At 52.5% G+C, this 241,359-nt stretch overlaps 71 protein-coding genes across 71 annotated transcripts; 32 read left to right on the top strand and 39 right to left on the bottom strand.

Moving 5' to 3' along the window:
• Positions 1-4,901: 4,901 nt before the first annotated feature.
• M406DRAFT_109038 (family 48 glycosyltransferase) lies at positions 4,902-11,187 on the top strand (the record flags this gene model as incomplete). The annotated part of the gene is made up of 4 exons (XM_040915330.1): positions 4,902-5,071; positions 5,138-6,125; positions 6,165-10,438; positions 10,519-11,187. 4 exons carry the CDS (start codon positions 4,902-4,904, stop codon positions 10,853-10,855), a joined length of 5,769 nt encoding a protein of 1,922 aa, XP_040774759.1. The 3' UTR covers positions 10,856-11,187.
• A 524-nt stretch (positions 11,188-11,711) lies between these two features.
• On the top strand, positions 11,712-13,823 carry M406DRAFT_352495 (PLP-dependent transferase; the record flags this gene model as incomplete). Its single annotated transcript, XM_040922694.1, has 4 exons — positions 11,712-12,043; positions 12,140-12,653; positions 12,724-13,233; positions 13,299-13,823. 4 exons carry the CDS (start codon positions 11,712-11,714, stop codon positions 13,509-13,511), a joined length of 1,569 nt encoding a protein of 522 aa, XP_040774760.1. The 3' UTR covers positions 13,512-13,823.
• Positions 13,824-14,787: 964 nt separating this feature from the next.
• M406DRAFT_51405 (family 17 glycoside hydrolase) lies at positions 14,788-15,753 on the top strand (the record flags this gene model as incomplete). Its single annotated transcript, XM_040924438.1, has 1 exon — positions 14,788-15,753. One exon carries the CDS (start codon positions 14,788-14,790, stop codon positions 15,751-15,753), a length of 966 nt encoding a protein of 321 aa, XP_040774761.1.
• Positions 15,754-18,842: 3,089 nt separating this feature from the next.
• Positions 18,843-23,144, bottom strand: FRQ-1 (frequency like sequence). The gene is made up of 3 exons (XM_040926296.1): positions 22,895-23,144; positions 22,050-22,533; positions 18,843-21,975 (listed from the first exon to the last, which is right to left on the bottom strand). Exons 2-3 carry the CDS (start codon positions 22,336-22,338, stop codon positions 19,304-19,306), a joined length of 2,961 nt encoding a protein of 986 aa, XP_040774762.1. The 5' UTR covers positions 22,339-22,533; positions 22,895-23,144; the 3' UTR covers positions 18,843-19,303.
• Positions 23,145-27,760: 4,616 nt separating this feature from the next.
• On the bottom strand, positions 27,761-29,066 carry M406DRAFT_352497 (uncharacterized protein; the record flags this gene model as incomplete). The annotated part of the gene is made up of 1 exon (XM_040922695.1): positions 27,761-29,066. The coding sequence occupies exon 1, from the start codon at positions 28,643-28,645 to the stop codon at positions 27,761-27,763; it is 885 nt and encodes a 294-aa protein (XP_040774763.1). The 5' UTR covers positions 28,646-29,066.
• Positions 29,067-31,685: 2,619 nt separating this feature from the next.
• Positions 31,686-32,605, top strand: M406DRAFT_357234 (Prefoldin alpha-like protein). The gene is made up of 4 exons (XM_040923618.1): positions 31,686-31,797; positions 31,901-31,999; positions 32,080-32,205; positions 32,285-32,605. The coding sequence occupies exons 1-4, from the start codon at positions 31,699-31,701 to the stop codon at positions 32,399-32,401; spliced, it is 441 nt and encodes a 146-aa protein (XP_040774764.1). The 5' UTR covers positions 31,686-31,698; the 3' UTR covers positions 32,402-32,605.
• A 1,238-nt stretch (positions 32,606-33,843) lies between these two features.
• On the top strand, positions 33,844-35,198 carry M406DRAFT_262329 (uncharacterized protein; the record flags this gene model as incomplete). The annotated part of the gene is made up of 4 exons (XM_040917503.1): positions 33,844-34,011; positions 34,086-34,135; positions 34,246-34,369; positions 34,509-35,198. The coding sequence occupies 4 exons, from the start codon at positions 33,844-33,846 to the stop codon at positions 35,196-35,198; spliced, it is 1,032 nt and encodes a 343-aa protein (XP_040774765.1).
• A 602-nt stretch (positions 35,199-35,800) lies between these two features.
• Positions 35,801-36,763, bottom strand: M406DRAFT_341225 (uncharacterized protein; the record flags this gene model as incomplete). Its single annotated transcript, XM_040921636.1, has 2 exons — positions 35,801-36,421; positions 36,587-36,763. The coding sequence occupies 2 exons, from the start codon at positions 36,761-36,763 to the stop codon at positions 35,801-35,803; spliced, it is 798 nt and encodes a 265-aa protein (XP_040774766.1).
• A 900-nt stretch (positions 36,764-37,663) lies between these two features.
• On the bottom strand, positions 37,664-39,153 carry M406DRAFT_357236 (uncharacterized protein). The gene is made up of 3 exons (XM_040923619.1): positions 38,665-39,153; positions 38,479-38,546; positions 37,664-38,396 (listed from the first exon to the last, which is right to left on the bottom strand). The coding sequence occupies exons 1-3, from the start codon at positions 38,855-38,857 to the stop codon at positions 38,232-38,234; spliced, it is 426 nt and encodes a 141-aa protein (XP_040774767.1). The 5' UTR covers positions 38,858-39,153; the 3' UTR covers positions 37,664-38,231.
• A 1,258-nt stretch (positions 39,154-40,411) lies between these two features.
• Positions 40,412-42,062, top strand: M406DRAFT_279921 (26S proteasome subunit P45). The gene is made up of 2 exons (XM_040918398.1): positions 40,412-40,825; positions 40,900-42,062. Exons 1-2 carry the CDS (start codon positions 40,530-40,532, stop codon positions 41,867-41,869), a joined length of 1,266 nt encoding a protein of 421 aa, XP_040774768.1. The 5' UTR covers positions 40,412-40,529; the 3' UTR covers positions 41,870-42,062.
• Positions 42,063-45,058: 2,996 nt separating this feature from the next.
• Positions 45,059-46,587, bottom strand: M406DRAFT_75044 (uncharacterized protein; the record flags this gene model as incomplete). The annotated part of the gene is made up of 3 exons (XM_040925788.1): positions 45,059-45,615; positions 45,685-45,857; positions 46,160-46,587. 3 exons carry the CDS (start codon positions 46,585-46,587, stop codon positions 45,059-45,061), a joined length of 1,158 nt encoding a protein of 385 aa, XP_040774769.1.
• Positions 46,588-47,517: 930 nt separating this feature from the next.
• Positions 47,518-48,951, bottom strand: M406DRAFT_238536 (uncharacterized protein; the record flags this gene model as incomplete). The annotated part of the gene is made up of 1 exon (XM_040916076.1): positions 47,518-48,951. A coding segment is annotated over one exon (1,434 nt), but the record flags the coding sequence as incomplete, so codon positions are not given.
• Positions 48,952-49,781: 830 nt separating this feature from the next.
• Positions 49,782-50,811, bottom strand: M406DRAFT_293511 (Thioesterase/thiol ester dehydrase-isomerase). Its single transcript, XM_040919087.1, has 2 exons — positions 49,901-50,811; positions 49,782-49,844 (listed from the first exon to the last, which is right to left on the bottom strand). Exon 1 carries the CDS (start codon positions 50,442-50,444, stop codon positions 49,947-49,949), a length of 498 nt encoding a protein of 165 aa, XP_040774771.1. The 5' UTR covers positions 50,445-50,811; the 3' UTR covers positions 49,782-49,844; positions 49,901-49,946.
• Positions 50,812-51,428: 617 nt separating this feature from the next.
• Positions 51,429-52,301, top strand: M406DRAFT_222686 (uncharacterized protein; the record flags this gene model as incomplete). The annotated part of the gene is made up of 2 exons (XM_040915627.1): positions 51,429-51,742; positions 51,776-52,301. Coding segments are annotated over 2 exons (840 nt in total), but the record flags the coding sequence as incomplete, so codon positions are not given.
• Positions 52,302-53,437: 1,136 nt separating this feature from the next.
• On the bottom strand, positions 53,438-54,265 carry M406DRAFT_233210 (ras-domain-containing protein; the record flags this gene model as incomplete). Its single annotated transcript, XM_040915934.1, has 1 exon — positions 53,438-54,265. A coding segment is annotated over one exon (828 nt), but the record flags the coding sequence as incomplete, so codon positions are not given.
• A 2,707-nt stretch (positions 54,266-56,972) lies between these two features.
• Positions 56,973-59,634, top strand: M406DRAFT_75048 (uncharacterized protein; the record flags this gene model as incomplete). Its single annotated transcript, XM_040925789.1, has 4 exons — positions 56,973-57,030; positions 57,140-57,161; positions 57,386-57,479; positions 58,249-59,634. 4 exons carry the CDS (start codon positions 56,973-56,975, stop codon positions 59,632-59,634), a joined length of 1,560 nt encoding a protein of 519 aa, XP_040774774.1.
• A 763-nt stretch (positions 59,635-60,397) lies between these two features.
• On the top strand, positions 60,398-62,231 carry M406DRAFT_347281 (PLP-dependent transferase; the record flags this gene model as incomplete). The annotated part of the gene is made up of 3 exons (XM_040922274.1): positions 60,398-60,463; positions 60,540-60,615; positions 60,661-62,231. The coding sequence occupies 3 exons, from the start codon at positions 60,398-60,400 to the stop codon at positions 62,058-62,060; spliced, it is 1,542 nt and encodes a 513-aa protein (XP_040774775.1). The 3' UTR covers positions 62,061-62,231.
• Positions 62,232-62,423: 192 nt separating this feature from the next.
• M406DRAFT_51176 (uncharacterized protein) lies at positions 62,424-65,255 on the bottom strand (the record flags this gene model as incomplete). The annotated part of the gene is made up of 2 exons (XM_040924432.1): positions 62,424-65,171; positions 65,232-65,255. The coding sequence occupies 2 exons, from the start codon at positions 65,253-65,255 to the stop codon at positions 62,424-62,426; spliced, it is 2,772 nt and encodes a 923-aa protein (XP_040774776.1).
• Positions 65,256-65,893: 638 nt separating this feature from the next.
• Positions 65,894-67,204, top strand: M406DRAFT_279938 (uncharacterized protein). Its single transcript, XM_040918399.1, has 2 exons — positions 65,894-66,530; positions 66,567-67,204. The coding sequence occupies exons 1-2, from the start codon at positions 66,182-66,184 to the stop codon at positions 67,001-67,003; spliced, it is 786 nt and encodes a 261-aa protein (XP_040774777.1). The 5' UTR covers positions 65,894-66,181; the 3' UTR covers positions 67,004-67,204.
• A 1,243-nt stretch (positions 67,205-68,447) lies between these two features.
• On the bottom strand, positions 68,448-70,545 carry M406DRAFT_341234 (manganese lipoxygenase; the record flags this gene model as incomplete). Its single annotated transcript, XM_040921637.1, has 5 exons — positions 68,448-68,927; positions 68,981-69,393; positions 69,458-70,046; positions 70,158-70,290; positions 70,358-70,545. 5 exons carry the CDS (start codon positions 70,543-70,545, stop codon positions 68,448-68,450), a joined length of 1,803 nt encoding a protein of 600 aa, XP_040774778.1.
• Positions 70,546-73,245: 2,700 nt separating this feature from the next.
• Positions 73,246-75,307, bottom strand: M406DRAFT_357239 (acid protease). Its single transcript, XM_040923620.1, has 6 exons — positions 74,947-75,307; positions 74,741-74,795; positions 74,219-74,671; positions 73,948-74,152; positions 73,703-73,862; positions 73,246-73,626 (listed from the first exon to the last, which is right to left on the bottom strand). Exons 1-6 carry the CDS (start codon positions 75,258-75,260, stop codon positions 73,467-73,469), a joined length of 1,347 nt encoding a protein of 448 aa, XP_040774779.1. The 5' UTR covers positions 75,261-75,307; the 3' UTR covers positions 73,246-73,466.
• A 6,117-nt stretch (positions 75,308-81,424) lies between these two features.
• M406DRAFT_262923 (uncharacterized protein) lies at positions 81,425-81,955 on the top strand (the record flags this gene model as incomplete). The annotated part of the gene is made up of 3 exons (XM_040917546.1): positions 81,425-81,636; positions 81,712-81,799; positions 81,875-81,955. Coding segments are annotated over 3 exons (381 nt in total), but the record flags the coding sequence as incomplete, so codon positions are not given.
• Positions 81,956-82,533: 578 nt separating this feature from the next.
• On the top strand, positions 82,534-83,610 carry M406DRAFT_357240 (uncharacterized protein). Its single transcript, XM_040923621.1, has one exon. It carries the CDS (start codon positions 82,645-82,647, stop codon positions 83,329-83,331), a length of 687 nt encoding a protein of 228 aa, XP_040774781.1. The 5' UTR covers positions 82,534-82,644; the 3' UTR covers positions 83,332-83,610.
• Positions 83,611-84,205: 595 nt separating this feature from the next.
• Positions 84,206-85,143, top strand: M406DRAFT_357241 (uncharacterized protein). The gene is made up of 3 exons (XM_040923622.1): positions 84,206-84,612; positions 84,748-84,959; positions 85,035-85,143. Exons 1-3 carry the CDS (start codon positions 84,325-84,327, stop codon positions 85,129-85,131), a joined length of 597 nt encoding a protein of 198 aa, XP_040774782.1. The 5' UTR covers positions 84,206-84,324; the 3' UTR covers positions 85,132-85,143.
• Positions 85,144-85,253: 110 nt separating this feature from the next.
• M406DRAFT_95387 (family 95 glycoside hydrolase) lies at positions 85,254-88,051 on the bottom strand (the record flags this gene model as incomplete). Its single annotated transcript, XM_040926297.1, has 5 exons — positions 85,254-86,334; positions 86,465-87,541; positions 87,606-87,690; positions 87,755-87,837; positions 87,895-88,051. 5 exons carry the CDS (start codon positions 88,049-88,051, stop codon positions 85,328-85,330), a joined length of 2,409 nt encoding a protein of 802 aa, XP_040774783.1. The 3' UTR covers positions 85,254-85,327.
• A 461-nt stretch (positions 88,052-88,512) lies between these two features.
• On the bottom strand, positions 88,513-89,941 carry M406DRAFT_347288 (uncharacterized protein; the record flags this gene model as incomplete). Its single annotated transcript, XM_040922275.1, has 1 exon — positions 88,513-89,941. The coding sequence occupies one exon, from the start codon at positions 89,939-89,941 to the stop codon at positions 88,601-88,603; it is 1,341 nt and encodes a 446-aa protein (XP_040774784.1). The 3' UTR covers positions 88,513-88,600.
• Positions 89,942-90,880: 939 nt separating this feature from the next.
• On the top strand, positions 90,881-93,182 carry M406DRAFT_357246 (uncharacterized protein). The gene is made up of 2 exons (XM_040923623.1): positions 90,881-91,925; positions 92,842-93,182. Exons 1-2 carry the CDS (start codon positions 91,133-91,135, stop codon positions 92,862-92,864), a joined length of 816 nt encoding a protein of 271 aa, XP_040774785.1. The 5' UTR covers positions 90,881-91,132; the 3' UTR covers positions 92,865-93,182.
• A 221-nt stretch (positions 93,183-93,403) lies between these two features.
• M406DRAFT_75060 (uncharacterized protein) lies at positions 93,404-96,029 on the top strand (the record flags this gene model as incomplete). The annotated part of the gene is made up of 2 exons (XM_040925790.1): positions 93,404-94,989; positions 95,021-96,029. 2 exons carry the CDS (start codon positions 93,404-93,406, stop codon positions 96,027-96,029), a joined length of 2,595 nt encoding a protein of 864 aa, XP_040774786.1.
• Positions 96,030-98,526: 2,497 nt separating this feature from the next.
• On the top strand, positions 98,527-99,207 carry M406DRAFT_29120 (uncharacterized protein; the record flags this gene model as incomplete). The annotated part of the gene is made up of 1 exon (XM_040918948.1): positions 98,527-99,207. A coding segment is annotated over one exon (681 nt), but the record flags the coding sequence as incomplete, so codon positions are not given.
• A 1,390-nt stretch (positions 99,208-100,597) lies between these two features.
• On the top strand, positions 100,598-101,376 carry M406DRAFT_332277 (uncharacterized protein; the record flags this gene model as incomplete). Its single annotated transcript, XM_040920725.1, has 2 exons — positions 100,598-100,838; positions 101,153-101,376. 2 exons carry the CDS (start codon positions 100,598-100,600, stop codon positions 101,374-101,376), a joined length of 465 nt encoding a protein of 154 aa, XP_040774788.1.
• A 2,172-nt stretch (positions 101,377-103,548) lies between these two features.
• M406DRAFT_230348 (uncharacterized protein) lies at positions 103,549-104,616 on the top strand (the record flags this gene model as incomplete). Its single annotated transcript, XM_040915832.1, has 3 exons — positions 103,549-103,725; positions 103,882-104,345; positions 104,445-104,616. Coding segments are annotated over 3 exons (813 nt in total), but the record flags the coding sequence as incomplete, so codon positions are not given.
• A 1,585-nt stretch (positions 104,617-106,201) lies between these two features.
• On the bottom strand, positions 106,202-107,116 carry M406DRAFT_65158 (family 12 carbohydrate esterase; the record flags this gene model as incomplete). The annotated part of the gene is made up of 3 exons (XM_040924919.1): positions 106,202-106,497; positions 106,606-107,047; positions 107,093-107,116. The coding sequence occupies 3 exons, from the start codon at positions 107,114-107,116 to the stop codon at positions 106,202-106,204; spliced, it is 762 nt and encodes a 253-aa protein (XP_040774790.1).
• Positions 107,117-113,867: 6,751 nt separating this feature from the next.
• M406DRAFT_109056 (uncharacterized protein) lies at positions 113,868-116,468 on the bottom strand. The gene is made up of 2 exons (XM_040915331.1): positions 115,577-116,468; positions 113,868-115,381 (listed from the first exon to the last, which is right to left on the bottom strand). Exons 1-2 carry the CDS (start codon positions 116,140-116,142, stop codon positions 114,010-114,012), a joined length of 1,938 nt encoding a protein of 645 aa, XP_040774791.1. The 5' UTR covers positions 116,143-116,468; the 3' UTR covers positions 113,868-114,009.
• A 3,273-nt stretch (positions 116,469-119,741) lies between these two features.
• On the top strand, positions 119,742-120,365 carry M406DRAFT_260927 (uncharacterized protein; the record flags this gene model as incomplete). Its single annotated transcript, XM_040917402.1, has 1 exon — positions 119,742-120,365. The coding sequence occupies one exon, from the start codon at positions 119,742-119,744 to the stop codon at positions 120,363-120,365; it is 624 nt and encodes a 207-aa protein (XP_040774792.1).
• Positions 120,366-120,538: 173 nt separating this feature from the next.
• On the bottom strand, positions 120,539-121,690 carry M406DRAFT_357248 (uncharacterized protein). Its single transcript, XM_040923624.1, has one exon. The coding sequence runs from the start codon at positions 120,862-120,864 to the stop codon at positions 120,553-120,555; it is 312 nt and encodes a 103-aa protein (XP_040774793.1). The 5' UTR covers positions 120,865-121,690; the 3' UTR covers positions 120,539-120,552.
• A 599-nt stretch (positions 121,691-122,289) lies between these two features.
• Positions 122,290-122,708, bottom strand: M406DRAFT_30180 (uncharacterized protein; the record flags this gene model as incomplete). Its single annotated transcript, XM_040919312.1, has 2 exons — positions 122,290-122,489; positions 122,579-122,708. Coding segments are annotated over 2 exons (330 nt in total), but the record flags the coding sequence as incomplete, so codon positions are not given.
• A 2,248-nt stretch (positions 122,709-124,956) lies between these two features.
• On the bottom strand, positions 124,957-128,266 carry M406DRAFT_347292 (uncharacterized protein). The gene is made up of 2 exons (XM_040922276.1): positions 127,767-128,266; positions 124,957-127,649 (listed from the first exon to the last, which is right to left on the bottom strand). Exons 1-2 carry the CDS (start codon positions 128,204-128,206, stop codon positions 126,044-126,046), a joined length of 2,046 nt encoding a protein of 681 aa, XP_040774795.1. The 5' UTR covers positions 128,207-128,266; the 3' UTR covers positions 124,957-126,043.
• Positions 128,267-133,082: 4,816 nt separating this feature from the next.
• M406DRAFT_323338 (uncharacterized protein) lies at positions 133,083-133,741 on the top strand. The gene is made up of 2 exons (XM_040919760.1): positions 133,083-133,235; positions 133,292-133,741. The coding sequence occupies exon 2, from the start codon at positions 133,344-133,346 to the stop codon at positions 133,497-133,499; it is 156 nt and encodes a 51-aa protein (XP_040774796.1). The 5' UTR covers positions 133,083-133,235; positions 133,292-133,343; the 3' UTR covers positions 133,500-133,741.
• Positions 133,742-133,971: 230 nt separating this feature from the next.
• Positions 133,972-134,681, bottom strand: M406DRAFT_75069 (uncharacterized protein; the record flags this gene model as incomplete). Its single annotated transcript, XM_040925791.1, has 2 exons — positions 133,972-134,512; positions 134,551-134,681. The coding sequence occupies 2 exons, from the start codon at positions 134,679-134,681 to the stop codon at positions 133,972-133,974; spliced, it is 672 nt and encodes a 223-aa protein (XP_040774797.1).
• Positions 134,682-139,625: 4,944 nt separating this feature from the next.
• M406DRAFT_341246 (uncharacterized protein) lies at positions 139,626-140,494 on the bottom strand (the record flags this gene model as incomplete). The annotated part of the gene is made up of 2 exons (XM_040921638.1): positions 139,626-139,888; positions 140,017-140,494. 2 exons carry the CDS (start codon positions 140,492-140,494, stop codon positions 139,626-139,628), a joined length of 741 nt encoding a protein of 246 aa, XP_040774798.1.
• A 1,864-nt stretch (positions 140,495-142,358) lies between these two features.
• On the top strand, positions 142,359-143,253 carry M406DRAFT_262318 (terpenoid synthase; the record flags this gene model as incomplete). Its single annotated transcript, XM_040917502.1, has 3 exons — positions 142,359-142,429; positions 142,492-142,774; positions 142,837-143,253. The coding sequence occupies 3 exons, from the start codon at positions 142,359-142,361 to the stop codon at positions 143,251-143,253; spliced, it is 771 nt and encodes a 256-aa protein (XP_040774799.1).
• Positions 143,254-143,715: 462 nt separating this feature from the next.
• M406DRAFT_263066 (uncharacterized protein) lies at positions 143,716-145,050 on the top strand (the record flags this gene model as incomplete). The annotated part of the gene is made up of 3 exons (XM_040917560.1): positions 143,716-143,998; positions 144,149-144,652; positions 144,707-145,050. The coding sequence occupies 3 exons, from the start codon at positions 143,716-143,718 to the stop codon at positions 145,048-145,050; spliced, it is 1,131 nt and encodes a 376-aa protein (XP_040774800.1).
• A 1,167-nt stretch (positions 145,051-146,217) lies between these two features.
• Positions 146,218-147,514, top strand: M406DRAFT_75073 (uncharacterized protein; the record flags this gene model as incomplete). Its single annotated transcript, XM_040925792.1, has 3 exons — positions 146,218-146,390; positions 146,455-146,587; positions 146,660-147,514. The coding sequence occupies 3 exons, from the start codon at positions 146,218-146,220 to the stop codon at positions 147,512-147,514; spliced, it is 1,161 nt and encodes a 386-aa protein (XP_040774801.1).
• A 1,343-nt stretch (positions 147,515-148,857) lies between these two features.
• Positions 148,858-149,844, bottom strand: M406DRAFT_332288 (uncharacterized protein; the record flags this gene model as incomplete). Its single annotated transcript, XM_040920726.1, has 4 exons — positions 148,858-149,372; positions 149,451-149,532; positions 149,595-149,724; positions 149,786-149,844. The coding sequence occupies 4 exons, from the start codon at positions 149,842-149,844 to the stop codon at positions 148,858-148,860; spliced, it is 786 nt and encodes a 261-aa protein (XP_040774802.1).
• Positions 149,845-151,875: 2,031 nt separating this feature from the next.
• On the bottom strand, positions 151,876-154,967 carry M406DRAFT_51413 (uncharacterized protein; the record flags this gene model as incomplete). The annotated part of the gene is made up of 6 exons (XM_040924439.1): positions 151,876-152,550; positions 152,650-153,246; positions 153,316-153,489; positions 153,566-154,099; positions 154,167-154,379; positions 154,734-154,967. 6 exons carry the CDS (start codon positions 154,965-154,967, stop codon positions 151,876-151,878), a joined length of 2,427 nt encoding a protein of 808 aa, XP_040774803.1.
• A 2,091-nt stretch (positions 154,968-157,058) lies between these two features.
• On the bottom strand, positions 157,059-158,911 carry cbh1 (family 7 glycoside hydrolase; the record flags this gene model as incomplete). Its single annotated transcript, XM_040925793.1, has 7 exons — positions 157,059-157,116; positions 157,176-157,303; positions 157,401-157,961; positions 158,062-158,208; positions 158,283-158,545; positions 158,653-158,697; positions 158,755-158,911. 7 exons carry the CDS (start codon positions 158,909-158,911, stop codon positions 157,059-157,061), a joined length of 1,359 nt encoding a protein of 452 aa, XP_040774804.1.
• A 3,109-nt stretch (positions 158,912-162,020) lies between these two features.
• On the top strand, positions 162,021-162,788 carry M406DRAFT_261784 (uncharacterized protein; the record flags this gene model as incomplete). The annotated part of the gene is made up of 1 exon (XM_040917466.1): positions 162,021-162,788. One exon carries the CDS (start codon positions 162,021-162,023, stop codon positions 162,786-162,788), a length of 768 nt encoding a protein of 255 aa, XP_040774805.1.
• Positions 162,789-163,120: 332 nt separating this feature from the next.
• On the bottom strand, positions 163,121-164,082 carry M406DRAFT_75078 (uncharacterized protein; the record flags this gene model as incomplete). Its single annotated transcript, XM_040925794.1, has 2 exons — positions 163,121-163,165; positions 163,213-164,082. The coding sequence occupies 2 exons, from the start codon at positions 164,080-164,082 to the stop codon at positions 163,121-163,123; spliced, it is 915 nt and encodes a 304-aa protein (XP_040774806.1).
• A 626-nt stretch (positions 164,083-164,708) lies between these two features.
• On the bottom strand, positions 164,709-166,538 carry M406DRAFT_75079 (uncharacterized protein; the record flags this gene model as incomplete). Its single annotated transcript, XM_040925795.1, has 4 exons — positions 164,709-165,326; positions 165,360-165,433; positions 165,930-165,986; positions 166,124-166,538. 4 exons carry the CDS (start codon positions 166,536-166,538, stop codon positions 164,709-164,711), a joined length of 1,164 nt encoding a protein of 387 aa, XP_040774807.1.
• A 3,004-nt stretch (positions 166,539-169,542) lies between these two features.
• Positions 169,543-170,929, top strand: M406DRAFT_65165 (family 5 glycoside hydrolase; the record flags this gene model as incomplete). Its single annotated transcript, XM_040924920.1, has 4 exons — positions 169,543-169,691; positions 169,755-170,057; positions 170,120-170,524; positions 170,602-170,929. 4 exons carry the CDS (start codon positions 169,543-169,545, stop codon positions 170,927-170,929), a joined length of 1,185 nt encoding a protein of 394 aa, XP_040774808.1.
• Positions 170,930-171,539: 610 nt separating this feature from the next.
• M406DRAFT_352518 (uncharacterized protein) lies at positions 171,540-173,787 on the bottom strand (the record flags this gene model as incomplete). The annotated part of the gene is made up of 6 exons (XM_040922696.1): positions 171,540-171,781; positions 171,840-172,116; positions 172,225-173,182; positions 173,291-173,399; positions 173,488-173,594; positions 173,692-173,787. The coding sequence occupies 6 exons, from the start codon at positions 173,785-173,787 to the stop codon at positions 171,682-171,684; spliced, it is 1,647 nt and encodes a 548-aa protein (XP_040774809.1). The 3' UTR covers positions 171,540-171,681.
• Positions 173,788-174,284: 497 nt separating this feature from the next.
• On the bottom strand, positions 174,285-176,082 carry M406DRAFT_261720 (carotenoid oxygenase; the record flags this gene model as incomplete). The annotated part of the gene is made up of 2 exons (XM_040917463.1): positions 174,285-175,057; positions 175,161-176,082. The coding sequence occupies 2 exons, from the start codon at positions 176,080-176,082 to the stop codon at positions 174,285-174,287; spliced, it is 1,695 nt and encodes a 564-aa protein (XP_040774810.1).
• A 1,111-nt stretch (positions 176,083-177,193) lies between these two features.
• M406DRAFT_261023 (uncharacterized protein) lies at positions 177,194-178,196 on the top strand (the record flags this gene model as incomplete). The annotated part of the gene is made up of 3 exons (XM_040917412.1): positions 177,194-177,263; positions 177,330-177,397; positions 177,465-178,196. 3 exons carry the CDS (start codon positions 177,194-177,196, stop codon positions 178,194-178,196), a joined length of 870 nt encoding a protein of 289 aa, XP_040774811.1.
• Positions 178,197-178,495: 299 nt separating this feature from the next.
• M406DRAFT_75084 (uncharacterized protein) lies at positions 178,496-178,876 on the bottom strand (the record flags this gene model as incomplete). Its single annotated transcript, XM_040925796.1, has 2 exons — positions 178,496-178,550; positions 178,611-178,876. 2 exons carry the CDS (start codon positions 178,874-178,876, stop codon positions 178,496-178,498), a joined length of 321 nt encoding a protein of 106 aa, XP_040774812.1.
• A 912-nt stretch (positions 178,877-179,788) lies between these two features.
• Positions 179,789-181,714, bottom strand: M406DRAFT_75085 (uncharacterized protein; the record flags this gene model as incomplete). The annotated part of the gene is made up of 2 exons (XM_040925797.1): positions 179,789-180,566; positions 180,618-181,714. The coding sequence occupies 2 exons, from the start codon at positions 181,712-181,714 to the stop codon at positions 179,789-179,791; spliced, it is 1,875 nt and encodes a 624-aa protein (XP_040774813.1).
• Positions 181,715-183,570: 1,856 nt separating this feature from the next.
• Positions 183,571-184,733, bottom strand: M406DRAFT_341255 (family 61 glycoside hydrolase; the record flags this gene model as incomplete). Its single annotated transcript, XM_040921639.1, has 4 exons — positions 183,571-183,961; positions 184,032-184,320; positions 184,539-184,556; positions 184,667-184,733. 4 exons carry the CDS (start codon positions 184,731-184,733, stop codon positions 183,571-183,573), a joined length of 765 nt encoding a protein of 254 aa, XP_040774814.1.
• A 2,633-nt stretch (positions 184,734-187,366) lies between these two features.
• Positions 187,367-188,178, bottom strand: M406DRAFT_357251 (uncharacterized protein). The gene is made up of 2 exons (XM_040923625.1): positions 187,760-188,178; positions 187,367-187,672 (listed from the first exon to the last, which is right to left on the bottom strand). The coding sequence occupies exons 1-2, from the start codon at positions 187,965-187,967 to the stop codon at positions 187,473-187,475; spliced, it is 408 nt and encodes a 135-aa protein (XP_040774815.1). The 5' UTR covers positions 187,968-188,178; the 3' UTR covers positions 187,367-187,472.
• A 2,678-nt stretch (positions 188,179-190,856) lies between these two features.
• On the top strand, positions 190,857-191,451 carry M406DRAFT_75088 (uncharacterized protein; the record flags this gene model as incomplete). The annotated part of the gene is made up of 3 exons (XM_040925798.1): positions 190,857-190,906; positions 190,977-191,205; positions 191,359-191,451. The coding sequence occupies 3 exons, from the start codon at positions 190,857-190,859 to the stop codon at positions 191,449-191,451; spliced, it is 372 nt and encodes a 123-aa protein (XP_040774816.1).
• An 878-nt stretch (positions 191,452-192,329) lies between these two features.
• On the top strand, positions 192,330-193,800 carry M406DRAFT_332303 (uncharacterized protein; the record flags this gene model as incomplete). The annotated part of the gene is made up of 2 exons (XM_040920727.1): positions 192,330-192,665; positions 192,877-193,800. 2 exons carry the CDS (start codon positions 192,330-192,332, stop codon positions 193,798-193,800), a joined length of 1,260 nt encoding a protein of 419 aa, XP_040774817.1.
• A 319-nt stretch (positions 193,801-194,119) lies between these two features.
• Positions 194,120-196,561, bottom strand: M406DRAFT_279968 (uncharacterized protein). Its single transcript, XM_040918400.1, has 4 exons — positions 196,403-196,561; positions 196,075-196,315; positions 194,891-195,968; positions 194,120-194,745 (listed from the first exon to the last, which is right to left on the bottom strand). The coding sequence occupies exons 1-4, from the start codon at positions 196,481-196,483 to the stop codon at positions 194,241-194,243; spliced, it is 1,905 nt and encodes a 634-aa protein (XP_040774818.1). The 5' UTR covers positions 196,484-196,561; the 3' UTR covers positions 194,120-194,240.
• Positions 196,562-197,765: 1,204 nt separating this feature from the next.
• M406DRAFT_51476 (family 28 glycoside hydrolase) lies at positions 197,766-198,899 on the bottom strand (the record flags this gene model as incomplete). The annotated part of the gene is made up of 1 exon (XM_040924442.1): positions 197,766-198,899. The coding sequence occupies one exon, from the start codon at positions 198,897-198,899 to the stop codon at positions 197,766-197,768; it is 1,134 nt and encodes a 377-aa protein (XP_040774819.1).
• Positions 198,900-199,964: 1,065 nt separating this feature from the next.
• M406DRAFT_95399 (uncharacterized protein) lies at positions 199,965-202,157 on the top strand (the record flags this gene model as incomplete). The annotated part of the gene is made up of 2 exons (XM_040926298.1): positions 199,965-200,094; positions 200,134-202,157. The coding sequence occupies 2 exons, from the start codon at positions 199,965-199,967 to the stop codon at positions 202,155-202,157; spliced, it is 2,154 nt and encodes a 717-aa protein (XP_040774820.1).
• A 1,154-nt stretch (positions 202,158-203,311) lies between these two features.
• On the top strand, positions 203,312-207,866 carry M406DRAFT_357254 (uncharacterized protein). The gene is made up of 4 exons (XM_040923626.1): positions 203,312-203,838; positions 204,144-204,436; positions 206,940-207,179; positions 207,300-207,866. The coding sequence occupies exons 1-4, from the start codon at positions 203,438-203,440 to the stop codon at positions 207,413-207,415; spliced, it is 1,050 nt and encodes a 349-aa protein (XP_040774821.1). The 5' UTR covers positions 203,312-203,437; the 3' UTR covers positions 207,416-207,866.
• Positions 207,867-208,022: 156 nt separating this feature from the next.
• On the top strand, positions 208,023-208,744 carry M406DRAFT_104462 (uncharacterized protein). The gene has a single exon (XM_040915100.1). It carries the CDS (start codon positions 208,475-208,477, stop codon positions 208,634-208,636), a length of 162 nt encoding a protein of 53 aa, XP_040774822.1. The 5' UTR covers positions 208,023-208,474; the 3' UTR covers positions 208,637-208,744.
• A 171-nt stretch (positions 208,745-208,915) lies between these two features.
• On the bottom strand, positions 208,916-210,298 carry M406DRAFT_332309 (uncharacterized protein; the record flags this gene model as incomplete). Its single annotated transcript, XM_040920728.1, has 1 exon — positions 208,916-210,298. The coding sequence occupies one exon, from the start codon at positions 210,296-210,298 to the stop codon at positions 208,916-208,918; it is 1,383 nt and encodes a 460-aa protein (XP_040774823.1).
• An 8,280-nt stretch (positions 210,299-218,578) lies between these two features.
• M406DRAFT_109066 (uncharacterized protein) lies at positions 218,579-224,153 on the bottom strand (the record flags this gene model as incomplete). The annotated part of the gene is made up of 3 exons (XM_040915332.1): positions 218,579-219,988; positions 220,040-223,854; positions 223,919-224,153. The coding sequence occupies 3 exons, from the start codon at positions 224,151-224,153 to the stop codon at positions 218,579-218,581; spliced, it is 5,460 nt and encodes a 1,819-aa protein (XP_040774824.1).
• A 1,232-nt stretch (positions 224,154-225,385) lies between these two features.
• M406DRAFT_357256 (uncharacterized protein) lies at positions 225,386-226,421 on the top strand. The gene is made up of 4 exons (XM_040923627.1): positions 225,386-225,681; positions 225,779-225,898; positions 225,986-226,183; positions 226,237-226,421. Exons 1-4 carry the CDS (start codon positions 225,498-225,500, stop codon positions 226,329-226,331), a joined length of 597 nt encoding a protein of 198 aa, XP_040774825.1. The 5' UTR covers positions 225,386-225,497; the 3' UTR covers positions 226,332-226,421.
• Positions 226,422-227,329: 908 nt separating this feature from the next.
• On the bottom strand, positions 227,330-230,505 carry M406DRAFT_357257 (D-xylulose 5-phosphate/D-fructose 6-phosphate phosphoketolase). The gene is made up of 3 exons (XM_040923628.1): positions 230,146-230,505; positions 228,701-230,017; positions 227,330-228,581 (listed from the first exon to the last, which is right to left on the bottom strand). The coding sequence occupies exons 1-3, from the start codon at positions 230,380-230,382 to the stop codon at positions 227,658-227,660; spliced, it is 2,478 nt and encodes an 825-aa protein (XP_040774826.1). The 5' UTR covers positions 230,383-230,505; the 3' UTR covers positions 227,330-227,657.
• Positions 230,506-234,371: 3,866 nt separating this feature from the next.
• M406DRAFT_341262 (RTA1 like protein) lies at positions 234,372-235,327 on the bottom strand (the record flags this gene model as incomplete). The annotated part of the gene is made up of 3 exons (XM_040921640.1): positions 234,372-234,404; positions 234,462-235,078; positions 235,171-235,327. 3 exons carry the CDS (start codon positions 235,325-235,327, stop codon positions 234,372-234,374), a joined length of 807 nt encoding a protein of 268 aa, XP_040774827.1.
• Positions 235,328-236,046: 719 nt separating this feature from the next.
• M406DRAFT_332314 (uncharacterized protein) lies at positions 236,047-236,895 on the bottom strand (the record flags this gene model as incomplete). The annotated part of the gene is made up of 1 exon (XM_040920729.1): positions 236,047-236,895. The coding sequence occupies one exon, from the start codon at positions 236,893-236,895 to the stop codon at positions 236,047-236,049; it is 849 nt and encodes a 282-aa protein (XP_040774828.1).
• Positions 236,896-239,155: 2,260 nt separating this feature from the next.
• Positions 239,156-239,893, bottom strand: M406DRAFT_357262 (uncharacterized protein). The gene is made up of 2 exons (XM_040923629.1): positions 239,768-239,893; positions 239,156-239,689 (listed from the first exon to the last, which is right to left on the bottom strand). The coding sequence occupies exons 1-2, from the start codon at positions 239,810-239,812 to the stop codon at positions 239,273-239,275; spliced, it is 462 nt and encodes a 153-aa protein (XP_040774829.1). The 5' UTR covers positions 239,813-239,893; the 3' UTR covers positions 239,156-239,272.
• Between the last annotated feature and the right edge of the window lie 1,466 nt (positions 239,894-241,359).

A 241,359-nucleotide genomic window follows, 5' to 3' on the forward strand; every position in this document is an offset into this window, starting at 1 on the left:
ACAACATGGCCTCTGTTTGGGGCTGATTGCTATGTGAGATCCGAAACGGATCATCGTCGAGACGAAGACATTCTTCCTTCTTTCACTTCTGTTCTTTGATTCTTCCCTCTGAGGCTTCTTGTTATGCGCCAGTGGTATCAGGTTAGGTCATCACGCCATACCCAAACAGCATTGTAGAGACACGCGGCGGCTTACATACCAATCTTGCGCGCCTCGAAGTCTTTTAAATTTTTTTTTTTTTTTTTTTTTCTTTCTCCTTCGTTGCCCTAAATTTCTTTTTCCTTCCTTCTGGACGGGAGGGAGCTGTGGTGCATTACTAACTGACTGCTACTCAATAGTACTTGTGGACTAGCAGCACTTCAACAAAAGTTGGGACCTTCCATCCCTGAAAGGCCTCGAGATTAGTTTTTGCCTCCTCCTACCGGTTGATAGCTTTTGTCCTTTTCCCTGGATCCGCTTCTCCTTGTATATCCAATCAATTGATGCGACACGGGAGGCCGTTGCAGAGAATTAGAAGAGAGGTGTTTACGGCGACTTTAGAGCCGTCTGTGCCTTGGCGTCAGCCCAGCTCAACCCAAAAAAGGGGAGGGACGGGAGCGCCGGGAATTAGCATGTAGAACACAGTGCTAATGATATACCATAGTAGAGTGCCCACCCCCCTGGCAAAAGAAGCTGAGCAGACCACGCCAACGACGGTGGCAGGGGAGAGGGGCGCCGCGCGGCAGGTTGGTCAAGGGTATGGCTAGGCTGGAATGGATGGCAAATGCGGAATGCTGATATGCAGGCCAAAAGGCAAGCAGGATTTATTTATTGTGGAGCCATTTGTAGCACGAGCCAACGGCAGAGCCGGTCAAAAATAGCATGCGGATCGGGGCCTGGGGGGTGTGGAAGGTTTTGCGATGGCTACTGCCATGCATGTAGCTGCTTAACGCAAGCCTCCGCTGCAATTTCCAAGTATGCTCGTAAACCTTTGCAGAAACTTGATAAGCTGATACCATAAAGTACAATATGTGGCAGACCATTACTGTCCTATCCCCTTTCCTTTCCACCCCCCCTCCCCACCGGAAGATCCCATCAAGATTCACGCCGTTTCGTATCGAACGTAGCAACGCTTCTGCACGAGGTCGGTCGTTCTGAATACGATGTTGATCTGTCCATGTGTGTGTGTATGTGTGCGCACGTGCGCATGCGTGTTTTATCGAGCATTGGAAGATCTCTGTTGCAGACAATCGTCAGCTTGGTCTGCAGTTTGCTGGTCGCACCGCTGTCCCCCTCGTGGGACCATGTATTCCTTGTACACACTAGAACGTGTTGATTTGCTTCTTCAGTCCTTGCTAGACCTTTTGGTGTCCAACTTCCAATGACGTCGTGCCCAGGAGGGAGATTAAGACGATGGAGGCCTGTACTGCGCTGCAGCACTGTTCCACTCTGCGCCCTACTGCACAGGAGCGCCGCCGCCCACAGTGCCGAGAGGCAGAGTTGTCTGGCCAAAGAAGGCTTTTTGTGTCGCCACAGTTTTTACGACTTCTTGTTGCCTGCTTTGTGCGTAGCTCGCTCGGCCATCGGGAAGTGGTGGGGAGGCCTTAGTATTCGTAGCGACCACGAAAAAGCTCGTCAGGGGGGAACGAGGTGGAGAAATGCATCAGCTCGTGGCTTGATCGATCATCAATCACCCACGGAGCCACTTATTCACCAGTCCAGGACTGCATCGGGATCTTGCAAAGCGGATAACTGACCTCCCGCCGCCTGTCAACCTGTCGATCGGCCGGCCGATGCTACGGATTGCCATGTCTCTTTCCCATGGCAGCTCGAGGCTTGATTGAACCAAATGTGGTCATTCGCCGAAATGGCGTGTATGCATGTGTGCATGTGTGTGTGTGTGTTTGTGTGTTTGTGTGTTTGTGTGTGTGGTGTCAGTGGCGGCGGACGGGTGATCCTGTATTTTTTATTTATTTTTATTCCTTTGGTTGAGGCCAACGATGGCGTTGAGTGTTTTTGTACCATGTAGATAGTTGCGAGCGAGGATTGTCGCAATATGCTACTGCCATAAACCGCCGAACCGAGCGTCTTAGCTCAACACCAGCGCCGCCGCCAACAATTCTACCATTTCCACACAACGAGAGAGCAAAACAGCACGGAATGGAAAGAACTGTCCTGAGTCGATCGAGCGAGGGAACAAAGAAGAAAAAGAAAAAGATGAGATTTTCGCTGGTACGGTACGGGTGCTTCGTAACCTGTCTCCACGCCTGGCCCAATATGGCGGGACGGATCATCAAGCCTTTTCGGCTTCGTCGATCTACCAAAATGTCGCCTTACTCGCTACCGCGTGTCTGCCGCGGAATTACGCAACAAGGATACCTCCGAACGCCTGAGGATCATGACCAGAAGCTTTGCCTGCTTCACCATAGTGCGCGGTAACGGTCTCTCTCTCTCTCTCTCTCTCTCTCTCTCTCTTTTCCAATCTCGATCGCAGCCTCTGCTGACTGATTTGGGTGTCTGGCTGCCAGGCAACTTCATCTCTCCAAAAATTGTAAAATCTTTTGTCGTGTGCCCCTTTGTCAAGTTGATGAGGTGCAGGATGGCCGAAGCTGTCACAGCACACAAAGAGAACGCATTGTGGCTCATTTGATGTGAATGCACCTTGGGTGTAACAGCATCGCAACTGTACTACATAATATGTGCTATATACAGTCGAAACGTGCTGGTACCGTGCCCTGATGCTGGCATATAGATACCACAGTAGGCAGGGCCTGGCAGGGCCGGTCGCAGGCCAGGCTAGAAGAGGGGGGGGGGGGCACCGCCACCTTGGAACACACCTATCTCTGCCCGCGGCGTTCGTTGTCTTGTTCCTTGCTCATCTCGGACATACAGGGAGTTGATTGATCGCCTCTGTCCGCAGCATCCTCAGGGATACTCCCAGCAAGGTCCTGATTCGACTGCCACCATTTCCCTCATACCCCGATGAATGGAAGATTGTTGAAATTTTGAAGAAGAAGAATATCCTTGTGACAGCGGCAGGATGGGTTTCGACTTGGAATTAAATCCCAACCGTGTCAACACGTCGAATCTTGACTACTCCAAAGCACTGTCAGGACACCAACTGAGAAGCCCAATATCACACAGGACACGGACAGAAAGTTTAATTGCCACCTTTCTAGATTGCAGATGTGCAACGCCGTAACTGAACACCACTCGGGAAGGGTAAGGGGGCAGGCAGGAGACATCGATTGGCCGTTGCGCAGACGTACTGTAACGCATACTATGTACACACAGTGTACTAATCGCGCGTGTTGACCCGGCCAACCCCTGGCACCTGCAGCCTCCTTTTCCCCTGGCCCCTTTCTTTCCTTCGAGTGTCCTTGTTGCCCCCCTCCCACACCCCTCCGCCCAAGGCCCCCCAATCCCCAATCAACTGTTCCCATTTCTGATTGAATCTCACACACCCACCATAGGGCCTCCTTGCCTCCCAGCGACCCATGCAAGCACTGGCAGACTTGGTGCGCTGCCACACTAACGCCTACCTTGCCGGGTCTCAGTGGTACGGATGGGACCTGTTGGGCTGCTGCATGAGCGACAAATCTAAACCGGCCATCCAACTTTCTTGATTTCCTGCTTTTTAGACCTTCTCGAGACTAACCTCCCCTTTTTTCTCCCACCCCCTTCTATCTATTCCTACTCTTCACCCACACGTTCGCTCCCTCTCCTCTTCCTTTCTAGACCTCGACACCATTGCCGTGTTCTCAGGTACCTTGTTTTCCTCCATTTCCCTGTCGGAAGTGCTAGAAGGCGCACCGACTTGCCGTTCGCTGCCATCAATTATCGCGAGGGGGGATCTTGGTGTCGACAGCAGGTCTTGGGTCCGGCCCATTTCATTCCCACCAGGTCAGCAACTACCATTTCTCATCGGGAGCCCCAGGCTCTCCTGCCGTCCTGGCCCGCGAAGACTAATCAACAGACCACGAACAGGACAGACCCGACTTCTCGATTGAAAGGACGCGCCGTATCGAGAGACGACTTAGTCTGCGGGAGAAGGGACAGAAGAAAGGATACGAGCCTGGAGAGACCAGAAAAACCAAACAATTCCTCCCCAATAACATCGTCTGATCAACTCCTCCTTTCATCATTGAGAGGGATCAGGACGACGAAAAGCAGAAGCAGACACTCGAGGAAAGTGGCTGTCGCCATCCGGCAGTTCTTTTCTTAGGTTGTTCCTGTCTACACTCGTCGTTTCAATTTGGGGGTTGACGGGCACCACTGCCTCACTTCTTTTTTATTATTTCTCCTACACTACACGCCTTGCCGCGCAGGTCCAATCCTGCTCTCGCTTGGTGCCTTCGGTTTCATAATTTGGGATTGCACCCGCTCACTCCTTTTCCTCCCCTACCGACTTATCCACTGCAGTTGGGTTTCGACCGCCTTGCATAGCGAAAACAACACCTTTTTGTCGGCGCGTCTTTGTTTGACGGAACTTTTACCCATTTTCGTTCTTTCTTAATCCCACGCCATTCAACAACCGAGTCTTTTTCTCACTTGGATCAATTGGCTGATTGATTGAATTTTCTCGCTGCTACTGGATCTGATTTTCGAAACACCACATGAGTCTTCTGATTGGTAAGTCTTCTCAGTTCTAGTTTCCTCGCCCCAGCAACTCCAACCCCAACCTGGACCTTCTGCATCGTCTGGCCCATCAAACCTGCCTTTTGCCGCTGTCCCTCCCACGCGCGCTTTTCTTGTCCCATCCCAGCTCGCTGCACCGAGCTAGCCTTCCAAACAACAAGCAAAGTTTGCACCACCAGCAACCCCCCACCACGCACCCGTCCAAAGCTGTCAATGCTACTCCTTCATAGACTCAGATGATCGATCAACTGACTGAATGTTCTGGAGTAGCCTTTTAATGCACCATGTCGGGGTATCCGAACCATCAAGAGTATGATGATGGCTACGGCCATCATCAGCAGGGCAACACTGAGTCCTACTACGACAACGACCAGGGCCAGTACTACGACCAGAACGGCTACGATGCTCATGGAGGAGCTCACGCAGAGGGTCATGACGGCTATTATGACGAGTCGTAAGTTTCCTCGGTTCCGCCTTGATCTCCACCTGTACACGTGCTAATTTGATGTCTCGTTGCCAGGGGCTACTACAATGCTGACGCCAGCAACCCTTACCACCAGGATGGCGGCTACTACGAAGGCCATGAACAGCAACAAGACGGTTACTATCAAGATGGTTACTACGAGCAGGGCTACGACCAGGGTGGCTATGGCGCTGGCGGCCAGCGTCGTGGAGGCTCCGAGGATGATTCGGAGACCTTCAGCGACTTCACTATGAGGTCCGACATGGCCCGTGCTGCCGATATGGACTACTACGGTCGGGGCGATGAGCGGTACAGCGGTTACCAAGACGGTCAGGGTGGCCGTGGCTACCGCCCGCCCTCCTCACAGATCTCATACGGCGGCAACCGCTCGTCAGGCGCTTCCACTCCCAACTACGCCATGGACTACGGCAACGTTCTTCCGGCCGGCCAGCGCTCTCGGGAGCCCTACCCTGCCTGGACATCCGACGCCCAGATTCCTCTTTCCAAGGAGGAGATTGAGGACATCTTCATTGACCTGGCCAACAAGTTTGGTTTCCAGAGGGACAGTATGCGCAACATGTACGACCACCTTATGACGTTGCTTGACTCCCGAGCTTCCCGCATGACCCCAAACCAGGCTCTGCTCTCGCTGCACGCCGACTACATCGGCGGAGACAACGCAAACTACCGGAAATGGTACTTCGCTGCCCATCTCGATCTCGACGATGCTGTTGGGTTTGCCAATATGAAGGGTTCCAAGTCTAAGAAGAAGGCCAGCAAGAAGAAGAAGGGCGCTGAGGAGGAGCAGACTCTTGAGGATCTCGAGGGGGACAACTCTCTCGAGGCTGCCGAATTCCGCTGGAAGACACGGATGAACCGCATGTCACAACACGACCGCGTGCGACAGCTGGGTCTCTACCTGCTGTGCTGGGGTGAAGCCAACCAGGTCCGTTTCATGCCCGAGTGCCTCTGCTTCGTTTTCAAGTGCGCCGACGACTACCTGAACTCGCCGGCCTGCCAGAACTCGGTGGAGCCTGTACCTGAGTACACCTTCCTGAACAACTGCATCACCCCCCTGTACCAGTACTGCAGAGACCAGGGTTACGAAATTCTGAACGGTGTCTACGTCCGCCGCGAGCGCGACCATCACAAGATCATCGGCTACGATGATTGCAACCAGCTCTTCTGGTATCCCGAGGGTATCGAGCGCATCGTCCTGGAGGATAAGTCCAGGCTGGTCGACGTGCCACCGGCCGAGCGGTATCTGAAGCTCAAGGATGTTGCCTGGAAGAAGTGTTTCTTCAAGACGTACAAGGAGACGCGTTCTTGGTTCCATCTGCTCGTCAACTTCAATCGCATCTGGGTCATTCATCTGACAGTCTGGTGGATGTTCACCACGCACAATACACCGGAGCTGCTGGTTCCCAACTACGAACAGCAGGTCAATCAGGAGCCCCCCGCTTCCGCCCAGTGGGCCATTGCTGGTTTCGGTGGTGGTATCGCGTCTATGATCCAGATCTTGGCCACCCTCGCTGAATGGGCTTACGTTCCCAGGAGGTGGGCTGGAGCTCAGCATCTCACCAAGCGTCTCCTGTTCTTGATCGTGGTCTTCATTATCAACGTCGGCCCCGGTGTCTACGTCTTCCTGCCACAGGATACCGTAGCGGATTACAATGCCCACCAGAATTCCACGATCTCGCTGGTTCTTGGCATCGTGCAGTTCTTCGTCGCCATCGCTACCTTCATCTTCTTCGCCATTATGCCTCTCGGTGGGCTGTTTGGCAGCTACCTGGTGAGCAAAAAATCTCGGCGTTATGTAGCCAGTCAGACTTTCACTGCAAGCTGGCCCCACCTCAAGGGCAACGACATGGCCATGTCTTATGGTCTCTGGGCTGTTATTTTCGGTGGCAAGTTTGGCGAGTCTTATGGCTTCCTGACTCTCTCCTTCCGTGACCCGGTACGCTACCTGTACATCATGGACACTTCCAGTTGTCTGGGCGACAAGTATATTGGCACCGTTCTCTGCAAACACCAGCCGGCGATCACTCTCGCACTGATGGCCATGACGGACTTGGTGTTCTTCTTCTTGGACACTTACCTGTGGTATGTCCTGCTGAACGCTGTCGTCTCCATTGCTCGGTCTTTCTATCTCGGTTCTTCCATTTGGACGCCGTGGAGAAATATCTACTCTCGTCTTCCCAAGCGCATCTACTCCAAGGTGTTGGCAACTACGGACATGGAGATCAAGTACAAGCCCAAGGTTCTCATCTCCCAGATCTGGAATGCTATCGTCATCTCCATGTATCGGGAGCACCTCCTGGCCATCGACCACGTGCAGAAGCTCCTCTATCACCAAGTGCCAAGTGAGCAGGAGGGAAAGAGGACGCTACGCGCTCCCACTTTCTTCGTGTCCCAGGAAGATCACTCATTCAAGACGGAGTTCTTCCCCAGCCAGAGCGAGGCGGAGCGCCGAATCTCTTTCTTCGCGCAGTCTCTGTCGACACCCATCCCGGAGCCGCTGCCTGTCGACAACATGCCGACCTTCACTGTCCTGATCCCTCACTACAGCGAGAAGATCCTGCTGTCTCTCCGAGAGATCATTCGCGAGGACGAGCCGTACTCCCGTGTCACGCTTCTGGAGTACCTCAAGCAGCTTCACCCTCACGAGTGGGATTGCTTCGTCAAGGACACCAAGATCTTGTCCGATGAGACTGCGCAGTACAATGGTGATGAGGAGAAGGCCGAGAAGGACACGGCCAAGAGCAAGATCGATGATCTCCCCTTCTACTGCATTGGCTTCAAGTCATCTGCCCCCGAATACACACTGCGAACTCGTATCTGGGCTTCTCTGCGTTTCCAGACTCTGTACCGCACTATCTCCGGTTTCATGAACTACAGCCGTGCGATCAAGCTGTTGTACCGTGTCGAGAACCCCGAGGTGGTGCAGATGTTTGGTGGCAACTCTGACAAGCTGGAACGGGAGCTGGAGCGCATGGCCCGTCGCAAGTTCAAGATCTGCGTATCCATGCAGCGTTACGCCAAGTTCAAGAAGGAGGAGATGGAGAATGCTGAGTTCCTCCTGCGTGCCTACCCCGACCTGCAGATTGCCTATCTCGATGAAGAGCCGCCCGCCAACGAGGGCGAAGAGCCCCGTCTGTACTCGGCACTCATTGATGGCCACTCCGAACTGATGGAGAACGGCATGCGTAAGCCCAAGTTCCGCATCCAGCTGTCCGGCAACCCCATCTTGGGTGACGGCAAGTCCGACAACCAGAATCACTCCATCATTTTCTACCGCGGCGAATACATCCAGCTCATCGATGCCAATCAGGACAACTACCTGGAGGAGTGTCTCAAGATCCGCAGTGTCCTTGCCGAGTTCGAGGAGATGAAGACCGACAACGTCTCGCCCTACACTCCTGGTGTTAAGAGCAACACGCCTGCCCCTGTCGCCATTCTCGGTGCCCGTGAATACATTTTCTCAGAGAACATTGGTATTCTTGGTGACGTGGCCGCTGGAAAGGAGCAGACGTTCGGTACCCTCTTCGCTCGTACGCTGGCCCAAATCGGCGGCAAGCTTCATTACGGTCACCCTGATTTCCTCAATGGTATCTTCATGACCACCCGAGGTGGTGTCTCCAAGGCGCAAAAGGGTCTGCATCTCAACGAGGATATTTATGCTGGTATGAACGCAGTCCTGCGAGGAGGCCGCATCAAGCACTGTGAATACTTCCAGTGTGGTAAAGGTCGTGACTTGGGCTTTGGATCCATTCTCAACTTCACCACCAAGATCGGCACCGGTATGGGTGAGCAGATGCTCTCAAGAGAGTACTACTACCTCGGCACACAACTCCCGCTCGATCGTTTCCTCTCGTTCTACTACGCCCACGCCGGTTTCCACGTGCAGAACATGTTCATCATGCTTTCAGTTCACCTGTTCATGATCTGCCTGATCAACCTGGGTTCGCTCAAGCACGAAACAATCCCCTGTGAATACAACAGCAACGTCCCCATTACGGACCCGTTGTTCCCAACCGGGTGTGCCAACACGGTTGCCCTCACAAACTGGGTCTGGCGTTGTGTCATCTCCATCATCTTCGTCATCTTCCTCGCCTTCGTGCCCCTGGTCGTTCAGGAACTCACGGAGCGTGGCGTCTTGCGTGCATCCACCCGTCTGGCCAAGCAGATTTGCTCCCTGTCGCCTATCTTTGAAGTTTTCGTCTGTCAGATCTACGCGAACTCGGTCTCCAACAACTTGTCATTTGGAGGTGCCAGATATATCGGTACGGGTCGTGGCTTTGCCACTGCTCGCATTCCCTTCGGCATCCTGTTCTCTCGATTTGCTGGCCCTTCGATCTACTTTGGAGCCCGCATGCTCTTGATGCTGCTCTTCGCCACCTTGACGATCTGGCAGGCTGCGCTGGTCTACTTCTGGATGTCGCTCTTGGCCTTGTGTATTGCGCCGTTCCTGTACAACCCACATCAGTTCGCCTGGAACGATTTCTTCATCGACTACCGCGAGTTCCTACGTTGGCTCTCTCGTGGCAACTCCGTCTCGCACGCCTCGTCCTGGATCTCCTACTGCCGCTTGTCTCGGACCCGACTTACTGGTTACAAGCGCAAGCTCGTAGGCGAGCCATCTGGCAAGCTGTCGGCCGATGTACCTCGTGCGCACATTACTAATGTGTTCTTCGCCGAGGTTCTCGGTCCGCTGCTGCTGGCCGTCGTCACTCTGATTCCGTACCTGTTCATCAACGCACAAACTGGCGTCCACAACACTGGAGGCGTGCTGAAGGACAACGATACTTCGGCTACGGCAACTGCATCACTGCTCCGTGTCGCCATTGTGGCTTTTGGACCCATCGGCATCAATGCCGGTGTGTGCGGTATGATGTTCTTTATGGCATGTCTCGCGGGTCCGCTCCTGAGCATGTGCTGCAAGAAGTTTGGCAGCGTTCTGGCGGCCATCGCGCACGCGCTCGCCGTCATCATGCTATTAGTCTTCTTCGAGGTCATGTACTTCCTCGAGGGGTTCAACTTCACCAAGACCATCAGCGGCATGATCGCGGTGGTTGCCATCCAGAGATTCCTTATGAAGCTGATCATCACCTTCGCCCTTACGAGAGAGATGAAGACTGATCAGGCTAACATTGCCTTCTGGACGGGCAAGTGGTACTCTATGGGCTGGCACACTGTTTCCCAGCCGGCCCGTGAATTCCTCTGCAAGATCACCGAGCTGTGCTTCTTTGCTGGTGACTTCATCTTGGGGCACACCCTGCTGTTCATAATGTGTCCAGTCATCCTCATCCCCAAGGTGGACATGCTACACTCCATTATGCTCTTCTGGCTGCGGCCGAGGTATGTCTCCGCTCTAGACGTCCCCTTTCTCACCTGTCCCACGAAATGTCGAAAGATACTAATATTACCTGTGCGTTCAGTCGGCAAATTCGGCCACCCATCTACTCCCTTAAGCAGTCGAAGCTGAGGAGAAAGAGAGTGTTCCGCTACGCGGTGCTCTACTTCGCGCTGCTGGTTCTCTTCTTGGCACTGCTCATCGCCCCCTCGATTGTTGGCAAGTACGTGCCAAGCTCGATTGAGAGCATGCTTGAGAGCACCGGCTTGGTGCAACCCACAGGGCAGGACAACAACGATACTATCGGTCATACGCAGACCGGTACGGGTGCTGCTGACTACTCTGGGGCCTTGTTGACGGTGACAGCATCGGCGTCTGCCACAGCTTCGTCATCGTCCAATGCCAAGCTGAAGCTCTTCTAAGATGATGTGGAATGTATCATAAAACATAAAAGTGCAGAAGAGAGGGGAGTGGGCAAATGGCAAGGGGGGGCCGGGGGAGGCTTCGCACATGGCAAGGTGTTGGCTGCTTTTCTACTTTTGCCCAAAGGTTTGGGCGGTGCAAATTGTATTGATTTTATTTGGCAAACTACACGGAAGGAGGGCCTCACAAGGCATGGTAAATGGTTCTTTAGAGACACGAGCCTGGGATTCGGCACACATTCTAGCTTCTTCCGTGTGGTTGTTCCATTTCTGACCAGACCACCCACGGATAGAGTTAAATAGGCATAATTAATTTCTTCGGTTTCCATATGAGTATGTGTGTGTAGCCTATCATTGAACTTTGCAAAGCAATGAAGAAATTTTGCTTGAGACGGCCGCTTGAGAGTTGACACGCCATGTTGCTACTCCTCCACATTACGTAGTCGTGGTGTACTGAAGTAAATGGTGCCACTGTTTGGTGGAAGTTAAGCCTGCGCTGTACTGCAAGTACTTAAGTACTGAGTACTTATGACTTGTTAGGCGGTCTGGAGGGATGCAGGGACGAAAGATCCCTGCTGCCTAATACAACGCATCCAATGCAAGTGCCCCTGACTTTACTAACCTTAGCGAGCGGATTGCTCGGTACGTTTTATTTTTCGAAAGGCTCCTTGGTCCCGATCCGTCACTGTGCTTTTCGACCTCCCACCTACAATCGGAACTCCTGTTGACTGGCCCATTCTCCAGTTTCGCGCAGGGCGTCTGTTTGTCAAGTCACAATCGACCGTCTTTGCAGCAGCTGAGGCGCGATCAATTACCAGACGCGCACTCTGCCCCTTCCACTCCTCCTTCTCATGCCATGGATCTCTACGAGATCCAAGGTCGAATGACCATCCTCCTTCACGAGGCCTCGCATACCTTCCAGAAGGTCCCAGGGTCCGCGGTCCTGATTCGATATGTCCAGGCCAGCTACCAGAATGACCCAATTCGTTCCGTCTTCGAGCTCTTCCTTCTCATCTTCTTCATCCGCTACCTCTTGTCGCCCTCTTACCCCATCAACGAGTCCAACTACGTCAAGCTGAGCGAGGATGAGATCGAGGAACTCGTCGACGAGTGGCAGCCTGAGCCCCTGGTGGCTCAGCAGACGCCCCTCGAGGAGATGGAGATGGAGAAGTTGCCAGTCATAATCGGGTAGGTCTACGTGGGGGCCCAGGTGGTTGTTAACGCACGCGCTGGTTGAAGATGTCCCTCTCCGCTCGTTGGCTGACAACATACCCATCAATACAGACCGACCGGTCCCAAGTCGAAACTGGCCAACGGCCGCACAGTCACAAACCTTGCCTCATACAACTTTTACAATTTCAACTCCAACGAACAGATCAAGGAGAAGGCTATCACCACACTGCGCACCTATGGCGTCGGGCCATGTGGCCCGCCCAACTTCTACGGCACTCAGGATGTCCACCTGAAGACCGAGGCAGACATAGCAGCGTACGTGGGCACCGAGTCCGCCATCTTGTACGCCCAGGGCTTCTCGGTCATGTCGAGTGTCATACCCACCTTCTGCAAGAGAGGCGACGTCATCGTGACGGACAGGATGGCCAATTACTCTGTCCGCAAGGGCCTCGAGCTTGCCCGGTGTACTGTCAAGTGGTTCGACCGCGGAGACATGGATGGCCTTGAGGAGGCCATGAAGCAGGTTGCACAGGAGCAGGCTAAGCAAAAGAAACTGACTAGAAGGTTCATCGTGGCCGAGGGTCTGTCGGAGGTCACCGGTGACTCTATTGACCTCCCAAAAATGGTAGGCGCTTCAGCATTCGCCCCTCCTCCCCCCCTCCCCTTAACTCCCCACAGGTGTGAAGATTGATCAGCTAATATTGACCGGCCAGATCGAGCTCAAGGAGAAGTACAAGTTCCGCATTATCCTCGACGAGTCCTGGTCCCTGGGCGTTCTCGGCCGAACAGGCCGCGGCGTCACCGAGGCGCAGAATGTCGACCCATCCCAGGTAGACATGATCATTGGCTCCCTCGCTGCGTCTCTTTGTGCTGGCGGTGGTTTCTGCGCAGGATCCAAGGATGTTGTGGGTCATCAGCGCATCACCTCGTCGGCGTACTGTTACTCTGCGGCCCTACCAGCGATGTCGGCCGTGACGGCCAGCGAAACAATCAATATTTTGCAGAACAACCCTGAGGTGCTCAGCACACTTCGCGAGAACATCCGCGCAATGAGGGCACAGCTGGATCCCCGGAGCGACTGGGTCACGTGCACGAGCGCACCAGAGAATCCCATTCTGCTCTTGGCGATCAAGCCCAACGTGGTGCAATCCAGGCGAATGTCTTTCGAGGATCAGGACCGGGTCCTACAGGAGTTCGTCGATGAGGTATGTCCAATGTCCATTTTGACTGCGTCAGCTCGTTCTGAGCATTCGCTAAACTACCATCACAGGCTCTGGCAAATGGCGTGATGATCACACGGCTAAAGACGACGCTGATCAACAAGAGCATCGGCGGCGGCGACGCACAGCCAAAACTCAAGGTCTGCGTTACGTCGGGCCTGTCCAAAAAGGAGATTGAGAAGGCAGGCATCATCATCCGGCACGCTATCACGAAGGTCATGACGAGGAAGACGAGCAGCAAGCTGTCCCTGCCTACTGCATGACCTTGCTCTTCCCTGGAAATACGCGTGGCTTGTTTGTGTATACACCAATAGACGCATCACCTTCTCGCTCAATCACGAGGAGCTGGCAAGAGAAAAGTTTCACCGAAATGAATAGATGGCGGGGTGCGGATGGACGATGGGATGGACACGAACACAGCCCCCCCTATCGAGGATGCCAAAGCTAGACGCGCACCATCACAATTTGGGATGTGCTTACGACATTGATATCGGACGTCACGGGGTGGTCCGGGCAATTTTACAAACTATAAGATATTTTACCCTAATGATTAATATGAGTTACTTACCATTCCCAGCCAGTCAAAAGATCACCTTTCGTCCTACATTGCTACACGCGTGTGAGGCATGACCATCCACATATTATGTCTGCGAGAAGGGGGCCTGTTGCTACTCACGAGGCATGGCGCCTCAAATTTGGTCCGCAGTCAACATAATGAAGTTATATGTGCCAGAGTGCATCCCCAGCAGGCCTATCGTGTCACGAACCGCAAGCAATGTCGCCTTGACTAGTAACCTTGGGGCCTAGACGCACCAGCAAAGGAATGAGCTGGTCGGTGCTTACATTTCCCTGGAGTGGCACTCACGATCTTCTCTCTCTCCAGGCCACCTTGAGGGGAAGGTACGATGACAGCGACGGCAGTCATGACGAAAGATAAGAGGGAAACTTTGACTAAAAGGGAGAAAGAAGGTTGGGGGGGGGGGGGGGGGTAAACAGAGAGCGAGAGCTTGGCAGGAACAAGCCCACAGAAGGTTTTGAGAGTCGAATCAAAATGACAGGACTGTCTCGTCTGAGGATGCATGGCCCTCCTTCCCCTCTCCCTCTCTCTTCCAATCGTCGTGTAACACCACCACTCTGGCATCAACTCGAGGCCAACATCTTGAATAGCGAACTTCGGACTGGCGTCTCGAGTCAGCGGACTTATCTCGAACCTCCCCTCCACTCGTCACTTCTCTTCACCCACCTAGTTTCGACATGCGAGCGGCCAAAGCCCTTCTCAGCCTCTCTCTCGCTACGAGAGCTGCACTGGCGCAGTACCACCACCATCGCAGCTGGCGTCCTGTCCACCATGCCCAAGGCAACGGTGGCAGCAACAACCTGTTTGCCCGGTCCATCAGTACGGGGGGCCAGACAGTGACGATCACGGACAATTCACGCACGGAAACGACAATCATCCCTGAGATCATCGTCTTCACAGACGGCAGTGGCAGCCCTGTCAGCACGGCAACGGCTGCACTTGCCCTTGTGCCTCCAACGGACATGCCTCTGGCGGAGGATTTACTGCAGGCTGATGGCCTCTCTCCTTCAACAGCCAGCACGGTCGCTGCCCAGTCAACTGCAGCCGAGATTGCGGAAAGGGGCTTGGTTGGTACCTCTGCTTCAGATGATTCTGTGTTTCGCCAACCTCTGAACCGCGCCACGGGAAGTGGCCTCTTTGGTGTGGCCTACGCACCCTACAACGCTGACGGCAGTTGCAAATCTGCAAATCAGATCATGTCAGACTTTGGTGTGCTGGGCAAGACCTACGGCATGGTTCGTGTCTACGGAGTGGACTGCAACCAGATTCCAAGCGTGTACGCAGCCGCCAAGGCCAACAACCTGCGTGTCATGTACGGCATCTTCAGCCTCGACAACCTTGGCGACCAGATCGCTACGCTTACCAGTGGCATCAACAGCGACTGGTCCAATGTAGACACTGTGAGTGTCGGCAACGAGCTTGTGAACAATGGACAGGCCTCTCCGCAGCAGATCCTCGACGCGCTATCGAGCGCTCGACAGATGCTCAAGGCCGCCGGCTGGGGCGGTCCTGTTGTGACCGTGGATACCTTTGTCGCTGCGCTGGCACACCCAGAGTTGTGCTCGGCAAGTGACTACTGTGCGGTCAACATCCATCCGTTCTTCGACCCCAACACACCTGCAAGCTCTGCGGGCACATTTGTCCTGAACATGGTGCAGGCCCTGCGGACCAAGCTCGGCAACCCGTCTGCACGAGTGCGGGTGACGGAGTCCGGCTGGCCGTGGCAGGGATCCGCCAACTCTCAAGCCATCCCCGGCGTCGACAACCAGGCAGCTGCTGTCGACAGCATCCAGAAGGCATTCTCCAGTAACCCAGAGGACATGGTGCTGTTCTCTGCGTTCAATGACCGGTGGAAGACGGCGGCGGAACCGACCTTCTTTGCGGAGCAGTACTGGGGGATGGGAACAGCTGACGCTCCTTCTGCATGAGGTCATCTTTGGCGATGGTCGAGAGTATATCGCTGTCTGTCTGTCTGTCTGTCTGTCTGTCCTGACTTAAGTATGCAAGGTGGAAGGCAACAGGGGGTCTTTCGTCTTTTGATATCCCGTATTCCATATGGGGAAGAAAGCTGGCTCTGGCCCTGGAGGTGCTGAGCGTTTGAAGTCATTCATATACCCATATTTTTGGAGCCATCGGGCTCTTATCTGGCAGGATCACGAGGACGGTTGTGTGAGATCGGATGGCTGCGCTGCCACTTGCCTTACATAAGGTACCTTTGCGTGGTTGTGTTGGAAGCATTATTGCTGTCACCTACTGAGTTGCCCACCAAAATGAAGAGAGAGAAAAAGAATCCAAATTCGGCTTGAAATACATCTCCTGTTTACGTATTGCAAGAAGTATTGTGCCTTCTTGCCTGCCAGCTCGATCCGTCACCACTTCGTCATGAGGAACATCTGGACTTGACTGTACGGGGGGCCGCTCTTTTGTAGGCTGTGGTGGATCCGATTAATGTGTTGATTAATAGTTGGCTTCGCTTACAGTGACAAGCCCAATCGAGCCATGAAGCATAGGCTTGTAAGATCTCACACTTTGATTATCGTATCACAAGGGCTGTTCATCTAAAGCCAGCCTCCTCTTTTCTTTCCCTTTGGTCTAGATATTATACCATCCAGGACGGGGAATCACACCAAGAAGGCACGAGCTGTGAAACTAAGCACTGGGTGTTTGTGTGCAAGTTCAAGTTGGATAGACTACATAACACAATGTATTGTGATTAATCGCGTGACATGGCGGGACATCCGATTGATTCACCTCAAAGTACTCATCTCAGTCTGCTCCAGTGGGGAAATCATGCAAAAAGAATCCATGACACACAATCAGGCACACAATCAGCGCAACATCATGCGTCAGATCCTTCCCTAGTAGCAAAGAGCCAAGCACTGACCAAAGCACACGAAAGAAGAGAACTCATGATCGAGAAGCCTGTTTGCAAAGAGAATCGAGAGATGGCTGGCAAGTAGATGCTCATATAATCTCAGATCGTGTACTTATTCAATTACAGATCGATAAAGCCCTGTTAAGACCAAGTCCCCCAAAATAGTGGGGGGTTATTCTTTCTTTCTCTTGACCTGAAAAGCGTACGTGCGCGTGTGCCTCAAGATCTGTTGTTGTTGCCTTGGCTTTGCACACCATTCTGCCGAGTTGCTGACTGGGCTGAGGTTGTCGTCTGGGAGCAGTCCCACAGCTGATATTTGAGGTTGTCCCCTGCATCCTGACTGAAGAGCTGCAGTCTGACCTCTTGGAGCCTGTGAGCCTCGGTGGAGGTGCTCGGAGGCTGAGCAGGAAGACTGTCTAGCTGTTAGAATCCTACATGTCGTAAAAGAAAGTGAAAAAAAAAAACCACCAAAAAACCAAGGTTGGATCAAGAAAACACAATTTAAATAAATAGAGGACAGGACTATACTCGTTGGACCGATCCGGAGTCAATCCCGATGATGTGGGCTGATCACCTGCCATGTTGGACCGTGTTGAAGCTGAGCAAGATGAGCTCACTTGAAAAGATGTAAGCCGACGACGAGACAATGCGTTTCAGGACTGGGCTGTGCGTGTCCTTGAATTGAGTACTCTAAGAGTTTCTTATTTTCCCCTCCAGAGATCCAAGTGGAGAGGGATTGAGAACTTATATGAGCATCAAAAGAAGCAAGCTCCTGTGGCGCTTGCAAAGCGTGTGGTTCTTGAGCGTCATCCCTCCGTCCCTCCCTCCTTCCTGGACATATGGTTCGCTTGGTCCTTGGCGGATCCTAGCAGAGAACATGTCCTCAACGTCATTATTTGCTCTCAACTATCGGAAGATGTGGAAACGAGATGGTCATGATTGCTCGCCTGTGTTGCGAGTAACATGCCTAGTCTGATCTCGGGTCACATTCCCATGGTAACACACAGCCTTGGCACCTGTCCCTGGCAAAAGAAACTGGTGTATCAGAGAAAAAACATGAGGCCTGTCAAACCTCGTCGTCAGCAATCTTGTCTGACAATGTTAGCTCAAAAGGGAGCCCAACAAGCAGACTTCCAAACCCAAGTCGCAGGCACATGGAAAAAAATTCAAGTCTGATGGTGGGAGTGACTCTGGAAAGCCCTCGATTGGCCAAGAGAATCTCGTTCTTTGGTTCGCTCTAATAGTTTCGACTATATCTAGTAACACCACAGAAGCTGTATCTAACCATTGACGAAGCAGCAGCCACGCTGTTGTCGTCTGGAAATGACAGCCAAACAGCAGCTTTTCAATATATTCACAAAGCCAGCTGACTATTTCCCTCTTTGCACAGCCGTTCGAATAAGCCCAGAAGTCAATATATCGCTCGGGTAGCGCGATAACGAGTGATGGATGCAATTGGCTCGTCCCATGCCTGTATCTTCTGCCGGACGACAAAAACACTTTGGAAAAGCGTCAATTATTGGCCAATGAGTAATAGTGTGAGTAACACTTGCCATGCCTCCTCGCCTAATTCCCCAGCCACCGATTTCACTCCCCCCGCCCCCTCCCCCCGGCTACAGGAGACTTTCATCAAGGAACTCTTGTGCGGCGAGTGTGATTTGCCTTGGGGGAAGCGAAGAGGCAATGAAGCTCACACCAAGATTGCTAAATAGGCGAACACGGGGCGGCGAACGTAGCCACTTGAATTTTGGTAGGTGGAGGGAAGTAATGCTGATGATGAGTGCAGCCACAGAATGAGAGAGCTTTCCACTTTGTTCCCTTTTTTCTTATCGGGTTTTACCTCTTGCTTTCGCTACCCAAGCATATGACCCTTGAGACTTCTCTGTACAGCTCAGGAGACGAGTTGATCTTGAATGGTTCGTTACGTATGAAGGATAGATCAGGTACGTTTTCTTGGGTGTGAAGAAGTGATGCAGCGACGTTGGTTTTCGACGCAGCTGATTATATAAGCGAAACCATATTTGTTGGGCTTCATGTTTGGGTGTGGTTGTGATGCAACATCTTAGAACCTATAGAGAGCACGCGATTTGAACCGGCCAATTTGCCAACCAGAAGAAGTACATCAAAAGTTGAGCAGCAGGTGAAGTGATCAAGTTGGTTTTCTTTTTGAGACGATTACCCGAAATCATGTTGCTCGCTGGCTCATGCCATTATGCCAAAAAGCATATAATAAAGGTACCAAAGGGATGCTTTGTAGAAAGTATTGCCCAAAATACGCCCGCTCACCAAATAACAAACATTCTTTTTCTTGGGGATCCGAGGACACACAACACACGAAGAAGATGGTATCATAGAATCCGTAACCAGAAAAAAACACACCACATAAAACCCTCAATCCATCCCTTCCATCCATATAAATATAACCCTTGCGTTAACCCGCATCGCTGTGTGTCCTAAAGCCAGGAAGAAAGAGAATAAATTACACCCCAAACAATGCAGTAAATTATATCATGCGTCCCGAAAAACATCCCAGAGTCCTGTAGTGTGAATCATGCGACAGTGTCTGGGTTTTGCACACACATGGAGTGCTCCAACGAGGCCGTTCAGCCCGACTCCTCGCGACCAGAGGAGTAACCGCTCGCTTCGCCAGCCGTGGCACCAGAGCTGTCGGGCTGTGTGTCGATACCCTTGGTGAAGCTCTGGCCAGGGCGCGGGACCCCTGACAACCTCTGGACAGGGTCAAATGACACTCTGGGGTTCGACTTCATAGCGCCGGTGCCGAAGCGGTCCTCCTCACTCGAGGTCTGGTCGCTAATCACGGCGTAATCGGCCTCTGACTGGTGAGGATTAGCCCGCTGTGAGATGGCATCTCCCGAGTCATCCATGATCACGTCTGAGTTATCGTCATCCTCCACGTAGTCATCTTCGAACCCCGAGTCGTCCGACTCCGTGGTCTCGGTGAAAGGGGGGTAGAAGATGGCAGGAGGAGGCAGTGGGAGTGGTTTCAACTCCTTGTATCTCTCTTGCAGCACCTGCACCTGAACGCGTGGGGTGCGCTCAGAGACGTGCCCTGGTGTGCGCGGCGAGCCGGTCGACAGCCCAGCAATCTGGTTCGCAATCGAGTCTGTCGTCTCATTTGACTGGAGACGAACGGCGCCTGGCCGACCTTGATACCCGGCGAGGATGGGATGTCGCGTGACGACCAGCACGGCAAAGTGGTCCTCCGGAGTGACACCGCCCAGACCACAAGGCTCTAAGCAGGCCTGGAGAGGATTGAGTTGGGTCTTCTCGGGATGCTCGCACCAACAGAAACCATATTCCTCAGGATTCGAGGCGCCTCCCTCGTCGGTCACAAGCTCAGACGACGCGTCGTCCAGACCCGACGATTCCGATCCATCGACGAGAGGGCGGTAGGGAAGCGAGGAGCCAGAGTCTGTACGAGCTAATGTCGGCATTCCATCCTCTGTCTGTGTCTGCAGACTCTCCTGCTCGTGGCCCGAGGACGTCATGTAGGTGGTGGGCGACATATCGCTCGGGTCACCCGAGAGGTCCAGGCAGAAGGGCGCACCGGTGTAGTAGATGATGGCACCATCGCGCCGCCGCTTCTTCCGTGGCGATGAGCCGGAACCGCTGACGAAGCCTGTGGAGCGGGAGTTCATGTTGCTGTTCTCGACGGGCGCGAATGAGGCATGCGAGGCGGTGTCATCCAGAGAGGTCTCGACTGACGACGACTGGTTGTGCACAAACATGGGCTTGTAGTGGAAGCTCTCGGACGACGCAGATACACGGTCACCAAGCTTCTTCGTCTGGCTCTTGCTCGAGTGCGCCGACATGTCGGCGCTTGTCTTCTGCCTCTTGCGCTGTCCGTCCTCGTTTGAACCCTCTGTGGCCTCCGTATCGGGACTTCTCAGAGAGCTGCCCCCACCGCTGTCGCTGCTGAACTTGGTGCCTTCTGTCCCACCACGCCAGCGGATCTTGCGACCATCTCTGGAGAGCTGGAACTTGGCAGACCTCTCGGCAACGGCTGAGCGGATGTAGTCTGGCGTTACATTGAGGATATGTAGCTGCGCCAGATTGCACAGCAGGTTGAGGTGAATCCAGCCATCCGCATCCATCGAGACGTCTTGCTGCCTGAACTTGGTCTCGTCCAGGTACTGTGGCGCCGTGACGCCAAGATGGCGAATGTACTGCATATTTTCCGAGGGATTCTGGATCCTGTCTGGATCGAGATCGAGAGGCCTCGTCGCTCTTTGTTCACTAAGATCCCCATTTTGCGGTGAGCTGTCCTGAACGCTGTGCTCGTTGCTACCGCTGCCGCTACCCGTCCGATTCTCACCCGTTTCGTTCTCGCCATTGGAGTTGGATGCTGACAACATGTCGCGGGAGGTGTTGTTCTTCTTGCGCGGATCGTGCAGCTGTATGCGCGCCTCTCGGGATAACTCGTCTTGGGTCGTGTTCGAAGCCTGTCCCAGCAGTAAGGGCGGCGCGGAGAACACCCCCTCGAGGCTCACCTGAGGCTCTAGGGCCGACTTGGCCGCCGAAGGAGACTGTTGATTTCGGCGAGCTTTCTTGTTCTTGCCGCCAGCCTTGCCTGTAAACAACTGTTCCAGCCTGCGTACCACCAACTTCTTCTTCTCCTTATCCGTCAAGGAGACATGACGGGGAAGCAGGCCCTCTGGTATCTCTCGAAGGTATGTCTCCACCTTCTGCTCGGCGGACGACCTTCCGCGGCCCAGAGACGGCCGGCCAATGGAGCTCGTCGAGGCGTACTGGCCAGTGGAGCTGGGACCGGTGGACATGGAGGCATATGCAGAATCGACCGGTCGTGAGTGGGACGAGGACGACGAGGCGTGCTTCGAGTCGGAGCTTGAGCCCTGGAGCCTGCTCACGTGCTTCGAGGACTTCTTGCGCTGCTGCGACGAAGTCGGGGACCCTTCAAGGCTGGAGGCAAAGTCGCGCAACGTCGCCTCCAGCTCCATCTTCTTTTTCTTGGGCAGGCCATGGTACTTGATCTCGAACAGCTTATCCTTGCGCAGGGCGTCTGGGCCAAACTGCCTGTACCTCTTCAGCTCTTCCTTGAGACGTTTGTTCTCGATGGTCAGGTCGTCAATGACGCTTCGAAAATCATCCGCGCTGCTGCTGTGTGCTGGCATGGGCGGCCTGTTCACCATAGACTGCTGGTAGCCCGAGGTAGGATAGCGGTATGCAGCACCCCGGGTGGGATTGACATCCTCGTTGGACGAATCGGACTGCTTCTGGAAGAAAGGTGGATCGACTGGAGGAGGTTAACAGCTGCTGCGCCCCCTAGAAGACAAAGCCACACGGTGCTGAATGGGGGTTTGCACATACCATCCATAGTAGCGTGATCGAAGGCAACAGGAGGATTGCGGTTAGAACGGTCGAACCAGTGCTTGGGATCGCTTTGTCGGGTCTCGTGGCTCTCGCCAGAGGAGTTTCTCCGCCTGAGGACGCCAGAACCAGCGTTGCTCGAAGGCTCGGGTCTCATAGAGGCATCCCGAGCAAGACGGTGGTGTCGTAAGGTTACAGATTTCTCGGGTGTGGTTCTTCGTGGCATAGGGTGGCCACGGTCGCTGAGGAGCGCTCGCTGCTTTCCTTCATCGGCCATAGTGATTGGCATGTGGTCCGTGGCTCTTCAAAGTTCGATGGATCATCATGTGGAGCGCATGTCCACGAGGTTGGACGATCCAGAAGGGTTCTTCGCAGAGTAGGAGGCTCTCTTGTGGAGATCACACAAGCGTTTATTTTGGCTGAGAGAGTGTGAGAGAGCTAGCCTGGTGGCTTCGAGAGGTTCCGTTGGGTTGTTTTGGAAGGACTGGCACTGCGTGTAAGTTCTCAATCCCAGAGTGACGAAGATGTGGAACCCGTTCCAAAGACAAGAGGGGAAGGAAGAGAGCTCTCTTCAACCCGAATTGCACATCCCAGAGGCTATAGAGAGCCCGACCAGCAGAAGTGCGAGGGGTTATATATGGCGGTTGAAGTGGTGCAGTCCACTTGGACTGGTAGATGATTTGACGGATGATATGGAGAGCTCTTTGAAGACTGGGAGCATAAGAACTCTCACACGTGGGCTAGAGTCGTTTGAACGACAAAACCCTAGTCATGAGTGAAGGTTGCAAACAGTGAATCTAGGGCAAAGAGGCAGGGAAAGAAAGAAAAAAGAAACATGCCCGTACCTTTGGTATTGTTTAAAGTTCCGTGATGAGGCTGCAGGCACACAAGGTATAGATTGTGTTGAGAGTTGGTGGGGTGTTTTAAGGCTGTCGATGTGCCTGGCTGTTTTGGTTTGCACTGGAACCAAAAGACCAAGATGATATGGGTGAAAGTTGTGTGTGTGCGTGTGTGCGTGTGTGTGTGTGTGTGTGCGTGCGTGTGTGCGTGTGGGTTGTGGGGATTGGAAGTAGAGGGCATAAAATTGAGGATATCACTGTTGGGTATAGGACGAGGGCGAGACGGAAGAAGCAGTCATGTTTGGCGCAAGTTGAGGACAGGAAGGACAGATAATATGAAAGGGGGGGGGGCTGTGACGCAAATCCCAAAATCGAAAATCACGATGCAATCGAGGGTATCGAGATTGTCGACAGCGGGGGGGTGAACAGCCGCCGTTCCAAGGGTCGCCGTGTGGGGGCTGAACGACACTTATGGAATGTAGTGATGCATGGGTTCAATCAGTTAGATCTTGACTGTCTGGAAATCAAAGGTGCAAGGTACGAGACTGAGCCCGTGGTGGCCAAATTTTGCCATCAAGTTTTGCCTTGGCGGGTGTGAAGTCAAGGTCTTGGGCGATGCTCATAATTGCTTCGATCTCTAAGAGTCGGGCAGGGAGAGGAGCAATCGAGAATCCAGTCGGTAAGCCCCAGTATTTTCCTCTTTTAGTGAGGTACATGGCCCATGTACCGTATAGGGGTCCACGTTCTGGACAGGTCCGCCTTGATTTGTACCCCTGGCAGGTCCCCAGGGCGTCGCTATAAATCCAACCTTCTCCTCCCAGCTTCGCACCCTCTCCAGTCGACCCACCATCGCCGCCGATGCATCATGCCATTTGGTCTGTCAATCTCACAGTCACTTCTCTGGACGTTATTCTCTCCCGATCTTTTCTCATTTTTGATCTCATCCTCATGTAGCGCTGAAGCGACATAGTTGAAGATGTCCTCCCGAGCCTTGGCCGAACTCCTCGCTACCCGTGTGGAGCGGGGCGTGTCGTTATCATCACAAGTAAAATCTCGACGTCACCTCCTTGTCCTGTCCACCTCCTTGCTGTCTGATTGGTCAACAGCTTCGTATCTAGCCAATCACAACGGCTCTGACGACACCCTGATGGTTCCACCTTCCACTGTTTTCGTCCTTTCTTCCCACTTCCATGGCCTACGAAAGGGAAAAACGGTCAGGGGCCTTTCCGCCTAGATCTCACTTTTTGCGCTGTCATCGATGATTTTTCCCACCAGCCCGCCCACGCAACTCACTCTTGCCTTGTGACAGGCTCTGACAGGATGCTGCGCAAGGGGGAAAAAGGAAGGAGAGAAGACGGGAAGGGAAAAAAAAGGGACCAGGGGAAAATCAAGCGAAAAGGCTACTTGAGACAAGTTGTTACACTTCAGGTTAGGAGGCTACTTCCAGCTTCCGCGCCCCGAAAGCTGAACATTACACCCACCAAGCAAGTGCTACTGCTAATGGATGATGGACTTGCTGTGCAGATGGCTCTTCCTGGAGTTCTACATGATGGAGGACTCACAGAGAACATATAGAGCTGAAGACTGTCATCCCACCCGGCGACCTCCAGACAGACACACAGACCTACCACGAGATTTTGGGTACGAGGCCCCAAGGGAGGAAGGAAGAGTGTGTAATCGTGTTCTGTCCCTGAAATCACCTGCATTTGGGGGTTACAGCCCACCCCCAGTGTGGATGACGAGGAGTCCCCCGCCCACTCACAGCCCGATTCCCGGTTTCCACGACCCTCAGGTGGTCTGATTTCTGGACCTTGCGACTGGGGCACGGCTGTCAAAAGACCTGTCATGAGAGGGGTGTGGTGGTCGCTGGTGACCGTGGCCTCCATCATGTTCTGTGTGTGTTACACGACGAACATGTCGCACAATATACACATCCACCGACTTTGTTCCTGCCAGCCGTCTAGCCCGGAATCAGGTTTTTTCCCCCGTCTACTTCTGGCGGTACAAGCTTCCATATTTCGCACCGAGTCAGACGAGAGCACCACAACATTACGGTTGGCCGGTGCGTCGGCCAGGTATCCGAATACCACAGGACCCCTATGAACGAGGTGATAAGCGGCTCCTAGGACAATCACTTCCTATGAGGGTTGGCAACGGTGAGACCTTTGGCGAACTCAGCGTTGTGTTTGGATCTACAGTGTCACATGCCTAAGCCCTTTACGTTGGTGGGAAGATTCATCGTTTGCTGACATTCCGAGAGGGCAGCAAACACTTTCGAAGAAGAGCGCGGCTGACGTGACACCAGTAATTTCATGCAAGCCCCGGGAAAAAGGAAGGAAGCCAAACAAGTGTAGCGAAGAGAGGGGGGAAGATGGTAGGTAAGAAGGGCGAACCATGCATCATTTGGGGGAGGGATCGAGATCGCGAACAGCGAACACCTCATTTTGGCGAGCCAGGGCTATGCTGTAGGGCCCTAGACCCGTGCCTTGACACCCGTTCGGCGAGGAGCGTCCCGCTGACAGCTGCACCATCTTTGTGAGTTCTCTTGGCTATATGGATATCGCGTGCTTCATGACACATGTCTCCCTCCTAGAAACCAGTCTTGGGTCCGCACTCTTGAAGAAAAACATGGCTTGTATGGTTGAGTTGATAGCAGCTCGAGAAATCAAGCATAAACCTCACTCAATATCATACATAGTATGTAAAGAAAGAAGGATAAGAAAAGTTGCTTAGAAACCTGCAAGACACAATTTCTTTTATTCACCCCAAGGGGTGTGGATCCAATCACGGCAGCTCCAAACCCAATTGCACTACGGCTGACAGGCCGTCACAGCACCAACACGCTAGGAGAAAACCCGCCCAAAGACCCTGAAGATTGTGAATCCATCGATCGAGATCCTCCAATGTAAACGGCTCCAATGGGATCAGCAAAAGACGTCATCCCAAGCAGAAGGAAGGGTCCTCTCGACTTTGTCGTGATGGTCGTGTCGATCCGACTTCTGAAACTCGGTTCCCATGATGAATGCTGCGAAGAGGTTCGAATATGATGAAGGGCGGTGCTGTGGCCTGATGTGGACTTGAACCTGTTTGTCTTTTCAGTACAAGTACGAGGAGGGGGGGGGGGGCATCTACCCGTGCTAGCCGTGGTCACCAGAACGAGAGGCAGGGACGAGACAGGCATAGTAAACCATTCCAGTCCGGGGAGGGGCCTGGGCTGGTCTAGACCTGGGGCTCAAACCTGCTCCCAGGAGCCTATAGTTGAACAAGCATAATGAAAACATTGGCTCACGGGCTTTTCCATAGTAGTAACAAGGCAATATTAGTGTGCATTAGGCCCCCCTTCTACAAGGAACTTTTTTTTGCATAGTACAGATATTTCCTATAGTACAGAAGAGAGCCGCAGGCCCGAAACGCAAAAACCACCACCACCCGACCAAAGGACGCACATGCACTGATGCAGCCTACTGGGAGCTGACGTCGAGATCAGATGTCGCCCGATTGGGGAGGAGGAGGGGAAAAAAACATGAGATGCAACAGTCGACAGTCCCGTGCGCCCTTCCCGGCTGTTGGTATTTTCGACAACATGCCCGGCCATATTCCCCTCCCGTCGTCGTGATGGTGTTTCTTGGGGTTGGTAAACCCTGTGGGTACCATTGAGCCCCAATCAATGCTGCAGTTTGTATATGAATATGTGAGTGCGGGTTTTGTGTAAAGTACATCGTTCATTCTATGTACTATAACTATGTTTATTGGTAACAAGGTGTTTGTTCCATCTCTCCATTCTAGTATGGTAGTAACCTTCTGTTAAGACAGGGTGAAAACGACGCATGGAAGAGCGGTCGGTCAGGTGGGAAAATAAGCAAGAGCATTGACTTCCCAGCCCTCTTTTCTTTTCTCTCTGTCTGTCTTCTGTCTCTTGCTTGGCAAATCTACTACGTCGACGAACACGCAAAGGCAATACCACGCGCAGCTAGCGCACAGGGAGAAGACCACATGCAGATCCTGATCGCTCGTGTGTGTGTCTGGTTATCATTTGGGGGTCGTCAGATATTCTTTACCCATCACCTCACATCGAGATCAACTCGTATCTGATGGGAAATAAGAAGGAAGGAGGGGTGTGTGTGGTCCGCCCGACGATCTGGTGTTTGGCCCTGCATCGCTCCCCGTGCCGTGCCGTCCCCTGTTACAGGCGCAGCGCATCGAGATGCAGGACGGGCTTTGGGTGAGGGGTGAGAAAGAAGAATTTAGGAGAGGGGTGTGAGCCCCTGGCCTTGTTCTGTCTTGTTGGAAACGGTCTGGGCATCTGAACATCCAATGAGTACCGAGTCCAGCTGGTTAATTCCTTGAACGTGGAATATTCCCAGTCGTTGTGGTTGCTGCCACTGGGATGAGTGAGACATGCTCGGTGGTGGCTCACAGCCTCGCAACCCCTTCTGCCAACCCCCTCCCAAACCCGGGGGGTTTTTATTTTATTTTATTTTTTTTTTAAAAAAAAGAAAGACTCACCAGGAAGAAAAAGAGGTAGAAGAAAAAAAAAAACAAAGAGAAAAACATTCAGAGGACTACAGGCAAAGTAAAGGAAAGTCATCAAGGGACAAGATGAAAGGTGGCTATTACTCGACAAAAATTGTATAAATGAATGTATTCGGTTGAAAGGTTTGAAAGCTCAACCTAACAGCACAGCTAAACAACTTCCCCTCGTCGTGCTCCTCCAGTTCCAGCACTCACCCATCTCAAAAACATGACGAGTGCCTGCACTCAACCTCTCTCTCTATAAAGTTCTGTTCTTCTCCATTGGCGCCCCTTACCTCTTCCCGGTCTCCTGAAGGGCTGTCCCCAGCTTCTCGAGTCTGTTCCCCCTAGTCCAGATCCTTACGCCTCCTGGACGTCATTAAGTAGGAGGGAAGAAGAGTTCCACTTCTCGCTGTTGAACGAGTTAACGAACGGGTTGTCGTTGATGATGAAACGCTTGCTGCTTGTGCTGGTGCTCGCGCTGGCATCGTCCCCCCCGTCGAGGCTACTGACGAGGTTCCCAAAGATACTGAGGAGAGTTCCTGGCAGCCCACCCTTGGGCGCACGCTTGCTGGTGGTGCTGGTGCTGGTGCTCGCGCTGGCATCGTCCCCCCCGTCGAGGCTACTGATGAGATTCCCAAAGATATCGATGAGAGTTCCCGGCAGCCCGCCCTTGGGCGCACGCTTGCTGCTGGTGCTCGTGCTGTCATCACTCCCTCCATCGAGGTGATTGACGAGTTGTCCAACAATGTCAAGGATAGTCCCTGGCAGCCCGCCCTTGGGCGACCTCGCGCACGCGACATGCGGCGGGCACTCGTCAACACGGTGAGCCGGGTTGACATGGCCCCACGGCAGATCCAACAGATCCGGGTCCGTAAACGTCGTCGGCACCACCCCCACAGCCGTCGTCGGCGTGGTGTCGCGGCGCGGGTGGGCATGGTACGCATTGAGGCGGCGCTCCCCCCTGCCGACGACCGAGTTGCTGGCTCCCTCGTCGGTGGTCAGGTCCAAGTCCGGGATCGTGTGTTCAGGATAGAGCCCGGGCGGCGGGTAGGTGAACTTGGGCTGCGACGAGGGCAGCTGGGTGGGGATGGCGTTGATGGGTTCGGGCCACTTGACCATATCGGGGGCCAGGCCCACGGACGAGGAAGGGAGTGCGCCTTGTGTTGCCAAGGGGGAGGCGTGGACGCCTTGTTGGGCCACGAGGGCGGCGAGGAAGGTGCCGAAGACGTTTGTTGTCTGCATCTTGTCGTCGGTGGGGAGACGAAGTTTTGAATGACAAAGAAAGGGAGAAGAACGAGGGTTTACAGGTAAGTAATATATTCCTACCGAAGAAGTCACTGTTGGTTCGGTAACAGAGTGAGCGTTTGCGTGTGTGGAATCCACTAGTCGGATGAGAAAGGAATTTTGCTGCTACCGGAGCGTAAGCTGAAGATATAAGAAGAGCGAGAGACAAATTGCTGCCAGAGCAATGGAAAGTCGGAGCGAGTGTTCGAGTTCGATGATGAGGATGAGGATGTCTGTGGAAAAAATGGGTGGATTAGGACGGCGAGAGCCACGGTCCTTATACGCGCTCTCCCCTCGCTTCGCAAAGCATCTTCGCATGCTCAACCTTGAACTTAGACTCATGAATTAGAGGACGGCCGCAGGGAAAGCAGCCCATGACAGATGAGCCTCATCAGATCCGGCCATGCGAAGTCATAGTGAGAGTAAACCAACCTTCCAAGGATGTGGTCCAGAGCGTTCACCATATTCAGCCTGCGTGGTGTAACACGGCCTCGCCCGAAACAGGGTGACCGGTCCGAGATCGGGCTGCTTCTGCTGAGAAGAGGGTTTCTGAAATTCACAGCAGACTTCTCCAGCTTTCTCTATCTCTCACCTTGAAGGGCGGTCTTCCACCAGCTGCTCCTGCTGCAACCCTAATTGGACTGGGCCACTGCTATGAAGGCCCAAGGTTGCCTGCACTAGGGACGTCGGGGTGCAAAAGCGTGAGCAGACTCGGATAAAATCGCATTGCGAGGATATAAGCCTCATTCCTTTTCTTCTTGGCGTCAGATTTTCGTATTATTTCCGGCCCCCGGGGGTCATGTAATATAGGCCAAATTCACAATTGTCATTTTGTTTCACACAGCAGTTTTTTCTCTTGGCGACGCTTACAGGAAATATACCTTAGCCATTCATTACATTTAGCAACCGGAAAAGACTGTTGTATTAGAGCGGCCTGCTCAGCTATGAAATCTAAAGGATGTGAGAATTGTGATCAGCTGAGGCAAGCAATCTCATAAGGGTCTTTAAGACGGACCTGCCCATCGTCTTCTCTTTCTTTCAATACAGGTTCAAAACTGGTCGGATGAGGCATGTCAGCATGGATGCGAATATCAAATAGCGACCAACGTATGCAATTTACCAAACCCCGTTCTGAAAAGAAGCTGACTGGCACGGGGTTGATCCTCAGCAGGGACATGAAAGACGCGTTTGATTCTTTGAAAGAAGAGATTCTGGGGAATGAGCATGGTCTCAAGAAGTGTTTTGATTCTTGTGGTCTACTCTTTTGCAAAGACGTCACGTCCTGGGCATGACCATGACCATCTACACCCTCGATTTCTCATGCAAGATTTTATGTGATCATGTGTATATTCCCCTGAAGACTAAATCTGATGCCATGAGAGAGAGCAAGAGAGTGACAGAGAGTTCTCCCTTCATAATTGGGAGATTACATGTCTCCGTGGCGGAGATGAAGGCAACAAGAAAGCGCAGAGAATTTGTCAAGGATTCTATATGAAAGTTAAGAAGATCTAAATGGGATCCTCCAACTACAGATGCTGTCTTTAGTTGATTTGAGTCCATGTGTAGCATTAATCAGTTCACTCAATGTGCGAACCGGCCACACTTTGATCATTCAAGGTTATTTAAGTATGTTGCGATGGGCCTGAATCGCTATTTGAAGTGGTCGGGAGCTTGAGACGTGTCTGATACACCTCGAAACCACTCTTGAAGAAGATTCCCCCCCCCCCCCCCCCAAGGAAGCGGTGTTTCCTGAGCGTGTGGGTGGCAAAAGGTTGCTCAAGAAACGGATGCCATTTAAAGTGCAGATTGATGAACAACGTGGCTGGAACAGGAATCTTGACTGCCACTACTACTAATGAGGGTGTCAATTCATGTCTGGAGATAAAGGCAGCGGCTCTACAATCTTTGAGATGCGCAAGTGGAAAAAGCGGGCGAGGTAGGAACTTCTCCTCCATGAAGCCTTTACACTGGCTGCTGGCCACTTCATCAGCGTTATAGGCACATATTATTTGACCTGAGTGTAGTCTAAATGATTTGCAAACCCTCGCTAGCCATGTGCTACGGCGCCCGAGATTAAGGATACATTAGCCTGGCCTAGTCAATTCTATGGAGGAACAGAACAGTTCATTCGTTTCTTAGGGCGCCAAAGTTGATTTCTTCAACTGAAGATGATATGCTTTATCACCTAACTGGGTGGCTGATTGGTGTTCTTGATTCGATCTCGTCCTATGGACTGTTGTGTTCTCTCGTTCTGGCGCGGCACACCTCATGAGACGCTGTGCAATAGAGGGAAGAAAAGATATATAAAAATAGTTGAAAACTGCGAGAGCAAACTTGTTTGACTGCTCAGCATAACTTCTAACCCGATTGTTTCAAGATGTACAGGCAGGTGTCTGCGAGATGCAGATGTGGTGGCGCCTTTCCCCAGCAACTGAAAGAGGCTGTAGGTCTTCCGGGTTAGGGTCTCAGCAGAGAGGCCACCTCCCCGATAAATGCATCTACCTAAACAGGGTCAGCCCAGTTGTGGAGAGAGCTGTTTGCCCCACCATCAATTGCCCACTGTGCAGTCGGTCGGCACTGAAGCTCTCCCATTGTGTCGCAATTGAATTTCCAGTCTTTTGACAACCACGACCGCTTGGCAGAGCTTCCCACATCTCCAAGATGGCAAGCAAAGACAAAGCCGTGGCAATAGGGTAAGTAGTAAGGACCAAATACTGAATGGGAATGCAGAAGACGATGTTGGTTTACTGACCCGAGTCGCGCTGCTTCTACAGCAAAGATGCCCCCACCAATCCCCGCGGCATACCCTATGCGCCGTTTGTCGACAAAGTTGAGGACTATGTGTCTTCTCGAGCGGAGGTCGAGCCTACGATGGGAAAGTTCCAGGAGATGATTGCGTGAGTCGTCACATTTACAAGATCTGGGGGTGTGCGAGGCACTGGGAGCTGTACAAACTCCAGAATAGGGCTTGCCTAGCTGACAAGCAGCATGTGTACAGGAAATACCAATTCATGGAATCATCCCTACAGCGCAAGGCGATTGGCCTCAACGACAAGATCCCAGATATCCAAAAGACATTGGACACAGTCAGATTTCTGAAGACGAGAATGGTACGCCCCCCCCCCCCCCTCGGGAGGCAAGTGATGAAGAGACATTGGGTATTTGCCCGAGAGGAGGGGGATAAGGAACACAAAGATGCTGATGAAGCCATAGGCTGAGTCCGACCCAATCGAGACGACCTTCGAGCTGAACGACACATTGTTCGCCAAGGCCGAAGTGCCACCAACGGACGAGGTGTACATATGGCTTGGTGTACGTATATCCCCCGTCACACCCTCTTTCGAACCTCCTTTGAGAAACAACCGTCGTGCGTTTGCTGAACAGGCTTGTAGGCGAATACAATGCTGGCATATCCCATGGACGAGGCCGAGACACTGCTGGATGGGCGGCTGAGCGATGCGAAGAAGAGCCTTGAGAATTGCGAAGAGGACCTGGAGTTCCTCAGGGAGCAGATTACGGTATGTCTCAGCACCTCTTCTTTCTCTTCCTCCTCCCTCCCTTTTTTCCTCCGAGGAGGTGATGCTGACTGGTGGGCAGACTATGGAGGTCGCAGTAGCCAGAGTGTACAACTGGGATGTGGTACAAAAGCGCAAAGAGAAGGGTGAAGAGGATGCTGGCACAAAAGACAATGAGAATGGCAAGTCAGGCGGGTGAGACAATTCTTGAGATTGAACCCCTTACAGAGAGAAATTTGTTCCGATATGACGGACAGTTTCTCCATTCACGACGCCCTCAAGATGTCAGCGAAATGAGAGGCACAAACCCCTTGAAGTGTATCTCACAATGATCTTCGGTACTGTGTGAAGGACACCTTCATGGGAGAGCCATACATAGCGTTAGACGAGAGTTCCCAAGGGAATGAATGCAAACCATGAGGACTTCAAGCCATCCAGTGTGGTATTGTGGCTACCATACTCCTCGACCTGGCACACCGTGTCTGGTCTGATCACTGCTTGGGTATGTTGTTGACTATACGAAATTGACGTCATCCTACCTGATGACAATTGTGCTGTCAGGTTCGCACTTGGATTCTTGGGCACGTGGGGGAGAGCGCGACAACTAATTATACAACATGGGGGTGACTCAAGGGATGCTCAGTTTGTTGGAATTAGATCTGATTGTTGTTGACTAAAGTGATGACCAGTCGTGTGTTCTATAAACATAACCTTGAAGCATCCTAATAAGCTGACAACTTTTCTTCCCATGCACAAGGTAAGGCGGAGCCCCCCCCCAACTTCTATGCCTTAAAATAATGAGAAGCATTTCACATGTGCCGGATTCTAGGACCCTGAATGGAGAAGGCTTGGAGGGGTAGGGTAGTAAGTAAGGCCTGGGTCTGTAGCAAATATATGGATCTGCTCACCGCATGTTTATGTTTTGGAATAAGGATATTCGCAGCTTGCATAGGGCCATTCTTTTAGCTTTTGAATAGCAGACCTGTTGGCCTTTGAGAAAAAGAAAGAAAAGAAAAAGGAAAACAGGTCGCTGCATTTAGTTGAGCCTTGGAAAATTTGATGAATTTGAACCAAGTCCATGGCAGCATGTTCAAGGTGTCTACTCTATCTGCCAGCGTCTGGCTTGGACAGACTTGGCTGGTTGTGAGCAGACCCAGAGAGGCTTGGATGATTGGGTGGCAACATTGGCAATGTTTTAGTGTGTGGACACCGCCTGTAATATTGGTATGACGGAGGCTGGACACGGCTAGATCCCCCTCCCCACCAAACAAGCCAGCCTGCCAGCATCACAGACAAGGGCTCTGAATTAAATAGGAGACCCGCATCGTGGAAGCTCTGTGTTTCCCTCATCTCCACTGCATCCACCCCTTGGTGATCTTTCTGGACAACTGTGTCTCTTAGACCCCTTTTGATCTTTCCCACTGCCGCTATAGATCTATTTTCAGCTCTGCAGTCAGAAGAAGGAAAAGAAGAAGAAAAATAGAGCAAGGAGCAAATCTTTTCTCATTCCTCTTCAATCCTAACATTTTCTACCACCCACACACGCTCTCTTCTTTTCTTCTCACTGTCAACACTCGAACCTACCCCCTCTCGTTGCCTAGGAAATACGCCAATATGGCTGCGCCTACGAACACTGGAGATATGCAGCTCGACCCCAAGTACGACGACTATGACTTCCCAGTCGTCGCCCCCGTCAAGCAGGACGGCCACCCCGGCCACTTGACGCCTGAGCAGGCCGAGAAGGTCAAGCAGCTGCGCGCCTCGCTGGAGCAGAAGGGCTACACCGATCGCCTCGACACTCTCACGCTGGTACGTCGCTGTTCCTCGGAGATCACGAGGCTTCAGCAAGACTCTTGGGGCTAACCTGGGCCATGTCAACACAGCTGCGATTCCTGCGCGCGCGCAAGTTCGATCTTGTTGCCACCGAGACCATGTGAGACCACCTCCTTTTTCCCCTCCTTGGACGAGAGACAGACACACTGGAGATACCGATGAAAAGCTGTGAGACGGCTGAGAGATGGAGATGTTGACGTTTTCGTGCAGGTTCGTCAACGCTGAGAAGTGGCGGAAAGACACCAAGCTGGACGAGCTCCTGCCTACGTGGGAATACCCCGAGAAGGAGGCCATATTCAAGTACTACCCTCAGTACTACCACAAGACCGACAATGTATGTTTCTTCTCAGCTGCCAGGGAAAATATTGTTGGCCAGCCTGCGGGCACCTCGCGGCCATGGTGCCAAGCGGTCCTGCGCCTCTGGCACCCAGCAGAACCAGTAGCTAACACACTATACTCCTCCCCCCTCACAGGACGGCCGACCAGTCTACATCGAACAGCTGGGCAACGTCGACCTCACCGCCATGAACAAGATCACCACCTCGGAGCGCATGCTGACCAACCTGGCGGTCGAGTACGAGCGCGTGGCGGACCCGCGGCTGCCCGCGTGCTCGCGCAAGGCCGGCCACCTCCTCGAGACGTGCTGCACAATCATGGACCTCAAGGGCGTGGGCCTGGGCAAGGCGCCCTCCGTGTACGGCTACCTCAAGGCGGCGTCCAACATGAGCCAGAACTACTACCCTGAGCGCCTGGGCAAGCTGTTTGTCATCAACTCCCCCTGGGGCTTCTCTACCGTCTGGTCCGTCGTCAAGGGCTGGATCGACCCCGTCACTGTCCAGAAGATCCACATCCTCGGAAGCGGGTACCAGAAGGAGCTGCTGCAGCATGTGCCCAAGGAGAGCCTCCCCAAGGCATTTGGCGGCAGCTGCGAGTGTGAGGGCGGCTGCATGTTCAGCGACCAGGGCCCGTGGACCGACCCTGCGTTTGCCAAGCCCCCCAAGTGGGAGAAGAAGGCGGGTGATGCGACGATCGAGACGAAGCAAGACGATCCCGCGCCAGCGCCTGAGGTCGCCCCCGCGAAGGTGGAGGGGGAGGCTGCGCAAGCCCCCGTGGTGGCGGCCGAGGAGGAGGGCGCCAAGACCGATGCGCCCGCTGCTGCATAAACGACAGATGTGTGTTTTGTTGAACACCGAGCAGTCTGTGGGATGGGGATGAATAGAGGAGAACGGGGGAGTCGGAGGGGAACAACTCGTGTGTGATATGCGGGCTATAGCGCGGGTAGGCAATACGGAGACCATGGCCGGCATAGAGCATCGCAAGGTAGTGATATAATCTGTGGCACTACAAGCTGCCCTGCCTTTATAATCCTTGAATACAATGAACCGGGGATACGATCAAGGTCATAGAGAATTGGGTTCTCTCTTCATGCTGCACATCGTTTTCGAGCCAAAATGTGTCTTCATTTGGTCAACAATTCTTTATAGAGGCCTGTGTTCCTCTTAAGCAGTGAGGACCCTCTATTTACACACACCGTCGTTGACGCAGATGTCTTGTATTGTGGACATGAGACAGCCTAACCAATTATATGTTTTCTGGGTGAAACTCAGACACCATCATGGGTGCCACCTTGGTATCATATTGTAAGGAATCCCCCCCCCCCCCCTCTTGAAATTGACCTACGCCAGAAACGCCCTATAGATGCACGCAAAGGTCTCGTCATCCTCCCTCCCTCTTCCCCGTCGCCAGCCCTGCTGTCCTGATATCACTACCTCTCCGTGACCACATACTCCCCTGCAACCCTCGCCCTCTCCATCTTGGCCACGACAGCCGGCATCTCCCTCTTCAGCCGCCCAAGCGTGTCAACAACCCCTACATACCCACGCCGGACATTCTCCCGCCGTTCCACCCGGCCCAGCCCTTCCAGCATGGCTTTATTGTTCGCAGAAGCAGCAGCAGCAGCAGCGACAGCGGGCTTGTCCGTGTCCTCGTCCTCCCCTGCCGCCGGCCCAGCCGCAGCCAAGACAGCCGCCTGCTCCCTGGCCTCCCCGAGCGCCGCCTCGTCGGCCTTGACGCCCTCCCAGAACCCGTCCGCGTATGCCCTCGCTGCGGCGGCGGGCACCCTGCGCTTCAGCGCGGCGATCTCCCGCATCAGGTCTTCTTCTTCGCGCGCGAGGTCCTCGAGGCGGGCGCGCTTGCGGGCGTCGAAGGGCTCGTACTGGACCTCGGGGCCTGTGTCGTTGTGGCCGGGCCTGTTCCCTGCTGCGGCGGCGGCGGAGGAGGAGGAATTGGGGTCGGAGAGGTACACGGCGGGAAAGGTGCGCGCGTCCAGCTCGAAGCCGTTGATGGAGAGGTTAGGGGCGGCGAGGGTGAAGGTCTGGTGGATGTACTGTTTTGTTTTGAGGCGGTGTCAGTCACTGTCGCAGCGCACACACACGAGCAAATGTCGCCAGGCAGAACCCCCAATAGATGGGGGTGGTGATGGGTAAAGGGATTGTTGGGCTGTATGTGTTTGGGTGTATGTATGTGGTGTATGGGTTTTGTCTGTACGAACATCGTTGACCATGCCTTCGATCCTCACACGCAGCTCGTCCTCCTGTGCATCATCTCCTTCGACAGGCGGGAACGCGGCGCCAATGTGCTCAGCCGCGGCGCGCCGCACGTTGTTGATCAGGTAGGTCAGGTCCTCTGGGGACTGCAGCTCGATTTTGCGGTGTGCACTGCCGTCCATTGTGCCGTTGTTGTTGTTTTTACTGCTGCTGCTGTTTTGGAGCGCAGAAGACGAGCCTGAAGTTTCGTGTTGTTGTTGTTGCTCTTCCAGGATCTTTTTGTATGACGAGCGCCTTCGAGCTGGCTTGTTCATTTCAACTCCAACAAATATATAAGAAAACTTGGGACGAATCGGAAAAGAAAAGAACGGAGCAAAGTAACGTATATATGTGATGTCTTAAACAAGAACGTCTAATGTCTTAGGAGACACAAAATAGTATGAGCTATGTAACCTCAAGGGAGGGAGAGGGGGAAAAACGCAATCATTGACGGTACCCTCTTCCTTTTCCCGTCTGTAATGGCATGCAAAATAACCACCATGCTTGTCATAGTACTGACAACAATGGCGGACCGCGAGGCGCGTCGAGAAAGATGGTCCGTGCACCTCTCCCTCCTTGCCTCCCGCACCCCACTGAAGGAGGGCCTGTGTCAAACCCCCCTTATCAGCAACCGCGGGGCATCCTTATCATTCAGGCAAGCCGCGACCCCCCCGGGACCCGAAAGTGGTTGCATGTCATGCTGCACCAAGAGTCCCCACTGCACGGATACCGCATGTGCTAAAGTGCGGACCAGCCCAGCCTCCCGTATCCAACAGTCAAGACGATATGGCAGGTCTCGTTTGAGCTCGGCCTTGTCTGTGAGTCAGGGATTGAAGCCCTGGTAAACCTTATATTCGGTGGAAAGATGGTTGGGAGCTTTGACGAATGGCCTCATCCTGAGCTTGCAGAGGTGACGAAGCAGTACACGCGGGCCGGCTCCACTGGTCTCGTCGCGGTGGGAGCATTATGAGATGGCAACCTGAGGGTCCCAATGACAGCTTTACGCACGTGTGGGATCAAAGGAGGTTCGAACTGATCAGTTTGTCCATAAAGAAGCACAAAATGAGTGGAAAATGTGATACTCTAGGCCGTTCCAAAAACATATACACTACACTCCCTGGGGCCGATGATCATACCGCCAGTTTCCCACACTCACCCTCCTCCCATTTGGTGTCCTGCTGCCCCTGCATGTGTCCATGCCCCAAAAAAGAACAAAAACGCCTTATCCAATAGTTTCTGATGGCAGCTAAGCAGACAACGAGAGAAGTGAAGACCGATACCTGCCGGAGACCCCAAGTGTGAGGGAACAGGAACGATGATACCAGAGACTCCCTGGCTTCCGTTCGGTGGAGAGGAAAGGGCGGAAAAGGAAAGAAAGAAAGAAGACCTGTTCCCTTGCTATGAAGAATGATGTATGTACGCCGTGCCCAGCCTCCCAAACCCGTCGAATAGCGAGTCGTGATGTTGCCCCCAAGAGTGCGATGTGAACATAATGAAGCCGACCGTTGCGCCTAGGTAAAGATATGTGTGTCGCGAGAGATTTCTGTCCTAGGCTATTCCAGCGGTAGGAAACGTAGGGTGAAAGGCCCCGTCCATAGTCCCGACTATGATCTAGTTTCCGTCGGGAAACCACTTTCGACGCTCGTCGTCGCTGACTATGATCTCAACAACAGGTTCTCGTCGGTTTTCGAGCGGGACGTAGTCGACATCGATATAGGAAGGCAGGAAGATCTCGGGGTTCCAGGCAAAGCCCTGGCTCGAGGAGAGATAGGAGATCTGAGGTGTTGGTGAGAATTGAATTAGTTTCGACGTCCCAACAACCCTTTCACTGCGCTTCTTGGATCAATAGAGAACTTACCAGACGAGGCGGACCATCCGGATCGCCAATATTGATCGTAGTGGCCTCTGATTTGGAAATTGCGGGGCCTATCACGGTACATGTGTCAGTCCATCGCGGGACGGCAGGGAACGGTAACGGTGTGGGGAGCCCTATGCTGGAGGGAGACAGGACAGAACAGAACACAACAGAAAAGGTAGAAAATACTTAGGAGGCTTGGTCGACGCTCATGCACAGCCTTCTTCTTCTGGGCAGCCTTGGACGGTGTGGCAGAGGAAGGCGGCTGGGGGGACATCGAGTAGGTCGAGGACGAGGAGCTCAAGGGGCTCTGCTCCTTAGCACAGTGCTGACGGGTCTCATAGACCTTGGCAGGGATCTGGATCGATGACGGCGTGGACATGATGGGCAACAGTGTTGTGATCTTGTGGAGAGGACAGAGAATTCAATAGAGGCTGCAGAGTTGTTGCGAAGAGAAGTACTGGCAGATCAACGTGGGGAGGAACCTGGGCCACCATCAAGAGGGAAGATGACGACAGTGGACAGAAGATACGGGACGGTTTGGGGACGTGCCGGAAGTAGAAAGCAGGAACGACCGAAAGACGGAAGGAGGCTACAACGAAGAATGATCAGTGTTGAGAAGCGAAACACCGTATTATTCTGATACAACGACCTGTTCAGTCTAGAGGAATGACAGAGAGAGACGGGAGGAGAGAGAGAGAGAGAGGTGTACAGGTACAGAGTGGATTGAAGGAGTAAAAGAGAAGGCTACTCACTTGGACGGACTAACCAGCACCAAAGGTGGTGACTGAAAGGTAAGTGTGACTGGAGTTGATCCATGTATGTATGCCTGTTAGCGAGTCACCTGGCCGATCGTTTACTATATGGTGTCTAGAGGTAGCGCCTAATGCAAGATAGGTGAGGAACTACTTATTGAAGAATTTAGGTGGAGCTAAGCATGTGGTACACCTAATCCGAGTCACAGGCCCCTACCCAACAAGGACCAGACAGCTCTACTTGGGGGTCCGGGGTTCTTGTGACGAGGGCTATATACAGCAGTCCGCTTTGGGGGTGGGAGACGGGGGGTTGATTGGGTTTGGCATGAAGCCTCACAAAAAGACCATTCAATAGCAAAGTAGACCCAGACATGACAGTGGTCAGAGGAACATTGAACTATGCATTGTGTCTCTGGTCTTGGAGCAGGCTGAGGTGATCTGAGACCTCTGAGAGCCCCGTTTCGCCCTGCTTAGCCCCGGCTAGCAACACCAGGCAATGGACATCCAACACGAACGTGCACTTACAGGACAAGTCTGCACCTGCATCTGCACTGTGGTCCTGCAATGTTACCCAATTCTCGTCTCAAAAAGCAGGCTGGCTGCTCGCCTCAGTGTCATAGTCCTTGTAGTATGTACCAAACTTTTGCAGTTCTGTTGGGTAACTGAGTTGCAGACATCAAAGCAAAGACATGGTCGGGCAGGGGTAACGACCCCCAGATGGCTCCACTCATGAACCTCAAAGAGACATCACAAGGCCCTCCTCAGCGGGAGAAAAGGCACTGTTCCAGAAGATGGTCAATTCATCACCGTAGGCTCTGGAACTGCCTTCTGAAACGAGGGCGGATACGGAATCATTTCTATGCTTCAATCAACCTGAGTAAGTTGTTATGTGGAGCCGTGAGTTGCAGCGTCTCTCTGGGGAGTGTTAGGAGCGGGGCCGGAAACCAACGGACCAGCATAGTATTGGGTCCGTCCGCTGGCAGGCTGGGCACTAGCCACAGCCACCGTTTATCCTTGTCCGCACAGACCAGATAGCCACACAGTCAGATACTGTGGCTGAGAAGCTGCGTTGCGTTGACGTTCGCGTGCCTAGAGCTGCCGCTTGCTGCTGAACAACATCGCCGACCTGGCCTGCATTCTTCCAACAACCCTTCAACAACCACCACCAACCCAGTCTCACCATACAAACCATTCCTCCCCCTTGGCGAGCTCACTTCTTGCCGACCAGGCATCGACCTCGACCATAATTTTTCTTGCCCCACTCTCCTTTTAACATTTACTGTCAGCAAACCCGTCAAGATGGGTGACGTCCTGGTAGAAGCCCCGGTCAACCACCTATCGCCTGTCAAGAAGGCCGCATCATCAACGATCCCTAGTATTGAGAATTTCGAAGGTGTCGGCACAGATACAGGCGATGAGTACGCATCATTGAAGAAGCTTCAACGGCAGCTGGAGTACATCCAGCTGCAGGAGGAATACATCAAGGATGAGCAGCGGAGTCTGAAAAGGGAGCTCGTCCGGGCCCAGGAGGAGATCAAGAGGATTCAGAGCGTGCCTCTGGTCATCGGCCAATTCATGGAGGCTATCGATCAGAAGTAAGTGTCTGCTCTGGCCACAGGGAGACTGCAAGTCAACCCCGCGAAAATACTGACCAGATTGTTGCCAATAGCACCGGTATCGTGCAGTCTTCTACCGGCTCCAACTACGTCGTCCGCATTTTGTCCACTCTCGATCGCGAGCTGCTCAAGCCATCGTCCTCCGTCGCCCTGCACCGACACTCGAATGCGCTTGTCGATATCCTCCCCCCTGAGGCCGACTCGTCCATTGCCATGCTCGGCGCCGACGAGAAGCCCGATGTGACGTATGCGGACGTTGGTGGTCTGGATATGCAGAAGCAGGAGATTCGTGAGGCCGTCGAGCTCCCCCTCACACACTTTGATCTCTACAAACAGATCGGCATCGACCCTCCGCGTGGTGTGCTCCTCTATGGTCCACCAGGTACTGGCAAGACCATGCTGGTCAAAGCGGTGGCAAACAGCACAACGGCAAACTTCATCCGTGTTGTGGGATCGGAATTCGTACAAAAGTACCTGGGTGAGGGACCACGCATGGTGCGAGATGTATTCCGTATGGCAAGAGAGAACTCGCCCGCCATCATCTTTATTGACGAGATTGACGCCATCGCCACGAAGCGTTTCGATGCCCAAACTGGTGCCGACCGTGAGGTGCAGCGTATCTTGCTCGAGCTGCTCAACCAGATGGATGGCTTCGACCAGACCGCCAACGTGAAGGTCATCATGGCGACGAACCGTGCTGACACCCTTGACCCTGCACTGCTGCGACCTGGACGTCTGGACCGAAAGATCGAGTTTCCCTCCTTGCGAGACCGCCGTGAGCGTCGCCTGATCTTCACCACCATCGCGGCCAAGATGAGCCTTGCACCTGAGGTGGATCTGGACTCGTTGATTGTGCGGAATGACCCCCTCAGTGGTGCTATCATTGCCGCAATCATGCAGGAGGCTGGCCTGCGTGCTGTGAGGAAGAACCGGTACAACATCATTCAGAGTGACCTCGAGGACGCATATTCGAGCCAGGTCAAGGGCACGAGTGACGAGAACAAGTTTGACTTCTACAAATAAGCTGTTGGTTTTTTTGGTGGTGGGGAGATTACGCGCCGCATTTGATCAAGCACAAGCTGTGCTTCTATGCATGACCAATCAAATAGATGGGAATATTTGGCGTGCAGGATGGGCCAGGACTTGTCATTTTTCAATGGGCTATGGTAGACTGTCACATCCCGCAGTGTATAATACGACAACAGCGTTCATGATGAACTTTATTCGCACCATGATACATCCAATCCAGATGGAGCTTTTGGACGGCTCTGCCCACAATCAATGACTCCCTGAAAACCTTCAACACCGGAGCCCTGACTCATTCATGCTGCGTCTACGAGAACAGCTATATGTGCCCGGCAGTTGTCTTTAATTATTCTAGACGAGTGAGCTGATAAATCTCAGTCGAACACTCCTATCTTGCAGACCGCACGTGCATGCCAATGTCAAGCCAGCCTTTCGCTGTACCTTGGCCCTTTTGATACTCACTTGGCCAAACAGAACATTAGAGAAACCCTTGATCCAGTGGTTATATCACCATCAGTCCATTGCGTCCACCTGTTGGTACGGATACTGTAACTTGATGATCAACTTGAATAGGAGCCAGTTGCGTAGGTAGAATTCGAATGGATGCCCTAGCTGACACCGGATCCGAGGAGTATCAAGGCATATATCGGGCTCGTCTTAGATGGATCAGAGGCTGCATAGAGGTATTCGAGAGGTTATGAAGCATTGTCCTCCAAAGACAAAGAGGCAGAGAATGAGAAATTGTTGGTAACGTGAGTGTAGCCTACGATTCATCAGAGGGTACGAGGCCAGGTCGTGCAGTACATGTAAACATACTATGTAAAAGCTTTAGAGACGGGATGTAGGATTCGTTCTCGACCACGTTCCCAGTTTCTATATGGCAATTCGCAATACGTTTCCTTCAAATTTTACCTCAGGCCTACTTTTTCTTCTGTCTCTCTTCTTATGCCCCGACCAAACAAACACCCGCTTTCTCTCTTAAGTTAAAAGGTACTTGTACCTGTGCCATAGACAAGTTACTATCATCTCCACCCAAAATAAAATAAAATAAAAACAAGGAAAAGGGAAGAAGGAAGAAGGAAAAAGGAGATGTACCAGTACACTTACACAAAATTGACATGAGGATCACAGAGCCAGATAGATGCTCGACTCCAAAAATTTGAGACATAAACTTTCGTATACGAGGACATCACATAGCAGTCTCGTTCCAAAAAAGACCCAAATCGTATTATCAGACAATAGTGCTGGTTATGGTATCCAAAATCACAGTCGCCTATTGCTAATGCCCGGTTGAAACGCCAGTGTACCCCGAGCAATATGCCGAATCGTATAACACCGCACCGCCCAAGACTTCCCCCGTCTCAACACACCCAAAAACTTGATCATCTAGTTGCAGATGGAGCTGCAGCAGTCCGTCATGCATTCCTCACCGCAGCCGAAGCCGCAGCCCATGCACGCGCCCTGCAAGCAGCTCTCACCAATGCCGCCACCTCGAAGACCGGAGTCCATGCTCATTTGCTGAGGCTTCAGTGTCAGTAGGGTACGAGATATTATTCTCCCAAGGAGAAGGGGAAATAACACACCTCTTGTGGTCGGTAGGCGGTCTCGGTCTGGGTCAAGTTGGTGTTGTTGGCCGGGCTAGGGGCCATCTGCACCTGGTTGATGGGCTGGGACTCGACGGAAGGCATTTTGAGAGTATATATGTGTATATGTATATGTATATGTTTGAGATGAGTGGAAGTCTAGGTGACCAATCAAGGGACCAATTCCAGAGGGTGTTGTCTCAAAAAAAGAAAAAGAAGAATGAAAAGGAAAAGAGAACGGCTCTTCAAGGTGGGTTGGAAGCTGAGGTTGATGTGCACTGAAGAGGACTTTCTGAGCGTGGTAGACGACTGAGGATATTTAAGAACAACATTTCTATCTATACTTTGGAGGAGAGAAGATAAAATAAGCTTTCGGTCAAGCTTCCTGACATTCCCGCATCATATTGTTGCCAAAAAAGGTCATCTAGGCGATACGCCTGGTCCTGCAGGGTCCCTTATTCAGCTTACAGGTCACTCCACAGAGAGGCCTGTAAGGTTATTTTTATGATGCCTCAGGCTCGTGAAGGTACACGTAGACCTGCCGACAAGCGCACAACGACACCGTGTAGCTGAATCTCACCGCCCCCTTCCGTTGTTACCCAATGTGCAGAGATGCTGAGCTCAGTCTGGATTGGCTCGGGAAGTCGGGAGGCCCGCCTCACAAGGTTGGAGGATTCATGGATGGCTGCGGTCCTGCCACCACAGCGGACGGGAAGGAAGAAGAAGAAAAATGTAACACCTCAATTTTGCAGGGGCAAGCTGCTGACATCGTTTCAGAGTACTACCAATTTTGTGGTTGTTGGGGCCTAAAGGGGAGAGGTTGGCAGCCATCTTTGGATTTGGCTGTGCTGATGGCGGCCGAAGGATCGGCGACCAACAAGCGGCACTCCGTTCCCACAGGATCAGACTGTAGGTCGAGATTAAGCCATGGAACCACCAGACGGATATAACGGCAAGAGATAGTGATGATGGTGCTGTGGACCACAGTACAAGACTTTTTCAGCTGTTCGTAGATGCGCTGCAAGAGGAGTGGACAGCAAGTCTGTTGGTTAGATACATCGTGATGGATAGCCTCGAGATCATAGGTCCTGCTACTGTACGTACGTGTCCAATAGATAGCTAGCGCCCAGTGAACATTCTTTTCGAGAACTGCAAGAACGTGTCCGTTGGGTGGTTGTATAATTGCCCACCCAAATAGTCTCAAAAGTGGATTTTTTTTGTCGTTGTTGGAGGGAGGTCCCTGGTTTATATGGGCTCCGGAAAGCATGTTAGTTGCTGTCCAGCCATGTCTGGGATAGCCTCAGTTCCTCGGCGGTTATGTAGAGAGAAGAATTGCACATCGTAGACCAATCACTTGGTTTCATTTTCTCTAATTCCGCCATCAGTGGACGTTCTTTTCCCCCATTTTTAGGAAAATTTACATATCATCTTACATAAGATCTTCTTAGAGCTCGACCAATATGTATATCCATCTACTTTCCTTTGTCCTGAAAGAGAATGAAGCAGACGAGAAAAGTCGGAACTAACCCCTTTGGGCGCGTAAAGTATTTTATATGTACAATGGTAGCCGAGTGTGGACTATTCTGTTGATACCCACTAATGTTCACATGTCCTGCATTTGGACGCTGGTTCCCACAAACACTACCAAGACAGCAGCATAAGCAGCTGTGACCGACATGACATCCTTGGTACTAACCAGACCAGGGAAACAGGAGATGATGAGCCCAAAGAAAATGACGCCGACACATGTAGTGATGAGGGACGTCTTCAATGTTGGGATAAGCACCATGATCAACATGGGAATAACAAGGAATGCTCCACCAATGACCGCCCAGAATACGCGGATATAATACGGACCAAGCTCAAGTGACCATATGAACCTAAGCAAGGGGTACCTCTCCAGGCGGGCATCGTAAAAGTGACGATCAAGAGGGAGGGGCAGTGAAGTGCCAGCCTCGTCCTGAAGCGGCCGCATGTCTTGGTCGAACTGTGCGAGGGCCGGGCCACTAAGCTTGTGGGCGTGCGATGTCCGCCATCTCAAGCGGGTGTCACGGAGCAGTTCCCGTTCCTTTGACCATCTGGTCGAAGGTTCGAATTTCGTCCGCCCCCTGTGCTCCTTGTAGGTTGCATTGATGCTGTCCATCACCTTCAGTGCGGCAACTACACACGTCTGTTACCATTGAAGATGCTTGCAAGACTGGGCAATGAGGAAAGGGGGGGTTGACGTACCATACTCTTGGATCTCAGATTGATATCGTCTTATCAAGGACGCAGAAGATACCGTCTTGTCGTAGCGAAAGCTGAGCGCTGTTTCCGCCAACTTGTTGCGGTAGTGCTCCAGGCAATACTCCTGAAACGTCTTGTAGGATATCTTGATCTCGGTGTCACTGATCTGGACAACCCTGTTGGTGTATGTTTCTCGCAAGTCATCCAGCAACTCTTGGCGACAACTCTCCTCTGTTCTTTGCGGGCCATCTCTTATGGCATTATTGGCATCACCGCTGACTCGAGCTCGGTCCTGATATAACCTGATGTAATATTGTCAGCCTGGTCGTCTTGAAGTATGTAAACACAGGACATGAGATCCTTATCCTTCTTTTCGTTCTATATTAGGAGGGAGGAAAATATAGGAAGAAAAGAAAGAAAGAGGAAGAAAAAAATGATCCAGCCCTACCTGAGAAGATGTTCATCGTGACCAACTAACCCCCGGGCTCGATCCAGCTCGCTTGTTCTATTTGACCACCCCTCCATGAAAGCATTGCGAGCTGTGCGAGGGAGAGACAGATACTTGGGCCGCGGTCTCCTCGTCCTGGCTGCTTGTTCAACGTCGATAGCCTGGGCCGATCCATCACTGGACAAAGCCTGGAGTTCCACTGCTTCCACCGCATCTGGCGCATTGCCCACACCGGCCTGGCGACTCGCATTCTGTTGATGCTGCTGGCGCAGACGTTGCTGCTCGCTCCGGCTCGTTGAGACTGTGACGTTGCTCCGCCCTGGCCGCGCATGATGAGTAGGACTTGGTGGTTGAGCCTCGGGGTCCGGGAGCGGTGTGGATCGAACGCTCACATTGTCCTTCAGAGTCCCATCATGACTCAGGCGTGCAGCGGCGTTGGTGACCTGGAGTCCGTCCATTTGGCCCAAGATTCAGTCCATTTTACTTTTCTCTTTCTTTTCCTCCCCTCCGTAGAAATGAAGAGCGCTTTTGGTGGTCTTTAAGACGTCGGTGTGTACGCGCTGGGGGGTTTAAGTCTATATATGCGTCTAAGCGGGCTGCTGGGGTCTCCTTGCATGTGCTGTGTGTGGCACTGCATGGGGCTGAGCGATGTGACCCAATCGAGTTGCTTGGCTGCCTCGCATCTTTGGCTAACTAACAACCAACGGCCACAGCAAAATGACCTTGAGACGGATGGCGTTCTCTGATTTGTGCCGTTCAGGCTGCAGTTGGCAGTGTTCTTACACATTCGAGACCGGGGAAAAACTGCATTATTGGTTTTTGGACGTATGGTGTGAAGCGTTGCCATCTCCTCACAGGGCAGATCGACACGGGCTGAGAAAGGAAAAATTGATTGCAGTGAGAGAAGATGAGAAATGATATCCCAATAGAGGTGTCTTGGCGGAATTGCTCCCAGACTCTCGGGTCCATCTGCATAGATAGTGCATACAGTACTGCAGCGGTTAAAGTGGATATCAAAATTATCATGTGCAATTCTGTATTGACTTGTTTTCAAAAATAAGAAAAGGGCCCGGGGGGGGGGGGGACCTCCAGAGTTTAGGTCAACCAGCCACAATCCAAGGCTCATAGACATGGCGTTTTCATGAACTCTAGCAATCAGAATGTAGCATGCAGGAATACTTGTTGTTGCGAGCGATGAGAGTGAGAATCGGGCTTGGGCAACTCATGCATAGGACCTCAAGAATACTATACAATTTCGCATCCTCAAGTATCTGCACGAGCAAACGGACCTTGGAAATTGTTGCCTTGCACTTGTGCTGTCTGTCGCCCTCACATCGAAACGTTCCTAACACCCTTTATGGGCCCCGATCACCAGCGGTGGCGGCTTTCTCGCCCGGACTCCTCCCATTGCGATATTTCCACAGCCGACTCAGCTCTTTCACTCTAACTCGATCAACCGGCATGCCCGTGTCCTGTCTCACCATAACTGGCGACCCGCCGCCATTCTGGACCTCGACGCCCCCGTTCGGTTCCCCCTCGTCCTCCCAGCTCCCAATGACCCCTTCCCTACTACCGCCCTGGGCGTCGTCCTTACCAACAACCCCACCCCCACCAGCGTTGTGGTCCTGGGGCACGCGTACCACACTTTCCATAAACGCATTGGTCTCGGCGCACCCAACAAACTGGCCCGTGACCGAGTCCTTCTGCAGGGGGAACATGCCGTCCAGGTAGTGCTGGACGAGCTGGTGGCCGCCGCGGTTGTCGGGGCTCGCACGCTCAAAGAGGCGCCCGAGGAAGCGCGGAATCACATGTGTCGCGGGCGGGATGGTGGCGAAGTGCAGGACGCCCCAGAGGGCGACAAAGTCGGTGGTGTAGGCATAGTGCTCTATGTGGCGGATCGCACGGGCCGGTGGTGAGGAGCTGGTCGTGTGGTCTGATGGTGATGTTGTTGATGAGAATGAGAATGATGTGGACGGCGTTTCCTCCGCCTTCGCCTCGCTGCGCACCGTGCGGTAAGGATTGTTGAAATGGTTTGCCGCATTGCCAAAGGTGTACACCTCGAGCTTGCACAGCAGATTTTGGGGCAGCTCCTGCAGCAGCCAGTCCAGCACCATGCCGCCCTCGATGCCGCCCTGGGAGTGCAGGATGAAGACCACCTTGTGGTACTGCGGGTTGTACAGCTTCTCCTTGAGGATCCTGTAGCACAGGCGGATGTCGTTTGTCGCGTAGCCAAAGTTGCGCTGGACCAGACACTCAATCACATCGAAGAGGATGCCTGACGTGCGGTTGTGGATGCCCACCACGGGTCGGCCAAAGGTCAGAGCCAGCCGGTTCAGGTTCGACCGCATCCAGTGCGAGCCGACGGCGACGCCGTTAAGAAAGATCCATTGCTCGTGGGCGAATTTGGGCTGATTCGGTGCTGCATAGGTCGGGTCCGAGTGAAAGACAATATCCTTGCCATTCAGGAGGGCGCTGAGGGCGCTGTTGAGGGCCATGAAGGCGCCGACGATGAGGACGGTGGTCCATAGCGGGATGAAGAGCGCCAGGGGCGGGACAACAAGGAGGAAGACCAGCTGTAAAACGATGAGGATGGTGTGGATCAGGATGCAGAAGAGGTTGCCCGGCGTGGGTGCCAGCTCAGACAGGTCGCCTGAGTCGGTAGGACGGTATGGGAGGAGGATGTAGGGCAGGGCCCATATGTAGTACACGAAATTGTAGGTATCGCATGCCAAGAGCCTCCAGGGGTTGTCTGTGTAGCTGTAGTTGATGACAGTCTGGTCGCCGAGCTGGCAGCCGAAGAAGCTGACCCCATCAGAGGAGGAGGAAGATGAGGATGCAGATGAGGAAGCACGGGAACGTGAAGGTTGTGAGGTCCATGTATAATGATGATTCACTTGGCTACTGTGAAACTGCCCAGATAGCCCGTTCGTAATGGCTGAACCTGATGAGCCAGCCATCCTGTTGAAGAGGAACAAGAACCAGGCAAGAGAATGAGAGTAAGTGAGAGAGAAAGAGAGATGCGCCCAGAGTCCACCAGGTGGAGCCAAGTGGAACACTGTAACCAGCCACGCACCAACGCGCAAGCAAGCTTCTTTAAATCTCAGGAGGAGAAAAAGAGGAAGAGAAAGAGACTTGGTGTACTTTCTCACATGTGTCACATGCGACACCTATTTTACTCACATGATCGACAACCCCAAGGCAGCACATCTCAGGAAAAGTGAGAAGATGATCGAGTATGGAAAAGGAGGGAGTGTACACCAAACTTCATCTCCCACCCCACATACAGCTCAGCCTTGGTTTGGTTGGCTGCTGACCATACAGGCACTGCCAACACGTCCATATGTAACTCTGGCGGTCCAAGCTTGGCAGTGTGGTGTTTTGCGCAGCGGGTCTTTCTCTTTTTGTGTGGTGCAGTAGCGTCACATCTCTCACGGCTGCTGCTGGTTGTGCATATGATTTGAGCAGCGGAGCGGGGCTGGAGCTGGGCGCCAATGTAACCTCTGTCTTCCTGTTATTGGTACTAGCGCTGACGCAGCATCGAATCGTTCGTACAAGCTTTGCTGCTGTGTGGGCTTTGTACGAGCCGGGGCCTGTCGGTTCTGTTCCTCGAGTAAGGCTGAGAGCCTTTTAGGTTGAGCTGATGAAGCAAAGTTTCTTGTCTAGAGCATTATTGACTGTGTTATACCGGTGACATGTCTCCTGTATCCTGTTTTGTCTGTGGTCTGCTGATCAGCTCGTAGCCTGCCAAATGGCGACGCCTCAAAAACTTACAAGGCTTTGAAAGAAACATCAACAATGAAGTATACACACACCTTTACTATGCAACGAATTTGGTGTGGCTCCCTGTGACCAAGACCTTCTTCTTACTACCCTTCCCCTCGCCTTCGCCATCCTTCTTCCTGATCTCGACGCTCGTAAAGGCCATGCTCCTCCCCAGCTTGTTCAGCCAGCACTCGACCTCGATCGTGTCGCCCACGCGCGCGCTGCTCACGTAGCTGGCGTGGATGTCCGTCGACACGCCCGTCTTCTCGCCGCCGGACCGTGCCACGATGGCCATGCCGGCGGAGAAGTCGATGATGGCGGCGCTGGTGGTGCCGTGAATGCCGCCGAGCGAGTTGACGTGCGAAGGCTCGAGGACCATCTCGCCGGTCACGCGGCCGTCCGAGGTGGCAGAGGTAATGCGCATGGTAGGGATGAGGAGGGCGTAGGGCTGGCTGGCGTGGATCTTGTGAGACCAGACGCTCGAGACGTGATCGAGGACAGAGACGGGCTCGTCTGTGGCGGTGCTTTCAACTGGAGGTGTTGGCCCGGCCATGGTTGGCAGTCTCCCTCTCCCTCGCTCTTTCTTCTTTTGCTCTTCTCGTACAGTTTCGAGATTTGACGAAGGTTTTCCGAGCTTGAGGTATAGTGAAGGATGAAAAACTCTCACATTCAACGATCAACCTCAAATCTCGCGAGACATGAAGTGAATTTTGACCCAAGCTCTTACTGCTGAAAGGTGATGATGACAAGCATGAGCCCTTTCGGCATCCGACAGATTTTCGGTGAGACCAAAATAGTAGTAGTAGTGAACGTATCTATAAAAGTGGGTGCCTCTTTTTTCCTTTCCGATGCGGGCTTCCACGAACACAAGAATGTGCGGATGAGGCTTTACACAGGTTTCCCGTTAACCATTAACCAAGTCCCCCTACAGGCAGCCTGTAGCAGGGGTAGGGGCGAAGGGAAAAAAAAGAGAGGTATAGAGAGACAGGCCTAGGTGCTCTAGACAGGGCTTTAACAGGGGATTGTATAGCTAAATAGCGTCATTGTAAGCCTCTGCCGCGGAGCATCCCGGCGCTCCCGGAACAACTCACTGTTCTAAGCCTGTCTTGGCACCTCAAAGTGTCGCTTAGTCACCTAGTCTCTACTACCCCGCGGTTCTAAACCACTTACTTCCCCCTCCAAATACCCACTACGCCTACTGCAGCCGCTGTAGCCCCTCTTCTATGAACCGTTCATCATTCGTTGCTCCACGAGTCAGCCTGCCTCGACAAGGACCTCACTACGTCCCCCCCCGCCCTTAAAACACCACGAGAAGGCAGCCTTACGCTGTCCTTCTTCTTCCTCTTCCTTTTCCCTCCTCTCGCTCCCTCTAGTACCACTACTACCTTCTTTTGCTTTCCATCCTTCTTCTCCTCATCGCTGTTGTCGTCGCCGTCGTCTCAGCGCCTTTTGTCTCTCTCTTTCTTGCTCTTTGCTCCAGCTTTCGAACCAACAAGATAACAACAGCGAGAAACAACCACACTAGAAAATAACAGCCATGGCGACACCCGAGCACTGTCTCTACTGCTTCGAGTCCCTCGCAGCCAAGCTCGAGGACCGTGACGCCCTCTCCCTCAAGGGCGTGCAAAAGTCCTACGCCGCCTACCTCACCTCCCTCACTTCCTCTCAGTCCGACGAAACCTCTCCAGCCAAGAAGATCCCCGCCCTGCGCCGCCTTGCCGCAGCATCCTCCTCCGCCGTGGGGCTGTCGTCGTCGTCCTCCTCCCTAGCAGCCTCCGGTAGCTCCTCCTCCACCTCCCTCTCAGACAACACCGCCGCCACCAGCATCTCCTCCTCCTCCGACAGCACACAGTCCAACACCACCGCCACCACCACCAGGGAGAGGGTGACGGACCCACACGCATGCTACCCGCTCTTTGTGACCTGGGACAAGCACCACGCCGCCTCCTCCGCCTGGCACCTGCGCGGCTGCATCGGGACCTTTTCCGCCGAGGAACCCCTCTCCTCGGCGCTGTCCGAGTACGCCATCATCTCCGCCCTGCACGACTCGCGCTTCGCCCCTGTCCCTCTGCGCGAGCTGCCCCAGCTCCGCTGCGCCGTCACCCTCCTGACCAATTTCGAGGAATGCGCCGGCGTCGACGACTGGACCGTCGGCGAGCACGGCATCCGCATCTCCTTCACCTGGCAGGGCCGCAGGTACGGGAGCACCTATCTCCCCTCCGTCGCCCCCGAGCAGGGCTGGGACAAGGAGCAGACTATGCTGAGCCTCATGCGCAAGGCCGGCTGGGAGGGCAAGAGGAGCACTTGGCGGGACGTTGCCGAGAGGAGCGCCATGCGGGTCGAGAGGTACCGCGGGGACAAGGAGGAGGTTGACTATGCCGAGTACAAGGCCTGGAGGGATTGGGTGGACGAGAACTGGGATGATGACGATCATGACGATGACGATGACGAGGAGGAGGATGAGGCTTAAGAGGAACAGAGGCCAAACAAACGTGATTTGACGTGTATGCATTGTTGACGCATGATGAACGAGGTGGGCGGTGAGGTGTCTTCCGCGGCGCAATGGGATTGGACGGAACTGAGCAGGATAGAATACGGACCAAGGGGTTTTCTGCTTCTTCTTTTTTCCGCGGCGTTTGGGATTTTGAGGTTTTGGTTAGCCTCATAAGATGGGTGATAGAGGAGAGATCTCATAGGCCTTCAGCGTACCAACAAGTTGGTACACACACGATAGATGCAATTTAGAGGCGTACGTGTACTGGTCGCAATGCGTATGGTTCCAGACCGCTTTGAAACCGGAGTCGGGTTGCACGTATTCAATATGAAAAGGATATCGGGAGAGCGTACTCGTGCCTGGCCGAGTCGCCAAAACAAAAAATTATATACGCAAATAGAGCGTGTGAGTCCGCAAGGACTTTCCCTCTTCCTCAAGCTAGGAGTTGTAGTAGACTTTCATCTATGCGGTATCATCCAAACATGTCCCGACTCCCCCCCCCCCCCTCCTTCTCCTTCTTTTCTTAAGCCCAGGTCCCAATCCAAAAAAAAAATAACATGATGACGATGGTGATCAATGACAAAGAACAGCAAAAAAAAAACATGAGAAAGATGCCGTGCGTGACTGGATCACCGCCAGAAAACCAGCTTATCTTTATCCAACAACCCTTCAAAAACGCCTGGCTACCTGGTTCTTGGAGGGGGAGGGGGGGAGGGAGGGGACCCGATTCGTGATCCATTGAGCGCCGGATTGAAGGCAAAGACAGGGAGGGCATCCTGCTGCCGTGTATGAATAGGTTGAGGAGGAAACCTGACGTGAGTCGTTCGCGATTTGCCGTTGCCGTATTCCCCTTCTTCTTCTTCTTGAGCATCGTTTAAATAATATCAAGGCGCACCACGAGCACATGTGCACAGAGACACACATACACATCCACGGGACGTGCCGAGCCGCAAAAAGGAACATCCCATCGTCGGTGGGAGGCACTGTCATTTGCCATCACCCCACCGCCAATTGCCCACCTCCGTCCATCATCATCATCATCATCATCATCATCACCAACATCTTAGCATCCTCCAGAACCCTCCTCCTCCCCTCCCCATCTTTTGCCCAGGCCCGTTCGGCCCCCTGTCCAGGCCATTCTTCTCGCTGCCGTCGGGCATATCGGGCAGTGGACTCAGCGGCTTCGTGGCGCCCCTCTGGCCCATCGCACCACCGCCCGAGGCGAACCCGACGGGCGCAGTGCCCTGCTCGCCCGGCAGCACACCCATCTCGGCCATGCGCCTCGCCTCGACGACCCTCCTGACGATCAGCGCAAACGTCTCCTCTATGTTGACCTCGACCCGGGCGCTCGTCTCCATGAAGCCGCAGCCCCTCTTCCGGGCCCAGTCCAGCCCCGTCGCGGCGCTGACCTGCCGGCTCTCGGACAAATCACACTTGTTGCCGGCGATGAACTTGATGGGCGGGACCGTCTTGGTGGCGTTGGAGCCGTACTCGGAGGGGGCGCTGTATCGATAGCCGGCCAGCCTCGCGCGCTGGGCATTGTCCAGGCGCGTCTCGCTCTCCATGTCGATCAGGTCGTTGAAGTGGCCCAGGGCGTCCAGCGACGCGGACGAGGTGATGTCGTAGACCATGAGGAAGGCGTCGGCGCCGAGGTTGCTGGTGGCCCACATGCCGCGGTACTCCTCCTGGCCGGCGGTGTCGGTGAGCGAGAGGTGGTAGGTGGCGCCGTCGATGCGCCGCGTCACGCTGTAGCTGTCCTCGATGGTGGGGTCGTAGTCTGAGGTCCAGGCGCTGCGGACAAGCCGCAGGGTGATGGACGACTTGCCGCAGCCGCCATCGCCGCAGATGGTGATGCTGATGGGGATCGGGGGCGCGTTGGGGTTGGATGCTGTCGATGCGCCGCGGGGCCGTCCGGCGGCGCTGGATGCCCCTGCCGACGAGGGCATCCTGCTGCGCTGTCGTGGAGGGTCTGCGGCCACCGTGCCGGTGGTGGTGGTGGGCGGGCTCGTCTTGCCCGTGGTCTGGGTCTGCGTGTTATGGTTGTAGCTCGTGGACAGCGTCGAGCGGTGGGAGTGGTTGAAGGGGCGGTTCTGGCTGGAAGAGGAGGGGGTCGTGGGCACGAGGATCGAGTGCTTGCGCGTGACGGAGAAGAGCTCTGTCGAGATTGTCGCCGCCAGATTGCCTGCTGTTTATTCCTTCCCCCCCAGGGCGTGGGGGAAGGGAGAAGGGAGAGGGAGGGTAGTTTCTGTGTCGGTGTAACAGAAGAGGGGCAACGGCCCGAGGGCTGGTGGGCGTCTGGAGTTGAAGTGGGTTTGGGTTCCGTCAAGGTGAATTGACCAAGAGTTGGGGCCACGAGGGGTGCACGAGAGAATGCTATCAAGTCGGGGGCCCCCCAATAATGCACAGATGCTGGCCCTGGCGCCGTCGGTCGCTTCTGTAACTGTCAAAGTGCGGCCAAAACGGGACGAACGCGTTTCAAGGCCGGGTGGACGAGTGCCCGAGAAGGAGGATGGGCTCGGAAAAAGGGCGAGCGGGCAAGGAGGCGTCGCGACAAACGAGCAAACAAGCTCGTGCCAGTGGAACCTCTGTACTCGTCGGTAGTTGCAAGAGGAGGCGGTCGGCAAGTTGAAGTCTTGCCCACTTGGTCAGGCGAAGTCCTATGTTGTTGGTCTCGTGGAGCGCGGAGAGGTCAGAGCTGGGTGTAGGTGGGGTTCGGGGATTCGCTCGAGATGGGCCTGAAGAAGGTGTGGCGATGAGATCAGTACTTTAATTCAGAGACACCGCTAGGCCAGTCAGTGGCTCTTGTCCAGGGGGGAATGCTTGATCAATGCGGCGAGCAGCAGCACAAAGGAATTCAATTGGCCAGTCCTGAGCTGTCAAAGTAATAATAATAATAAACAAGAAAGAACAAGAAGAAGAAGAAAAAGAAGTCATCAACCAAGTGCAAGGAGAGGGGGGGGAATCGGCCCTCGAGAATGTTGGTTTGATTTTTTTTTTCCCCTGGTTGGTATGGAAAGGGAAGTTTAAATGAGTCTAAAATATTGATCAGAAGAGGCAATACTAAGTGTTCATTATCAGCGAGGTGCAGGGTGCAGGGTACGAAGTACAGGTGGATTAGGGCATGCTATTGCATGGTTCAGGCATAGTATAGGGTGCACGGTATGCAGTCTACTAGGCATTCTACAGGGGATAGAGTGTCTGATTAGGCCCAGTCAGGGCATGTGGATGGGTACAGGGTGGCAGTTGTACTGGATGCCCTCCCCTTCCACTGCAGCATCCAGAATATTCCTTCCCACCTGGAATCGCTTCCCCGAGATGACAGGCTGGCCGTTGACGGGTGAAGATGGGCTAACACTTCTAGAGGTGGGAAATGAATCGTGTGGTTCGTGCTTGTGTACAAAAAGAGATTGGCTGTCTGTTACTTGGACTATACAAAGTGCTCTGTGTCATGTACCATAGAGGAATGCCGGGTTTCTTCCCCTTCTGATAACCCTTTGCACTAGAATGTCCTCGTCCGCCTTATCTTGTCATCATGCAGCATGTTTGAACCGTTCACATCACAAGAGGGGGCCCAGAGAAGTTGGCTACGATGTCTACCATCCTGCCTCCCCCCTCCCCCCAAACAAACCCAAAGACCGTTTGCCAAAAAGAAATGGTGTGTTGCACCCAAATGCACTTCATGCACCCAACAGGCACATTTCCTGCCCCAACAATGCACGCTACACCTCCCTTTCTTTCCCTTGCTATCATGCCTCAGAGTTCCAATTGCAAGCCTGGCTCTTCTCCCGATTTGCTGATGTGATGCGCCCCCGGCCCTGCCTCCCCCTCCTTCTGTAAACCTAGCGCTAGTCACGACAATCCTTTCCCCTTAATAACGAGGTGCGTGTGTCACCAAGTCTGTTCTAGATTTCGAGACCAGCATGCAGAATCACGAAAGAAGGATGAGAAAGGCAGCTACGCATATCAATATCCTCTTGGCGTTAGAGAGAGAGAGGAGGAGGGCGAAGGAGAGGATGTCGTAGTAGTATTCCTTGCACCTGTTGCAATAATATGCCCGCCCCTGAAGTTACATAGAGTCTCAAGCATGGAGGGTTAGGGTTGTCAAGCGGACTTGTCATCCTTGACCCTCGTTCCTGATGCCCAATGTTGGAAACAATAGTTGATGCCTGAGAGAAGTGTGAGGTTTGTTTCCGATTTCTGTTTGTCAAGCTTGAGAGTTACAGGGATGTTCACAGCAAACAGTTCTATTCTCCGAGACGCGCATTATGCAGATCCAAAGGACATCACACAGGACTTGGACCAGTGATCAAATCAGCTTGGCTGATGATGACAATTAGGAAAGAAGATAGGTTCACGAAGTGCTCAAGCACCAGGGGAAAATCCAGGAATATGCTTGGACCAGGGGTGGTGTTTTTGGCTCCCAATGCTGCATGCATTGAACACCAATACAATTCTTGAGAGCCATGGCATCCCAACTATAGTTATAATTAGGTCGTCAAATTGAACTGCTCTAGTCTCCCGGGCACATGCTCAAAGATCAGCCTTAGAACTGCCTCCACTCCTAAAGTTGAAACAGGAACTAGTAGGATGGCTGTGACGCTCGGAACAACATTGACGAATTGTGCAACGCCCTGGCCGGATGAAGGTGCTCTTTGATCGACGCATCCTCCACATGTCAGATGCCAGACTCTTTCATACATAAGCCCACCACATGCATTTGACCGACCAACTAAATGGTGCTGATGTGTATGTAGACGCTATGTCAGCAAGTCGGTTGTAAGCATTGAGACCATACAGCGGGGCAGCACATACAGAAAGGAAAATGGATTGCATTTGTCTCTCGCGTGCAAACAGTCAGCCAGTGACTTGAAGTCATTGAATGTTTCTGTATAACACTTTGGTTGCCTTTCACAATTATATACTCATTGACAATATTTGTGTGTTCAAGTGCTGAAAGTATGGCCATCCAGGACGCCACTGAAAATGTGTCGTTTGCATAGAACATCATTGGCTGAGGATGTTACACGATCTATGCTCATGTCTAACTTACAACCTCAGGAGTTTTTTAGCCTCCAAGAGACTCAATATGGAATTGTAGGTTGAAGAGGTCAGTGGGGCTGATTGCAATCTAGAGTAAGTACCTTGATCATCAGTGATTGTCTAATTAGAAGTTTACATATGCATCAAACACTGCACAACCATGTTGATCACCAACCATTATGAACAACATGGTAACATACAATGTCATGTGAATACTCTCCAGACATTGAGGGTACAATATTAGCCTCAACTACTTTCTTTATCACTGCCATTTTACCTCTTCGATAAGTATTCATTGTTCCCTCCTATCCTATTCATAGCAAGCTAGAAGGGTTCGAGGGTCTGGGGAAGAAGAGTGGGAAGAAAAGGGGGGGAGAGATGGGACGAATGCCCTTCCAAATAATTCCAAAGTGACAATAGAGCTGAACAATATATCCAAGTTAGTCACTCAGGCAAGTAAAGTAGCAGACTGCCTGCTCCATTCACCTCTAGCATCTTCTCCTGAAGGCGAAAGCGCTGTATTGAAGCGTCCTACTCGCATACTTAATCGACACAACAACCTCAATTCTCTACTCAAGACGAACTTCGAAGTTGCAGCAACCTTGGAACCATCAATCGATCTCCACACCTGACGACAACTTTCATGTGAACCTTCTTCGCCGTCTTCTGCTCTCAGCTATTTTGTCTGTTCTTCACAGTTACTCTGATTGGAATAAAGCCTGCACGCTGCCAATTGCTTCGAAGAAATCCTGTTATATTCCACCTCGACCCCCATCAACCTGAGAATCTCGCTCCTTGACGCGAACCCTGACAAACAATGTCAGTCAAGTCTGAACTCCAGGCTAGCGTGGCCCAGTGCCGCAACCTTCAGCAATACTTGGACAAGATTTCTGTGCCCGACACTCTTTGCACGGCAGTCAGAGAGCTCAATCAAGCCCTGATCAGCGCAATCGACTACGCGACGCATTCTGGATGTAAGATCTACGACTTGATGGGCAGCCCTGGCGCTCACGAAAAGGCAGTCCTGACATACCGGGCGCTTGTTTGCAGCATCTCCAACTTGAATGAGAGTCTCAGCTGTTACGATGCCGAAGACTGGCATGGACTGAACAAAGAGCAGAAGGGTGATGTTCTCAGAGCCGGCATGGACCCAAATGCCCTCATCGATATCTTCCGCAGCCTCAGCGATCAGCTCAAGTTGTGGGTCTGCTACGTCGATGTCAGGGATTTTGCAGGGTTGGACAGAATGGAGGCCCTGATACATCGGGATGCTCGCGACATAGTGTTCGTCGCCGGCAGGGTCCAAGAGGCTGCCAGCATCCACACACCCTCGAGTGACCCCAGGCGTGAGTTCCAGAACCCAGTCATTCTTCTTCCCTCCGTCTTCCGCAGGATCGACACGCAGGGCAACGGCCACGGCTCTACGGCAGAGCAGTTCCCCAATAGACTTGATCGGAGGGCGCCCGTTGGACTCTTGTCGCCCCTGGACATGATCTCTCCCGACAACCTCGACAGGGTCTCTCGTGACCTCATTCAGTTTTTCGAGCGCATGCCCAACGAGGACGGCAATGGCACGACCCTGCAATACATTCTCGATCTCATTACCCACAATGCCCGTACATCATCCAGCCTCGCGCGCATCGGCCTCTATGCACGCCTGTGCCAGACTCTCCGCCGCGACTGCGGAAGCTACTTGATCTACATGGAGACTGGGGAGGTGATGGACGGGCATGACTTTATTATCCAGGCTTTGTCGAACATGTGTGACAGGGTGATGAATTCGATCACAGCTGGCCAATGTCACCTCGCCATCTGCTTCCGCTGGCTTCGTTTCGTCAGCGAGCTTTACGATCTCGACCTCCTCCCAGATGTGACGGTCCTCCAATGCATCGAAATCTTTGTCAACTGGCGCAACCATCTCGTGCCCCCTAGCCTCCATCATCTCGCGTGTCTCTACCAGCTGCTGTGGTTCACTGGAAAGAAACTGGACGCCACCGAGGCGGGCCGCGAAGCCATGTCCAGATACTTCAGGCACATCGACACCCTCTCTGCGTGGCCGAAGCTGCTACCTGCAGCTAGTTCTCTCCTGTTGCACCTGATCTTCATGAGAGAGAACGAGTGGGGCCTGGGCAGGGTTGAGCGCTCCCTCGATCAGAACTTGACTTACATTATCACGGCAATCGACCTCGGGGAGTCTTCGACGGTCTAAGGTTCGTTTCGTTTTGAGTTCCTCAGGAACGTCGGAGGTGTGCTTGCAAGGTTCAAGGAGGACCAGGGCCAGCCAGACCACATGCAGAGCACATCAGGGAGACACAAATGAGGAGAAGGATTTGGACGAGAAGGCAGACTATTAGCTCCCCAACAGCTTCGAAAGATAATTACTAAAGTAGCCATTTCTAAGTGTGAGGATCCTCATTGATATTCCTCGAGCATTTCATTTCGTCAATCAACTAGAAACTTCTTGTGCAAGTAAATTACAAACCAAGGCTTGAGATGAAGATGAAATTATTAAAACACAATCCATGAAGTACTCTGAGCAAAGTGAGCAGAACTTCTGAACCAATTCAGGGTTAGGGCTTTCCAAAACAACCATTATAAGTGCCCCCTCCCTCCCCCAGCGCCTTCTCCCCCAAAATAATGAAACCCTGCCATTTTCAAACCTCAAAACATTTGAAAGGCTGTCATAGAGAATACTATCTTTCCTTACTCCTCGTGGTACTTGCTTTACCATCTTTTGATCGATTTACTTGCTTGCAAAGTTCCAAAATGGCGCTATTCAATCTCAAGATAAAAATTTGCCTCAAAAATTCCTCATCAGTGGCTCCGATACAGGAGCTTTCAAATCAATTCTCACGTAAACATTGAAGAAATCAACCGACACAGCCGTGACCTTCGATACATGAGCTGATCACAAATTTCCCACCATTCCCACCCTTTCCTTCTCTGAGAGAATCTTTCTGTCGACTTGGAATATGGAAACCTCGACAGCAAAGAGCTTGGAGTCGTCCCCTCTCAACAGGGCCAACGAAGCTTCCGAGGTGAGAATTTGAAGCCGAACCGTCCTTTACAATAATGAACTTGACAAGAAGGCCACAAAGACTAACCTGCCTGCAGCTCATCGATGCCGTCAAGGCCTTGATCATACCCTTCATACAACGTGCTGATGACCATGTCAACGTCCGCGCCGCTGGTGGGGCAGGCGGCACAACGTCCTCCAACAACGCGCTCATAGAAGGCGACCTCCTCCCGCCGTCCGTTCTCAACGCCCATCTGTCCACCCTCCTGCCCACCACAGGCCAGGGAGCTGGAAGAGAGGGCCTTCTAAAGGCCATCGCAGAGGTCCTCCACAACAGCGTCAACACCTGGGACCAGGGCTTCCTCGACAAGCTGTACTCGTCAACAACTCCCGTCGGCCTCGTTACTGAGCTGCTCCTCGCCACTCTGAACACCAACGTGCACGTCTACTCCGTCTCGCCCGCTCTCAGCGTCATCGAGAAGCACACCGCACGGTCCCTGGCGCGCTTGTTTGGCTTCGATGGACCTCGTGCCGGAGGTGTCACCGTCGCGGGTGGCAGCGCCTCCAACCTGACGTCTCTCATCATTGCGCGCAGTCACCTCTACCCAGAGACCAAGACGCAGGGCAACGCAGGCCACAAGTTTGTCCTCTTCACCAGCGAGCACGGTCACTACTCGGTCGAGAAGGCCGCCCTGATCGCCGGCATTGGCAAAGCCAATATCCGCCTCGTTCCCGTCGACGCCGCTGGCTGCATGGATCCATCCGCTCTGTCCGCCCTCATCGCCACAGCCCGAGCTGAAGGACTGACCCCACTCTACGTGAATGCCACTGCAGGCACCACAGTCCTGGGCTCCTACGATCCCCTGGCCGAGATCAGCGCCGTGTGCCGCCGGGAGCGCGTGTGGATGCACGTCGACGCCTCCTGGGGCGGTCCGGTCGTCTTCTCCGCCCGCCACGGCCCCAGCAGGATGCGCGGCGCAGAGCTGGCCGACAGCGTCACCGTCAACCCGCACAAGATGCTCAACGCCCCTGTGACGTGCTCGTTCCTCCTGGGGCCGGACATGCGCGTCTTTCACGCCGCCAACAGGACGGACGCGCCGTATCTCTTCCACGGTGAAGACAGCAATGGCGATGACGAGGACAGCGAGGCCACCACTTGGGACCTGGCCGACCTCACGCTGCAGTGCGGAAGGAGAGGCGACGCGCTCAAGCTCGCGCTGGCGTGGGTCTACCATGGTCCTGCCGGCTTCGAGGCCCAGGTCGACGGGGCCTTTGAGGTGGCTGCGTTCTTCGCCGCCGAGATCGGGAGGAGGCCTGCCTTCACGCTCGTCGGCGAAAGCCCGCCGTCTTGCTTGCAGGTGTGCTTTTATCACCGGTACAGCGACAGGGACAACGGGGCCACCAACACTAAGAGGACGGTAGAGATGGTGAAGAGGCTCTGCGGGCGGGGTTTCATGGTGGATTATGCGAGCTTCCCGGGTAGTTTCAAGGGGAAATGGGGGCGAGCGTGGCAGGGGAGTTTCTTCAGGGTGGTGGTGAATATTCAGACGAGGAGGGAAACGATCCAAGGACTTGTGAAGGCGCTGGAGGAGGTCGGGGAAGAGGTAGAGTCGAGCTGAGAAGCCCGCAGATGACTTGGCTGCTGAAGAAATGGATGGAATGGTAGGTATAATTAGATGGTAGAGATGTCAGTCTTCCTTAGAAGAAGTTTGATGGATCGGTCAAAAGACTATAGGTTTTAGATTCCCAGGTTGAGTACACTTGAACATGCAGGATAGGAGTACATTTTGAGTTTTCTTCTCCATTCATTTCACAGCCTGCTCACAACAGCACTGAAATATCATCTCTCTCTCTCTCTCTCTGTCTCTCTTTTTCTCTGTCTGTCGTGCCCAATCCCAAGAACCACATACATATGTACAACACACAACATACAACCCAAGATCAAAGGAAAAGGAGAGAAAGAAAAATCACACAAAAGCCTGCTAAACTGTCAAAAAAGGGCTGCTCGCCAAGCGTGCGTCCGCCTTGACTAATTCCCTCAGTTTGGTCACCATCTCGTCCTTAGACATGGCGCCATCCTTGACCTGTTCTCGCCACTGCACCAACACATTCTTCAACAGCGCACTGCACTCTTCTATCTCCTGCTTGCTGTAGCCTGCCGCAGGTACAGCGGTAGCCCCTTCTTCATGTTTCGTCGTGAAGTCCTCGAGCTCGTCGGCCTTCCTCTTCGCCATGCGTACCACCTTGTCCGGGAACCCCACCAGCTCCGCGACATGGATGCCAAAGCTCTGGTCACAGATGCCCGGCTCGACCTTGTACAGCAGCGTCACCTCCCTCTTGCTCTCCTTGTCGGTGCCCGTGCCACCAATATGCGCCGTCACATGCAGATTCCGCACCTGTGGGTAGAGATCGGCCAGCGCAGTCAGCTCGTGAAAGTGCGTGGCGAACATGGCAAAACAGCCAATCTCCTTGACGATATGCTCAGAGATGGCCCACGCGAGCCCAAAGCCGTCATACGTCGACGTACCGCGGCCCAGCTCGTCAATGATGATCAGCGATTCAGCCGTCGCCGACTTGAGGATGTTGGCCGTCTCGAGCATCTCGGCCATAAAGGTAGAGACGCCCTTGAGCTGCGAGTCGGATGCGCCCACGCGCGCGAGGATGGAGTCGAAAATGGTCAGCTCCGCCTCGCTGCAGGGCACGAAACAGCCCACCTGGGCCATGAGGGCAATGACCCCGATCTGCCGGATATAAGTCGACTTGCCGCCCATGTTGGGACCCGTGATGACGAGGAAGGAGGATGTATCCCGCGTGAGCTCGACATCGTTGGTGATGAATTGCACATCGTCTTGCATCTCCATACAGGGGTGACGGGCTTCCTTGAGGTTGGTATGGCCTTGGCCTCTCGGGTGTATAGTTGGGCGGACGTAGGAAATAGGCGCGTGCGCCGAGCAATGAGCAAAAGAGACGATAACATCTAGGTGGGCAAGGACGCCAGCCAGCTGCTCGAGAACAGGACAGTAGGACGCTGCTACGCCGACCACCTCGCTGACCAGCCCGGTCTGGGTGCGGGTGTAGTTGGAGTTGAGCTGGTCAAATTCGCGCCGATATTCCAGGAGCTGGTTGGTCGTGAAATAGACGCCGTTCTTCTGTGTCGAGCACTCTTTGTACTCTCTTCTGTTGCGGATGCATCCTGCCTCTGCTCGTGTCAAGCGCATACACCAGCCGTGTACTTTGTGGTTCTCGAGGAAAATCTTCTTTTCCCGCTCCTGGCCGAGGTCGCTGGCCGCGTTGGCGTACTCTCTATCCATATCCACTCGGAGGCGGTCAAGCTTTTTCCTTATGATCCGCAGGCTATCATCAAACTCGGGCTTGATTACGAACTCATGGTTGTCCATCGCCTCCAGGTCCACTGTCGTCTCCACCATGTCCTGAAGTTTGGCCAGTTTGTTGGAAAGCTCACGGAGTCTGGTGGTATAAGCAGCGTCCAGAGGATCGCGGTAGGCCTCATCCATCACCCCCTCAAATGTGCCGACAAGTCCTGGTAGTCGAATGATAGCTTGGTACGCTCGGACGACATCTTCCAAGTTGGCCTTGTTCCGCTGGAACTTCTTGGCTAGTCGGTAGAGATCGGGGATGGATTTGAGGTGTTCCTCTTGCATGATCTGTCGGAGTTCAGTGTCGTTGACAAAAGCCTCAACAAGCTGTTGACGTTTCTCAATCTCCTCTTTGTCCATGAGAGGCTGCTTCAACCATTGCGACAGGAGACGGCTGCCCACGGGTGTCTTGCAGTGGTTTAACAGGCCATACAAACTCATGGTCTTGGCGCCATCCCGAGGACCCGGCATGAGGTTCAAGGCCTTAAGGGCAGCAGCGTCCAGTTTCATGAACTGCGACAGGTCATGCTGGTACAGCTGGTACTGGCCAAAGTTCGAAGAGTCCTGGAGCACGCTGAGATACTTGATCAGGGCTGCCGCCGATCCCATTGCCAGTTTTAGGTCTGTCTGCGGCAGCATTGAAGCAGATCGCTCGTCCTTTAGCAGCCTCGCCAGATCCTGTTCAATATCCTTGGTGCCGAAATCTGCCATTGGCCGTTCCGACATGGCAACGCCACAGTTGTTGATGATCTGCTTCAGCTTGGCCAACTCGGGATCCTTGTCTTTCTCTGCCTTGTCGAATTGTATCAAGCACTCCTTGATACCAAGTTGAATCAGAAGCGCCTCGAAGTTGGAGTATAGGTCATTGTCGAGGAATTCACTGACGCCAAGTTCTCGTACACTGGCATCGGCGAAACAGACGCCAACGCTCCTTGCTTCCGAGGCCTTGGCAGAGAACTTGACAGCCATAATCATGGGCGCGCCGTCGAACTGTCCGCCCAGCTCCTCCTCAACATCTTGTAGGTTGCCAGGCGAGGCCTGCTTGACAATCTTCCAGTGCATGCGGCCTCCAACGGAAGCGTATATCTCGACGCGCTTGCCTAGCTTGAACAAGGCCTCTCGCAGGAACTGACGGAAGACGGTGACGGTCATTGTCACGGAGGGGAGGCCGGTGTGGTCATTCTTGCCCAGCTGGCGCACCACGGAAGTCGTCTTGTACACAGTCCGAGCAATGAAGTTGGCGTCCTCGCCATGAGCAGTATACCAGTCTCCTCGGTCAAATATGCGGACGGTCTCATCGTCGCGTGTCGCCAGACCCTTGAAGAAGCGAATGAAGCCGTGTTCATCGTCGACCTAGAAGCAGGCGATCGTTAGAGGAGAATCCATTCGAGAGGCAAAAGGCGACATGCGAACCTTTAATTCTGGTCGAGAAGACATGACGGGCTATGATTCACGGCACAACTAGAAATAACAATGAGTAGATCAGACCAAATTGCTCTGCCAGACGAAGAGTGTGGAAGAGGCCTCTTTTACAGGTTGGCTATTGGGAAGGCGCCCATGTCGAGGAAACGCGTGTGACGTGAATTCAATTTAGCAGGGGAGACGCGACTTGACCAGGGTCCCCAGCAGCGCTTCCAGTTCTAAAAACGTGGGGTAAAACGGCAGTTGACGCGCTGAAGCCGAGACCGGCCAAAAGGTTCTGAAAAAGTTCCAATTGAGGCCCCACTATCTACAATAGTATCTTGTCGCGACTTGTGAATTCCTCACCAAGGACCACCGCCCCAGTCGATCGCTTTTAGCTCTGCATTCGACTAACACTACCACAAATCTATAGCAACATGGGAAATGATCAGAACGTGCCGAGTATAGAGCCATTAGCGGCTGTCGAGACCTCAGTTGTCACGGAGACTCCGGGGCAAGGTGTTCCAGCACCTACCAAAGATGCCAACTCCAAGAAGCGACTACGCGAGAACGATGACGAGGCATCAAACGATGACGACGACCACGACCACGAAGACCATGAAGACCATCCCACACACTCACCTGGGGCGTCAGTAGACACTGCAGGCCCCGACCAGCCCAAGCTCTCCAAGAACCAGCTCCGCAAACAAAAACGTCAGAAGCTTCGCGAAGAGCGCAGAGGAGAACGCAAGCAAATTCGGAAAGACAAGCGGCACGAAAAGACTGCGCAGCGACGACAAGAACGCGAAGAGAAGGCCGAGAAGATTGCACAGCAAGAGGGAATTGACAAGGCCGAAGCTCTACAGCGGATACTAGCAGAGGAGCAAGCCGAGAGGAAGAAGGCACCGCAGAGCAGGCCAGTCCCGGTGGCTTTTATTATTGACTGTGACTTTGAGAAGTACATGCACGAGAATGAGCTTGTTTCTTTGGCCAGTCAGATCACGAGGAGCTACTCGATGAACAAGACCGGCTTGTACCAGGGGCATTTGCTGGTGAGCTCGTGGGGTGGGAAATTGAGTGAGCGATTCAACACAGTGCTGAAGGGTACACACCTCAATTGGAAGGGTGTGAGTTTCGTGGAGGGCGACTTTGTCGAGGCTGGCAAGGTTGCATGGGGAATCATGAATGGCCCGACAGCTGGGAAGGCTTGTCCAGCGTTAGGCGGAGAAGAGATGACAAGCGTCGAGGAGACCGGGGAGAAGTCCGCTGTGGAGGTTGACGATCAAGCGATCACGGAGCCACAGGTCGCCAGTGAAGAGATGAACTCAGGTGAGACATCGGCAGCAGCGGAATTCTCGATCGACTCCGTCGTATATCTCTCTGCCGACTCGCCATTTACACTCGACAAGCTCGAGCCCAACACAAGTTATGTGGTTGGCGGATTGGTGGATCGAAACAGAGAGAAGAATCTCTGTCAAAGACGCGCCGAGGAGAAGGGCATTCGCACGGCAAAGCTACCTATCGGCGAGTACATGCAGATGGCAAGTCGGCGGGTGCTTGCCACGAACCATGTGGTCGAGATCATGTCACAATGGCTCGAGACTGGAGACTGGGCCAAGGCTTTCATGGAAGTCATTCCGAAACGAAAAGGCGGCCAGCTGAAGACCGCGGAGGAAGATGACGACGGCGCTGGCGAAGCCGAAGGCAACGGCGACGATGAAGCGGCCAACGCTCAACATGCCGGTGGGGAGCACGCAAATGGCACGACCAATACGGAGGCCTAGCAAAAGGTGACGAGATACCTAAAGTGGAAGAAAAGATAGCAAAAACCCAGTCGGCCCATCTTGCCACCGCCACGTTCATGACCGCGTTCTGTGTGTACGCCTTATTGGATTACCGATTTCAGAACGCAGGAGGAGCCCATGTCGCTCTACAAAGACCTTTCATACCTATCGTATACTATCAGATGACGGGCATCCAGCGCCAGATCAAGGTTGTCGAACCTCGCCCCATTTTCACGAGCTATTGAGAATTTCATGCCGAGCGCATTTTGTGATCTTGTGCAGATCAGCAACGAGGACACCACACCAAGGCAGCATCGAGTTTTGTCCTTTGAATCCCCTGCATGTCAGCGTCGAAAGCGCCCCCTTGGCCCCCATTGTGTCGATAGCGCCGCCCTGTCGATTCGAAAAGTACCTGCCTCCTGCTGTAGAATACGGAGCTTTGCTCTCACGTCATCACATGGCATGTTCGAGCTCGGGATGACTTTCAAGGTTCCGCTCGAAGGCAAGCACCCGTTCCCTTCTCAGACGACCCTCTCTGGGGAACCCAAACACGAAAATCCATAGCGCGTGTGCTTCTGCAATTGACCTGCATCGTCAATTTGACTAGTATCTTAAAGGACCCTATCAATCTGATGTGATCCTCCCACTCTGCAGGTCAACCATACCCACCCTTTTTTACCTTTTGTTGCAAATTACATGGTATCTATTCACGGCAGTAAAATTCCACAGTGGCCCATCGGGATACTACCAACCCAACGACGACATGGGCTCAAGAAGGTTTCCACCCACCCCACCCTGGACACAGTACTTTTTTCGTCTAACAATGCACAACTCCGGTGCCCCCAAAACCCGCTCACGGCTCGTCAGCCCTATCGATGCTGATGCCACTAAGTAAGAGGAAGAAAAGTAGAAGCAAGAAGAAAGACCAGGGAAAGGATGGGGGGGGGGGTAAGAAAAAAAATCAAGAAAACCCAAAGGCAAAACATGCAACACCGGGTATTCGCCAATGGTCACCCACTTGACTACTAATCCAGCCCTTAGTGGCTTATTTAGGGGAGAGCAGACGGGATCCCAAGTTTTCCACTAGGTATGGTCGCATGTGCTTCGAGTGGTTGTGGCAGCAATTATGTCTCATGTTGTGCGAGTCTTGATATGCAATTATGTTGTATTAGACCACCACACGTTCTCAAAACTGACAAGCAGGACTGACTTGCTTGCAGCTTCTTATTCTGGTTACCCACCGCCCCAAATTGGGCAGCCTGCTTGGTTCAAGTAGCTGTGTATCCTTGAAACTTAAATATGTACGATGAACTGAACGCTTTCGTGGCTTCATGTCGCTTTTAACCTCCATTTTACAAGTAGAAATCACCCGCCATCCTAGTGTATATATATACGTATAATGCTCCAGTGCACAAGAGTCCCTAGAATCTTCTTCCGTCTCTTTCTAGATAGCAGAGGAGTAAGGCGCAACGTTGGGATCCAATGCCTGCCACACAAAAGGCATCCCCTGGCAGAGCCCCTCTGCATCAAAGGTTCTCGCTGCGACCACGTCGCTAAACGCCTGCATGGTGCTCTTGAATGTGGCGGCCGCCTCGGCCGTCTCCTCATTCATGAGATTCAACATGCTCTCGTCGTCAAACATGTGCAGAAGCGAACGGTTCGTGCCGGCGAGCAGGGGCCGCGAAAACCCGGCGGAAACGAAGATCTGCGCATCGGATTGTTCAAAGGGTGGCAGGAACGAGACGACCGAGGTGTTGCCCTTGGTGGTTGGAATGGGTGCGTAGAGTGCTGCAGGATGGAAAGGCAGCGTCAGGCTGAGGGATTCCAACTGGTTGGTGTTTACAGAGTGATGCGCCGAGGTGACAAGGTGAGCCTGTGTGTTAATGAGGGAGATTAGCATTGACTCGGTCTTGTTTTGATCTTTCTTTTCCTTTTGCTTCTTTGGAAACATCTTACAATATGCGTGAGGATGCCCACCAGCGTGGCCTTGTCTGAGATGGTTGTAGGGAAGCCCATCGCCTCAGCTGGGCCGTTCGCCTCCTCGGCCCAATTTTGTAACTCTGTATCAGCCGCAACCGCGCTGTCTGTGGTGTAGTAAGAGTCGACAAAAGTCGTCATAAAGGTCTCGACTGCGTTATAAATAACCGCAGCATCCTCGTAGAAAGGGAAGTGAGTAAGCTCGGGGCCGATCGTCGAGTTGATAAGTCCTCGATTTTGCAAGTCCGTCAAGAAATAGTTGGCCTGGAAATTGCCCTTCCCGTTGAAATACAGGTCACTTGCATAGTTCTGTGCTGTCGTGCCACTAACAGGGAAAATCTCATCGATTGCAGCCCCGGGAGCGAACAGCATCGCAGCTGCAATAGGTTGAATTCCAAATGTTTCGTAAGCGACTAATCATAAAAAGACCAGTTAGTTAAGTACACAACATTGTATGAAAGGATAGTCTATACTTACGGCGATCAAATATAGCGTAGACAGGATGCTCAGTGCTGAGGGAGCGGATAGCTGCCATCCAGGTAATTTGAACCACCATATGAGTAGCTGCTAGATGGTTGAATTGAGCAAAGAATAAGTCATTGGCATTGAACATGATCTTAGCCAACAACCAGTCATCAGCCTTATCTGTAGGCGTATAGATCAGGTCTGCTCCCACCCCCGTCCGAATAGCCAAGGGCAGGAAATCTCCAGACGTCGCATCAATAACGAAATACGCATCGGTCGCTGCGGTGTACCGCCCGTTGGTCGGGAGGGTCCCGATGTCGGTATGATCCACATAGAAGAGGCGACCAGCTGAGAACAAGCTCTCTAGTGTCAGGCCAGACACATTCTGCGCGATGGAGTCCTCGACCTGGAAGGGGAGTGAATCGCTTGACGGGTTGAGCCTCCTCACCGCGAATGGGCTGTTTGCTAAGCGTTCCATTGAGAAGACAAGGTCTTGGGTGTAGTTGGTGAGGATGCCCGGCGCAGGACCATTTGGTAGCGAATGTGTCCACTCGTTGTCGTAGAGCTGTACGTAACTTTCCAGCGTGGAGAGGTCGCCAAACTATTTTGTTTTGCTATCAGACTCGATATCTCGGATCAGGGTGCAATGTCCACAAACCGCTCCCTGTGTATACGCCGTCACTTCCGAGTCACTATCTTCAGTGTCCAAGACATCCTCGGCCTCCTCATCGGCGTCGAGGGCGGCCGAGTCTTCACTCGCCGTCAAATTGCCCACGGGGCCTGCAGGATAAAAGGGTCCGCCGCCAACAGCAGGTCCGTAAAGGAATCCTGCGCGCGTGGCATTTCTGTATAATAATGACAATTATCAGTTTCCATGAATCACAATCGCCATGCTCTCCTTGATGGACATACATTGCCTCGAGTCTCTGTGTTTGATTGCTATCATCTGCGGTTATAGTGTAAGCCCCAGCCGTTACCCGACGACCCAATTGAAACGGGACAGGCAGGTATGGAGACTTCCGTTGTGGTATTACAGCACCATATGCATGAGAAGAGGCAAGATTAAGGAGTGTTAGAAGTGAAAACGGTGAAAGATACATTGTGGATGAGATGCCCTTCCAAGGAAAAGAGACGACAAGGGATTGAACATGAAGAATCCCGTATTAGATTCGACCGCTGGCGGCGACAATCATATTTAAATGAGGCCAGCGCATTCTTCTGATGTGCCCCATAAATGGAGGATTACTCTCCCCGCTGATGGAACAGACAATTGTTGGGCGCCGCTCTGCGGCTCTTCGCCTGTACAAAGCCGCGCCGAGACAGGCCCTGTGTTCCTTCTTCCGTCCTTCATCCCTCTTTCCCCTGCGAAGGATCGTTGCATCCACGTGTAGCCAGGGTCATTTTACATTGCAACCCTCGGTCGTAAGCACAACACTTCAAATGTACCCAAGCCAGCGTTTGACCCCACAATTCGTCTTACAGACGGCAAGAAAGCCCCATTCTTCTCTGCATCGAACTTGGTTAGAACATGTCGTCGCCTAGCACGTGCCTAGTTCCAAAGGGGTGGGGGGGGGGGGCGCCAGGCGAAAGCCAGCCAGGATCGATATTCGCAGAGCTTCATTGGCAGAGGAAATTGTCCGACGCAACTCGCAGAAACGATTGAGTGAAAAATCGGCATGACGAAAGCAACTGGTTTAGGCCCTAGCCGCTTGATGCACACCCATCAGACACAGTACATAAGTATATTTGACCTCGTGTTCGCTCTCGTACACCCTCTGTGGATAAGCACGGCTTCACTGCGCAGGATTGTATTGGTCCAAGACCAGAAACTTCGAGCGACGAATTTTCATTTCATACTAAGCAGAAAAAGGACCCCCTGTTCAAATAGTCACTCAATATGGAGACCCGTCTGGTGGTAACCTAGGGAGTCGTCAAAAGCAACTTGACCGCTGGGCATCACTAAGAAGCACCTACTTGGCGCCTACAGGGGACTTTGAAAGCGAGCCTTACCTGCTATTAGCCCAAGTGTCAAAATGACTGCATACTAAATAAATTGAGTAGTGTCGATAGTTGATCGGGCATGGAATGAACTAGGAACCGATTGAGCACAATTCATTTAACATAGTTTGCGGCCTTGTACAACTATTCGCAACGGTGAGAGTGTGCGCCACTACCGTATGGCATTATCACCCCTCCCCTACGGTGCTGAGGGCTCATACATCCCACACTGAACAGTGATACAACATGCGGTAAAACCATCAGCCTGTTAGAAATACGTGGCCAGTCGCTGCCCAATAATTTTCCTGTGCAGACCACACTAAGTTTGCCACAGCTGATGGCTGGGAAAATCAAAAGCAAGACAAATATACAAAGCTGAATTCGTGCTGCAGAAAACGCGGTTTGACAGATGCGCCACTCAGAAGACGACTTCCGATACAATTACGACCAGCCACGATGTGGAAAACTTTCGTCGTACAACAAAGCCAGCATCAACGGTTTTCTTTAGAGCAGACGTTAACTAAGCGTGAATGAACAGAGATATCTGTCGTGTGCCGAGACAATCCGGCTCTGATTGGACCTCGTCATTCTGGTCGCTCACCGTCAAGAGATTCATACTAGGCCTAGGAGGTACAGTCTGCGGTTCGAACAATCGGTCAAATGAGTATATTTAAGCTTGTTCAAGCTAATATGATCAACATACTCTGATGCGGTGTCCCCAACGATCTGACCAAAGCTACCTCTCAAACCATGGCTGGCTTTAAGAGACATGAGACCCTGAGAATCCCTGTTCTGACCGTTGATCACGGGGTGCTCATGACAAAAAAGATCCGATAAAGGGTTGACTATGCTGGACACAATCTGATAGTGTCGAAATCCGATTCTGACCTACTTGGCCTTTTCGTTTCTCAAACAGTAGGCAGTACATGAGACGGCCATTGCGATGCCTACTCTGGTTCGCCGTTCCCCTGTCAGGCACGATCATATCATGATCTCGCTCATCAGTCGCGATTCGAGCCGATCATCGAGCAGCCCTAAAACAAAGCCTCTCAAGTTGCAATCCCTGACGAACTACGAGAAATCCTAAAAGTACTTTTCCCTCTGGCCTTGCAAGCTGCATACGCTACGCCCAACTTCATGCAAGCGGTCGATCCCGTTCCGACCGCCGTTTGCGCTGGCTTCTCCCCGACGCCAAATATGCAATGTGGGATTCTTTCGGAGGTTCAATTCCTTCTGAAATGAGCGGTGAAAACCAGCCGTCTTCTGCATCTGAGCTGGAAATTGAGGGCGTGGCGCTCGACGGACTCCTCCGAAACGTTACTCCCGTGTGCGCGCAATCAGAAACGCGTGGTGGGGTTTTCCTCTCTCTGGTACACTCGAAAATAGCATGGAACTTTGCAGCGCGTAAGTAAGAGTCGCACGTCTCGCTGATCAATTTACCATAAACGAAAACACTAGTTTAATTCAAATAGTTCAGATGGTAGTGCCTTGTGTGAGTGCCGGGATGGGGCCCCGGCAACATTTGTTTAACTTGTAATCATTATTAATAAACCGGTAGCTCTAATATCAAATCGCATCCTACCCAGTACTCTGATCGAGTGTATTTAGAATTGAATCTACAAAAATCACTGTACCACTACGGCCCTTTGCCTCAGAAGCGCCTTTTCGTAGCAGACCCAAATGATACAGTCAATGACCATATGTGTCAAAATAAATGAGCGTAGGCTGTCATCATTTACTGAATGAAGGTAACACCAAAGATGTCTCAAGGTCCGGCAACACTTCGGAACAGATTTGTACTATAGGTGATCATCGGGTTAAAGAAATGACTCTCGGCTACGGAATTGAGGCGGTCAAGGACTTTTTGCAAGGCCCAGACACACCTCGGAGATTCGGCCCAAAGCTGTTTCTCCTCCATGATGTGCTTGATACTTGATTTAGACCCTATGTACAAGACTGTGGACTCCTTATCCATATTCATCCTACATCCATTATTCTTGGGAAGCCTTCAAGATGTCGTGGCCTAGTACACATGCTCCGCGAACCGAATCTCACTCGCGCCAACATCAAACACCGCGATGACGTTGTTCAGGAATGTGTCGCCGAGAATGTACGGGCCCTCGGAGCCACCATCCTGAGGTCCAATCAAGCAGTACTCCGTGCCGGACAGCTCAACCGTGTACCTGGTTGATAGAAGTCAGCTTCTTCAGTCGCGTCAAGAAGTCTATTTCGAGGAGATGATATTGTGCTTTCACGTACTCTTGCATCAGCATATCTGCTTCGCTGATATCGAAGACAGTGCCATTGATTTGAACACCCAAATACGGCACGCTGGCGTCGCATGGTGCAAAGGAAGCACCCTGATCATCGATGTACACCACAGCGGGATCATACAGAGCCGCTATATCATCGTACAGTTCTAGGGGGATAGACAAGTCAGCTTTCCATGAACAACAAACCACCGCAGAACGTGATTCAATGTCTCTCAAACGGAAGTAACATACCAGTTGGCAGGTACAACAGAGTTGTGCCGCTGTCAACAATGATGGGAAACTGGGTGGTATTGACAGTCTCTGGTGCATATGCCTCGCTCCAGGACTCAGCAAGTGCATCGGTTTGGTTGCTCGACCCTTCGTAGATATACGCGTCGGCGATAATAGTGTAGAAGCTGTACTGAGTCGCCATCTCAGGTTCGTCGTAAACCTCGATCTGGTTCACGGTCAGTCTACAGTCTGAAACGAGGGTTGAAAGGTTAGATAAGTGGGGAAAACTGACCATCAAAATTGGCGTGGTCGCAAAGGATCCAGTGTAGTTAACTGGAGGTAGGCCACCAAATGCAAGATAACCACCGTCGGAGTTACGCTCCAGGGCCAAGCTGAAAACAGGGTCGATGAGGCTCTCGTTGATCATAGTCGTAATAATGGAGTTGTATTCGACCTGGGTCTCCAGAGAGTCGGCGTCGGGGTCCGATCCCTCGTAAGCACTGGTGAGCAGAGGGTAGGCCAGACCCATCAGGCCGCTGGTCACGCTGTCGCCAAACCAGTAGGAATAGTTGACCAAGGCCACTTGCTGATGATCGACCGTGATACCGGCAACGGTGACGTTTTCGTAGCCGAAGACGCCTGTCAGGAACTCGCCATCGCCGTATTCAATGTTGAAATTCTCATCCGCAATCGAGCCCTCATCGAAAGTGCCGTTGAAGGTCGGGCCGAAGTAGCAATCCGCCTCCTGTGAGATGATAGTTGTGAGCGTCATGTTGATCATATGTTCTCCAGATGGCTCCATATCGAAACTTACCTCCTGGACATTGCCGTCTTCATCCACACAAGTGAATCCGGCTTGCACCAGCCATCTTCACAACTTAAAGTCAGCAAATGTTCGCATGAAAAGAGATTGACCACTTCCGAAGTGCCATCCACCAAGACAATTCTTGTGCCCAAGGATGTCCATAGCATAGAGATGGAAAGAAGGATCTGGCGATCTGGCTTCTTCAGAGTACGTACGTATCACTCGAACCAGTGTCAATGATGACCTCAACTGGTACGCCCGCCCACTCAATCTCGGCAATGTATTCATCCGACAACAGGTTGTCCGTATGCTCGTACGCATAGCTGGAGTTGGCGACGACGTTGCGCGTAGACCTGAGGTACTGAGCAGACCTAGCCGCGTTGGTGCTCTTCTTCAGGGTCAATACATTTGAGCTGACGACATTGCCGCTGCTGGCTTGCCGGGCTACTGGCGTATAGGACCGAGTTGCAGCAAGGGCCGGGCTTATGAGCGCCGTGACGGCAACGACCGTATTGAATAGATGAGCCATCGTGAGGCACTTGCTCGGTCGTCCAAGTTAAACTATGCTTGACTGACTACAGCAAGGCAGAACGGTTGACACGCCCAGATCAAATGGACTCAACGCCCCAGCAAAGAGGGGGCCCGCGACCCTTTTTAAGCTTTCAGCACCAGGATCTTTGTCAACACATGCGCGATAAGAAAACCCAAGCAAGCAATGGAGTTGCATAAAACCATGCCGTACGGCCCGTACCGGTAACTGCACTATGCACCAAAGCTGCATGCATCCCGCCATGCGTTGTTGATGGCCAACGTTCGCGAGCACCACGATCTGCTATCGCACTGGTGGAAGGGAGATTTGCTCCGCTATGATTCGGTGACCCCGGTCAAAATCGCTATCGCACGCCACCATTCATAAGTCGTGATGGCTCAACGTCCTTCCAGAATAGGTAAGTCAGTGCTCCGCTGCAGCAGGGGCAAGCCTGGGGTGGATGTAACGTCAACTCGGCCAACGGCAATAGTTCTGTAGCATAGATAAAGGAAGGTTCGGGCGTTCTATGCCTTTGGGGAAAGTTCTGCAGAATCATGGGATGAAAAAGCTTGTTTCCTAATGGTGGGCAAGGGTATGCGTTCATGGATTATGAATCATCAAGGGAAGCTGCTGGGCGAAGCATGAATGTTGTGGTCAGACATAATTTCTGACCCAGTAGCCCCCAAGATTGAAAGGAGGAAGATACGAGACAAAATTACGAAGAAAGAAAGAATTGAAGAGCCGGAATTCAGATAAGTTCAGTGGGTGGGGGGGGGGGGGGATAGAACAGAAATCCGAACAAGGTTTTTCCAAAACGAAAGCAGTGTTTATCGGAAGTCTACAAAGCCTGTGCTAATGGTAAGACAAAACAGAGAAGCCTCTCCAGCATTAGAGCGAGATCTATGCGAGGGCAAAAAGGCTCATAGTGCGATACGCTGAAGAGGAAAGAGAAACAGAGGAAAAGCCACGAGGCCGAACTATCTGAGGCTACGAACAGGCCTGGCTGTTGGCTGGACGGCGAGGCCGTACAGTGAGTCACTGGCCCTCGCACAATATCAGTATTGATATTGTGCATGTTGTTCAAAATTGAATACAAACTGCCGTAACTAGCATTTTCTTGGCTGAGTGCTGTCATGATGCAAACAGTCAAAACATCGTCGAGTGTACTTTCTAGGGTCCTGACTGCTACGTCTTCACACTAATGACAGAAAGTTCAATATTAGTAGAACCTTAATAAGAGATAGAGTAGATCTGACCAATATAATCCTCAGCGCAAGGTTCTGAATCATTGGGTGATTTTCGATATTTGCCAAGGTCCGTGGTGGCCCTGGTGCTGGTCATGAACACCTTGTCCCTTTCTCGAACTCCTTGCTCCAAGATGGCCTCTCTGTAGTGTCCTTTGATCAAATCTATTGCAGTGCCTTGCCTCCACATGCACTCCCTTCATGGAAGGTGAGTGAAATAGCCTGGCATAAAGCATAGTTCGTCGCAGAGTACAATACCTTAGTTAACTCTCCACCTCCGCCATAGGCCTAGTGCTTATTTCCTACGTTGAAGCCAAGTTAAGGCTGCTTATGGTGCTGTGTAGGTCCTACCGGTCGTCTGCAATGGCGAGTGCAGATCGTATGGCCTCAAAACATGCTGCCTTCTTTGAGCTGAGCACATGCATATGCTGGACCATCTTCGCTCATACTGCACATATGTGTCATCCTGAAGGTTTGGGAGACCTTCTGTCTTTAAGTAATTAATTAGCAAATGTAGCTGAAGAGAATAGATGTACGAGGTCCAGTGAGTCACGGGCTCTGTTAGTGGCAGGCGCCCTTCACCCCGATAGCCTCAGCCCGCTGGCTGCTTTCCCCTTCGGTTCCCTTCCTGTTCTTTACCTTTTCCCTGTAGCGCACTTCCAAATAGAACCTTTCTGTGATAGAGATATGAGCTTGAGCTTTTCCTTGGAGAAAACATCTGCATCCAACCATAATGGCAGATCTAACAGGCACACAACATGCTCTGGAGTAGATTTTGGATCTGGGGGGAATTGTTTTGTTCTGTTACAGAAACCCCTTTCTTTCTTACTGTACTCCAGCCGTACTCATACGTGCACCTTTCCATGGGCTCATTGACTTTTGAAATCTCCTCTTCTCCAGAAAGTTCTTTTTTTGGTTATATTATATCATTTGAATTTTGATTTCTCGCGGTCAAGTGGCCAATAAGAGCTGACGGCACCCTTGTACCCTCGACTCGTGCTTGCCCATACAGGCAGGAATCAAGATACATACACATCTGTATGGATATGAGCGCTCAGTGGCTTGGTGCACTAGGAATTCCCTAATTATTGGACATAAATTTGCCTTTGAAACTTGAACAACCTCTTACCAAATGTTGGCCACCTGTTATTGAAGACGTAAGAGGATTGATTCGCAGACCAGCCATTTACACCGCCGGATCAGTCTCGGGGAATTTGACCCGGCCACATGGGATTTCATTGCACACATAAGGCCATTGATGGGTGATGGCTGTGCCATATTCCAAGATGCACAGGTAGAAGACCTGGTCCTTATGTTGTTTGTCTGATGTTGTTAAACGTGATGCCGGTATGAGACCCTGTGCCTGGACCTGGACTTGAATTTTGGGACTTGACCTTATTGACGATAAGAAAGTAAAGGTATGCAGCGCTCGACGCTAGTCACGGCACAGTGAGTAAGTGATGACGGTCGAAGAGTTTTGAGAAAAGGTTGGGCGCGCATACGGTTTACCTTCCAAAATTCACCAGACTGCTTACATAAAGTACATTGATTATGTTGTTTCGGGGGTTAGGATTTGTTGCTTATATAATAAAAGGCCGGGCCCTGCAGAATCCTCACAACCTTACTGGCCAACCCACCAACGTGGGCAATCTGTCGCGTTTCCCTCCCTGGTCCCTCGTTGCCTACCCACCACCTTCTCTCCGACATCCCCCAGGGACCTTGCCCCAAAAAAATGGCTCGTGTTCCCTGCTGAGCGCTCTTGTTTCATCCTCAAAGATTTCCATTCACTGCAAAAGTCCCAATTTTTCCGCAGCGCGAGCGCCGCCTTTTTTCTTCTTCCCTGCTGCACCTTTCAGCTGTTGAGCCCCACACCTGAAAGGGTCTGGGCCCCACAATGGCGCCAGAGTACCACTACGAAGAAGAGGAAGAAGATGTCTACCTCGACGGCGACTCGGATGACGGCGTTCCTCAGCTTGATCATGAGGACACTCTAACGATCGAGGACGAATCCGGCGTCGACGAGTCTCAACCAGCCCAATATGGCAATGCAACTGCTTACCTGGCCCTTGAGGCTTCCGAGGCGGATTCTGACGCCAGCTCTCGTGCGAGCCTCGACATTTATGGTGCAGTGCTCGACGACTCTTTCCCAAGATTTATGGAGCTCCCCCCGGAAGTTCGCGAGATGATCTGGAACGAGTTCTGCCCTGACTTAAGACCGAGACCCCGCGTGTTCGAGTTCATATGCTCCAATCTGAGAGATATGATCCTTGCCTCACAGGTGCATGATCAAACCGCGCCAATGAGGGCGGTGCTTGCTGTTCACCACGAGAGTCGCGTTCTTGCCCTCAAGTCCTCGCCTGACCGCATCGAGCTCCCCCATGGAAATGGTGTTGTGCCATATCATAAAGGCCGGGATGTTGTGTTCCTCGTCTCGGATCCGCCACATACCTCCGGGGCACGCGAGGCCCTCGCTCTCGCGGCAAACATGGCACCAGGCTTTCAGCAACTTGCCCTTCAAGCTGGAGCCGAGCCGAAAGTAGACGACATCCTCGATGTGCTGCCTGGACTGCGGAACATTTTCATATTTGTTGATAATCTCCAGACGCGGACAAAATACCTGGCATGGTGTGTCTCTGAAGCGGTTCATGAGTACCACGTCGAGATGATCGAGGAAGAGGACTACGGCTTCTCACCCCAGTATATAGAGATGGTGTTCTGTTTCCCTGACACTGAAGCATACGTCGATCCTGGTGAAGAGCAACTTCCAGATCGCGACTCAGACAGCATCAACCTCGAACAGACTGGAGATTCCGAAAACCTGGACGAGGCGCTGGAAGACAATGCGCTGGAAAATGTCCCACCATGGGGATATACGCATTTTGAGGGGGACCCGTTCTTGTTTGACATGCACCCCCATGAAAAGAGATCGTGGCCAAGGAGACGGCAGTCGCGAGACGAACGCGCGGAGGAGGGCCAGGTGTCCAGTCATGAATCGTTGGCACGGCATATTCCCAGAGTCTGGCCGATGGTCCGATTTATGTTTGACTCGGGAATCGAGCACCTCGCCGAGATGAAAACTTGGCAACATTCCTGGGACGATTGGAAGTCCGATTACGGGCCAGCAGACACTCCCGGCAACGAGGACGAAAGTGAGGACATGGACGAGTATGAGAGTGAAGGTATCGATGACGACCCGATAGATGAGGACCTTTATCCCACGGACGAGGAAGACGATCTTCCAGCTCATCTGCTCGATGATGATGATGTTGATGTTGATGTGGCGTTTGGAATGGTTAATGCCACACAAGCTCGGTTTTCCAGCGACCCCGACGAGAGCGACCAGGATGATGGTGTCGTACAGGCTAGGAACGAGGAGGATTTACGCAACCGCGCCGCTCGTCTCCAGCGTCAAGCCCTTGAATCCGACTCCGATGAAGACAGCAACACCGAGGACGGCAAGACACATCATGGTACAAACCGCCGCCGAAGGGTGATCTCTGACGAAAGTGACAACGACGGAAGCGATGATGAGCAAGAGACTGGACCGTCAGTAATTCGCGCCGGCCAGAAACGTCCTCGTGCCGTTCTGATTGATTCGGAAGATGAAGACAATCAACATCCAGTACAGCCGAGTGAGTCCGGAAGCGAACAAGGTTCCCGGCCATCTCGTGCTACAAATCGGCGTGCACGTCCTGCCATACCCAGCGGCTCCGAAGACGAAGAAGACGATGCACCACAGCCGGGTGAGGAGGTCAGCGATGGAAGCTCGTCGTCTGACCAGGATGAGGAGAGCTCGGACGAAGATCCTCCCCCGCCGAAACGCGTATCGCTAGCCAAGAGGCTGCAGATGGAGTACCAGCAGTCTCGATCAGGCCACCGCGCCACAGATGCCTCTGACGAGGAAAGCTATGGCTCTGACGGTGTTTCTGATGACGAGGACGAGGAGGATGCGTCTGAAGGGGTCGGGATGGTGATGTCCATGGCAGATCTAGGCAATGAAGACGAAGAAGATGATGAAGATGAAGGCTGGTGATATCACGGGGAAGATGGAGCATCTCAGAATACTGCTTCTCTTTCAATGTTCTGGAACAGTTCACGTTCATATGAAAAGCGCATCTGGTCACGTTGATTAATTAGAGGAACATAGTGGTAACCATCTAGAAGATTCCCACAATAGGGCACACCATCTCTGAACATAATCATACACTTCGACTTGGCCTGATTAACGCCATATGACGCCGATGAAGACGTGCTGGGACATAATTAATAGTGTTTGACTGTCAAAACATGACAAGCAAAAGGTCTACCATGGGTTTTATTAATTCAATGTACCCCTGTTCCGCCGGAGAGGGTGGAACAGGGCTGTCATAATCATCTAATTCTCCAAGGTTGGTCTCAAATGGCAGACGTGGTGGTCATTTGCTGACTGCCCAATAGATGGTGTCATTGGCTCATTAAATCCACATGCTGATTCTTGATATAGGTGAAATATCACTTCCTCTCTTGGTGAGTTCTGAATGAGTTCTGGAAGGTGCAGCTCCAGGTCAAGGATGGCAGGTGAGGCCTGGAGATCTCTCCTTCCTCACCACACAGGAAACCAACCACCACTCAAGGCTCCTACTTGAGACTCGAAGAAACCTAACAAATTTCCTCCTCCTCTTCTCCATTTACCTTCCATCCTCCAAACTCAACAACACTATCTGCCTGAGGCCATCATCTTGTGTCGCTCGCACTGGCTGGGAGCCCACCAAGCTTAAAATCATCGGCAAGCTGCCACTACAATTTCCAACAGACCTCATTATGGGTCGATTGAGGGCTCGGCTGAATTCAATAGATCAAGCCTAGCGATATCCTGCTGCCCGGAGTGCTGACAAGACTCGCTTCATAGGCCTCTTTGAGGGCGACCTGGATTTAGACCTGGTCCTTCTCGGCGCTGTGATGATGCGTGTTGGTGCCAAGATCAAGGACGAGGATTTCCAGTATCTGCGCGAACTGGTGCCGCGAATCGTATCTCATGACGGCTACACGTCTCCGCTTGCTGACCTGGGCTTTCGGGGTCCTGGCAAGGCGCAGTTTCTTGCTGCTCTGGACAACTACAAACCTGGTGTTCCTCGTAGCTTGAGCGATCCGAGGTGAGTAGAAAATTCCCATGAAACAGTGTCCGCAGTGCAACTTGAGGATCTCTGACGGAGCCGTCTTGTTAATAGCTGCTTCCACTGCGGAAAGATAGAGCAAGACACTGGCAAGGCACCCGTGCTGTGTTCCCAGTGCAAAGGTGCTTGGTACTGTGACAAAGTGTGTACACTCTTCTAAAACCTTCAGCCTTGTCCTGTTGATCTTCTCACACATTGTTCCGCCGTCATATTATAGGACTGCCAGAGAGCCCACTGGCGTGCCCATCGGTCCACCTGCAGAGGTCTCGACAAGCCTCGCTTCCTTGCCAACGTCTGAGTCCGACTTTTAGGCACTACGCGAAGTGAGAAGAATGACAAGCTTCATTCTTGGTGAACAGGCAATCGAGACGACAAGTGGTGCAGCAAGCGATCGAGAATGAGTGTGCTGAGCAATTTGGAGTTCTGATGGAGTATCGAGCTAATAAACGCGATGTGTATCCAGGCTGGGAGGAGGAAACTGCTCTGGTCTCGCCTTGTATGTAGAAGATAGCAATCCGTTTCTCAATTGGCATGTGAGGTGGAAGAAGTCTTGATTATACGCAATGCATTGCAGACTTTCAAGGCCAACGCAGGTTAGCACCATCTTGTTCTTTGTGACAAAAAGTCGGTATGGTGCGCCGCCGGGCTCAATCGGAGGATTGTAGTTCGGACTCGCGCCAATAGTCCGGGACTTTGTGATGAATTCCCCCGTCCCCCCCAGCCGGTCGTGTCAAAGTGAATCAATGGTCATGACCTCATCATCTGGGCCGAATTCCGAGACAAAAGTTGTAATGAATACTTGCTACTTATAACAGAGTCTGATGCAAGTGTGTCTGCTTTCCTTCAGTATTATTTTTTCATACATTTAGTGACCTCGGAGGATCTACTACTACCACTGCAACAACATCGTCGATAACAACCTTCCAATACTTAATACTCACCTATACTTACCTAGAGTTGCAACGTCAGACGCCCTCACTTGAGAACATGTCGACGCTCACAACTCTCCTCCAAACAAGCTCAATAATCACATCCCTCCTTGCAGCCGGAGGCATCGCAACCCTCACCTTTTTCGTCGTCCCCATCCTCCAATCCCAACCCACCTCGCGGTCCCTACCCGCAATGCGATGGCTCTTCAGCCGGGGCTCACACGTCTTCCCCACCGCAGCACTCATTTCAGCCGCTGGGTTTGGCGCCCTCGCCCTCCAGTCTCTTCCCCTGGTCTCGTGGCGGCAGCTGTGGAGGGAGGTGGCGACCTTGGGGATCAGGGCTATGAGTGCCAGGGCGCCTGGGTATGCTGCGGCGGCCTTGCTATGCCTGAGCATCGGGCCGTACACAGGCGTGGTCATGCTGCCCAACAATTTTGCCTTGATCAAGTTGAACGCCGACGAGGGCGGCTCGAGGAGCGCCCACAGCGCTGAGGTTCGCTCTCCATCGGGCGCAGCAACAGGAAAGGAGGAGAAGAGCGCCTTGGGCTCCGTCGAGGGGGAGGGTGAAGCGGATGAGTTCAAGGACCTGAGCGGGCCGCAGGAGAAGACGAGGAGAGACGGTGGTACGGGAGCGAATGACGAGAAGGTAAGGGCGATGTTGGGGAAATTTGGGCGACAGAATCTGGTCAGGGCGGTTCTGATGGGATCTGGAGGGATGCTGGGACTTCTCACTGCACTGATGTGAGGAGCATTGGACTTGCTGCTGGAGGGAACCGATTCAACTTGAGCCCGCACGGCGGGTTTGGTTTGTGATCTTTTGATTGGGGGGTCTCCGCTCGTCCGAGAGCACAATGTGTGGACAGGGACATTTGCATCTGCAATACAACATAATGCTCTATATGAGTTTGTGTTATGCCACTATTCTCAGGTACGCTACTCGCACGATGGAAGAGGTGTGGCAGCAAAACAAGAACATCAACGATAGAATGAATTCCAAGTAGATGGCAAGGCACTATTGATGATCAAATCGCATCGAAGAACCTCGGGTCATGTGAATACATATCTTACTGCATGAAAGAAACGCGCTGCCAAGACACACTTGCGACCATGAAACCTGCTGAATGATGTTCTCTGTCGAAACTGCAGAGGCAGGCCGTAGAATAATAAGACCGGAGATGGTATAGCCCGCCGCACTGTCACTGCAAGGTGACGTGAGATCGCGCCTCACATTACAACCCCACCTAGCCACCCCCTCAAGGCATCACTCGAAAAACAGTGGGAAAGGGTGGCGCGTGCAGGCACAGCAAGAGGTGGTGGGTACATGCGAGAACAGCCTTGCCGGTAAGTTAAATCCTTCGCCTAGCGACCCCCCCCCCCAAAAAAAAAAGAAAAAAAAAAAGAGTTATGCTCGTGGAGTGGGAAGCTTGGCTTTTCTGACATCAATACGTTTAGAGTGAGGGCATCCTGTCTGTTTATACACTTCTCACGATCGGCAGAGGCAGCCTGCAAAGCCGCGGTCCTCATCAGCACCTATACCGAAATGATTATTATAATATTATGAGACTGCCTTTGGCGTGTTGAAAGTATAAAGTCCTCCAGCGAGCCTTTTTTTCTTTTTCTTCTTTTTCTTACACTTTCAGTCCCATACAGATACTAGCAAGACCCACATTATTTTTTATCATCACTCTTTCCGTCATTAAGGGACAAAAGGAAATCCAGTCGAGAAAACTCAGCCGCCATGTTTTACCGCAACACCAAATGGGCTGAGAGATATGCAGCCGGCCAAGCAAACCAAGTTATGCCAGGCCTAAACAGAACAGGGCGCCGTTGGGACACCGTTTTGAGATATGGCCGCGACGACTTCGAAACTGGGTCTGAATACTTCTGGTTTTACATGCACTATCTTGTCATCACGATTGGGACCCTCCTTACGCTGGCGTTGATCATTCTCATCATCGCCATCTATGCCCACCCTCCAACGGGTAGACACCCAGATTGGAGATTTCTGTTGCTCAGCGTGCTGCCGGTGAGTTCAATCTCTCTCTCTCTCTCTCTCTCTGTCTCTCTGTGCGATCTACACGAAGGATTCACGAGGGCTTCAAGCCGAGAACTGGCAATGCGTGTTCTAACCCAAATGACTGACAAATTTGCTGTGTAACAGAGCGTGGCCATATTTGTCTGGATATGCACCGATGGCTCGGCCGAGACCTGCATGAAACCATGGCCCAAGACGAGGCTGGCGATCGAGGCGATCGTCCTCGGGGGCTCGATAGCTTGCACGTGCCTATTCGGTGCCTTCTTCGCAAAGGTATCAAAGGAGGATTATTTCGTGCACTGTTATGCGACTATGCTTGCATTCTTGGCTGTTTTGTCGTAAGTCTGTTCTTTGCAGAGCACCCCAGTTTTGATCTCTTTCTGGTGAAGCAATTGTTTGCTGAGAGAATCTAGTTTCACTCGTATCATTCGCATGATTGAAATGATCCTCATCGTGCTGGTGAGACCTCGTGCTGAGCGCTCAACGGCAAATGAGCCTGCTCAGGTTTGAGGGGTTCGCTGTAACAGGACATTAGCAAAGAGGCAAAAATCACAAAGGCGTACGTGTTGATTGCCTAAGTAGATATATTGTATGATGTATGACATGATGGGAAACCGAGCGCAAAGGAGTTTGGGGATGCCCGTATACCATTGTTCAATTTATTCGAGAATAGTATTCAGGGATTGGAATGAGAGAGTGAGACGATTCAGAGGTTCTCTCCTCGAACGTTGACGAGCCTCAACCCAGCCGCTTCACCACTCACAAGAGTATAATTCGTCACGATACCCGTTCCATCCCATGCAAAATTCACAACTACACCGCCCCTAATCCTCAACCCCTTGACACTGCCACCACCCCAGGCACTCGGGATAGCAGGACCCAGCACCACCGTCCTCACCTTTGTCTCCTCCTCTGCGCCGCCCGCCAGCGGCAGGTCAACCACCAGCATGCTCAACACGTTCCCCGCCCAGCCAAAGTTCATATCGATCTGGAACGGCGGGCTCTTGCCGGCATACATGCTCAGCAGGTTCGGCGCCACGTTGTTCGCGATGCTCAGCTGCAGTTCCCCGTACGCCCTCGCGCTGTCGTTCAGCCGCGCCCAGCACGCGCCGCGCCAGACCTTCGGCCAGCCAAAGTTCCCACCATCCCCGTCCGCGTCGGTGCCGTCCCCGCGGGCGAGCAGGCTGGCGCGGACGGCGTCCTGCAGCGTGGTGTTGGTGAAGCCGCTGGCGAAGCTGGCGATGGCGTAGCCCGGGTACCAGCCTACGAGGTGCGAGATGTGCCGGTGCTCTGGGTATACGTCGTAGAGGTACGCGTCTGGGACCTTCCACTCCTTCAGCACGCCCTGGGGCGAGTCTGGGTCGATGTGCACGCCGGTGTCGAGGCGGGCGAGGGCGGCTGTGGTGGAGGCGAGGAAGTCGGAGGCGGGCTCCGAGACCAGGGGCGCGGTGCGGAGGACGGCCTCGAGGACCTGGTGGATGAGCTGCTGGTAGTGTGTGCAGCCGGAGGTCGTGGGCCCTTGCTCGGGGCTGTTGCACGGGTTGACGACGAGGGTGCCGTCGTTGTAGAAGCGGTCTTCCTGCAGTTGAGAGAGCCAGAATGATGCTATGGCTTTCAAGAGAGGGTAGCCGGTCTCAACGAGCCAGGTGGTGTTCTGGCTGTAGTCGTAGTGATCGAAAACGTGCTGCATCAGCCACGCTGCCGAGGCTGGGTCTGAAGCAGAATGGCAGAAGAGACCATGTCAGCAAGTGGGATGGGTAGAAAAGAGAACAAGGACAAAAAGGGAAGGAAAAGAAAATGAAAGGAGGACGAAGACACTACGTGAAAGGACGGTGCTGCTCACAGTTTGCCCACTGGGCTGCATTCTTCATGCCTGTGTATCCAAATATATTCATTTCGTCGTGTGTCACCCAGCCTGACCCATTATACAGCAGCTGCGCTGTCTCGCTCCCACGTGGGGCCCATGTGTTTGCCATGTACGCAAACAGAGGCAATGACAAATCTCCCAGGCCTGTCTGCTCGGCGCCCCAGTAGTTCATCTGCAGGTTGATGTTCGCGTGGTAGTCGGCACTCCAGGCCGGCTCGAGCTGCTCGGACCATCTGCCCTGCAGGTTGGCAGGCAATGAACCCGTGCGGGACGAGGAGATGAGCAGGTGGCGTGAGTAGTCAAACATGAGAGACTCGAGGAAGGGATTTGACGTGCTGTTAGTGTAGTGTGCGACGAGATCGGCTGTTTCCAGACTGGACGAGTTGGCCGTGTCTGGGAGATCAAGGACGAATTGCCCCATCAGCGAAGTATAGTCGTCTATGTGGTCCTGCAGCAAGGTACTGTAGGACTGGGCCGCTGCTGATTGCGTACTCTGTTCGACGACAGGACCGGGCTCTTGTCCTCTGAAAGAGTAGTTGCTCTGCGCGTTGCCCTTTGTCTGGTCGTAGTCGGACTCGGCAGACGACACGATTGTGATGGAGTACCGGCTTGGAAGCGCAGGGATGACCAGGGATCCATCATCTTGAGAGCATGATGTACTTGTATTCCCTACAACTTGTGCGATCGAGGTGAAGTGCAGCCCGATAGAAGCTTGAGTGATGCCGTCAAGACGTGTATAGCCCGGTCCACATGTTGAGTTCACCAAGGTGCTACTCATTAGGTCGTTGGACAGGGAGACTTTCAATGCAGGTAGGGCTTCTCCGCTGCTATTAATGTTATACACGCAGCTCTGTGCCGGATAAGAGCAGAAGACCGACGTCTCAAAGCGAGTCCCATTGGCAGTCCATCCAGACCGGTGTATGCCTGTTCTCAGATCAAGCGTCCGTGTGTAGTTTGCATATTCGTCAACGGCTCTTTCAAACGAGACTGTCAGATTACCTAATGTCTGGTAGGATCCGTAGCCGACAATATCGTTGAGGAGCTCAGAGATATCTGGGGAAAAGGGCTTCAGTATACCGCTCGTAATCATTGGGCATATCAAGACTGGAGAACTTACTTCCCGTTCCATTTTGGAATATCCACTCTCGAATGCCAGGCAGGTATTGGTATACAGGCTCAGTCGGGTTCCCACCAGTATAGTTCTACCCCCGCATTATTCAATATTCGTGATCCGAGAGAGATCTGGGAAGCCAGGCGGAAACTCACTGTTAATTCAAAGGGGCCTCCATACCATAAGGAATCTAGGTTCAGCATCAAGGTTTCTGCCCCTGGCGGCCCGAAAGGTATGGCTGTCGCTGCACGTCAACGCTCCACGTAGCGCCTATGGAAAAGGCAACTTTAATTACCTCCAAGTTTGCCATTGCCGAGAGCATAGCCGGTCTTCAAAATATAATCATCGTTGTCGCTAGATCCATATGTGGCAGGGGAACTCGACCACAAAGACGCAGCCACTGTCAGTGGAACGCCGCTGATGAGGAGTGCCAAAAGAATGGATCTCACCATCGTCACGGTACAGTCGCATGCCCCTGTATTAACCTAGTGTAGTACTGTAGAGCACGTTCACTGATAGGATATGACTGATGCACCTGATAAATGGCTGCTTTGTCACGGCTCGTGAACCATAGAGCATCGGACAGTTCACATATTATGTGATTTTGACGTCTTGTTCAAATGGTTTGCATGGTGTGATGGTCCGGGTACCGGTACATTGTTCCGACATAGTCCAGTAGGTTTCGCTGTTGTCAACCCAGAATTTCCACCAATAGCCAAGCTGCGAGAAATGTGAGAATGATGTCTGGTCTTGCGCTGTGTGGAGCGCGCGAGAGAGAGAGTGTGGGTAAATGCAGCACTGCTAAGTAGCGGTTGGAGTAGGTCGACATTGCATGAGGGGCTGCAGGCCGAGCATAGAGCGATATGTTCACCAGCGATGCATGTTTGCAAGCCTCAGTCCATCCTAGCCCAGCACAGCTAGCAGTTGATAAATTTGCAAGGGGTATCAGCAGTCAAGTGTAACTTATTCGAGGTTACTGGAGAGAGGTAATGACACTGTTGTCACCGACCCAAGTTTCCAACAACGCTGCTCAGCATAACCGCAACCTCACGGTCCCAATTGCCAGTTTTTTCGCCTTTCTTTGCAAGTGTGCTTGGCGGTTGACAGCCTTTGACAACACATTCTCTGATAGCCGATGCCACGGTGTCCCTGTTGGTCCTGAGCGTCCTTGCGGACACGCCGCCCCTGTTCAGAATCTCCTGAACCCGCGTCGACAGGCTGCCCGCCATTGTCCTCCAAAAATAGCTGGGCAGCGAGCCGGTCTCGAGGTAGCCAAGCAGTGGCTGCAAGATGTTGCCAAGCCCCTTCTCTGTCGCCAGATTTGGCAGCAAAGGATGCGCTGGAGCTTTGGTAGACTCCAGCACAATCTCGAGGGCGACAATGTTCTGACACCGCGCAGCGACCTCCGCCAGGGTCCGGTCGAGTGTGGGCAGTGCAGCGAGTGAGCGGTGCAGCGAGGCGATACTGCTCTGCAGCGACGTCTTCAGATAGACCTCGAGGGCAAGCAGCATCCACGTCGGTGCCCACTTCTCGCCCTTGGCCAGTGCCGTCGGCGACAGCAGATACAGCGTGGTCAGCGCAGAGATCGTCCTGGCCTTGGCCTCCTCGGACTGCGCGAAGGTGGAGGACCCGGCGGTACTGCCCATGGAAAATTCGCGTATGATCCGCTCTGCAGTCTCCCTCACGGATTTCTCTATCGGGACCGTAACAACATCCTGCAGCGCCCGGATGGCATCTACCCTGTCTAGCCCCTGCCCTTCCTCGCCGTGGCCCTTGTGTTCAAGGATCTCCCGCAGGGCGAGTATCGTGTGCGTGCACCTTACCAGTATCCGGTGGTCTTCCTTCTTGGTGCCCGGCGCCAGCTCTGCGTGCTGGACCTCGAGCTGCCGGCCGAGCTGCAGACACCGACCGACCGCCCGGCCTAGCCTCAGTGTATCCCATAGACGGCTGGCAACCTGCTTGACCTCGTCCGCTTCGGCATGCTTCTGGATGACCTCCTTCTCGAGCTGCTGGTAGCTGTCGTTCAGGCTCTTGATCTGGCCGTCGACCTCCGAGACAATCCTGCCAGATGCTTCTGTCTGTTCCTTGGTATGGGAGAGGAGAGGTATGGCGGACCTGGTGGTCAGCAGGTCGATGTGGGAATCGATCTCCTGTATGTCGAACAAGACGCGCGACAGAGGGGTGGATAGATCGAGAGGGGTGTCGTTGGCATTGTTCGTGGAGAGGACGAGGGTGTTGGCGAAGGAGGCGGGGCTGAAGTCTGGAGCTACAAAGGTCTCGTAGTCAATGTAGGATGGTTCCTCCTCTTCTCTGCTAGGAGGTCGATCCGCTGCGCTGTCCATGGTGCAGGCTATGCGGTGGATCAGGACGCTTGAGACTGTGTCGCGGACCTCGTCGATGCCACGGAGACCCTCAATTGGCGAGGCTTGTCCACCTTGGGATTTTCCCGTAGAGACAGAATAGCCCCTGTAATCATCAATTGGGGCGGGGTGAGAGGATGGCAACTGAGAAGTCTCGCCTGATCGACCTCGACACTGCGTGTTCTGCAAGGGAACTTGTTCTCGTTCAAGTTGTACTGGCTTTCGTGAGAGTCGCATGTGGCAGCTATGGAGACCGGGAGCTTGGGTCACTCTAGTGGCTTGACTGATCCATCAATGCCCCTGGACCCTGCCAGCCCTTGTCAACAGGGTTCTGTAGTTATGTCCTATACTGTACTGTATTGCGCTGTGTGCCACAGTACATGGTACCTGCGTTATCCTAGTACAGCGAGTCCTCGACAGCACTGCAGATCTCGTAAATACACATGACAGATATCTGAAACGGGTGGTGCATATATGAACCATTCTGAATACTTTGGGAAGAGTACAGGAGAAAGTCATACACTAGCCATCAATTTCTCAAGCGCATCCTAGGAACGCAGAGGCAGAGGAACAGACTCGATTATACTCTTCACAGCTCAGTGTAATAACTGTGGCGCCAGGTGAGTACCAAGGTACACAGCGCCCAAATGACGTTGGAGTGGAATGCTCCCCACCTTCCTACTCGAGAGTGGTTTTCCTACCCATCTCGCTTCTCGCCTGCTCGGGCTGCCATTTTGGTTAGCATGCTTCGGTAGGGCTTGGGTAGACTTTTTGGTAAGGCCTGCGCTGCCAATGCTGCGGCTGCTCCGGATCACCGGCTCTTCGCGTCTTTCCATGCGCATTCCTTTCCAATTCCGTTGAGGCTTTTCGACAACCTCTTTTCGGGTTCTCTCCTCTTCTGCTCTAACCCCCCCTCCCTCTCTCTTCCTCATTCCCATCTTCTTGTTCGTCCACAGTCCACAGTTGTTCGTGGTCCCGTCTTCCGCTTCTACACCAACGCGCTGCACGCACCTGCAGAGCCTGCGCTGCATACCGATTTCTTGACTGAAATGCGGTGGACGGTTTCGTTTGAGGAGCGAGCATCCTGATACTATTGCTACCAGACCCGAACAAAGAAGCGAGGACAAGTAGAACCCCTATCGAACGAACCTTACGACCGCGAACAGAGACAAAATGCCCATCTTCGACGCCAGGGACATCGTGTCCTGGCAGGGAGGCGACAACTCCTCTGACACGGTCATTGGAGGCGTCCACTTCAACCTGTCCGCCCTCGAGCACTGGAACTACACCCTCTATTCCAATGGCACCATGTCCAACGGCTCATCCGGCTGGTGTCTCTTGACCTTTCCACCCTACGAGCCCCAATACGTCTTCCCCAATGGCAGCTTCATCAACATGACTTCTTGCTATTCGCCTGTCAAGCCCATCGGTACACGAGCCTATATTGGCATCGCCCTCGCCGCTGTCTACGGCGTCGCCCTGATGTTCACCCTCCTCAACCTCGCCAAACACGGACGCATGTTCCTCCCCGTCGAGAAGAGATTCCGACCGGTCGGCAGGAGATGGCAGTGGTACTGGATGATCGCTATGAGCGCCACCGGCTTCATCAGCCTTATTGTCAACATCGACGTCGACCGATACTACCTCCCCCAGATTCCCATCGTCATTACCGCCTTTTTCTGGATGCTGCTGAATCTGTGTACAATGGCTTGCGTGTGGGAGGCTGTCAGACACTGGGGCAGCTGGATGGAGAGGCAGTATATCGACCCCGACCCCTTCGCCCTGGCGATGGACGACAGAAGGGCCAAGTTCGAGTTCTGGGTCCCCCTCTTCTTCTATCTCTTCTGGTGGCTCGACTTTTTCCTAGTGGTTCCTCGCAACTGGGGCAATATTGAACTGCAGCGCACCCCGGAGCAGACCCGGACGGTTGCTGCAGCTGGTGCGACGGACGGTCGCTTCAAAGGAGGGGCCTTTATGCTCCTGGTCTGCTGGCTCACCATCGCATTTCACCTGCGCCACTCTATCAAGCACTATCGCGAGCGGAACCGGGGGTTCTTCAACCGCACCATCGGCCTCATCAAGTTCACGCCCTACCGCTTCCAGCTGCTCGTTCCGCTTGCCCTTGCCGTCGTCGCGTTCCAGGCCCTCTCCGCGTGGGAGTTTCAGTACTCGGTCTTCGATGTCACAGGAGATCGTGTCTCGCTGTTTGTTGGCGGCTACGTCCCTGCACTGCTGATTTTGATCGTCCAGATCATTGCGGGTTTCGTCAACCCCAATGAGGACAAGGAACTGATCCGCCAGCGCCGAATCCGTGGAGCCGCAGCTGATCGGGAACTGGGCATTGTGAAGAAGCCGGCCTGGTGGAAGCGGCGCGAGAACGAGACCATGCGTGAGCGCATCGCCCGCAATGTGCGTGAGGTTGGTGGAGGTCGTGCGACGGCAGCCAATATTGACAGCGCCCTCGAGACTCGCGCGCGGGAAACGGAAGCCAACAATGCGGACATTGAGATGGGGCAGATGAGCCCAACCTCGGGACCCGCCGCGACCACCACTACGGAGTCGCGACGACCACCTGCAACACCCTATTCCGGCAAATCTAGCAGCCGCCGGTCAGAGTCAGCGATGCAGCACGCGGCTGGTCTCCTGTTCCCCAATGCCGAAGGCTCTTCCATGACACAGACTGAGAGGCTGAATTATCTGATGTCTGACGGCCCCCCGCCACCACCATATACCGGATCTACTCAAAACCAGGACAGAGGTCGACCACAAGGTCATGAGTCGAGTGCGAGGGCGAATCAAGATGCGACCCGGCCGGCCACAGCGGAGCGAAGTCACAGTGCTAATACCACCAATTCTCTCGCTGGTCCACCGCAGCAGATCAGGAGCATGCTCGACATCTGAGTGATCAATTCCTGGAAAATGAACCCTACACCACCACTTTATTCCTTCTTTTTATTTTTTATTTTTTTTTATAACAAGACGACAACACGATCATTTCATGTTGCACAAACTGGGCATTCATATAGGCCGACAGCGAATATTGGGACACGCTCATTTTGCCAACCCTTCCAAAACGGCTCCAAGGTGGAACAAGCCAGGCGTTACGGTTACCAGCATGATTACGAAGAAAAAACAATCTAGTGGCACTTGGACACCGAGTTAGATAGGAGGTTATATACCTCGGCCCAATAGTTCTAATGGATATTCAAGAGCAAAGAAAGCCAATGCATTGGGTGCATCGCGCCCTCCTCGCACGTGTCCTTTGCTGTTCAAGCTTCACCAGTTGCTCCTGCTCAGAGTGCCAAAAACAAACCCGGTGTCCCCCAGACGAACATGTGGCAGTGTGCCACTCACTCATCGCTCCTTCAACAAGTCGCCATTGCTTAGACGGACGAACCAAGGTTTTTTTTTGGCTGCCAAAATAACACAAAGCGTTGTCACACGATGAGAATCACCTTTCCACCACAGTTCTACATCCGGTGTTATCTGTCTTCTATCCTATTCGAGAGAAGTTCCATTACAATCCCACTGCGCAAAATACAGCATTCTAATGTTCATCAACATTTCTTGCCGATCATGGACGCTGATCGCCTGTCCAGCCAGAATGGCACTGCCTCCTCTGCTCAGACTCTGCCGTCTTGGAAGGGCGCAGATGGCTGTCCCTGCCTTGGGCCTCTTGCTGCGCGCTCTCAGAGTAGGCTTCGAGAGTCACTTCTTCTCGTCAAGGACTCTATCATCACGCTCATGTTCGCACCCATCAGTATACCTATGGCGGTGCTCGTCGATGCCATCCGCATAGTCCACGCTCTCTGGCCTATGGGCGACAATCATGTAGCCCCAGTGTCTCAAACACCTGTGAGCAGTCGCCTGCAAGAGCCTTGTGTCTGCCCAAAACCAAACACTTGTTCTTCTTCCGGTCAGTATGGCAGATCTGAGCAGCCCGTCGGAACCACCAAAGCTGGAGATGGCGTTACTCGGCTACCCCGTGAACTTGAAGCCCTCGAACTCTATGAGGCTATCTTCGTACCCGGCGATGAGACGGAATTCATTGGAGTTCTCTACGACAAGGCTACAAAGCAATGGAGATCAACCTCCATGGCTCACGAGTCTCCTCAGCTTGCACGCCTGCGAGCTCGAGAAGAGCGTGTCTTGGTTGTCTGCTCAAGGAGTCTTGTTCAAGCCCTCTCCCTCGGTGGCTGTGGCAAGAGCATGCTGACCGTCAACGATCAGAAGCGTGGTCTGGTCTTGCAGCACCAAACCCTGGTGAACCGTCTCCCCAGCGGATACGAGGTGCTTGGATTTCAGGCTGGCGAGTTGTCTGGGCTGCGCCTGTCTAGCCATGATGTGTTTCACATTCAGAATTTAGAGGACTTCCTCTTTCACGCTGCACGGGATGCTGAGGCTATCACCGCGGCTAGTGGTGGGGCGTTTCTCAAGTCGTGGCTCATACCTCTGCCTAGGTTACTTGGACTTATGGACGACACGGCTGCACAATCCACCTGCAAGCGCGGATTCTGGCAGCTGCACCATCTGGGCTTCGCAACTCAGGTTTATCTGCAGCTGTGGGACCCAGGCCAGTGGAGTCCCTCAGACAGCTTGGACGACGTCGAGATCAGCGATGCCACGACTTGGTTTGAAACGTATGGGCAAGAGATGGATTCGGCTATGCGCGAGGCCATCCTGAACGTGCTTACGTTTCTGTTGGAACCGCCGCCGCCACCATTGCCGCTCCCGCCGGCGGCTGCTGGTACTGGTAGCCGGTCAGGCCCCAAGATATATATCGTCTCTCGCTCGAGCATGACGGCGAGCACTTCACTAATGAAGATTCGAGACTCGACACGAAGGCGCGCACCGCCAGGGCCCATCGACCCACTGCTTCTCGGCAAGGCCTCGCGGCATGTCTTGCCATTGCCACCGCTTCACCACGTGCAAAATGAGCCCGCATCTGATGCTCCGCAACAACATGCTCGAATACAACATCCTTACCCTCTTGTTCCGCCGCCACCATCTGCAGCCAAACCTAAGCTGGGGTATGCGGTCGTAGCTCGGAATCATGAAGAGGATCCCGAGCTCCACTTCTCAGGAGGATGAGAAAGAAGCTCGTATGGGTCTGCATTCCAATAAGAGCCTGTGCAATGGAGAGAATGGTGTTTCTCACCCGCCAAGTAGCAACCTCCGCAACATCATGAAGTCAGGAGAAGAGCCGGTTGGATTTGAGCACGCTTCATGTGCCGGAAACATCACCGACCCGTGCATTGTCAGGCCCAATGGGACGAGCTACGCTCTGTCGGACAGAAGCGGTGTCTCAACAACAACGCCATCAGTTCCCAATTCCATACAAGAGCCCTCTTCTCCCTCTGCTGTCATTTCTTCAGCCGCTCCATCTGTTGTCGATTCTGGGGTCTGCGTGGAATTGCCAACACATAACTCGGGCCTACAACCACAACAGTCGACCAGTCCTGACTTGCCTGGCAACATTCTTCCTCCCTCGGTCCGACCTGCCTTTGAAATGGCCACCAAGGATGATTTACGAAGCTCTCCTGCCACTACGCAGCCTCCAATCGATCCTGCAGCATCTCACGATGACCTTTCGCCCTCGAGATCTGCCAGCCTGGACAGGTCGAGAAACACCCTGGAGAATGGTATCAGTTGGTCGACGCTCCCGACAGACTTGAGCTCGCCTGTCATTGCACGGGTTAAACCCAGCACTCTATTCGGTAGTACCCACCGTCGTGCCCGTCGTACAACAACCACATCACCGTCCCCAGTGTCGCCGCCTCGTGTTCTCAACCTTCCGAGAGCACCAGTCCGGCTTAGTGACTTGACTGTTTCCACTCGACCGTGCTCAGATAGCAGCGTCTGGGCCACCTGGGGAGTTGATATATCCTCGGACAGGGCTACCAATGGCTCTAGTCCGTCTCCGTTGAGCCTCCAGGGCCCTACATGTAATCTTGTACCAGAGCCAGGGCCCCAGGGAATCGAGGCCAATACAAAGCATCCTGTTGAGGACCTACAAAAGGTGGTACTAAGGGAGTCTAAGAGTGACAGCCTCGTGAAGCCGATCGAGTAGGGTACCGATGTCGCCAGCGAAGATCAGCGCACCGCGACCGAGAACGTTGATACCGATGACGACAAGCAGAAGGTGACTGCCGTCGAGGCCAGCAAAGGTGCCAGTGTCCATGCTGTTGCGAGTTGTGATCCCAACTGTCACCAGAGGGGGCGGCCATAGGCCGGCGGGTCATTGCCTGTGAAGTGCTAGATTGAGAAGGGGAAGCCAGAAGCCATGTCCAAAGATCCCATGAATGTGCAGGATGGCTTGACGGGTAAGGTACAACAATACAGATGGGATGTCGATACGTTCAAAGGCTGTGTTGGCGGCGGCAGCGGAGCAGGGATGAAAAAAAACGGAGAGACAAAGGGAAGGGAAAGGTTAAGCACAAGAACAAGCATCAAGCGTGTTGATTACGGATGCCACCACTGAAATGGAGTTATACGGTCGCCCTCTCGACTCATTATTGATGATAGGATCACATAAATAACGGGTGTTCATCTGCCCAGGGGGCTTTCGGGTAGACAGCTTCTCTTCTGGAACGATCCTGCCTTTGCCTGCATGGATATCTTCGCCTGTACAGTCAGCTGCAGACAAAGCCACAATTCTTTTTCATTGCCAGCAGCGTGCGTTCACGATAGGCTAGACTCCTCGAGCTGGTGGCGTCTAGAACTACGACGTGCGAGCCTCGCTCCCCATGTGGATCAGGACTGGGCCATTTTTCTCAGTAAGCGAAACAAGCCCATCCACGATCAAGGGCGTAATGCCCACAGTGAAGAATCTAACAAGCATATATCTATGATAGTGGGCTGGAACTGCATCAAACGGAGATTGAGGCTGGAATTTTTCCGAGTATTCATTTCATAGAGAGAAAGAGAAAGAAGGAAAGAAAAGATAAGAAGAAAAGAATGGTAGTTTTCTTGTTGCATTAAGTAATCAATGTGCTGCGGCGTGGATCGAGTCTGAATGGAACGGATTAATTGTGGTTTGGGATCCACACACCTGTACTGGCTCGCCTCTCTGTTTTCCCTCTTGACACCAATCAATAGAGGCATGATGAAAGGATGTATGTATTGTATGTAAGTGTATATCTATGATTGATCGTCCCGGATCTGCAATTCAGGAACCTGCCCGAGATCACCTGTTTCGTTTTCTTCAAACTCGTCGTCCCATGAAATGTTGACTGCAACCCAGGCGGTGTTTCCTTTGGCGCTGTCATGGGGGGGGGGGGGGGGAGAGCAAAGCAGGCAGGTTCCATGAAGTCACAATCATTTTTGAGGAGGGGGTCGTGTGTGGGCTGAGCGGGCTGCATGTTACCCCCTTGCTCTTGATGAAACATCACGACCGCCCCTAACAGGAGGGCGCATCGCCAGCCCCCCCCCCCCCAGGCGAAATTTGTTCCGAAGAACGAGGATTTCATGTTTTCATGCTTGTGGAGACGAAACATAAAGCATTGGAGAGGGGGAGGCAAGGATTCATGACCCGAAATTGAAAATGATTGTATGCGAAAAGAGGAGAGAGAGAGAGAGAAAGCTTGTGCTTGTATACACCGTCAAGTCTTTTGTCCGATTCTTTTTAATATCTGTAAGTCGTCCTAGAGCGAAAATGAAAGTTTGGTTTCGGAATCTCTTACCGAGCGAAACCACACCAACAAGACTGCGGCTCTTTCTGGACCGACCAAGTGGAGGGCTTGATGTCACTTTAATCAACCCACTTGCGCCTCAGTCCCCGGTTTTTTTTCTCTTCTCCCCCATGCTTCTATCCTCCTCCTGTCATTAGTCCATCCTCTTGCGGCCCCTGAATTCCCCCTCAGGCCTTGGCCCCCCGGTCGTCGCCGTCTTAGCTTTGCCGTCCTCCTCTCTCTATGCATCCATCCCATCCTATGTTGCGATGTTCCGTTTCCACACCAGCCGCAACCGAGGCATGGTTACTCGCTCTTCGCTCTGCGACCCCATGTTACCATGTAACCCATCGCGATGAAGGGGGAGCCAGCGCGCCTCCAAGTCATCTCGGCTCACGCCGACGAGGGGGGGGGGGGGGCTAGCGCTTGGTTCGTGAAGGAGGAGGAGGAGCAGGGCGGCAGGGGATTGAACGGGGGTGTGTCCTATGTAAGTGAAGCTGGGTGGTTGATGGGCAATGCATGCAATGCATCGTACATATATCCAACAACTGTGTCTTCTGACCTTTTTCTTGCCTTCTTTTCCCTTTTCTCTTTTTCTTTCTTCAGCTTTAGCCTCAACGACAAGCAATCCGTTCTTTTGGATCAACAGCCATTCTTTTTTTCTCTTCTCCCCCCTGCAAGCCAGTTCTTGCGACGTTCACTTCTTTCCCAACCATCACCACGTTCATCACCAACAAACAATACACGATCATTACCAAAGGGGCCGAGCCTCCCAATTTTTGTTGATCCAACGAGCATATAGACTCCTTGTCGTCGAAAACTTTCATCTTCTGCTCAAGCCAGGTTCTTTTGCACACATACACCTTCACCTTCTTCATCAAGAAAAATATCATCAAGATGTACAAGCAACTCGCAACCGCCGCCCTCTTCGCCGCTGGCGTCAAGGCCCACGGCCATCTCCAGAGCCCCGAGCCTCGTCCTCTGGGAGCCGCCATGGAGGCCGCCTGTGGCCAGCAGGTCTACGACATGATGGAGTCGGACGAGAACGGCAACATCCAGACCATGGCGCAGACGGGTGCCTCGCAGTCCGACTACGACGCCACCGCCTGCCACCTCTGGCAGTGCCGTGGCTACCAGTTCGCCGACGCCAACAGCAGCACCATCCACAGCTACAGCGCCGGCCAGGTGATCCCCGTCGAGGTTGTCATTGCCGCCCCTCACACCGGAACCGCCAACGTGTCCATCATCAACCTGGCCGAGAACGAGGTGGTCGGTGATCTCCTGGCGTACTGGAGCGTCTATGCCTCCGTGTCCACGGGTGTGGCTGCCAACGACACCTCCTTCAGCATCACCATGCCCGACACCCTGCCCGATGCCTGTGCCACCCAGGGCGGCTGTGCCATCCAGTGGTGGTGGAACGCCGCCTCCATCGACCAGACTTACATGAGCTGCGTCGACTTTGTCTGGGACGGCACCACCGCCGCCGGCAGCTCCTCTTCCTCTGCTGCTGCCTCTTCTGCCGTCGCCGCCTCTTCCACCGTCGCTGCTGCCAGCTCTGCTTCTTCCTCCTCTGCCGCCGTCGTCGTGTCCAGCGCTGCTGCGGCTACTACCTCCGTGGCTGCTGCCGCCTCCACCACTGACGCCGCCACCACCCTGGCCACCTCCGTCGCCGCTGCCGCTGCCGTGACGACGACCTCCTCTGCTGTCGAGGTCGCTGCCACCTCATCCACCTCGGCTGCTGCTGCGGCTTCCGGCAGCGTCTCCTCCTCCAGCTCGTCGTCGTGCGCCAAGAAGCGTGCTGCTCGTCGCGCTGCCATTGCTGCCCGCAACGCCAACAACTAGAAGAAAGTGGGGGTAGCTTATGTTCTTGTGTGTGTGTGTAGAGGCAGAGGAAGAGCTGCATGGTATTTTGGGTAGGAATGGAGTTGGTCTTGGGGTGTGGGTAGAGTTGGGAGAGAGATGAGAAAACTTGTTATGTGTTTGCTTCTCTGTACATACAATATGAAGGTGCTCCTGTGCATAAATTACATGGCTCATTTGCTCAGTCTTGTCTTCTTTATGTTGTGACATGAATGTGCGACCGTCGATTCTAGAAGGAACTGCATATCATCAACCACTTGATGGAGGTAGAGAGTACATGCCTTGTTGAATTTTTGGATTGTTGTGGCTCTGAACTGGCTGGTCAGGTTATTTGCCAGAAATCTTTGAAGCAACGGAACATAGACTGCGCTGAGCTTCGGTCATCTCTAGAGAAGGTGGTAGATTGTAGAGTTAAATGCAAAGAAGCTAGCCCATGTCAGATCAAACTGCTTTGTATGTATAGCTCTTTGTCTCTGAGCGCACCCGCTTTGCATGATGCCTGACACAATGACTATGTGATTCTAGGCTGTGAAGATCAAATTCAATTTGGCATTGTTCAGAGAGCATGATAATTATACTAACCCTAGACTTGTCTGAGAATCAGCAACTGTTTTGTTGCTTTCTGTAATGCCATCACACCTTTAGCAATCATCAGAATTCCAGAACAATGAAGCAGACAGTCTACTAAGAAGACGCTTTTCCCATGAGTTCAGCGTTGGAACATTATACATACCTCGTCACATCCAATAATGGTAAGGACACAAATGAGCTACAAAAAGAGCAGCCCCAAGCCACGCTGGCACTGTCACGCTGCATACAGAGGCCAAACAATAACAAGCCTCCATCGAAGAAGCCCAATAGTCCGGAACGGCTTGATACAATCATCGAGGCTGCTCTAGGAGCAGAACATGCACCTAGGAACTTGAAGTCCTTCATAGTGCGTCTGAGTGCTGAGAGTATCAAGGTGGAGAACTTAGAGCAGCTTGAGCAGGTGTTTGACAGTTCGCAAAGGCACAGCCAGCTCCGATACTTTGGTGGCAGAGCGCATGTACCCACCCGGTTCGATACCGTAGAGCAGACGAGGCCTTACGTCGACGCCCTCAACGACATGCCGCACATCACAGTCTTGTGCTTTTCAGGCGCCTCGCTGTGCGTTCGGGCGTGTGGAGCTCTCGCAAAATGCAGCCTTCGCTACAAGAAGACCCTCCTCGCCCTCGACTTCTGTGACGTCTTCTCGGCCCGCCTCACAAGCGAGATCGCGCCCGCCCTCGACGCCTTCGTCCCGGCCTTCCTGAAGCTACCGAGCCTCGAGCTCATCCGGCTCTCCAAGAACGCCTTTGGCTTAACACGTGCGGGGGGCCGTTGGTCGGGCTGCTGTCGTCACACCCCTCGCTCGAGACCCTCAACATCAACAACGTCGGCCTGGGCCCGCAGACTGGTGTCACGGTTGCCGAGGCGCAGACGCGGCTGGAGTCGAAGGAGACCGAGATGGGCGTGCAGCCGCTCTCGTCTTTGCACTGCGACCGTAACCATCTTGTCGAGGACGCGGAGCGAGGATGCGGAGCGGCCTGAAGTGGGCATGGACGAATGGGCTGAGGCGTTTGCCGCCAACGGGAGCCTCGGTCCTGGTTCATTACTCTGCGGAACTGCGGCCTTCGCACAGGCGAAATCAACCTACTCGTCCGCAAGGGGCCAGTCGAGCTACCGCATCTCAACATTCTATATCTCGAGGACAACACCATCGGCTCTGAGGGCCAGACCCACATGGCTCTGGCCGACGCCGTTGCGTGCTGGCCAAAACTGGAGATATCTGATCTCAACGACAGCCTGCTCTGCGCTAAGGGTGCTGCGCTGCTGATCGTTGCCCTGAAGGCGAGTTGCGGATAGAGCCGCCTCGAGGTTTTGAGGATGTCTGGCAAGAACCTCAGCCGGATTAATTTGCGAACGCTCGCTAAGGCCTTTGATCAGCACCCTCGGCTGCGGCTGGTGGATATCGCTGATAACGACATCGAGGCGGGTAATGGAGGTCACGCGGCATTGAAGAACGTCTTGAGATGAGAGCTCAGATCACAGGGTGGGAATGCGGTGTTGATGAACTCGCTGCTCAGCCAGTGTTTGAGGGTTTTTTATTGACAGATCACAGTTCATAGGACACATGTGGAGATTGAGAAGATGTGAACCCTTGGTTCATTGTTTACAAGTTCTAATTGTGAAGATGATCAGAGCATCTCATGTGTGTACTTGTGGCAAAGGTTGTGTCACTTTCAATACCTCGTTTATTTTTAATACCTCAACATGATCCATACAACCTGATATCGATGGCGTTGAACAAGCACCGACCGGTGCGTCAATCTAGACCCTTCAAAGCTCATTCTAGATGCAAGCCAATATCTTTTTCACATAACATTCAGAAGGATCAAATATGAGACGGTCCCTGAGGTGTGCAGATTACCCATGACATTCTTAATATCGAATCGCTCAGCTCCGTCATGAGGTCATTATGCATCTTCCCCAACCACGACATGGCCCAAACTCATCACACGGCCGAGTCATCCGGAGACTCGAAACATTATTTGATTGAGTCGTGTCAAATCCATCGACAGCTGGACCTTTTGTACAAAGGTTGCCAGATGCCAGGGGGAACTTTCGGACGGGAGGACCAAGATGGGATAGTGAGTGAAATAACAACAACTTTTATAGCCATAGCCCCCTCCTCCTTCCAGCCAGCGCCCTCGCAATCGTTTAAGAATCGAGCACATGATAGTACCGTCCGCTTGGTAAATGGGCCGGCCAGGGTGAGGGCCTGCGTAATCTTTAACAGGGACAGCCAAAAAAGCTGTACGACCCACAATTTACAAGAAATGCTATCGGGGCTGATGCGTCAAACCCTGGAATTTTGATGGGATGGGTCACATCGTGCAAACCTTATTTGACCCGCGATATGCTCTGGTGCCCAGGCTAGAATATTGAACCCTGCATGGAGACTTGAACCCCCTTTACCAACAGGCGAGTCTTGATCGTCAGCCTGTGATGGCTTTTGTTGGTCTTGGTGCTTGACAACGGTTTCATGAGCCTTCTAAGTGTTGTCATGACATTTGATCTCGGGGAGGAAAAGGTGGGTTGAAATAGTATTACTTGTTGCGTAGTATCCATTAACGCCAGAGGAAACACCTGCAAACCCCATGCAAGACAGGACGCAGAGCAGGTAGTCACCACCAGCAAGAAATCAAAATCGGAAGAGCTTCACTCAGCCTTGAACACCTGCAATCAAAAGACGCACCTCTTGGAAAGCCTCAGTCCGGGGAACGCCGGAGCACGAACCCGGCCTGGAAGCTCTAACTGATAATTTCCTAGAGACGCTTGCTCACCAAGAACCATTTGGCGATGGAATCTTCCATCCTTTCCACCAGGCAATGGTGCGCAAAAAAGTCGTCCCATACCGTTAGCAGCAAACAACAAGACAAAAACAGGAAGGACTCCGGAGAGCATAGCCTCGATATATGAGAAGACAGCTGATTTCAACAAAATGCGGGCTAGTCTAGGGAAATATCGAACACCAGTTTGACTCGACGCTGTCAGCTCGGCTGCACTGGTCCGTCTCTTCCCCGCCTGGGCAAGGAACGCAAAGACCACATCGTGGGGCACATAATTACATGGGGTTTGAATCACGTCCAGCCTGGCCCTGGGGTGGCTTGCAGGTTCGTGTACCCTCACATCCATCGGCCGGCAAGGGGAGGGGCATTGAGGAGGTCCTCCTGGCATAATTAAACGCAACCTGGCCGGCGATCTCTTCTTTTTGACGATCGATCTTTATGCGTCTGTGTTCATTTGACTCTCGTTTCTTCTGAATTCTAAAGTTTGTGTTTTTTGCTTTCTTCTAAACCACAGACATACTCGGCACGACTTCCGCATTTCGTGCTTCGCTTTTCCTGGCATGACAAGGCCTACCATGGGATGACCCACTCTGCTCTTCCCAAGTGCTCAGGATCGCTTTTGGCTTTCAGGTCTTTCGCGCGACTCCGCTGGTGAAGCACAACTGGCTGATCGATGTGGGCGGGAATGGCTCCCCCAGAAGTGAACCACGCTCTCGATGAGCAGTCGACGTCGGGGATAATGATGGGACTGGCGGCTGGGCTGGGATTTCTGTGCATGGTGGTCGTCGCAGCTCGTCTCTATACGAGAGCCATCCTGCTTCACATGACCGGTCTGGACGACATCATGATTGTGGTCACCCAGGTAAACATTCCCCGCTGGTTTCTCCAACGTGCATCATGAAGGGCGCAAAAGTGGTTGCTGACAAAGAGATATGCAGGTTCTCGCAACCGGGCTGAACATAACAACAATATTAGGTTCGTGCAACCACGGAAAGGAGGTCGCTTTCTTGAAGGATAGGAAGTACTGACGTTGTGCAAACTAGAGGGACATTTCGGTGTTGGCAAACACTCTTGGGTCTCGGATAAGGAGAACCTCACCCGGCAATTACAGTCCCTCTTCGCGGCCATACAACTCTACATCTGGGCACTTGCCTGTGTCAAGGTCAGCCTCCTGCTCCAATATCGCCGGATCTTCCTGGTCACTTGGCTACACCGCGTGGTCATCGTCATCATCGGATTCGCCGTCGCCTGGAATATCGCGCAGTCTATCCTGGTTTCGTTCGCCTGCGTTCCTATGAGCACCTTGCATCCCTCCATGGCAGACACGTGCCTCGATAGTCTTACGATCTGGTACCTCGCGGCTGGAATCAACATTACAACAGACTTTATTGTCTTTCTTCTCCCGATACCTCTCATCAACTCGTTGCAGCTGCCTGCGAGGCAGAAGTTCCTGTTGTGCCTAGTGTTTGGACTAGGTCTTTTGTAAGTCTCGCCCTGGTTCCGACTCCCTTCTCTGTCCTTTACTTTCCCACCTCTCAGTGCCAGAACAAGTCCTTGAAGCTAACAACACCGATGCTTCAGCACATGCGTGATCTCGATCGTGCGAGTCACAACCCTCCACTACGTCATCGCCACAAATGACCCATCGTGGTTCAGCACCCAGGGCGCGACCTGGTCCATGGTAGAAGTCAACTGCGCCATCCTGTGCTCCTGTCTGCCGACGATCCGATACCTCCTCGCCCAGATGTTCCCATGTCTCGGCCTACGAAACGATCACTCCAAATACGGCGCCGAGGTCCTATCGGGCTCGAAACGCCGCAATCATCGCGCCAGCGGCATCGTACTGCAATCGTTCCAAGGCAAGAAATCCTTCACACAGAGCCTCCGGCCCTCACATACTACCAGCAAGACCAGCCGGACCAGCGGCGCACCGGATGTGCCTGTCGACGACTTGGAGACGAGATGGGGGATTGATGTTGAGAAGAGCGGGCTGTATTACCACAGCAATCACATCACTGCGTGGGTCAGCGCAAATGGGGAGATGGGCTCCTCGAGGTCTCCGATCAGATCGCAACGACGGAGTGATGATGGAGGAAGCGAGCGGGAGTTGGTTGAACATAGAATGTCTGAACGCGACTTGGGTCAACATATATTGGTCACAAAGTCAACGGTTATACAAGAGAATAGGGTGGACGTCCCGGGCACGACGCCCAAGGGGGAAGGCTTGGGGAGAAGCTGAATTTGGACGTTTATAGTCGCTCTAAAACCGTTATCACTGATTCATGAGGGCATTCACACACATTTTAATGATTATAGATATGATTCTACAAATTATCCTGCAGTCAAGCCTCGCAGACAGCTAACTATGCCCTCAAATGGGCGACTTGTTGGGCCACAACATCTGCTGTGGTATTGAGAGAATGGAGTCTGACTCCTGAGACGTGCCCAGCATTATTGTTGATCAGGTCACGGAGTACCTCTTTTCTTGAGATCTTGATTCCATGCCTCTCGAGGCTCAACATTTGATCCGTGCCCACAGCCAGCTGTCGTCGATCCATGAACCCACGTCGACAGGGTTGCAAGTAGGCCACTCTGCATAGCTGCCTTGTGGGGGGGGGGGTTGTCAATTAGAGTTCAGCTTACTGCTTCCCACAATATATCATAGCAATGCGCACAGACAGTGAAACGTCGTATTCTCGGTGATTTTCCCACAAAAAGACGCAAGAAGAGAGGCAATGCGGAACCGCGTCGTTACAAGGTCGGTCGGTGTCTGCTTGGCACCCGATCCGTGAATTTGAGTTTGGGCAGTGAGATCTTTGGGACCAGTGATCACTGGTGATCAGCGAAAGTAAGACCGTTGCATCGATTGTTAAGGCGTATCGGCAATAGACAAGCTTATACATCAATTACGTCTGAGCACTTGGGATCAACATGATCTTCTAATTATCACATGCCGCTTAGCCAGCCACTTGCACATAAAATATATTGCCTGCATGAAGAACGTCGTAGCGAGAGAGACACAAATTCCAGCGGCTGTGGTTCTATGAGATATTAAATTTTAAAGGAGGGTGGACGGACCTCTCTCTCGCCAGGCCATTTTTACCTTGCGCTGACGAAAAGCTATGACAGTACTCATCATTCATGAGTAATAAACCTGACCTCGAGAGATTCTAGGTTTTCACGGTAGCCACCAAATGAACTTGTCGATGGCCTTTTTTAGGACAATCATATGTTTCTTGTATATTCCAGACTCAAAGCAATTATGTACAATGAATTCTACTGATGTATCGCTCCTCGTATCTGACAACACAGCTCACCATCACCACGTAGGCCCATGTTTAGTAAACAGTGGGATAGTCGCTGGAAATGTAGTCAATCAGGCCAGTGGTACCATTCATCGAGGTGGCAATCGCCTGGACGAAAGCCTCGGCAACCATGTTGGCACCAGTAGGGGATGTGTGGGTGTGGTCGCTTGGGTAGTAGCTGTTGACCGTGGCGTTGCCCAGCTGCTCGTACATCAGAGCCACGGCGTTGAAGTGGTCAACGTAGGTGCAGTTATTGCCCACAGCCTCGGCCGCGATCTTCTGGTAGCCAACGAACCGCGGCGCCGAGTAGACGAAGCTGCCTGTCTCCCCTGGAAAGAAGAAGAAAAAAAGAAAGAAGGTCAGTGTTTTGTTGCTCCTTGAAAGCAGATAACATTCCTCGTCCAACCCTCGGGACGCGGAGAGGGAGCAATACTAACAAGGGTTGTCAGGTGTCTGAGTTGACAGGACAACTGTTGCGCCCTTGGAAATCATAAGCTTTGCGGCCTGGATAATGTAATACACAAAGGTGTACACAGTCGAGCCGTCCGCGTCCGAAGTGCAAACCTCCTCGCCATCGCCGGGGCAGTCAGACCGGCCATTGTCGTCAGTCTCAGGGCTGCCGCCATCGTTGTGTCCAAACTCAATGACCACGATGTCGCCCTCGACCAGGAGGTCAGCAACGTCCTGGAAGCGGCCCTCCTCCCAGTAAGACCGTGCCGAGCGGCCTGCAATGGCCTCGTTAACGACAGTGGCCGTGGTGTAGTTTCCGAGATACTGGCCCCACCCGTCCGTCAGTCCATTGTCGGCACCGTCCTTGGCCATGGTGGAGTCGCCGCAGGTGTAGATTGTGGGTGTTGATCGGCGGGTGTGCGCAACGGGCTTGGCCACAGGCTTCGCTGTAGCAACGATGGCGCTCAAGGCGACCAGGGCGTATGTAGAGATCTGCATTTTGACTTCGGGAGAAAAGATAACGACCGATTGGGCTTAAAAGATGATGAGCTAAAGAGTTTGTCAGAGAAAGAGTGTGGGCCGGCCCAAAAGCAGCAGAATGCAAATAAGTCTGAACAAGAGAATGAACGGCTGGCGTTACGGAAAAAAGGGCGAAAAATATACGATGTGAAGTTGAAACAGAAGAAAAAGGACGTCACGATGGAAAAATAGCATACTTTCCCATCAGCGCTTCTTATTGAGAAAAAGCGAGGGACGGGATTTCTGCCCTCCTATTCTTCCGAGGCTATAACCTTCGTTATTGATTAAGGGGGCGGGTCACGGAGGCAGGACGCCCGCCACTGTGGCGCCCGGGCACAATCATGCACGCGCCGAGAAGCCAGACGCGGACGACACCACCGAAATGTGAGCGCTGCCCAGGGGGGAAATGACCTGTTTTCTTGCCCAGCTCTTAGAACTATGAAAGGAAGAGCAGGCTCCGTGATTCTCGAGCTCGAGATTACTAGAGCCAGCGCAGTCACAGATCTCTGGGCCAGTCTGATTACTGCACCATTCTAACTATTTAACAGTACTATGCTCTCTAGTCGTATGACGTTCATGTCGTTTTAAGGCCGATTTATCCCTGCAAGAACCGCGCCAAGCTCGTATGCACAAAACACCATGCAGGGGCGCTCCGCGATGGATTACTTGAAACAACAAGTGGACCTTGACTAGACTTCAGGCGGAAACATCTCCATGAAGACGGTTTACCGCGCTCGAATTCGGATTCCCATTCTTGCACTCATGAATTCTTTCTGGTGTTGCTTCCGTTCTAATCGCCAGCATGTGTCTACCCCTATAAAATTATCAATAGGCTCATTATTGGAAATGTCTCTTGTCACGGCCTTGTTGACGCTGACTCTAGCGCTGCGGGCTGAAGGTGGACTATGGCTTGGAGCGGGTCTTCGGAAACTGGCCATAAATCGAAACAAACCTTGACAAGCAACTAGTCTTCTCCTTGTCTCACAGGACTGCTTGGAAGAAAGTATCCACCATAGTCTGGCTGTGGCACATGGTCGCCTGCCAGAAATGCTTGTTTTACCCAGAGTTACGTGTGAGTAAGTTGCTTCGGTCAATGACTAGTGTTTGACATCTGACGGAACTATATATTGACTTCGTATTTAACATCTCTCGGCTTTGACAATTACAACTTACATGCCAGTATTGGCAAGGTGTCTGCATGTCGAGTTCATCCAGGGGCAGACTGAAATCGGGCCAGAACCCCAGGCCGAGGGTTAAACCTGGTCTCAGCCTCTTGATCTCCACACAACATTATAATCCACGAGGCAGCTGTACCCGCAGTTAACGGGCGTATTCTGTGGATCAGAAACGGTTGACACCGAGGAGCCATATAATAGCTTCTATTGTGACCTGTCGAACCATATTTGTGGGGAAGATCTCATTAGAACTTTGGTGGAGGATTAAATGAGAGGCCAATGTGAGAATGGGAGGGGATCTAGATAGATAGTTTCTTTCTTTGAACGATTCGCATAGGAACAGTCAAGTGCAGTGACTTGCGAATTCCAAAGGATTTTCGAACTGCTCGGCATGGCGGACCGAGCGGGTGAGCGCCCAACGTGCAGATGAGGATCAGAAGGATTTCTCTGCTTCTTGAAGGATACTGGATGAGCGGTGGGTCTGCATATATAGTCATAAACTAGGAATTTTCTCTTATAAAGTGCCTTTGCATTTGAGAAGCGCAAGGGACTGTTTTTGAGTTACTGTTCCAACCCTCCCTTTGAATACGAGTACGTAATATCATCAAGTAGAAGTCGAATTTAGCCAATGGCAATCAAGTTCAGCAGCTTAGATCTCGAGAAGGGATTTCTTTGAGAGCTAACCTTGAAGATCGTTGGTTTCTCCTTGCCTCTCTCTACCTTTTTCTACTTCGTGCAAGGCAGATAGTGATGAAAGAACGGAGCCGAGGGCGGGTGAGCGGGCGGGCAGTTGGTCAGAACTGGATTTCACGGTGCAATATTTGGTTAGTAAAAGCTGATAAACATGCCTAACGCGGGGTGACTTACACACCACTTTGTTAACGAAGATTGGAAGCGCATCTTCTGAGAGTAGAGTCCACGGCAAATTCGGCAAGACTCACCACCAAGTGAAAAAGAAGGACGAAGCATTGCGTCTTACCAGCGTTAATCAGGAGAGCAAGGAGGAAAAGGAAGAGAAAAAAGAAAAGTATTGATGACAATTTACTTTCAGAGACAGATCGAGGGGTATCGTCACTCAATTCAAGCAGTCATGGACTATGGCCAGGACTCGAGCATGAGGAATCGCCGTATAATTTTCTGAAGACCATTGTTTTATGCGCCTATATATATATAACACCCTAGGAATCAACTGGCTCTGTGTTCCACACGCCGTTCCCATCCTGTATACTGTGAAGTCCAAGAATCCGCATGAGCAGTCCGAATCCTGTTACAGATGCAACAGTACATGGTGCTACCAAGAGATTTAGTAAAGATGCCCCTGATGAGAAGGAAGAAAATGAATAGACGGCTGAAGAAAGCCTCATGTCGGGGCCTCTGTGGCAAGCAACGCTAGGAACGCAGGGACTTTCGGGTAGAAAAGGCGGGCCTCTTACTTCGATTCGCGCTTATGCTACTCCTCCGCCACAAGCCTCAGTGCATAGCTATGAAAATGTTAGAATTTTTGCCCTCTTATGATAATGAAGTTGTGGAAGATGGATCGTGCCGAGGGTTGAAGAAGTAATGCAGCATGTTTTCCTTTCGAACATGTAGACAAATCTCAATCTGACTAGCAAAAAGAGAGAAGGAGAAAGATAAAACAAGGCATGGGAGGGGGGCTTGGGATTAGAGCTTACATCGGAAGCGGTTCCAACATCTGCGCGCGCAGACAAGGCGGGCGCTTGAGGCAGTGGCGCTGCCATTCCAAGGAAAGGCATGGCCAGGAAGACTGCCGAGAGGAGAACGGAGAGCTGCATTGTTGTCTAGTTGTATTTTTTGTAAATAGATCGGATCGCTCGATATTATAATATGGTATGTCGCAGGGCGAGTAAAGCGAAAGTGAATCGTGCTGGGTTTGGATTGAATGCCAGGCTAATCTATGCGGAACACGACGTTGGAAAGTGGGAAGCTTATATATCTATGTATTGATCTGAGCGCGTCCGGGACCCAGGTTTTGTTTTTCTCCTGCTTCTTTTAGTTTGCCCTTTTGGTCCCCCTTGCAGGTTCCAGCCGTACCGCCCCTAGCAATACGACCCTTCAGCTGTGATTCCTTCCGTAATCTATAGGTATCCGCATTCGGGTACAGGACCGTTGATAGGTGATCCTCCGTGCACTATTAACTGCCACATTATGTCACGACTGGGGCGCGGGCAAGACTTGCTGCCATCAACCGAGATATAAAGAGTGCGCCACGCCAGCTAAGTTGAGCCTACCCAGAAAGGGGTCGAAAAAACCAATTTGACCTCTGTCCAGGGAATACGCAGGCTGTCCATGGTTGGGCGCACGTGTTTGGGAAGTTGGGAGTTTATGCAGAATCATGCGGAAGTTATCCGCTCGTTCAAAAGCACCTAGTTTGACCCATGTTTCTTCCCCCTTTCATACTGATGTTGGACTTAGGGTTACCAGCATGATTTCACGTGATTTGGCACCCTAGTAGTTGATTGATCTGCATTTCATTACGGCATTGACAAAGGACCCTGTCAAGTAAAACGTTCTGGCCCCCAGGGAGAATGAGGACTGCTGGACATAACTGAATATCTTCTTTGAGATTGGGACCACCGCTTGGCGCCTCGCTTCGCCGACCCCTGCCCAGTTGTTGATGGAGATACCCACCTAGGCCCCAGGGAAGTGCCGATGGGATTGATTACGGTTGTCTCCTTGGCTGTTCCGATCCTTGTGCTATAGTACGTATATGCCAATGAGTGGAACGCATAAAGATATGCTATCTAACGAGACGTTGTGAATCGGACAGATGAATCAAAAGCTTCCTGCATATATACCCCTCGTCGGTTGCAAGTCCTTAGTCAAGAACGATCCGATCGTCCTGCGAGTTTTCTGAAACAGAGAGTTGGCATGGGAAGTCTTGTAGAGAGCGGGTTCATAACAAGGAAGAAGCGCGTGGCATTTCTAACTAGGAAATTTTACACAAATCTCTTCTTTGCTTCTGTCCTCCCTGGTCAGAAGCACGTCCCATGCTACGGTTCCCGGCTTTAATTGAGGGTAGCAATTATGACTAAGAAAGAAGAAAAAGAAGAAGAATAAGACCAATCATCACACGTTCCTATTCCAAGGTCGCAAGACAAAAGCGTAAAAAGTCCAAAAAAAAAAAAAAGGACGTTTTGTTTTATTGGTATAGTATATAATATAACCTAGGAAAGTGGCCGTGAGGCCTGTTTTGTATTGGTATAGACGAGACTGAGAAAAGCGCCGTGAGGCTATAATCATTGTAATGTGTTCAACGCTTGACCCGCCCGGAAAGAAAAAGAATCAACCCCCCAAACAGAGAATTCCAGACATCCATCGATCATGCTAGGATCTCGTCACGTTTTCCTTGCCGTCAACGTGACCCGTGTATGCCGTAGAAATCGTTGTCGAGAAGAGAAAGGTATGTTTGTCCATCGAGCCAGTGAATTTCCATTCATGGTCAATGTCGGATGCCCAGCATTGATGCATTTAGCAGGTAGTGACGCACTATGTAAAGGCCTCGAGTCAGTGATCATGTCCATGTCCAAGGTCCATGTCGGGGAATAGGGATTTTGATATGAGTTATTACTTACTTCGATGGACTGGGTGCTTTCAACAGCATCGGTCGCTGGGTTGGGAACAGGCTGGCTGGCTGCGAGAGACAGCATCATGGAGATGGCAGCAGCGATAAGAGTGGAGGTACGCATTTTGGATGGTAGATTGGGAGAGTATTGACTTGAGTCTTTTTGCTAGGACTGAAGATGATGGTCAAAAGCTAGTATTGTCTTGAAAGGTCTGTTGCTGGTGAAGCTGATGAGATGTTTGTTGAAGAATGCTGATGGATAGAGAGAGAACCAGTCCTCATCTTTAGAGCCGGTGATATCAGGCTCTTAAATACATCTCTGCCTCTAGGGGAGACATTGTCCTCCAAACGACACAGCCCAGTGTAGCCCCCAAAGAGCGAGGAGTCATCACGAGGAGCCTCATGGGGTCCAAGGCACCAACAGCCGCCAGCCACCACTGCACCGAGAATGTCCATCCTCTTCAGTATTACTAGCTTGGAGGGGGGGGGGGGGAAGGATCTTTCGTCTTGGTGTCCCGAAAATCGTGGCAGGGCGGCGGCCGAACCCTTACAAGGGCAACCCGAGCGCCTGGTTTTCCTGCCACCTATCAGCATTGATTGGACCCTTCTCTCTCCCTTCTAGGGTGGATGTGGAATTGGTGCGGCGACGCCGCAGGAACAGATCGAGTCACGCAAGTCACTTGATGACAATACGATGCTGCAGGTAAGCCGACACATACGGGTTGCACAAGCGCAGTTCAGCCTTACAAGGCGGATCCACGTGGGCTCGTGTGTGTAAGAAAGTACGTGTGTGTGTGTGAGAAAGTGGGTGTGAGTGGGTGTGAGAGCGAGCGAGAGAGCGTGTGTGTGTATGAGATAAGCCGAGAACGTAGCGGGGGCCAAGGCACAGAGTCCTGTCTCTGGATTGGTGTGTCATCATGGTAATCATCAACACCAATGGGGCCAGGGGGACAAGAAAGAGTGGGGGTGGAGGAGTGAGTGCGAGGGTGGCTTTTGCGATTTTGTAAGCCAACAAAGACAGGGATTACAAGAAGAAAAAAAAGGCATGAGGGAAAACCGAAGGAGGAAACAAGGAAAAAAAAAAAGAAGGGTGTTCACATGACTGAATTACCTGTCAGACTCGCCGGATTGCGCATCTGCGATTTGGGGTGGAGCATGCTGTGCAGCCTACGGCCTATCACGAAGTGTGTCCGGCTTACTCCTGCGCCCTGGGGGCTGGAAAACCTCAAGGAATTGGATGCGTGCCAGATTGGGACATGAGAGATGCGAATACTTAATTGGCGCGTTATGGTCAAAGATGGACCCAAGATAGGAAAAGAGGCCATTGGAAAGGAAATGAACGGTCAGGAAGGTGGCACAAGGTCATCCATCGCGGCGGCGCTCGACTTGCCCGACTTACTGCAGACACAGCCTCTATGAAGTACGTAAGTCAAATAAGTACGGTACAGTAAGTCAGTAGCTCAGGAAGTGTTTAGTAGTCAGGCAGCCAGACTGTAATCCGAGGCATCTAAGCCACCATTGGTGGTTATTTTTCTCCTCTAGTGATCAGCACTGGATTTGGGAAATGCAGTGAGAAAGAGAGAATAAAAAAATAAAAAAATTGCGTAGTATGGACATGTGCTCGGATCACAACACCACCTGATCACTCAGCCCAAATAAGGCAACCATTCGAAATTCTTATGAGGAACCAACACTGGCGAAAATTAAGAGAAGAAGAAAAAAGATAGAAATTGCCAACAAATGAACCATTTTTGACGTCAAAAGAGATAAAATTCCGAGGCTACCCGAGGCTACTGTCGGTTTCAGGTAGCGAAATAATCCCCATTTAGGGGGGATCATCTATTAATTATTACATTTGTACAACAAGCAGGCTTGCAGCAGCCCGTCGGAGCCCCGCTGGCCGATCGTCGCAGGAGCAAGGTGGTATGCGTAAGACCCGAGTACTGACTACTAAGGCGAAACCAGAGTTTTGCGCACATGAACAATGTAACATTACGCTCTGTTTCTGCTCCTTTTTTCTTCTCCTTCCTCCTTTCCGCCCTCTCTCTTAGTAGAAGTAATTTTTATTTTATTTTAAAAAAAAGGCCTTTTTTTTTCTTTCTTTCTTTCTCTCCTCATAACTCGTCTTCTTCCGAGCCTGAGAGATCCAGACCCAGATTACTCATCTGGCCGGTGATCTCATGCTGCATAGCCTCCACCTTCTCCTTCTCGCCCCATTCGCGCATCCATCCTTGAAGTTCCGTCATGAGTCTGGCCGCACTGCCCGTCTCTCCGCGCAGGTTGCACCGGTCTATGCTCTGGCGCATGTGGTCCTCGGCCAGGGCGCGCTGGTCTTGCTGCTGGTAGAGGCCCGCGAGGTAGTAGTGGCAGTTGAGCTCGGCCAGGAGGGTATATTCGTCGTCGTTGTCCTCGCAGGCCTCGAGCGTCATCTTGTAGAGCTCCTGCAGCCGCTGGGTCGGGATGCGGCGCGCCCGCACCTTTTGGCGCTCCAGCTCTGCCATCCAGAACACCTGCTGGACGGGCGGCTTCTGCTGGGCGCTGGACGCCCTGCGGCTCTCGTAGTCCTTCCACAGGGCGGCCTCGAGGTTCTCGACGGGGATGGTCTCGAAGCCCACGGCGTTGCCCAGGTCGAGCCACGCCGGGACGGTGCGCCCTCTGGTGGATGCGTCGGGGAAGGACTCAAAGGACAGCAGGATGCGCTTGTACCCGCGGATGAGAACCTCTAGGAGGTCCTCGTCGTCGGCCTGGTTCAGGTTGAGCAGGACACGGCGCAGCGGATGGCCCTCGGGCCAGTTCAGGGTGGTCGAGTCGGTGGCCAGCGCGGCGACGTACCGCACCAGGGCTTTGATGACCAGGTTCAGCCGCTGCTTGATGTTCTCGCTCAGCTGCTGGATGCCCGGTATGCTGAGGAGGTTGATGAAGAGGAGGAAGAGGCAGCGCGGGATGGTCATCAGGTTGGAGCTGAGCAGCTGTTTGATCTGGTCAGGGGCCTTCCGCAGCAGGGCCAGCGCCTCGGGCATCTTGTCCTGGGCGATGAAGTTCCGGGCAGAGATGACGAGGTCGTACACGGGCTTGTCCTGTGCATTGCTCGTGGTCACCATGTTCTCCCGCCCCGGATCGCCCGAGTGCGCATAGACATACGAGTGCAGGTCCGTGAGGATATGCTCCGAGACCAAGAAGGCGGCGGGGCTGTCAATCAGCGTAGCCCTGGGCGACGGCGACCGGCCATAGCGGATCATGGTCAAATGCGACGAGGCTTTCTGCACAACATGGGACGGGAGCCTCTTGCGCCTGAGATGGGCGGCCACCCTGTCGAGGCCGACGACCCGCCCCGTGGCGAGCGTCACCTCGGTCGAGTTGCGACGGACGTCCCCTTGGTTCTCGGCGTCGATGATGAGTTCCATCAGCGACTGGACCTCTTCGGTCTTTACGCTGACGTTTTTGGTATAGCCCCATTTTTTCAAGCGCGTCTTGACCATCCTGGGACTGTATTATTTTTTAAAGAAAAATAAAGAATACCATTTTTAGTATACATGTCAGCACTAAAAGAATCCCCCCCCCCCCCCTTGAGGGAGGCAGAGAGAGAGAGAGAGAGAGAGGGTGGAAGGGGCCAGAAAGAAAGAAGGGAGGGAGGGGCGCGGGGGCGCGCAATGAAAGGATCTGGCCACAATGCTTACTTACGTTGCAATGAAATTGTGTTCCCGTTCCATTATTTCCAAGACCTCTCTTAGTGTCTTGTCTTCGTCTATGTAAAGTCGCTTGATTGTCGTCATGTACTTGCTCCAGTCATATCTGCTCGGGGTCCTCCCGGTCTTGACGCCCTTGGCTGCCGACCGCGCCGGAAGAGCAGCAGCAGTAGTAGCAGCACCAGCCGCCGCCGCCGTCCTTGGTATTGTTGTCGCCGAGGAGGCATTGTCGTTGTCCCCAACATCGTCGTCGTCGTTATCGTCGTCATCGTCGCCGTCGTCGTAGTTCTGATCATTGGGAAGGGAGGGGGAGAACATTGTTGATGATGATGATGATGTTGTTGCTGTTGTTGTTGTTGATGTTGCTGAGTAAGGAGAGGAAGCTGAGCGGGGATTGGCGTAGCCGGCTGTGTCTGTCGATGAGGTGGAGGGCGAAACGGGCATGATCAGTGGGTGGAGCGCTGGGGAGCCGCCGCCGCCGCCGCCGCCGGCGGTTTCGCGGTGCCGACCTTGGTTTAAGGCAGCACCAGGAGCCTGGGCGTGTTGGTGGATAAATGCCATTGCGGCGCAGTAATGTGTCAGGAAAGTGAGTAAGGTAATAGTAGAGGGCAGCAATGGTCGGGCGAGACACGAGGCGATGCATGTGACCAAAGGGGTGAGGATGCAGGGTGAGCAGCGATCCTTGTTGCAGAAGCGTTGCGGCAGCAAGAGAGCGCGCGCGCTCTCTCTACTTTCTCTTTCTCTTTTTCTTCTCTGTCTCTCTCTCTCTCTCTCTCTCTCTCTCTCTCTCTCTGTCTCCCCCTTGACGCACGACGCAATAATTTCCGAAGGTGCCGATCTTGGAGAAGGACAGACAAACAACGTAAGTGGTGATCACGCCAGGTCACATTCTGTGAGGGGATGGATGTGTTGTGCTGCTCGACGTTCCGGAACGGCGGAGGAGTAAACGGGCCGCCTTTCTTTTTCATTGGGTGCAAACACAACCTTTGGGTCGGAGCTCCGGGAGAATGAAGAGTGACGTCCTGAACGCGGTATAGTGGTCCCTCCCCCCTCCTCTGGCCTTTTTGTCTATTGGATGGTGAAGCGAGGAGTGTAGCACGGGAGCCCAATCAGAGCCAGCTCACCATCACCCTTCCCCCCTTGGCCTGCAGGAATCTGCCGTACCCGAGGCCGGCCAGGCGGGTCCTCCTTCCATCATCCTGCAGGCGGCCAAGACTGGCCAAGAGTTGCCTGTCTCGGCTTGTGACTCCTCATCAGCCATTACTGTCAGAAGGGTGGTGGGAGACACTACTGGGGCTGAAGAAGAGCCTGGCCAGTGGTCATACAGCCACATCAATGCTCAGGGTCTGGATCAACAGGGGTGGAGAGGCCATTGATTCTTGGAGGGCGTTGCACTGTGAACACAGGCAACATCGTTCCATCGGCCAATTTCGCTGTCGCCCAATCGATCCTACGAGGCTTGTCCTACCCTTCTATTACCTTCCTGCAACAGCTCCTTCAGGATCAGAAGTCCGATCGCATTGCAGCATGGATTCGCAGCTGCGTTGGGCATCTCGGAAGTGGCGTGTGTATAATTATATACTTAATTCAAGCCAATCCAGAGACACAGATATACACCCACATCTCCCAATATAGACAAACATAATTCTACTGACTTATAGCAAAATGTTATTTCTATTATTCATTGCTATAACGCATCAGTAAATTTCCGGCACTTTCGCTGCCGTCCCTTCAGACCCTGAGTGCAGGACCTCAGTCCCCGTCCCGGTCTTGTTTTTATATTTGCAAGGGAGCTTGTCAGCAGGCTATGGCGAGAATCCAATGTCAAGACAGACAGACCAACAAGTAATTTCGCCATAGAAAATGGTAATTGGAATGCTAGCGAGTTGAAAAACTCTGTGCAGTCGATACGCTTGCCTTGATGAGTATTTTTCGTCACGATCCAATTACCAAATTCCTTTTTGGAAAAGAAAGCCACCAAATAAAATCAACCCCCCTCCCTTCCTTGTGGGGCTCGACCAACAGCACTCGAGCCGATGATATGCATACCATCCTTATTCCTTCACCCCTCGTCACTGAGTGAGACGTTTCTGTTCACCGAAAAAGCTACACCGCTGTCCGGGTCTCAAAGCCTCAGAACCGATGACTCACACCTGGTCTGATGAGATTCACTGCGAAAAGGGTTGCGCTCGAAAATTACCATTAAGCCTGGGCTGCTAAGCAGAAACTTGTCAGCCCGTCGTAATTCACCCAGTCAGCAAGCAGTACCAACTCTCTGGTCGCCTGGGCACAACGCAACAGGCAAGTCAATCGTTGCTACTACGTCAGCGGAAATAATTGCCCCACCCCTTTTTCATCTTCTTGTTCTTTTTTTCTTTCCTTTTCAATTTACCTAGTGGATTGCAGATCCAGATTGGAGGCAGCTGGTTAATTACCCTCGGTGACGGAATGCGGTCGTCTTTGGGTCATTTGCTAGTTTTTCTACTTGAGGAAACCATGGTTGCGCCTGAAGAATGGTAGCGAGCACAGCTTGAGGGTGCTCGTGTGGTCTCACATGCGATACTGAATCAAGGCTCCAGCCCCTTCCAACGCACTCTTTGCGAACAACGCCCGAGGGGGGCCAAAATAGAGCAGAAGACGAGATTTCAGGAACTCCGAAGAAAGAAAAGAAGAAGGGGAAAAAAAGGAGAAGAAAAAAAGATCACAATAGAGTGAGAGTTTAATACGTGTCTATTCTCCCTTCCTTACCTGGTTTCTGTATCGTAATTACTGCACGACAGACCGTTCATAAGCCAAAAATCTCAGAGTCGATGTCTAGCAGAGGCTCTCTAGGTAACGTGGTAGGCATCGATCCTCTGTTTGAATGCCAGCCAGTAGTCGGGCAGCCGGTGCTGCGTGGTCCGACAGTCTGAATTCATAGCGCTCCAAATGCACGCCCCTCATGATAGCTCGCCTGGCCTATACTCATCATGTCTTTGGGAACTGTGACCTTCGGAGTGTATTTTTCATACGCAGGCTTAGTTGATCTTCAGTCCACCCTTTCTTTTCCTTCTTCCTTCCTTGCCCCCCCATTCTCTTTTCGTTTTCCTGTCTTTGGTTTTCTCCCGCATTCTTTGAACTGTTTCTCTATCTGCTTGAGCCCTTCCAATTTGAGACCTGCTGTGTTGCCGACGCCCATTTATACAGCCTCCAATGTATGGCTAGGAAAATCCAGGGTTAGGGGTAAGATAGCCTGTTTTCCATTCTCTCCTTGGCTGGTCTTGATGATCTCTCCACTTCCACAACTTATTCCTGCTGGCCTATGGCAATTTTCATGGGTGTTATGAAATATATTTTTTGCTGTTTATATATATATTGCTGCATCTTGATCAACTCACCGTGTTGTGTTTTCTTCTCCTGGACGATATCCTGTCCTTTTCTGTTTCACGACCACTGTTCAGACTGCATCTTACAGTGTGTCTAGTGCTAAATTAAGGTGCTGTAAGAACAACACACCCTACTGAACAGTCTAGCGCTGTAACATTTGACAGGTACCAACAAGTGGCTTGGATGAAGTAATACATCATCTCAGCTCATTTCATACTCCAAACAGCTTGAATATCAAGTTTCGAGTAACTTACTCTATGGTGGAAGATTTTCAGGACGAGAAAGAAAGGTAGTTCGTACCCAGTTACACATATACTGTATTGCAGCAGCACAAACGCCAGGCGCGAAGCTGCTACTAGCCTCACAGTCGTGCCAAGCAAGGCTCACAGCAGCTGGCCCATTTTGTCTCACCTGCAAAAATGGCCACACTCAAACCTCATTCCAAGTTGAGTCAGTGATGGACACTTCCTGCTGTCGAAGACTCAGAAAGAGAACAAGACTGCATTGTCATCAAACTCTGGTGTGTCTTCTTCAAGACAGAAATAACCCTCAACGCTGTGATTATCAACTAGTGGTCGAGGCTTAGCTGAGCTTCTCGAAGGTTCTTTTCACAAGCCTCAACTACGAACTGTAGCAATCGTGTCCAGAACAAAGCTTGGAAAACCTACCACAACAAGCTCCGAAATTGTGACCACAACGACCACATAACGAAGACCAGACTCTGCTCTCATCATCAACACCATCAACATATCACCTCAACAACCTCTCGACTGCCGCAGGCAGGTGACTCCGTGATGGCCGACTACCCCGGCACCAGAGGCGGGCCCGCCCAGACGCCCAATCTTCTACTACGACGCATCGCCGCCGTCGCCCTCGGCATCTTCCTGTTCAGCACCGCCAGCCCCTTCACGCCCGTCTCGTGGCTGACACAGCACGACTATGTCACCTACCTGGACGGGCCCCGTATGGTCGACCGCGTGATCTCCCCCATCCTGACCATGGGCGCCGCCATCCTGCACTGGTACATCGCCTCCGTCGCCTCGCCTCTGCCCTTGACCCTCACCGTGCCCAACCCCGGCGCGGACGTCCAGGTTCGGGACGGACAGGCGCACATCGTGCAAAACGAGATCGTGCTGGGGCTGTGGCTGCCCAGCTACTTCTGGCCGGCCATGGCGCTCGAGGCCGCGCTGCTCTGGGCGCTGCGGTTCGGGAGCTTTGTCGTTGCGCTGTGGATGGAGCGTGGGATACTGGCTGGTATCATCTTCAGCGCATGGGTTGTCGGGTGGAATGCCATGCCTTGGTACAGGAAGGAACAGGCCTGGGCCCTCATCAAGGACTATGTGGTTCGCCTCATCATCATGGAGATGGTGGATGCGGCCTTTGGTGGAGGTCGCAACCGACGACGCCGTCGCATGTGAGGAGGGCCGCTATGTTCTAGCTGGAGCAGTGTGGCCTTGCAAGTCATGGTGGAAGGGGTTGGTATGTAGGCTGACAGTCTGCTGCTGGCCTTGCTGAAGCAAAATCATGGAGTGGTCTGGTCATACTTGGTGGACAATGTGATCACCTCCGGCAAGCTGGTTTGAACATCCAACAAGACATGACTCCTCAACTATCTGGGTACTCCAGGGCCATTTGCAGCTCATCGAGTCCATAAAAAGTCGCGTCATCTTCCAAAATCTGCGCATTGAACGTCAGGTCTCGACACAGGATGTGCTCTGCCGGCCTGCCGGGGCGTTCAGGGCTTCCAGCCTTGACGCGAGGCAACCTGTTCTGAACATCGAAGTACGGTCGACTAAGCAACCTGCACGTCTTTCCCCGCCCGACTTTCCGAACCAACTCACAAAGCAATGAAAAATCTGTCCTCGAATCATATAACTTTTGGAGCTGAATCTCTTCAACCTCTTCTCGAATTCCCATCAACAACGCTGAGCCCCGTCCCCTCTCGGCTTGTCACATTATCTACTATGTGTGTCGTTGGCACCTCCTTTCGTGGGCATAAAGCCCACGCAGTGTCGTGTTCCACGCGTTGCACAGGAATACACTCCACACTTTACAGTCCGCTATACGACCACCCGTCTGTCCTCACAGCCTCGAGGTTGTCTTGGCGCAGACGTGCGCATCTACAACCGGGAGAACATGCGGCCCGTCTCGGCCGTCAACTGAATCGTCCATCCGTTTTCCACCCACGGCTGATGGGACAAGTTGTCAGTTGGTCTACAACATCAACTGGTGCGGTCTGATTTCGTCGGAGACACCCACGATCAGGCAGGAATCGACAGCACGACGACCCTGGGGCGACATGTGGCGAGGACAAACACACGAACGAGAATATACCTTGGGTTCCTTGTAGGTGTCGTCAGGACGGCGAGGAGGGTCACTGCCAGGGGCGCCCACGGCAGCCACGCTGATACCGCCATTGCGTGGGTTGCTTACTTTGAGTTCGAAGGGTCAGCGGGGTGGGAGGAGACGGGGATTGAGGACACACTTACCGGTGACGAAGAGGAGATAAGGGTTTTAGCTTGTGAGACACTGGCCAAGATCGAACCCAATTACTACTGGACTCTACCCTCGTCCACCATCCCAGCGACTTATGTGTCCACGTCCTATCGCGATTTTGGAGTGACTATAATCAGATATGATGACATGAAGTATACTGGGGGAGCGAAGGGTGTATTATGAAGAGACCACTGAGGCTGACACGAGGATATCTACACGATGGCGAATGCAAGCTTGGCGTGCTCTCAGCCTTAAATCAACACAAGTGAACAATTTATTCCCTCTGGACATGCAAAACCAACAGCATGTCATAACGCAGCACGGTGGAGAAATGCATGCGTTTGGGGAGACCCAAAGCCCCCTTCCGATGGGAAACGGGCTCGAGAAATAACGTGTCAGTTGTGAAGATGTTGCCCGGCGTACCGTTGAGTGATGGTATTAATACTGAATAAAGACTTTATTGAAACGTCGATAGACGGGGTATATAGGTGTTCATCATGACAAGACAGGAATTGACAACGTGAGAAAAGACACAAATGCAAGAGGCGAAACCCATCAGACGAGAGCAGAAAAAAGGAAGGAGAGAAGAAGCAGCACAGTATGCGAAGCATGTGTCTCCAAACCCCTGAATAGACCCATTACCGCAAGCTCCCGACAATGCCCTTCATCGCTCTCTCTCTCTCTCTCTCTTCCCCAACGTGACTTATGAAAGTTATCCTCTCACTTCTGGCCCTCCTTCTTGCCACCACCGAGCAGCCCGCCGACCAGCCCGCCGGCGCTCTTGCCACCCTCCACCAGCGTGTTCCCTGCCTTCTTGCCGCCCTGGGCAATAGGGTTGACGACCGAGTTGGCCGCGCCGGGGGCGTAGCTGCCGGAGTCATCCTTGCCCTGGCGCTCGGCGCGGTTGATGCCTTCCTTGGAGGCGGCGTCGCCCACGGGCTGGAAGAGTCCGCCCTGTCCGACCTGGCCAGCGACAAGGTTGTGCACGCCGTCCTGGAGAGTGTCGACCTGCTCGATGCCCGTGACCTTGGACTTGTCGAGGGTGTCTGTGGGGATGGTAGATGGGCTTGTCAGCAGGGTTGTGTGTACATATATATGAGAGAGAGAGAGAGAGAGGGAGAGAAAATAGACGCACCCTTGGTGGTGTAGCTGGCCTTGTTATCCTTGGTGAACCAGCGCAGGTAAAAGTCTTCGATCCACGGCATCCACCTCTCGTACTGCTCGTTGTAGACCTGGGAGCCGTACTCGCCCCATGTCTGCTTCTTCTTGTCCTCCTGGGACAGGCCCTTTTGGGCGTTCTGGGCGGCGGCGTCGGCCATTGTGGGTTGGGGTTGGTGGCGGGGTGGGTTGACGAAGTAGAGGTAGTCTATTGTTGATGAGGTGTCGTTTATCAGCCTTCCTTGATCAGGGAAAATAACCGAGGATGTAAATCTAGACAGAAGAATAGGTGACGACTAACAGATGACAGGAGCGATGAGGCAGGTAATCAGTACAAGATATGTCAACATAGACACACTTTATAATCTTCGAGTCGAAAGAATAGTCCAGATGTAGAAAGAAGATGTGAATATCACATTCTAAGGGTCCCAAGGCCCCTCTCAGTGGCACCTGGCCTGGCCCAACGCAGCCCTTCTTATACCAAAAACCCATCTCAGCAGGTCACCCACGCAACCGCCCTTGAAAGCCATATGATATCAGCCATGCCAGCCTAAGGAAAAGGGCCAGCTGCCTTGATTCGAGCCACACCCTGTCCTCGCCAATATGGCGAGCCACTGATATGCATGCTGTCGTGTTGGGATTGCGTACATACATGCGTTACTTCATTTTTGAGTGGTGTGGCTGGTGACCTGTCGACGTCATATCTTGTCTCGCACGGGTAGACAAGCCTGGGATGACGGGTGGTGTGTGACCCTAGGCAGATCCTTGTTTCTGGCCCGGGGTCAAGCCACACACATACTCACATCTGGGCTGCCGTTTTGCTGATCGATGCTCAAGGTATGTAATACTGCAGTACCTTGCAAATACATTGTGTAGTCATTGAGATGAAAATGGAGATTTGTGTGAGGAGGTGTCTACATCAAGGGTTTTGGGTATAGATTAATGCGGTTCAATAATCAATACTGCAACGCCCCCCCCCCCCCCCCCAAGCTCATCGGCACAAAATCCGTTTAGTTGTCGAGTGACACAGAATCGATATCGCCAGAAGCTGCGCTGTCTCCTAGCCTGATCTACCTACGTCTACTACTTTGTACTATGGAAGGTACAGTATAGCAGCTAACGTCAGCATCAAGAGAAGCACGTCTTTCCATCACGCAGGCGTCCTTTCCCCTTCTCCCTCTCCGTCCCCCCCATTCCCCGGTGACCTGTCTAGGCATCTCAAGATTCCATTGAGGGACGTCAAGACCCTTTCACTACCGATCAGCAATTCAAAATAAAGGAATCCATACTCACCACTTAATGCTGATCATTCCACTCCCCCATCTCTCTTCAAAAAAAAAAGTGGAGAGAGAAACAGGTAAGAAAAAAAAGAGGAACGCCCCACTACAACCCTGTGCTGCAAGACGCGACCCCTCCCCCCCCTTCCCCCCCTGCACAGTGACGACATTGGGGACCTGAGACGCTGGGGCCAGTGGTTGCACAACGGGGGACCATCCATCCATCCATCCATCCTCCACTTTGTTATGTAGTACTGTACACTTATGCATGCATGCATGCATGTGAGCGGCGTCTTTATTCCCCTCCCCTTTCGCCTTCGCTTCTGCGACGCGGTTTTGAATCGGGGCGGGGGGCACAAGGGGCAAGCAGTCGATTGGTGGGCGGGACGTGACTGATTAGCAAAGAAAAAAGAAATACTCGCGGTAACGTCGGGTGACCTGGTCTTGAAATAACGAAAAAAAACACCAAAAAAACCAATAAACAATAAACAATAAACAAACAAACAAACAAACACACACGAAAGAATCATGCAACGGTGAATAAATGCATACATACAGAGTAGGATGTCGACGGAAAAAAGTTAAGGAAGGGGAGAGGGGGGCAAGACAAAGAAAACGCAAGAGCCTCTATTTCGATGAGGAAGCCTTGTGATTTCTACCAAGATATCACCAACTCAAGTAGGCTTCCAATTTATCCTGTGAGTGAGGGAACAGTCGACCCACATGATCTTCCTTTCCTGCCCAAGGCGCACGCGATCGGGTTCCTGGCCCGAATCTGGTCTAGGCAGCGACATGTTCTTCCTACCGAACCTCGGTGACTGACTACGAGTGATCACCAATTGGCGGCAAGCCCGTCAGCATCAGAACACGCTGCAGCAACAAGCGCTCTGATGGAAGGGTGTGGCAACCAACTGAACCTGCTTACATGATGGGACTACACACACGAGAGGCCAGCCTCCATCTCTGATAAGCAGTGGCGTGATCCTTCTCTCTTCAACATGTGGTGATACAGACACTGCCATGGAGAAGAGCCAGTGGTCACACGCAGGACCTCACGTAGTAGTTCCCTTGTGCTGGTCGTGTTGATAAGTGAGATTTGAAGGTAAGAAGGAAGACTATTCTGTGGGTATCAAATCCATCCCATCAGACCAGACAAAATAGTAGAGCCGAGCCCCCGAAACCAGAAAAAATCAGAGTCGCTCACCGCCGTTGACCAAAATAAAGGAAAAACAACCAGACTACCCTGTCCCCTATTCTTTCATGATGGGTCAAGAAGACCTCCCTTCCTGAGATTCCAAAAAAAAGGTTGGGGTATCATCTGAAGAACAGCCAGGAGTGCCTGCCAATCCACCACTGCACCGCGCCATTACCTCCTCTTTCTCCTTGCATGAAAGCGAAGAGCGGGACTGTGCGCAACCGACCTCGACCGTAATGGAATAGTTGGGGAACTGCGCAGAGCAAAGGGAAAAAAGAAAGCGTGTCTCATCTATATTTTCATGCATCGACGCGGGAGGCCTCGTGTATTTTCCATCCGGACTGTCCAAACCAGCAAGGAGCACATGAAAAACAATGGGAATCAATCCAATAGGAGACTGTACCGAACCTCATAGCGTAGTAGAATGTGTGCTGCCGATCCAGAAAGAAAAGAGAGGAAGTAAAAGAAACCGTATTGCAACGAAGACAGACAATGCAAAATCAACGCTAAACAGCAGACAGCATGCGAGCCAACCCAAGGGAGAAAGAAAGGAGAAAATAAGAAGCCACCGTGACAAACGCAAGACGAGAGAGCGTCACCTCAAAGAACGCCTAGCAAACCCGGAGTAAAGTCAAAATGAGAATCAGACTGCCGACCTGGTATCAAAAAACAAAACAATAACAGTATCGTCCACCCAAAACAAAAGGCGGAAGAACATGAATGATGAAAAAAACAAGAACTCGTAACGAGTGTCGTTTATCAGAATTGGCCGACCCGATGCATGTTGAGAACTCTTGTGGATTGTTGTTGAGCAGTCAAAATAAAACGGTCGTCGTCATAAGGTCGTCACTTTTCATTTCGTGTAGTGAAGAAGGATTTTTTATAACTCCTCCTGTGATCATATATGTGCATCAAGAAAGCTCGGGGCCAGGGCGCTCTGCTGGTGTCCACACAAGACTCGACGGGCCTCCTAGCACGCCGTGGCAGTCGACTCGCCAGTCGCGACGGCAACGAGGGCGTCGAAGCGCCTCGAATCAGGGTTGTCTGCCGGGCGGCGATCCGAGTCCCCCCCACGGGCGGGGAACCCGGTGAAAGCATGCAGATTCGGGTGCTCAAGGCGGTCAACGTGAGGCCGTGCTTCGAGGACTCTGTCCTCGTGAACGGTGACGGGGCCATTGTACCATCCGTGCCGCTTGATCTCTCGATTCGTCGAAACCAGGGGCGCTGACATTGTGTGTTGATGACTGCGAGATGGCCCACTGGGTGGGATATGGGAGGCCGTTGGCGGCGGTGGCTGCTGCCGCGGTGGGTGGACGATCTGGGGCTCAGGCTCGAAGCGGACAGTGGGCTGGTACTGTCGAGGCTGCTCGACACGGTCCATGGCCTGGCGAACCTCACTGGCCCAGACTCCGGCACCATCCCTGGCAGGAGGTGGGGTGGTGTTGTTGTTAATGTCCAGCCGGGTGAGACCGCGGTGCAAGCCCATGTCCCACTGCGGCATGTTGCGCCGTTCGTCCGAGATGTTAGCAGACGGGAGCAGCGGCGGCCCGTGGGAGCGGTCGATCATCATGGGAGAAGAACCCCTCGAGGGGACGGCCAGCGGTTGGCCAGGTCGCGGGAGTAATGAGTCGATGCCGGGCAGGCGCACGGTCTGTTGCTGCTGCTGTGGCTGCTGGTGCTGCTGAGGTGCGTTGCTGCTCATCGCAGGCAGCGGCTCAGGACCTGCGTTGAGCTGGGACGATGTGATGACCTGGCTTAACCGACTCCCAGGTGCGGTGAAGTTGCTGCTGTCGGGATGCCAGGTCCTCCTGCGCCAGGCCTCTTCGGCAGTGCTGGAGATGGACTCCCGTCGTGACCAGCCACCTGCCGACGTGGTAGGGGAGCCGAGGTAGCTACCGACAGGTGAGGAAAGCGCAGCAGAGTTGGAAGTGTTCAGGGGTCCAGGCCCGAAGATGGGTCGTCCAAGACCGCCAGGCCCAAGGGGCGACTGGAAGGGATTGCCGCCGGAGGGCACGCTCAGCCTTCGGCCGGGCGTGCGGGACCCGGATGGATACATGGCATGGCGTGAGTACGACGTCACTGGCGAGCCAACAACAGAACCCCAGCGCGGACTGCTCTGACCAGTGGAGAAGGTTGCAGATGTCGGGGTGCTGTAGTCACTTGGGGATGTCTGGCGGTAGGGGAATTGTGTGGAACCGACACTGCGGTAGGATTCAGCGGACAGACGAGCATTCGGGTCGGCCATGACCAGTGGTGGTGGTCGTCTTCGGATGTCATCTCTGGTGCCGTAGGCCGAGCCCAGCGAGCTGATGCTGGCGATACTCGAGGTAGAGAGCGACTTGGAGTGGCCGCGAGGAGGCGCACCCACGCTGCTGGCTGTCGACGCTCTGGCTCGACCGCCACGCTGCACCCTGTCCGTCCGGATCTGCCTTTGATATCTCGTGCCGGTCGCGGCAAGGGAGTCGTAAGGGATGTCCTCGTTGACATGAACAGTCTGGGCATGCTGTCTAAGGTTGTCGAGGCGGGAAAATCGACGTTGACAGTGGCATTGAAATGGACGCTCGCCAGTGTGTTTCCTGGTTGGAAAAAAAGAAAGAAGGGGGACCTCTGTCAGTACCAGGACCAGGACCACAGGTGAATCAAACAGTGAGGTGCCTCATCCAGGATGGGCAACTGGGATGTGGTATGCTTACCTGATATGCCTTGCAAGATGCTCGCTTCGGGTGAAGCTCAGGGTGCACGGGGGGTAGTCTCTGCAATAGAAGCGCTGGTTGCCCTTCTTCTTCTTGCTCGACCGTGTCCCATCGGCGTTGACGCTGCCCTCTCCGTCCGACTCCTCGCCTGCGGTGTCGTTATCGGACTCGTCTACATCCATCATCTCGGCCGAGTCCCTCGATCGTTTCGAGTTTTGAGAGTTGTTTCGCTTATGACCCTTCTTGTCGGCGGTGTCTTCGGGTACCTTGGCATCCTCGGGAAATGATGAGTTCGGCAGCGGCTTCTGGTGAGCCATTGCGTTGCTGCCAAAGGTGGCCCGAGTGGGAGTGGTTGCATCATCCATTGTCTGGTGCTGCGGAGGCGGAATGGATTGAGGGGCTGTGCCTGGGCGGGGGGTAGTAGATGATTGGACTGTCATCTCGTCCTTTGCTGCACCGGAAAACAAGATGCCAGAGGATGGGTTGACGGATCGAAAATTGGCCGCCATCTCGGTCTTGTCTGTAAGTGTGCAGATCTCTCTCTCTCTGGTTTTGTTTTATCTTTTTTTGAGAGGTCGCGGCTGAGCGCTGATGTCCCGGGAAGGGAGAGCAGGGAGGAGGAGGATCAAAGGGAGAAATGGACGGCGGGCGCTGCGCGTGGGGATCCAGTGACCTTTGTGTGAGGCTGAGACGGGCAAATCCCAGTATTCCCGTTCCTAGTGGGAGCGTTCAGTAGGGCCAACAGGGGTAATGCGGGGTGCTTGCGGCGGGAGGCTTGCTGGCTGGCTGGGAAGTCTGATACTGAAGTGCTGGCTTGTTGGGATGGATGGATAGGGAGGCTGACTAGAGATGACGGGAGGCCCGGAGTAGCGATGACCAAGGAAAAAGGGAGGGGAGGAAGAGAGAAGGAGAAAGACCAGCCGTCTAAGGGTCGACGCCGTTCATCCGAACAAGAGGTTGATGACGACTTGCTGAGGAGTGTGGTGGTGGTGTTGTCTTTTTCTTCTTTTTTCTTTCTTCCCTTTCTTCCTGTGATGACTGCCCTGCCCTGTTGTTTTTGTTGGATGGCAGGGAGTGGGTTCTGCGGCCGAGGGGGGGAAAGAAAAAAAAAAAAGAAAAAAAAAAAGGGCAATGGCGGCGGCCCACTCACACGCACACTGAACCACCGCCCCCCTGGCTGACCTTCTGGGTCACTGTTTTGCCCGGGATACCAAGTGGAGGATGGCGATACGTCAGGCCGGGGCGAGACGGGAAGCAGGACAACGAAGCAGCAGGGCCGACAAGCCGGCGTTGTTGTGCAAGCCTTCTCAAGCACCAAATGCCTCAAATAGAGGCCTACCGGTTGCAGCCTTTTCAGTTGTCGTCCTTGGATCTTGACGCCTCAACCACAATGACAGATCGATGGACTCGTGCCAACCAACACAGAGAGAGACTGGCTAGAATAGGCAGGGGGGCTCGATGGTCGGGAAGGGTGGCAAGCGACATGAACCGAACGTGTGCGTTGGTGGAGAGCAGATGGGGAACCAGGTCGATCTCCGTTCGATGATATTTGAAAGCGAGGAAGAAAGGGGAAAAGAGGCCAGGACGGTTGAGTGCGTTGTTGCCAAATCAGATTGGACAGGCGGGGACAGAAAAGGTGGCAGGGGAAAGAGCGGCCCTGTGGCAATGTCGCACTGGTCTGATGCCGCATCCTAGTGCCCTGCATGCAAATCCCCTCGCTAAGGGGAGCCAGCGCTGATCCAGCAAAGATGGGCGGGTGGTGATGATGAAACTTCCAGGGCTGGCCCCTGACGCTGCTCGCCCCTGGTGCTGGCCCTGAGATACCAAGAGCACACCGCACTACCCTAGTGCACTACTTTGTACCGTAGCTGAGTAGTACGTACCGTAAGTACTGGGTTGTAGGTCCTATAAGAAAGGCAAACATTTCCCCTACCAAAAATCCTCTATGTAGCGATAACCATTCAAGACCCTATCCTATACTATATGACATTCCATAATACTAGTTAAGATAGTTTACTATGGTTGCGAGGTAAAAGAGGGTCTCCCTGCCTCTTGTTCGACCTTCCTCGATTTATGCCGAGTTGAGCGAGTGTTGGACATGGGATCTGCTGGCGCCCCTCCTCGTCGTCCCCTCTCGGAGGAGGATCTTTGTGTCAACCTGATTTCTCGCTTGGCTGCAGGAGGGCGTACGAACGAGTAATTACACAACACAACAACAGCACCCTTGTTGCAGCAGTAGTTTAGTAGCAGAAAGGACCTCTCCACCATGATCCAGGAACTACTGTGAGGGTTCAGATCCTGATCGGGTCAAGCCCACTCACGCACGGTCGAGGATGAGTTGTCTGGTTCGTGCCGTGCTGCGTGCAGCCGGGTAACGTGCAGCGCAAAGGAAAAAAAAAAGGAAAGAAAAAAGGGACAAGGGGAAAAAAAGAGTTCCTGGCCGGGGGGTGTTCATAGCCAAGTCTCTCGGCTCAGGCACATGAGTGGTCAATGCGAGTCAATGGGTCATGCTCAAAGTTTCGGTAGCCCCAGGGGCCAGCGGGCCAGAAATAGGTACTGGGACAGCTGGCACGGGGCTAACAGGTTGGTTCCGGAGAATGAGCATCTCGTCTGGCCCGAAGACCCAGATGACGACGAAGAGACTGCAGAGCATGAGAGGATCGCGGGCTGTGCGATCGGAAGCTCCAGACGCACAGGATGCCTTGTCCCAGGGCGCACACACACACACACACACTTACAGTGACCAGAACAAAAGCAGACACATCATAGTCGCAGTACATAGTAGACGATGCCCAAGAGATTGTGGACCCGTGGGTCGAGCGGGGATAGCATGACAGGATACAGAACAAACCAGATCAGTCTGGCACAACTGTGGCGTATGGCTGTCTGTTCTATCAACACTACTACGACGAGTACATAACTGCACTTGTTGCTGCTAGAGGACCAGTCTTTGCCGCTGTCTCCAACAAGGGGGAGGGGAGGTGAGAGAGTCAGATGTCGTCGAACTCTGTTCAGAAGCCGGAAAAGGCAATCCTCCATCCGGTGATTCGGGGTTTGGCCTGCGCGATTCGGCTAACGAGGCGGATAACCAACCTAGGGGGACCAGGCAGACGCAGTCTCCCTCTTGGCCCTCGAGCAGACCCGATTCGTCTTCCTTCCCCCGAGGAACTGACTGCCGGTATATATGCTGCAGTGGTAGGGCTATACCAACAGTTTAGAAGGTCGTATTGCATGCGCGTAAAAGATCAGGCAGGCCCCCTGGCATCGGCAACAAAATCGCTGCCACCGTTTGAGGGTCCAGTGTAGCAGGGCTTGGCCCCTCCTAGGGCGTAGGCTGACATGCCTAGGGCATAACGGATGGTCCTAATACTTCGTTGTGATAGGCTGTTTATGGGCAAGTTTGTGACATGCTGTCGTTGCGGTGGTGATCATACCATGTAACGTGCGTGTACTGCGGTACGTAGCATGGTAGGGAGACGAACTTAGCGAGCAAGGCGCCCACGATGGCGTATGTTCGTCCAGGTACAGACATTACTGCGTGCCGTGGCGGCCCTCAGTAAGATGGGCTGTACCGTAGATGGAATCTGAACCAATAGCTCCAAAGGCGGCGCAGTGTACAAACTACCACTCTGCCTGTCCGTTGTCTGTATCTTTGTCCATCACTTAAGGACGGAGGCTACAGATCCACCCACATTGTTGCCGTCCACGCCCGAGATAGTGGCCCAGAAGCGAGCATTCACGCACAACTGCACCATCATCACTGCAAGCATCCGAAGATTGTGGCTGGCTGATTTCTCTAGAAAGGAAAAAACGAAGACGGGGAAAAAAAGGGAAAAAAATCAAAAAGAGGGTGAAGACGGCAGATTTCATTTGGTACTGCGGTCAGTGGCAGGCAAGGAGAAACCGTTGTGTGAGGAGCAAGACGTGATGCGACGTGGACGAGGACCGGGTTGGTGATACTTTTTCCTTCATTCTGCACATGGAGGCACACAAGCATATTGAGGGTTGGGGTAGCTTTGGGGATCTGAAGTAGGCAGATCCCTGGGGTCAGGCCAGCCTCGACGGGACAGGGGTTTGAGCTTAAGGCCGGTGCTACAGCAGGTTGCAGGGACCTAGGGTGATTTCAGGGCCTGGACTCCCCTGGTGCCAGCACTAGCGAGGCAGTGCTATGGGCGACGGAAACAGCTGTAGGTTCCCCTTGCGTCCTTGTCACCCACTGGAAGATCAGTGTTGAATTTAAGCGTTGGTCTGTGCTCACCTTACCAGGTCGCCTTGGCAGCGCCTCATCCCCAACTAGCGATAAGTCCGTTAGGTCAGCGGCACGCATCACTCAACTCGTTTTTCTCAAGCTTCAAACCACCAATCTGACACTGTACGCGCGTCACACCTCTCCTCGTTCTCATGTACACCAATACCGCAATGATTTTATTATCACTGCCCTTCATGGACAGGCTATAACGCTATAGACGACAGGTATATTAGCTAGGATGCTGTGGGGGTCGTCATCTGCCGACGACAAGGCGGGCAGTGCATACCTTGCTACATCGACGGACACAGTATGTGCATGAGCCCGCCTCACAAACAACTATGATGATGACTATTTACCCGTTATACCGTATTAGGCCCCACATGTCCATTCAGACTATCAATGCTTCATCGCCGCGCTTGCCTGCAATGGCTCAATCATCCCAAGCTGAGAGAGGGCAGACATTTTTCGCACCTCCACCTGACCTTCCATTCTCGACCCCCTCTCCTCGTTTTCCCGGTGCAACATGATGGCTCACCTGCCTTGAACAAGTCAACGTGGTAGTATCCACCCGCGAGCAGATACGAGCCAGAATGTTTCGACTTTCCGAGAAGGGGCAAAAAGGAATCAGTCACGTTGGCGCATCTTTACAGGTAACACTGTACATGTCTTGTTTCATGCGCGAACGGCTTGGCTTCTGCTCCTGCGGTTGTGCGGGTTCCTGACTGAAAACGCCGCATCACCTTACCTCCCAACAAAGCACCCAATAGATGATCCACACTCAATTGTACCATGATACTTGGACTTCGCTCCCCCCCAACCCACAACACCTTACTTGGCCCCAGTGCACGCTCGCGTCGAGAAGCAAGGCTACCGAGCTGGGCTCGTCTGTGCCTTGCATCGTGCCGGAGGGAGGTGGTGTGGTTGGTCTGACGGACCAACTACACGCCTGGCTCTGTTTGGGCTCAAGACCCATGACCACCCGACACACACTCACACACTTTCACTTGCCCCAGTGTCAAGCAGCCGGACGAAATGCTGTTCGAAAGAACCCTCATGAAAGCATCTACACAGAGGTCAACGGGATGGGCACAGTCGCCAGCACACAAAGTATGATTTGACAGCTAAACTGTTGTTGAGTTTGCACCATCTCTCGACCAGTTCCAACAAAAAGATCCACCTCCTCGCTGCGAGTGTGCACAGATCACGTTCATCTGTCCCAGGTTCGGTCCCGACAGCTTGGCTCCATCGCCATCTTGCATTAACATTACTGGTCTAGCGAAGCGCCGGTCTGCATTCAGGCACAACTCGCTAGTCAAGTGTTCCTTGCTATGGTGTCGCTGACGGTCGAATCCCATCGCGGCGCACCTGGTGCTGGCGATCTAACCCGGCGCTATCTGTGCGCTGATCTGATATCACTGGGTTCTGTGATCAAGGATGATCCCATCGCGTGGAGGGTCACTGGCGTGGATGCCTGGCTATCTTGAATTTCGAGGGCCTTGGAATTTCTCCTCATCGCAAACTTCGCCCATAACGGTCGGCTATGGCCAGAACTACTGCTACTACAGTAGTAGCACCTGAATGTGGCCAGCAACAGAAACGAACAGCAGAGGCCGAGAAGACTAGCCGTCTTACCATTAACGCGAAGGGCATACTCGGAACCTGGAATCTGGAAGGGCCATCATTACCATGGTAGTGACTTGTCACTTGACCACCAATTTAAATTCGAACCTTACCTAGGTACTTATTTACCGATTCGCTGGTGACATTTCCATTACTCGCCTCAAAAATGGTTGACGTTTGCGGAATCGGCAAACAAGCGTTTGCGACTAGGACTAGTATCAATATGGTTCGCATCAACGAGTAACTGCTACTACTACAGTGTCCGCAACACACCATCTCTCTATAAGGACCGAATATGGTAGCTCAGCCGCGCCTGTAGAGACATCCTGAGCATGGTTATTGCCTGGCCTGGCCATCATTGAATACTCTTAGACCAAAAGTATGCCGTGGGACAGCTGGCAGTGCACCTCTCAGCTTTAGCTGGGTCTCGCTCGTGGACGAAGCTCCTGGCCCAAGGATGAGGAGATCGAGGGCAGGGTAGAACCTGAGCAGAGTAGAGTGTTGTTGCGGCCGTTGCTTGATGTCGGCTAGGTTCCGTTGCCCTCGAGCAGGCTTTTGCTGGGCGCCACCAGCCACCGCCCAGGATTTCTTATCGGGCCACCTGAACCAGCATCGAGACTTTGGCGTGCTGAACATCAACGTTGGCAGCGTGCCACTGCAGCGCAGGGTATCATGGCTCAAAAGGATCGTCACCCACCTGAGCGCGCCACCTGCAGTGAATGATCTGCAGGTGCCGAGCTGCAACCCGTCACACGCGCCGCCATCCAAGCATATCGTCCGCGTCCGGGACCCTTCAACGGCATATTCCGAGTCTATGCCACTGGTCCAGCTGTATAAAGCCGCACGCCGCCGTGATAGGAGCGGCACATCTGTGTATCTATTCGAAACATACCAGTGACGCATGTACACACGCACCCGCGGCCTAGATGCGCCAATGACAACCTCACCGCGGAGTGGCTTTGGACAACCTGACCGGCTTTGTGATGCCTCGATCTCTTCCTTCTCCCTCCTCCTCCCTCCTCTCTACTCCCACGACCTCGCTGCATGATGGCCCTTCTGACCACCGATACGATTGCCAGCTAACCCCAACAAGGCGCTCAGTCTTTTCCGGTGCTGGCCGCGCTGCATCACTAGCGAGCTTGGATTCACAACTGTTTATGCTGTGGCATTTCCGACGCATACGAGATACGAGTTACCTGGATATCACTGTGGTATTGTATAGAGTTATATGCTCCACCAACCCCGCCTCTCCTATGATGTTGCCATGTTTCACATCTCGAGATTTCGGTTGATGAGATTTGGGAGGGAATTGAGAAAGGCGTCGCATCTGATCTGATAAGTTCTTCTTCTACTGCACGTCGGCCCCGGCGGACTGGAGCCGAGCCGATGTTTCGATCGTCGCCGTCCCGCGCCCCCCTTCGCTTGCTGATGGCAGGCCTCATCTGTTCCTGTTTCACATCCAGCCACTCAGCAGACCTACACAGACGCCCATTCCATACCCCATACTTTGTACAGACGCACAAACGCCCAAGGGTGGCACATGTTCTCCTCCCCTCCTCCGTTTCCCTCGTGGCCCCCCTCTTGTTCTGTTTTCTTTTCGTCCTGTATACACACTTGCCCCCTGCAGGCCTCGCTTGCATGCAAAGAGCGGACTACGTACAAGTGTATGGTAAGGAGGACTCGGCTACCGCTATTCAAGTCAGATTTTATTTGAAGATTCAACAACCACCTCCGTCCCCCTCGTTGGCTTCCTAGTCATCGCGGTCCAAGGTTTCATGATATGGTCGTACTGGATCCGGTAACCTCGGCCCCACCTGAAATCCGGACCGCTTTCACGAGTGACATCGTTCCCGAAAGAAGGTCTGAAAGGTGGCCGGGTCGCACGAACCTTATCATCTTTGGCTTATGTCCCGTCTCGATATTACCTTTAGTTTCTGGTACTAACCCTCACCGCTTTTTGCTTCGCGGTGCCAGTCCCTGTCCTTTCCCGGCATCTTCATGGCCCACCAGCCTTCGATTATAATCTCCATGACGGCAAAGGTGGGCTGCTAGTAGTGGTGTTCGAAGGGCTGGAGAAAGAGAGGGCTTGCTATGTGTAGGCTCCCCTCCTTTGCAGTCGTCCGCACGGCCTTGGGCTGGGGTCGGCTGGGTGGCTGGGCAGGGCTGACTGGGTTTGGCCGGCCTGCCTGCCTGCATCGTGGCCAGGACGTAGACGCCTTCTCTCTTCTCTTCTGGTGCGCCGCCCCATCATGTGAGCATGCCCTGAGCCTGCCCTGAGGGCCGACTAGGATATCCTCTGCAGTAGTTTTTCACCCTAAAGGCAGCGCAAGGCAGGTCAATGCCCGGTCCCCACTTGAGCCGGACGCCCCAACGACAACCACAAGTCACGGCGGCGGGTGATTCTCACGCACACTACAACACACCAGAGGTCAAAGACAGTCTGATCGTCGATGTGACTGCTGTGAGGGCTCTGGGGCGGTCAAGATCCTAGATATTGCCCTGCTTCGACTCCAGCACCGACGCCGCGGAAACATTTCCGTCTCATATCTCGCTCGTTGCACCGCCTTGCCCATGGGTGCGTGTGCTCTGGACACTGCGCTCGTGGTGGCCTGACAATGACTTACATATATTTGAATAGGCTGTGTTGGAGGGGAATCCAGTGCGACCTGTGTGATGCAGACCCAGTGATGGAGGGGCGAAGTAGGCTGGACAAGAGTTACTATGAATATTAAATTCCCATCAGCGAGCAGCCTCTCCTTTGATATGATTTATTATCTTTCATAAGGATCTTGATGAGGTGTACGTAATCATCATCCCTTTTCACAGTACTTGAGGGATTCGTACCGCTCTTGGCCATTTCAGCTCTGTGGGTAGGCAGCCACCGCATGGTTTTCAGCTTGAGAACGAAGAGTCACCGACAACTTCTTGGGTACTTCCCGAAATTGGACGTGCGTATTCGCTTTCGACCGTTAAATTGTGGTATTGAGCAGCTGATTCAGGGGCTCGACGCCAGTCTCAATACACATTTCGATGTCCTCGACTATCAGGCAGCATCGCGAGGCTGAGTGTGACAGGAAGGTCGTCTGGGGAGCGGACCGAGAAATTGGTTCTGAGACGCCCGAGAGTATTATTCCAGGAATAGATTGTATATTAAGGAAGCTCTTCCACTACTGTCAAATACTAAAAAACCAGGCTCATGATAACTCGATTCTATGATTTATCTTGGTGTTGTTCGACCCATACTTCCATCTTGAAGCAACGAGTGCTCTTGCTGTATCGCTTGAACCATCTCTACCTGGAAGCCACATTATGGCGGCCACTTGACTCAACAACCCCACTCCCCCGTTCAACCCAACGTCTTTGAAATTGGCTCCATGGTCATGGTCTGACGCCCAATTAAGAACATCACAAACCTCGGAACCAGCCGAAGAGTACCCAGCTTTGTTCCTCATCAAGACCCACAGCCCAAGTATAGTACAAGCCCTTGCTGGTCTCTACCAAAGCATTAAGTCAAAGGGGGGGGTTTTGGGCCGGGGTAGTTTTGGGCCACCCTGGCCACCCTCGTCAAATACACACACCCATATATATATATACTGTTTATCTATTCTATTCACCCACCACGATGCAATCCTCCTCATCAGTAGGTAATTCGACATCGCTCTCTTCATTCAGACTATCCTCGTGGCGATTAGCCGCGTTTTGAGCTCTCTGTATATCCTCAATCCCTGCAAACTTCGAATTCGGATCCATATCAACCTTTCTTCTTTTACTAGGCCTCAGAGCCTCAATCTGCCTTTTCAACGCTTTATTTTCCTCCAATGCCTTGGCAAACTCGAGGTCCCTCTTCCCATAAGCCTTTTTTATCTTCTTGAATAGCATACGGCGGCCTGGTTCCGTTCGAAGTTGTTGCTGATTCTCTAGCAGCTGATAGTATAGCTGTTTAGCCTTTCGAGGAGTTGAAAAGAGGACTGGCTGGCTTGAGGAGGCTTTTGGGGAAAGACGAGGTGCTGTTGATTGTGCTGAGCCTGAATTGGACTGGGTCTGACGGCTTGGTTGACTGTTCTCGAGGAGAAGAGGGCTCAAGAGGGCTTTTGAGGGTCTGAGAGGCCACAGACCAGTTGCTTTCCATCCAGATCTAATATTCTGGCTTGAAAGGCCTTCCAGTTGAGCTAGACGATAGTTGCTGAGGAATAAACGCTTGCCTGCGATAGTTGAATCGCCCCATTGGCCCATATTGCTGACTTTCTTTCTGTATGCCCGTTTGAGAGATGAAAAGACCCCTAGATCGAGGGGTTGAAGAACGTGAGAGGTATGAGGAGGCAAGTAAATAAGCAGGATATTGTTTTGGAAGCAAAGCCACATAAACTCGTCCGTTTTATGGCTGCCATGGCCATCCAGGACTAACAGCCTGGCTTCTGAGGGGTCTGCTGGCTGGCTATGAGGAATGAAGATCTCTTTCAGCCATTCAACTGCCATTTTATCGTTTGTCCATCCGTTTTGCGTAGCTGTAAACTTCCAATCATCAAAAGGCTCCAAATCAAGAGGAAACCACTGTTGTTGTACCGTTTGGCCCTTGAAAATCACCAGAGGGAAGAGGTAGGCACCTGTAGCTGAGATACACTCGAGGAAAGAAGTCCAGGCTTTTGATCCAGGGTCTTTCCTTTGAATTGAACGCGAAGAGGAGCCTCCGAGGACTAATCCATTTGTTCCTTGGCCCTCCATCAGGCCAGCTTCATCCATATTCCATCTATTAGCTGGCTTAATAGCTTGGATATGAGGAAGATTGAAAAGACGAAACCAAAGCCGTATTACCTCTGTTGTAGCCCCATTCGTTCGTTCAGAGGCAATGCGGCGAGTCTTCCTGACCTTTATCTCTGGATTTCTCTTCAAAAAAGCCTGAGTCCATTGCACCCCGAGGGCCTGAGAGTCTCCCTGGACCTCGAGGATCTGCTGAGCAAAGTATTTGAGTTCTGAATGGCTTGGTGGAACGCCTAGGCTTTCTTGAATCAGGATCCATTCGGCTAGTCTTCTTTCCTGATCAATAGAGAGCCTTTGCTGGTTTTCGTGGGCTGTTTTATGCGATTCCCCTCCTTCTAGGCGAGCCTGAAGAGTACTCCTTGGAATACCCCATTCCCTCGAGGCTTGCCGCTGAGACTTGCCTTTTCTGACAGCCTCAACGGCCTGGGCTAGCTCAAACTCGGAATAGGGCTTCATAACAGTCAGATAAAGGTTTGCTGGAAAGATGAAGTTGTTTGGATCAAAATTGGTTGAGTAATAGCTATCAAACTAAAGGGGGTTGAAGAGGCGGTGAGGGTGGCCAGGGTGGCCCAAAACTACCCCGGCCCAAAACCCCCCCCTTTGACTTATTGCTTCTGAATTCTCCTAATACCTTCATAGAGCGCACGTGTGCATCCACTTTAAGAACAAAGTAGAGCTGGAATGCTTGGACGCCGGGCGAGGGTGTTCCTGTGCAAAGGGAACGGGCATCATAGGTTTTCCTATCTTCCGAAATTATCGAGTCTGGTATGCCCCTAAGCAGACATGGCAGTCTCGCCATGGTCACATGCTTTGGTATTTCCTGGCGTCTGGTAAGGCTTCCAAGCTTCGTTACAGGTCGGGTCGTCCCAAGCCTAGTCCAACAAGGCAGAAAGAAGTAGGAGACTCTAGAAGTGCCTTGTCAGTATGAAAATAATGGAACGCCTCAAGTAGACTGGGAATAAGTCTTATTAATATCTAGTTATGCTCCTCGAGCTTGATTCCACTAGAAATACCGTGCCTTGCAGTCATGATAACCAGAAAAATATACCAGAGTTGCCGTATCCTTCTCTTGGGCTCCAACGTGCTGTGCATGCCTATGAAAACCATCCGTACCCAAGCCTTCCGTCCTATTTAACACAATCTGCCGAGTTCCCTTGACCCCATGCGCCGTATTTCTGAACGCTAGTATGTAATATCCCGTATCTTATAGTACAGGCAAAAGCTCCAGGGCCCTATGCCTCGGGGCTGACAACCAGTGTGCCTGCCCACTTCACAATAGTCCCTTCTCTGCCTTCTCGTGTATCACAGCTCTCAAAGCTTCCCTCGGCAGTAGCTGGGACCTGCGCGAGCATCTTGGCGAAGAAATGGCGCGCCCGAGCATTGCGTTCCTCCCATTGAAAGACAAGACTCTCGGGCACCTTGGAGCCTGCTTCCGCTCCTTGGGCTAAAGCTGGAATGATCTGGAGACGTCTCTTCTCTCGAGGGAGAGCCCACCCTGGAAGATGTTAGAATACTCTTGCGAAAGCACAAGGACTGATTTCCTTTCTCTTCTTGCGACTTCAGGTGCTTTTACAAAAACCAAGACACGTGCGTGCGTGGTAGGAGAAAGGAAGGTTCACTCACAGGAGTCAATAATTGGCTTGAACATCTCGCTTCCATAGCCCTGCCGCCAGTATTGTGGCTTGATTAGAAACTCAGCTTCGGGCCATCCAGAGTTAGATGTAGACATGATAGTGCAGTCTGGCAAGCCACCCTCGCCGATCATCTCTCCAGTCGAGAGGAGAAAGGCACCAAAATACCAATGGGTGCGCGCTTGAGATACAAGCGCCTCGATGGCCTTCTCAGTCTCCTCCTTGTTCCAGTCAGGCCTGCCCCGTGTTTTGGAGTGTTCCTGTGTCTCTGCACACTTTCGAAGCTCGTAGAATGCATCGAGATCGTCTGGGCCAATGGGCCGCACGAGGAGGCGTTCCGTCTTGAAATGGGGTCGCTCGGAGAGGCTGGGCAGCGGGCGCTTTGGCAAAGTGGTGTTGTAGGAGAACCAGGGCGTGACCCCGAGGTTCTGGAGGTCATTTGCTTCGAGTCTCAACATCAGCTTTGGCATGACTTCCCCGAGTCTAGAAATCGATACCACCTCGGTCATGCTGATAGGGCTGGGATGGAGGATTTGTGTGGAAATGACACTCTGAAATATCGAGATGTCGATTTCTTGGGCAAGACAGCATAAAAATATAGAGGGAGATGCCGTGGGCTCCACGAAATCTAGCCAGGGAATAGGGGTGAGTATCACCTGCTACAACAGGCAGAGTTTAAAAGGACCACCGGATGTTCAAGGGGCTGTCCTAACCGACAAGCGTGGCGAGCTCGGCTCGTCTTGTCGCTATGAACAGGTTTTCTGAATTCAGTCTCCTGCATATGAAGTGGGCCGCGCAATGCGTACAAAGTTCAAATGGTCAATCAGAGCTGGGGAGGGGCTTCCGGCATCCATAGCCACTCGGCAGCAGAATGGAAAAGAACTTGCCACACCTTTAGACGAAGCGGATTGGTCCAAGCTGAACCTGGTATTATCCAAGTGCGTTGTCGTAATTTACTTGGGATTACATCGGAGAAATGCATTCCCTTTGCTATCGTGCCAAGAGGGGGCCTCGAGGAAGCACGAGTAAAATAACGCCATCTCATCCCAAAGAAGACGACGATGGCAAACCCCCCTGTACCAACGGGCATTTTTAACTTTCGCATAGTTACATTCTGTGTTCGGGGAGGCTCTCCCGTATACCGACAAGGACCCGTAACAGAACCGGGCCGATCCTCTTTTCCATGCAGGTTGGTTGTCGAGTTCTCGAAGGTGATTGGGAAGAGAAAAAGTACCTACCTGCATGTGCCTATTGGCTTTGTGATCTATCACCTTTTACACTACTGCATCAGCTGGAGTTCATTGCATAGAAATGAGATGGCGAGACAGAACGACAAAGAGACATAAACTTTCGCCATGATACTCGCTATCAGCTTGTGCGTTAGCGCGTCAAAGGCTTCGTAATTGTAATCTGAACTGTTCAGAGACCCTGAGAGGGGTTCGTGGAGTCTGCAGTCGAGACTTGACCGGTCTCCTTCTTTCAGCTGTTCTCAGCTCGCTACTGCATCAAGATGTGACGCGCGGAGAAAGGAGGTGGTTGTGGACTATGAGGTGGACTTGCTAATGCACAACACCTGCCTTGAGGCTTAGCGAACCTGATACAAGACGATAGTAGTAGTCCGGTTATCTCAGTGCCTTGCGGCTTGATAGGGCCACACATGGTGTTGCTGCTCTTAACCCTCATGGGGTGATACGCACAGGGTGCCCATCGGTCTATGAGCGGAGGTATAGTCGAGAAGGCTGGCCAGCACGAGGCCCCGGGCTCTCCTTATTTGTAGAAATACTGGGCCAGGAGCCCTCTTCTCCTTGATCCGCCTCGCCTCCTGAACTTCCGTCGTCTTTCTCCTTCCATTGAATGCCTGGAAGTCGTCCTCACGCAAGAACTCGAGTCGCGCAACTATGATGTCCTCTGTGATCCATCTTCCTGTTTTCCAGGGCAGATGGATGTGGCCCCGAGAAATGAATCCTCATACTGAGGATATCAGACAAGAATCCATCGAATGGGCCACGAGCTTTGGGGCTTTTAGCCCCGAGGCGCAGAAGTCCTTCGATAAGTGCAATTTCAGTAAGGACAGATCTTCCTGCATACGTTTTCGACGACACGGTTGCTGATAGAATACAAAGACCTCTTGACAGGACTATTATATCCATCTGTGACGCGAGGTATGTTCCATTGAATTGCACTTCTTCCTGCTGACCGTACTCGGTGCTGATAAACCTCCAATAACTAGACCAGCTCCGATGCGCAAACGACCTTATGAACTTCTTCTTCATCTTCGACGAACACTCGGACAAGTCACTCCCAGAGGAGGTCTGGGCATAGGTGGATGTGATCATGGACGCCTTCCATCACCCGGAGAAGCCTCGACCGACGGGGGAATCCATTGGCGGCGAAGTGGCTCGACAGTAAGTCCATGAACACTGATCGGCGCTGAGCAGACATGCATGCTGACCGTGGCCTGTTCCAGATTCTGGGTTCGAGTATGCTCCATGTCGACGCCGACATTCCGAAGCCGATTCTTGAAAAATATACAAGACTACCTGCACGGCACTGCTGAACAGGCCGAGGACAGAGACAAGTCACACATTCGCGACCTGCCTAGTTATCTTGAGCTCCGGCGCAAGACGATTGGCGTCCTGTCCTCCTTTGACATGCTTGAGATGGACAAGTCCATCCCAGACTTGGTACTCGAGGATCCCGCCTTCCAAGAATTGCTGGACTTGGCTGTCGACCTAACAATCATTGCCAACGTAAGCCCAACTGAGTAATGAAAAGCATGCCATGGTCCCAACCAGACGCTGACATAATCTAGGATGTCTTGTCTTTTGACAAGGAGCAAGCTGTGGGAGACGATCAACATAACCTTGTTACGATTGTCATGGCCGAGCAGGGCATGGACGTCCAGAGCGCAGTCAACTGGGCGGGCCGACTGCACTCCACCATGACGGACCGCTTCAACGAGCTCTTCTCGCAGCTCTCTCGATGTGGCGGCCTCTTCGATGAGGAAGTAAAGTCTTACATGAAAGGCGTGGGGCAGTGGGTGGGTGGGAATGTCCAATGGAGCTTCGAAGGTGAGAGATACTTTGGGAAACGCGGGTTGGAAGTGATGAAGACGCGTAGCCTGTGTCTCACACCTAAGCTGGGGCAACCCGGGTTGGAGATTGGCCCCGTCATCGTCGATGATGTCTCGATGAAGCAAGTGATAGTCAGCTCAATTACGGAGTCCTAATTGCTCCGTACCCCAAGTAGTCTTACCTTCAACAAGAAAACAAGACAAGGGGACGTAGTTTCAACGATATCAAGGCAACAAGCAATATTTGAACGTAGCACATGGCCACTTGGACATTTGGGATCAAGCAACACCATGGTGTGTATGAAGGGAAGTTTTGTAATCAGTTCCCAGCAATGATATTTGAAACAAGATGCTCAAATGTGATGTGTTCATCGGCAAGGTCCGAGGATGAAGGCTGAAGCCAGAGGCTGTACCCTGCACTAAATAGGGTTGCGGACGCTACCCGAGTATGGTTAGCTTCCGCTTGGAAACGTCGGCACTGTCAGGGTCGACATTAGCCCTTTTCCAGGCCCGCCCGGGCCGGATTGCCTCGACTTACTCTGGTCTCTTTCTACGTATGACATCGCCTTGTTCCCAATAGACTCTGGCGACTTTCCAGGTTATCTTCTCATGATGGTGATGAGTATCGTACTGGAGACAAAAGCCTGCGAGTCTTGTGCCAAATCAAAACGCAAATGCGGCAAGGAAAAGCCACGATGTCACCGGTGCGCTTCGCGGAATCTCGAGTGCTCATATCCTCTGGCTCGACCCGGCTCGTTCGTTCTCCTGCAAGAAGACTCGCCATCGACATGTGAATCACAAACGACGACGTCACCAGCAGCTCTGAGAAATCATACAAGTGATGAGATATCATCACCAACACTTCTTGGCACGCCTGATCTGTGGGATCCGAGCGGCCTCTGTCCTCTTCCCGACTTCGACGTGCCCTTTACTGCCTGCAACACCGAAATCCAGCTGGCCAGACCACCGTCCGCACCATCTCGACATCGCAGCTGCGACTGGTTTCTATCTCCACACGCCAAGGACATCATGGGCTTGCTTGCCGCCCCAGCCGAGCCGCAGAATGTTCCCCCATACAGCAACGCAGTCCTGAAGCGGTTTCACAAAACTATTCAGGCCAACCTCGCCGACTGGGTCTACAAGGGCGCAACCAACTTTATCCATAAGCAACTCTACATGTTTCGCAGACCCCGATGTGTACAAGACGCACAAGGCTCCCTCGCGCTTTATTTGGCTCGGACGGACGAGACCGAGGATGCCGTGTTCCGTACCCTGGACGATCGGGCCGACCAGCTGCTTACGGACGAAGGGAAGCACAACACCACGAGCAGCCTCGACACATTTGGACACCTGTCCAGGATCCACTCGCTTTTAACATACCAGATCATCGGACTGCTAGACGGAGACATCCACCTGCGAGCCAAGGCAGAAAAGCGCATCGATACCCTGGAAGCATGGATACAACAGATGATGGAGAGCCTGCGATTCGCCTCATCATTGCTGTCGGGAAGCGGGGGCAACAACACCTATGCGATCATTAACGTGCTGGGGTTGGGTATAAAAGATCTGTTCACGTCCGAGCAGGTAGCGTCCTGTTCTGAATCACAAGAGGAGATTGTATGGCAGGCTTGGATATTCACCGAGTCTCTCCGGCGCACCTGGGTCACGGTGGAAGGTCTGCACGCTACATACAATGCTCTCAGAAGAGGCTGGGCCTCCTGTTCTGCAGGTATGCTGCTCACGGCGAGACAAGGGCTGTGGGATGCTGGGTCTCGTTATGCCTGGGCAGAGATCGTCACAGGGAAAGATCTCTGGGTCATGGATGGCAGGCATACCGAGATTTTGTTCTCTTTGGCTATGCCGGACGAAGTAGATGGGTTTACGAAGATGTGTATGGAAATTAGCTACGGGCAGGAAAGAATGAAGAATTGGGAAGCAGGGGTTGTCTGTTGAGTACACTAGAAGGTTCAGGGCTGTAGAGATAGGTGGGACTTTCCTTAGACTTATGATCATTTAAGAATGTAGACCAATATATAGACAATTGATACAAGGGAAAGTTAACGCTTAGGTCAGTTTCCTATCTCAGTAACACAGTTTCCTGCAAGACCTACAACTTGTTTAAACACCACCTAAAACCGAAAAGAGGAGGACCATACCAGACATGTGTTGATGGCTGAAGTTGGACAGGTCCCAAGGTCGTTGGTTCTATGTTGGGAATCATCAAGTTTGGCAAGACTTTGAGGTTTGCCACTTTTGGGGCAAAGAGGAGATCGATCAGGGGAGCAAAACAACTCTAGATAGCAATTAACATGACATTGTCACTGAGGTACCTTTTTTGTTCGCTGGGTACCACCTGAGGAGTGGTTTCCTTTCTTCTCACAAGCTATGTAAATTTCATCTCAACAAAGTCCTAAATACTATGCCCTTTTTGGTGGATCAATCTTTGTGACATCCTCTTCTGTTGACAAAGATGGGACGAGCCAAGATGCGATTCCCCACGTTCTTTTCCAAGACAAATGTTCTTGAAATCTATGAGAAGGTACTTGTCTTTGCCATGGTTCGTATTGTCCGTGACAGGTCTTCAGACTCGGCTGTCGTACTCTGAGTCAGCATACAGCTAACTTGGCAAATGTTCATGGAAAGAAAGGAGGCTTTGTCAAATGCTCTGGCTGAAAATGTCACCTCTTTTCACTTCACTTTGGGGGGGGGGGGGGTTTAAAAAAGACAAAAAAGCCCAGGTCTCCCCTCGGCAGGCTGTGACCTGATAGCATCATCTGTACTGCTTATTCATCAGTATTTCTTCACTTCCTACCTACCCATCCAGCCTGTAGACTACCTCGTTTTCTTCATCATTCTTCCCCTGTCAATTTTGATAACCCAGCAGAAGCACAGCTGATATACACTCGCTACTGAACAGGACAATTCGTTCCCACCAGCTTGTCCGATACCCTGTTATGGATCCTGTCTCTTTCTCCCCCCTCTTGTCACAGACAAAGTTCTGAGGTCCTTCATTTTGGAGGATGCCTTTCCCTTGCCTTTCACTTTCAACCTCTCCATCCATCCTACAAACAACTCGCTTCTCAACACCAGCCTCGGTACTACATCCTCCTACACTGAATCATGTCTTTGCGCAACAAAGTCCTTTCGAGACAAGAAATCAAGCAGCAGGTTCATTCATCCCCACCACAGACCATGACGCCTCGCCATCCAAAGCGAGAGTCTCAGGCCCCTGAGGCCCAACAAGCCATTGAGATTATAGACCCAAAGGCCACATTTGGCAACTGCGATCTCGAGTAAGTTTTTGTACATGTCAAGCATGAAGCTATGGATGGTTCACTGACCTGAGTCCCCTTGCAGGCTTCTGAAGTCAGGCGCTCACTCTGATGTTCGAGTCTGCTGTGGAAACCGCGAGTTCCCCTGCCACCGCGCCATCCTAGCTGCCCGCTCAGGCTTTTTCAAGGAGAAGCTTGAGGAGCTCAAGCACAACCAGGTGCGCTTGTCTATTACAACCATGGACTGTCATAGAATCATGTGGCTGACTTCTATCTCTTTCCATTTGAAGGATACAAAGGAGCACAGCGCCGTCCCTGTCCTAGTTGTCCCTACCCACACCTGTGTCGAAGTCGAAATGGTTCTCATCTTTATCTACGCTGGCGGTTTGTCCTCTTACCTTCCTTCCTTCTTTCTTCCTGGCTTCATTTCGCTGACATTTCTTCCACGACCAGAGATCGATCCCAAGTCGGACGATGAGCCCTCCTTTCCCGTCTCCTGCGTCCGCATCTACAACCTCGGCCACGACTTCGCCGTCACAGGCATGGCCGACTTCGCCACCAACGAGCTGGGCAACTACCTCTCTGCAGCCCTCAAGATGATCTGCGACTATCGCCTGTCCCACGCCACCCTCTCCAACGGCCGCAGCGAGATCCAGGACCGCCTGCGCTGCAACAACTTCGTCACCAACTTCCTGTCGGGCATCGAGGCTGCTGCGGACGCCCACCGCCGAGGCACCCGCGACGAGCGCCTGCGCCCCTTCCAGATGCTCGTCGACTTCTTCATCGCCGGCAAGGAGGTCCTCCTCCGCGAGCCCGAGCTGGAGCTGTTCCTGGACGGCGACGTCGTGCCCTCCTTCGCCAAGGTTGTCCTGCTGACCGAGCGCAAGGGCGGTGCCAAGAGCAAGTGGATGAAGAACTTGGTCGCGAAGCCCCCCTCCACCCTGGCGGGCAAGAAGGGCCTATGCTGGGAGTGCGGCTGCGGCTTGAAGAACCTGAAGGAGACGGGCGGCATTGCTTTTGTCAACCCCAAGAGCCGTGAGGTGACGTACGGCCAGGCTCAGTGCGCGCGCTGTTCCGACAAGGAGAAGAACATGGGCGATGATGGCCTTCCCAAGTGGGAGGTGTTTGATCCTCGCAAGGACTGAGGGAACCGCCTGAACATGATACTTGGCTCTAGTGGTGAGCTGTTGGTACTGACAGCATTGCGCTTTTGATCCTGACCCAAGTTTTGGGATTGAGAATGACGAGAGCCTAGGACCTGGGCGTTTTTGCATGCATGATTGCTCTAGATCTATAGCATCTTCCTTTGGCAGGTCCACGTCGACAGAAGCCGCATCTGTACCAGCGATAGAATTCAATCAATTCAGCCATTCATTATATAGCATAGTAGACATCGCTGCCTTGAGAAATCTTAGTTCTCAAGGGAGTTGTGACAGGATGACTTGATGATGATTTGGCCCAGGTTCGTTGATTGCGGAAAAGCATAAAAGCCAGAGTCGATATGCGCCCGAGATACCTGCTACTTCATTGGCGATCATGAGGGTTGTCATGTATCAACGGAGTTCAGGCATCTTGACTTGATCCATCGTTAGTGGTAATATACAGGAATTCTGGAGAGCGGCGATGTTGTTAATCCACCTGACGCATTGATTGCGCCGATGTCGCGAAGATATTTGTTTCGCCGTGTCATGGTAACTCGCGTAAAGATAATCCTGTGGAGGTGGTAGAGATGCAGGACTGCTTATGGATCTGGTGTAGAGAGACGATGGCCATGAAACAGATAGTAGCAACATCGCCAGGCATGTCCACAAGCGTGATGTGCCCTTCATTAAGTCCACGAGTGCCCGAAATTGAGGTCTTGTATGGGTAATGCAGATGTCTTCCGTGAATTCGTCCCCGTACCTTTACCTGCAAGTATGATGAGGCTCGTGATAGTGGTGTCAGGGCATATCTACTCATAGGGATGTAACTAGATCCTGCTGTTTGTCCTTGCCCTTCTTCGGAGAGGAAGCAGTTGACTAAGAGTTGATTGAATGGGAAAGCAGAGAAGAGTTGTTGAAGAGTGTCGTGATGGGCGACAGGAGGTTAGTAACCCAGCGCCCGAGAATGCGACGATCACGAGGAGGGGCGGGCTGAAGTTCATGAAACTCCGAAATCGTGATATGTGGGCAATTAGGAAGAGATTGCAGAGAACCAAGTAGTGTGCTGTCGCGAGGAATATTCACAACAAATCAGCATGGTTTCAATATGTCAACTAGGTATCCTAGTTACCATGATGTAAAATAAGAAACGAAAGTCCTTGGGAACCAGCCACACCCTCTTCCTTTATCCCGGGATCCAACGCTCGATCCACGTTTCGATCCCCCATGACGCAAACCATTGACTGACGAAGCCTGTTTATCGTCGAAAACGGAAGAGGAAACTAGTGAGGACGCCGAGAATCTCTTCGAGATGGGGTCCCTTGGCCCGTGTAGGTAAGTTATTACTCTTAGACGTTATCAGCGGCCAAATCATCGAGGGCGGCCCAAAGCTGTAGCACCTTGCCGGCATCCAAGGCATCATGTCCGTCACCCCACTTCATGGCCTTGAGAATATCACTGCCGAAGGAGGACACCTCCTTGGCCAGGCGATGGACCTTCTTGCTGCGGAATGTGTGCATTCTGGCGGCGCAAACAAAATCGACGTAGGCATGACAGATTGCCTCAACGTCGAACGACTGCTGGTAGGCGTGGCGGACTGCGGCACACAGGCAGTCCTCGAAGCCAACACGCACAAGCTCCTGGTACTTGGCCACACAGAGAGCCTTGAAGTTGAGATTGGGGACGTAGGGAGTCCAGACGGGGAGACCCTGACAGATGGCGGCGAGCTGGGCGCCAAAGTAAGCCTTCAGGATTCCCAGTCCGTGATACTTCAGGGTGTCCAGCTCGAAGTAGTCGGCAGCGTGGGCAATCTTGTTGCAGGTGATCATGGCGGAGCTGTGCTCAGCGTAGTTGATGTTGACAACTACGACGAACTGGTCAGTATGTGTAATTACCGACTGCAACCTCCTGTTGAGCAGGAAAGCTTCCCAAGAAAACTTACTTCCAGAGTAGATAAACTTCAGCACGATACTGATCTCCTTGGAGCCGATATCGTTGAAGAGGATGATGCCGGTTTGGCCCTCCTATACAAAGCTCTGGTCAGTCTTAGTGGATCATTGCATAATAGATGAGAGACCCCCCTCACCTTGAAGACCGGCGACAGGGCTGCACGGAAGTAGGGGCACCGCTGAAGGATGGCACGGTGAGTGTCCCAGACCTGGCCATCCTGGCCGCAGATGACCATGGAGTCGGCGGAATCGCCCGACAAGAAAAGCCTGTTCATCTTGTTAGTCCACCAAGGCGCAGACCATCATAGCAAGGGAGCAAATGCCTTACTGGAGGCCAGCAATTCTGTCATCAAGGTCAGCGGTGTTGTTGGTGTTGGTGGCGTCCATGATGGCGGTGACGAAATTGCGTAGTTTGAGATTGAAGTTGACGGTTGAGGTGTAGTTGGGAATAGAAAGGACTAAGGATTTGTTTGTTCAATGAGGCGGGCTGAAGTCACTTCATATATTCAAGGTAGGCGACAAATAGAAACTCCCGGTCTAGTCTGTGAGCCACTGGCAAGGCATGAGTATAATGAATGCAGATATTTTTTACCCAGAGCATTGTTCCACAATGATCACAATAAAAATGCAACTATGCAACAATACACAAGCAGTCATATGGAGGATGAGACCAGCCATCTCAATGTGCATATCCGGAGCATTCTACAGTTTTTTTCATGCATGCAAAAGGTCACTTCTAGTGGTGACCGGGGATAAGGTGTCGTGCATGGCTGTTGGACGTGTCCCATGAGCTTCCAGCATATTCTATACAAGAACTCCTTTCTTTGATGACAACCTTGATGTTTCACATTATTGGAATGCTCTAGAGTATAGTTACAACATACTTTTGTCTTGATAGAATCTTGGAAGAATGTTGCAAATCATGGCGCAGTGAACTCTTCAGATATGAAGATGAAATTGCAGAGAGCTTTGTGGATCTGTAGTGTATCTTTCTAGGACCTCTCTTTGATTCGTACGCCTTGAGACATACATTTCACATGGTCAGCAAGAACTTGTAATTTTGGTGAGACACGACATGGAGAGTATATGCTGAGCCACCCATGAGGCTGATCCACACGGCTGACAAATACCCTATTTGGTTAATGGGCTACTACCAGGCTACAGTACGCCATAGCAAGTCACACCGCCTTCAGCCATTGCAGCCATTCCTGCAGCCTCATAGACGTGTCTAGACACTTGAGAGTTTTTGTGCATTGCCCAAGTGACGGACTTTGAGTACAGGATCTATTACAAGATGCTATCTTCCAGAGAGGGGTTAGATTTTCAGAGACTGATGCTGAATGGTTGACAACTACACAGCATGAGACCGAATATGATCTTCGTGAAGGTGGAGAAGCTGGTTTATTTGGTGCGAAGACAAACTGTTGGATAGAAAGGAGGCGCTTGACTGGATCCCCGTCTACCAGCAATGTGTTTGACAAGAGGCTCTTAAGTCACTTTACTGCCTTGATTGTGTTTCTGTTTACATGCATGGACCAAATACTGATTGCTAGCTGCCACTCAAAGGCTGTGATACCTAGCTCAAGCCAGAACATGTAGCTACAATTTCCAGCTTTCCTCATTTGTTGCAAGGTATGGAAAGCTGAGCAACGGTCAATTCAACAGAGAAGCATGCCAGCAGTAATTACCTTAAAATCTTCGAGCTGTTGCCTGAAGGACTTCTTGGCAGAGTTCTTACTCTGAATGGTTTAGCACAAGTCTGTTATCTACGTCTGTGGTGCACGACGTTTGTTGCGGGTCCTAACCGGCACTCTTGTGTTGTTCACAGATGCCATAGAGAGAGTCTAGTTTCCTGGCCGTACTCGGCTGATGTTCCCCCAGATGCCGACGAGGCATCCAGCGAGCCGAGAACCGAGGTAATTTTAGATCAGAAAGAAAGAGAAAAAGAAATGAAGAGAATTGCCAAGGCTGTACTATGATAACGTTGCAACAAGTTAAGCAGGAAGGCTGTACGATGCTAACCCTGCACAATGAGTACCTTGTGAAGGGTTGAACAACACGATTGGCGCTGAGAGTATGGCTTCACCATGCGAAACACAGATGATATTTCCGTGAAGACAGTCTCGCGAAGAATTTCAGGATAGAAAGTATAGCTTAGGTTTGCCATTACTATCACGTGGTGCGTAGTTACTTAGTATGTACTAATAGATTTAAAGATTGAGGCTGGGCAAATTTACATATACTTGAGCCCACGAGTATTGCATATGGTTTTATATATCTATTCATCCTCTCCCAAGACCCTTCGCCTCACGAACCCCCCTCCCTTTTCACCCCCCTCCCCAAGACTCACTAGCAAGGACAGCGCAGGACTGGCCTAGCAAATGAGACACGGCTCCAATACTCTAAGAGCTGGTCTCATCACCAGGTAGCAGGCCCAAACGTCTCTCCATCAGCGACAGCAAGAGGGATAGCAGCACCATTGCTGTCCAGGTTATTGAACGCATTGGTGATGTTGGGGTTGCCATCCGCACGCGGGTTCATGAACCATTGCGGGGCATTGACCTTCTGCGGCAGGACCAGCGCAAAGAAGATGACCAGGGTGGAGATGTACAGGCCCGTGTCGAGACCGGCGGACGTGACATAGTTGTACTTGGCCCACCAGCCCTTGAACCTTCTCTTCAGGAAGCCGTTGAAGAAGATACCCACGGCGCTCCAGCACAGGTAGATGTACACGGTCGCGGGAGGGATCTGGCCGGAGCCGCCAAAGATGAGAGGCCAGTGTAGGTAGCGGATCGGGCTGCTGGGGAAGCGGCGCGCGGCGAACCAGGTGAGGACAGGGAGGATGGCGCCCAGAAGCCAGTACCACTGCAGGCCCGAGTAGATACTGCCTGCGCCAAAGACGCGGCCGGGTCCGACCACGCCCCAAACGACTGAGGCCGTGTAGAAGACGCTGGCGCCGGGGCAAGTGTAGCCGTTGGGCTGGTCAGAGTCGCAGATGCCGTCGATGGAGCCGAGGGCCCAGTTGAAGACGGCAACCTGGACGATGCAGGACCAGAGGCAGGCCGACACCTGGGCGGTGAAGGTAACACGAGGCTAAATAAGAAAGGGAAAAAAAAAAGAATGTCAGCATGCTGTTTTACTGCGAAGATGTAGTTCATGATCTTGAAGAGGATGAGTTCAGTCATTGCCTACCGGAACCTTGAGGTAGTGGCCGAGCTTCATGTCTTGCAGGAAATAGAGAGCCTGGGCCATGGTGATGTACCCGTACGTCTTGAACAACATCATGGCGAGGGGCCTGCCGGGGAGCATGTAGCCGACGATGAATTCCGTGAGGACGTTGAGGCCAAGCTGCGTGTTGGTGATACCCTGAACCATGCCAATAGGCACCAGGAAAACAATGGAGATGATCATGGCGATGATCATTGCCCACCAGGTCAGGTGGGTGTCCCAGTACAGGACAGTGACCAGGGACATGGCGAAAAGGATAACGAAGAGGGCGTAGTACCACCAGTTCGGCGTGTCCACGTACTTCTTCATCATCTTCAGGTGGACATCGGCGTCCTGGTTGCGGGCCAGCTTGCCACGCTCGAGAATCTCGGCGCCGTGGAAGATGATGGTGTGCACAATAACGGCGGAGAGAGCTCCAAAGGAAACGCCATAGGTCAGGGAGAAGAACGTTCCCAGGAAAATGGGCGAGTACGACTTGTACTGAGCGACATCAAGCTCCAGCTGGGGGGTCAAGATGCGCGCCACATCATACTTGGCGCCAGTGTTGTCGAACGAATGGGTCTGGTTCCGCTGTCAGTCAAATGGCCTGCAATTCGTAGAGTGGAAAAGGAACATGGAGGGAAAACCTACGCTTGCAATAGGCAGATACTGCGTCCACCAAGTATTGGTATAGAAAACACCAAGGCCGGCGACAAGGAAGAAGATGATCACGCCGATGAGTGTGTTGATGATAGAGAAGAGGGGGTAGGGCAATGGGCTGCCTACAAAGGCCGTAATGATGGTCCAGTCGAACGTGATGGGAAGCTATATTTGAACCGAAGCAGTCAGCATCTATTACTTCTCGGACCAAAAGAGGTCTCTTTCATCGGCCTTGACTTACGAGTCCGAAACCAGCAACATTTCCAAAGATCTGGTTCACAACCATGTTGTTGGGCGCGATCCAGCAGATCCAGTCAAAGTAAGACAGACCCTGGGCTATGAATCCAGGGAACCAATACCACACGAAGCTGCCCGCGAAGACATACAGGAAGTAGCGGTATCGTCCAATGCTCCAGCCGTTGGTTTCAGCAGGGTTGGCCGGTGTGTGGTCGTGGAGTGTGTACATCAGTGTTGTGTTGGCCAGCGTCTGGGGCCAGATCATGGCAGCCGGCCAGATCAGGAACCGCCGGACAATGCCGGCCATGCCAAACCCGAGACACTGCGTCGTGAGGACCAAGAGCATCTGGAAACCCCAGCCGAAGTTTTGCTTGTACATGACCTGCTGGGCGAGCAGCACATCGGTGGCATAGGCGACACCTCCCTGGATGGAGACGTTGGACATCATGACAATGACGGCATGCTCCTTGATGTTGAAGGGGCCAGGGTTCAGGTTCCATTTCACCCCAAAGGTGTTGAACTCGCGGTTCGGCAGGACCTTTGTGAGACTGTCAGCAATTGCCCTCGTCGTCACATTATCGCATTGTTATTATTCGTATACTTACTCTGGCCATACCACATCCCACTGGATAGGCAAGGAGCTGAACGACGTAGACGTAGATGGTGATGGACGGATTGCGGAGAGAGAACAGAAGGTTGACAGCAGATACAACAGTCGTGGCAATCATTCCGATGACCCAGGCTCGGATTGTGTTGGCTGGCATCTCCTCATCATAGTTGCGAACTGCAGCTCTCACTTCAAAGTAGGGAGAGTTCTCCTCCAGGAGCTCTTGCTCGAAGTTGGCCTTCTTTTCGACATCATCGGAATCGGCAATTTTGTTGGCAGCATCCTATAACGAGTATCAGTATACCAAGTATCCGAGAATCTCTTTCTCTCTCTCCCTCTCAATCTGCGCCAAGCGAATCACTCCACACCAAAACGGCCTGGAGGAAAAAAGCCAAGTGAAAAGCCAAGCGGAAAGCGCTGGCACAGTCTCAAGACTTCTCCACACCAAGAACCGTTGAGGCGCAAGCCACTCCCTCAAGTGTGTGCGCGCCAGAGCCAAGCCCAACCCCGCGAGAGAATAGCTAGAGATGCAAAAGAGGAATACATAGTTTATAGGTCAACGTACAATCGTCTCGTAGTCCAAGTTGTAATCCCACTGATGGGCCTTCTTGAACTTCTTCAGCTGATCAACGCTAGAGGCGATAGCAACATCGTCCTCCTGAGCATCCTGATCGACGTTGGGAACGGCTTTGCCATCGGCATCGTACTGAGGCCCGGCGGTGGTCGCAGGGTCCTGCTCCTCAATAACAGGATGGTCCGTAGTGCGCCGCACAAACGGCTTGCGCAGGTTGAAAGGCATCTTCGCGGTGGGAGAAGAACCACAGGCCTTGGGGAAGAGGTTGCTGGAACCAAGGAGAAACCAGTCACGCGATGGTCCAGCCAAGGTGGGTGCAGCGACTCTATTTCAGAGCCTGGCCTCAGACCTGCCCGTACGCTGCACCGACCATGATAAACATCGTGGCGTCCTGGACCCCGGCAAGAACATGGCCAGTCTAGTTCCATTTAGGCGTGGCAATCCGTTGCCAAGTAAAGGCAAACTTTCGATAAGAAAGACCCTGATTGACGGATTTCGAGGCATGATTGCTCTGGCCAAACCCACGATCCCTCCCCACTTTGGCTGAACCCATACATCCCTCCAACGCTTGTCGCGGGATGCTCTTGCATGGGAAGGCAGTCGACACTAAGAGTTTAACTTGTTGTCTCCAGGGCCATGCCCGTCAGTCTAGCTTCCAATCAAGCAATTCAATGGCAAATGGAAGACAAGGCTGAAGGTTCTAGCGCCAGAACAAAAAACTTAGCTACGATACAAGTAGTCTTGGCCCGAATCTTGGCGGCGCCTCTGAAGATAACGGCTAACATTGAAAAATCCACACCTGCCTAGATGAGAATGATTCGCAAACAAGCGTCTTGATAGTCTGCGCGTAGTCGAAACGTTGGTGTTGCTAGCTGAATCGGCCAAGCGGATGCAAGAATAGTATTTCAGAGCGAAGATCTAGTGGCAAATCCAGGCAGCCATATCGTAAAGCAAACGGAGGATGCAGCATGGTTTTGGGAAAGAAGCGCCGAAGAAATGGTCTCGTGTGGATGGCTGGTTGGGTGTCTTCCACTCATCTTTTGTTACTTCGGTCCCGCCGTCACACAGGATCTAACCTGCGAACCACAGTGTTGGGAGTTGGGTGAGTTGCAATGCAATTGAATCGTACTAGCGAGGTTCCATAGGTCTGGGCCATCGAAGGCCATGGCTTGAACAGGTTCTCGCTAAGTGAAATGAACAAGATTGCATTTAACGTTTGATAAGGTTTTGGCTCCTGAGACTGCCTCGGCAACGTGCCATGGTAGTATAAGGGCACCCATGTGGGCCCTACATGTTCTCGTGAGGTGGGTTAATTTTGGAGCATGGCGCCCCTAGTCTTTGTCTACCCGCAAATGAAACGTAATATGTCTTGAAAAGCGATTGTAAGTTGCATTGGATTGTGCGCATCGATCACTCTCGGCGCCATGACTTCTGCAACCTCACATAGATTTTATCTCGGGATTCAGATCAAAGGCAAAACATAAATATCAATTCTCTTTTGACATCATAGGCTGTACGAGGCCAATTGAAGACGTCATCGACCCAATTGTGTACCGATCACCTGAGCAGGCGCCGTCAATTGTCGATCGTGTGGGAGTCGGGTTGGTGGCGTCTAAGCATGCCGCTAGCATCCTCTCTTTCTCTGTTTGACCCTCGGCCTTGCGCATGAAGCTAGACTTATCAGGTGTTACATACAAGTAGTCCAGTGGCTGCAGAGACAATGATAAGAAAGGGCTTGGTAGTTCCTGATCCTTTGGTGTTGGTAGCGGTCCACGAATCAATGTCTCATCATATGCTCATCACATGCGTCTCGTTCAACGTGTGACCAGCAACAACTAAAATCAAGTGTCCGTTGATAAACAACAAGATTTGTAGTTCAGGTCGTATAAAGCAGCTTATCTTTTCTAGATAGACGCTGGAAACATATGGAGCCTATGCTGCCAATGCTTACAGCTAAATCTAGTGCTTACTTCAATTTCAACAGTTCTTTGAATTGCAGAGTCAACGGCTGAAATTATGAAAGTCAATCTGTGATATCGAGAATGCAGTAAGTAGAGACGTCTGCTCGCGATAGCTTTACATCTTCTCTGGCCTCTGGCAGCAATCCCTGTCTTGCACGGCGACTCACGTGTGTAAAGCGTCTCAACACTGGGTACAGCTCAGCAAGTATATGACATTCCTCAAAAGTATATACGAAAAGAAACAAACACAGTTCTCTGTATAGCCATGAAAGAAAAGAAGAGGACAAAACGATGTATCTGCGACCAAGTTCTTCATCCAGGTAATGCTGCGGCCTCACACTTTGGTGTCAACCTCCTAGTAAGTGGCGCCGATGGGGCCGAACTTGATGTTGGAATAGATGACGGTAGCAGACCTGAATTATCTATTAATTACTTTCATCTTCAAGAATAACTACTGAAGAAAGGGACTTACGCGTCTGAAGACTCAACATCAGCAGGCACACCACTGGTGGTAGCGCAGGTACCACGCTGCTTGCCGGGAGAAGATGCATCAGCATCGACCGGGTAGGTCGAGTCGAGCCAGAGCATGTTGGCGTAGTGCTGTAGGCAGGAGTGTCAGTACAGCCGACAGAGTCTCTTGCAATGATGAAGAAGGGGGAAAAGATCAGAGGGCAGAAGCAGAAAAAGGAAAGCTCACATCATCCCACAGGGACATGACCAGCACCATGCCATCAGCCATACCCGCACCCATCTGAGCAAGGCCGCCCTTCTCGCTAAAGACATCAGTGTCGTTAAACTCGACCTTTTGCGCCTTGCAAAAGTCGTCAGTGATGCTGTTGTAGCCCGTGAGCGTGGGCCAGGTCGAGTTGGGCTGCTGGATCTTGGTGCCGCCCTGGATATAGTACTGCGAGATCTCGGTGAGGCTGCTGCCGGACCCATGGAATTGCGTGACGACGGTGAACTTCTGGCTCGTGTCGACTGTGTCGCCGCTGCCGTAGAAGTCCTTGTTACCCATGCGGAAGGGGTTCCAGTCGCACCCGTCCGGGTCGCAGTCGCCGGCGTAGCGGGAAGAAGAGTAGGTTCCGCCGCACTCATCTGCGTTGCACGAGTGCTGTGCTGCCGTCTCACATGGGTGCGGCGTGTAGGCCATGTCCATCGAGTTGGCCTCCCAGACGTCCATCTCCGAGCAGCAGGAGCCCAGGCCGCCGACGCCGGCGTTGGCGTCGTTGGTGGAGGGTGTCCAGCCCTCGACATTTCCCTGGGTGAGAGAACCGTCAGGTGTCAGTATGAAAGGAAGCGTAAAACGCAGACAGGAAATGAAGAGAGAGTGCACGTGTCATGGGGACTATTAAACGCACCTGACCGTTGATGAACTTCAGATCGCGAGGGCACTGGCTGTCGCAGTAGCCAGTTCCGTACTCGGCGCCGGCGGTGTTGGTTGAGTACTTGGCCATGCCGCCATCAGCATCCATGGTGACGAAGTACAGAGCTCCGTTGAGGCCGCACTAGGGTTTCTTATCAGTCCAGAACATAATGACAAAATCTTTGAGAACTCTGGTGAAGAACCAAAAGTACTCACCGGCAACTTGCTCAGATCGACGTCGAAGGCGAACTCGTTGCCGATCAGATCGAACAAGTGGTACTTGGTCGACGATTCCATCAAGTATGTGCGACTTCCAATGTTCTTGCCAGAGCTTTGGGTGACGAACTGGAGAGAGAGGGCGTTCCCGCTCGTCGTAATGCCGTAGGTGCTCGAGTAGTCAGCGCCATCGAGAACACAGTTCGCCGCACAGGTCTTGTCATCCGGGCAGAGAGTAGTATTCCATGTGTTGCCAGTGTAGCCTGTTTTTCACTGTGTAAGCAACCTGGTTATTGTTTCTTTCCACACAAAATATCGGAAGCCGGATAATCCGAGGCCTTTGGTCCAGGTATGAAGTGTGAGGACATACAGTTAACGTAGCCATCCTTATCGTGGACCCAACGCCAGTTGGAATCTAGGCCCCTAATGTCAGCAAAGGGCCTCTGTGTATTGAACGGTGTTTATAACTGACCGATGACAACCTCTCCCTGGTTGGTCGTGCAGCTGGACGGAGAAGTACACGACTGCCAGGTCATCTGAGGATGAGTCTCCGTCTGCTGGGTGCCCACGCCCTGAGCGTTGACCGCTCCAGCCAAAAGGCTGCCAGTGAGAGCGAATTTACTGAACATCGTGCCAAGTTTGTGTGACTATGCCTTTTAACGTGGAAGAGTCTTGTGGGATGATCAGTCACCTTTGACATCTCAGCAAAGTGTTGTCAGTCCTGCTTTTATATAATGTTTCCCGAGGCCGCCAAGACCCAGAAGGCGAGGGATGGCTTCGTCGCGCATGGCCATCTCGCATTGCTAGAATGGGTATGTGGCTACATTGCAATCAATATAGATGAAGGCTCCACCTCTTTCAGTTGCCTGTAGGGAAACATGGCCCGATTTCCGTCCCAGCTTTTCCTAAGCCTGGTGATGAAGCTGCGTATGTGTTGGACGGAGGCAAAATCACAAGCTATGGCTGCAACGTGCACAGGCCGGTGACCTTCCGCAGAAGGGCCAAAGACAGTCAAGAGTGACAGGGACTATTGAAATGGCAGCGACCCCATGCAATCTGAATGAAGCTTTGATGACCGGAGCAACACCGACCTTCAGATCTTCGAACCTGGGAAATGGGTTGAGATCTACGGGGTTGGTAACGGCTGATCCTGCATAAGCAATATAGGGAACCAAGCAAATTCTGACAAGGTAATAAAACTAATACGCCTACGCACATCGCAATTGGGCACGAGAGCACCGGCTATTCTAGCATGAACAGAAAATCGACCAATGGTACATAAGCTGGAAAGTATCCTTCTTGGCCTACATGGACTAACCAGTCCTCATGGATTTAACCCCGTATATTGGCAAAATAGTAGATCTGCACTTTGGGGGTTGCCTTGAACCTGGGTATACCGGTAGCATTCCGCCGCCTGCATGGCGTTCATTCTGGGCGACTGTCTCTGTAAAAAAAATGTATGAGCATGGAGGTTTATTGTAAGCATATGGAGACGTCAGAGTGCATTCCTTTTTGGAGATCATCGGATAGATGAAATGAGTAGGCTTGACATATAGGATACGCTGACTGGTCGTAGTCTTATATGTTAGATTAGGAAGCGATCGCGGATGAACCGGGCCGAGACATCTGTACAAAGCACTCGCGCCCCTGGTGAGAATCTCTTGTGGAACTGTGGAATAAGAACCGATAGTATATACAACTCAATGGAAGATCGAGCCCTGCTACATGTCCTTTGGGGTGATACCCAATTACTCTTTCAGAACCGGGTACAAAATCTGTGTGTCAATTTCCATGCATAAACTGGTGATTACCATGTACCGAACTTGCGGCATGCGCAGGGGGACGCAGATTGCTGACCACCTGACACTGTAGTCTACCGCTTGGTTCAGCCGCTTGGCTGAGAACGTCCTGCTCGGCCCGAGGCGGGCTGGAAAGGCATGATCCACGACGTTGAGATAGAGTTGCGCACGAACCCATTAGTTGATGTATCGTGGCGTCGCCCGCACTGGGATCATTTAGCGCTCGGACTGAGACGCACCGGAGGCTGGGTGGCCTGGCGTCTTGGAACTGAGAGTGGATGTTGCAGCTTCAGGTATGTCACGATAACAAGACACACCGTCGCGATGTTCAGTGGACATGTCCAGAATCGGGCAAGATGATGACCCACCGCGGAGTCTTCTTGTGCCGCTTTCTGAAATGATCAAGGTTAAAACTTTGTTTCAAGAAAATTATGGAAGGGTCAGATGGTCGGTGCCTGCGCTTGTGGCGTACACAAAAAAGGCATCGGTTAAAATGCTGTCTGCTCTTTATCTGGTGGCGTCGGCCTTGGCAGGCGGAGGCTTTCCTACTACGGTAGCTTCAACAAGAGGAATGGTCAGCAGCCTCTGCTAGTGGCATGAGTACTCTTACTGTTAATTAGGTAAGAGATCCTCGAGGTTGTCTGTGAGGACCTGTAACATGTGCCCGGCGGCCTCCTTCCTGTAGAGTCCCTGGACCGTATATAGCGCCGGGTCTTCAATCATACTGACCTTGCTGTCTCGAAAGAGTGTGAGGAGACAGCATCACAAGGCCGCGACATTGACTGTATCTACGAGAAATGTTAACATCCAACAACTGTCGTGATCCCGCTGAGGCCAGGTCTTCAGGTACAGTTGTTCTCATCACGGATCTCGAGCCCTCCTAAAAGACACGCAGTGTCATTATGTTGATGGCTGTGAAGGGCCAAGACAAGTTTTCGTTCATGAGGATAACCTGTGTGCATCTTCAGTCATGATTTTGTCATCTCTGGCGGGGATGAAAGCTGTTATAAAGGCCTGCCACCCATCTCGCTCGTCCGAAGTCGACGAAGTTTCCAGAAAGGGCCAAAGACCCTCGCTCACTCAGAACATTGTCAAGTTTAGATGTGGTCAAAGCTTGACACCCTGAAACCGACATGACGGGCCAAGCCCCTGAACTATTGCATTAATCATTCCTGCTGTACGGATTCATTTCCAGTGGCCCCCCATCGCGAGGGTTAGGGTTTCACATACGCAAGTCGTCGTGTAAGTCTTCTTCTCTCCCCTTTCCTAGGCGGATCCTTATGTCGTCGGCGACACCGTAGGCCCAGGAAGTTAATTTGATTATTTGAAAATCGACAGATAGAATGATGAAAGAAAAGGGGATCACAGAAGTCGGTGGAGGGAGAGGGGAGAATGAGTGGTAAGTAAATTGTAACAGCCAGAGGAGCTGAATGCTTGGACCACTTTCTCATTGATTGTCGGCCAATGGAAGATGGAATCCCTGAAGCTGGGAAAGAGAGAGAAAGAAAAAAAACACCCTCGTTCGAAAATGAAATCACAGGGCACGGTTATCGGCAGCAAAAGGCGGCCTGCCCCAGTTTTATGCAAACTCAAAGGTCCTACCACTCACCGCAGATCGACGTGGTCGCGCAGCTCCAGTCGACACACGTGCTTGGATGAACACCTGTTCATCCTCATACAAACGGCGCTTAACGAGCGAAAAGAGTCCAAGTGGTCCATCACCCAGAAAGGAGAGCACAACTCCTTCTTCTCTTGAGCACACGGCTCAACAAAGGCCTCATTGAGACACTATCAAGTTCACTTCTTGTCTCTCTCTCTCTCTCTCTCTCTCTCTCTCCCTTTTTCGTTCACACGTGTACACTCTCACAACCCCCCGGCCCCTTCTCTCCTCTCCTCTTTCTCTTTCACACTCACACATACCCCACACACAACCACCAACATGGCAGACTGGGATCTCAGCGAGTACGATGACAAGCTCTCATACCTCCGAGCCTTCGAGACCGTCTTCCTGGTCGACGACTCGGCAGCCATGACCCCCTACTGGGATCAGGTCAAGGAGCTCCTCGACCACATCTCGCCCATCTGCGCCAAGCACGACCCGGACGGCATCGACCTCTACTTTGTGAACCACCGGCCCAAGGGCTTCATCGAGTTCTTGCCCGGCCAGTCGGTGCGCAAGTCAGGCTACCGGCGCATCGGCGGCTTCACGCAGCTGCAGACCCGCGACAGCGTGGCCCAGATCTTCGAGAACGTCGGCAAGCCCGGCGGCCGCTGCAACATGGGCGCCCGCCTGCAGAAGCTGCTGAACTGGTACCTCGGCAAGGTAAAGAAGGACCCGGCGTTTGGGGGCTGGAACCTGATCGTCCTCACGGCGGGCAAGTTCGACGACGACGTCAAGGCGCCCCTGGCCGAGGCCGCCAAGCGCCTCGACGAGATGAAGACCCCCGCCCACCAGCTGGGCGTGCAGCTGCTGCAGCTCGGCAACGACGCCGCCGTCAGCAATGCCTTTCGGCACCTGGACGACGACCTCCACCAGGCCGCCGGCACGCGCGATATCATCGATGCCGTGTCCATGGGCACCAGTGGCGCGCTGACTGCTGATGAGATGTTGAAGGTGGTTCTGGGCGGCGTTGTCAAGAAGCTGGATGCATTTAAGGAGGCTGTGCCCGATCATGTGCCCGTGAAGCGTGTGGACACGGACGACTGAAGGTCTTTCGATGTTGTATGGCCCCGTTTACGAGTGAGAGTGGTCGGCCATTGTTTTTCTTTTGGATGTAGTAGTTACTTGTCATTTGCGTCACTACCAGTAGGCAGATACTACATGAAATGGGGCCGAAGAGATTGTCGAAAGAGACAAATAACAATGGCGCTCACAAAGAGGAAAGAAAAGGGACGCAATTGCTCTTGAGACCAACAGAATGAAATTGCCTTTTTCTAGCCCTTCTTTACTTTTCAGATCTTCGTCTTTGAATCTATACCCAAACATCTGATTTCTTATAAAAAGCAAAAGACAGCTCAGGCCAAGCAAGTTCATCCCGATCACAGAACTCCTCGTACGATTTCGAAACCGCCCAGCACCGCATTCTATACCCATTGCAGTCCTTCCACGCTGGCGTCAAGAGATAGCTCACCACCTCCTGCTCCGGAACATAGTACAAGTCGTCCCAAGAAACATGTGGGCGACCCTGCAAGCCCACTAGGACCACAACTTCGTCGCAGAGAGGGTAGTACCGTAGTAGAATGTCCTGCAACGGCGTCACGGACTGCATAATGCTGTTAGCCTCGGCCTCTCCTTCCTCCGTCCGCCCGGCCACGGCGGTGGCCACAAGGTCTAGCTGTCCAATATCCCCCCGCGCCCAGGCCAGCTCTAGCTCCAGTGTTTCCAGGCTCATCATCACCCGCCGCACCCGTCCCTCGTCCACAGCATCTTGCCCCTTCCAGGCCGGCGCATACCGTTTCCGCACCGTAGCAAAGTCGCAAAGGTCATGCGGCAGCCAAAACACATCCGACACCAGAGAAAGATCCAGCCCCAGCATCGCGCGGCACCGGCTTGGCGTCTCCAGAACCTCGTGGGTGCGGAGGAACTGCTCGGCTGTGTGCCTGCCGCTGGTGCTCAGGGGGAGGAGGGTGCGAGCCATCTCGCGCGCGTTCTCGAGGTGGAGATAGGCGCGGTTAGGGACTGTGAGCTCCCAGCTGCGGGTGACGCCGAGGTGCCGTCTGGTCTGGTCGAAGCAGGGCACGGTCTGGATGTCCAATTGGACGATGCGGGGCTTGCATAGGCTTCGGAGGGCCTCGTCGTAGATCTGGAGTTGGATTTCTGCTGGCAGTCTTGTAAGCGTAAGATTTCCTGCTGGGGTTTGCGCAATCGTGACTGGGGTTGGGATTGGTATTGCCTCACTCGAGGAAGCATCACGATCTGCCTCTTTATCCACCTGGACTCTCTTCGCATCACCACCATCGTGACAGTCTCTTGTCAATTTTCTTTTCAAGCTCGTCCCCATGGCTTTCCTTTTCGTGCATTTGTATATCAGTGTTTATGCAGAAGAATTAGAAAGATTGAGAAAACAATTTGGGCATCAAGGAATCCAGGAGATAAGGACTTTTAGTAACCATCAAACCTAGTAAAGCCATACAAAATATTGTCCCTATCTCTTCTCATTAAGACTTTATGTGACACACAAATCTGTCAGGCTCAGCCTTCAAACCAGGCGCATAAGACCATTGTCTGGGTGAACAAAGATGAAGATGATGGAAGACAAAGAGGTGATTGTGCGTTCTAGGCTATTCCAGTGAAAAAGTATATACGACAAAGGGGTTGCATCTTGATACTGAGGCCCTTGAACTTGCTCTCTATCCCTGTTCTCCCTTCTTTGACTCTTAATTTTCGCCATGCTAGACACCTAAAATCTTGGTAGCGATGAATTTGGAATACGGGCGTGGTTTGCAGCTCAAACGAGGTATGGTATGGATTTGGAGCTGCGTAGAGCAGAAGACCCTACTATTCTACATCAAGTATCTAGGTGAATTGTATGAGTCGTCTTCAGAGTTCACCACCGCTCATCAGAGCCATCATCACGCATCTCTTCAGGGTCGTCCAGACCATCCAGACCATCAGGCCATGCACAGCCTATTCCTGTCCCTCAAAAACACCAAAATCCTTCCAGAACCGGTTTAGATACGGCCAGTGATGCCTCTTGATCTTGCTCATGACCACACGGTCGCAGTCGTCTGCGTCCCCGGTTTTCTTGGTGTTTGAGAACTCAGCGTGGATCCCCCTCGTCTTGCCCGCCGCTTCACGCTCCTTCCATGCTTTGGCAAACGGTCGGCAACACGATGTGGGGAAGCCCCACGAGGTGTGAATTCCCTCTGACTTGCGTGACCAGTCTCCGTGCACATCGGGGTATTTCACGCCGGCCGCCTTCATGCAGCGCCAGTCGTCCCGGAGCGGTTTGGGCCAGAGCCTAGACGGATGGTCACCACGTCTGGACAGCGGGAACTGGGCCTCACCGAGATCGGAGAGGGGAGTAAGGGCTTCTCTGAGGAGAGACAGATCATCCGCCGGTGCTTCAGATCCTGACTGGGACGAGTAGGCCATGATTCCAGCTGCGCCGATCAGGGCCGCGAGAATACTGGTAAGCTGCATGTTGGCAAGATACAGTGCTTGTTGGTCTGAATAGGTGATACAACTCCCAAAATTAGCTTCACTGTGAACAATGAAGTCAGTCACTGATGATGATGATACTGACTATGCTGATAGTAAACAGCCCATGGTACTCACAGTGACTACAACAGTGCAAGTGGTGGTCGAGGCGAGCGGGTGATAATGATGGAAATAACAGAGTGCCTTCAAGCCTGATGAATGATGTGATACTTTTTGGTGGGTGAGGAATGGTAGGTTGCTAAGAAGAACGAGGGTTAGAAGAAAGAAAAGAAAGAAAGGGGGGAAAAGAGGAAATCTCCAGGGTCCTTCGATTTCTTGACACATAGGTCTGTGTCGTGACGGCACCTTCCTCAAGGACAATCTTTGCTTCCCAAAACATAGATCGAAATCAGATCATGATGCACGCCCTTTTTCAAATGCGCCTTCTGGCTATTTCATTACTGAAGGCAAGGGCAGTGATAGTGAGGTGGCTTCATCCTTCGGTCACTACCTCGACGATGACAAATAATCATTGAACGGCCCCAATTTCAAGATCCTCCTTAAGATCAACTGCTTCTTCAAGCACCTCAACTCGAGCATGATAACAGTAAGAAAGAAAAGACATCTTCGTGGCGATAAACAAACTTCGAAAGGACGGCGGCACCGTCAGCAGAGATTGTAAACCCAAGGTTGGTGACCCGAACATACAAAGAAATTGTAAATAGTCAATCAAGCTGACAAGATTAGGTAGCTTGCGGATGTTCTCTGTGTAGAATGATATTATGCAGAAACTCTATTTGTCTAGGGAGTCGTGGGATACCGAATCCAGCCAAAGACGTACAAGTCCAGTGCCCCACAACAAGACGTCAAACACGGTCAAACACGCTCTGATCACTTGCCACCATGGTCGCCCATGATGTGGTGTAGCCGCCTGGCATTCTCAGGTGTCAATCCCGCCAGTTCACCTCCATTGCATGGCTGGTTGAACGTGGCGACAGCTAGCTTGTCCCAACTACTTTTGTACTGCTCCCAGCCTTTTTCCGTCTTCTCGCAGCATTTGGAGTCAATGCTGCTGAATGTTACCTTGCCCTCCTTCTCTTTGCTCCAGTCCGCCTTCCAGCTATGATCTTTCTTCATGCAAGTAAAAATGACCTTGATATTGGCTGAGCCCGGGAAGGAGTTGATCTTGTTGATGAGGTCGGCGCCGAAATCGAGGCTGCGATTCGTGATATGGACTGGCCTGGACGGTGGGCAGGGTGCGACAAGTGCAGAGGCGAGAACGATGAGGCAGCCGGCGAAAATGGTTAATGGCTGCATGGTGACGGTATACGATAGCTGAGTTCTCCGTGGTGTGTCAGTTAGGAGCAAAACCGATAATGCGCGTGAAGCTTGACAGAGAAATGATGTTGAAGGTAATGTACAGGCACGACAGCAGGCTTACATAGCTCAGTTGCAGCCAAGAAAGATGTGGTCTCAAAGGTAGGAAATGGAGATGCTGCACATTGAAAGTTAGCTCAAATTCGGACGACCACAGCATCATGCGAGGCAGTCGAAGAGCTTGAAAGGATGAAATCGGACAGCACACCTTGAATAGCACTTACGTGAGAAGCAAAGATCAGTGATCGGTGGTGTTTGTATTGAACAAAGTTAATGTATGTGCGGTGAAACCGAAATTGTAGAAAGGCTGGGGCTTCAAAGACGAGAGAAGAGGACAAACCTGGTTGTTGATGGCTCATGCGAAGAACGGCAGCATGTATTATGGGGAGGGGCTTCCAGAGAGTAGGTCGGCAGTGGCTCCTTCCCATCACTGGTCGCCCTCGACGTACCTGATCAGATCAAAAGCGCAGGTGCGAGGGCAAAGATTGTACAATGTTGTGAGGAAGGAAGAACATTTCGAGCTGGACTTGCCATGATCAAAGTCATCTTTAGCTAGCACCCTTCACGAAGCCGGTTTTCACCGTGCAAATATCGTTGACGAAACCAGACAGAAAGTAAGACATCATGCACAGTGATCAAATATAAACACCCCCAACCCTTTCCCTCTTTCTAGTACAATCTGAACCGTCACAGCAATACGGTATCAATTATCCCAACCCGCCCTCGCGAACAGGATCTAGCTGGGACAAGAATATTTAGTTGCTTCCAACACCCCCGGAAACTTAACAACAAGCGCTGATAACTTGTCCAATACTTACTACAGAAAAAGGATCAGCAGACATCAATCGGCCGTCAACAATTTTGAAATGCCTTGGTTCGATCAACGTTCTTGTTCCTAACTGTCACCCATCTTTAAGCGGCAGACTTGTCAACAATGTTTGCATATTGCTCGTCTACCTCGGACTGACTTTCCTCCTCGTCATCACAGCCCTCCCCTTCATCGTCATTCGGAATAAAGTGGGAGAGGAGATGTGAAACAAGGTGGTCCAGAGAGTAGGAAAGGCTGAGGAAAAGTCATCATCAACTGCAGCGACAAAAATCGCAGCGCAGTTGGCTGTCAACACGTGGGCGGATATCAGAAGCGAACACGTCGTCAAGACGACAGCACCCATTTTTCTTACCATTTGCACCACTCGATCCACACACTCTTATACGTCTTCCTTTTTGTCTTGTGGTCTAATTGTAAATGCACATCAATAGCCAATACCGCAGTCTAATGAGAATTCATATCGAGCTGGCTTGTTCGGCTGGCAAGGCCCACTTCCTCACGAGGATGGGTTCCACTCGAAAATGCCGGGTAGCCGGGAAAGAGAGTGACTTGGTCCTAAATTGGAAAGAAGAATGGATATAGGAGATGCTTTCGGAAGAAAGACTAAACAATTAAAAGTCAGAGATGAACGGTACATGGAGGTGACACGGCTCACAAGGATGGCATGAAAATAGCCTCATGATGCCTTTGAACGTAGGCCAAGATGAAGTCTCCAGGATCACTTCTTGCATGGGCCACGTGCTCTCTGACATCTGTCAAATATTCTACTTGATCACCGCGTAGGTTAGTCTTCTATCCCACAAATCAAGTTCGGCACTAGTACAATCTGTTGATCTCGCACCAGTGCCACCACGGCCTTAATACCAAGCGTTGCTGAGGCTGATTTTTACCCCTAGCCGAATGTACATATTCCCTGCATACATGGCCAGTGTAGCATACGGATGACGTCGGCAAGGAGCGATGAGGTCAGGTCATGCGGGGTCGTTGAGGTCGCGCCCCTGAAAACTTTATGCAGCATCATTTGGCGCCTCACCAGACGGCAGGGCAGGGGGCTGCTGCAGTATGCATGTCAGGGGCTGAGGCTCCATATTTCATGGTGCGTCAAATCTGGCAATGTTATATCATGCCTTGCCGAGTCTTGGCTGAGTGACAATGTGCAGACTTCCTCACATAATTATCCAGATGCAAGTGGGCCTCCACAGGTATTGATGTCTGCAGAAATAACTCTATCGAAATTCTAAAATTTAGTGGCTATAACATCGTTGTGTCTCCTTTGCAAACCATACCATTTTACCGCTGAATTTGAGGAGGGTCATTCAAGGTGGGAAATTGGCTTCATGATACCTGAAACGCTGGACAGAAGAAAAGGATCGTCTAGACATGACAGGGGTGCGAGCCGAAAGCACCGAACTGATCCTCTCTGACCTTCAACATAATTGTGGACCCCACCTGGTAATCAGACGGATTTGTAGAGAGGTCTGGCATTCATTTTTCCGTCTGTTCTTGTTCATCTTTTTGCGGGAGATGCTCGACGATGTGCAGCTTGGCGTCGATCATAAACATTCAGACGAACGTGTTTTCCAAGAGATCCCAGAAGCAGATCTCAATCTTGTGCTGTCTCGAGCACAGAGAAATCCGAAACGTGAGTGTCATGTAGAAAACAATCCCCAGTCGACTGTGATTGTAGCAGCATCGCAATAGCCTCACCACCCCACCCTTGCCTCGGATCCCCTGTTTTGTAGGGCCATCAAGCACTTGCATGATCCACCTCGAGATCCCTGGGCTCAAGCCACCTGGCTCCCCCAGTCCCCGGATCTACGGTCCAGGTCTCCTGCTTCCAGGCGTGTTGTTGAGGCAGCATGGGCTCATCCCGTCTTCGTCTCGACTCCTGGGATAAAAATCTTATAATACCATTGCCGCTGCTGTTTGGCTGTGAGGCGGCTCTTCTGTTCCCTCTCTCTCCTTCACTTGACCTTTTTATCATTCACACAACTATCTTTCTTCACATCGGACCGGGTCCGATTTGCTCAAGGCATTTTCTTTCCTTCAGACCGTACGCTGGTCACTGTCGATCCTTACTTTTCTCTTCGTCTACGGACATTACACTCCCTCAAAATGCCTTGCGTTAGGAAATCTACCCTCAGCTCCGCCTTGGCGGCAGCAACTGCAACTCTCTCAGCCATCAACTCGGCTACTACCGTCTCGCCCCTCTCCTCTGCCACGGCCAGCGTTGTTGACACTACGTCTGCCGTGCCAACCTTGTCGTCAGCAATCTCCAGTGCTTCTGCTGTGGCGGCCACTTCTTCTGTTGTTGCTGCTGTGTCCAGCTCTTCTATTGTCGTGGCTGCCTCCTCGTCCGTCGCCTCCTCCGCAGCTGCTGCCTCGTCGACGGCGACGGCGACCAGCACAAGCGGCAACACGACCTATGCCGGTGTCAACATTGCTGGTTTCGACTTTGGTTGCTCCACTGATGGAACCTGCACTGTTGATGGCATCACTGTCCCCAGCACCGGTGCCGAGCAGATGCAGCACTTTTACTCGGCGGACAACCTCAACATCTTCAGAATTACAGTCGGCTGGCAATATCTTACCAATGCTGTCGTCGGCGGTGACCTCGATGCCACCAACTTGTACGTGCCCGCCTCTCCTTAATAGTGAAAAGAAGTGGAACACTGTCACTAACATAAATCAGCGCCCAATACGATAACTTGATGCAGAGCTGCCTCGCCACCGGCGCCAAGTGCATCCTTGATATCCACAACTATGCCCGCTGGGACGGCGAGATCATCGGCCAGGGCGGTCCCACCAACGACGAGTTCGCTGCCCTCTGGACTTCCCTCGCCACCGAGTACGCCAACAACACCAACGTCTTCTTCGGCATCATGAACGAGCCTCACGACCTGACCGTCTCGACCTGGGCCGAGACCGTCCAGGCCGTGGTCACTGCCATCCGTGCCGTCGCCCCTGACCACACCCTCCTCCTGCCCGGCAGCTCGTACTCCTCTGCCGAGACTCTTCCTACTGAGGCTGGCCCCTACCTGCTGAACGTCACGAACCCCGATGGGTCTACCGACAACCTGCTCTTCGACGTGCACAAGTAAGTCTCTCTTTTTAGTATTTCCGACCCATAAACCGTCTGAGGACCACAAGCACTAACACCACATGTGTTCACAGGTACCTCGACTCTGACAACAGCGGCACCTCCACCGAGTGCGTGACCAACAACGTTGACGATGCCTTCTCCCCCCTGGCCACCTGGCTGCGTGAGAACAACCGCCAGGCTATCCTGTCCGAGACTGGCGGCGGCAACACCGCCTCTTGCGAGACCTACCTCTGCCAGGAGGTTGCTTACCTCAACGAGAACAGCGATGTCTACCTCGGCTATGTCGGCTGGGCTGCTGGTGCCTTTGACAGCACCTATGCCCTGACCCTGACGCCCACGGGTACCACGGCCGCTGATATGGTGGACACTGCTCTCATGAGTGCCTGCATTGCTCGTTAAGAAGACTACTTTCATTGTGGTTTGTTGTGTAGTGGTGGGAGAGGTGGCTTTTCCGAGGGGTGGTTTTGCTGCCTTGGTATACGTGGCATATTACTTGGGCGCAGCAGGCATGGCACATTGCTCTACTTTAGGCGCGTGTGTGTACTTAGTTTCTTCCACATACTTTGTTCTCTTCTATCACAGTTAGAGGAGTTAAATTTGGAATCCTCATTCGTGAACTCTCCCGCTCATCTTGATCGCGGGCAATGCACAGTGTCATTGTACTCTTTAACAACGACGACGTGAAGGTGAGATGGAAAGACTGAACAAAACACAGTGTGAGAGAGATGCTGATCTCGTTTATAAGCTGAACCTCGCGAGCCTACTCCAGATGACTCTGCCTTGGCTATACGGTTCTTTCTTGGCGTAACGATGAGTTGCCCATCTGGCTGTGTAGCCAGAATATTGACAAATCATGTAGTGCGTACTAAAGGAATATGCTCACCTGGGCTTCGCCTAAGCCAGCTTGTGGATCCTGGGGGTGAGGATCCACCGATCAGGGTCCTCCTAATGTAACTATAATAAGCCTGAATTAATTACAGGCCTTCTCATCCTCCTCCTAGAAGGCGTTGTGATGTTGATCAATTTATTTATCCTAACACTGGCAACTCATCAATGAAGCCACTGGCTGAGCCGCGCCCCAAGTCTCCGCATCCCAGATACACGCTTAGGTTTTGTGTGTGTCTGACTTGTACCATCAGGACGAACAGTCCCTAAATCTTCCCGTCCCAAGTTCCTCTGCGACTTTGCCTGCGGTGGATCTGGATACTTCGAGCCCCGTCGCCCCCTGCGTCTTGTAACATTTGCAGAATCCTGAACATTGTCGTCCCAAAAGCTGAGGTTTTTCTGACCAGTTCCTCGTCCCAGAGACCACAAGCTCTGTCTCTTCAGCTTGCGCGGCGTGTCTTCGACATTGTCATGGTGCTCAGCTTCGGGGCCAACCTGGGTCTCGGCTTGGGAGTCGATGTGAGATTCTGTTCGTGTGCCTACCGCGGTCTCAGCATGAGAATCCACTTGAGAGGTTGTCCACGAGTCGCGCTGAGCATGGGTTGGCTCGGTATGTATTGATGATTCGACCTGGTTAAGATCCTGAGATCTCGGCTGGTGCTGAGCCTGGGTTTCCACAGCTTGGCTCGGTTCAGTGGGATCTTTTTGTTGGGGTTCAGTATTGCTCTGGGATGTACCCCCAGGTATGGACTCAGAGACAAGTGAGTGAAACTGTATCTGAGGAGTAATGGTTTTCCCGGGAAATTGACTGCACCCAAAGTTCGAAGACAGCTTCTCCTCCCTGGATGGCGCATCAAATAGTCTGCCTTTCTCCCGATTGAGGGCTTCCGTAGAGGGTTTTACGAGATTTTGGTCCTCTGTCGTGGGCAGAGCATGTGCTGCTTCAGAAGAGGCCTTGGCGGCGCCGACTCGCCCAATACCATCGTTGTGATCATCGTGTTCATCTGTGCTCACCGACACACCGTGTCGCTCCAGTGCCGCAGCTCTGGAGCTGGTTCGAGCCTCAATAATAGGCTGCATTGTCTGCGTTGTAGATGACACATGGCCTTCTTCTATTGGAGTGACTGCGGCCATCAATCCAGGAATGTAAATCGACCTCATATTAAGATCTTCAGACGCAAGGATCGAATCGATGGTAGGCTCGCCCTCATCTTCTGAGGCATGCTCAACAGGAGAGCCGTGTGAAAGACCCTCATTGCTGGCCACTACCTGCTCCATCCCAGACATTGCTGCTGGCTTTGCCTTGTGAGCTGAGCGTGATATGGATATCATGGAAGTATCAGGTGCACGAGCAGAATTATCCTCTTCCTGAGATTGTTTGAACACCGGGTTCATCTCCTTTGGAGTGAGGGTTGCTTCTTCAGGTCTGATTTTGGACCGGCCTTCAAGGGCATTCAGAGCCTCAGTGTGGGCATGCAGTTGGCTGAACCTTCTCCATTGCGGCCGCGGTAACATCGTCCTCAAAGGAGCAGCGATGCTCTTGCGACGTCGGTCCGGGGAAGGCGAATGGTTTCGATGAGTGAGGGATGAGTCTTGAAGGAGGCCAGAACTTGCTTGACTCTGATCCTTGGGTGTGTCACCAAATCCTACAGCGAGAGAAAACCTCCTTATTGTTCGTGCAATGGCTCCATGTTCATCATGGAGCTGTTCCTGAGACGACACATTTGGCGGCGAAGTGGGTCGCTCTTCATAAATGTTGATCTCGCGCTGCAACAGGGAGCTGAGATTAGCATAGCTGCCCGCAAGAGAAGAAACTCGCGACGCTGGATAGGGAAAGGCCCTCATGCAACGAACGCAAGTCTTGCAATCACTTACAGAGTACTCAACGTTGGCAGGATCTGTGCCTTTGAAGATATTGAGGCACCCCACGGGGCTTCCTGTAGATCGCAAAGCCTCGTCTTCGAAAGCAGGAAAAGTCTCAATACTAAGTGGTGAACAAAAAATTGTCAGAGAAAGATGATACACAAATCGGCACAGGTGCTCACTATGCACCATTTCTCTTTACCACGTACCGTATGATGAAGCAGGTACTGGAGCTACTGCTGTCTTCCTTCAAAGTCTGCTCAATATCCTTCCTGAAATTCTCGGGCATGTCGCTGGGGTCCACTGCCCAGAAGATCTAGGATTGCCATAAGCGTGTTTGGGTTTAGTTTTTTTGGCACGTTGTCATTGCATGATACGTAGATCCTGACTTGAGAGATTCCACATGTACTCACATCTGGCTTCGTCCCATATCCTCCATATACCGTCTGGTGTAGGACTTCACATTTCTGTGAGTGAATCGTGGCGATCGCATTTTTTACCCAACTCATTGTGATTTAATACTGGAATCGCACTCTCGATACTGAGAAACAAAGATCCGCGAGCTGAAACGTTCAAATAGGAGAACGCAACAATTATATGATCGGATTTTAGCCAAACAGCTAAACTAAAGAAAGGCGTTCGTTGCGTATGGTTTATAATGTCTCATTCCGCTCCCAGCTTTTCTTTGTTTCGGCCATCTGCTAACGTAGAGCCGGCGGCCGAGCCCATGCGCTAGAGATGTACTACAAGGGCAAAGACGGGTTATAGTGCTCCTAATTCAAAGGTATGTCGAGACTATAAGTTTACTTGTTCGTCACCGCACTCCGGCACGGACAAGGCCAACGATGCCCTAGAGAACTGAGTTATTTGTGTACCCAAAACGTATTGAATTCTAGCCAGGCATGACACTTAGAACATCGACTGATGTTTGAAATAGATTGACATGACTTGCTTTGTTGAGAGGTAAGTGAAAATCAAACACAACCATCACACTACAAGGAACTCATCATTGCTGGCCCCCATTCACCACCGCACTGGCACGATCCTTCTGCCAGGGCAACGGCTCCGTAGCAATCTTGACCGGGCCGACCTGACCCGTCTCAGCATCCCTCTGCCTCTGCCACGCCTCGATGTCGCGGTGGTCGACAAAGTTACCATGCAGACCAAGCTTCAGCTTCAGCGGCAGATGCAGCACCGCGAGTGGGCCCTGCGCCAGGTTCTGCGCGTCAAAGATGGCCACGTCGTTCCTCAGCACATCCAGGTGGTTCATCAGAGCGATAAGGTAGCCCTCTCCCTCTTCGCTGCTGCCGTCCTTGGGAATAAAGGAGGGCTCCTGAAAAGTAACCGTCGGCCCAGCGAAGAAGACATCCTCTTTGCCCTCTGCAAGTGGTTCATCGGGATTCCAGGTATAATGGCCTAGACAGTTGAACAGCCCGCCGGCAGGAGGACCGCACTTGGGAAAGTCATAGGGACGCGTGGGATCAACCTTGGCGAGCCAGAAGTGTTTGTATTTCTTGGTCACCCAGCGGTCATCGATGCGGCTGAATTCGCCATTGGTGGGCCAGGTGAAGGCCGGGGTCACGCGTGTGTTGGTCTTAGCCTTTGGGTCCAGGATCCATCGCGTCGTCGGGCTTCTGAGCTTGCCAGGCTGGCGGATGTTTCCCTCTGGTTCGGGGTCTGGCGGCCACCAGAAAAAGACGTTGCCATCGGCTACTGTGAGGTCCACGACGACATTTCCTTGTTCGTTCTCGTAGCAGCCTGCGACATGGCCTTGGAAGGCTGTGAAGGATGGTTTAGTACGTCACTTTTTATGATCCTCGTCAAGACCTTAATGAGACGGAGAAAGAGGAAAGAGGCCAGTAAGAATGAAGAGTAGACTCACCATTGTCAGCACGAAACCAAATGATGTCCTCACTCTTCCCGCCCCGTCTCGGCACCAGGCCATACCACTGATCCTCGTCTGGATCCCAAGCAAACTTCTCCCCACCACCCTTCATCCTGTCGACGTTCACCTTCAACGGTGTGAGCGGCAGCACGATGTAGTTCTTGCTCACACCCATATCATGAATCATGCCCGCAAACGGCGCCTTATACCACGCCTCCTCCGTCTTCTTCCCGTCCGCGTTGATCGTCCACACCACCACATCGCAGGACCCATCGTTCCCATCCCCACCGGCCTCGTACGCAAAACAGATCATCTCGCCCGTGTCGGGGTCGAACTTGGGATGCGCGGTGAACGTAGGCGTCTTCACCTGGCCCTCAAAGTCATACCGCCCCAGCGTCTCGAGCGTGACAGGGTCCATGGCGAACGGCGGGCCGTCCTCCTTGGAAGCAAGCAGCATGCCCCGCCAGAAAGTGATATTGGTGTTGCTGGCCGTGCGAATCACCCCCTTGACTGTCTCGTTGTCCGTCCATGGGTTGCGGTACCGCCCAAAAAGACTGCCCCGTGCGGCTGTCTCGGCCTTGTACCGGTCCGTCTGGACATAGCGCTGTTTGAGGTCGGCATGCCCATTGGCGATGCGCACAGCGGTTACGGAGCCGTCGCCATTGAAGTGGATATCGTCCTCAAATAAGGGAGGAAAGCGATGGTCCGGCTGGATGCGGTAGAAGGTCCCATTGATGTCCGAGGGGATAGTGCCGCTGACCTCGAGGTCGAAGACGTCGCCCTCGAAGCGGGAGGGCTTGTTCATCCCACGGAAGACATCTGTGTCTGGGAAGGTGGTTGCTTCGCATGGTCTGGCTAGCTTTCCAGAGGCATAGCCGGACCGCTTGATGGCGGGGGCGAGGTCGAAAATGTGCGCCATGTTGGCTTTGGCTGATTCGACTACTGGACGTCAACTATACGTACTTGGGGTATCAATCAATACAGTCATGGGAGGTTTATAATAGTATCAGAGACTGCCTCAAGCCAGCCAGCCAGCCAACCAGCCAACTCTTCTGCTTCTGTGGCAGACCAGCTTATAACCACCAAGGAAATTGTGCCATTTCGGTTGTGAACAGCATTTATTGTAATTCCGTCCCTCCGTTATGATGTTCCTCGTCGTGCCTGTCCGGGTTATTCTGAGGACCCGAGCTCGGCAAATGGCTGTCTTGCCCGCACGGCATTGCGCGCTCAGACGGCCAGCCCCTAATATACTGAATGCTACATGCATATGCAGGTAAAGCTGGGGTGCAGATGATCTCCAAGCTTGTCAGCAACACCAGAAGTACTCATAATGACAGAGTGGAGAGCAAGAGGATGAAAAGCAGATTTACGGTATTACAAAGACTACATATCAAAATAAAGTTTCGGAATTCGAGACATAGCGTATTATATACTTGAGGAATTAATCAGTCAGATCCGTAGCATGCTACAAGGAGTTCAACGTCTAACTCAGCTTGATTACAAGGCTGAGCAAGTATTTATGATCCTAGATGTGTTATACATATCCTCAGCATGTCCTCAACACCGTTCAAAGCTCATTGAAGGCAGAAGGCAGTCACATCTAGAGGAATTGTCATCGGTGATGCTGTTCCCCGCGGACTAATTATGAGTGACAGGTTGTGATATTTGGAGATTGACTGCCAAGGACATTCATTGGAGACAGCCCGTCCACCCGACCACATTCTCTGCAGGTGCTCGCATAAGATATTCCTCAGAATGCGGGGAGCCTTGTTACGGCGCTACTTGTGTATGCGGCAGTTCGCATTGGGATGAAGACTTGACAAGATGGGGTTGAAGATATATTCTCCGCACCCGGTTGAACAGTATGTTATAGTAGGATTACTGGATAATATAATAATTAGACTGCCGAGGCCGAGATTGAGGCCTGTTCTCTGAGCACTTGTTTCCCCCCTGAATAATCATCAGAAGAAGGATACAACCTTACAAGCACACCAAAATACCATACAGAATTAGTGACTTAGCAAGCAACTATGGAAGCTGAACTCGCCCAACTCAAAGAACAAGTTGCTGTTCTCCAGAAGGAATTGACTCGTGTCTCCGGTAATTCCAGAATCTCCCTTCCATTACTGAATTATTAAACAACAAATGCTGACAGGCCGCCCACAGACGAGTCCGAGGTCCGAAAGACACACTTCAAATATGGCTATTACCTCGACAAATGTCTCTATAACGAGGTTCGAATTTGACCCAGACTCCACCACAACCACTTTGCCCAGTTCACTGACCGAAAGCCATCATCAGGTCGTCGACCTCTTCTCGGACCACCCAGACACCTACGTAGAGTTCCTAGGTGCCCGCTACCGAGGCAAAGAAGGCGTCAAGCGCCTCTACCAGGGCCGTTTCCAGCAGTTCTTTGTCAAGGGCCGCAACGGTCCCGTGCATGGCTTCTTGCTGGACCACGCCATGATGCAGGACATTGTGGACGTGGACCCGAGCGGGACGCACGCCTGGGTGCGCATGCGGGCGCTCATGTCTGCCGGCACGCACGAGAGCATCAAGGACGTCCACCCGCGCGGCCACGTGCAGTGGTGGGAGGGAGGTGTCTATGAGAATGAGTATATCAAGGAGAAGGGCATCTGGAGGCTGTTTCGGTATCGGTATTTTCCCTTCTGGCACGGCGAGTTTGAGAGCGGCTGGTCGCACACTAAGCCAAACTATGTGCCCTGGCCTACCAAGACGTTCCCAGAGGACCCCCTTGGCCCGGATGAGATCCTAGAGCAGAAGATGCTCTGGCCTGACACGCGTGTCATCCCCTTCCACTATCCGCACCCTGTGACGGGGAAGAAGATTCTTGATGACGACCTCCGCGCGCCTGGGTGGGGTGAGGACGTCTCGACGTCGGACAAGCCGTTGACGCTGCAGCTGCCTGACGGACAGAAGCGCGAGGGTGCAAAGGAGGGGGTGACTGAGAGCGAGCCTGGGACCAAGATCCTGCCGGAATTGTTGCAGAATAAGGCTGTGAATGGAGCTTAACACAGTGGAAGAAGAGTCATCTTTTTTGTTCATTCTAATCACTGGAATATACATGTGTTCTTTGGAAGGCTCTCTTGAACATCGTCACCGTTTCCACACCACGTCTCGGGGAATGAAGTGGTAGGCTCAACCCATTTTGAAGATTCAAATACTTATCGAAGCTATGAGACGCGAAAGAGATGAAGCTTCTTTTCCTTGGCCAAAAGCTAGAGGTTCACAAGCACCCGACCTCCCTACGCCATCACCCGTCGTCGCTGGTGCCTCAAAGGGTGTGTTGAACATCCTGGATCACATTGGCACTAGCGAAACCCCCTCTTTATCATTCCCTCAGCCAAGTAGGCAAGATAAACATGACTGTTTGGCGTTTAGCAGTGAAACAGCCACGACCCGCCCGTGCTGGGGAATTTCACACACCCATCGTCGGCGGCTGAGAGCTCCTCCACGGGGTCATCGCAGTTCCTATCGCTGTAGATCCATAGCGAGCACGCCTCGGTCTCGGTCCACCCGATGGAGATGCCTGTGTGCGTGTTCCAGTAGGTCAGGATGGAGCCCGAGAAGTATGTGTTGACGGGGGTGTCACACTCACCGTAGTAGTATTCGGAGATGGAAATGGCCAGGACGGTGCTGGCGGCAGTGAGGGAGCCAATGATGGCACCAATGAGTTTGGAGATGGGTGCCATGTTAGTATAGGTGACTCTGGAAGATGGCATGAGTCTTCTGCTTCTCAATTCTCTCCACTTCTCGATTCTGGAGAGAAAGGAGGTGTGGATAGCAATTACTTGAGTTCTGGATGAGCGGGCTTGTTCTGCGATCAATGTTTGTCACTGTAGGCTGTCTGATTTGCGGAAGTAACAACCTGTATCATTGCTGGGAGACTTGAGAAATATTTAGATTCTCCTGGCCTCTTGTTGATTGCTTAAACCTTTATACGTTTGGCAGCACCTTCCTCTAGCCTCCTCAACTTGATCCTGGCTTGGACAGAGCAACTTCATCACATCCTCGCCGTCTACTGTAGCTCTTGCATTTATTAGCCTATTTGACTCCTACGCTCTCGCCTCCTCGGCGAAACCACCATGTAACATTCTCTAAAAGTTTAGGAAGCAAGGTTGACTGCAAAATGCACTGCACCCTCTTCAAGGTTTTCTTCTCAGCCATTACTAACTCTGGCGTGTACATCTCGTACACGGCCTTGTCGTGGCGTCTTACAAACTAAATAATAATATAGTTACGCCACATAACTTTACCTAGCTAGATCATTCTATAATCCACAGTAATAAAGATACGTAATTAAACACAATTGGAAACCTTAGGGCCTCCAGACATTCAACCGTGTGATCCGACTCTCCAGAGTTTTACAGCGATGGGTGTAATGATCAGTAAGCCAACGTATCCCGAGACTGGACAACGATCAGTCTGGGTTTCCAACTCGACTTTGATAGGTCTATATGGCTGTAGGTCTTTTATGATATCTGGCCGACTGTTGTGTAACCAACCTATGGCCAAAAACATCATACAATGCGACAAAAGAGCAGGCAATGGTCTTGTATTCGAAGATAGTCTGTTTGTCTGAGAAAGCAACTGATCAATCCTAATTAATCCCTCTTTTTCAAGGTCAGGCTATCCCCCACACTCCCATCATCCCCACGAATAAATGTCCACGTCAACTCCTTCTCGCTCTCAATAGTCAGCTTGCCAAACCCATAATGCTCGTCATCCAGCTCCGCCGTATACGCAGCCCACGACTGCCCCTCATCAAGCGTGCTGTGGCTCTCTATATTGCCCGCAGCACCGTTGATGATGTGCGTGATGCTCGTGCCAGCATTGGTGAGAAACGTGTTGTTGTTGACAACGCTCATGGTGTCAATGGTGCCGTTGACAGTCAGCGGGAACAGGCGCTCATACCAGTGGATGTGCCCACCAAGGTACAAATCCACCCCGTACTTGAGAAACACCTCTTCCCATGCGGCACGAATATACGCCTGGTAGCTGGCCGTTTCCGTGCTGTACATGGGCCTGTGGCTCATGACGATGACCCAGGGCGTCTTGGTCCTGTTGACAGCCTCAAGATCGCTCACCAGCCACTTATACTGCTCATAGGCCGTGTTATCGTTAATGGCATCATCTTCAATTTGACCAAAGGGACCAGAGTCCGTCACGTAGGTCTCGGCCAGCGTCGGGTGCGTCTCGTTTGGGTTGGCGCCCTCCTCGATGTCGCGGAGGAAAGGCCACTCGGGCGAGTTGGCGTAGTCCGTCTCTGCGTCGAGGGCGATGAAGTGGGCTAAACCGTAGTCGAACGAGTACCAGAAATTACCTACACCACCGGACTCGGGGCCCGGAGCTCGGAAGCGGTACTGGAAGGCGGTGAAGTTTCTGAGATGGATAGTAAGTAATTTGTCAGAATGGGAGGCAAGAAACCCTTACCGCTGCGACGGAGGGCAACTGTAGTACGTCAAATTGGTAGTAGGCAACGTGGAGTTGGCCTCATCGTAATCCAGGTATGCACTCAAGGTATTAGTGTCAGAATCAAATTCCGCGCACGACGCCTCATGGTTCCCTGGCAGGACCATGTACGGCACCTTCGAAGTGATATTTTGCATCCAATTCTGCCATATATCAAAATTCGACTCGTAGACAACCGAGATGTCACCACCCAGGGGGCCTCCTTGGTTAGGAATCTCGCCCTCCGGCAAAGGCGTATTGTAGCTCTCCGGATAGTCACCAGGAGGGAGCCGAGAAGCCGTTCCATTGTAGCACACATCCCAGTCATCCTCGCATGGGAGAATGCCGTCGTACCAGTCGTCCGCATACGAGATGTCACCGCCGTGCCAGACAAAGTTGATGGAGCCGTTGAGCGAGTTCTTGAGCAGCTGGGCGTACGTGCCTTCCGCGTTGGTATAGCCCATATCATTGACAATGGCAACCGTAAAAGGCGTGTTGGTGCCAGCAGCGGCGGCCGTCTTAAAGGTCAATACTTCAGAGGCTGTAGTGCCGTTGGAGGCAGCGATTTGGTAATAGTAGGTCGTTCCCGGCTTCAAGTCCTCGATCTGGACATCGTGGAAATACTGGCTGCACTGCGTGACCGAGACGAGAGAGCAAGGAGGCGTGCGGTCGTAGGTTGAGGATGTCCCCTTGGCCATACAGGTAAGGTTCTTGTTGCCGAACTCGCCCCAGTAGACCGTCGGGTCCTCGTCCAAGCCAAAGGGCGTCTGGAAGTGAATGTTCATGCCATTTGGGATATAGGACAGCGAGATGACATTGATGTTGTTGGTTGGCTTCTCGCTTGCAGGTGTGACTGCTGGCGGCTCGACGAGACGTGGGAACCCGCTGCCCTCGACGCCGTTGACGGACGGATCGACCCAGTCTCCCACCGGCACCTCGGGTCCTGTGTATGGATACAGAGTGTCCACATCGCGAGCCTCTTTTTTGGCGTCTGCAGCTGACACATCTGCCAGTGTTGGTGCGGCAGAGACGGCAGAGACGGCGCTCAGGAGCGCTGCTGCTGTTGTTTGGACTCTCATCTTGACAGAACAGTAACAACAATGCTTGAGCAGGTTCGCTACCGGGGATGGGCAACGGAGGGCACCATCGTTTGTTTTAAGAAAGAAACGGCCCTGGCGACGGGTTGCTTCTTATAAAGTTTCATGCCGCTCGACGATCGTCCGTCCTTTTTCACTCACCGTCGGCGTCACATCAGGAAAGTCGGCAACAAATACAACCTGATTCAAATCTATCGGTCAGCCCGGGTCGCCGGCGTGCATTAGGCCGGCGGAGGCGTAGTATCATTGGCGTGCAGCTTCTCGCCCAATGACGGATCTCATCCGCACCACGATCGTGGGGCAGACGCTGTGGGTCGCTCGGGGTGGATTGGAATTCCTTCTGTGGCCATTGGACGGTTTCTGTTGCCTATCACCAACCACAGCCATGATATTAGGACCTGCTCAACCTGGTTTAGCCTACTATATATTGATCAACGAGACCTAATCTAGCAGCTAGCATCCGGTTCGTCCTGCCCTGCCCCTGGCATGGTTCGCAGGCCACAATACTGCAACGGTACGAAAAAAAACCTGCTGGGGTTTGGCACCTAGCCACGGTTGACCCACCCCACTGGAGCCTCAATGGGTCCCAAACTAGCCGTCCTGCCTGCTCAGGCCTGGTACTAGGCGTTGGTCCCAGCTGAGCGTTACGTTTCTCCATATTCTAGAAATCCGGAAGCCAAGACTACCTGTCAGGTACGATCTCCTCTTGGCAAAGCAGTAGGCGTGCAGTGGCATGAACAGACCACAGCAGATGATATGCAATAATAAAGGGCCACCTCCTATAGTACAGTACGGCTCTCGCCTGGGAACACCAACCTCGGCCCGCTTTAGTGTACCGACTGAAGATGACGGAAGACAACGCTGTGGAGATGGATTCCTTATGCTAAACTCGTACTATGGAACAGCTAAAAGGAGTGACCACTCCCAGCTGACTGGAAATGATGGTGGTCTATATAGACAACAACTAGACAGGACTCGCACACGTACGCATCATAATAATCAACTCAACTGACAAACGCCCTTTAGCCTGCTTTTTCTACTCGACGTAGTGAGACTGCGATTTATTGATTTCTTCAAATAAAATCTAGTACTCTTTGAAATAAATTCATAGACAAGTTTCAGGCCTGTAAGCTATTTCTATTACAGTCTCAACGTGAGAGTACCATCATTCTATCGAGAAAGAATCGTAAACACCAGCCCAATATCAAGAGATGATGGCAATCAACTGATTGCATGTCGCGTGATTCTCCAAGTGAATGGACGTTAATAAGGAGACACGCATGACAATAAAGCCATCATGCTTGGTCCATTAATGCAACAGTTCATGCTGGATCAGAGGGGCAATAACTTTAGGAGCTCCTATGCGCGTGGTAAAACTTAGTCGTTCGGGAATCTAAGCCCTGAGAATATAGACTTGATAGCACTTCAACTGCGCACATCGACAACAGATTTCAATCACTCAGTCAGAGATATCGTTCTCAAGTCCCACGAAAAGAATGTTTTCATAACTGTGGCTCACTACTGTGAGAAATATATGTACAGACAAATTTCCTTGCCTATGTGTGCTTCCATCAAGAAGAAGAAAAGATTCGACATCCAGCTACAAGCGAAAAGCACGCTATAAACTTCGCAAAGAGACACGACTAGTTCCAAACCACATCCACGTAATGAGCACAATAGATTGTTACTGTAGAGGCATTCTCTCTTCAGGGAGCATGTCTTCAAAGCTGCAGCAGAGCTAGCGGTGGATGAGGCCAGCCTTGGTAGAGAACAAAGCAGCCGCCACCTGGGTTCGTGATGGAGGTGGCCACCAAGCTGCCATCTCTTGATGTTTCCAACTAACCAGAACAGCTAAAGACGGTCGGGCCGGGGATCGGGTACGTAGTCGAGGAGCTGTCCCACGTAATCCCCGGATCGGTGGGAGTGTACGCACCGGGGAACGCCACGAGGTCGCTGACAGTTGTCGATCCGCCGCCAGAAACGTTCAGTTGATGGCAGCCTGGGTAGATCTGAATCCCTGGATACGTTCCAGCCAAGAAGACGGCCAGGATCTCGTGACGCACGAGATAGTAGCCGTCTGCTAGACAGGACGGAATCTCATAGGTGGTGCCGGCATTCGGGGCCACTTCGAGCGGGTCGACGGCCCAGATGTCGTTGGCAGCGCCGCCCGTCTCGTATTCGATCATGCCAGACTCTGCAATCTTGAACCAAACGTCTGTGCTGTTGGGCCTATCATGTTGCTTAGTTCAGTTTTTGGGTGGCTGGATGGTCCGGTGGGATGGTTAAATCATGCGCTTACAACCAATCTTGACAGCCTGTATCTGGGCATCTTGCCATATAAGTCACAAGAGCTCCATAATGGCTGTCCGGCCAGAGTGTCCAGTATAAGGTGACAGTCTCGCCAGCGGTCGCTGGGGCATGAAGGGGAGCAGGCTCGCTTCCGATGATACCGTCGGCACTGTCGCCATTACACTGTACGTCGATCAAAGTTACGTCGAGAACTGGGCCGTTTCCAGGAATTTTGCGTGAGATGCGCTCTGGGGCTGGGTCCTCGTACGGGTCCGTATATGGTTGGTAGAACGTATACGCTGTTTGGAGTGAATAGTCAGTTACTTAAGGATACATTTGATAATGATGTTGAAACCTTTGAATTTCGAAATCTATTGCATCTGCACGACCAAAAATCGCTTAGGCATGCTTATTGAATTCTTTCAGATATCGAGGTCTACGATTGAGCGAAGGGTTGGAACAAAGCTTTCCACCCACACGCGGCCCACGTTCTGAGCTTGAATGTTGAAATACTTGCATATTCCGCTAATGGTAGCTGTGGGATTGTCAGAGAAAATATCACCGAAACGAAAGCTGAAGGAATGATTGTACAAGTCTTGTCTCAAGCTTTCGAGCAGGAAAGGGGGGCGCATCATCGAAACTTACCGTTGTCAACGTAGCCATGTCCGAAGACGAGGCCAGCACTCGCCAAAGCAAGGAGACCGTACTTCATCATGAATGGAACTTATTTAATAAACAGAAAGCCACTCTACAAAACGGTAGCAAGAATAAAGTATGTGAATAACAAAGATAAAGGACTATCTTTCAGGCCCTGGCTTCAACTCTGAACGTAGCAAGATAGCATGCGGACGCAAAGCGCATAAAGACTTATAAGCTGCGTCACAGTCGAACCCTTTGAAAACAGAAAGGCTCTTTTAAATACGGCCACCCTCGACCTTCGATGCACACGTAGGCAAATATCGAGAAACTCCTATATCATTTCACCCACGTGCGGCCAGCGGCTCAGCATGGTGAGCCTCACTCCGAAGTTTAGACCCAATCAGGATAACTTGACCCAAAGAGGATCAAGAATACAGGAAGACTCCGCTGCTTACAATCATCGCCAGGCTGTCAGCATTCGTGGGAATGCTGCTTGTGTTTCAAACAACGTGCATTTAATCAATCACGGTGCCAGTTCAGGGGCAACCTTCCGGGGTTGAGGCACCACCCGCCGCCGAGCCGCGCTTCGCAAATTCCACCAACTACATCTAGAACTATGTGCTGGTGGGTGGCCATCTTATTCCCCAGCAGTAGAAATCAAGCCTACGATTTGTTGTCTGCGCGTCGATCAGCACGCACAAGTCCCCACCTCCTATGGCCGAATATCACTTATCACTTGACTTTGAGTTGTATCGCCAAGTCCGAACTTCTTCTGACTTCCTCTTTGGTGTGTGGCCAGCAGTTCGAGAAATCCGAGGTCCAGATTCTTCTCCGGCGCGAAACAGAACGCCAAGACATCGATCGTCGATGAGAGATGGAGGTGAGAGAGTCAGCTTTCCGACCACCCCAAAGTTCTCGCGGCGGTTCCGAGACCCAAAATATCAAGCACACGGCAATGTAAGGGCTGGAGGCTAGCACCGAGATGTTGGCTAGATCAGAGATCTTTGGTCCCGACAAATTACCGCCATTTGCTGACTCGGCGGGGAGAATTAAAAAGAAAGGAAAACAACGAAAAGTAGAACTCGGAGAATCCGGTAATGTTTTTGGAATTGATCAATATCTGAACATTGAAAGGCCAAGATATGCTTGAATAGAGAGAAATTATGGAACAGACGTCAAAGTAAGGGAGAGAGGTAGGAATAGTAGATCCACCATCACCGTAGTGAAAACTCGCCCATCTCCGCCCTGAAAATTTTAATAGGTATCACCAAAACTACCAAGTACCTAGGCTGAAGAGTATTCAGACTCCACGAAGCCATGAGCCACGCCAGTGCAGGATTCAAAGAGAGTCCCATCGTGGCGCAGACTGAATTCTTCCATTGGGCGCCTCAAATGAGGGTATTCGTGTCATTCCTACAATCTCAGATCGAAAGCGGAGATACCGAATCTGTGTCCAGAATAATTTAGCCAGGTCGACCCATCCGGCGCGATTGAAGCCTGTAAGGTGCAAACCATTCCGAAGGGCGACCGACTCGACTAAACCGATCAGTGATCACTGTCAGGCCCGATGAAATCCGTGTTGTTGGCGGACTTGACTCATTGCGCCCTTGATAGAACGGTCTGCAATGAGGGATTAGCCGAGGAATGAAGCATGAATTCAAGGTCATCACTCCCTCTCTGAAAAGTTTAGGAAATACTGCCACTCACCCGTTATTCGACTGGGGACATTCTCATTGCCGTGCTCAGTTGACTCTTTGTAATACATCAAGGGCAGTGAATGCAGGTGGCCTGTGCCGAAGGTTCGTAGATGGGCCAAGGCCTTGCTTCAAACAAGAGTACTGGGACAGTGATCAGGACATTTCCAACTGAATAGCAGCATTCGGAGCATTTCACACAAAAAGAGTACATATTCTTTCAATACATCTCCACGCGCGCAACTCTTCAAGTATTTCCAGGTTAGGCAAAGCATCGAACACCAAAGGAGGCGACTTAGGGCCTTGGCAAAGAATGAACAGTGCCTTTTGGGTTTGAGACAACAATTGCAACGGCCCATCAGATGTCAGCCACTGCTACATGATTAGCACTCCGCCTCGATGCGGCAAGCCATAATATACAAGCTTGCGCCTCGGCAACCATTCGTGGGTCCAAGACAAGGCCACAGTTCCGAGACTTTGCTGCGGAAAATATACCAATCTCGATGGTGATAGAATCCAGAACCTGCATCCTCCCGCCGAGTACCACTTGAAACGACATCGGCGCAACCACCAAAGACTCTTGCCTAGAACCTGCATGATTGATACAGACCCCTCAGCTGGTTTGTACAAACCACAGCGCAATAGGGAGGCCAAGCCACTTTGTACCACAGTATGCACCATCCATTCAAGTATTCCTGTGTGACAATCAGTCATGCAAGTCCCGTGTAGATCTCCCGCCATCTAGAACAAGTCCCCAGACAAGACAGCCGTACAGCAGTCCACACAGCAATACTCTGCTTCACGGGGCGTGTGACCAGCGCTCTTGGCAGGCCCACTCCGCGGCTGTCAGTGAATAACCGCTAAAACTTCAAGCCGCATATAATTCTGTTGCCCGTGAGACACAGCCTTAAGAGTCCGATAGATGGGAGGGCCCATGACCTTCTCTACAATCATCGCAGTGCTGTGCCCGGATTTTCCGAACTCCTGAGGTCGACACTCCATTTATGCCGCTGTTGGTTCCATGGATGTATTTCATCTATCCTCATTGAAACTTGCTGTGTGATTTTAATGATAGGGATTCAGACAGGTCGAGAGTTTGTCCAAGGACCTCGGTTCCATCACAGAGACTGCTCTATTCCAGCCGCTTTTTCCTTTTCTCTCCACTTTTTCTCTGCCTCCTTCTCCTTCTCCTCCTTCTTGGCCTCCTCTTCCTTTTGCTTTTGCTTTTTCCTATTGTCCTCGGCCGCCTTATGTTGAGCCGTGAGTCGGACCCGTTCAGTCTCGGCTACCGCGCAAGCCTCTTTGGTACATAATGGGCCTGAAAAGGAAGAAAGAAAATAAATTGTCAGTCACTGGTTCAGCACCGCCACTGTGTAAGACAAACAGGGCTGAGGAATTTGCATGCCTGTGGATGCCCAGTTTGAGCAACATGTTCCCGGTGCACAAATGCTCGACACCCTCCACTCGCCGTTCCAGTCGTTGGTGTAGGTCTCGACGTAGCCGGGTGGTTTGCATCGGAAGTTGAAGGCGCCCAGCCACCAGGTCGGGTACGCCAAGGTAGACGCAGTCATGAAGCCCAGTATGAGCGTCAAGATTCGAAGATCCCACATCATTTTTGAACAGTGACTCGGCGCTGCTTGAGAGGAAGGGGGCGAGGGGGAATTGCGCGCAGGCTCCAAGTGCCGATCGGCCACGGTGTTTTGTGCTTCTCCTTTGCCGTGCTTTCCGAAACTTGAACAGCTGACTTGATTGGAGCACGGCAATGATAGGGATCCTGAGCCGTGGATTGCAGCACGCTGAAGGAGAAGAAGGATTGTTTTTGTCGGGGCCCGCCCGAGATATTATGAATTGGAAGATCAAAGATGGATGTTGCCTCAAATTAAAAATAAGAAAATCGAGAAAAGCAGGGTTGTCGGACGAAGTTGGGAGGCAAGCCTGATGCAATTGGAGCCCCTGACGAACGCCATCACGGACCCTGCTAGTGTTTCAAGAAAAATAGCCGACAACGTCAAAAAACGGTATTGGGGACGCGCAACCCTTTTCGGGTACGGCATGGTCATTGGAAGTAGAGTCTGATACGAGAGGTCCACCCTCCATGTGCCGCGTAGCCATATTGCCTATTAATATCTAGGCCACACCTCATGCTCCAGTTTTTAACGCCATGACATAAACTCCAGGCGGGCGCAAGCACTTGACACGTCAAAGGTTCTAATAATTACACTTTCAGCCTCTTCTTTCAGCTTGACAGTGTTCTTTAACCGTGTGTGGGTCAAAGGCACAGGCGATGACTTTAATTGGTTCTAGCGCATAATTTTCTATTGCAACACGTAAGATGCTGCGTCTCTTCGACCTGGGAGGATCAACAAGCACGTGATTATAATTTGAATCGTTGGCAACAAGTACCATCTCTGTGCAAATGCTGTTGACAAGAATTAATGTGGACCGACACCATGTTTTCCAAATCTCTCAGCGTTTTGGAAATGTGTGCGTGTGTGTGCGCGCGCACACACAAAGGAAGAGGAAGAGGAGAATGCGATGTTCAACACTCAAAAAAAAAACCAAAAACCCCCCGACTTGAAGCGGCAGCATACTTATTATCACCCATCTAGCACTAAAGAAGAGGCTCTTCATGCACTGGTCGAGATTTATACTAACAAATATAGTATCAATGAACGTTCATCTGGCTTGTGGTACGTATCATATAGTCCTCCGACCTGAAAACAAACTATGTTCAAGCTATGGTGGGAAGAGGCAATTTCCGTATATAGATACTCAAACTATCGAGAGAACAACGTTGAATACGAGAATAGGAAGGGTTCACTTTTTGTGGCGTTGCATGCTACCAGAGCAGACTGAATCACCCGCCGCAAAGTTGGCCGAGGCATCCAATCACGAAACAATCACACGTTGGGGAAAAGCAGAGGCTTGGACGAGCGAGCCACCCTCATTCAAAGGCGGAACTAAGGTAACGTGACCCAATTCGCAGTCTATCTGTATTGCAAGCTTGTAGCTTCCAGATTACGAAACATGTAGGTCTCAAACGCCACGACCAGCGCCGATAAATGGTCTGTTGATTCAAGTAACGTGTTTTCTGTAGACCGCATTCACGCAACTCATGGCTTGGCACACATAACAATATCTCCCTCGCAGCTAATGGAAAGTAAAATAAAATCAAGATCATTGATATGGTTCACAGTGTCTCGATACAAGTACAAATTCTCGGTTCCTGCATTCCACACAGTCTTGTCTCGTTGGTCGCTGAACAACTCTGTCACGCCAGGACCCCTCTTCCAAGGGCCGTTGAGGCAACCCCAGGCGTGCAAGCCACGCCGACTTAGTAGTCTGCTGGTCTACCAGGTCTACCTGTCCGAGCATTCCGTAGGATGTATTATGTGGCGCTGAAACGCTCTCACGTCAGCCGTGGTCTGCAGTGATTGGAATGCGGGAAACAGTAAATCGTACCGGTTGCTTGTCTCTGTCTCAGTTGAGAAAATAATTACCACGTGCGTGCTGTGGTGGTCGGTGCAAATCATACCAGAGGATCTCGTCCCCCGTCTCACTGTATTGTGATCTATTCGTACGGTGACCCTCCTAGCCAGACTTGCCCACCGCCTACAACATCGCTAGTTTGTGTACTAGAGAGCAGTAGACTGGCGGATTTCGAAGACATTTGGTTGTTGTCTCTACTGGCCATCCTTCTGCGCGAGGTGCGTGTGTTATTATTGGCTCATTAATAATGAATAGCTAATCATGTGCTTGGCAAGCCTCTCAGAAGGCAATTTCTGAATATTGGAGTGGCGGCCAGGCTGGACGTATTACTAGAACCTATGAAAATGGAGTGCTAGTGATGACAAAGAATGATTAAAATCACACGGATCACGCAGGAAGTCAGATTAAACAACGCCTCTCTACAGCCTTACGTGACTGATAGATGGTTCGCGCCACATGATTGGCCAGAGAGTTGTGATTTTTACTATCACATGTATTCCAGGACCGGTGTGCTGGGCTCTTACTTTCTTTGCGAAGTGGTAACAAACCTTGTGCGAGCGGCCGCAAGAGGCTTTCTGACGGTCAGATCCTCCTCCCTCCTAGGAACGTGACCAGAGGTGAGTTAGGATTAAGCTCTGGAGAACGTTACCTGAACAGGCGAAAGTGTTAGCTGAGAATGGCGTCGAGCTAATGAATTGAGTCGACTAGGTGACACCACCCCTTCTAAGTTGGCTTCGGTGTGCTGCGCTTGTCCACTGAAGGCTGTAAGACATCTGAACGAGGCAAGGGCATTTGGGTCCGATACCACCAATCCCACGCGATTTGCGACAAGATTGTGATCAATATATAAAGGACCTCGAGAGATCCCGTTTCGAGGAATACAACAGAGAGAAAAATCATCCCAAGCAACTCTCCGTTTCCAAACCATTACAGTCTTCCACTCACAAGCCTTTTAAACAACCAATCACCACCTTCGCCATACGGTAATTCACTACCTACACACTTTTATCAACATGATGTTCTCTCTCTCCACTCTCCTTACCGGCGTGATCGCCGCTGGCAGGTAAGCTATGCTAGCAACCCCTCCTCAGAACTTGATGATTCCAGAATTTTGCTAACGCCATCACTCATAGCGTGCTGGCCTCACCCATTGCTACTCCCGCCGCCGCCGCCGCCGCCGCCTCCACGTCCTGCGCAACGCCGGTGGCCACCGTTACGACACCTGCTCTGCACCTTGTCTGCCGCTTCGCCTGCGTCAAGCCCACAGCTACCTGCGCTCCGGGGCAGCCCACAGCCCCGGTTCCCAGCCCGCCGACGACATCTACCATTGCACCTGCCGGTGCCTGTACTGTTACGCTAGAGGTAAATTCAGCTCCCCCCCCCCCCCCCCCCAAATCAGACCTAAGAACTAGCCCCCACGTACCTCAATGGCACTGTTCTCTCTTTCCCACTCACTCACACTCTCTCTCTTTCATTTCATATGTCAAACGTCAACTGATCACGGTATTATCACAGGTGTTTTCAACTCCGGCCTGCAATAACTGCGCTACGTGCGTCAGCCCCGCCGCCACTCTCCAGGCGAGGGAGACACAACAGCCGTCCATCTGAGAGGGCAACTGGAATGGTACTCAGTACTTGTATGCGCACGAGAAAAGCTTAAAATGCTGGGAGGAGGGGGAAAAAAGGACAAGGTTTAATTGAACGAACGGCAACGAGTTGGTAATGTGAAAAAAGGAAGGGGGCTTGAAGATGGGGCGTTTTGGCATCTTTCCTGGAACGATAACATCATTATGGCACTTGTTACGAATGAAAAGCTTAGAGCTCACAGCTGAGGAATCTTAATGGAAAATGCATTCATCCAATTACTCGACCTGCCTGCTGTCTGCGTTCATGATGACACATTTATAAAATAGCACCAATCATGGTATTTCGTTTGGAATTATGAAAGGGTGAGGAAAGATGATGATACCCTCCTCAGCTACGTTTGAATTATGTCAGCATGCTTTCAGGTAGGTTTCATCCTAACACCCATGCCACTGGCCTGTTGTTGACCAATCTATCCTACCAGACCCCATTCTTAGCCACCCTTCTCTTGGAGCTCGTCAATAAGTAATCATCCATGTGAACTAGCAACATGAATTGATACGTATATACTTGGCCTTTCATGGCAACTTCACAGGTGGTTTGGCCCCTCTGCAACTTTCTCCCAGCGATAATCAGTGTTGAGTCCTATTGTTTGTCCATGATTGGCTGTAAGGCCAGTATTTTACTGCCGTGCAAACAAACACACCTTGAAATGCAATCCCTCTTTTCTTTTTCCCAGCCCCATTTTTCCTCGAGGCCACTCATCGCTCTATGCCTTTCTCCGTCTCCATCTTTACACACACATACACACACACACACACACACACACACACACACATCAAGTACCGATTTTTTACGCGTATTGCTCGCGCGATACTAATTACCGATAGAGGCATGTCAACATGGCTCAGGTGCCCCCTCCACGGCCCACAGATAACACGGATGATGACCTGATGCCCCAGCCCCTCCACGGCACGCATCATCATCCTCTTGACAGGGCCGTTGCCAACCTTACGAACACCATCACCAGTAGTACCGATGCCAACGACGACGATGGTGGTGACCTCAACACGGTGGACGCGACAGAACTCGATCAGCCAGCTCGTATTCCTGAAAGAGCGGGCAACCCTGGCCCTGTCGCGTCTTTTGAGTCTCTCCATGGTCTTTCCAAGCTCAGGGAGCGTTTTGGAATGAGCCCAACGAAGCGCCAGAGCCGTGTTCGAAAGCACTCGCCTTGGGTGGGTCACCCTTCTTTGAACGTCTCTCCTCTTGACCCCTCATCCTACCCCTTGCACAACACGCAAACAAATTCCTCTTTTCCCCTTCTCTCCTTTCGAGTTTGTTTGGCTGGGAGAACTATCAGATTTATGCACCTCTCCACGCCGTCTTCCACTCCTCAACTCACCACATCATCACCCTCTTTTTGCAATCATACTGAGTCCATTCCAGAGAACTTCCCCGCCCAGCTACTCACAACCATCTTCTCAACTTGAAAAGGAGCAGTCAAGCATGCCCTCCATGTCCGCAAAAAGCTCAAAACGTCCTCTGCCTCCCGGTCTGGCGTCCGGCAACGGCTCGCCCCTGAAGCGCCAGTATAGTTTACCGAACTTGACATCTGCCGACGACGAACCTCCCTTCATGATAGAGCCGCGCCCACCAGCGCCCACCAGGCGCTGGGCTAAAGGCAGCAGTACCACGCGTTCAACTTCATGCGCGTTCAGCACCGACAATGCACTTTCAAATGCTAGCAGCGACTTGGACAACCACATTGATTCAAGCCTATCCAGTGCCAGGGCAGATCGCCGCGTGGGAGAGCCAGATACCGAGCAGGATGAGCCAGATACCGAGCAGGATGACCTCCTGCAGCATTTCGAGCGAATCAAACACGAGGTATTCACTTTTAGCGCTGCCATGGAGTCACATCGAGTCTCTGGAGTGGAGCAACGTAACATGCTCTTGGCCCAGAATTCCCAGCTGAGGTCCTCTCTGGCCCATGCCGAGGAGAAGCTCCAGTCCGTCATGGAAGAAAGGGACCACAGCAGGGCCGAGAAAGAAGATGTCGAAAAGATATTGGTCGAGGTCCGAGGAAGAGAGAAGACCCTGGAGGCCGAGAGGAAGGACCTCATAAACGAGGTTTGCGCAGAAATTGAGGCACATCGTCAGACAAAGCGCCAACACATGGTCATACAGAGCAGCCTTGAGACCCGACTCGAGAACAGTACGAAGCTCTCTGAACGGTATCGACAGCAGCTCACTGAGAGACGGGAAGCCCTCGAGAAATCGGAGGAGCGCCAGCATGACTTGGAGAATCAAGTGGAGCAGATGGACCTCATGCTCAGAGAAGGATGCCGCATGATCCACGAGCTCATATAGGTCGAGGTCGTCTCTCTCTGGAGGACGGGCCTAACATTATGTGTGGGTGTAATTTGGCTGGAGTGTGTAATTATGTGACCAGACTGCGCCTGATGAGCACATTTCCTTTCCTTTTTCGTCAATCAAATTGGAATACCTGGCTGTTATGTATGCTCTCTAATGACATCTTCTCTGCCTTTGGTGGTGTCACGTTGTTCGATCGTTGGCGAGGTCCCCATTATCAATGACCCCTCGTGAGTGCTCAAATGCCACCTTTCATCCAGCTCATTCACATAACCCAGTGGGAATCAAGTCGAAATCCTTAAAACGCTGGTATAATCTCATTTAATTTTTGTTTTTTCTTTGATTCTTTTCCCAACCTCACTATACATCTATCGGACCCCCTCCACCTTTGTCGCCCGTCCAAACCAATGTGCGCTTGCAACAAACGCACCAGTCTATCAGTAAATGGTGCAATTATCCAGGTTCTGCTGAAAAAGATCCGAAGTCTCGACAAACAACGGCAAATACGTCTGCGTCGAAAAGTTCTCATTGATATAATACGACACATCCGACTCATCATACACCCCCGCGCCTGCAGTAGCATTCAGGTACGCCAGGATATCCGTCTCGATGTAGTCGATGAAAATCAAGTCAACCACGTCGGGAAGGCTGCCGTTAGTGGGGAACCCGCCGAGGGCCTGGAAGAAGTCTGGGTAGTCGTAGTAAGGGAGGGCGGTGTGGGCTGTGTCGTCGCCGTCGGTGCCGAAGGCGTCAGTGGTTACGTAGCCTTGGGTTAGGTCTATGGTAGTAGTCTGGCGGCGGGTGTGGCCTGCGTGGGTGTGGGCGTATTGGGCAATCTCGCGGGTTGCTAGAGGGGAGAGGAAGGGGTCGGTGCAGGTGTCGCGAGACTCCATGGTTACGCTTGTAGAGTCTCGCTTGTAGACGGTGCCGTATGTGTTGATACTAAAAGAGGGGTCAACTTAGTGCTCTTCATGTCTTTCTTTTTCCTCCAATTCTTTCTTCTTTCTTTAAAGACTAGTGGGTCTGGGTGTGTGCGAGGGAGTGGAAGAGTATATGAAGGAGAGACGAAGAAGAAAAAAAGACTCACTAGTCCAAAGCACCACTGGCAAGGGAATACGGAACATCAGGAATGTAAACAAAGATATCATCAAACGGCGAGACAATATAAGCATCATCCCAAAGAAAGGGACCCTTGTGAAGATCAAACCGCACCGAGCCAGTGTTGATAATGTTCACCCGTGCCTTGTCCGACCGCGTCTCATTCACCACGGCAGCGCTCAGAGCCTCGCTGAGCAGGCTGTAGATGCTGCCAGAGCTGTTGAACTCGGCACACGACTGGCACCACAGCTGAGGCGAGCAGCCCAGCTGGGCGGTGAGGTTGAGGGACAGCCTGTAGTCGTAGATCTGGTCCGTCGTGTTGATCCCGCGCTGTATCTCAAAGGCAGCTGGGTCGGCGGTGTAATTGGCGAGGCCGGTGGTGGTCTGCGAGCCGGAGGCGTGGTACTCGAACGTCAGGCGGTTCCAGTCGAGGTAGCGTCTTGCGTACGTCCAGGGCGAAGTCGAGGTGTTGGTTGCCTTGCGGGCTGGATGGGGCACACCCTCTGGTGCAGCGGTGCCGGTGTAGGCGCTGTTGTTGGCGGTGAAGCCAGACATGGACAGCCACCCCAGCGTTTCACAGTAGCGACCGCTCTCGAGGGCGGTGGTGGCCTCGTCGTAGACCTGGAAATCGCGGATGTGGCTGTGGCCGCCAAAGATCTGTACGGGGGTCGAGGGGTGCACGGCGCGGATGGCGTCGACGACGTACCCAAAAGTGCCTGTTGTGGTCTCCTTCTTGGCGGTGTTGTGGCCGATGAGGAGGAAGAGGTCGACGGGGCCCGGCGGGGAGGCGACCACGGATTGGAACCAGGTCTCGTTCACCATCGTCTCGGCAGGGATTACCTTGGTGACGTTGGTGTTGCCTGTGAAGTCGTACAGGATTCCCATGGCGAGGATGCGCAGGCCGTTCTCGGTGGTGAGGTACTTGTACTGATGGCCCAGGTAGGTGAACTCGTTGGTTGTGGTGTTGAGAACCTGGACGTTGGAGGTGAGATACCTGTCGCCCCAGACTTTGGAGAACGAGTCGTAGTCTTGGTATGCAATGTCGGCGTAGTAGAGCTCATGGTTTCCTACGCAAGTAATCAGTCTATGGATATAGAAGATGCTGAGAGGAGGAGGAGGAGGAGGAGGAGGAGGAGGGAAAGACAATGAGAAGAGTGACTTCAAGTTGCTCACCAATTGTCAAGAGGTCGTAGTCGAGCTTCTCGAACACGAGGTTGGACAGCTCGCCGTCGACGGTGGTGGCATCACTCAGGCCAGCGCCATCGTGCAAGTCTCCCGTGTCAACGACCAACAGGTCCACACCCAGTGCCTTGGCCTTGGCCCTCATGTGCGCCGTGAAGGACACAAAGTCGCCCCAGTCAGCACCATAGTTGGTCTCGGTCAAATGTCCCTCCAGCCAGCCGTGCGTGTCGGTCTTCAAGGATTCGTCAGTACTCTGTGTACATGTATACATCTCGTTGCGCAATTCGATGTTTCTGAGGCTTGGGTTTCTGATACTTACAGTGTGCAGGAAATTCAACTGTCCCCATTCCAGGGCACCCCGTGTCGGCCCATATGTGGCGTTGTATGCATCAGGCTGCATACGCTTCACGTGACGGACATGCTCGACGCGGTTGATGGGGCCAAAACAGCTATCGCATGCCTGTGCCTCGAGAAGGAGGCAGAGGCATGCGAGGACGGTGCCTGTGAGGCTGGCTGGTCCTCTCATCTTGGTCAATTCCGGCCGTGGGTGGACTCGCTGGGCTTGTGAGCAAGGTGAGGTGCTTGGGAAAGCCAGTGAGAGGACGAGGGCAGGAGATGAAGATCACTTCCACCGGAACATGGGACTCGATGATGCTTTGGCTTGGCCTTTTTATGTCCTACGTAAGATAGGCGGGCGATGGGCGGGCCTCGCCGGTCGATCTATTTAGTGGGGTAGTTTGTCCACTGCAGGAACAGCGTTGCATTTTGAGGGTCAAGTACTTGAGTACATTTTGGATAAATCCGAGAGGGTGGCATCCTCCCTTCGTAGATACTTATTTGTACATAAAGGTCGATCTACTTGGCACTTCAAGCTGAGAATAATTAGACATATGCGAGTAAGATATCGTTCACAGGTTGAAGAGGTCATAGATATATTTACGAACTCATTTCTTATCAATGGTTGCCCAAGTATTGCGGGCGTTGCTTTGTGTGTTTTTATTTCCATTCATGAGCGTGTATATCGGTTTCGAGGCCGTCATTCCAAGACCCTTTGAGGGTTGTCTAGACTCAAGTAATTCAGCACTGTAGCCAACGACTCTTGCCACACACGCGCTACTCTACAAAACCTAACACAGCGAGATCAAAAGTCTGGAATGAGACCTGGGAAAAGCGTTTCGGTAGCCCGGCCAGGCAAGCAAATGATAATACCCCGCCATCAAAATGGGCTCAACGGGCAAGATAAGCCACAAGCCAGTAAGAAACACACGTGGGCGATCCACTTGCCCAATCTGGCAGGTCTTCTCATATCACCTCTTCGTTCTCCGTCGACGCAGCTACGCCACAGTTGCAGCAGGTGGGTGTGTAAGTGAGAGTGAGTGGTTAAGCGTGGGGACGATGGAAGGTGTTTATTATGTAACATGAATCCACTGGGTGGGCTATGAAAACCCCAGCTTGAACTATGTACTAGTAATACATGTATAGCATCTACTATAATAGTCTGCTGCTCATGAGCTGACACATATCGTACAACTTCTTTTCAAGCGGCACACCACAAAGTTTACCCGCCAAAGGTCCTCTTGAACAAGACGAACGAGTCCCACTGTCTCCGTTCTATGCTTCAGCCGGATTTACTACTTACTTGTACTCATTCCTGGAGGGCGGCTCAACATCGACTTCACCGCTTAAGGGCAGGTGTCGGTAGGATAGTTGCAACTCTCATTCCCACCAGAAATGTCCACATTTGTAAAGGTAAAGTCGGAACAGCTCCCTTCGGCGCACAGGATATAATAGTCATATGCATCACTTAGCACCGTCCCGGTCACATCGTCAAACACGATATTGGTCACATTGACACCGTTGGTAGGGATACCCGTGGGCCCGCCGTTCAGATAGTCCTGCTGCACGTCCAGCCCGTAGATGCTGATGCCTGACATGCTGATGTTGCGGTACGTGACGTTGTTCACAGAGCCAGTGGTGCCGCTGTTCGTCTTGATGCGCACGCCGTTCTGGCTGTTGATCACGACGCTGTTCTCGAAGATGACGCCGTCCACCGTATTGTCGGACTTGCCACCGATCGACCCAATCGACAGGCCGTGTCCGCCGGAGCAGTACATATCACTGACGGTGATGTTGGTCCCCGAGGTGACGGCCACGCAGTCGTCCTGATTGTAGACCTGGATGTTGCTTAGGGTGACATCGCTCGAGGAGGAGATGTCGAACCCGTCGCTGTTGTGAGCTGCAGCCAGGCCGTCCGACAGGCTGTTGGGAGCGTCGCCGGCTGAGTTGTTGAGCACGAGGCCGGTGACAGTGAGGCCCGCATTCCCAGACATGTAGAAGAGGTGAGTCGGCCAGTTCTGAATGTACAGGTCCTGGATCACGCTGTTCTCCATGTCCTGGACCACGAAGAAGTGGTCTGGCTTGTCCGAGCCGCCGTTGGAGCCCTGCCCATCCCAGTAGGCGGCGCCATTGCCGTCGATAACATGGCCTGTTGCTCCGGTAATGGTGATGGAGGAGCCAGACACGGTGATGGGGTCAAAGTCCGCGTCGGGCGTGTAGCCGAAAGAGGTGGTCCCGCTGAAGGTCACCACCGTGTTGTCTTGCAGGCCAGTGAGGTCGAGCGCGGTATCGGCGGGGAAGGTGAGATTAGCAAGCTCGATAGCCGTGCAGGAGGCCACGGCCGAGGCGACCTCGTCGACTGATGTGACGACGCATGTTGTCGCTGCCGTCGAATCGGTCGAGGTTGGCTTTGATGTTTCTAGTGTGTTCGCCAACACCACAGCTGGAACAGCAGCGAGGGTGAATGCCCTGGTCTTCATTTTTAAGATCGTTGGAGGAATGACTGGATGAGGTATAATTATAACTGACAGAAGTGACAAGGCCTGACTGCTGTTAACCACTCCTCGCTGATGATGCTGAGAATATAAAATATGTTGAACAACGAGGTGTTGTTATATAAAGACAGACTGATAACTAAGCCATCGACAATCATAAATAGGCCCACTCCAACAGGTATTTCTCCGTCTCGGCACTTTTCCTACCACACTGGAAAACATGGGGTGTTGGCCAGCCGAGGGCCCTGGAAATGGAAGAGTTTCCACATGGAGAGATGTTTCCCGTCTTGGCAGGATTCAAGACCAACAAGAGAGATTTGACTGCCACCAAGCGAGAAACCTTCATGGCCATCTCTGAGGGAGAAGCTCCGAAGAACAACCAACTGGCTCTGTATCAACATCGTATTGGTCCTCTCTGTACAGGTACGATTCGTTCGAGTCAAGCAGCGGCGGTGGAGTCTCCGTTTCGGATCACCAACCGGTTGGAACTCTATGACATTCGACACAATATCGAGGAAGAAATTGCTACACCATCATGAATAAAACCTGAGTATCCTGGTGACCTTCAAAGGTCGTGCTCGGCAGCGAGAATCTTTCGAAGGTCACTCACTGGTGGAACAATTCAGCGTGGGCCGCGCGCTATTAAACGATAGTGTTGTATGGCAGGACGACTTTGTGGCAACACCTTTTCATCAATGACAGGTATATTGTCCAGAATCATCATTACTGGCTGTTGTAAGACAAGTACAAGCATGGTTTGTGCTGGCCGTTGGAGGAAGCACAGCTGCCCTACCATAGTTTACGCAGGAGAATGGAAAAGGAGAAGGAATAATGACATGTGATTACGATGCATCCAAGCGCCAGCTCCTTACCACCCTAGACTTATCAGGGTTAGGGTCAGGACACCCCACTGCTTTGCCTTGCCTGCCGGGCAAGCCCACAAAAAAGTTCCTGGCCCAGTACACTCGACTTTTCTCTCCTCTTTTGTCTTCTCTCCTCGACGACTTGAAACAAAAAAGAGACATTGACCCTCCAAACCTGCGCTCCAATATGGGAAAGGAACGCAAGTCCAAGCGACAACTCATCCGAGACGAGAAAAAGGCCAAGAAGCGTGCCCGCGAAGTCGACAATGCCGAGGCCAAACACGAGAAGAAGCGTCAACGCCTAGAAGAGGACGATGGTGTCTACGCTGACGGCGGCGAGGCCAATTACGCAGCAGCTGCTGCTTCTAATGGCGACGACTACCCTGCATTTCACGATGCCGAGGGCCAAGATGGGCACCGTGGCCCGCCCGTCCCGGAGCGCGAGTTCTTCGGCATGCTCGCCGACGAGGAGCAGGAGTACTTCCGCAGCGCAGACGAGAAGCTCGAGACCAACGACTTTGACTCGGACGAGGACAGGGGCTACTTCTTACAGAGTCTATACCGTGAGGCTGTGGGGAAAGAGCTGAAGCTCGCGAGCAGCCAGTCGTGCTCGAGGCTAATGGAGAGGCTCATCCTCCTGAGCAATACGAAGCAGAAGAAGAGGCTGTTCGAGGCTTTCGCGGGGCACTTTGTCACGCTGGTCACGCACAGGTTTGCGAGCCACTGCTGTGAGAAGCTGTTTATACAGTCGGCACCTGTCGTGAGCCGCGAGCTGGGCGGTATGGAGGAAGAGGGAGAAGAGGAGGGCCAAGGGCAAGAAGGCGAGGGCGAGGCCGAGGAACAGGCACCAAAAGCGCTGATGGAAGAGCTCTTCCTCCTGACGCTGGACGAGCTCGAAGAACATCTCAGCTACCTTTTGTCTGACAAATTCGGGTCGCACGCCCTCCGAGTACTGCTCGTGGTACTGTCAGGGCGACCGCTCGAGCAGGTGTCTACCAAGTCCCTCCTACAGAGCAAGAAGAAAGAACACATCACAGTACAGGGCGCATCGGCAGATACGGCAGAGATGAATGCGCACGTGAGGGTAGTGCCGGATTCATTCTCCCTGGCAGTACAGAAGATCCTAGAAGACACGACGGTCTCCATGGATACGACCGCCCTTCGGGTGCTGGCAACACATCCAACCGGGAACCCGGTCCTACAGCTTCTGTTGGAGCTGGACATGTCCCTGAACGGCAAAGACAAGGAGAAGAAGGACCAGCTGCTGATCCTCAAGCTGCTGCCGGGCGCACCGGACAGCCTGGCCGACAACGCAACGCCTGCGTCAGATTTTGTCAACTCGATGATGTATGATCCTGTAGGCTCGCGGCTGCTCGAGACTATCATCGCACACGCCCCGGCCAAGATCTTCAAAGCCCTCAACCTGCACTTCTTCAGCCCACGCATCCAGACCTACGTGCGCAACGACATTGCCTGCTACCCAGCTATCAAGGCGCTCAGCCGGATGAGCAAGGATGATCTGAAAGAGGCGGTCCAGAAGATCGTGCCAGAAATGCCAAAGCTCGTCGCGGCTAAACGGCTCAACGTCCTCAAGGCGCTGTTCGACCGGTGCCAGGTGCGGCAGACGGGCGAGGAGCTTGATACGCTGCTAGAAGCTCTCTGCACTGCATACGGCTCAGCCGATGGTGCAGCTTTGGTCCCGAAGCTGTGTGGGCTGGAGACCGAGGCCGAGGCCGACAAGGAGCAAAAGAAGTTCCAGCCCTCCCTTCAGACCGAGAAGCAGAAAGCAGCCGCCATCTCCCACGGCTGTCAGCTCGCGACCACGCTCCTCCACATCCCAGGTGCACCAGCAAAGGCGATCCAGATGTCTTTGCTCTCCCTCTCTGGCGACCAGCTCTTCCACCTAGCGACGTCGACCACACCGTCCATGATCGTCATCAAAACCGCACTCTCGTCCCCGGCGCAGACCCCCAATTTCCACAAGGCCCTCGTCACCAAGCTCGCCCCCAAGGCCATCGACCTTGCGCACAGTCAGATCGGCCATAACGTGGTCAATGCCATCGTTTCGATCCCCTCCAAGGCCAGACCCACAAGTAACGCACAGACAGGTGTGGTGCCGTTCCACGTCAAGGAGACGATGATGACGACGCTTGCGGGCAACGAGAAGCAGCTGCGGGAGACGTGGACAGGGCGCAGCGTGTGGCGCACATGGAAGGGCGACCAGTGGAAGTTTAGGAGGAGCGACTGGATCCGATATGCGAAGGAGGTGGACCCGCAGGTCAGCAGTGAGGAGAAGATCTGGAACCGCGTGGCCGACAAGAACCGGAAGGAGGAGCAAGATAAGAAGAAGGGTAGGATGAGGAAGGAGAGGGCCCAATAAAAATATAAAAAAAAAGAGTCCAGGAGAAAAATCAATGATGATTAGAGAAGAAGGAAAGAAGGAAGAAAAGAGAGTCCAATCGACGCCAGCCAGCCAGCGATGAGTGATACCCCAACAACCAAAATATATGTAAAAATCGAAAGGCCCATGTCACCATGCACATTGTGAACAAAGAACGAGCGAAGAGTAGAAGGTCACAATATTTACAGGAAACTTTCTCAGCTGCACCCGGCAACTAAGTTTTGCTTATTTCTTCCTTCAACACCCACGACAATTATTCGTTCATTCGTTTTTATGGAGACGGGCACTCTCATCTGCAGTATACTATGCATAATGTTTACAATACAATACGGTATCAGTTATAAGGAGACCCGACCCACTCACTCACTGATCGGCACGACCTGATTTTCCGGGACGAACACGTTGGGGGGCCCACAACAGCCAAACAAGCACGCTGTGTGGCACGAGGATGGGAAACGCAATGAAACCATAGCGGACCAACAAGTATTCAGGGCACTAAGCCGAGCTGGGGATTATTTCCGTGTCCTGTGCGTACCAGGTAGTTATGTCCGACTCTTTTTGTTCACAGGCTGATTGATCAAGTGCGGGCCACAGCTGGGAATGCGGCGACTTTCTCTCTCTTTTTTAATTCTTTTGTTGTCTTCTCTCTATTTTCTGTCTCCCTAATTCCGCAAGCCTCAGCGCAGGAAAGGTTTCAACAACCCTGTTTCCCATATCGAGGGAAGCGGGCCCCCGCTTACGCGCATGTGAAGGAGGAGAAGAAGAAGAAGCCTGTCCTCTCTCTGCACCAGACCAACTGAGGGAGCCAGTGAGTGAGTGAGTGAGGTGGTTTATTTTCAGGCGCCTTGGGGGGGTTTTTCTTCCATTAGTCTTTTAGTAGGTCGACCCACGCAGGCAACTTTTTGCCCTTAGGGCCTGTGCCTCCCGCTGAGGGGAACAGAGAGCTCTTCTCTCACACACTTCTCTACCACTCTGATTACGGGGCGATCGGAGCGATCGGGTCAGTCAGCATCGGGGTGGCGTCCTGAAAGGGGGGGGGAGAGAAACGTCGGGGGCGGATGAGCACAGCTTTCTCTACTATCTCAAGTCGTCGCACAAAGCAGCAAAAGCCAGTCAGCCGCCACCCCTCCTTCGTTTTGGGTCTCCGTTTGGTCTCCATAACCTAGCTGAAGGGGACCCTCTCTCTTTTGTCTCCCCGTCTGGAGGCGCCGATCATTTGCGGTTCAGAGGGCGGGGGAAGAAGATCTGATTCTGAGAGTATGGACAACACGCAACCACCTCCAGCAACGACGATCACCGCAACACCGACACCGATCAGACTGCCGCCTCACCAGCGCCATGACCAACAGCACCAGCAGCAGCACAGCCTTCATGGTGACGGCGACGCCAGCACCAATATCAGCACCACCGCCACGATAACGACGAGCAGCGCCGCTGATCTGTCGAGTAGCGAGCTCACCTTGGCCAAATTTGTCCCTATGGAGACCCCACCACAGCCGCCACCAGCGGCTTCCTCCGAGGCCACACGCCTGCGTCCAGCGCCTGGTTCTCAGGAGTGGGAGGCCCACAAATCCATGATCAACGACCTGTACATGGGTAGGAATCTCAACCTCAACGAGGTCGTCGAGCAGATGAGGCTGTCCTGTGACTTCATCGCTACGTGAGCCAGACCCCGCCCCCCCCCCCCTTTTTTCCTCTTTTTGTTTTTTTTGTTGCATTTGTTTTGTTTCGCACGCTCCTTCTCCCTTTCTCTCTCTTTTGTGTCCGTCCAGTCGTGAAAGAAGAAGAAGAGGAAGAAGAAGAAGAAGAAGAAGAAGAAGGCGGCGGCGGCGGGAGAACTCCTGTGCTGTGTTGTGCATGTAGTAGAGAAAATGAGTTTCTTCCGTCTAGACAATGACGACGATGGCAACAATAACAACACCAACAACAACTAACCAAGAGAGTTTAATTATCCTCGTTTCGCAGGCCCAGAATGTACAAGGCACAGTTTGCCAAATGGGGTTGGTCCAAGTACAACTGCAAGCGGATGAGGAGAGACGTGTCTTCCGGCAAGCCCGTGGTGAGATCCCAGGGCAAGTCATGCTACCGGGTCAAGAAGCATAGGGGCGCGGTGACGACAGCAGCAGAAAAGGAAAGACAGGACTCACAGGACTCGGGCACAAGCGCAAGAGTAGGTCCTTCAGGATCTTCCTCAGCGCAGCAGACACAGGACTCAGGCGCAGTTGTAGAAGTAGGTCCTCGAGGAACCTCCTCCTCCTCCTCCTCCTCGGCGGCGGCGGTGGTGCTGGCGGTGACGGCGACGCATCAGCCTGCATCCGCCCTCCAGCTGGCCCCGTCGTCCTTTCGACCATCGACGGCGACGATGCCTCCGCCCACACAACCGTCCTCTGCGGCGGCGGCCACGACACAACTCGCCAGGAGACCAATATCGTCGTCGTCGTCGTCATCAGCGTCTCTTCCCCAGCACATTCTCCATGTCAACGACACAACACGCTTCATACAGTCCATCCTGACGGACATCCGCAGCCATGTGTATGAGATCTTCTCGCGGAAACCAGACTGGCACCAGTCCAGGGCCTCCAAGATCGGGCTGATCAATGCGTACGAGTACACCTCGTACGACCACTTTGTGATCGCCATGGACGCCTTCCTCAAGAATGAGCACCACAACGGCGGCGAGATCCTGCGACAGGCCTTTCTGGAGGTCGAGGAGGCTATCCTGACCGACTACAGCTCGACCTTTTACTTCTTCTTCATCGACCTGCCCGACTTGTTTCTGCACTACGGCCGCCACGACATCCTGACCATCCTGCTGGGCCACATCAAGCGCCTGACAGGCGCCATCACCCTCCGCGAGCGCATCAGCGGCACTGGGTTCGCAAGCCTGCACGCCCTGGCCGAGACGGACCCTGGCGTCCTGCGCCACTACATCTCGACCGCCTCGGGCCTGTGGTGCGACCTGCTGTCCGAGCTGCGTGGGTCGCGCGACAGGAGCACCTTGCTGGCCCAGAGGAACTACCTGCGCCACAACAGGAGTGCCGACCATCGATTTCGCGTCGGCAGGCTGTGCGGGGACTATGTGGTGCTGCTGCGCGACGTGCACCAGCAGTTTGGGCCTGGCCATGACATGTCGCGCCACATGGAGGACGTCATCCTCTCTACGCAGATGGTCCACGACTTCTTTGTCGACGGCTTCGTCCGGCAGAACGAGACGTTGGTCGCCAGCCTCGAGGACAAGTACCGCATCGGCAGCCCTGCGGCATCCTCTGCCCTGGAGAGTCTCGTCCTGGCCGGCGGCAGCCGCAGCAGGAGCAGCGGCAGCAGCAGCTCCGACGGAGACGAGCCCGGCTATCATCCTGCTGCCCCAGTCGGGGTGCTCGCCCCGCAGGGCTGGGACGTGCTCGACAGGAGCATCCGCAGCAACTGCTACCACCGCCTGTCGTACTACTACAGCCACCACGGCGACGCGGACCGGGCCAATGACTACTCCGCCAAGGCCAGCGAGGGCTGGCGCGACACGTTCTGGCACCTCGAGGCCGAGGCCCAGCTGGTTGCTGCGGGCAGGCATTTCGAGGCACAGTCTCTGCGGCGGTGCAGGCTCGAGGCGCAGTATTTCCACAAGCTGCCGGAGAATGATGAGATGATCTTTGGTGGGTGGCGTGGGATGGCCGGTAGTCGTGCTGGTGGTGGGAGCTGGTCTGGCACGAGGAGGACCAGTGATGGGACGCGAGGTTGATGATCTTTTCTCTCGAGGTCAGAAAGATCTACGGTGTCTCGTGTTGTCCTGAGCTTTGGGTTGGGAAGGTCTAGACGCATACGTACGTGGGCCATGGACAAACGCCAGGACAGGACGATTCCCCAATAATGAGCCATGATCTCTACGATACAAGCGAGTGCATGAAGATATGTTGGCAAAGATGTGGGAGAGGGCGCATCAACCTGCACAAACGGCCAGTAAAGCGCAGTCAGTGGTCACTACCTGGCTTTACAACACAGCTTGCCAGTCCATGTTCTTACCCCAGGAAACTCATTCACCTATCGACATGGGGAATTCATTACACAGGGGCTGGGCTTCACTTGAAGGCCACAAGAGCTTTCACAGGTCACTGTGCTCGGAAAAAACAAGGCTATCCGAAGCCCACAATGACCTAGTGAATGTGAACTACCAGTCCAATGGCTGAGCACGCCCACCTCCCTTTTTGATTCTCAATTCGACAAGAAAAGGAGAAAGAAAAGAGGAGGCTACAAGCTCTTTCTTGGTCCTGACCCACCTCTTCTATTGTCCCACATCCTTTCACCAACAATTGCGACAAGTCCAACTAGCAAACCACAAAACTCTCAGACTCTGCTCCAAATGGGACAAACAGCATACCTGGAAACTTGAGATCACAACCTGCTTTGGCACCAAAGGCAGCATATGTTGCACATCCTCCCTGCGGGGGCTTACAAGACAAGATCCATTGGGCGAGAACAAACCCATCACCACCAAAGCAAGAACGGCAACAATAACGAACCCAAGTATATCAGAAGAGTTTGATTGGAATAGCAAAAGAGAGGACGAAAAGATGGCACCCAAGCTCCCCGTCTCCTTCACTTCCATCAAGACCGCCCTCTGCCTCTCTGCCACCACCACCAAGGGCGCCTTCTCTGCCACCGCTGCGCTCCCACGGCCCTCTCTCCTCTTGACCCGAATCTCCAGACGCTCCGCCTTTTCAGCCGCCACCGACCCTGTTCTGGAGAGCACCATTGCCAACACCACCGCCACCGCCACCACCATGGGCCGGTCAGGCTACGACAAAACCAACATGAGAGACGCACAGAACCCGCGCGTTGCTGGCACTAAGAAGGAGACAAAGGCTGCTGCCGATCTCCTCACAGCGCAGCCTCACCCCGTTCTTGGCCCGAAACAGACCCAGAGCGCCAAGACGACCTCTGCATCTTCCCAAGAGCAGGCCATGTCTGCTGCTCCAATGGCCCAGAGCAAGGCCCAGGAACGATCCGGTGCGTGCCCTTTCTATTCCTGCTCTCATGCACATGTAGCCAGATGACCCACACCACCACACCCCATTGCCGTACAGCAGCAGGGCCAAGCTGACCATGAACGACCTTTGGTCTTGCTAGACCTACCATTCACGATCCACGTACCTTTCGAGTGCGAAGGAGGACAGTGCGTTGACGCAGAGGACGAGATTCCTGTGCCGTCTCTCGTGGGCCGGGGTTGGACCTTCTGGTCGTGAAAATGGGGGGTAGCCAGTATAGGGTGGTTGGCGGGTGTTTTATTCTTCACGGCAGAGGTGACACCTACTTGCCTGGGACAACTTGGGAGAGATGGAGCTAAAGAGGTTACACGAGTTGATGTTGAAAGGACCGTGACTCACGCCTTTGGGGAAAAGGAAGATCAGTGAGCATCGGCATGGAGTCTCCTCCCATTTTTTTTAGAACCTTCACTCGAAGAGGAAGGGAAAAAAGGCGCCAGAGTGTGGTGAGGGCCACGTTTTGCTTGTGATCATCCAAGGACATTCAGCAAGGCTCAGAGCGATTGTCAAATTGTGGGAGTCAACACTGAGTTTGGTCCAGGTCGCACAAACAAATGAGTGAAAGAGAAAGACAGTACCGGTAATCAGTCAGTCAGCCAGCCAGTCAATCAGCTGGTCAATTCATAATAATAATCATTGATATTTTAAACTCACTACAATCGTATGTCAAAATTGACAGGGACCAACCACATGGTCAAACAAGGAGAAAAAAAAAAGTTAGGTTTTGGGGGGGGGGGGGTTCTCGGAGATATCAAGTCCCAGAAGTTCAAGTCCAGACTTCAACAATTCAATCCTGAATCAATAAGATGGCGAGCGAGGTAAGCGATTGAATATTTGTGTTACATATAATTATACCCATTCAGTTTTTGAACGTGTCCTCCTTTGTTAATTACACCTCGATTACCACTGCTCATGTATTATTGTTCCTCAAGCCAAAAAGCAATAATAAAAAATATGAAACGTAACTGAACTTGAACTGCCCAGAAACTCGGAACGATAGTGTAACAATCGCGTCCATTATCCAATAGGAAAAAAAAAGAAAAAAGGAGGTAAAACCCAAACTTTATACTATTGAGTTGAGAATACACGCTCGTTGGGTTTTTGTATCCCTCGACTTTCTACTTTGCTTTCTCTCTCCTGCCACCTCTCCCCTTTCACCCTCTCAGCCCAAAGGAATGGATGTTTCTTTTCTTTTTCCCCCACACCAAAAGTCGCCCGTCCAGCAATTTCAAATGATTTGCACAAATCAAAAAACGTTCCATGACTGCTGTTGCTAGGAGGGGGTATTTACTGCATTTACAAGGACAAAACATCGCCCCCAATTCAAGGACCCATACCCCCAAAACACCGCGTGAAGAGCAAGGTAAAGAAAGAAGGGAAAAGAAAGAAAAGAAAACCAGGTTGAGTGGAACTGAACTCTAAAACGATAGCTCCTTGATGCAAATGTTTTTGTCTTCTCCCCAATGTCCAAAATGACAACAACGGGCTCCAGTAACCAAGAAAAACCACACAAAACAGTGAGAATAACCAACAGTGTGATTCAAGACGCTGCAAATAAAAGCAACTTCGGCGTCTGCCGCCCGGCAGCGCGACGTATGTTCATAGTCTTTTATAGACAGTATGAAGTTTGTGAAGACAGGAGATGATTTTTTTTTTCCCCCCTGCTCTTCGCCCTGCTCTCTCTCTTTTTTTATATTTTTCTTAATACCATGGTAGACCATTGTTGTTGATATTGTCGGCCGCCTCCTGAGAGGATGGCATGTTGAGGAAGTCATCGATGTTGAAATCTCCCGTAGTAGGAAGATCAGCAACCATATTGCTGGCGCACCAATCAAAGGATGGGTTGCTCTTGGCCATCTCATACAGAGCCAGATCGTTATCAAACGTGGCGGCCGGTGTTGTCTCAGCAGACGCACGCGGCGATGCAGAGTCATGAACCAAGGTGGGACTGATGGAAGAACTGTCTCGTGTCGCGTGGCAATCGGTCGCCGCGGAGGCAGGCTGGCCGGTCGCAGAGGCTGACAGTTGCGAAGAGATCCTCGACATGGGCTGGTTCGGGAAGGGCACAGAATGGCGGTGCTGGTTTCTCGGAGGCGGTGGGTCTTGTAAGACCATGGGAGTCTGCTGAGGGCCAAAAAGCCCCGGGTTGTCGAGCTGCCATCCTCCCTGCATATTGTCCATCCACGCGCCTGCAAATATGTCGTGCAGGTTCTGTGGCAGCTGGGAGGTGAAGTGTGCCGTCGGTGGCCCTGGCGTGGTAGTCAATGGGGCATCGTACTCTGACCGCCGGCGCTTGGACAGCGGCTCCCCTGAAGGTGTAGTAGCCGTCGAGTGTCCAGGTGTATGAAGCGCCGAGCGCAGTCCGCTCGACGCCTGGCGCGCCCGCCGCAGGCCTTGTGAGGCTGCATGATTGTGAAGAGCTGTGTTCACGTGCGAGGAGCCGCTGCCCGCCTCGCTCGCAGCAACGGACTGGGAGCGGCTCGTCATGTGGTCCGAATTGAGTGGCGGTGACATCTGTGGAAAGTTCGTGTTGGGTGTCGTCATGGGACTCGCGACGGAGTGCGGATGGAGGCCAAAGGTAAACGTAGGACTTCCAAGGGCCGCAGGGCTCATGCCGGGTGACAACATACTGCCAGGAGTGGAGGCAGTCTGGCCCGTCAGGGGAGAGGGCACGGCGGCGGGATGGGCAGAGGCTGGAACGGGACGTGATGGTAACGACGTGTCGATATGGAGGGCCTGAGCTGGTGAGTCTGTGGCCTGGTGAGGAGGACGAGGAGGTGCGGCTGCGTAGGCCATGTCCAGCTGCGAGTGCACTGGCGGTCGTGTCATGGCTCCAAAGATTCGCTCAAAGTCACGCTCGACCTGAGCCACGCTGGCGCCCCTGGCGAGGAACGATGGGTTGGCGACAGACTGGTGCATGGCTGCCTGTATGGTGGCAAAATCCTGGAATTTGGATGGCAGGTCTCTCCAGATGTTGGGTCGTGGCGGGTCATCCTCCTCCTCGTACATCTCCTCCTTGAGGACGACATCCTCGCTGATCTTGAGGCCCTTGCCGGTTCTCTCCTTGTGGATGATGGAAGCCATCTTGGCTGACTGGACACGGGCGTCGATACTCCTGTCACTCCGTCTCGACGCGGCGATATAAGCTCGTTCCTTATTTTCCGAAGGAGATCTCTCGCTCTGCTGCTTGAATTAGGATCTGCTCAGGTACACGGCGCTGGAGGAGGGACGAGGAGGACAGAGAATCGTGGCGAGTGGCAATGATGAAGAGTCAACAGACAAACAAACTGACCTGTCTGGGTTGTGGCTTGCCATCGGTGGCAGTAAGACCGCCTGCACCGCCGGGTGGACGAGCGTTCTTCACCATTGTTGTTGTATAATGTTGTAATAATTATTCGTTCCGGGTGAGTAATGTTTGCTGTGATGATATTTGTGATGCGAGATAGATCAAGCGTTGTGGAGATGAGATCTTCTCGCGTCGTGGTGTGAACACTGGGAGAGGAGTAAAAGACCTGGGGTTCTGGAGGGGGTAGAAAACAATACTTGGGCTGGAACCGTTGTCTCAGAGAGAAGGAACTGAGGAGGGAGGGGGAAGATAGGGAAGAAAAATAGATCCAAGCTCAAGTTTCCAAAACGAGAGAGGCGTGGAATGCGCCTTCGTTTTTAAGCTGTGGGGGGGTGGTCTCGGTAAGAACGTGGCCGGGAGTGTGAGTGTGATCGAGGGGAAACGAATCTGCTTATAGGAAGTCAAGCAGTTCGCAGGCCAGACAAGGCGCGAGACCCAGGACCTAATAAGTTGCTGCACCCACTCAAAGCGCCTCCTCTTTCTCTTTTTCTCTCTTTCTTTTGCAGAACGCGCGCGGGGCGAAAAGGTCAGGCCCCAGTGTACCGAGAGGATGCCCCAGGGCTGTTTAGGCGTAGAAGCTAGCTGCAGGTGGAAAGTAGCTAGGGAGTTATCTTGTTTTCCTGGACGCAGGAGTCCGTCTTGGGTTCTTGAGAGAAGGGGGAAAGGGACAGGGTCAGGCAGATGGGCTGGTACAAAGTGACGATAGGGCAAAGGGCTAGAGGACCGGTCACAAGCATTGACTATGCGTGCTATGGGAGAACCATTTCTCGTACTACTACTACTCCAGGCACTGGCAATTAGTCACAACCATCCTGAGGGCGGAAGAGCAAAAATCCCACTTGGCGGGGCCCCACCATTATGCTAGTTGTCAGTGTCTGTTCGCAGGACGAAGCCAGCAAAAAGTGGCATGAGTGTTTTCGATCTACATCCGATTGAGAGCCGATGGTGCCAGAGATGGTTGCGGGAGATCGATCTCGATCGGCGCAGCAGGAAACGGGCTGTTGTTAGTAGAGTACTAGCCAGCGTAGTGCTACATGCCATGAAACTTATGTACTTTGCTATGTGGATAGCTTAGTCATAACCTAAAATGGTAGTGAGCTCGTCGGGGTTAGCTGATAAAGAGTGTGGGAGCTGTTCCCATACCATGCCGAATCCCACTGTGGCTCGCTGCGCTGTGCTGTACTTGTTGGACGGTCTCTCTTTTTCCACCCGGACAATCAGCTGCTCGAAAGGATGTTAGTGATCAAGGGTCAATTCTAGACCACTTTTTCATAAACAAATTGTAAAGCATATGTGCAGAGAAAAGAAAAGAGAGAAGAGGAGAAGAAGAAAAAAACAGACAAAAAAACAATCTCGCGGGTCAGCCGGAGGAGCTCGCATCCACCCAGTTTGTTGGTGTGGTCGAGCTACAGGATGCAGCCCGAAGCATGCTTGCAGGACGCCAGCATGCTTTGCGAATAGGGCCAAAACTAAGGGCACCACATGTACAGTACCATGTACAGTGACTTGTGCACCAGAGTAAAGCAAAACAGAGCTTCCCCGCTGCAACAAACTGTGCACAGCCCAGCAGCTGCTTGAACATAAGATCGGTTGAGTCGGCAGGGTCCGGATTTGCCTCTGCGTCGTTCCCCTCTCCCACCACACCGTTCTCTCCTTGGATTTTTCTCCTTCCCCCTCCCTCTCTTGTTTTTTCTTTTCCCATTTTGATTTCTCTTTATTCTACTTGTCTCCCACTTGATGTAGATTCTTTTCATTGTTCTTTCTTCCCTTCGAATAAAAAGGCGGCCCCCTTTTGTTATTCTCAAGATCAGCATTCTTCGGGGTTAGCAGGTCTTGAATTTCAAGTCTGGCCCACAGGCGGGACAGCTACACCTGAGACACACGGACGGCCTGTACGGACTGGACCCTCCGGCTCAGCAAGCTGGTACGCTTGCTAACCAGTGGGCCCCTCCCTAACACTGTCCCTGCCCCATAGGACGAAGACATCTATTGGCACGACTGGTTTCGACGGTACAGCAAATCTCAAGCTGAGCACTAACAAGCGCCTCATAGGCTGGCTCCTCCTTGGGCGAGTGACCAACAAGCTTAGGCTATGGGGCAGAGGGAAAATGGATTCGATATTATCGTCTCTCGCGAGCAGCACGGTTCACTCGCCTGTGTTGACCGACTCCTGTCGTGTTTTTTCCCTTCCGAGGTCGAGACCAGCGGACGGACCAAGAACCACACTCCCTATCGAATTTCCCTGTAGATTTCCCTGTGAATATGGCGTCCCCAGTAGCAAGTTTACCGTGGCGCCCCCTGCGCTGGAGCTCAGATTACTAACTTGGCGGGGCTCCAACTGCGAAAGATTTCGGAAATGTTAGTTGCCGGGAACAAAGACAATCAGTATTACCACAGAGGATCGTTCCCAGGTCCTGCCTGTCAAGATCACAAATGCCGGTAGTTGACAAACCTGAGCTTTTCGTCATTGGCATCGCCCCTCGCTCCTTTGACGTCGATTTTCCCCCACGGGCCCCAACGATGTCATCTCCTAATTGAAGGGGGAAGAAAAAAAAAGGAAAAAAAAAAAAAAAGCCCAGTGTTCATCACGTCTGCACTCGCGGCTGCAATATGAGCCGTTCTCTAATACCTTGTAATACGTGATTGTGTTCTTCCCCTCATACTACATTCGCCACCCTCCGTTGAAACCTTATCGGGCTTGCTATTCTTCCCTCCAGGGGTGCGCCTCCCAGCCTTTGTTCTCTTCACTGCCAAGATGGGCATGTAGCGCGAAATAGCTCCCCATGGGCAAATCCAAAGAATCCCATCCTTCTCTATCATGGCATTCCTGCTGCTTCCTTCCGACTCCACTTTCCCTTCCAGCCAGTCGGATCTCTCTCACCCAGCACATCTGCCTGCTCATTCGTCAAATCCTTCCTCCTCGTGCTAGGTGGGCGTCGAACTATTGCCAGAGGAGGCTGGCCGAAGGCGTTTTGTGTGTGTGGTTGTTGTGTGTGGAAGAAACGTTCCCCAACAGCCCGCAGTGCTCTCAGCGCCAGGTCGTCAGGAGGCGCGCCATGGTTGTGCATACGTGTGGTGGTTGTGTCTTGCATATGAACCAGGGGGGGGGGGGGGGTTAACAAGAATTCACGTTTCTTGTTTTGAAAAGCTATTGCATTCGCCGGGATTCCTAGTTCAACATCTTGCGTGCACTTTGCTCGGCACACACCTTTTGGCTGTCAGGCAGTTCTCTTCTCTCTGGCATTCTCAAGAGCTCGGCTGCTTCCAGAGAATGGAGCGTCTCTTGACACGAGAGAGAGAGAAGAGAAGAGGGTTGTATGAGAAGAGAACTTCCGATTTCCCAAACCCTGTCTGCTCCACTGCTCTGTTCCAAAACATCTACGCGATCAACGGCATGTACTGCATATTCTGCCCATCGGTGAGAGTGTAACGCCGTCCTCGTTGTAACGAGATCGAAAGAACATTTTTCCTTCCGATCTAGACAGGACCCTTCTTGACGTCGAAGGTGAGGCCATTTCCCGATCTGCCATTGACAGTCACGATAATAAAATCCCTCTCAAAGGGGCGCATTTTGGGAACCAAACCCTTGGCAGCAAGAAAAAGGCTAGGGGCTGCCTGCATGGGCTTGTTCCTGTCAACCGATCTCCAGATGATGGGATCGATACCACCTGCAACCCTAGGCCCTGGTAGATCTTGGGAGGGAAAGGAAGGGTAACACACGACCCAGGAAAAGGGTCAGCCTAGGCGGGAAGAAGGAAAAAGAACATTGAAAAGACTTATTGGAACCCCATGCTTCTTATTTTTTTTTTCTTCTTTTCTTCTTCTTTTTCCATCTTCTTCCCTTTCATCCCCACAAAAGTGGGTTTGATAGAAGCAGAGAAGCCTCCTCACCCGTCCTGATCCTAGTTGCTATTGCATCATTTCTTCTTTCAAACCGCCCAAGTCAATCGCCGCCCGCCCCGGCGTCTCGGGCTCGATCGAGCTTGTTTAGGGCCTGTTAAGTACCCACCCATCAGCAGGCGAGATCTTCGTTGTGGTAACTGCAACCACGATGCGTGTGTCCCCTCCACAGGATCTTGCAGATCGAGAACTGATCATTTAATTTTACTTCTTCCTTCCCGAGGTTTTGTTGATGATAAGGGACCAGGATCTCAAGGAAAAAGGAACATGCCCGTGGTAGACACAAAGTATGACCATATCATGCCGTTCACACACTGCCCGCTCGAATTGTTTTGTGCTGCTTGATCAAGGAGGCATTGTCTGAGAGTTCCTTCCATCCATGTGCTGTGCGTCTGGTCCAAAAGCAAACCATTTGGGCCCGAAACACGCTGTCTGTCTCTCGGTCGGTCGAGTAGAAGCTGAAGGGGGGGTGGGGACCATAACTCACGATCAATGCCGTGTCCAACTTAGTGGCGATGGACTTTGGAAAGATTGCATCTCACGATGTGACCCCATACATCTATGGTAGCACTGGCTGTACCATAGTACCAGCTAATCCCCCGCCTGCAGACCGCCTGCATACCCACTCACTGCCACCCTGCTATCGACGCCAACCTTCTAGAAGGAAAAATCAAGAAGGAGAGAGGGAAGTGAAAGAGGGGAAAAAGAGAAACAGAAGGGTACATTGACAAAGTTCCCACATGGAACCACTGCGGGTAGCCTGACCAAGATAAACGAAACTCCCTCCGATCTCCGCTACCATGGCGATTTCTACCACTTTAGCCAATCGCCAAGCCGGGCAGGATGAGGAGGGTGGGTAGGAAGTACCAAGAGGGAAAGTGTTTCGCGCGATCGAACGTGGTCATCAGTGCGAGGTCAGCAGAGCACGCGTCGTCCTCTTCTTCACCTTTTATGTGTTGGTCGGAGAAGAGAGAGGTAGACGTTGCCCCCCCCCTCGGACTTTTCATCTTCCCGTCCTCCTTGCCATTCGGCATAATCAGCACGATAACTACCATGGTAATGTTCCCCAGCATGCGGCCAGACTTCATTCCCATGTGGCTTATGCCTCTAATCATTTCTGTGTGTGTGTCTCGTCTGTCGCCCCCTCTCCCCCCCCCTTCTTTCTGTTTCTTATCGTCTGCCACTCTCCCAAAGTTTCCCTTCCCGAGCCGCCCCAGGTCCAAGATCTCACCAGATCTGCCCGTCTCTCCTAATCGAGCCTATCCTAGATGGGTGTCTCTCATGTCAAGCCAGGGGCCAACCCAGTGTCTCGGGAGCTCAATGCCCCACGATCTAAACTTTAACCTATTGCCTACCAGCTGCAAAGCCCAAACCTAACCGCCCCAGCCCCAGCCCCCCGACATGTCAGTGCGAGGAATGTTTTGCACGTTCTGTCCATTTGTTTGTTTGTTTGTTTGTTTGTTGAAATTCCACAACACACTTCGAGTATTGATACGCCCTGATTTCGAGAGCCATGTGCTCCATGATGAGCGCCCCCCCCCCCCTTTTCTCCCTCGCTGCCCTGGCAAGTCTGGCTTGCGTGAATTGAAAAGCCCGTCATATCATCGTGAACACTTAGCTAACTCCTTCGCTTTCCTCTAAATCCAACCCAGCCTTCAGTCCCACTGGCCACCTCATACTAAAAGCCTATTCCAGTGGAACACCTGCGGAATAGCTTCTTCTCCCCTGTCAGGAGGATGACGTCGCAACAGCTAGAGAGCTGAGCATGCCCTGCTCTTTCTCTCTCTCTTCCCTTCTTCTTCTCCTCACCAGGTACTGCAAGCGGAGCACAGAGCTGAGGGCTACACGGCGCTACCCCAGCTTGGCACAGTGCTGGTGGCAGCAGGAGACCGCTCACTCTCTTTTTCTTCTCAAGACCAGGCCAAAAACACATGTGCCCCCCCCTTGGCGGATGCTTGTCGTTATCTTTTTTTCCTTTAGTCTAATTTACTCTCTCTTTTCCCCTCTCTCCCTCCCTGGGCATCCTGCTTTCGATCCTCGTACAGGAAACGTGCCGAGGGATTTCGGGGGGCGAATCATTTGTACAAGGGAGGGGCCAGGACGGGCGGCAAGGGGGGGCGATGGAGAAATTGGAAATACTACCGGAACCGTATTGAGATGCCGGGGCTCCGCCTTTATACGGCTTTCCCGGGTCTCTTTGTGATTTTCCTGTGGCCTACCGTAGACGGTATCTCTCTACTCTGCCACTTTTTCTCTATGGATTTGTAATTGTCTCTTTAACTGCCCCCCACCCTTGAACATGACCGAAATCGTTTCGTCCGGGATGTCAGTCACATCCAAAGTCGACTGGGCAGGAGAACAAATTAATACATCCAGGGCCACAAATTGCCCAAATACTTATGCACCGTGCTGAAAAGAAGAAGAAGAAGAAAAAAGGGTCTCACACAGAGACCATCCCCCTTCCCCCTCCCTTCACTGCTACACATTCACATTTTTTTGGTCCTGTGAAAGAACCGGAAGGGCCCAGAAGCAGACTAGCAGACATGTTGGTTCTTCTTGATGCACCGGCGCGTAGGAGCTGAGTAAACACGTGACGAAGCGAGAACGGGGAGGAGGTGCCTTTCCAACCTGAAAGCAGACCGGTCAAGGACTAACTGTGGTTGGGGAGATGCGCGAGCCCTACCGAGGAAAAAGGCTATACTGTTTGATGCTCTTTCTGCTTTACCCGATTCGCTACCCGAGTCCTCCGTTTCGTGGTTTTGCTGTGCTGACTGCGTACATTGTTCAAGGAAGGGTTGCTTTTTCCTCCCTTCTTCTTCTTTTGGCTTGCCTCTTAAGGGTTTGGGGTTACTTTTATAGCTCTGGCAAGGTCGCAGAGCTAGGCTCAGTAGCCGCCCAAGGCTTGAATTTCACCTCAGATTGGTTTTCGTTTTTATACGGCCAACTTCGCTGGCCAGACCACTAAACCACCTCACCAACGTAGCCGAACCAGAAAGTTCTTTTGGGTTTGACGCTGTCAGTCAGCAGTCAGTCAGCACAAGAACCGAACTAAGAAAACGTTCATGACAGCAGAAACAAGTTGGCTCTCCGTAGCCTAACAAGGAAAGGATGGGAGCAAACGAAGAAAAAGCGCCGAGGGGGTATCCTTTTTGACAATTCACCGAGTGGCCTTGGCGGATTTCTTCTGATTCGCCGCCGAATTAGTTCTCGTCCAAAGTAAACTTCTTTCCCACTCCCTTAGCATCGCAGGGCTCGGTCCCTTTCTGACCAACTGCTGTCCAAAGGGCACCGAGACTCGACCGGCGCTCGAGCGAGCGCTGTCTAGAGGGAATGGGGCATGGAAAAGAGCAGGCCAGTGATTGCTCGGGGATTACGGTTTAGGGAGGGATGTCCAAGGAGGGAAAAAGGAATTTTGGCCGCCTGAGAGCGATCCTAAGGGCAGAAAGAGAATGGTGCAAAGAGAAAGCCGAAGAGGGGAGGATACGTATGAGGTGAGGAGGAATAATCAATACAGATATAGGGGACGCAGAGAAGGACCCCTACAAGGAGCTAAGCTGGAGTGTGACGTGTGAATCCATACACAATGTTGCCATCTCATGCCAGCTTTTTGTCCAGTCTCATCCTACCTGCCTCCCCCTCGTCAACAGCATGGCAATGCTATATAATATGGCGGTAGAGGGATTTCTCTGAAAACCCTCATGGAGGTCTCAACAAAGGGCGTAAAAGTCAAAGAGGGAAAGAAGTAGGTGATAATATTACGGGGATTTTCTGCAATGATAATTATGCAATGCCAACATGTTACATAAGAATGCGCCACAACAGCCTCAAGGACATATTGAAAGACAATATTAAATGATTCACATTGATATCACTGAACCATGGCTAAAATGTCAAACCTCGTCCAAAAGTGGAAGTCATTTGTGCAATTCGGTAGTATAAATTTCCGTCGTTGAAAACGAACAAACCTCAACCAAGAAGTCGTGTTCATCCATTGAGCTCCTGCCCAGCTTAGGACTGAAGCAGAGAGTGCATATGCTCTGCATCCACTGCCTGCGTCTCATCATTATTGTACAGTCTCGTGTCTCTCTCTACACAGCACCAGCATTCCCATGGTCCGCTTAGCCATCTTCGCCTTCACCATCATCCCCCTCTTCGCTGCTCTGGTCATTCCTCTCCACACTCCATGGACTCAACATCAGTCGATACCACTTCTCAATCGGCCCATCGCTAGAGGCAGCACCAATGAGATCGTCATCTAAATAGATCTCAGTCACCTCGCTTGCGTCCGCGGCTGCAATCTGGTCATCTTGAGTGACTCTGATCGCTGCCATCCTTCCATCTGCAAGCGGCTCGCCACGCTGGTCTTCCACCCTTGATGTTCCGAAACGGTGTGGGCCTTGGGCGAGGATCTGCCCCGGCTCACTATCGACGACCTCTCTGAACCGGAAAGACTCATCACGTGTGGAAAACGGAAGCTTTCCCGCCCGCCAGGCCGCGTACAGGTGTCGTACGCAGGCAGGAGACTTGCCTCTATTGATGCCAGCTTCGCCGAATGAAGCCCTCTTCCGAAGCAGTGGCGAGCGGGCTGTTCCTGGATGGCTGGACTTGCCGGTTTCGAGGTCACCAGGAACCTTAGCAAGGGAAGTATCTACCGAGTCGCCCGCAATTGATTGTGATTCCTGCTGTGAAGTCTCTGCATTCTGCATGCCTGTCTGAGATGCAGGTATCGGCGACATAGGGGCTTGGGTGTCTGGTCTAGATGCGGACCTGGCTGCTGAGATAGTCGTGAAAGTTGGATTCGGGAATTCATTGCAGAGGTGACCTCTTTCGTCAAGGGTTTGTGCCCACTGCGGCCAGTCCGGCAGCAAGTGTGTCTCGCCAATACTAACTTTGCCCACATGAAATGTCTGCGTCGGTAGGGTGTTCTCAGAATGCGCGTGGCTGTCTGTCTCGACCAACCCAGCCACCAAGGGATTTTCTCTGTCCCTTGTGCCTCGATCAGGCTGATCTCTGCTACTTTCCTTTCGGGGCGATAGTTCCACTCTGCCGCGGAATGTGACCCCTGGAGCGGTAGGAGGGGTTCCGTCATGATGATCCAGGGGCTTGTCAACCAGTGACTTGAAGCCGCTGTGTCTGTCTACGTGTGGCAGATCTGAGGTCTGTCCGTGATCAAGATAGAGCCCAGAGCGGTGTGAAATCTCTGTTCGTGCTGAAGCGGTATCAGGGGTGTCCAAGTTCATTGCATCCTCTTCGTCGTTGTATGTCTGTCGATCGCCTGCACTGCCCAGATCCAGCATACTTAGATCTTCTGGTGTGTCGTGGCCCAAAGATGGTCTGGTCGACACCTGGTCCACGTCCACATGCCCTCTTCGGGATGACGGGACCACGTCTGCGTCTCCTTCGGCAATGTGTGGCGCTGAAATACTGTTACCAAACAACGGCCGGCTCAATGTTTCGTTCGTAATGACGCCGGGGGTTGACAGAAGCGATGCGGACGTCTGGATAGTGTCGCGCTGCTGCTCGTGGCACTGGTGGGAACAATGCGGCCGCTAGTCGTCTCGATCCTCCACGTGAATCACATGAGCGTCTTCCATCTCTGTATCGGGATGAATGGCCTTGTCGACACCAAGATTATGTGGACCTGCAGAGGGATCATGGATATTGGCGGTGGTATTGGTTGCATGCCCATACCCGTCTTTAGCTGAACCTCTGGTTGTCAAACTGCCAGTGGTAGCCTCGCCTGTCTCGTCTGCTTCTTGTACAGGTGGAAAACGTTCCGGTACGGCGACCATCTTTTCGATTTCGTCCAGGCGAACGTATGCAAGGTAGTAAGGACTTCCACTCGAATTCAGCTCTGCCAGTACCTTGGCGCTGTCGGACTCGCTGTGCTCTGTGACCGTGTCGTCGTTGTACTTGCGCCAGACCTTCTTCTTGAAGTCGTAGATCCACACCCAGTAGTGCCCGCTCGTGAGAATACCTCCGTGGCAGATTACGGCGTGGAGACGATAGCCGATTTCGTGTTGGTCGGCGAAGAGTGTGGAGAGCTCATCCTGCGCCTTGATCTTGTCCAAATCAGCCTTTTCCTTGACGCGCCGAGAGGCACCAGGGTCAAGATTGGCCAGCTGGACCTCGCGCTCCGATGGCTCACCCATGACACTGTCGCGGCTGACATTCGAAGGGAGAAGGTTGTGATCGGCCAAGATCTTCTGTGTCTCAGGATCCAGGATCGAGACAAACTCGTCCTCGCCCTCACCCTCGCCAGTATTGTCGACACTAAGAAGAGCATCCTCATACTGATCGACATTATCGTTGATGATCTCAAAGCCCGCCTCTTTGACGCTTGCCTTCTTGAACTGGTCATTGACCTTGGATGGCTCTTGTGGCGGCTGACCATTCAAGGCCTGAAGCCTTCTCTTCAGGTTCCAGCTCCGCTGCCGCCTCTGGAAGATGTCGGACTCGCTCGGACCATCCATGTATCGGTCCAGCCACAGCGCCTCGGGAATCTCGACAATGTTGTTATTTCTGCCCAGTCGACCGTCGATGTTCTGGCTCCGCTGGATGTAGACGTGGAGAATGGGTGACGTCCTCGTGATGGAAGTGAAAGTTTCGTGGCCATCCTCCTGAAATTCTTGGTCGAAGCTGCTATCGAGCGCTGTGTAAAGGTCGACTTTGCCTTCGGGTGCCGGGAACGCGGTCATCCATCGGGAGAGATCATCCACAGTACGGTAGTCTGACTTGGGCTTACCCGTCTTCAAGTCGACAGATCTGATATACTTTCTGCTACGCCAGTAGAATGTCTCCGTAATTTGATCCGTTTGCTTGCCCGTCGTCGCGTCGGTTCCAGTCGGCATGATGGCAGCGTGGAGGTGCTCAAGAATGTTGCCCATGACTTCTTCGACATCCTGCTGGTCAGTTCCGGTGACCTTTTCGTTGCCTAGAGCTTCGACGATCTTGTCTTCAAGGGTGGCCGTGTCTTCGGCCTTCGTATCGCCAGCGGGATCATCAACCCCGCTCATCTTGACATCCGAGCCATCTCGTATCTCCTGCTCTCGGGTGGAAGATCGCCCGCGCGTGGTAGAAACCACGCCCTGACTTGTCTCCTTCTCGTCATCCTCAAGGGGCGATCGCTGCTTGGCCGGAATGACAGGAGGGACAGGCTTGCCATCTTGACGTCCGGACGTCACGTAGGTCTGACCCACATCCTCGGTGTTCTCATCCACCAGGGTTCCGGAGCTCACATCGCTAATGCTGTCAAAGTTTTCCAGGACGGGATTCACCGTGATCGTCGGTCCGGCTGGTGGACCTTGGGTTTGCTGTGCGGACTTATGCGAGGGTCGGTCGGGGAGGGGTGGTGGGGGAGGCAGGTCGTCGTCGTCTGCATTCGGGTTCGGCAGAGGGCCCACGAGGGGGCCGATAAATGCGGTCGGCTTCTCCTCCGACTTGCGCTCTACAAGCTTCTCTGGAGTGTTGAGTGCTGCGAGAGCAAGGCGTTGTTTAGGCGTGACGAAGCGTGCCTCCGACGTCTGGAGCTCATGGAACAAGCCGCGCATCTCCTCGACGAAGTTGGCCGCCAAGAAGGCCTCGCCCTTGTCAAGGGTTGACCCGCTGCCACCAAGACGACGAGACTGAATATTGGCCTCTGTTGGCTCGAGCCTATAACTCTCCCAATTCATAATGACGTCGCGCACGGGCACGACCGTGTGCAAGTATTGGAGAATGCTGTTCAGGTAACAAGTGTTGCGGATGTTCGCCAGGCCAGCCGGAAGGGTGTAGTTGATGGCAGGCTTGATTGCGTCAGTCAACCAAGGCTCACCAGCCAGCGACTGTTGCTCCGAAGCAAAGGAAAGGAGGCCTTGATGATTGCCGTGTGACTCGGCCACAAGCCTGGCGGCCGAAGCCACCAGTATCCTGTCGAATGAGCTGTCGGAGTCGTCGGCGGTAGCAACCAGATGGGCGTGGACGAAATCGGGATCTTCTCTGGTCCCTCCTGCCCCTGCGTCAAATCCGATAAAGCTCAACGCTTCGGCAGTGCTGTCAAAAGTGCAGACGCGATCCATGATTGGCCGGCTCCTCCTGGCCTTGCCGATGATGGAAGCATTGAGCCTGGCTGCCTTGGTGTCGTCCGGACTTCGAGAGTTCGCGAGGGCAACGTTGAATGCACCTAGTACCTGAAGGACAGTGCAGTCTTCTGGTAGGTCAAAGTACCGCAAAGCTCTGGAGAGCGGTGTGCTCGGTTGTACATCCTTCTTCGAGGCCTCGGTGGCCCAATAGATCTGCTCGTTTTCCAGAAAGAGTCTCAGATCGGCGCAAACGGCCTCTCTGCCCTGACTGACATGACTGATGGCCTCAAAAATGGCCTGACGGCCGGCCGGATTCGTCTGATTCTCGCAGATGCAAGCATACCAAAGTAAGAGCTCATGCATGTCCTTTACGACCCCCAGGGTATCGAACATCTGGGCATCGTAGTCATCCAAGTTCCGAAACGTCGTCTTCGTGTAGTCAGCATCAAGAAGCTGCATCAAGGTCTCCTTGCTGGAGCGGTCAGCCTTGACGTCGATGGGTGGCTTAAGGTGTTTGGGCATGTCTGTGAGGAGAAAGGCGAGATGGATTCGGAGAATTTCGAACCAAGCCCGTTTCGATTGATAGGGCGTGATCATAAACGATTCCGGGGGGTAATCCTCCAGCGTAGGCAGCTGCACGAACACCTCGTCGTCCTCGGCGTAGCTTTCGAAATCAAGGTAGTCCAGGATATCCATCTTGTCTGAGAAGCACAAGGTGAAGAACTTGTTGCGGATGGACACCCTACGCTTCTCCTCCGGGTTGAGGCTGACGACATCATTGAGGTATTGTAGTAGATAGTAAGAAGGAACAAGCTTCGGGAGCCTGTCCGGGGACAGAAGGTCTTCGTAGCGAGCTGGCTCGGCAGCCATGAATTCGTCCAGCCTCGCCCGCACGGCAGCCCGATCGACCAGAGCTGCCTCGAAGTTCGCTGGCAAGCGCGGCTCACACTTTTGGAGTTGGATAGACAGCTGACAAACGCTGGCAGAGCATCTGAATTCAGCTGTGTATGTATTTGGGTAGTATTTATCGCTGCTCGTCGTTTCGCGTGATGCGACTGGGACGATGTGATGCATGCGTTCGATGCCCGGTCGACAACACGTTCCAGCGAACTGCACGATAAAGGTGAAGGTCGCCTTACACGTCTCACAGATACATACAACGACCTCCTCCTCGGCATCGATTCCAGTCTGGCTGGTAACGGTGTGTAGATTGTGAGCCGGCCGTGAGGCACTGCAGGCGAGGGCAGGGCCCGCGAGCGTTCCACCCATCAAGTCGGCAATCCATTTTGCGGCCAAACGACCTTGCGCCCGGGTATCCGAGTTAGCAGTTTGGCCTTGTTGAGCTCGTAAATAAAAGGTGGGAGAGTGAAGAGTGGCAAGAACAGCCAAGCAACATACCTCGTCTGCCGAGATTATCGTGGACTGGGTCAGCATTCTCTGCGTTTAACTCTGTATATGGCGGAGGAAGACCCTGCGAACGGGTGTGGGGGCCAGTAGTGGACTCGCCCATCACAGCCATGTCCAGGGACGACTGAACCTGGTTGTTGTCATCAGTGTTGGCATTCTCGGATCGCTGACGCTTAGGTGGTGGCGGGGGAGAAACAGAGGAGTGTCGACATCTTGAAGATGGCATACTTAGTAGGCTGTGTCGGTATTGTTATTGCGTTGAAGATGATGTTTGGGGATGGGATGTGTTGAAACACCGAATCGGCAGGGCTATGTTGTCTCTACCAGGAGTGAAGCTCAAAGCGCCTTAGAGGAGGGCTTCGACTGTTGTATGTGAGTCTGTTGACTGTAATGACAGAGATGACTCCTGGTAATGGCAAATGGTGGTATGGTGCGGTGTGCTGTTGTGCTTATATGTTGCGGATCTTCTTGGATGCGTGCTCCCTGCTGTGAACAAAGAGGTGGTCAGGTTCGGCAGCTCAGGGTGCTGTGAGCCTTGAGTGGTCAAGGCAGAGCTGATGAAAATGAGTGAAAGACTCTCGTTGTCGAAGTGGTCTAGGAACTTTTTTGATCCTGGACAGCAAGCATTAGTCACTGTCTGATGCTTCATGCAAACAGACCTGCATAGTCTGGTGCCAGTGTATCAAGCCACAGCAGTCAAGGAGCTGTGAGACTGGACTGAGACCATCAAAACTCACAGAAGAATGATATTGGGAGAGGGGCAGTTTGGGTTGTTCTCAAGATCAACAACAAAACAGTGAGTGGTGAGTCCTGGTGATGATGTTAATGGGGGATTGGTGATGATGTGGTGCTGTTGCCTGCGGAGGAGGTGACGCAGCCTCGTCGCCTCGTGAGGTAAACCAAGAGCTAGCACCCACCTAGAACAGGGGATCAGGGGTGGTCCAATACCTTCTGTAAACCGTGGTCTTAGGCGTCTGGGGTGTTGGGGTACAGGGCCTGGGTTTACAAGGTGGGGGTAGGAAAGTGTACTGTACGCACCAGCGTTTGCAGGGAAAGTGCTGGACTGGTCTGAGGTTGTCCAAGGAGAGTCCAAGGAGAAAGACCTTCAGGAGCATGGAATGACTACTCTTGGGGATAATAACAGAGTGATGAAAGGCGCATCAAAAGACTGACAGTAGGAATTCTGGCATGCAGTTGCTAAAGACTCCAAAGAGGATTCACCTTGAGGACCTGCTGGCAGTTGTCCGAAATTCACTAGGTTGGAGCTTGGTTGGCAGCCCCACTTCAAAGAGAGGGAGGGAGGCAGTCGGGGCCGGCCAGGGTCTGAGTAGCAGCCCGAAGCCAGTATCACGTGCTTGAAAACGCTGACTCAGCAGATACAGCCAATTGCTGTGATTGGGTTAGCTATCAATTCAGGCCTGCTTTCAAGCTCCACCTAGATTGACTGACGGAGGCTGCAACAAGCTCGCAACCTCAAAGGCATCTGTCAACCAGCCCGACAACCAATTGACCTCCCCCTCCACCCCCTCCCTGTCGACAGTCACAACAACACCGGCACCTACCATCCGAGATGGCGCCCCACGGTGAAAGCGACGAGTATCACCCGGGTGACGCTCTCGCAGCAGGCGTCAAGGGCGCCATGATCACGGGTGCTGCAGGCCTCTTCGCCGCCAGTGTCAAAAACGCGACGCGCAAGACGAACGTCGGCGCCCTGAGCGTCTTCACCAAGAGCGGTGGATTGATCTTCACATTCAGTATGTATCTGTCTGGGAACCTGGGGAAGCGGTGATGGCGATTGGCCTTTGGGGGCAGGAAACAACAGCCTGTCGATTGACTGACATCTTTGCGTAGCTGCCGTCGGCGGTACCTTCGAATTCTTTAAACAAGCGTCTGCAAACCTGCGCCAGAAGAACGATCACTACAATGCCGGTATTGGCGGCTTTCTTGCCGGCTCTTTACTAGGCATGAGAAGTATGTCAAATATCGATGCAACGATCACGTCGGATTAGCATGGAAGAGCAGAGAGAGAAAAAGAGAAAGGCTGACGACATTTTACAGGTGGTCGCATGTCCGTCATCCTGGGGTACGGTGCCGCCACTTCGGTAGCGCTGAGCCTCTTCGAATACTCAGGCGGCAGTCTGAGAGGAAAGACGCCCGAGATAGCAGGCATGGATGCTGCCGAGAGGAGAGATTACCTGCGGAAGATCCGGAGGAAGCCGATTGAGGAGACATTGGAGGGAGTGGGCGAGGGTCGAGGTAAGTGGACTTTTCTTCTACAAGCAGGCCGAGCAGAGACTAACCCCCTGCAGGAATTCAACCACCAGGCTACCAGGAGCGTCGGCGGGAGAGGCTCAAGGAGAACTACGGCTTTGAGGTCAATCCTGTGTCAGCAGATGTGGCATGAGTGCTGGTTTATCCTGCTGGCGTGTACATACTAGAGCTCCCAACCCAGGAGCAGGATCTGTCAAGGACTGAATCAATTTTTGTTTTCTACATCACATTGCAGGACCCAGCTGTCCTGACCGGGGGGCTTCGTGCTGGTTGCCTGGACTGACTTTTTAGAGCATTCCAAGAGGGACAGTACTGTTTTCAGGTCCTACCTCACTCACCTTCATCAGAGTAAGTTGGCCTCCATTACACCTCTCCATCCTCCCCTAGTACCATGATGTCATGTCATAGAGGCTGTTTATGAATTTGTTATACACAAGCATGTTTATCTTTCACTCACCTACATTGTTCATTTGTCTGAGAATCACACCATGGCTTTCTAATATTTCCCCTCTTGGGTGGCAAACAACATCTGACTAACTCCATTGTGTAGCTACACAGCAGCAAATCTAGCAAGTGCTGAGGGGTATCTGGAATAATCTCGGATAGCTCTCGGTATGTGTTACCCTGCAATTGGGGAAATCCCTTCTAGAAGATGGTCTTGCAGAAGTATCGAACCATATTTAGGTCATCCCACCCAGATGGACAACCATTATGGCAGGCTGCCCGCAGAAAAAGGTGAGCCGCCCATGTTGACATCCGCCCTCTTTCTTTTCTTCCTCCCCCTCCCCCCCTTCTTCTTCCTTCCTATGATGATTTCTCAATAGAGGCTGTTTATGATTCCATATGATTCATCAAACTCACCTACATTGTTCTTTATTCTGACTACTCCCCTTTCATCACTCTTGCCAAAACCTTACCTTTCTGGGCGAAGTTGACGCTGATTTGTTCACACAGACCCTACAACCTGTCATCGCCTGCCGTTTCTTAAGCTCTTGCTTGGATTCTAAATACTAGAAGCTGTAAGTATAACCTCGTTCCCTGGGCCCCTCTCCTATTCTTCCCTCATTTCCATGATGATTTCTGAGGCTGTTTATGATACCATATGATTCATTAAACTCACCTACATTGTTCTTTATTTATCTGATCCATACACAATCAATTTGTTGCTGCATATTCTGAAACTACATGATGGAATACACCGCTGATTGACCAGACAGGCCAGCGTACTCTAGTCACTCAAGTTCAAGCTGACACGTATTGAAACAACTCAAAAATCCACAGTCCATTGAATTTACCTCTTCAAGCCAAAATCTTCAGTAAAAGGATGATGAGATACAAGAACGAATCCAGCCAAGACTCCAGACACGACACGTGTGCTCAACTAAGAAAACGCCAGCAGTCTTCATCTCCCCAACACCATCTTCTTTTCTAACTCTGTGTCTCCCTTATAGCTCTAACTCTAGCTCTGCTGCTGCCCTGGGTGCCTCACCTGGGACTTCCAGAGCCCGTTATGGGGCCATGTCCAGTTGCTCAAGAAGGCCGGGTCGATACCATCCTCAAAAGCCTGGGTCCTTGCGTTGATCTGCTGGTTCAGCAGGGCCTGCCTGGCGGCGGCACCCTTGTTGCGCAGGATGGGAATGCGGTCAATAGCATCCATGGCCAGACTGAACCGGTCAGTCTGGTTCCGGATGGCCAGCTCCAGCGGGGTGTCGATGTTGCCCTTCTCCTTGTAGCCCCTGACGTGCAGGTTGGTGTGCGCGCCAGGCCGCTTGTACGTCAGGCGGTGCACAAGCCAAGGGTAGCTGTGGAAGTTGAAGATGACGGGCTTGTCGTTTGTGAAGAGAGACGTCCACTCGCTGTCGGTCAGGCCGTGCGGGTGGTCCTCGTGCGAGATGAGCTTGAAGAGGTCCATGCAGTTGACACAGCGGATCTTGAGGTCCGGGAAGTGCTGGAGCAGCAGGTCGATGGCGGCCAGCGACTCGTGCGTGCTGATGTCACCACAGCTGGCCATGACCAGGTCGGGCTCCTCGCCGGCGTCGGTGGAGAACTGCGGCCAGATGCCGATGCCCTTGGTGCAGTGCTCGATGGCGGCTTCCATGGGCAGGTACTGCAGGTGGTCCTGCTTGTCGGCGACAATGACGTTGACGTAGTTGGCAGACTTGAGGCAGTGGTCCATGCAGGAGAGCAGGCAGTTGCCATCGGGCGGCAGGTAGATGCGCACGACCTCGGGGGACTTGTTGGCGACTACGTCGAGGAAGCCTGGATCCTGATGAGTGAAGCCGTTGTGGTCCTGCCGCCAGACGACTGCGGTGAGCAGGATGTTGAGGGAGGCAACCTTGACGCGCCACTCGACCTCGAGACATTTCTCGATCCATTTGCAGTGCTGCGAGGTGGGGGTTTTGTGTGTTAGCCAAAAGGGTGTTGCTTTCATGTCCGTCTCGGATCTGTGTGAAGAAGGGGGAAGGGAGAGGGGAATCACTACCGCCCCCTGACTTGACGTACCTGGTTGACCATGGAATCAATGACATGGATGAAGGGCTCGTAAGAGTTGAGCAGACCGTGGCGCCCGCTAAGGATGTATCCCTCGAGCCAACCCTCGACGGTGTGCTCGGACAGGATCTCCATGACTCGCCCATCTGGGGCCAAGTGGCCACCATCAGCATCCTCGGGGAAGTACTCGCCCATCCACACCTTCTGGCCGGCCTCGTACACCTTGGCCAGCTTGTTGGACTCGGTCTCGTCAGGCCCAAACAGGCGGAAAGACTTGAGGTTCTTGGCGACGACATCCCGCAGGTAGGTCGACATGTTGACCATGGACGGCGAGAAGGTGACGCCCGGCGAGTCGACCTTGATGGCGTAGTCCCTGAAGTCGGGCAGCTTGAGCGGCTTCTTGAGCTGGCCGCCGTTGGCCACGGGGTTGGCAGACATGCGGCGGTTGCCCTCTGGGCAGATGGCCTTGCGCAGCTCATCGCTGATCCTGCCGTCCTTGCCGAACAGGCGGTCGGGCTCGTAGCTGCGCATCCACGCCTCGAGCAGCTTCAGGTGCTCCGGGTTGGTGCGCACGTCGGTGATGGGGACCTGGTGGGCGCGCCAGAAGCCGGCGAGGTACTTGTCGTCGATCTTGCGGGGGCCGGTCCAGCCCTTGGGCGTGCGCAGGACAATCATGGGCCACCTGGGCCGCACGGCCTTGCCGCTGGCGCGGGCCTCGGACTGGTACTTTCGGATCTCGGTCACGCACTGCTCCAGGGTGGCGGCCATGGCCTGGTGCATGGTGTCGAGGTCGTCGCCCTCGACAAAATACGGGGTGTAGCCGTAGCCGATGAAGAGGTTCTCGAGCTCCTTGTGGCTGATGCGCGAGAGGACCGTGGGGTTGTTGATCTTGTAGCCGTTCAGGTGCAGCACGGGCAGGACGGCGCCGTCCGTGATGGGGTTGAGGAACTTGGTGCTGTGCCACGAGGTCGCGAGAGGTCCCGTCTCGGCCTCGCCATCGCCCACCATGGTGAGCGCGATCAGATTTGGGTTGTCAAAGACGCTGCCGAAGGCGTGGGAGATGGAGTAGCCCAGCTCGCCGCCCTCGTGGATACTGCCTGGGGTCTCGGGCGTGGCGTGCGAGCCGATGCCGCCCGGGAAGGAGAACCACTTGAAGAAGCGCTGCATGCCCTCGACGTCCTGGGACTTGTCGGGGTAGACCTCCTCGTACACGCCTTCGAGATACGACTGAGACAGCACGGCAGGTGCGCCGTGGCCCGGGCCAGACACAAAGTATGCGTCCAGGTCATACTTCTTGATCAGCCTGTTGAAGTGCATGTAGGTAAAGATCTGGGGGGGGGGGGGGGGGAAATGTTGTTGTGTTAGCCCTTTGTTGAAACACGACTCAAATTTCTGCCTCTTCCTTCAAACAAACAGAATCCTACATGCAGGAAATGAAGGGTGCTGTTACTACTAACCTGGCCAGGGGCAGAGCCAAAGTGACCCAGGAGGCGAGCCTTGATGTGCTCCAGCTTGAGAGGCTCGCGCAGGAGGGGATTGTCACGCAGGTAGATCATGCCTAGTGACAAATAAAGAGAGGCTTGGAAGAAATCATTGTACTGTGCAATCTCCTCCTTGGAGAGAGGCTCGCCCTTGACGGTAGAGCGAGCCTTCCCGAACGGAGAGATGCTCTCGATGTTGGACTCCTCAGCCATGATCAGGCGTTTGGGTGAGAGGGGGAGAAAGGAGAGAGGGGGGGATGGGTATCCTTTCGTATGTGTGGATTTGGGAGGGTATATTATTGTTCTTGGAAGATCTGATGTTGTTGATGAGTTGAGGAGAAAGACCAAGAGGACCAACGTCCAGGTAGACAGACGACAACTCTTAAAGAGGTTGGGCTGTTTATATATGAGTAAGAAACCCTCCTGGAGCTCTCCCTAGCTAAAACGAAGAGAATCGTCGGTTCATGGGCTCATAGGCACAGAGCCAAGCTCGGCGCCATACGTGCTTAGTCTTGGGAGGGAGTGGGGTGGCCACTGGTATCCGTTCCGCATTCATGCTCCACAGGTTCACCAACCAGGACCGAAGACGTTGCCATGCCTGCTGGAACCACACACGAAAAGAGAGGGGAGGGAGAGATAGTGAGCGGGATAGAGAGGGGTTGGTGGGGGTGAGAGGGGGGGGGTCGGCATCGATCATCCTCGCAGGCGGTTGTCGCTAGGGGCCGGTCTATCCGGCTTCCGAGAAGCTCTTTTCCATTCAAGCCTCCTCCTGCAAAAGACAAAAGTGAGTTGGCCTGGCTGGGTCAGGAATCCTTCCTTCTTCTGCACCAGAAATCTCTTGACAAGTGGACTCTCCTACCAGGCATACCACATGCCTAGCAGAGGAGAAGGCCCGATGGCCTGGTACCATGAAAGTAGCACATGCCACATGGAAAAAAACCTAGATCAGTTGGATGGCCATGTTCGCTTACGCTGCGTGCAGTAATGGTGGCCTGATTCTTACGTGCGCCGCCCATGGAAAGTAAAACGTCATTTCTTCGCGCCAGGACTTAATAAGCTCATTGGGAGACGGGGGGGGGGCTGCCCTGGTGTGTCTTTCAGGACGACGATGAGAAGGAGGGTTTGCACTAATCCTTTCCCTCGGATACTTCGCCTGTACGTGCTTTTGCGGTATCCGGGCTGCCCCCAAAAGCTGCAAGAATTGCCGGCCCTGCAATCGGTCACTCTTGGGCCCCGTGGATAACCCTTCTATGCTTTTTTTGTCCCTGGTCGAAACCCCCTGCTACTTATTTGCAAGGGAGGGGGGGTCGAGAATACAATGTTGCGCCAAATAGAAGAGAAAGATCAACAGATTGGTGGCTCTGTTGGATCAAGAAAGAAGCGGTCTCGGAACAGCGTCGTGTGATGAATATGATCATTTCCAAGGGCAGAGAGAGGAAAAGAGAGAGGCGAGGCTGGATCTCTACGTGGCATTGGGCGCCACTACGGCCTTACCAGGACATCCAAAAACTTACTTGGGCCTGCGAATCGAATGGTGGGCTACTGCGCCTCAGCACCAAAAAAAAAAAAAAAAAAAGGGCGAGCGCATGTAGAAACACCTGATATTGAGGGGTTTTTTTCCTCGGTTGTTTTCTTTTTGTTCCCTCCCCCCTTTCCTAGCTTTTTCCTTTTTAGAAGGTGTAAAGATACAGGGTCTCAATACCCCCCCCCCCTCTTCTCTGTTTTTTTTCTGGGGTCACCCTTTGGAATGAGTGGTAGCATGCATATGGAATGGTGTGGGTGATCAATGAGCCACCTATCCGGATCCGACCTGTCACTGGCGGTCGGTCCCGGGGTTGTGGTCCTTTTCCCACAAACAACAGAGATCAGCGGATTCTACTCCGGATTTATTTTCAGGGGCCCCACAGGCAACGTCTGGAGATTCGCCAAATCTTACTGGGTGCATCTGTCAATGAGCGTGTGACTACTTGTGCAACAGAAGGTCACGAGATAGAAGGGAAAGAAAGACTTCATGTCGTTGCAATCAATATTTTTTTTCCTTCGAGGTGTATGGGCCTCGAACACGACGTCCCTGCTTATTTTGCCTTTCTTCTCACGCTCACTCATGCCATCTTTGTCATTGTTCTTATCGCAGGAAGCAAAGACGCCCAGTCATGACCACAACTGGTGCCACGAGAGCCCGGGAGACCGACCGCCTGATCAACATAAAATAGGTCGAGCTTGGCAATCTGAATCTCCTGTTTATGATGAGAACAAAGGGTCAGAGTAATCGAGAGGCGACGCTGGGCACACGAGATTCTGTCTGGTCAGACCCCAAACAAGGTGCGTGGGGTCGGGGGTCTGCAGGGCGTAGACAAAACAAGAAAAATCAGGCCACTCACTCTCACGAAGGCTTCCGAGGCTAGGAACCCGGCGCTGCCCCAGATATGCGGTGCCATGTATGTTCTTTTTCCCCCGGCTTTTTCAGTGGGACGACAAAAGGTCCAAGCAGGTTCAGCAACGAGATTGTAGGACTCGTTTGCCTTCCCTCCTCCTCCTCCTCCTCCTCCTCCTCCTCCTTCCCGATCGACCATCATATGAAAGATTGCAGTCCGCCAGACAGCACTCTGTGGCCGGCCCGATTCGCCATACTATATCATCTTCTCTGTCAGGCTGGACCCTGCTGCACTTCATCGCCGATGATGGGGCTGACTGCCACCCTGAGAAAAGACAACTCCACTTTCAGCCAATTTTTCATGCTTGTCATCCGCAGATCCCTTCTGAACGAAGGTTGACCATGTTTCATGCTATGTAGGAGCTGCAATGGCCTCATGGCTTCTCTGATCCCGTTGAGTGTCCTTTTAGTCCGGGGCAGGTGCATAAGGCTTTGCACAATGGTAGACGCGCCATACAAAGAAGCTCAGACGCAAGGCGGAAGGTCAAGAAAGCCGCAATGTTTCTGTTGCAGCTGTGGCTACTCTTTCGCTACCAACGGAACCCTAAAAGGCTATAGGATTCCGTCTTGCTTGCGTGCGTGATATCCTGGTGGGGGGGGGGGGGGGTTCATGCACGCACACCCAACTCGATTTCGAGGCCATGCATGTGAATGACTACGTGTATCCGGGATAGAATCTGATTTGCCGTCTCTCCACTTTCTCCCCTCTCTTCTGCGCTGGCCTCTTTTTTTCTTCTTTCTTTTCTTTCTTTCTTTCGATAAACGGCTACATAACGCAAGCATTCTTGATCAAGCAAGAATCCCCGAGGCTCCGGCGGCAAACCCTGGATAATATTCATCCTTTCTGGCTGATAGAACTAGCGGATAATACAAGTTGCGTCCAAAGTGGGATATGCCAATCTTATTACTGTTTTTTCTTTACTACCTTGCCATCCTCTACCACCGTGCTTCCCACAGCCCGACAGCTCGACGATCTCTACAAACATGCCCGCAATGGAACCCAGTCGGGGATGCCTGAAGCGTAGACATACGTGTCTACACTTGTTGCAACGTTGCTGAGATAAGGCTGTGATCTGTCACAAAACGAATCCGGGGTAATTGATCAGTCGTCTGCAAGACTCAGGCAGGTGTATGTATACGTAGTACCTAGTGTAACCACCCACTGGTGCTGATCCACTTCTTGATTTTTGTCGTCTGTCAGCCAGTTGGCTGTCGCCGTTTTTGAAGACAGCCAAGTGTTGAAGTCTCGGGCTCTCAGATAGCTCAGGCAAGTGTATTATGAGTCCGGCGGGGGTCTGGCGATATAATTATCTTTGCTCAGATTTCGAGGGAGCAAGAATTCATGGCCAGAGCGTGTGGCCGTCAGCCACTAAAAAGCATGACATGAATTGGCGAGCCGTCTCTGCCATGGTGATTGGGCTGAGCGGATCTATGATTGATCAAAGGGGCGCCTGATTACTACATGATCAAGCAGAACGATGAACTGTACCGAACGTATGCGGTAATCATATCCCGAACCTCGTTAACATTTTAGAATTAGGTTACTAAACTCAAGTGTATCATGTCTATATCGCGAGTGCGCTCCCCTCAAACAACCCAAACACCGCCCTGACCTTACGCCGATTTTTTAGGAAATTCCGTACTGCGCGCTCCAGCGCATCTCTAATCCGTCCTCCACAGTGATGCCCACTCCTATCGCTGCGAGTTGTGTCCCCCCCATGGTCCAAGTACACATGAGGGGAATCCCCGTCGACCAAAGCCCAGAGACTCATACATCGAGATGGGCCTCAGAGCCCACCTCCTGCATAGTTGAAAGCGAGGTGGTGCTCTCCTTTGTGGGCTCATGCGGGCTGATGACACGGCTCGGGTGGAAACCGCAAAACAAGATGGTGACCAAGACCATTGGCACGGCATCAAACACATACAGCCACCACTCCTTGTCCTGAATGACTCCATTGGACCCCGTAATGTACTCGGCCACACGATAGATGGATCGGATCAGGATCAGGCAGCTGCTCGCGTACAGAACGTACAGCAGAGCCTGCCAGGGGGCACTGGTCGTCTTGGCCCGCATGGTAGGGTACTTCCGGATGCGTATGTGGAACAGCAGGGCGACGATGACGAAAAGGCCGAAGAAGACGATCTGGACACCGAGACCAGCGACGATGATCCAGTTGCCCGTCTTGATCTTGGACTCGGACTTGGCATTGGAGAGCATGGCGCCTCCGCCGCTCTGGATGAAGAACGAGAGGACGTCGCCCATGACGAACACCTTGGTGAGCCACTTGGGCGGGACCATGGAGAACTGCTCGCCGTGGAGGAGGGTGATGATTCGCCCGAGGACCATGTAGATGGATGCTGCGAAGAAGGTCGGGCCGAGGAGGAGGAGTAGAGACTGGATGATGTATGGGGTCTTGGTATAGTTGGGAGCCTCCGTCGACGAGAGGATGCGTCCTATGTAACCCACGCCTTCGACTGTTTGCACATTGCTTATTAGCTTGTCTGCGCCCAACACAGCCGGGTAGGAAACAACGAAGGAGGAAGGACAAGAAGAAGAAAGCACTTACAGAGACAGCCAATGACGAACGGTGCGAAATACCAGGTTCGGTGCCTGAGCAAAAACCAGATCTGGAGAGCGGCTACGATGAAAAACACTACGCACATCACGATGGCTGCTGCCATCGATGGCGTGTAGTGGTAGAAGACGAAATCCGTGACCGCCATCTTGTGTGTTGAGTTTTTGTGAACTGGCGGAGGATGTAGATCAATTCATATGAGGCTAAGGGGGCTTTTTGAGGATGATGGAATGGCAGATTGTGTCTGTATGTTTGCGATATGGACAAGGCAAAATGAATCCCACCAGATGAGGGTGGAATTCATCATCTTTATATCATCTTCCATTTCAATATGTTATTGCTGTTGTTGTGAGTATTATGAGTTGAGGATTTTTTTTTTTGGCTTCGCTCTCGCTTGATGATTCCGACCGCGAAAGAGAACCAAGCTCGCATGATCCTATGAAGCCTGCGAGGCTTAGCTGCGGTCTGGCCATATCAATGAAGAGCCTCAACAAAACCCAACACAGGTTTGGGACTGGTGCAAAGAGGCTGTGCGCTAAACATACGTGTCTGAACAGTTTTCCATAAAAAACGCCGGATAGGGCTGAGCGTCGAACACGCGTATTGGAGTCTTTCAATTTTTACCGAGCTCATAGATACGAATACGAGATAATTCAAGCACCTGCTAGTATTTCTGGACCAATCATATCAATTCGCGACGTCAAAGTCTAGATTGTATTCAAGCTTTCGCTACAAGCTTCGACACAAGCTTTCGATGCTAGGTTTGATACCATCAATGAGCACATTGCTGATTGATAGAACCAGTAAATGACTCGGAAAGGTTTTTTTCTTTTCTTTGTGATAGTCTGTTTTCGTCTTCCCAACGGGCTACTCAGGTAAGCGGTCCGCCAGCATCTCCATGGGCCATTGCAACCAGTGAGCCCATTCAGGACCCAGAAAACAAGAGACGCTACGCAGGACAAAGACGGCAGCATCGCCAATGGCCCAATGAGTCCTCCCGGAATCCAGCAGGACCGCGTACCAGCCCAAGACAGCTACAGCCTCTGGTCTTCGCTGGCTCAGCAGGTCGAAGAACTCATTCGGGAAATACGCCCCCCAGCAGAAGATCAAGCGGAACACATTGTCGGCTCGTGGAGACTGTGCCAGCTCGTCAAAGCCGACCTGCAGGAAGTGGACTGCCGTGCGGCAGGCTTCTTTGGCGATCGGGTCGAGGGCGGGCGTGATGGATATGAGCTGCCGCAGCATGTCGCATTCTTTTCCTACCGTGGACGAGCGCGTGGCGGCCCAGCTCCCCTCCCGCACAAGGGGTGCCAGGTCAGACTCGAGCAAGATGGTTGATGTCTTGTTGTAGATGACCCTGATGCCTCTCTGCACCTGCGCTGATCGTATGAATCGCTCCAGGAAAGCAGCGGCGTCGCCCTCGCGGTTGCCGAGAACATCAATTAGAAGATGTCGATTCAGCAAGCCGACAAAGAGGATGGTTGCCTCGCAGTTTGTCTTGTCGATGATTTGTGTGGCGTTGAACAACTCTATGGCTTTCGTCTGCAGCTGCACCGCCTGGCGCGAGTAAAATTGACAGCGATCTGGACGGAGGTGGGCGAGATGCTGTGCTGAGATGGCCAAGATCTGATGGAGCAGACATGGAGTTCCCAGACTTCTCTGTAGGACAAGGTTTGTCCCTATTCCGAGAAGCTTCGGTGCCAAGTCGGGTGTCATGGTGGCAGCTGTGCTTGTTGCGAAATGGACCAAGAGCTCCACGTGGTTCATATTCACCTCCTGGTCTATGTCGATTTGGACTGCATCCTGAGGATGGTCACTGGAGCCCGGTCCGGCAACACCGGGGAGCTGTACCTGGCACACTGGAACATCCGATGGATGGGACGATGCAAGGTCTGGAAGAGTGGATGGAGTAGACCAATCAGACGAAGGATTGGGACGCCCTAGAGTACCCAGCGTGTCTGTAGCGACAGTATCTTGGCAGACTTCTCCATTGCCTGCTGAAGATGGAGAGTTGACATTGGATGTTGCGATGGGCGTAACAAGGGCATTGTGTGATTGGCGTGCGCTGGTAGCATTGCGGCTTCTGCTCGCTACAGACTTGCTGGCAACAGCTTCTGGGTACTTGCATGGACGGCCGACAACTTTGCAGTTACCACAATTCGGCTTGGTCTCGTCACACTACCAGAGGAACCAAGTCAGTACATTGGCCTGATAAGTCCACTGAAAGAGCAACAGGGTTAAACCGTTGATATTCGCAGCGTACCTTCATATGGCGCTGCTTGCAGCCCTGACAGCCATTGCGGGACTTCTTGTGTTGTGCTCTCCGCCGTTCTCCCATCATTAGTATGCATACTGGTGTGAATCTAAACAATGTGTGAGTGAGAGACCGAAAGCAAGTACTCGTATTGTATAGCTTTGAAGCAAAATCTGGGTGTCTAAGTCTGGTGCGAGATAGACACGTACCGTATTCGGCAGCGGAATACGCGTATTCACAGTGGATTCGTATAAATAGTATGCAATCACAGTGGGAGGAATCAGGATTCAGCCTGCATATGTGGAGTCCGAGCTTTCAGCTCTATGCCCAGTTAGCCTATGAAAAGCTCATCCGACACATCCTAAATCTTATTTGCCCTGCAAGAGTCAGTTCTTATAACATGCTATAGCGGGAGCTAGACTTGGTTAATGCACACACTTGTCTCATGAACCTATCATGAAAGATATAAGGTCCAGCTAGGTCTGAGACACAGGCGTCGTCTTTTCCCCGACATCTATAAGCCTAGTTCGCTTAGTAGCAAAAACAGCACATTTCTCTGAGTTGTAAGAGAAGAGAATTCATTCTCTGCCATTTACTCAAGATCTGTAGACATTGCGAGTTTGATTATGTTTTATGCTGAATGTGTTGGATTTAGCAAAACGGCTGCTCACACAACTCCACAGCACGTGCTATATGTTCAACAACATGGGATGGACCGCCTGAAAAGGTAGAGGGGGTTATTATAAAGAAGGATTTGTCGTGATTCTCTTCACGAAGAAAATTTTTCACAAACTGGTAGGTGTGTAGGAGGGAAAAAAGGAAGAGCTGGTTCTGAAAGACTGCCAATCTTTTTTTCACCAACAGAATCACGAGTCCAGGACGAGTTCTGCAAGACCATGAACTTAACCATTGAGTCGAAGCTGTTACAAATCACAGGCACCCTCTCATGTGTCACTGCGAGAGTTAGATGTAAACGCATGCCCCCCACCCTACCCAGCACCATGAAAAGAAGGAAGGTGCGCAGACATGGAGTTAAGTCATGGCTCTCATTCCCATCTGGATACAGCGAGGGCGGCGTAAGAAATGAAACGTGCCATATTTGACATGATCAGAGAGACCCCTGATGATATGCCATAGCACAGCTCCCTCCAAGAACAACTTGAACGAAAGGAAAAAGAAAAGAAGGAAAAAGCAGGTTGGGACTTGATGCGACAATACAATCAAGCAGTAACGGGTGGAGGCAGCAGTGTGGTGAGGTCTCTAGACAACAAGATGACAGAAGAGTCAATTTGAGCATGCCTTAGCAGGCTACTTACTATAGTGTATATAGGAATTAGCAAGCGTGAGTAAAGATTCTCATTATAATATATTTTGAGCCGATGAGTTCTCGTTGTTGGAGTTAATACTCCCCCTTCACTTGTCACTTAATAAGGCCCTCGCTAGATTTCCGCTGCCGCTGCATGTGTGCGCTGTCTGAAGGCGTACATGTATTTGGTATGACAGAAAGCGGATAATTAAGAAAATAGCATGGTTTGTAAACCTTGACGCTTCAGTCAGTGAAGTGTCTCAAGTGACGAGAACATGATCTTGTGTACATGTTCTGTTTTCGCTACATAATGCTGGAGAAGGATCTGAAGAGTACAAGTCTGAACAGTAATTAGAGAATTAGAACTCTCATTGGGCATGATCACGTGGTCCTTGAGTGGTTTTATGGTACGACATGCGTTGAAAAAATATATATTACTGCCTTTCTGAAAGGTCATGATATTATGCCCAAGGTATTAGATATGCAAAGCAATGCAAGGCGAAGTCCCATGGTCTGCCGATACAAACACCTCTCTACAGGTTGGCGAGCATAGCAGCACCACCAAAGAGAGCACCCATGCCGACGGCAGCGGTCTGGACGGGGCCGTAGTTGCCCGATGCGCTGGTGCTGGCGCTGCTCGAGGCTCCAGAGGCCGAGCTGGCGGCAGAGCTCTGGGCGGCGGAAGCCTTGGACGACACGCTCGAGGAGAGGGAGGCCAGCTCAGAAGACAGCGAGCTGGCGGCGGCGCCGGTGGCGGTGGAGAGGGCGGAGCCGATGGAGGAGGCGCGGCTGGCGCCGTCAGAGGTGATGGACGCCAGGACGGATGTGACGTCGCTGTTCACGGAGGAGATCTCGCTAGCCAGGGCCGAGGAGATAGAGGACGCGGCGCTAGCCAGGCTGCTGGTGTCAACGGAGGATCCGGTCACGGCGGGCGAAGATGAATCCTGAGCCTATTATGAGTTTGTTCTTGTCAGACTTGTGTGTGTTCCAGCAGACCATGTGAGTTCAGGATCAGGGATGGAACATACCAGAGCCATGGAGGCGAAGGCGAGAACAACGGCGGTGAAACGCATCTTGATGGGTTGGTGTGGTTGTGTATGAGTGACGGGACTTTTGGTAGCACGAGACGATGCTTGTGTATGTCAAAGTTGGAATGTAGTAATATAGTATCTTGGAATAACCGGAAGAAAAGATGACTCTCAACAAGCAGTAGGGAGTTTGTGCCCTCTTTATATAGTACCTACCTTCGCACACACGACCTAGTAACGCCTCCGACCGCCAGCCCCCAGATTCCAAGACCCTAGCTAGGGCTAGTCGCACCATGTATACTAAAGCATCAAGGTATTGACGACATTTGTCCAATGGTGGGGTGCGCACGTTCGGATGGATCGAAAGGATCTTTCTTGGAGCTCTTCGATCTACGTACACAGCCGGTACATCGAAAGCTGAAGCCTGGAAAAGGCTTGCTTTGTGTACCTCGGGGCTAAGTACAGTAAGGCGCGTGTCCTTTTGCAGGGCGGACCGTGCGGGTGCTTGCATCACTGCTGGGGGGATTCCCATGTAGTTTAATCTAGTTTAGAGGGAGACAAAAAAAAGTTCCGACTGGTGGCCATTGTTCATGAACCAGGATTAACAGGTTTCCAACAACTTTCGACACTTACCATCTTCGTAGGCCACGAAAGCACACATCTTTGATCTCGCCTTTTACTTGGAGCAGCAGTAGGGGAGGAGGAGGAGGAGGAGGAGGGAACTTGAGCCTACATAGACCGTCATCTAAGAGTCTCTATTGCACTGTAACACAGCAACGCCATGTAAGCACTTAGGCTGTGTGCTCAGTCACCAAACCACTGCCGTGACACAGCTAATTCCCTCGGAATCCTGAAAGGCAAGCATCCGTCATCGGAGCGTCTTGGCAAGCTTTGGGGGGGTGTTTTATGTACATACATTTGGCTCATTGTGCGTGTACATAATACCCTGGTGAAGGTTAGAGACCATAACCTTGATACATAGAGTCTCTGCTGTCTGTGAGAGTGTGTGAAAGAAGCCCTTTGTTCTTGTTCCCCCTCGGCTCGCGGCGTCTGGCACGGACTCCGCCACTGGCGCATCGCGGATCCCCGGAAATAATGACGGCATTCGTCGTCATAAGAAGGGCTGCTTGGCCCCACTGTCGTGAAATCCATTACGAAAAAGAAATGGCTTCTTTGGGCTGAGGTGAGCTGATCTCCACCAGGCTTCAAGCCTGTCGGGTTGACGGATGGCTGGGCTGTGTTGTCTGAGGCAAAGGAAACGATGCACAGAGCAGCAGCAGCAGCAGCCCTCGTTGGCCGGCTCGGAACGCCGCAGCCTGGACGTGCATTCCTTAATCTTGGCATCTTTCCCGCCTCCGCTTTCCTTGCTTCAGAGTCGTAATCTGTCGTCCCCCTGGCTGGCTGCACTCTTAACTGTTGCTGTATAACACGGAGACCGGAGCATGCACCCCAGGCGGGGAAAGTTCCCACCGGGAGGGTGTCTGGCGGAAGATCAGAGCCCCTTGAAAGCCTTCCTTCAGCTTGGCGGCTGCGTGCAGATGCATTCTTGATGTTTTACGTTCATATGACAAAGTGCAAGCCGCTCGCGACAT

The sequence above is a fragment of the Cryphonectria parasitica genome (genome assembly GCF_011745365.1).
Source record: "Cryphonectria parasitica EP155 unplaced genomic scaffold M406scaffold_6, whole genome shotgun sequence".
Classification (NCBI taxonomy): Eukaryota; Fungi; Ascomycota; class Sordariomycetes; order Diaporthales; family Cryphonectriaceae; genus Cryphonectria; species Cryphonectria parasitica.

Bases quoted from the DNA above. Each gene is read 5' to 3' on its own strand.
- M406DRAFT_357240 (XM_040923621.1), top strand. From the start codon at position 82,645: ATGTCGACGCTCACAACTCTCCTCCAAACAAGCTCAATAATCACATCC.
- M406DRAFT_357256 (XM_040923627.1), top strand. From the start codon at position 225,498: ATGGCGCCCCACGGTGAAAGCGACGAGTATCACCCGGGTGACGCTCTC. The intron at 225,682-225,778 runs GTATGTATCTGT...ATCTTTGCGTAG, and splicing joins TGGATTGATCTTCACATTCA to CTGCCGTCGGCGGTACCTTC. The intron at 225,899-225,985 runs GTATGTCAAATA...GACATTTTACAG, and splicing joins CTCTTTACTAGGCATGAGAA to GTGGTCGCATGTCCGTCATC.
- M406DRAFT_323338 (XM_040919760.1), top strand. From the start codon at position 133,344: ATGGTGTCGCTGACGGTCGAATCCCATCGCGGCGCACCTGGTGCTGGC.
- M406DRAFT_357257 (XM_040923628.1), bottom strand. From the start codon at position 230,382: ATGGCTGAGGAGTCCAACATCGAGAGCATCTCTCCGTTCGGGAAGGCT. The intron at 230,018-230,145 runs GTTAGTAGTAAC...CCCCCCCCCCAG, and splicing joins TTGGCTCTGCCCCTGGCCAG to ATCTTTACCTACATGCACTT. The intron at 228,582-228,700 runs GTACGTCAAGTC...CCCACCTCGCAG, and splicing joins TTGATTCCATGGTCAACCAG to CACTGCAAATGGATCGAGAA.
- M406DRAFT_293511 (XM_040919087.1), bottom strand. From the start codon at position 50,444: ATGGCCGGGCCAACACCTCCAGTTGAAAGCACCGCCACAGACGAGCCC.
- M406DRAFT_279968 (XM_040918400.1), bottom strand. From the start codon at position 196,483: ATGCAGCCTGATGCATACAACGCCACATATGGGCCGACACGGGGTGCC. The intron at 196,316-196,402 runs GTAAGTATCAGA...GAATCCTTGAAG, and splicing joins AGTTGAATTTCCTGCACACT to ACCGACACGCACGGCTGGCT. The intron at 195,969-196,074 runs GTGAGCAACTTG...TTACTTGCGTAG, and splicing joins CTACGACCTCTTGACAATTG to GAAACCATGAGCTCTACTAC.
- M406DRAFT_357246 (XM_040923623.1), top strand. From the start codon at position 91,133: ATGCCCATCTTCGACGCCAGGGACATCGTGTCCTGGCAGGGAGGCGAC. The intron at 91,926-92,841 runs GGGCCTTTATGC...GCAGCAGATCAG, and splicing joins GGACGGTCGCTTCAAAGGAG to GAGCATGCTCGACATCTGAG.
- M406DRAFT_357239 (XM_040923620.1), bottom strand. From the start codon at position 75,260: ATGGCTCATCTATTCAATACGGTCGTTGCCGTCACGGCGCTCATAAGC. The intron at 74,672-74,740 runs GTAAGTTTCGAT...ATCATCTCACAG, and splicing joins AAGACGGCAATGTCCAGGAG to GAGGCGGATTGCTACTTCGG. The intron at 73,863-73,947 runs GTATGTTACTTC...CTATCCCCCTAG, and splicing joins TCTGTTGTACCTGCCAACTG to AACTGTACGATGATATAGCG.
- M406DRAFT_357262 (XM_040923629.1), bottom strand. From the start codon at position 239,812: ATGCGTTTCACCGCCGTTGTTCTCGCCTTCGCCTCCATGGCTCTG. The intron at 239,690-239,767 runs GTATGTTCCATC...AACTCATAATAG, and splicing joins CCTTCGCCTCCATGGCTCTG to GCTCAGGATTCATCTTCGCC.
- M406DRAFT_357251 (XM_040923625.1), bottom strand. From the start codon at position 187,967: ATGATGTGGGATCTTCGAATCTTGACGCTCATACTGGGCTTCATGACT. The intron at 187,673-187,759 runs GCATGCAAATTC...CTTCCTTTTCAG, and splicing joins CTCAAACTGGGCATCCACAG to GCCCATTATGTACCAAAGAG.
- M406DRAFT_357241 (XM_040923622.1), top strand. From the start codon at position 84,325: ATGTTTTACCGCAACACCAAATGGGCTGAGAGATATGCAGCCGGCCAA. The intron at 84,613-84,747 runs GTGAGTTCAATC...GCTGTGTAACAG, and splicing joins TGTTGCTCAGCGTGCTGCCG to AGCGTGGCCATATTTGTCTG. The intron at 84,960-85,034 runs GTAAGTCTGTTC...GAGAGAATCTAG, and splicing joins GCATTCTTGGCTGTTTTGTC to TTTCACTCGTATCATTCGCA.
- M406DRAFT_104462 (XM_040915100.1), top strand. From the start codon at position 208,475: ATGACTGCTGTTGCTAGGAGGGGGTATTTACTGCATTTACAAGGACAA.
- M406DRAFT_357248 (XM_040923624.1), bottom strand. From the start codon at position 120,864: ATGGGAATTCGAGAAGAGGTTGAAGAGATTCAGCTCCAAAAGTTATAT.
- M406DRAFT_109056 (XM_040915331.1), bottom strand. From the start codon at position 116,142: ATGGCATTTATCCACCAACACGCCCAGGCTCCTGGTGCTGCCTTAAAC. The intron at 115,382-115,576 runs GTAAGTAAGCAT...AAAATAATACAG, and splicing joins GAACACAATTTCATTGCAAC to TCCCAGGATGGTCAAGACGC.
- M406DRAFT_279921 (XM_040918398.1), top strand. From the start codon at position 40,530: ATGGGTGACGTCCTGGTAGAAGCCCCGGTCAACCACCTATCGCCTGTC. The intron at 40,826-40,899 runs GTAAGTGTCTGC...TGTTGCCAATAG, and splicing joins ATGGAGGCTATCGATCAGAA to CACCGGTATCGTGCAGTCTT.
- M406DRAFT_357254 (XM_040923626.1), top strand. From the start codon at position 203,438: ATGGACAACACGCAACCACCTCCAGCAACGACGATCACCGCAACACCG. The intron at 204,437-206,939 runs CCTCCTCCTCGG...CCAACACCACCG, and splicing joins TCGAGGAACCTCCTCCTCCT to CCACCGCCACCACCATGGGC. The intron at 207,180-207,299 runs GTGCGTGCCCTT...TGGTCTTGCTAG, and splicing joins CAAGGCCCAGGAACGATCCG to ACCTACCATTCACGATCCAC.
- FRQ-1 (XM_040926296.1), bottom strand. From the start codon at position 22,338: ATGCCAATCACTATGGCCGATGAAGGAAAGCAGCGAGCGCTCCTCAGC. The intron at 21,976-22,049 runs GTATGTGCAAAC...AACCTCCTCCAG, and splicing joins CGATCACGCTACTATGGATG to TCGATCCACCTTTCTTCCAG.
- M406DRAFT_279938 (XM_040918399.1), top strand. From the start codon at position 66,182: ATGCACGAGAATGAGCTTGTTTCTTTGGCCAGTCAGATCACGAGGAGC. The intron at 66,531-66,566 runs GTGAAGAGATGA...CATCGGCAGCAG, and splicing joins CACGGAGCCACAGGTCGCCA to CGGAATTCTCGATCGACTCC.
- M406DRAFT_357236 (XM_040923619.1), bottom strand. From the start codon at position 38,857: ATGTCCACGCCGTCATCGATCCAGATCCCTGCCAAGGTCTATGAGACC. The intron at 38,547-38,664 runs GTATTTTCTACC...GTACCGTGATAG, and splicing joins GCGTCGACCAAGCCTCCTAA to GCCCCGCAATTTCCAAATCA. The intron at 38,397-38,478 runs GTAAGTTCTCTA...CCAACACCTCAG, and splicing joins CGGATGGTCCGCCTCGTCTG to ATCTCCTATCTCTCCTCGAG.
- M406DRAFT_347292 (XM_040922276.1), bottom strand. From the start codon at position 128,206: ATGACAGTCCAATCATCTACTACCCCCCGCCCAGGCACAGCCCCTCAA. The intron at 127,650-127,766 runs GTAAGCATACCA...TTTTCCAACCAG, and splicing joins CATCTTGCAAGGCATATCAG to GAAACACACTGGCGAGCGTC.
- M406DRAFT_357234 (XM_040923618.1), top strand. From the start codon at position 31,699: ATGGAATCATCCCTACAGCGCAAGGCGATTGGCCTCAACGACAAGATC. The intron at 32,000-32,079 runs GTACGTATATCC...ACAGGCTTGTAG, and splicing joins AGGTGTACATATGGCTTGGT to GCGAATACAATGCTGGCATA. The intron at 32,206-32,284 runs GTATGTCTCAGC...ACTGGTGGGCAG, and splicing joins TCCTCAGGGAGCAGATTACG to ACTATGGAGGTCGCAGTAGC.